Raw genomic sequence first — 263,225 nt, forward strand, 5'->3', positions numbered from 1 at the left:
TAGACGTCATGTTGGGGAGATCTAAAATCGAAAATACTATGTAAATAATCCATTACCTTTGATTCTCTTCATCAGATGTCACTTCCAGGTATCACAGGTCCATAACGAATGTAGTTTTGTTCAAAAAAGCTCATCATTTATGTCCAAAAATCTCCGTCTTGTTAGCACATGATCTAAGCCAGCCGGACTTCTCGTCATGAACGAGGGGAAAAAATATATTTCCGTTCGTTCAAACATGTCAAACGTTGTATAGCATAAATCATTAGGGCCTTTTTTAACCAGAACATGAATAATATTCAAGGTGGACGAATGCATACTCTTTTATAACGTATTGGAACGAGGGTACCCAACATGAACTCGCGCGCCAGGTGTCTAATGGGACATCATCGTTCCATGGCTCTTGTTCGGTCAGATCTCCCTCCAGAAGACTCAAAACACTTTGTAAAGGCTGGTGACATCTAGTGGAAGCAATAGGAAGTGCCAAAATATTCCTAAGCCCCTGTGTTTTTCAATGGGATAGGTTTAAAGTCAATACAACACATCAGGTATCCACTTCCTGTCAGAAAATGTCTCAGGGTTTTGCCTGCCAAATGAGTTCTGTTATACTCACAGACACCATTCAAACAGTTTTAGAAACTTTAGAGTGTTTTCTATCCATATATAATAAGTATATGCATATTCTAGTTACTGGGTAGGATTAGTAACCAGATTAAATCGGGTACATTTTTTTTATCCAGACGTGCAAATGCTGCCCCCTAGCCCTAACAGGTTATACAATACATGCATTTTTTGTTCCATCAAGTTCATATTTATATCCAAAAACAGCATTTTACAGTAGCGTGAAATTCAGATTTTTTTCTTCTCTGAAATGCTTCCGGTGAACATAACAAAATTACTATTCGAAAACATTGGTAAATTATAATATTGTCATTCAAAGAATAATATATTATCATCTCGTAATTGCTACCGAATGGCCAGATCTCAAAATAACTTTACTGGGAAATCACATTTTGCAATAAACGGGGTGCTATGCTAAGAACAACAGGCTATGCTATACAGTTAGCATAATCTAATATCGATAATAACATTGTAAATATCCCCTTACCTTTGATTATCTCCATCAGAAGGCAGGCATCCCAGGTCCGGAAGGCATCCCAGGTCCGGAACAAATGTGGTTTCTTTTGACAAAGTTCATAATTTATGTCCAAATAACACCAAGTACTTAGCGTTCATTATGCTCCCACAAAACGTGGTGGGGGGAGTGTAAAATCACGCCGAAAAGCTAAAAAAACCTAGTAAATAATCAATTTACGTCCGTTCAAACATGTCAAATGTTGTTTAGCATTAATCTTTTGGTCCATTTTTAACGTTAAACATCAGTAATATTTTCACACAACCTATCCTATGTCTAGATAAACAATGATGACAAACTCACGTTTCTCAGATTTATGCGCAGGTGCAAAAAAATGAAGTGATGACATGTCAACTTCCTTGGATTCTAATTTGCTCTCTGTTTATCATAGACGCTTCAAACAACTTTATAAAGATCGTTGACATCTAGTGGAAGCCGTAGGTGTTGCGAAATGAATCCTTTCTCACTATGGTATCTATAAAACAATGACACTAAATAGTACAGTCACAAAATTCACATTTTTTTTGGATCTATTTTTCACAGGTTTTTGCCTGCAATATGAGTTTTGTTATACTTACAGACACCATTCAAACTGTTTAAGAAAATTCAGAGTGTTTTCTATCCGAATGTGTTAATAATATGCATATCCTAGCTTCTGAGTTGGTGTAGGAGGCAGTTAAAAATGGGCACATATTTTTTTCAAAATGTCTCAATACTGCCCCCGAGCCGAAAAACGGTTTATTTCTGTATTTCATGATTGCAACTTGCTGAAAAGTGTCAACAGTGTTCCTATCATCTGGATTAAGCAGTACAGCAAAAATCGTACTTACAGAGTGCATCAAACATGATTTAGACCTTGTTTATGAAAAACGGTTTATTTCTGTATTTCATGATTGCAACTTGCAGAAAAGTGTCAAAAATGTTCATTTCATCGAGTTTAAATAGTACAGCAAAATGGTACTTACAGAGTGACTCAAACATGATTTAGACCTTGTTTATGAAAAACTTTTTATTCTGTATTTCATGATTGCAACTTGCTGAAAGTGTCAACAATGTTCTTTTCATCGAGTTTAAACAGTACGACAAAATGGTACTTACAGAGTGATTCAAACATGATTTAGACTTTGTTTATGAAAAACTGTTTATTTCTGTATTTCATGATTGCAACTTGCTGAAAAGTGTCAAAAGTGTTCCTATCATCTAGATTAAGCAGTACAGCAAAATCGTATTTACATAGTGAGTCAAACACGATTTAGACCTTGTTTATGAAAAACAGTTTATTTCTGTATTTCATGATTGTAACTTGCTGAAAAGTGTCAACAGTGTTCCTATCATATGTATTAAACAGCGGTTGACATGCTTCGAAGTACGGTAATGGAATATTTAGAATTCTTTTGTCACGAATTGCGCCATGCTCGCCACCCTTATTTACCCTTTAGGATAGTGTCTAGAACGCACGAACAAAACGCCGCTGTTCGGATATAACGATGGATTATTTTGGACCAAACCAACATTTGTTATTGAAGTAGAAGTCCTGGGAGTGCATTCCGACGAAGACAACAAAGGTAATAACATTTTTCTTATAGTAAATCTGACTTTGATGAGTGCTAAACTTGCTGGGTGTCTAAATAGCTAGCCCTGTGATGCCGGGCTATCTACTGAGAATATTGCAAAATGTGCTTTCACCGAAAAGGACATATCGAGTGCATAGAGGAGTTCTGTATCTATAATTCTTAAAATAATTGTTGTGCTTTTTGTGAACGTTTATCGTGAGTAATTTAGTAAATTCACCGGCAGTGTTCGGTGGGAATGCTAGTCACATGCTAGTCACATGCTAATGTAAAAAGCTGGTTTTTGATATAAATACGAACTTGATTGAACAAAACATGCATGTATTGTATAACATAATGTCCTAGGGTTGTCATCTGATGAAGATCATCAAAGGTTAGTGCTACATTTAGCTGTGGTTTGTGTTTATGTGACATTATATGCTAGCTTGAAAAATGGGTGTCTGATTATTTCTGGCTGGGTACTCTGCTGAAATAATCTAATGTTTTGCTTTCGTTGTAAAGCATTTTTGAAATCGGACAGTGTGGTTAGATTAACGAGAGTCTTATCTTTAAAATGGTGTAAAATAGTCATATTTTTGAAAAATTGAAGTAATGTCATATCTAAGGTATTTGAATAACGCGCCACAGGATTCAACTGGCTGTTGAGTAGGTGGGACGCAAGCATCCCACCTAGCCCATAGAGGTTAACCAGTGTTCCTATCATCTAGATTAAGCAGTACAGCAAAAACGGTACTTACAGAGTGCATCAAACATGATTTAGACCTTGTTTATGAAAAACTGTTTATTTCTGTATTTCATGATTGCAACTTGCTGAAAAGTGTAAACAGCGTTCCTATCATCTGGATTAAGCAGTACAGCAAAAATGGTACCTACAGAGTGCATCGAACATGATTTAGACCTTGTTCATTAAAAACTGTTTATTTCTGTATTTCATGATTGCAACTTGCTGAAAAGTGTCAACAATATTCCTTTCATCGAGTTTAAAGAGTACAGCAAAATCATACTTACAGAGTGACTCAAACATTATTTAGACCTTAATCTTGGGGCTAGGTGGGACGCTAGCGTGCCACCCGTGGTGCACTCCATCAACAGCAGGTGCATTTCAAGAGCGGCAAATTTGAATCCAAATAAATGTCAAAATTCAAATTTTTCAAAAATACAACTATGTTACACCATTTGAAAGATAAACATCTCCTTAATCTAACCACGTTTTACGATTTCAAAAAGGTTTTACGGCGAAAGCATAAATTTAGAGTATGTTAGGACAGTACATTTACAAGAGTTGTGTGTAATGTTTTGTCAAGTCAAAGACAGGGTCACCAAAACCATAAAACCAGCTAAAATGATGCACTAACCTTTTACAATCTCCATCAGATGACACTCCTAGGACATTATGTTAGACAATGCATGCATTTTTAGTTCTATCAAGTTCATATTTATATACAAAAACAGCGTTTTACTATGGCATTGATGTTGAGGAAATCGTTTCCCTCCAATAACCGGCAGTCAAGTCAGCGTCAGAAATTAAATAATTAAAATTAGAAAACATTGGTAAAATATTATATTGTCATTTAAAGAATTATAGATTTACATCTCTTGAACGCAATCAACTTGCCAGATTTAAAAATAACCTTACTGGGAAATCACACTTTGCAATAATCTGAGCACTGCGCCCAGAAAAATACGCGTTGCGATACAGACTAGACGTCATGTTGGGGAGATCTAAAATCGAAAATACTATGTAAATAATCCATTACCTTTGATTCTCTTCATCAGATGTCACTTCCAGGTATCACAGGTCCATAACGAATGTAGTTTTGTTCAAAAAAGCTCATCATTTATGTCCAAAAATCTCCGTCTCGTTAGCACATGATGTAAGCCAGCCGGACTTCTCGTCATGAACGAGGGGAAAAAATATATTTCCGTTCGTTCAAACATGTCAAACGTTGTATAGCATAAATCATTAGGGCCTTTTTTAACCAGAACATGAATAATATTCAAGGTGGACGAATGCATACTCTTTTATAACGTATTGGAACGAGGGTACCCAACATGAACTAGCGCGCCAGGTGTCTAATGGGACATCATCGTTCCATGGCTCTTGTTCGGTCAGATCTCCCTCCAGAAGACTCAAAACACTTTGTAAAGGCTGGTGACATCTAGTGGAAGCAATAGGAAGTGCCAAAATATTCCTAAACCCCTGTGTTTTTCAATGGGATAGGTTTAAAGTCAATACAACACATCAGGTATCCACTTCCTGTCAGAAAATGTCTCAGGGTTTTGCCTGCCAAATGAGTTCTGTTATACTCACAGACACCATTCAAACAGTTTTGGAAACTTTAGAGTGTTTTCTATCCATATATAATAAGTATATGCATATTCTAGTTACTGGGTAGGATTAGTAACCAGATTAAATCGGGTACATTTTTTTTATCCAGACGTGCAAATGCTGCCCCCTAGACCCAACAGGTTAATGTATGGAAGCGCGCGGAAAATGTCACGACGAAAAGTAAAAAAAGTTATATTTACGTTCGTTTACAAACATGTCAAACGTTGTATAGCATGTATCTTTAGGGCCTTTATAACATAAAACTTCAGTAATATTCCAACCGGACGATTCCATTGTCTTGAAAAATGTTTTGGAACACAGCTACCTCTCAAATGACTGCATGTCAATGAACTGATGTCCTTCCCTGGGTCACCAAATTCCCTACCTTCTTGTTCGATCTCTGTTCATCATAGAAGCCTCTAACAACATTCTAAAGACTGTTGACATGTAGTGGAAGCCTTAGGAAGTGCAAAATGAACCCTAAGTCACTGTGTGTTCGATTGGCAATGACTTGAAAGTACTACAAGCACCAGAACTCTCACTTCCTGGTTAGAATTTTCTCAGGTTTTTGCCTGCCATATGAGTTCTGTTACACTCACAGACATCATTCAAACAGTTTTAGAAACTTCAGAGTGGTTTCTATCCACATCTACTAATAATATGCATATTCTAGTTCCTGGGCCCGAGTAGTAGGCCGTTTATTTTGGGTACGTAAATCAGTCAATTCTTAACCTCTCTACGGTAGGGGGCAGTATTTGCACAGCCGGAAAAAAAATGTACCCGATTTAAACTGGTTACTACTCTTGCCCAGAAACTAGAATATGCATATAGATAGAGATGCAACAGAAGGACAACAAATTGTCAGACAGGGCACTTCCTGTATGGAATCTTCTCAGGTTTTGGCCTTCCATATGAGTTATGTTATACTCACAGACACCATTCAAACAGTTTTAGAAACTTTAGAGTGTTTTCTATCCAAATCTACTAATTATATGCATATCCTCGTTTCTGGGCAAGAGTAGTAACCAGTTTAAATCGTATACGTTTTTTATCCGGCTGTGCAAATACTGCTCCCTATCCCAACAGGTTAAATGTATTTGGCTAAGTTATATGTAAACTTCCGACTTCAACTGTATATACACTACCAGTCAAACATTTGCACACACCTACACATTCCAGGGTTTTCCTTTATTTTTACTATTTTCTACATTGTAGAAAAATAGTGAAGACATCAAAACTATGAAATAACACATGCAATCATTTATTTGTATTTATTATGATCCCCATTAGCTGCTGCCTTGGCATCAGGCCCCTACTCCACCACTACCACATATCTACAGTATTAAATCCATGTGTATGTGTGTGTATAGTGCGTATGTTATTGTGTGTGTGTATGCCTGTGTCTGTGCCTGTGTTTGTGTTGCTTCACAGTCCCCGCTGTTCCATAAGCAATTTTTTAAGTCTAATTTTACTGCTTGCATCAGTTACTTGATGTGGAATAGAGTTCCATGTAGCCATGGCTCTTTGTAGTACTCTTTGCCTCCCATAGTCTGTTCTGGATTTGGGGACTGTGAAGAGACCTCTTGTGGCATGTCTTGTGGGGTATGCATGGGTGTCCAATACCTCTCATAAATACAAGTAGTGATGAAGTCAATCGCTCCTCCACTTTGAGCCAGGAGAGAATTACGTTAGCTCTCTATATACATCCAAGGGCCAGCCGTGCTGCCCTGTTCTGAGCCAATTGCAATTTTCCTAATTCCTTTTTTGTGGCACCTAACCACACGACTGAACAGTAGTCAAGGTGTGACAAAACTAGCGCTTGTAGGACCTGCCTTGTTGATAGTGTTGTTAACCTGTTAGGGCTAGGGGGCAGCATTTGCACGTCTGGATAAAAAAAATGTACCCGATTTAATCTGGTTACTAATCCTACCCAGTAACTAGAATATGCATATACTTATTATATATGGATAGAAAACACTCTAAAGTTTCTAAAACTGTTTGAATGGTGTCTGTGAGTATAACAGAACTCATTTGGCAGGCAAAACCCTGAGACATTTTCTGACAGGAAGTGGATACCTGATGTGTTGTATTACCTTTAACCTGTTGGGTCTAGGGGGCAGCATTTGCACGTCTGGATAAAAAAAATGTACCCGATTTAATCTGGTTACTAATCCTACCCAGTAACTAGAATATGCATATACTTATTATATATGGATAGAAAACACTCTAAAGTTTCTAAAACTGTTTGAATGGTGTCTGTGAGTATAACAGAACTCATTTGGCAGGCAAAACCCTGAGACATTTTCTGACAGGAAGTGGATACCTGATGTGTTGTATTGACTTTAAACCTATCCCATTGAAAAACACAGGGGCTTAGGAATATTTTGGCACTTCCTATTGCTTCCACTAGATGTCACCAGCCTTTACAAAGTGTTTTGAGTCTTCTGGAGGGAGATCTGACCGAACAAGAGCCATGGAACGATGATGTCCCATTAGACACCTGGCGCGCGAGTTCATGTTGGGTACCCTCGTTCCAATACGTTATAAAAGAGTATGCATTCGTCCACCTTGAATATTATTCATGTTCTGGTTAAAAAAGGCCCTAATGATTTATGCTATACAACGTTTGACATGTTTGAACGAACGGAAATATATTTTTTCCCCTCGTTCATGACGAGAAGTCCGGCTGGCTTAGATCATGTGCTAACAAGACGGAGATTTTTGGACATAAATGATGAGCTTTTTTGAACAAAACTACATTCGTTATGGACCTGTGATACCTGGAAGTGACATCTGATGAAGAGAATCAAAGGTAATGGATTATTTACATAGTATTTTCGATTTTAGATCTCCCCAACATGACGTCTAGTCTGTATCGCAACGCGTATTTTTCTGGGCGCAGTGCTCAGATTATTGCAAAGTGTGATTTCCCAGTAAGGTTATTTTTAAATCTGGCAAGTTGATTGCGTTCAAGAGATGTAAATCTATAATTCTTTAAATGACAATATAATATTTTACCAATGTTTTCTAATTTTAATTATTTAATTTGTGACGCTGACTTGACTGCCGGTTATTGGAGGGAAACGATTTCCTCAACATCAATGCCATAGTAAAACGCTGTTTTTGGATATAAATATGAACTTGATAGAACTAAAAATGCATGCATTGTCTAACATAATGTCCTAGGAGTGTCATCTGATGGAGATTGTAAAAGGTTAGTGCATCATTTTAGCTGGTTTTATTGTTTTGGTGACCCTGTCTTTGACTTGACAAAACATTACACACAACTCTTGTAAATGTACTGTCCTAACATACTCTAAATTTATGCTTTCGCCGTAAAACCTTTTTGAAATCGTAAAACGTGGTTAGATTAAGGAGATGTTTATCTTTCAAAGGGTGTAAAATAATTGTATGTTTGAAAAATTTGAATTTTGACATTTATTTGGATTCAAATTTGCCGCTCTTGAAATGCACCTGCTGTTGATGGAGTGCACCACGGGTGGCACGCTAGCGTCCCACCTAGCCCATAGAGGTTAAGAAGGCAGAGCAGCACTTTATTATGGACATACTTCTCCCCATCTTAGCTGCTGTTGTATCAATATGTTTTGACCATGACAGTTTACAATCCAGGGTTACTCCAAGCAGATGAATCATCTCAATTTGGTCAATTTCCACATAATTTATTACAATATTTAGTTGAGGTTTAGGGTTTAGTGAATGATTTGTCCCAAATACAATGCTTTTAGTTTCAGAAATATTTAGGGCTAACTTATTCCTTGCCACCCATTCTGAAACTACCTGCAACTCTTTGTTAAGTGTTGCAGTTATTTCAGTCGCTGTAGTAGCTGATGTGTTGAGTCATCCGCATACATAGACACTCTGGCTTTACTCAAAGATTGAAAAAAGCAAGGGGCTTAAATAGCTACCCTGAGTAATTCCTGATTCTACCTGGATTATGTTTCAGAGGCTTCCATTAAAGAACACCCTCTGTGTCCTGTTAGACCAGTAACTCTTTATTCACATTATAGCAGGGGGTGTAAAGCCATAACACGTATGTTTTTGCAGCAGATAATCAATAATGTCAAAAGCTGCAATGAAGTTCAACAAGACAGCCCACACAATCATTTTATCATAAATTTCTCTCAGCCAATAATCAGTCATTTGTGTATTTTATATTTGAGATTCTTCAAAGTAGCCACCCTTTGCCTTGATGACAGCTTAGCACATGCTTGGCATTCTCTCAACCAGCTTCATGAGGTAGTCACCTGGAATGCATTTCAATTAACAGGTGTTCCTTTTTAAAGTTAATTTGTGGAATTTATTTCCTTCTTAATGCGTTTGAGCCAATCAGTTGTGTTGTGACAAAGTAGGTGTGGTATAAGAAGATAGCCCTATTGGGTAAAAGACCAAGTCCATACTATGACAAGAACAGCTCAAATAAGCAAAGAGAAACAACAGTCCATCATTAATTTAAGACATGAAGGTCAGTCATCCTGAAAATGTCAAGAACTTTGAAAGTATCTTCAAGTGCAGTAGCAAAAACCATCAAGCGCTATAATGAAACTGTCTCTCATGAGGACCGCCACAGGAAAGGAAGACCCAGAGTTCATTAGAGTTAACTGCACCTCAGATTGTTCAAGTAACAGACACATCTCAACATCAACTGTTCAGAGGAGACTGCACGAATCAGGCCTTCATGGTCAAATTGCTGCAAAGAAACCACTACTAAAGGACACCAATAAGAATAAGAGATGTGCTTGGGTGAAGAAACATTAGTGGACAATAGACCGGTGGACAATGGACATTAGACCGGTGGAAATCTGTCCTTTTGTCTGATGAGTCCAAATTTTAATTTTTTTGTTCCAACTGCCGTGCCTTTGTGTGACGCAGAGTAGGTGAACGGATGATCTTTGCAACTTATTACATAAGTAGTCCGACTCTTTGCTATGAGACTCGAAACTGAGCTCAGGTTCATCTTGTGTCCATTGATCATCCTTGAGATGTTTCGTCAACTTGATTGGAATCCACCTGTGGTAAATTCAATTGATTGGACATGATTTGGAAAGGAATACACCTGTCTATATAAGGTCCCACAGTTGACAGTGCATGTCATAGCAAAAACCAAGCCATGAGGTCGAAGGAATTCTCCATAGAGCTCCGAGACAGGATTGTGACAAGGCATAGATCTGGCGAAGAGTACCAAAACATTTCTGCAGCATTGAAGGTCCCCAGGAACACAGTGGCCTCCATCATTCTTAAATGGAAGAAGTTTGGAACCACCAAGACTGAGCCAAACTGAGCAATCAGGGGAGAAGGGCCTTGGGTAGGGAGGTGACCAAGAACCCATTGGTCACTCTGACAGAGCTCCAGAGTTCCTCTTTGGAGATGGGAGAACCTTCCAGAAAGACAAACATCTTTGCAGCACTCCACCAATCAGGCGTTTATGGTGGAGTGGCCAGACGGAAGCCACTCCTCAGTAAAAGGCACATGACAGCCCACTTGGAGTTTGTCAAAAGGCACCTAAAGGAGTTTCAGACCATGAGAAACAAGATGCTCTGGTCTGATGAAACCAAGACTGAACTCTTTGGCCTGAAAGCCAAGCGTCTCGTCTGGAGGAATCCTGGCACCATCCCTATGGTGAAGCATGGTGGTGGCAGCAACATGCTGTGGAGATGTTTTTCAGCATCAGGGACTGGGAGACTAGTCAGAATCAAGAGAAAGATGAATAGAGCAAAGTATAGTGAGATCCTTGATGAAAACCTGCTCCAGGGCACTCAGGACCTCAGACTGGGGCGAAGGTTCACCTTCCAACAGGACAACAACCCTAAGCACACACAGCCAAGACAACGCAGGAGTGGCTTCGGGACAAGTCTCTGAATGTCCTTGAGTTGCCCAGCCAGAGCCCGGACTTGAACCTGATCAAACATTTCTGGAGAGACCTGAATACTTTCCGAATGCACTGTACAGTATAGTGTATTTAAAATAATGACTTAAAGTGTAATCCCAGAACCAAAAACCAAATATAACAAACTGTGTTCAGATTCCAGGTGCAGAAATGGATGTTGCACAGTTCATTATCAGTTCATTGTCAGTACATTGTCCACCCATCACAAAGCCTCAAGCAAACACTCTTCACAGGACAATCTATTGAAATACATTTCTCCATGTCAAGCACCACAAGAAAAATACATAAAAAAAAGAACTGTTGTTTAACCTCTCTAGGGTAGGGGGCAGTATTTGCACGGCCGGATAAAAAACGTACCCGATTTAATCTGGTTATTACTACTGCCCAGAAACTAGAATATGCATATAATTATTGGCTTTGGATAGAAAACACCCTAACGTTTCTAAAACTGTTTGAATGGTGTCTGTGAGTATAACAGAACTCATATGGCAGGCAAAAACCTGAGAAGATTCCTTACATGAAGTGGCCTGTCTGACCATTTCTTGGGCTTCTACACTCTCTTTATTGAAAACTGAGGATCTCTGCTGTAACGTGACACTTCCTACGGCTCCCATAGGCTCTCAGAAGGCGGCAAACCGGTGAATGATGTCTTTGCAGGCCCTGGCTGAAAAACACTAGCGCATTTGGATAATGGTCTATCAGAGAACAATGAGACTGAGGCTCGTGCACGAGGCGACACCATGTTTTTATTTTTTCATCTTTGAACTAAAACAGGGTGTCCCGGTCGGAATATTATCGTTTTTTTACGAGAAAAATCGCATAAAAATTAATTTTAAACAGCGGTTGACATGCTTCGAAGTACGGTAATGAAATATTTCAAATTGTTTTGTCACGAAACGCATCGGGCGCGTCACCCTTCGTCACCCTTCGGATACTGTCTTGAACGCACGAACAAAACAGAGGATATTTGAACATAACTATGGATTATTTTGAACCAAACCAACATTTGTTATTGAAGTGGAAGTCCTGGGAGTGCATTCTGACGAAGAACAGCAAAGGTAATCAAATTTTTCTAATAGTAAATCGGAGTTTGGTGAGGGCCAAACTTGGTGGGTGTCTAAATAGCTAGCCCGTGATGGCTGGGCTATCTACTCAGAATATTGCAAAATGTGCTTTTGCCGAAAAGCTATTTTAAAATTGGACAAAGCGATTGCATAAAGGAGTTCTGTATCTATAATTCTTAAAATAATTGTTATGTTTTTTGTGAACGTTTATCGTGAGTAATTTAGTAAATTCACCGGAAGTTTGCGGTGGGTATGCTAGTTCTGAACGTCACATGCTAATGTAAAAAGCTGTTTTTTTATATAAATATGAACTTGATTGAACAAAACATGCATGTATTGTATAACATAATGTCCTAGGATTGTCATCTGATGAAGATCATCAAAGGTTAGTGCTGCATTTAGCTGTGGTTTTGGTTTATGTGACATTATATGCTAGCTTGAAAAATGGGTGTCTGATTATTTCTGGCTGGGTACTCTGCTGACATAATCTAATGTTTTGCTTTCGTTGTAAAGCCTTTTTGAAATCAGACAGTGTGGTTAGATTAACGAGAGTCTTGTCTTTAAAATGGTGTAAAATAGTCATATGTTTGAGAAATTGAAGTAATAGCATTTCTAAGGTATTTGAATAACGCGCCACGGGATTCCACTGGCTGTTGAGTAAGTGGGACGATTTTGTCCCACATACCCTTGAGAGGTTAAGTGTCATTGTTAAAATGTTTACATTATTCATAAGCAGCCACACAAGCATGAAGACGCCATACTCGAGGGGGGTGTTCATGCAGGAACCAATGGGATGCTAGAGTGAGGGAATGCCCACATGCAGGAATGCCCAGAATTGCAGGTTTCAATCACACACTATTGGAATCGGGGTCCATTCTGAATCACCATACCACAACAAGGTAAAGACATTTGAGCATTCCAAATATTTTCTCATACTAATCAATGAAGAACATTTGTAAATATACACTCAAGGCCAGTTTATTACGTACACCGAAGACGGTCGAGTCTATGTTGTTCCCGCTTAGCACATTCACATAGATTTTGCTTACGTTCTGTTTTTTACATGTTTAACATGTCTATATTGGTCCAGCTTTAAACATTCACATGGATCTAGCCTACGTTATGCTTACACATGTCTAATGATTAACCCCATATTGATTATGCTCTCTACTTCTGCGAAAACAATATAGATACTGGAAAATCCCCATGATGTCATAGATTTTCTCCTGCAACAGTAACTGAATGCCTCAATGCCTGTATTCCTGTTCTATATAGCAAGCCACGGCCACATGACTCACTGTTTGTAGGAGAGATCTATTTTCGCAAATGGGGTGGTATACCCAATAAACTTGCCACTGAGTGTATATCGCTACGCATACGCTCAAACACAAATCATGTGACCTTTAGGCGATCTGTATTTGGTATTCTATGGTTAACAGTTCCACTGGTGCTTATAAGTAAGTAGGTAAAAACTCAAGACATGTAGCTAAGGCATCTTGATTTTTATTTTCCCTGCAGCTACTAGGGAAAAATATATACAAACAAATGACAATGCAAAGAGAGAATTGCAAACGTATCAAACACCCGTCACCTCACACTTTGGTTACAAAATTCTGGGAACTTTCATTCAATTCCATGGTTTTCCAAAAATCCTGGTTGGAGGCTTAGGCATTTCCTGTTTACTCCCTCCTGATTCCGGGAATCCTCCAACCGGGATTTCCAAAAACCAGGGAATTTATTGAAAGTTGAAAGGACTACAGAGGCTGTTAATACAATAATGGTAATGAAATAAAAAAATACAGCACCCTACAGTCACATACAGAAGCAGATGGAGTTCTAGTACAGACATGCACATCATGCAGCTACTTTGTGTATGCAGGGAAACAATGCTCATCATATCAGTGATACATCACTGTAAACACTCCACATATAGAAAATAACCAATCATTCAAATTCAACATCTTTTTTTCTCGTAAAATATATATAATTTTTTTTTCTTTAACCTGTTGGGTCTAGGGGGCAGCATTTGCACGTCTGGATAAAAAAAATGTACCCGATTTAATCTGGTTACTAATCCTACCCAGTAACTAGAATATGCATATACTTATTATATATGGATAGAAAACACTCTAAAGTTTCCAAAACTGTTTGAATGGTGTCTGTGAGTATAACAGAACTCATTTGGCAGGCAAAACCCTGAGACATTTTCTGACAGGAAGTGGATACCTGATGTGTTGTATTGACTTTAAACCTATCCCATTGAAAAACACAGGGGTTTAGGAATATTTTGGCACTTCCTATTGCTTCCACTAGATGTCACCAGCCTTTACAAAGTGTTTTGAGTCTTCTGGAGGGAGATCTGACCGAACAAGAGCCATGGAACGATGATGTCCCATTAGACACCTGGCGCGCTAGTTCATGTTGGGTACCCTCGTTCCAATACGTTCTAAAAGAGTATGCATTCGTCCACCTTGAATATTATTCATGTTCTGGTTAAAAAAGGCCCTAATGATTTATGCTATACAACGTTTGACATGTTTGAACGAACGGAAATATATTTTTTCCCCTCGTTCATGACGAGAAGTCCGGCTGGCTTACATCATGTGCTAACGAGACGGAGATTTTTGGACATAAATGATGAGCTTTTTTGAACAAAACTACATTCGTTATGGACCTGTGATACCTGGAAGTGACATCTGATGAAGAGAATCAAAGGTAATGGATTATTTACATAGTATTTTCGATTTTAGATCTCCCCAACATGACGTCTAGTCTGTATCGCAACGCGTATTTTTCTGGGCGCAGTGCTCAGATTATTGCAAAGTGTGATTTCCCAGTAAGGTTATTTTTAAATCTGGCAAGTTGATTGCGTTCAAGAGATGTAAATCTATAATTCTTTAAATGACAATATAATATTTTACCAATGTTTTCTAATTTTAATTATTTAATTTGTTACGCTGACTTGACTGCCGGTTATTGGAGGGAAACGATTTCCTCAACATCAATGCCATAGTAAAACGCTGTTTTTGGATATAAATATGAACTTGATAGAACTAAAAATGCATGCATTGTCTAACATAATGTCCTAGGAGTGTCATCTGATGGAGATTGTAAAAGGTTAGTGCATCATTTTAGCTGGTTTTATGGTTTTGGTGACCCTGTCTTTGACTTGACAAAACATTACACACAACTCTTGTAAATGTACTGTCCTAACATACTCTAAATTTATGCTTTCGCCGTAAAACCTTTTTGAAATCGTAAAACGTGGTTAGATTAAGGAGATGTTTATCTTTCAAATGGTGTAAAATAGTTGTATTTTTGAAAAATTTGAATTTTGACATTTATTTGGATTCAAATTTGCCGCTCTTGAAATGCACCTGCTGTTGATGGAGTGCACCACGGGTGGCACGCTAGCGTCCCACCTAGCCCCAAGAGGTTAAAGAATAAAGTTCAAAATAGCTTACTGTACAGGAGCTTGGGATACAAAATCAACATAAGAAACATGGGCTTAGAAGTCCCCAAAAAACATAAGAACAAAAATGTAAATCACAGCAGAACAATTCCAAGGATATTTAATCAAGCAAAAATTGTAAATTGCAACTTTCTCATCACATAAGCAAAGCTACACAGTGCACCCCCGCCCCCTCCCGCTTCCCCCCTATTGCAGAACATCTGCCCTTTGACCCCCTTACCTTGAGTAAAATGTGCACCGCTGTGCATTTGGACAGAGGCTACCCGTGAATGTGTCTAGACGTGACAGTCAAAGTTCTTGACATTTTCAGGATTGATTGACCTTCATGTCTTAAAGTAATGACGAACTGTCGTTTCTCTTTGCTTATTTGAGCTGTTCTTGTAATAATATGGTTTTGGTCTTTAAATTACTACAAAAATTAGGACAAAAATGTTACATTATCGGTCAGGTAGTGATTCGATTTTTTTTCAAGCTGAAGAGAGGCACGACTATAGTCATAATTTTTTTTTATGAAGTTGAACATGTGCTCTTTATAACATAATGGACAATTTTGGTGAAATCAAATGTTTTTTTTTTTAACCATAATTTAAATTATATCACTAACCACATACGCATCCACAGTTTTTATACGAGTATAGTCATACCGTATAAAAAAAAATCAAGACAGCGGTGATGGAAACAGGAAGCTTCGGTTCAATTGGTGGGATATTTTTGTGTCTGTAAAATTAATTATGCGTGACATGGCAGTGGAACCGCCTTTATGCGCAAATATTGATATATAATAACAATCATATTGAAGTAAACTTGGAGTCAAGTAAACTTGGTGTGTGGTCCTCCCACTATGACTCGGAAAAGCATGCAGTTTATTAGGCTACAGATTAAATCATTTATGATGATCTTCACAGGGTGGTGACAGTAATCTTGATGTTCCTTTCCAATAAATATTGAGGGTCTGATTCTGGTGACATGATGATCGATGCTTGACTGCCGTTTGATAAATACAGATATTCTCGCTCTTATCCATAAATAAAAATATTCTCGCTCTTATCCATAATAATCTCATCATGTAGACTAGCCTACCCACACAGCATACTGTATCTACGAAATGTTGGCTAGAGTGCATGTGCCAAGACCAGAGTAGGCACACAGTTTTTGTGAGGAAACTATTGGTAGAGTTGAAAATGCAATGGAAACACGTTGAACTGTAGATTTTTATTTGGTACACGAAAACTTAAGCGAAAAAGTACATTTTGTGTGCACTACGTCATCATTCACTGATTTTTATACGCCACAAGTCTGTTTGGAGGAAACACACCGCTGGTGGGAAAATGCACATATTTTCTTCATGTAGATTTTATAATATTCACATGGAAATCTGTTTCCAATTGGATTGAAACCTAGCTAGTGCCAAAGTTTTGGCTTGGTGGCAAATTCTCCATTGATCAATACGTAAAGAGTAATTTAAAAATCCTCTGAAGGGACAAATTATGTCATATGCCGAATTAGGAACCACTTTGGCCACCCTGTAGGCTAGATGTCATAGTCATGCATTTCTGGAATTGTCAGGCATTACATGCATTTTAACAAAGATGCAAATGTTTGTACATGCATCTCTGTTATAAATGTTTAGGCATTACATGCATTTTAACAAAGATGTAAATGTATGTACATCTAAGTTAAATAAATTGAGAGAAAAAAATGTATGGGATGAATGCACTAATGTAAGTCGCTCTGGAGCGTCTGCTAAATGACTAAAATGTAAAATATATATGTTTTAATCCAAGTAAAGATGTACTGATGAGTTCGGAATTCCATGATCGGAACTCAAGAGCTGCATTAACTGTATGTAACCTCTAAAGCAACCTCTATCGCTTCATGCTGACAGCTACTGTCAGACTCATACAGATGACTGGACTAGAACACTCATGCGACCATGTAAAGCCAATGAAGCTGAAGACAAAATTCTATTTGAGAGGACAATAAAGGATTCCCAGCTAGCTCATAATGTACCCATAGCATTCCCTTGAGGTTCTCTTTTGGTTATTTGAAAAATTACTTTCCCACATTGTTCTGGGAACCAACATTTGTTAGCTGGGTTTTAATTTTTCAATTAGGAGCAAACTGCAACAGGACCACATGCTCATCAAACTGCATAAGGAGTGGTTATTGTAAAGTTGTGAACAGGCCCTGCTGAACATGCTACAAGTGTTGTTGTCAGATAAAGCATGGGAATGTCTGGGCTACTAGAGGGACATAACAAGTCACTTCTCTTTAACCACCCTCACTCCATGGCAGTACAATAGTTTTATATGCCTGAATCTCAAATGTATATCCTTGATCCCAAAGAGATCCTTATTCAATTATATGTAGGTATACGTAATTCTATCCTTGTCATTTCTCCTTGCCTCCTTCTGAGAGGAGGATATTTTGCTCCAAAGTGCTTTGAGAAGGAGATGAGGATTTGAGGAATGACGGAATAACAATTGATATTTACCCAATGATTCCATATCATCTGAATGAGCAGATACATTATTACTAGGGATCTACAACTTCACCAAAGAATGCCACAGATGGAAATTTGCTAACTTGACAGCAAAATATTTGAAGAGGGGGAAATATTACTTGCTCATCTGAATTGATTGGTATTGTTGTTAGAACATATAGAGGACTGAGAATCTACCTATAGAAAAAAACAATAATAAAGGCACATTTGAAGCATCTAATTCTCATCATTCAAATGGACAAACTACAGAATTGGTAGAGCTTACAAGATATTAGACATTAAAACCGGATTGTACTGTACCGGATTGTACTGTATTCTTTCAGATACCGGTCACCAGTTTGTAGATTAATATTTCATTATTTATGAAGAGCAATTTCAACAACACGATACACATAAATGGTAAACTATTACAAATGAAGCTTTATTATTTCTTTATTTTATTGTCACATACACCTGTTCGGTGCAGTGAAATGTGTTGTTTTACAAGGTCAGCCATAGTAGAATGGCGGCCCTGGAGCAAATTAGGGTTAAGTGCCTTGCTCAAGGGAACATCAACAGATTGTTGGCTAAGGTATTCTAACAAGCGACAATTCAGTTACTGGCCCAAAGCACTAACCGCTAGGCTACCTCCCACCCAGTTGGCTAAATCTAACCTGCCGCCCAGTTTCTAAATCTAAATTCATTTTGAAGCACTTAGTTTCTCATTACCACAGTCAGACTGAATCTTAAAAGGATTTTCTATTTACCACTTACATTTAATATATTTAGTAGTAGTAATGTATGAGTTAATTCCGGCAGGTGTGTTCGAAAATCTACACCCATAGATTCCATCCGACCCTCCTAATAAAGTGATTTATGATTGGTAGATGGGGATGCATAGTGGTTGTGTAGTCTTCAGAGACCAAAGAGAGTGAAGCATGTTAACATGCAGGGGTCAGGACCAAGGCCAAATAAACACTAAAACCCCAGTTAGGATCATGCAAAGTCAAGTGATCACCATTTGGTGTGAAAGCATGGGTGCTTCAGCTCAAGGACATGGCACAGTAAAGCAGCACAGCGTAACATACACAAGTCCAGACTCTTAGAGCTATACATGCTACATTTCATCTCCTTATGATACACCTTTTAAAAATGTTCAAAGACAAAAAAGTGTCTCAATGGCAACCTATTCCCTAAATAGTGCAGTCCTACATGGGGAACAGGGTGCCATTTGAGATTTTCCCAAAGATTGTTCAATCTCCACCAACTCTGATTTGATCTGCTGGCAGAAGAACCATGTTTCACATCAATGATGTCACACTTTGGGAGAGGGATGATGAGGTCACACAATGACACCTCACTTCCTGTTTACCCTTCCTCTCAGAAAACAAATTCAAAAGATCCCCCCATCATCATCTAAAAACAACAAGGATTTTCTCCCTACGTTCCTTCTCAATACTCTCTCTCTCGTTTTCTCTGTCTCTTCAATAATCTACTCTCTCTTTGTCGTTCATTATCCCAGGTATGCAGGCGTGTTGCCCACATAGAGGGACAGGGTTGCCAGGGTCCCGTTGCTCGCAGTGACTGTCCCTCAGGCCGGTAGTCGGGGCTCTATCTTAAGAGAGAGGTCATAGAGAGTATCCTCATCCATGATCAGAGTCTTGTCCAACAGGTACTGAGTCACCTGGAGAGAGGGAAGGGGTACACACTGAAGACAAGCAAAACAGACTAGGAAAATAGCCATTGGCAATATGAAAAGTGTCCAGTAAGTAAGTAGGCGTACCTTAGGCTGGTGTTCTATCCTGTAGGGTGTCTGCTGGAACTGGCGGATCTCTCGGATGATGTGGGAGATCTAGGACACACAACATTTTCAACACAGCTCTTCATCACATATCTCAGAACTGAATTAAATGGCAGATCAATGGAAACAGCAGTGCTGCAGCTTCACTGAACATGTTCATGCTGTATTCTATGGGATGAAAGTGGTTTCACATTGGTATGCAATGTGTGTAAAATAAAATAAAATGTTATTTGTCACATACATGGACCTTCCCAACAATGCAGAGAGAAAATACAGAGTGCCTGCATGTGTGTGTGTTTACCATCCTCATCTTGGAGAAGTTGACCAAGCCCTCCTCAGTGAAGTTAGGTGTTCCTTCCTCGATAAAGGCTAGGTCAGTCAGGTACATACCCAGGTAGGGCACACTGGGAGGGTTACAACTGGGGAAGAGAAAAGTAGGACGGAGACAAGAAGAGAGTTAGGAACAAAATATTCTGGGCCACACCTTCCTCACTGAAAAGAAAGGACTTGATGTAAGTTTTCACCAATAAGATTTGTGTCTCACTTTTTCAGGGTTTCCCTCAGGTTTTTGAATCTCCCTTCAGACGACACAGTCTTCTGCAGCTTGTCCATCAGGGCTTTAGTCTGTCAAAACCAAACACAACAATGTTTTAATTAACCTCTTACATCTAGACGTTCTGCTAGCGGAACACCGCTCCAATATCCAATGATAGGGCGTGGCGCGAAATACAAACTCCTCGAAAATCCGAAAACTTCCATTTTTCAAACATATGACTATTTTACACCATTTTAAAGACAAGACTCTCCTTTATCTAACCACACTGTCTGATTTCAAAAAGGCTTTACAACGAAAGCAAAACATTAGATTATGTCAGGAGAGTACCCAGCCATAAATAATCAGACACCCATTTTTCAAGCTAGCATATAATGTCACAAAAACCAAAACCACAGCTAAATGCAGCACTAACCTTTGATGATCTTCATCAGATGACACTCCTAGGACATTATGTTATACAATACATGCATGTTTTGTTCAATCAAGTTCATATTTATATCAAAAACCAGCTTTTTACATTAGCATGTGACGTTCAGAACTAGCATTCCCACCGAACACTTCCGGTGAATTCACTAAGAATTTACTAAATTACTCACGATAAACGTTCACAAAAAACATAACAATTATTTAAAGAATTATAGATACAGAACTCCTTTATGCAATCGCGGTGTGCGATTTTAAAATAGCTTTTCGGTGAAAGCACATTTTGCAATATTCTGAGTAGATAGCCCAGCCATCACAGGCTAGCTATTTTGACACCCACCAAGTTTGGTACTCACCAAACTCAGATTTACTATAAGAAAAATTTGATTACCTTTGCTGTTCTTCGTCAGAATGCACTCCCAGGACTTCTACTTCAATAACAAATGTTGGTTTGGTTCCAAATAATCCATAGTTATATCCAAATAGCGGCGTTTTGTTTGTGCGTTCAAGACACTATCCGAAGGGTAACGAAGGGTGATGTGCGGACGCGTATCGTGACAAAACATTTTTTTTTTACCTTGACTTTGTTGTCCTTAAGCCATTTTGCCACAACTTTGGAAGTATGCTTGGGTTAATTGTCCATTTGGAAGACTCATTTGCCACCAAGCTTCCTGACTAATGTCTTGAGATGTTGCTTCCATATATGCACATCATTTCCCCCCCTCATGATGCCATCTATTTTGTGAAGTGCACCAGTCCCTCCTGCAGCAAAGCACCCCCACAACATGATGCTGCCACCCCTGTGCTTCACGGTTGGGATGGTGTTCTTCGGCTCGCAAGCCTCCCCCTTTTTCCTCCAAACATAATGATGGTCATTATGGCCAAACAGTTATTTTTTTGTTTCATCAGACCAGAGGACATTTCTCCAAAAAGTACGATCTTTGTCCCCATGTGTAGTTTCAAACTCTAGTCTGGCTTTTATATGGCAGTTTTGGAGTAGTGGCTTCTTCCTTGCTGAGTGGCCTTTCAGGTTGTGTTGATATAGGACTTGTTTTACTGTGGATATAGACACATTTGTATCTGTTTCCTCCATCATCTTCACAAGGTCCTTTGCTTTTGTTCTGGGTTGATTTGCACTTTTCGCACCAAAGTACGTTATTCTCCAGGAGACAGAACACATCTTTGTCCTGAGCGGTATGACGGCTGTGTGGTCCCATGGTGTTTATACTTGCATACTATTGTTTGTACAGATTAATGTTACCTTCAGGCGTTTGGAAATTGCCCCCAAATGATGAACCAGACTTGTGGAGGTCTACAATTTTGTTTCTGAGGTCTTCACTGATTTCTTTAGATTTTCCCATGATGTCAAGCAAAGAGGCACTGAGTTTGAAGGTAGACCTTGAAATACATCCACAGGTACACCTCCAATTGACTCAAATAATGTGATCAAATGATCAGAAGCTTATAAAGCGATTATATAATTTTCAGGGATTTTCCAAGCTGTTTAAAGGCACAGTCAACTTAGTGTATGTAAACTTCTGACCCACTGGAATTGTGATACAATGAGTAATAAATAGTAAGTGAAATAATCTGTCTCTGAAAAATGTTTGGAAAAATTACTTTTGTCATGCACAAAGTGGATGTCCTAACCGACTTGCCAAAACTGTCATTTGTTAACTTCTCTAGGGCCAGTGGGACGAAATCGTCCCACCTACGTAACAGCCAGTGGAATCCTGTGGCGCGTTATTCAAATACCTTAGAAATGCTATAACTTCAATTTCTCAAACATATGACTATTTTACACCATTTTAAAGACAAGACTCTCGTTAATCTAACCACACTGTCCGATTTCAAAAAGGCTTTACAACGAAGATTATGTCAGCAGAGTACCCAGCCAGAAATAATCAGACACCCATTTTTCAAGCTAGCATATAATGTCACATAAACCAAAACCACAGCTAAATGCAGCACTAACCTTTGATGATCTTCATCAGATGACACACCTCGGACATTATGTTATACAATACATGCATGTTTTGTTCAATCAAGTTCATATTTATATCAAAAAACAGCTTTTTACATTAGCATGTGACGTTCAGAACTAGCATACTAGCAAACTAGCAAACTTCCGGTGAATTTACTAAATTACTCACGATAAACGTTCACAAAAAACATAACAATTATTTTAAGAATTATAGATACAGAACTCCTCTATGCACTCGCTATGTCCGATTTTAAAATAGCTTTTCGGTGAAAACACATTTTGCAATATTCTAAGTAGATAGCCCGGCATCACAGGGCTAGCTATTTAGACACCCACCAAGTTTAGCCCTCACCAAAGTCAGATTTACTATAAGAAAAATGTTATTACCTTTGCTGTTCTTCGTCAGAATGCACTCCCAGGACTTCTACTTCAATAACAAATGTTGGTTTGGTTCAAAATAATCCATAGTTATATCCAAATATCCTCTGTTTTGTTTGTGCGTTCAAGACACTATCCGAAGTGTAAAGAAGTGTAAAGAAGGGCACGACGCGTTTCGTGACAAAAAAATTCCAGATATTCCATTACCGTACTTCGAAGCATGTCAACCGCTGTTTAAAATACATTTTTATTGCATTTTTCTCGTAAAAAAGCGATAATATTCCGACCGGGAAAGCGTGTTTACGTTCAAAGAGAGAGAAAATAAAAACATGGGATCCCCTCGTGCACGAGCGTCAGTCTGATGGTCCTCTGAAATACCACTTAACCAAAGGCGCTAAAGTTTTTCAGCCAGCGGCTGGAATTACATCATTCAGCTTTTTCCCGGGTTCTGAGAGCCTATGGGAGCCGTAGGAAGTGTCACGTTACAGCAAAGATCCTACATTTTCAATAAACAGAGCCAAGAAGCCCAAGGAATGGTCAGAGAGGGTACTTCCTGTACAGAATCTTCTCAGGTTTTTGCCTGCCATATGAGTTCTGTTATACTCACAGACACCATTCAAACAGTTTTAGAAACTTTAGGGTGTTTTCTATCCAAAGCCAATAATTATTTGCATATTCTAGTTTCTGGGCAGTAGTAATAACCAGATTAAATCGGGTACGTTTTTTATCCGGCCGTGTAAATACTGCCCCCTAGCCCTAACAGGTTAAATTTGTGGAGTGGTTGAAAAATGAGTTTTAATGACTCTAACCTAAATGTATGTAAACTTCCAACTTCAACTGTATAGAGGGATTGATGGGGGGGTTATAACAACACTTAAATTATATAAGGCAGCAGCCCAACTCCTTCCTTGTCTCTAATGTGACAGACTGGAATGTGTGTGCCTTATGGAGAATCTACCTCAGAACTGTAACATGCAAAAAATGGACTTCGGGACATTATATTTCATCAGCCAAAATGGTGGTAACAATGACAGATGGAATATGAAAATGAATGTCATTTTTGTTATGTTATTAAATAGCTGTAAAATAGTCATATGTTTGAGAAATTGAAGTAATAGGATTGTTAAGGTTTTGAAAATCGCGCCACAGGCTTCAACTGGCTGTTACGTAGGTGGGACGAATTCGTCCCGCCTAGCCCAGAGAGGTTAACGATAATACGTCATGACAGTTAGCTTAGTAGATATTGCGATCTAAGGGCAAGGGAGAGTGATTTGAGTGCACACCTCTGGAGAAGGGTAAAGAATTAGAACATTTCCCACCTGTTTGCAGACTTTGCCCCATGTCTTCTTCAACCTGTAGATGGCGCTGCGGTTCAGAGCTGAGGTGATCTCTAAGACTCCATTGTAGTTGTTGAGGCAGCGGCAGATGTCGGCCACAGCCACCCATTTTTCGATAGAGTTGGCCCTGGAGCCCACGTCAGTATGGCTCATGATCTGAGACGCCACCAGGTTACTCATCTAGAGGAGGGGGAGAGGGGAAAAGACAGAGAGAGAGAGGGAGAGAAAGAGACAGGAGACACACTCACTTTAAGTATAGCCCACTGGGCACAGACGTCATTTCAACGTCTAGTTTTGATTTACATTTGGTTCAGTTGTCAACTATGTATTGACCTGTCTTTCCCCCTGTTCCAGGTGGAGATAGACGAACAGAAGTTCCAAGGCACTGGCTCCAATAAGAAGGTGGCCAAGGCCTATGCTGCCTTGGCAGCCCTGGACAAACTCTTCCCAGAGGGCTCTGTGACTGAGGCAGCCAAGAAGAAGAAACTCCCAATGGTAAGATTCCCTCTGCCTTACTGTATATCTTTGCTTGCTATTGTTTGTGAAATATATTAGCTGAGTAATGATGGTTGCTGCTGACCCGTCTGTCCATATAATTTGTAAGTCGCTCTGGATAAGAGCGTCTGCTAAATGACTTAAATGTAAATGTTAAATGTAACTAACCTGAATTCAACGTGAAATCACCAAAAAATGTCACCATGTCATTGGATTTCAGTTAAAAGTTGGGGGGGTGGGGGAAATACTGCCCTTACTTTGATGACTTTTTGCAAGTCCAATCAGTTTTCCAAGTTGATTTAACGTCATCACATAGATTTTTTTTGGTTGAAATGATGTGGAAACCAAGTTGATTCAACCAGTTTTTGCCCAGTGGGAGGCCTCCAAATAAAGTAAAGACACACACACACACACACACACACACACACACACACACACACACACACACACACACACACACACACACACACACACACACACACACACACACACACACAAACTCACATCATTGAAGTGCTGGCTGGTCTTCATGATGTAGGGAGTCCTCTCAGACTTATCCACCTTCATCCAGCCCTGCCCCAGGAACTCCCTGACAGAGAGACAGCTCATACTGATATGAGATCATCACAAGAAATGACATCATCACTTTAGAATATGAGGTGACAGACTCACTCATAGGGGATACTCCTGAAGACGATGTGGTCCAGTAGTGTGATCTGTTCAGCCAGCTCCATGGCAGACAGAGACTCAAAACACTCTGACCTAGGACACTCCACCTGGAAGAGAACATACACACACCAGCATGAGACATACATACATACACACACACACATGCATCCAAAAAAACAGCAGATGGTGCCTAAGTCTCACAGACTGGCGGGCCTATTTATATCAAAGCTCAACTATTATGTACCCTTAGTATAGATCACAGGAGGCTGGTGAGGGGAGGACAGCTCATAAAAATTAAAAATGATGGAATGGAGTGAATGGAATGGTATCAAACACATGGAGATCATGTGTTTGATTTCATTTAATCCGTTCCAGCCATTATTATGAGCCCGCCTTCCCTAATTAAGGTGCCACCAGCCGCCATGGTGATTCTGGCAAGAACCACAGAGGTCTCTGTAAGACTGAACCTGGTGCCCGGCTACCAGATGGAGGGCACCACTGCGTTCTTCCAACCCTCTCCGCGACTATTCAACTTGGGGCTAACTGTCAATGGTAACCCGCTGTTGGAACTAAACGCTGGTTCCACTTATCTCCTGGTACAGAATCTAACTCAAGCAGATATTTCCATTCCTCAGCACACTCAGCTAGGAACATTGATTGATTACTCCTGCCATGATTTTGAACTTGTTGTTCCGGTGATTGGGCCTCTTCCGTCCTCCCTAGACCTATGTTGCGAGGGTGGAACGCTTTTTATTTGTCCGTCAAAAGCATTCGCAATAACTCCCATATTGCCACTTGACGACACATCGACGTTCAGGCTGGATGTCGATTCTGACAACCAGCTGTTGATATACCACATTGTCACGGATGACGATAACGGATCTCCTCCTGCATGTGAGGTACACTCTTGTGAGGTAACTGCAGATGATTCCCCCACCGTTGACATGCCGTCACCACCTGATGAAAACCTGTACGATATCGCCAAACCATATGCTGGTTTCCATGCACAGGTACTTACAGCTACTGTCGGAAGCTGACGCACTTGTCAATCACACTGAACAACATCAGTTGCGGGAATTGTTTAACCTCTCTGGGCTAGGCGGGACGAATTCGTCCCACCTACGCAACAGCCAGTTGAATCCCGTGGCGCGATTTTCAAATACCTTAGAAATGCTATAACTTCAATTTCTCAAACATATGACTATTTTACAGCATTTTAAAGACAAGACTCTCGTTAATCTAACCACACTGTCCGATTTCAAAAAGGCTTTACAACGAAAGCAAAACATTAGATTATGTCAGCAGAGTACCCAGCCAGAAATAATCAGACACCCATTTTTCAAGCTAGCATATAATGTCACAAAAACCCAGAAGACAGCTAAATGCAGCACTAACCTTTGATGATCTTCATCAGATGACACACCTAGGACATTATGTTATACAATACATGCATGTTTTGTTCAATCAAGTTCATATTTATATCAAAAAACAGCTTTTTACATTAGCATGTGACGTTCAGAACTAGCATACCCCCCGCAAACTTCCGGGGAATTTACTAACAATTTACTAAATTACTCACGATAAACGTTCACAAAAAACATAACATTATTTTAAGAATTATAGATACAGAACTCCTTTGTGCAATCGAGGTGTCCGATTTTAAAATAGCTTTTCGGTGAAAGCACATTTTGCAATATTCTCAGAAGATAGCCCAGCCATCACGGCTAGCCATTTAGACACCCACCAAGTTTAGCCCTTACCAAAGTCAGATTTACTATTACAAAAGTTTGATTACCTTTGTTGTCTTCGTCAGAATGCACACCCAGGACTGCTACTTCAATAACAAATGTTGGTTTGGTCCAAAATAATCCATCGTTATATCCAAATAGCGGCGTTTTGTTCGTGCGTTCCAGACACTATCCGAAATGGTAAATCAGGGTCACGAGCATGGCGCAATTCGTGACAAAAAAATTCTAAATATTCCATTACCGTACTTCGAAGCATGTCAACCGCTGTTTAAAATCCATTTTTATGCCATTTTTCTCGTAAAAAAGCGATAATATTCCGACCGGGAATCTCCGTTTAGGTAAAAAGAAGAAAGAAAACAAAGCATTCGGTCGACGCGGGCACGCGCCTGAGTCTCACAGTACTGTAACCAGCCACTACCCAAACGCGCTACTTTTTTTCAGCCAGAGCCTGCAAAGCCACGATTCAGCTTTTTGCCGCCTTCTGAGAGCCCATGTGAGCCGTAGGAAGTGTCACGTAACAGCAGAGATCCTTTGTAATGGATAGAGATGGCAAAGAAGGCCAAGAAATGGTCAGACAGGGTACTTCCTGTACAGAATCTTCTCAGGTTTTGACCTGCCATTTGAGTTCTGTTATACTCACAGACACCATTCAAACAGTTTTAGAAACTTTGGAGTGTTTTCTATCCAAAGCCAATAATTATATGCATATTCTAGTTACTGGGCAGGAGTAGTAACCAGATTAAATCGGGTACGTTTTTTATCCAGCCGTGTCAATACTGCCCCCTAGCCCTAACAGGTTAACAAACACAGGTCGACAGACTCGCTGGATTGCGGTGTTACGGGTATTCATGTGGTGCGTATTCCTACGCCACCTGGAGCAGCTCCTACGTTTGTGAGACTATACAAAATTCCGTTTGTAGGGTACGCAGCGGTACAAGAGATTATCAACTCCCTATTAGCTAAACAGATAATCAGGGAATGTAACAGTAAGTACAGCGCTCTCATGTGGCCCGTTTTGAAACCAACGGGTAAATGGTGTCTTACCATTGACTATAGACAACTCAACAAGCTGGTTTCATTGTCTAGTCGGCCAATGACACAGCTCGACCAAGAGTTGCCAAAGGTGGCAAACACCAAGTACTTCTCCACCGTTGACGTGGCAAATGAGTTCTGGACCATGACAGTCGACCCTCATGACCAACACAAGTTGTCTTTCTCTTTCTCAAACAAACTCTTCACGTTCAATCGTTGCCCGTTCGGGTATGCACACTTCCCCTCAGAGTTCAACATCTTCGTGCACAAGGCAATGCCAGATGCAGCCTCCATGGAGATGATAATCTATGTGGATGACGTTCTCAGGAGAAGTGAGACGTTGTCACATCCCCTCAACGAGATGGACCACGTTCTCACCCAACTCGGGGCACCTGGGGCGAAGTTGGCAATCATGAAAGGACAATGGTGCAGGACCAAGGTAAACTACATTGGACTTCTGGTGGGTGCTGAGGGCATCCTGCCACAGTCTAACAGAATCCAAGCAGTCCACCACATCAAAATACCTACAAACCTTCATGAGGTGCGCAGTTTCTTGTTAGTATGTAATTACGCCCGTCAATTAATCGGAAACTACGCTGACTTGTCAACGCCTTTGACCCATCTTCTTCAGAAAGAGACTGCGTTCATTTGGGATGGCACTCATGACGAGTCTGTGACTTCCTTGAAAACCTGCTTTGCGAGGCACCCTGCCTGGTATACCCCAACAAAGACAAGACGTTATTTTTGGAAGTTGGTTTCTCAGAGCAATACCTTAGTGCTGGGTTGTACCAGAAATACGACCAAGACAAACGTGTGGTTGCTTACCCTAGCAAAACACTCAAACCTGCTGAACACAAGTACTCAGACTGCGAAAAAGCACTGGTGTCGACAGTCTGGGCGGTCAAACACTTCACCAGTTCTGTCGGCGGACAAACGTTGAGCATAGAATCATGTCACCAGCCTGTGACTTCTCTGAAAAGCCAACAAATCCGTACACAACAGCAGAATAGCGGCTTGGCTGATGACACTGCAGAGCCATAATGTAGTAGTCAACTACGCAAAAGCTTTGGCGGTGTGTCAACACTGTGGTGACGATGAAACTGACTTCGCACCACCCCCACGTGACGTAGCTCCGCCATTGCCTTCGAAACATCACTACTTCGAAGAGAACGTGTGTCTTGGCATGCCGATGGCATTTGTGGATGGCTGTTCTTACTGTCATCTAGACCACTTGCAAGTTGGGATTGGTATGGCACAATGACATTCAGCTAGGCAACAAGACCAGCCAGTTCGCAGCGTGCCTATCACACTGCAAACGGCGGTGAAACACGACTTGTCAAAACTGGCAATCTGCACCGACTCAAACTATGCCAGACTCACCTTTTTACGCCACTTGCTGTTTTGGAAACACCACTTCAAGTAGCAAAGAAGTGAAAAACAAATAGCTCATTCTAGCTTGCGATGACCTCATAACCAAACACAAAATACAGGTGTATTGGAACAAAGTCACTCCAAATCACCTGGTCGTGACAAACTTGGCAACGACCATGCCGGCAGCATGGCGAAATCTGGTGCAATTCATGGCACCCCTTGGGTGTCAATGCCCAAGACGCAATGATCACCGAGGCGGCCATGGTGTCTGCGGTAACGCGTAGCCATGTAGCACTGCAGGAAACATCTTCGCATGAACATGTGTTGCTTACTCATTCATTCCTGAATGTTGACCTGGTAGCAATGCAACACCAAGATGAGTCCCTCGCCACTTTGATGGCTTTCCTGTCTAATCCTGTCAATCACCCAGTGTCCGAACTGGCTTTGGCAGGCTCACACAACTTGTGTTCACTGTACGCAACTAAACATCACCTCACACTTGTCAATGACCTATTGGTTTCTGTTTCAGAAACCGACGCCACACGAAGGTGGTTGGTTCCTAAAACACTGAGGCCGAAAATGATAGCTCATGCCCACGACGAGCCATGTGGAGGCCATAGGGGGGGGTCAAGGCTACATGTGAAACATTGCGACAGGTGGCCCACTGGCCTATTGCGACAGGTGGCCCACTGGCCTCACATGAAACAAGACGTGGGACAATACATAATGGGGTGTCCAGTTTGCTGCCAGTTTCAACCCTCCATGCCACTTCACAGAGCAGCCTTGCAACTGGACAGACCCAGATCATCTGGGTCAGCCCAGTTGCCAGCTCAGCCAGAGGCAATAAGTATCTTGCGCATTCACAAAGTGTGTGGAGTGCCTGCCCTCAACCAATGACACAGCGGTAACCACGGCCGTTCTTTTGATCAACCACGTTTTCAGTCGTTTCGGTCTGCAAGGAGAAACCATGGACAGCGACAGAGGAACCCACTTTTCGGCAGCTGTAATGACCGAACTGGGAGTCAAAGCTAAACTCCCCATTGCGTAAAACCCTAGGAGCTCCAGCAGAGTAGAAAGGAGCAACCAGACAATTGTCAGAATCTTGAGGAAATATGTGGCAGTCAACCACAAAGATTGAGACCTCAAACTCCCACTGGTACTGACGGCGATCAGAGCCACACGCAACAGGTCTATGGGATTAACACCATTCGAGATGATGACAGGATGGAAAATGACACTTCCACCGCCTACACGGCTCATCAATACGAGACGGACTTGTGAACCCACCTCCAGACTACATTTGCGTACGCTTAAGGAAGGTTGGAAAGAAGTGCAGAAGGTGACAAGACCCATTAGGCCTGACACCAGGTGTTCGAGGTCGGGGATAAGGTGTGGAATTACATATACACCAAACCCACTGGCGTCACGACAAAGTTCCTGCCCCACCGGATGGGGCCACACGAGATTGTGGTGGAACTGTCACGTGTAGCTTATCAAATCAGAATCAGCAAAGTTTGACAAAACACCACGTTAAAGTGGGTCTACAGGAACCAAATCTAGTTGTACACACCCCCATGGGAAAAGAAGGGGTGCCAACTAGCACCGATTAGATAGAAACCTAAAAAGTCAGATGTACTAAGGACATTCTTAAGTATCCTCAGCTGATATCTTCCAGGAGATCAGTACGTTGCATCTAACATCTTTTCTTCTCTTCCCAATACAAAATATACACTACTGTTCTAAAGTTTAGGGTAACTTAGAAATGTCCTTGTTTTTAAAAGAAAATCATTTTTTTTGTCCATTAAAATAACATAAAATTTATCAGAAATCAGTGTAGACATTGTTAATTTTGTAAATGACTATTGTAGCTGGAAATGGCTGATTTTTAATGGAATATCTACATAGGCGTACATTATCAGCAACCATCACTCCTGTGTTCCAATGGCACGTTGTGTTAGCTAATCCAAATTGATCATTTTAAAAGGCTAATTGATCATTTTGAAAACCCTTTTGCAATTATGTTAGCAAAGCTGAAAAATGTGTTCTGATTAAAGAAGCAATACAACTTTAGACTAGTTTTTAGACTAGTTGAGTATCTGGAGCACCAGCATTTCTGGGTTCGATTACAGGCTCAAATAGGCCAGAAACAAAAACCTTTCCTCTGAAACTCATCAGTCTATTCTTGTTCTGAGAAATGAAGGCTATTCCATGTGAGAAACTCCCAAGAAACTGAAGATCTCGTACAACACTGTGTACTACTCACTTCACAGAACAGCACAAACTGGCCCTACCCAGAATAGAAAGAGGAGTGGGAGGCTCCGGTGCACAACTGAGCAAGAGTGTCTAGTTTGAGAAACAGACTCCTCACAAGTCCTCAACTGGCAGCTTCATTAAATAGTACCCGCAAAATACCAGTCTCAACGTCAACAGTGAAGAGGCAACTCCGGGATGCTGGCCTTCTAGGCAGAGTTCCTGTGTCCTGTGTCTGTGTTCTTTTGCCCATCTTAATCTTTTCTTTTTATTGTCCAGTCTGAGATATGGCTTTTTCTTTGCAACTCTGCCTAGAAGGCCAGCATCCTGGAGTCGCCTCTTCACTGTTGACATTGAGACTGGTGTTAGCTCTTCTATGGACAACTTGGCCATGAATAGAATCCCCTCATATCTAGTGCCCCTCTCAATGGTGCACGACATATTGACCTCAGCTACAACAACCATGATAAGGCCACTTCCGTCACAATTGGCCTATAGTCTGGGGTTGGCAATCCCAATACACGTTGATGTTGATCGTAATGAAGTGGGATTTTTACTGACGCTGCCGGTTGTTGAACTGGAGAATATCTATAGATTGAAAATGGTTCTAAATGTAGGATTTTGGCGCGACAGCACCCATGTGAAAATTGCCACACCCCCAGTCGTAGTTTATCAGGAAAATAATCCAGATTTCTATCTCACCCCTAACCTGTTAAAGTGTACTCTAACCAAAGACGTCCACTACCTCTGTTCTAGCAAACCATTCGTCAGGGATAACACTGAGCGTCTTTGTTGTCTTAAGCCTATTACCAGTGAAGAAAGCTCTAGAGACAAACTAACAGCAAAGGATAGCGTCACTACCAAACAAGTGGTGGAGGTTGTAGGGAATCGGTGGTTGGTTAACACCCCGTTCGCGTCCGCCACTATGACTTACGATCGCCATGACTCAACCACCCAACTGAACCTCCCCAACCAGACTGTTTTTGTTAAGATACTAGAGGGGGCGATTATCCACATAGACAACCTCGCTCTATACCAACTTCCTGACGACAGGATAGGCACAGATATTGAAATGCCCAACGCTTTTGCTAAGCGTTCCCTTGAGATACCACAAGCCATACATAACCAAATCCAGTATGAGGGACTGATGACTGTTGATCTTAATGTACTGGATGAGGCACTTTTAGTTGACCCGATTGACCACAAGCAAAATATTGGTCTGTCACCTGTTCTTGGACATACCGGACAGTATCCTGACTGTTACCATGATCCTTGGTCTTATTTCCCTTGGAGTGTGCACCTACTATGTACACAGGCACACGTGCAATGGAAGACCTAATGAGGTCTGATACTAGGAACACCAGTGGGTCAGAAGTGACCCTGATTTTTGGAAAGTTGGCAATCGATCCTGAAACCGCATTAGGGGGCCCATCCACAGCATCCCCAGCCTCCTCTCCAGAGTGCGCTAGGTCAGCCCTGTAGTGTCCCCAATTAAAGCTTTGTCTTCAGGGTGCCATTTTTCCAAGTGCCTTAACTACCCATTTTCAAGTAGGATAGCCCTAGACATGAAATTAGAGACAATGCCATGATAGAGTCATTTAGCCAAGACATTGGATGTATATAGAACATAGTACAAATTAGATGATTAAGGTGTGGTAGCTATATTTTCTATAGCTTTTGTTTGTCTTTTTATTCATTTTTGTTTAATTCGCTTTGATACTTAGGAAGTGATAAAGCCACAAACCAGTTCCCGATACAGCCACCAGTTAGTGCCATGACACTGCTCATTTGGGGAAGAAATGTAATGATGTTTTGCCTGAGTGTATTAGGTCTGCCTAAGTTACTGCCTAGATCCACTAGCCTGGACAACTGGACGATGGGTCTGGAATGGCGAGCCACAGCCCGGACCTCCCCTGTCCATTCTGGTGGTGGTCGGCAGCTTGCAGAAATCCTACCAGGTTAAACCACCAGGGGGGACTACTACGATGATCCACAAACCAGAACATCCCATGATCATTCTTATGGTGGGTTGCAACTTGCAGGATCCTTCCAAGTTGAAACCACCAGAGGGGGGCTGTCATGACTGGCCTGTGAGGATCAGGTTACTGTGGATCACAGTTTTACAGAGACATCTCTCCCTTCCGCAGAGGGGGAGAGGAATAGAGGGATTGATGGAGGGAGGGTTTTATGACCTCACGCCCATCGTAAATTATAAGGCAGCAGACCAACTCCTTTCTGGTCTCTAATGTGAGAGATTGGAATGTCTGTGTGCCTTAGGAAGAGTTTACAGCCCAGAACTACAGAACATCAAATAAATGGACTTTGGGACAATATATTTCATCATCCGAATGGGTGGGAATCAGGATGGATGGAATATGGAAATTAATGTCTATTTTAAGATGTTATTAAAAGTTAAATGAGGATGTTATAACGAAAACATTGTAACTTGAAGAGTTTTTGTAATGTATATGTGATGTTTACATACTTTATGTAAGTGTAGAAAATATCCAGATGAAAGAGAATGTTTTGGTGACGAGAAGACTGTGATTTTAGTTGCCTAAACAAGATCATAGTAAATCCTAATACCTTGCCTCGTAACTAGCTACGCCCCAGGGAACCCAGAGAGCATGCCATGAAGACGGAAACGCCCCTTTCTACCCTGGGGTATAAAACATGTGAGTTAAGAATTTACACATCAGACTAGTCGTGACCCCAAATCGCAACACGAGGTTGTTGATGACAAAGAAAACCTCTTAACAATCAATGCTACAGTTGAGTACTGTATCTAAGAAGATGAATTCAAGCAGGACCACCCGGTTATTCTTTTCAAGTCACCGGTTGTCTATATCGCCCTCCTACCCACGCTGGGAGCGTCGACATGGCTGATTAGCCTCCTCAGAAGCACATTACGAGTGCAAGGAAACAGACAGCTAAGAGAAAGGACATAGTGACATCTTGTGGACAATTAGAGACTTACCCCCGATAACAAAGGAAACGGCCATCGAAAGAACAAGGTGTCAGCCAAACCTATCCCACTAAGCGGAACTTGGCCCACGAAGAGATACCCAATGGAGAACTTCAACACGTAAATACAGGCATTACAATTCTTACCCATAAGAACAGCAGTTCGGGGCAAGGTGTCAGGGCTAAAACTAAGCATAGTTTACAAATGTATCCAAGTGTTGCTTTTCTCTCTTGCTCTTTCTCTCTTTAAATCTCCGCTAGGGAACTGTTGTTATTGTATTAAGTTCTAACCAATAACCTAGACTGTGTATGTGTATCTAATGTTATCATTTAGCATGTTAGTAAATAAATAATCAACTCAATTTGTGTGGTACGGAATGATCAGTAACACCCGGGTTTGTGCAGATTATGATTTATGCGACGTTCAGAATGAGCAAGATGAGGAAATTAATTAGTGACTGCTATGAAATCGATATATTCTGAGCTTATAGGTTGCAGGCATTGGTTACAGTTTGAAGCTTTTTCTTGAGTAGGAAGCTTGATGAGAGCCAGTCAATATTTAACCTGTTAGGGCTAGGGGGCAGCATTTGCACGTCTGGATAAAAAAAATGTACCCGATTTAATCTGGTTACTAATCCTACCCAGTAACTAGAATATGCATATACTTATTATATATGGATAGAAAACACTCTAAAGTTTCTAAAACTGTTTGAATGGTGTCTGTGAGTATAACAGAACTCATTTGGCAGGCAAAACCCTGAGACATTTTCTGACAGGAAGTGGATACCTGATGTGTTGTATTACCTTTAAACCTATCCCATTGAAAAACACAGGGGCTGAGGAATATTTTGGCACTTCCTATTGCTTCCACTAGATGTCACCAGCCTTTACAAAGTGTTTTGAGTCTTCTGGAGGGAGATCTGACCGAACAAGAGCCATGGAACGATGATGTCCCATTAGACACCTGGCGCGCGAGTTCATGTTGGGTACCCTCGTTCCAATACGTTATAAAAGAGTATGCATTCGTCCACCTTGAATATTATTCATGTTCTGGTTAAAAAAGGCCCTAATGATTTATGCTATACAACGTTTGACATGTTTGAACGAACGTAAATATATTTTTTCCCCTCGTTCATGACGAGAAGTCCGGCTGGCTTAGATCATGTGCTAACAAGACGGAGATTTTTGGACATAAATGATGAGCTTTTTTGAACAAAACTACATTCGTTATGGACCTGTGATACCTGGAAGTGACATCTGATGAAGACAATCAAAGGTAATGGATTATTTACATAGTATTTTCGATTTTAGATCTCCCCAACATGACGTCTAGTCTGTATCGCAACGCGTATTTTTCTGGGCGCAGTGCTCAGATTATTGCAAAGTGTGATTTCCCAGTAAGGTTATTTTTAAATCTGGCAAGTTGATTGCGTTCAAGAGATGTAAATCTATAATTCTTTAAATGACAATATAATATTTTACCAATGTTTTCTAATTTTAATTATTTAATTTGTGACGCTGACTTGACTGCCGGTTATTGGAGGGAAACGATTTCCTCAACATCAATGCCATAGTAAAACGCTGTTTTTGGATATAAATATGAACTTGATAGAACTAAAAATGCATGCATTGTCTAACATAATGTCCTAGGAGTGTCATCTGATGGAGATTGTAAAAGGTTAGTGCTTCATTTTAGCTGGTTTTATGGTTTTGGTTACCCTGTCTTTGAATTGACAAAACATTACACACAACTCTTGTAAATGTATTGTCCTAACATACTCTAAATTTATGCTTTCGCCGTAAAACCTTTTTGAAATCGTAAAATGTGGTTAGATTAAGGAGATGTTTGTCTTTCAAAGGGTGTAAAATAGTTGTATGTTTGAAAAATTTGAATTTTGACATTTATTTGGATTCAAATTTGCCGCTCTTGAAATGCACCTGCTGTTGATGGAGTGCACCACGGGTGGCACGCTAGCGTCCCACCTAGCCCATAGAGGTTAAATCACCCAGAAAATATACTTCTCTGTTAATATCACATACATTATCAAGCATTTCACACATATTATCCAGATACAGACTGTTAGCACTTGGTGGTATATAGCAGCTTCCCACAAGAATGGGCTTTATGTCACGGTTGTCGTAGGATGAAGCGGACCAAAGTGCAGCGTGATTATCCTTCCACATATTTATTGAACTGTGAAACTATGCAATACATACAAAATAAAGTGAATGAACAAAAACAACAAACCGTGACGAAGAGTTAACATACATTACCTCAAAATCAATCTCCCACAAACCCAGGTGGGAAAAACACCTACTTAAGTATGATCTCCAATTAGAGACAACAATGACCAGCTGCCTCTAATTGGAGATCATCCCAAACAAAACCCAATATAGAAATACAAAAGTAGAACATAACAACATAGAAAATCTAAACTAGAACAACCCCCCTGTCACGCCCTGACCTATTCTACCATAGAAAATAACAGCTTTCTATCGTCAGGATGTGACACTTTAGGTGAGGCAGATGAACCTGTAGCCATATTACTTCAACAGTATTTAACATTAGATCATCTCTAAGCTTTAAAGGAATGTGGTTATTTATATAGACCGCAACACCACCCCTGTTGCTATTTCTGTCTTTTCGGTAAATGTTTTAACCTGTTGGGGATAGGGGGCAGTATTTGCACGGCCGGATAAAAAATGTACCCGATTTAATCTGGTTACTACTCCTGCCCAGTAACTAGAATATGCATATAATTAGTAGATTTGGATAGAAAACATTTTGAAGTTTCTAAAACTGTTTGAATTGTGTCTCTAAGTATAACAGAACTCATATGGCAGGCAAAAACCTGAGAAAAAATACAAGCAGGAAATGAAAATCTTGTGGCCGTACTATTTTCAAGTCATTGCCAATAAAACACACAGTGACAAAGGATTCATTTTGCACTTCCTATGGCTTCCACTAGATGTCAACAATCTTTATAAGTTGTTGGAAGCGTCTATGATGAACAGAGACCGGATGAGAAGGAAGGGAAGTTGATGTCCCTGGGATGTCGTCACTTCATTTTTGCGCGCTCATGCGCGCTCATGCGCGTTCATGTGCGATGAGACCTTTTTCAAAACGTTTTTCAAGACACAGGAAAGGTCCGGTTGAAATATTACTGATGTTTCACGTTAAAAATGGCCCTAAAGATTGATGCTAAACAACATTTGACATGTTTGAACGAACGTAAATAGATAATTTTTTTGACTTTTCGTCGTGACTTTTCCCTCCCGCGCCCTACATTTTGAGTAGCCTACCGAACGCGCTAACAACACGGAACAACATGGAGTTATTTGGACATAAATTATGAACTTCATCGAAAAAAACAACATTTGTTGTGGACCTGAGATTCCTGGAAGTGCCTTCTGATGAAGATTATTAAAGGTAAGGGAATAGTTCTAATGTTATTTATGATTTTAGATGATTCCAACATGGCAGCTATCTGTATTGCGTAGTGTATTTTTCTGACCAGAGTACTCAGATTATTGCAAAGTATGCTTTCCCAGTAAAGTTATTTTGAAATCTGTCAATGCGGTTGCATTCAGGAGATGTTAATTTATCATTCTTTGAATAACAGTTTAATACTTTAACCACATTTTATAATGAGTATTTTTTGTAAATTCACTGGCAGTTTTGGGGGAGACACATTTTCTCAACGACACGCGCCGATGTAAAATGCTGTTTTTGGATATACATATGAACTTGATAGAACAAAAATGCATGTATTGTCTAACATAATGTCCTAGGAGTGTCATCTGATGAAGATTGTCAAAGGTTAGTGCATAATTTTAGCTGGTTTTCTGCTTTTGGTGACACCTGTCCTTGAATTGAAAATGGATGTGTGTACTTTTTTGGCTATGTACTCTCCTAACACAATCTAACTTTATGCTTTCGTCATAAAGCCTCTTTGTAATTGGACAATGTGGTTCGATTAAGATGTTTATCTTTTAAATGGTGTAAAATAGTTGATTGTTTGAGAAATTGAAATTATTCGATTTTTTATGTTTTGAATTTCCCGCCGTGCTAGCAATCCCGTCAGTGGGATTAGGTTAACCTCTATCCCCAATTAACCATGCTACCACTGTATCATCAAAGGTATTATCTAAGTGTGTTTCAGAGATCAGAATATGAATGTCATCTGTTACAAGCAAGTTATTGACTTCATGGACCTTGTTTCTCAGGCTACCTGGGCTATTTTTAGCACTTTTCTGGCTTGCTTGATTGTTTTTATTGCTTTACTGGAAAGTTTATCAGAAGTAGACATGCTCCTGTTATTTACATTGGAGCTGATACTGCAGGGTAAGCTGCACAAAGTAGTCTTCCTACTAGGGCACACCGCCTCAGTGCTAACAGTGTAAGTCAGGTTCATAGGCTCATGATTACTGCATCAATAGCTGTAGGATCAACAGAGATATTCAGGGCAATTAGGGGGACATAAATGAAGCTACTAACATTGTGTCTGCCAACTCCACTAGGATAATGTACATTTGATGCAGCATTATGACGACTCATTGTCACAAAGGTAGGGATTTACTCAAGTTATTGTTTCAACGCAGCCTCAAAATGCGTGGGCAGATTCCAGGACCCAAGATGATTTGGATGTACTTCGTCATTCCTGTAGAGTATCTTCTGCTTCCAGAAGGTGTCAAAGTTATCTATAAAAGTGACTCCAGCAGAGCTACAGTAATATTTTAGCCAGATGTGTAATGCCAGTAGCCTGCTGAATCTTTCACACCCGCGGCCCAACAGCGGCCCAACAATGGTACTGGACCTGCAATTATAGGCGGTTTTATGGAGTCTTTTAATGCTAAAATCAATTATTTAAAATCCATTTTCAGATGTTCTGAGCTAGCCCTCCTGATGTCATTTGATCCCACATGGACTATGACAGTGTCAGCTCCCGGCATCTGTTGTAGAACAGCCTTGTGATGTCCTGTACTCGTACTCCTGGGTAGCACATAGTTTTTGCCTTGGGAACCAAGATGTTTCTCACCATAGAACTGCTTATGATGACAGCTGGCGATGTTAAATGGGCCAGTCGCTCAGGCAGCCTCATGGTCTGATGAGGGTGAGAGCTGTGAGGATCTGAACTCGAAGTAGAAGCCACCGGAGAAGGAGACAGAACAGAGCACGAAGATGCAGGTACCTCCGGATCTGATCTTGAATGGGAAGCCCTCAAAGAAGAAAGTGTTGGAACCTCTGGAACCTTTGAAATTACATACCAGAAACACAAAGCCGTTTCTGGTCTGTGTCAAGTCCGAGCGCAACATCTCCAAGGAGACCACCGTTGCCAGAGGACGCTTTCTTCGACTTCCACCGCGAGGGACGTATCTCCATGGCTGGTTGATTGGGTCAATAACAGCTCCGTTCTCCAGGGAAGGAGGAGACCCCTTCAGTTATGGGACCTGCTGAGCACCGGCCAGTTGGCTGTGGAGAGCCAACACAGCGCCGACACTTCCACCAGACCAGAGCGGCGTCCGGCTACTAGGGTGGATGAAAAATAAAAAGTAGTTGGGCGTGGATTCCCCAGTAGCTTGTGTAGTTTTGCTACTTGCTTGCTAAGAGTAGCCACTTCGCCCCTGTAGTCCTCCGCAAGCAAGCAGTTGCTACATTGAAAGTCAGCACGGTCCTCATTGTCCCGGAACAAAGCAAAGTAAGCACAGCTCCTGCAGCACTGGAAATGTTCAATAGCGATCTCCATTTGAGACCGCCGAGTCAGCTAGGCTAGCCTCTTGAGCATCTGATCCCGTTAGCGGGATCAAAATCCAGCGAAAAATCATATCGCCAATTAGCATTAAAAAATTATCATAATTTTTTACAAAAATAAAAAATATATATTTTTTTTTTTTATAGATACACCTCTCCTGAATCGACCCACGTCGTCCGATTTCAAAAAGGTTTTACAGGAAAAGCAAATCATTAGATTATATTAGATGAGTCCATCGTAAAAAGCAGCTTCATAGCCATTTTCCGACCAACCACTTCCATCACATATTATCAATAAACAGCTAAATGTAGCACTAACCTTTTACAAACTTCATCAGATGGCACCCCTAGGACATCATGTTATACAATGCATGCATTCTTTTGTTCAATAAAGGTCATATTTATATATAAAAACAGCATTTTACATCTCTGTCTGACGTTGACTACCTAATTTCCCCTCAAAAGCGTCCCGGTAAACAATGCTACGTTTCAATAAATTGCTATACTATAACGATTTTTTAAATGTATATTGTCAATCTAACATTTATAGATGAATATCTCTTGAGAACACCCGTCATACCAGATTTTAAATTAACTTTACTGGGTAATCACACTCTGCGATAAAAGGAGATGCGATACTCAGAAAATCAGCTAATATACAGTGCTCGGCGCCATCTTGGACGCAACAGTATGAACCATCTCATCTTCAATAATATTGTCAATAATCGCCTACCTTTAGTTGTCTTCATCAGAAAGCATCCCAGGTCCACAACAGATGTATTTTCGGTCAAAAAGTCCATACTTCACGTTCCATTAGCCTGATGTTGGTAGCGCGTCCTATGGCTCTCTCCAAACGCAGCTCTGCACTTCATACTGAAAGCAATCCTCGCGCATGTAGGTTCGTTCAAACATGTCAAACGTTGTATAAAATAAATGTTCAGGGCCTCTAACACCAAGAGAGCCAATAAGATTCGAGGGGGATGATTTCATTGCCTTTAAAACCGTTTCCAAAGGTGGGGGCAGACATGGCCGCCGGCGTCATAATGGTGATGGCCCATCCCCTGTGACCAATTTCAAACTCCTGTCATTCACTGAGTTTTGACTCTATAAGGCTCAAACCACTGTGAAAGGACTGGCGACATCTAGTGGAAGCAATAGGAAGTGCCAAAATATTCCTAAACCCCTGTGTTTTTCAATGGGATAGGTTTAAAGTCAATACAACACATCAGGTATCCACTTCCTGTCAGAAAATGTCTCAGGGTTTTGCCTGCCAAATGAGTTCTGTTATACTCACAGACACCATTCAAACAGTTTTAGAAACTTTAGAGTGTTTTCTTTCCATATATAATAAGTATATGCATGCCCTATCTTCTGAGTTTGATTAGTAGGCCGTTGAAAATGGGAACGATTTTTTTTCAAAATGCGCTGTGGCGCCCCCTATCCTAGGGTATCCTCAAGAGGCTAGCTGGGCTTCCGTGTCTCTCCCCCTCTGCGGAATCTGGAGGGATCTGCGGAATCTGGACAGACAGCAGCGCTCACAGCAACTAAGCCCAACAGTGCCGCAGGATCCAACATAAAATGAAAGTATATAAAAACACTGTCAGCTTTACAAAAACAATAAACCGAGGTCTCTCGTTCTGAGGTCAGCTTTCGGCTGTCACGCCCTGACCATAGAGAGCCCTTGGTTCTCTATGGTGTTTGGGTCAGAGCGTGACTAGGGGGGTGTTCTAGTCATTCTATTTCTATGTTGGTGGTTTTGTATGGTTCCCAATTAGAGGCAGCTGGTAATCGTTGTCTCTAATTGGGGATCATATTTAGGAAGCCCTTTCTCCCACCTGCTTTGTGGGATATTGTTTTTGTGTGTGTGCATGTTGCACCCCGGCTATCATGGTTGTTTATTGTTTTTCATGGTTCACTTTAAATATCGGCATTCAACAGCATTCAACAACAAACAGTACCAATCAAAAGTTTGGACACATCTAGTCATTCAAGGGTTTTTTGTTTATTTTTACTATTTTCTACAATGTAGAATAATAATGAATACATTAAAACTATGAAATAACACATATGGAATCATGTAGTAACCAAAAATCCTGCGGCCTTGATAACTTTGCACACTCTTGGCATTCTCTCAACCAGCTTCAAGAGGTAGTCACCTGAATGCATTTCAATTAACAGGTGTGCCTTTTTAAAGTTAATTTGTGGAATGTCTTTCCTTCTTAATGCGTTTGAGCCAAGTTAGAGGTGGTACACAGAAGATAGCCATATTATTAAGTCCATATTATGGCAAGAACAGCACAAATAAGTAAAGAGAAATGACAGTCCATCATTACTTTGATATGAAGGTCATTCAATCCGGAACATTTCAATAACTTTTAAAGTTTCTTCAACGCAGTCGCAAAAACTATCAAGCGCTATGATGAAACTGGCTCTCATGAGGCCCGCCACAGAAAAGGAAGACCCAGAGTCACCTCTGCTGCAGACGATAAATTCATTAGAGTTAACTGCACCTCAGATTGCAGCCCAAATAAATGCTTCACAGAGTTCAAGAGACACATCTCAACATCAAATGTTCAGAGGAGACTGCGTGAATCAGACCTTCATGGTCAAATTGCTGCAGCGAAATTGCTGTTGGAATAGCATTCCTCATGAAGCTGGTTGAGAGAATACCAAGAGGGTGCAAAGTTGTCATCAAGGCAAAGGGTGGCTACTTTGAAGAATCTAAAATCTAAAATATATTTTGATTTGTTTAACACTTTTTTGGTATCTACATGATTCCATATGTGTTATTTCATGGTGTTGATGTCTTCACTATTATTCTACAATGCAGAAAACAGTAAAAATAAAAACCCTTGAATGAGTAGGTGTGTCCAAACTTTTGACTGGTACTGTAACTGAACAATATGTAAACAATAAACGAGTTAAGCTATTCTCTGCTTCAGATGCACAATGTCAAGGGCTGCATTGCAAATACCCATAAGGCTAATGCCATCATACTGTAGGCCAGTTGTTCCCAACTCCGGTCCTCGAGTAACCCCAATATACCCAGTTTATTGTAGCACTGGACAAACACACCTGATTCAACTTGTCAACTTGATGATTTAAATCAGGTATGTTTGTCCGGGGCTACAATACAAATGTGTGCTGTTGGGGGTACTCAAGGACTGGAGTTGTGAACCACTGCTGTAGGTCTATGGATGCATTGGCGTTGCATGCCATTATCAGCTGCAAAATGGGTTTACAAGGCTGATATACAAGAAATTGTGACAATCAAATAAAACAATTTGGAGGGCTTATGACTGAACAAAAAGGTAATGTTTATTTGAGAAAACACAGAAACAGACAAACTAGACAGATTCTCTTTACCTCTTTATTGCAGGATTGTGATCTGTGATTTATCAACAGCAACACTAGTTCATCTTGAATAATAGTTAAGTTAACAATTAAAACAAGTTTAAACACTTAACTTCAACGAATCAACACTATTTCACATCATTTCAAACTGTATAAGTAAGCTAGCTCATATGTGAAGACATTTTAGGAACAAGTAGGCTATTATTACTAAAACATAATTTCAGGTGAACAAAAAAAAGTAAACGCCATAGGTTTTGATTTGATTTATTAAGATCCCCATTAGCAGACGTCAATGGTGACAGCTAGTCTTACTGGGGTCCGATATATAACAAAAAAGACATTAGAGACAAAAGACATACATTTACATACATTAAAAAACATTGACATGTAGTGTGTGTATGCTACTCAGAGGAGGAAGGGGAGGACCATCCTCCACAGTGAATTTCATAAAAATAAAAATGGTAAAACATTAAAGTTATTATTTTTAGAGAAAACTATACAAAATATAATCACATCACCAAATAATTGATTAAAATACACTATTTTGCAAAGGTCTACAGTAGCCTCAACAGTACTCTGTAGGGGGGCACCATGGTGTAGCCAGAGAACAGCTAGCTTCCGTTCTCCTCTGGGTACATTGACTTCAATACAAAACCTGGGAGGCTCATGCTTCTCACCCCCTTCCACAGACTTCCACAGTAATTATGAAAACTTCCAGAGGACCTCATTCAACCTATCAGAGCTCTTGCAACATGAACTGACATGTTTTCCACCCAGTCAAAGGATCAGATAATTAATCTAGAGTCACGCCCTGATCTGTTTCACCTGTTCTTCTGATTGTCTCCTTCTCCAGGTGTCATTTATTTTCCCCAGTGTATTGATCCCTGTGTTTTCTGTCTCTCTGTGTCAGTTTGTCTTGTATGTTTTCAAGTCAACCAGCGTGTTTTCCCGTGCTCCTGTTTTCTATTCTCTTTTATCTGGACTCTGTACCCGCCTGCCTGACCCTTCTGCCTGCCCTGACATCGAGCCTGTCTGCCACTCTTTACCTACCGTCCCCGTCCAGCCAGCTGAGTTCTCAGTACATTGCACAGACAGGAATAAAGAACTCTCCAGGAAGAAGAAAGGCGGGGGTGTATGCTTCATGATTTACTACTCATGGTGTGATTGTAATAACGTTGTGATTGTGATAACGTTCACCAGATCTAGAAAACCTCACAATCAAATGCCGACCGTATTACCTCTGAAGAGAATTCTCTTTGGTTACAGTCACAGCTGTGTATATTCCCCCTCAAGCCGATACCACAACGGCCCTCAAGGAACTACACTGGACTTTGTGCAAACTGGAAACCACATATCCTGAGGCCGCATTTATTGTAGCTGGGGATTTTAACAAAGCAAATATGTGGAAAATGCTACCAAAGTTCTGTCAACACATTGACTGTAGTACTCACGCTAATAAAACACTCGACCACTGCTACTCTAACTTACGGGATGAATGACTCCATTTTGCTCATCCCTTCCTATACGCATGAACTCAAACAGGAAGTACCCCTGCTAAGGTCTATTCAACGCTGGTCTGACCAATCGGAATCCATGCTTCAAGATTGTTTTGATCACGCGGACTGGGAAATGTTCCAGGTAGCCTCAGAACAACATAGACGTATACACTGACACAGTGATTGTGTTCATCAGGAAAGTTATAGTGGATGTTGTTCCCACTGGGACTATTAAAACTTACCCAAATCAGAAACTGTGGATAGATGGCAGCATTCGCGCAAAACTGAAAGAGCGAACCACCGCATGTAATCATGGCAAGGTGACTGGAAATATGGTTGAATACAAACAGTATACGTAGTTATTCCATACATAAGGCAATCAAACAGGCAAAACGTCAGTACAGAGAAAAAGTGGAGTCGCAATTCAACAGCTCAGACACGAGACAATTGTCTACAGACAATCATGGATTACAATGGGAAAATCTGCCACACCGCGAAAACCTGCCACAGCTGGCTGGAGTGTTTACGGACATATTCAATCTCTCCCTATCTTAGTCTGCTGTCCCCACTTGCTTTAAGATGTTCACCATTGTTCCTGTACCCAATCAAGCAAAGATAACTGAACTAAATGACGGTCACCCCGTAGCACTCACTTCTGTCATCATGAAGTGCTTTGAGAGGCTAGTTAAGGATCATATCACCTCTACCCTACCTGACATCCTAGACCCATTTAAATTTGCATACCGCCCCAACAGATCCACAGACAATGCAATTGCCATCGCACAGCACACTGCCCTATCCCATCTGGACAAGAAGAATACCTATGTAAGAATGCTGTTCATTAACTATAGCTCAACCTTCAACACCATAGTACCCCCGCCCTGTGCAACTGGTTAGTGGACTTCCTGATGGGCGGCCCACAGGTGGTGAATGTAGGAAACACATCTACTTCACTGATTCTCAACACAGGGGCCCCACGTGGGTGCGTGCTCAGCCCCCTCCTGTACTCCCTGTTCACCCACGCCACACATGCCTCCAACTCAATCATCAAGTTTGCAGACGACACAACAGATGTAGGCCTGATTACCAACAATGACGAGACAGCCTACAGGGAGGAGGTGAGGACCCTATTGGAGTGGTGCCAGGGAAAATAACCTCTCCCTCAATGTCAACAAAACAAAGCAGCTGATCGTGGATTTTAGGAAACAGCAGAGAGAGCACGCCCCTATCCACATCGATGGGACCACAGTGGAGAAGGTGAAAAGCTTCAAGTTCCACGGCGTACATATCACCGACAATGTGAAATGGTCCATCCACACAGACAGTGTGGTGAAGAAGGCGCAACAGCATCTCTTCAACCTCAGGAGGCTGAAGAAATTCAGCTTGGCCCCTAAGGCCCTTAAAAAATTTTACAGATGCAGAATTGAGAGCCTCCTGTCGGGCTGTATCAACGCCTGGTACGGCAACTGTACTGCCCGCAACCGCAGGACTCTCCAGAGGGTGATGCAGTCTGCCCAACGCATCACCGGCGGCACACTGAACGTCACGCGCCGATGTAAAATGCTGTTTTTATATATAAATATGAACTTTATCGAACAAAAAATGCATGTATTGTGTAACATGATGTCCTAGGAGTGTCATCTGATGAAGATTGTCAAAGGTTAGTGCTGCATTTAGCTGTGTTTTGGGTATTTGTGATGCATGCTAGTTGCTAGGAAAATGGCTGTGTGGTTGTTTTTGTCGATGGACTCTCCTAACATAATCTAATGTTTTGCTTTTGCTGAAAAGCCTTTTTGAAATCAGACAACGTGGTTCGATTCAGGAGAGGTATATCTATAAAATGGTGTAAAATAGTCATATGTTTGAGAAATTTAAGTTAAAGCATTTATGAGGTATTTGTATTTGCAAGCGTCCCACCTCGCTCAGGGAGGTTAATAATGGAACACTAGTTTACATAGTGCTTTACTCACTTCATATGTATATACTGTATTCTATTCTACGTATTTTAGTCAATGCAACTCTGACATTCCTCGTCCTAATATTAATATATTTCTAATTCCATTCTTTAACTTTAGATTTGTGTGTATTGTTAGATATTACTGAGCTGTTGGAGCTAGGAACACAAGCATTTCGCTACACCCGCAATAAAATCTGCTAAATATGTGTGTATGTGACCAATAAAATTTGATTTGATTTGACTATCCAACACAACACTGGAACTCTTCCAAGTCAAGGTAAGCTTTCGGTTTTACAAATGTATTGCCACCAGGGCCCGCCGGTGTAACTGCTTACTGACTTGACTGTACACTGTAATGTTACTGCATGATTGTAGCGGGTTTACTAACGTGTTAGTTCTATTAGCTATGCTGACTTTGACAGTACTTTAGCAAATATGGTGACAACGATGTAGGCTGTGTGTAGTGGTTTAGCTTAGAACGTTTTTTTTTGCCTGGTTACATACAGCTGATGCGTTGTGCATTGAAGTCCACAAGCGAAGGGAAGAGGTGAGAGTGTTTACGCGTGATCAGGGGTGCAATCATTCCGCTGATTCAGGATAGCTTCAGGATAGTCCTCGTTGAGGAAGATGTACATTCCTCTCAAGTTCTTGGCTCTTTCCTGAACCTCAGGAATTTGACCACTATCTTGACCATCTGACCACTATCGGCCTGGGCCTGTCACCTGGGTTGGTGGTGGGTTTTCCAGTCCTGTGGGCGTGCTCCACCTCAATCTTCCTGTGGTCCATCTTGAGTTTTTCCGAGATAATTTCCCACCATCCAGGTCTCATGTGGAGATTCTACAATTCCGTCCACAACCATGTTGTTCCACCTTGATTGTCCTTCGAGATAATCCGATTTCTCACTGTTTCTCACTGTTATCATGGATTCATCATAGAAACTAAAAATAATGCTCAAAAAAATAAAGGGAACACATAAACAACACATCCTAGATCTGAATGAAATAAATAATCTTATTAAATACTTTTTTCTTTACATAGTTGATTGTGCTGACAACAAAATCACACAAAAATAATCAATGGAAATCCAATTTATCAACCCATGGAGGTCTGGATTTGGAGTCACACTCAAAATTAAAGTGGAAAACCACACTACAGGCTGATCCAACTTTGAAGTAATGTCCTTAACCTCTCTGGGCTAGACGGGACGAATTCGTCCCACCTACGCAACAGCCAGTGTAATCCAGTGGCGCGATTTTCAAATACCTTAAAAATCCTATTTCAAATTCTCAAACATATGACTATTTTACAGCTATTTAAAGACAAGACTCTCGTTAATCTAACCACACTGTCCGATTTCAAAAAGGCTTTACAACGAAAGCAAAACATTAGATTATGTCAGCAGAGTACCCAGCCAGAAATAATCAGACACCCATTTTTCAAGCTAGCATATAATGTCACAAAAACCCAGAAGACAGCTAAATGCAGCACTAACCTTTGATGATCTTCATCAGATGACAACCCTAGGACATTATGTTATACAATACATGCATGTTTTGTTCAATCAAGTTCATATTTATCTCAAAAAACAGCTTTTTACATTAGCATGTGACGTTCAGAACTAGCAAACTTCCGGGGAATTTACTAACAATTTACTAAATTACTCACGATAAACGTTCACAAAAAGCATAACAATTATTTTAAGAATTATAGATACAGAACTCCTCTATGCACTCGATATGTCCGATTTTAAAATAGCTTTTTGGTGAAAGCACATTTTGCAATATTCTAAGTACATAGCCCAGCCATCACGGGCTAGCTATTTAGACACCCGGCAAGTTTAGCCTTCACCAAAATCAGATTTACTATAACAAATATGTTATTACCTTTGTTGTCTTCGTCAGAATGCACTCCCAGGACTTCTACTTCAATAACAAATGTTGGTTTGATCCCAAATAATCCATCGTTATATCCAAATAGCGGCGTTTTGTTCGTGCGTTCCAGAAACTATCCGAAATGGTAAATCAGGGTCGGGCGCATGGCGCAATTCGTGACAAAAAAATTCTAAATATTCCATTACCGTACTTCGAAGCATGTCAACCGCTGTTTAAAATCAATTTTTATGCAATTTATCTCGTAAAAAAGCGATAATATTACGACCGGGAATCTCCTTTTCGGTAAACAGAGGAAAAAACACAAAGACGGGGCGGCCAGTGCACGCGCCTAAGCCCACAGTCCCTTGATCGGCCACTTGAGAAAGGCGATAATGTGTTTCAGCCTGGGGCTGGAATGACGACATTCAGTTTTTTCCCGGGCTCTGAGAGCCTATTGGAGCCGTGGGAAGTGTCACGTTATGGCAGAGATCCTTTGTAATGGAATGAGATGTCAAAGAAAGACAATAAATGGTCAGACAGGCCACTTCCTGTAAAGGAATCTCTCAGGTTTTGACCTGCCATTTGAGTTCTGTTATACTCACAGACACCATTCAAACAGTTTTAGAAACGTTGGAGTGTTTTCTATCCAAAGCCAATAATTAGATGCATATTCTAGTTACTGGGCAGGAGTAGTAACCAGATTAAATCAGGTACGTTTTTTATCCAGCCGTGTCAATACTGCCCCCTAGCCCTAACAGGTTAAAACAAGTCAAAATGAGGCTCAGTAGTGTGTGTGGCCTCCACGTGCATGTATGACCTCCCTACAACGCCTGGGCATGCTCCTGATGAGGTGGCGGATGGTCTCCTGAGGGATCTCCTCCCAGACCTGGACTAAAGCATCCGCCAACTCCTGGACAGTCTGTGGTGCAACGTGGCGTTGGTGGATGGAGCGAGACATGATGTCCCAGATGTGCTCAATTGGATTCAGGTCTGGGGAACGGGCGAGCCAGTCCATAGCATCAATGCCTTCCTCTTGCAGGAACTGCTGACACACTCCAGCCACATGAGCTCTAGCATTGTCTTGCATTAGGAGGAACCCAGGGCTTACCCCACCAGCATATGGTCTCACAAGGGGTCTGAGGATCTCATCTCGGTACCTAATGGCAGTCAGGTCACCCCACACCATGACTGACCCACCGCCAAACCGGTCATGCTGGAGGATGTCGCAGGCAGCAGAACGTTCTCCATGGCGTCTCCAGACTCTGTCACGTCTGTCACATGCTCAGTGTGAACCTGCTTTCATCTGTGAAGAGCACAGGGCGCCAGTGGCGAATTTGCCAATCTTGGTGTTCTCTGGCAAATGCCAAACGTCCTGCACGGTGTTGGGCTGTAAGCACAACCCCCACCTGTGGACGTCGGGCCCTCATACCACCCTCGTGGAGTCTGTTTCTGACCGTTTGAGCAGACACATGCACATTTGTGGCCTGCTGGAGGTCATTTTGCAGGGCTCTGGTAGTGCTTCTCCTGCTCCTCCTTGCACAAAGGCGGAGGTAGCGGTCCTGCTGCTGGGTTGTTGCCCTCCTACGGCCTCCTCCATGTCTCCTGATGTACTGGCCTGTCTCCTGGTAGCGCCTCCATGCTCTGGACACTACGCTGACAGACACAGCAAACCTTCTTGCCACAGCTCGCATTGATGTGCCATCCTGGATGAGCTGCACTACCTGAGCCACTTGTGTGGGTTGTAGACTCCGCCTCATGCTACCACTAGAGTGAAAGCACCGCCAGCATTCAAAAGTGACCAAAACATCAGCCAGGAAGCATAGGAACTGAGAAGTGGTCTGTGGTCCCCACCTGCAGAACCACTCCTTTATTGGGGGTGTCTTGCTAATTGCCTATAATTTCCACCTGTTTTCTATTCCATTTGCACAACAGCATGTGAAATGTATTTTCAATCAGTGTTGCTTCCTAAGTGGACAGTTTGATTTCACAGAAGTGTGATTGACTTGGAGTTACATTATGTTGTTTAAGTGTTCCCTTTATTTTTTTGAGCAGTGTACATTACAACGGAACGTTTTGATTAGTGTAATGTTAGCTAGCTACATAGTTGTCTTTGTATCAAAGATAAAGGTGTAGTACAGAGAAACTATCGAGGTTAGCTAGCCAGCTACATTTTCAAACAAAGTCAACAACGCAACCACTGCTAGCTAGCCAACTTTACCAGCTAGCAGTACTGTATCATTTTAGTCAATAAGATTTTTGCAACGTAAGCTTAACTTTCTGAACATTCGAGATGTGTAGTCCACTTGTGTAGCTAGCAGGACTGACTTTGTGTTAGCTAGACAAAGTTTAATTACTTCTGCGTTATGAAACGAACTAGACATGGACACGAATGATCCATTGGTAGTTTGTTGTAACCAAGTATTGGTGCTAACTGTGTGTTATTGGATGCAAGCATGCTAGTTAGCTACGGCGTCATAGGATACGGTGCACTGGGTGGGTTTCACGGAAGAATACTGTACCACGTTATCTAGCTGAATAAACTAAGTTTGAGCCTATTCCTGGAAACATTGAACCACTGTAGTTTACATCAATTATAATTTCTAAAGTGGAAGTTGTAGGAGTTATATTTCAGTGTTTCAGTGAAAGGTTAGTGAGGGAGGCCCTGCTCTCTCACTTCCCCAGTTGTTTAGTTAATTTTCATTCCAATCCCCTTTGCATTAGCGTAGCCTCTTCTGTAGCCTGTCAATTATGTGTCTGTCTATCCCTGTTCCCTCCTCTCTGCACAGGCCATACAAACGCTTCACACCGCGTGGCTGCTGCCACTCTAACCTGGTGGTCCCAGCGCGCATGACCCACGTGGAGTTCCAGGTCTCTGGCAGCCTCTGGAACTGCCGGTCTGCGGCCAACAAGGCAGAGTTCATCTCAGCCTATGCTACCCTCCAGTCCCTCGACTTCTTGGCGCTGACGGAAACATGGATTACCACCGAAAACAATGTTACTCCTACTGCTCTCTCCTCGTCTGACCACGTGTTCTCGCATACCCCGAGAGCATCTGGTCAGCGGGGTGGTGGCACTGGAATCCTCATCTCTCCCAAGTGGACATTCTCTCTTTCTCCTCTGACCCATCTGTGTATCTCCTCCTTTGAATTCCATGCTGTCACAATCACTAGCCCATTCAAGCTTAACATTCTTACCATTTATCGCCCTCCAGGCTCCCTTGGAGAGTTCATCAATGAGCTTGACGCCTTGATAAGTTCCTTTCCTGAGGATGGCTCACCCCTCACAGTTCTGGGTGACTTTAACCTCCCTACGTCTACCTTTGACTAATTTCTCTCTGCCTCCTTCTTTCCACTCCTCTCCTCTTTTGACCTCACCCTCTCACCGTCCCCCCTACTCACAAGGCAGGCAATACGCTTGACCTCACTAGATGCTTTACTTCTACTAATCTCACTGCAACTCCCCTCCAAGTCTCCGACCACTACCTTGTATCCTTTTCCCTCTTGCTCTCCTCCAACACTACTCACTCAGCCCCTACTCAGATGGTATTGCGCCATTGCAACCTTTGCTCTCTCTCTCCCGCTACTCTCTCCTCTTCCATCCTATCATCTCTTCCCTCTGCTCAACCTTCTCCAACCAATCTCCTGATTCTGCCTCCTCAACCCTGCTCTCCTCCCTTTCTGCATCCTTTGACTCTCTATGTCCCCTATCCACCCGGCCGGCTCGGACCTCCCCTCCTGCTCCGTGGCTTGACGACTCATTGCGAGCTCACAGAACAGGGCTCCGGGCAGCCGAGCGGAAATGGAGGAAAACTAGCCTCCCTGCTGACCTGGCATCTTTTCACTCCCTCCTCTCTACATTTTCTTCCTCTGTTTCTGCTGCTAAAGCCACTTTCTACCACTCTAAATTCCAAGCATCTGCCTCTAACATTAGGAAGCTCTTTGCCACTGTCTCCTCCCTCCTGAATCCTCCTCCCCCCTCCTCCCTCTCTGCGGATGACTTCGTCAACCATTTTGAAAAGAAGGTTGACGACATCCGATCCTCGTTTGTTAAGTCAAACGACACTGCTGGTCCTGCTCACATTGCCCTACCCTATGCTTTGACCTCTTTCTCCCCTCTCTCTCCAGATGAAATCTTGCGACTTGTGACGGCTGGCCCCCCAACAACCTGCCCGCTTGAACCTATCCCCTCCTCCCTTCTCCAGACCATTTCTGGAGACCTTCTCCCTTACCTCACCTCGCTCATCAACTCATCCTTGACCGCTGGCTACGTCCCTTCCGTCTTCAAGAGAGCGAGAGTTGCACCCCTTCTCAAAAAACCTACACTCGATTCCTCCGATGTCCAAAACTCTTGAGCGTGCCGTCCTTGGCCAGCTCTCTTGCTATCTCTCTTCTTGATCCAAATCAGTCAGGTTTCAAGACTGATCATTCAACTGAGACTTCTCTTCTCTGTGTCACGGAGGCTCTCCGCACTGCTAAAGCTAACTCTCTCTCATCCTTCTAGACCTATCTGCTGCCTTTGATACTGTGAACCATCAGATCCTCCTCTCCACCCTCTCCGAGTTGGGCATCTCCGGCACGGCTCATTCTTGGATTGCGTCCTACCTGACAGGTCACTCCTACCAGGTGGTGTGGCGAGAATCTGTCTCCGCACCACGTGCTCTCACCACTGGTGTCTCCCAGGGCTCAGTTCTAGGTTCTCTCCTATTCTCGCTATACACCAAGTCACTTGGCTCTGTCATATCCTCACATGGTCTCTCCTATCATTGCTACGCAGACGACACACAATTAATCTTCTCCTTTCCCCCTTCTGATAACCAGGTGGCGAATCGCATCTCTTTGTCATGGTAACAACAGGTTACGCTGTTACTCCTCGCAGATCCAGACAGGGAAGGTCGCAGGGAAGATTGATAACAACAAACAGTAGGGTTCAAGACAGCCACAAGCTTAGAACAATCCACTCCACTGATCCCTGACCTACGGGGGGTGCAGACATCTGTTCCAGCCCAGCAATACTTGATTATTAACTAATTAGGTTTGATACATTGAATCAGGTGTGTTAGTGCTGGGCTGGAACAGAAGCATGCACACCCAGCAGGGTTGGCCTGTTCCATTTCTAATAGGTTTATAAACTCAGCAAAAAAAGAAACATCTCTTTTTGAGGACCCTGTTGTTCAAAGATAATGAGTAAAAATCCAAATAACTTCACAGATCTTCATTGTAAAGGGTTTAAGTTTGCTGAAAATAAATGCAGTTGACAACGAGTCAGTGAGACAGTGACTTAAACTGTATTTTTGTTCACAAAATGTGCTAACATAAAATCTATGGTATACAATTATTCTCTTGGGACATTCATTGGGATCTCTTCATCTGCAGACAGGGTTTTACATCTCTCTGTATCAGAGGACAGAAATCATCACAAAAGAAACAGACTGCATTACACAAATTAGACAGCACTGAATATTATGTTGTTATAACTCTCTGTCCTCAGTTTTTCTCACTAGGGACTGGAACTGGAGAATATTTTCATAATGTCCTTCCACAAAGGTACCTGCCCTATCCAGAGTAGCCTACTCTCCCTTCTGAAAGCTTGAACTGCTAGCTAATCCATTCACCCTCTTCCATGGCTGTTAGCTAGCTACCTAGCTACAACTGCATTTAGACTTAGAATGATAAATACATCAAGATAGCTAGCTGACTAGCTAATATCAAGTTAGCAAAACTGGTGAAATTGTATCCACTTAGCCAGCTATACGGTATGTAATGTTAGCTAACATTACATTAGCAGCTCATTTGAGTTAGCCTGCACACTAAGGTTCTGTATCAAGCTAGCTAGTTAATAACGTAAACTCACCCCATTCCGTTCAAATGTGCGCAACCGCGACATTCAAACGAGGCTATAAAGAAAACTAATGGGACTGTAGCGACTGTGTTGACTTCAAAATCTGGGGTGTGAACTACGTTTCTATTCAAGCATTGACCGACATGGTAATGGCTCTATAGTATTGGAGGAAAGTTGAAAAAACGGACCCTCCGTTACATCGTGACGTGTCATGCCGTAACGTACAGCACACATAAAGCAACTATTTCTGTCTTACAATCTCTCTCCACCAGGTGTAGCACTTCTCTCATCGTTTAAAAACAAGAAATGGACAGTGACGGGGGTAAGGGGGGATACCTAGTCATTTTTTTGCGTCATCACTGTAAGCAACCATGAATCTTAAAGCCGCTGTTTACTTCTGAAGATCACTTTTGCACCGCCCTAAAAACCCGATTAAAATTCGACACAAACCTTCAAATAGGTATGTAATGACACATTATATAAACTCTTTATAGTGTTTTATTTATATTTCACAGGCGATAAGGTGATAAGTTGGACAGGTCGAGTGAAAAAAAGCCGTTTTCCCACACATCTCCTCTCATTCTCACTATCACGCATTAGTTTCGCTTCCCCACCCGCCATTTTTAAAAAGACCCGACGTAGCTCATTGCCTTCTTGAATTATGCAGAAACGGGCAGCGTGGAGGGCATGTCATTAATTTTGTTGGAAAGGGGAGAAATTGTGCTTTACAATGGTATTGACATTACAGTTGATCTGGAAGTATTACGTTTTTGGGGCGCTAAAATAAACGTACAAAAAATTGTACCGACCAAGGCGATGTACAAAAGTGAGTGAGTTTACGTTAATACATTGTTTTTGATCATTTCAAAATATATTTACTTACTTGAAAAGGGGTTCCCACTGCCTCCATTTTCTGGCTCCTTAGAAAAATGAAATCATTTGCAATCTTCCCGAAGTTTCGGTGGTAGCAAAATGCAGCCAGCCATGTGGACGATTGGAGAACTTCCAACAGACTGACTTTGGTCTTCCAACATGGTGACTGGTGCGGTTGCTAGGTGATTTGTGACGCAACTGTAAGCCCCTATGACTAGTGACACGTGTCATAATGGCTTCACCATATAAATGTGATCTTATTCTATTTCTATGGATACAAATCAGCACTAATCATTGCTCGCTTGCTAGATATCAAAGTCAGTGTTCACTTAGGGCCAATGGTGAAATTAATTGCACTTTTTTGTCAAATTAGTAAGCTGGCTAGTTGAGTTTTACAAACTTGATAAGCCACAGGAGTTAAAATTTGTTAATCACAATGAAAATAAAGCACATACACTGACATTTGATTAAATTAAAACCTGTTAAACTGAGCTGTTCTTTTGGACCCAGTACCGGTTCTGCAGCGCTTAGCCTAAGTGGTTCCTACTGGGTCATTTTCAGTCAAAAAATAGAAAGTGACATATCATTTGAAAGCTACAGCACTTGTCTTTTTGGAAATCTAGCTCAAATCTTAGTGCTGGTAATGTCATAAAGTGTCATATCATACCTGTAAGATGAAAAATCACGTTGCACAAGCCCTGTGCTTTTAAAACGTCCGCTTTTTTTGTATCCTTTCGAAATGGTATTTAGTGACATATTTTATTTCAAACCTAGACTTTCAAATCTCTTATTCCCCTACTTGAGTTTACGTTACAATTCGGGAACCCAACCCCCACCCCACAAATAATTTTTACAAATATTTATTTATAAATTTTTCCTGCTGATGCACTGGTTCTGTAATTGTCATGTTGTTCCTGAATCCCACGGTTTTTACCTTTCTAACAGTACTAAACATATGTTTGTAGGACTTATAGTTAATAAAGGTCATTTTCAATATATGTGTTGCTTAGAAAATGCCAACAGAGGGCGTCAGACCTCATCCAGTGGCAGTTTAGATTTAGGCAGTTTAGATCTAATCCCTAAACTACATTTCAATTTGATTTTAAAACAATGGAGCAAATAAACCAAATATTGGTTTAAAGTCTAAATTTGGTTTAGAAGAAGGATTCAATTTAACTACACTGAACACTGAATATAAAGACATGTAAAGTGCTGGTCCCTTGTTTTATGAGTTGAAATAAAAGATCCCAAAAATGTTGTGCACAAATTTCTTTACATCCCTGTTAGTGAGCATTTTATCCTTTGTCAAGATAATTATGCGAGAGAGAGGTGTGGCATATCAAGAAGCTGATTAAACAGCATGATCATTACACAGGGGCACCTTGTGCTGGGAACAATACAAGTTTTTGTCACACAACACAATGCCACAGATGTCTCACGTTTTGAGTGAGCATGCAATTGGCATGCTGACTGCAGGAATGTCCACCAGAGCTGTTGCCAGAGAATGTAATGTTTATTTCTCTACCATAAGCCGCCAACATCGTTTTAGAGAATTTGGCAGTACGTCCAACTGGCTTCATAAACGGAGACCACGTGTAACCATGCCAGCCCAGGACCTCCACATCCGGCTTCTCACCTGTGGGATCGTCAGAGGAGGGAGGGGAAACTCATTCTGATTGGCTGGGTCTGGCTCCCCAGTGGGTCGGCCTGGCTCCCCAGTGGGTGGACCTATGCCCTCTCAGTCCCACCCATGGCTGTGCCCCTGCCCAGTCATGTGAAATCCACAGATTAGGGCCTAATTAATTTATTTCAGTTGACTGATTTACTTATATGAACTGTAACTCAGCAAAATCTTTGAAATTGTTGAATGTTGCGTGTATATTTTTGTTCAGTATAGTAATCATTTAAAACTAGGTTTAAAGTTTTGTGCAACAACAACCTGGCAGGGTTACGGGGCAGTATTTGCACGGCCGGATAAAAAAACGTACCCGATTTAATCTGGTTACTACTCCTGCCCAGTAACTATAATATGCATATAATTGTTTCATTTGGATAGAAAACACCCTAAAGTTTCTAAAACTGTTTGAATGGTGTCTGTGAGTATAACAGAACTCATATGGCAGTCAAAACCCTGAGACAAATCCTGACAGGAAACTGAAATCTGATGTGTGGATATCACTTCAAACATTTGGACACAGGGTGATGTTTTCATTAAGAAAATATCTACAGGGTGACATTTATAGCGGCCCGTTAAAATGAAGATGTATTGCAGTTTTCACAAGGTGGCAAAAAATAGAGCCATCTATCGTTCTGCTGAAACATCTTACAGATAGGGCCTTATTAATGTAACGCATCCACAATCAACCAATCCCCAGAGAATATGCTAATCCATAATTTTTGGAAGCCCGAAGAAGTGTTTTACGACGGACAGTAAAAGCTTTTCGGGAAAACTTGTTTCTGTCAGGTCCAGTTGCTCAACGTGACGAAATAAGACAAGCGATTTCACTTCAGCGCAGGACACCAATTTTGCTTCATCCGGTCTGTGATTGAGAGTCTAAACTGAAACATCCTCAGAAAGTGGCTGCTTGAAAACAGCCCTGATGTAAAGTCAAGACTGAGGAGGGATGGTGGTTAACAAAAAATATTATAAGGGCCAGGAGGACTAAGTTGTCGCCAGAAAGACTGGTTCTGCTTTAGTCATATTACAGCAGCTTAACCAAGACACTGAACATCATACAGTGCTTTAAAGTCAAGTCTCACTGAATCACACTCAACGTTCATCGGAGTAAGTGTGTTTTCATAACCATCCAGAGGTTGAAGACCTTTTTTATCAGAGATGTACCTTTAACAAATCGCCAGGCACAGAGAGACAGAGCGCTTCATCAGGTACAGTGGCACGCCAAGCGCTTCTCTTCATCATGTACGTGGCCTGGAACCCATGACGGCAGCCGTGCTTTTGATCAACGCAGATGAGAGGACGACAGACGAGTGGAGAAAGTGAAGGACGAGATTGAGTGAAGAAAGGGATGCAAAAGTGAGGAGTGATTGAGACCGCTGATACAGCGAATACGATGCCCCAAGAGACCCTGAGATCTACCCCTGAGGACACTAACTATTCTCTCTCTCTCTCTCTCTCTCTCTCTCTCTCTCTCTCTCTCTCTCTCTCTCTCTCTCTCTCTCTCTCTCCCCCTCTCTCTCTCTCTCTCTCCTTCTCTCTCTCCCACTGGTAGTTATTTATATATGAAACACTATGATCAGGGATAACGTCCATGATTCCATATCCCATACCGTGCATTAGTGCCTAATACAGCTGCTATAACTGGCTAATGACAAATCCGGGTTAAGTATCCATTTCAACAGCAGTCCAATTGAAAAGTCCTCTAATCTGCTAATGTTCTCTCTCTCTCTGTTGATCTATACACGACAGAGACCAGTGTGCTTCAGACTGAGAGCCAATGACAAGGTTTGTACTGGTGAGGAGATGAGTCCAGTAGCTGATATGTTCTAAGAGCATTAGGGTTGAACTAGACCAGGGAGATATATATATATATAATCACACAGTATCTCACAAGTGAGTACACCCCTCACATTCTGTAAATATTTGAGTATATCTTTTCATGTGACAACACTGAAGAAATGACACTTTGCTACAATGTAAAGTAGTGAGTGTACAGCTAGTTTAACAGTGTAAATTTGCTGTCCCCTCAAAATAACACAACACACAGCCATTAATGTCTAAACCGCTGGCAACAACAGTGAGTACACCCCGAAGTAAAAATGTCCAAATTGGGCCTAATTAGCCATTTTCCCTCCCCGGTGTCATGTGACTCGTTAGTGTTACAAGGTCTCAGGTGTGAATGGGGAGCAGGTGTGTTAAATTTGGTGTCATCGCTCTCACACTCCCTCATACTGACTGGTCACTGAAAGTTCAACATGGCACCTCATGGCAAAGAACTCTCTGAGGATCCGAAAAAAAGAATTGTTGCTCTACATAAAGATGGCCTGGGCTATAAGAAGATTGCCAAGACCCTGAAACTGGCTTCCACTAGATGTCCCCAGTCTTTACAAAGTGGTTTGAGCCTCCTACTATCAAAATTGACTGAAAGAGAGGATGTTTACCTTGATCACAGGGGATGGGCCATTACCATTGTGACGTCAGCGCCCATGGGTACTCTCCCTTTTCGAAACGTTTTGAAAGACAATGCAACCGTCCCAATGGAATATTATTGAAGCCCTGGTTGAAAAAGCCCCTAAAGATTTATGTTATACAACGTTTGACATGTTTGAACAAACTTAAATATATATTTTTTTGCTCATTCCTGACGACAAGTCAGACGCACACGGTACATTTTCACTAGCCTTCGGAGCACGCTAACACTATTGGGACATAAATTATAAAAAAATTTGAACAAAACTACATTTGTTATGGACCTGGGATCCCTAGAAGTTCCTTCTGATAAAGATAATCAAAGGTAAGGGATTATTTACAATAGTATTTTTGATGGTTGATCGTTCCAAGATGGCGCCAACATTTATAGCCTAGACTTTTTTTCTGGGCATACCACGTCGTTTATTGCAAAGTGTGATTTCCCAGTAAAGTTCTTTTTAAATCTGGCAAAGAGATGGCATTCAAGACATGTTAATCTATAAGTCTTTGAATGACAATATTACATTTTAACAATGTTTTCGAATAGTAATTTTGTAAATTGTAGCGCTGATCATCGGAAGCATTTGAGGGAAAAGATTTTCTGAACGTCATGCGCCGATGTAAAATGCTGTTTTTATATATAAATATGAACTTTATCGAACAAAAAATGCATGTGTTGTGTAACATGATGTCCTAGGAGTGTCATCTGATGAAGGTTGTCAAAGGTTAGTGCTGCATTTAGCTGTGTTTTGGGTATTTGTGATGCATGCTAGTTGCTTTGAAAATGGCTGTGTGATTATTTCTGGCTGGGTACTCTGCTGACAGAATCTAATGTTTTGCTTTTGCTGTAAAGCCTTTTTGAAATCGGACAACGTGGTTCGATTCAGGAGAGGTGTATCTATAAAACGGTGGGTAAATAGTCATATGTTTGAGAAATTGAAGTTATAGCATTTGAGGTTTTGCATTTAGCGCGACGCGATTCCACTGGCTGTTGATTAGGGTGGGACGCAGGCGTCCCACTGGCCCAGACAGGTTAATAGTTAAACCTTGATTTAACCCAGTTTAAGAGTTAATCCATTTTGATGCAACCCACCCTTAATGTGTAAGTGAACAGATCAGTTTGCAGACAGACATGAGGGCAGTTTCCCATCCAGTGGAGGGAGAGGGGAGCAAAAATATCAGTCATTTTTGCGACAGGTTATTATTGACACGTCAGCGCTATTGTACCTAGCAAAATAGTGTAGAAGCAATTGCTAACTAACTGTAAACAATTGTAGGAATCTTGGATAACTGTGAGGCGAACAATTCACTTATTTATTTAGTTAACCTGTCTGATCAAAGACTAAAACTTCTAAAATATAGCTAACTAAGCCAATCACAGGTCTCCTTTTACTGTACATTATAAGGTCGTCCGGGTTCGGGTTTGGCCGGGGTAGGCCGTCATTGTAAATAATACTTTTTTCTTAACTGACTTGCTTAATTAAATAAAGGTTAAATAAATATGAGGAAGGTGAGTGACGTGATTGATGGAGAGAGGGATAGGATGAGGTAGGACAGAACTATGACTGGCGTCTCTCTACTGGATGGTGCTAAGGGTTTGGAGGGGACTTATCAGGGGTTGATTATCTGGGGAGTGTGGACACTCTTACCAAGATGAAGTGTAGCAGGGGGCTGCTTTTCTGGCAAATTCAGAAGAGGTATCAGTTCCGTACAAATGTGGCAGAGTTCACCAGGGCTAAGGTGAATGAGAAAGGAGGAATGTCCTAACTACAATGATCAGCTCATATTTGGTGATGCACAGGGCACTAGGAACCATTCACTAGGAAACAATCAGAATCAAATGGGACAATATGGTTAGGGACTAACATGAACTTGTCCAGTAAGAAAGGCTTGTTTTCGTTGCAAAATGTGTTCTGTTTTACTACGGTGTGCACTAATGAATACACCCCATGTCTTAGCTAGAGAGGTTTGTGAGTAAATGAGAGGGGTTGCTGGATAGTGTAGTTTTCTCACCATCTGAAGGATGTCTTCTATCCTCAGCTGGGCATCTGCTTCCTGCTCATCCAGAGAAAGGGTACTGCAGAAACATTTCACCTGATTGGTCAATACTAATCATAAAACTAGATGATTGATCTATACCTCTACCAAGTACATAACATGTGTAATTGTCCAGGCTGCTGTCATACATTTAAAATGTTAATGTTTAACCTGAATAATAGGCTGATAATGACTAAGTGGACTGGGATCGGATGCCTGTCGTTGGTTTCATGACTATCTAAAGGATAGAAGTCAGGCTGTTAGAGTCGACGGCATCCAGTCGGAGCCATTGGAGTTGGTTAAAGGGGTCCCACAAGGTTCTATACTTGGTCCATTACTGTTCACTCTCTACATAAACAATATCGGTGATGAGATAAGGAAGTGTAACATTAATCTATATGCTGATAACACTGTCATGTACTCTATCGCTTCAACGGCTGACCAAGCATTATCACTATTGGAGACAGATTTTAAGATTTTAAGAGTCTTTTATACAGCTGAAACTTGTTTTAAATGCAAAGAAAACACATTTTATGATTTTTAATATATTCAAAAAGTATGTAGATAATATCCCCATAATCTATAACAGATATAAAAGTAGCTTGCACAATTTGTCTTCTATTGGTAGAGGACAAACATGTCCTGTTTCTATAGAGGAAGCCTAGCTTGATTTTTAGCCGTTTACAATGTTCGTCAACATGCATTTTAAAAGAGTTTATCATCATATCCCTTAGTATTTATATGCAGAGACCGGATTAATTCGAGAGCCATCTAAGCTCGTAAGTGCAAGTGTATTTTCAACCAACTTTTTGAATCTATTAAAAATCATAATGTGTTTTCTTTGCATTTACAACAAGTTTCAGCTGTATAAAAGACCCTTGTAATATCTTAAAATCTCACTCCAATAGTGATAATGCTAGGTCAGCCGTTGAAGCGATAGAGTACATGACAGTGTCATTAGCATATTGATGAATTTTACACTTCCTTATCTCATCGCCGATATTGTTTATGTAGAGAGTGAACAGTAATGGACCAAGTATAGAACCTTGTGGGACCCCTTTAACCAACTCCAATGGCTCTGACTGGATGCCGTCAACTCTAACAGCCTGACTTCTATCCTTTAGACAGTCATGAAACCAATGACAGGCATCCGATCCCAGTCCTATTAACAGCAAGTTTGTCCCCTTATGCTGATACACCAGCCTCCACTCTTCTGGGAAGGTACTCCACTAGATGTTGGAACATTGTTGCGGGAACTTGCTTCCATTCAGCCACAAGAGCATTAGTGAGGTTGAGCACTGATGTTGGACGATTAGTCCTGACTCACAGTCGGCGTTCCAATTCATCCCAAAGGTGTTCAATGGGGTTGAGGTCAGGGTTCTGTGCAGGCCAGTCAAGTTCTTCCACACTGATATCGACAAAGCATTTCTGTATTGACCTTGTTTTATGCATTGTGGCATTGTCATGCTGAAACAGGAAAGGGCCTTCCCCAAACTGTTGCCACAAAGTTAAAAGCACAGAATCATCTAGAATGTCATTGTATGCTGTAGCATTCGGGCTAAGGGGCCTAGCCCAAACTGTGAAACTCAGCCCCAGACCATTATTCCTTCTCCACCAAACTTACAGTTATGCATTGGGGCAGGTAGCGTTCTCCTGCCATCCCCCAAACCCAGATTTGTCCGTCTGACTGCCAGATGGTGAAGAGTGATTCATCACTCCAGAGAATGCGTTTCCACTGCTCCAGAGTCCAATGGCGGCAAGCTTTACACCACTCCAGCTGAAGCTTGGCATTGCGCATGGTAATCTTAGGCTTGTGTGCGGCTGCTCGGCCATGGAAACCCATTTCATAAAGCTCCCAATATCAGTTATTGTGCTAATGTTGCTTCCAGAGGCAGTTTGGAACTCGGTAGTGAGTGTTGCAACTGAGGACAGAATATTGTTACGTGCTATGCTCTTTAGGACTTGACGGTCCTGTTTTGATAGTTTGTGTGGCCTACCATTTCGTGGCTGAGCCATTGTGGCTCCTAGACATTTCCACTTCACATGAACAGCACTTACAGTTGACCGGGCAGCTCTAGCAGGGCAGAAATTTGATGAACTGACTTGTTGGAAAGGTGGCATCCTATGACGGTGCCACGTTGAAAGTCAGTGAGCTCTTCAGTAAGGCCATTCTACTGCCAGTGTTTGTCTATGGAGATTGCATGGCTGTGTGCTTGATTTTATACACCTGTCAGCAACGGGTGTGGCTGAAATAGCCAAATCCACTAATTTGAAGGGGTGTGTCCACATACTTTTGTATATATAGTGTATGTGGCCAGTAGCTGCTTGTGTGTACGTGTGTGTACGCGTTCATATTTGAGTGTGTGTGTTTGTGCATGCCTGCATGTTTGTGTGTACCTTAGTATATTAACAGTAGCTTTTCTCTCCTGTGGCAATAGATCTGGATCTCTGAGTATCTCCTCTAGTAGACAGATCACTCCCATCTTCAACTCACTGTTCATCTCAAAGTCCTAAACAACACACACACACACACACACACACACACACACACACACACACACACACTTAAGAGATATTGCCCGAGAAGCCGTTGTTTGGAGGATACAGCGCATTCGGGAAAGTATTCAGACCCCTTTACTTTTTCAGCTTTATTCAAATATTGATTTTTTTGAAGAATCCTCAATCTACACACAATACCCCATAATGATGAAGCAAAAACAGATTTTTAGAAACGTTTACAAATTTATTACAAATAAAAAACACAAATACCTAATTTACATAAGTATTCAGACCCTTTGCTATGAGACTCCAAATTTAGCTCAGGTGCATCCTGTTTCCATTTATCATCCTTGAGATGTTATGACAACTTGATTGGAGTCCACCTGTGGTAAATTAAATTAATTGGACTTGACTTGGAAAGGCACACATCTGTCTATATAAGTTCCCACAGTTGACAGTACATATCAGAGCAAAAACCGAGTAATGAGGTCGAAGGAATTGTCTGAGAATTCGGGGGAGAAGGGCATTGGTCAGGGAGGTGACCAAGAACCAGATGGTCACTCTGACAGAGCTCTAAAGTTCCTCTGTGGAGAGGGGAGAACCTTCCAGAAGGACAACCATCTCTGCAACACTTCAAAAATCAGGACTTCATGGTAGAGTGGCCAGACGGAAGCCACTCCTCAGTAAAAGGCACACGACAGCACGCTTGGAGTTTGCCAAAAGGCACCTAAAGGACTCTGAGACCATGAGAAACAAGATTCTCTGGTCTGATGAAGTCAAGATGGAACTCTTTGGCCTGAAAGCCAAGCGCCACGTCTGGAGGAAACCTGGCACTCTCCCTACGGTGAAGCATGGTGGTAGCAGCATCGTGCTGTGGGGATGTTTTCCAGCGGCAGGGACTGAGAGACTAGTCAGGATTGAGGGAAAAATAAACGGAGCAAAGTACAGAGAGATCCTTGATGAAAACCTGTTCCAGAGCGCTCAGGACCTCAGACTGGGGCAAAGGTTCACCTTCCAACAGGACAACGACCCTAAGCACGCAGCCAAGACAACACAGGAGTGGCTTCGGGACAAGTCTCTGAATGTCCTTTAGTGGCCCAGACAGGACCCAGACTTGAACCTGATCAAACATCTCTGGAGAGACCTGAAAATAGCTGTGCAGCAATGCTCCCCATCCAACCTGATAGAGCTTGAGAGGATCTGCAGAGAGGAATGGGAGAAACTCCCCAAATACAGGTGTGCCAAGGTTGTACAGTGGCTTGCAAAAGTATTCACCCCCCTTCCTTGGCATTTTTCCTATGTTGTTGCCTTACAACCTGGAATTAAAATTGATTTTGGATGGGTTCCGCTGGTGTACAGCAATCTTCAAGTCATACTCAATTGGATTGAGGTCTGGGCTTTGACTAGGCCATTCCAAGACATTTAAATGTTTCCCCATAAACCACTTGAGTGTTGCTTAGGGTCATTGTCCTGCTGGAAGGTGAACCACCATCCCAGTCTCAAATCTCTGGAAGACTGAAACAGGTTTCCCTGAAGAATTTCCCTGTATTTAGCGGCATCCATCATTCCTTCAATTCTGACCAGTTTCCCAGTCCCTGCCGAGGAAAAACATCCCCACAGCATGATGCTGCCACCACCATGCTTCACTGTGGGGATGGTGCTCTCAGGGTGACGAGAGGTGTTGGGTTTGCGCCAGACATAGCATTTTCCTTGATGGCCAAAAAGCTCAATTTTGAAAGAAGAGTACCTTCATCCATATGTTTGGGGAGTCTCCCACATGCCTTTTGGCGAACACCAAACGTGTTTGCTTATTTTTTTCTTTAAGTAATGGCTTTTTTCTGGCCACTCTTCCGTAAAGCCCAGCTCTGTGGAGTGTACGGCTTAAAGTGGTCCTTTGGACGGATACTCCAATCTCCGCTGTGGATCTTTGCAGTTCCTTCAGGGTTATCTTTGGTCTCTTTGTTTCCTCTCTGATTAATGACCTCCTTGCATGGTCTGTGAGTTTTGGTGGGTGGCCCTCACTTGGCAGGTTTGTTGTGGTGCCATATTCTTTCCATTTTTTTATAATGGATTTAATGGTGCTCTGTGGGATGTTCAAAGTTTCAGATACTTTTTATAACACAACTCTGACCTGCACTTCTCCACAACTTTGACCCTGACCTGTTTGGAGAGCTCCTTGGTCTTCATAGTGCTGCTTGCTTGGTGTTGCCCCTTGCTTAGTGGTGTTGCAGACTCTGGGGCCTTTCAGAACAGGTGTTCCTATACTGAGATCATGTGACAGATCATGTGACACTTAGATTGCACACGGGTGGACTTTATTTAACGAATTATGTGACTTCTGAAGGTAATTGGTTGCACCATATCTTTTTTAGGGGCTTCATATAGCAAAGGGGGTGAATACATATGCACACAACACTTTGCTGTTTTTTATTTATTTTTGAAATACGTTATTTTCTTTCATTTCACTTCACCAATTTGGACTATTTTGTGTATGTCCACTACATGAAATTCAAATAAAAATCAATTTAAATTACAGGTTGCAATGAAACAAAATAGAAAAAAATGCCAAGGGGGTGAATACTTTTGCAAGGCACTGTAGTGTGATACCCAAAAAGTATCGAGGCTGTAATCGCTGCCAAAGATGCTTCAACAAAGTACTAAGTAAGGGGTCTGAATACTTATGTAAATGTGACATATATTTTTCGGGTGCAAACATTTATGAAACCAGTTTTTACTTTGTCATTATGGGGTATTATGTGTAGATTGATTATTTATTTTTTATTTTTTTTAATAAGGCTGAAACCTAACAAAATGTGTCAAGGGGTCTGAATACTTTCCAAAGGTACTGTACATACACAGTGTGTACAGACCTGGGAGTGTTTTGAGACCCAGTGTCGAAGTACGTTGAGGACTCTGTTAGTAGCAGCTCTTCTGATGATAAACTCCTTATCACATGTCCTCTCTGAGTTATTAAACACTGGTGGAGAGAGGAGAACAATTAGTGTGCTTGCTTGTGTGTGTGTGTGTGTGTGTGTGTGTGTGTGTGGTGTGTGTGTGTGTGTGTGAATGTGTACCTGGGGGAGAGCCATGTCCTGCTGCAGCTGTAGCAATAGCAAAGGCTGAGGCAGGAGAAACAGAACAACGAGAGTTCTCCCCTGACTGAACTAGAGAGAGAAAGTGAAAGAGAGAGACAGAGAGAAAGAGAGAAATTATCCATTCACAAGCACACACAGCATTTCTACCTTGTGCTAACAGAATGTTAACGGTCCCAACATTTCTTTCACTGTCTGAGCCAATCTACACCATTCAGTCCAATACTGTCACCTTGTCTCAGCTGCCGTACATATGGGCTGCTTTAATGTCATCCAAACAGACTGTTGCATTAAGCTAAATCCAAGAAAAACTGTTACCAGTCTGACCAACACACACACACACACACACACACACACACACACACACACACACACACACACACACACACACACAGGTCTTTGTGGGCTGGACTTGGTGTCTCTGAGCTATGTGTTGACCTCGGCACCAGGGCCAAGGGTCTCTCTCCCTCTCTATGCCCCAGCTGAGTGGATTGCAGATGAGCAGGGCTCTGCCTTGTATGCTCCTCTGGCTCTGAAGCTCCAACCAGTGACTTGGACTTGTTTAAATTAGGTGTGAGTCACAGGGAAATAATCCTGTGTGAATCTGGCCTCACTAAACATTCACTCCACTGAGGATATGTACCACTGGAATGAAAGCTAACCCAAACACACTTCAGCCCACCTTGAACAAAAAAGGGAATCAGGTAATTAACTCTAAGACTTGTTAATGCAAAAACATATGCCTTACCTAAAAACACTTCAACATTTGACTATCCAGGGAAATAAAGATAAATGTGCCTTTATCCTGAAAATAAATTCAGATCAATGCAGACACAGACTTCTCCTTTTCTTTATTTTCCTGGGATAGTCACCTGTTGAAGTGTCCTTGGGTAAGGAATACTTTTTTAAATATATACCGCTGCTTTTCTCCTTACTTACTGGACTACAGTGGAGCTGATGAAAGAGGAAAGGAGAGAAGGAGGAAGGAAAGAGGAGAGTGGAGGAGAGGAGAGAGGGATTTTGAGAATACATGACAGAGGGAATGGGAATGAGGAGATTTGTATTTGTATTTATTCTGGATCCCCATTAGCTGCTGCCAAGCAGGGTCCAGCCAAGTTAAGGCAGTTATACATTTGAAAAACATTACAATACATTCATAACAGATTTCACAACATATTAAGTGTGTGCCCTCAGGCCTCTACTCTACTACCACTTATCTATAACACAAAATCCATGTGTACATGTGTCTATAGTGTGTATGTCATTGTGTGTTTGTATGAATTTGTCCATGTTTGTGTTATTTCACAGTCCCTGCTGTTCCATAAGGTGTATTTTTATATGTTTTTAAAATCAAATTTTACTGCTGGCATGAGTTACTTTGATGTGGAAAAGAGTTCGATGTAGTCATGGCTCTATGTAGGACTGTGTGTCTCCCATTGTCTGTTCTGGACTTGGGGACTGTGAAGAGACCTCTGGTGGCATGTCTTGTGGGGTATGCATGTGTGTCTGAGCTGTGTGCCATTAGTTCAAACAGACAGCTCAGTGCATTCAACATGTCAATACCTCTCACAAATACAAGTAGTGATGAAGTCAATCTCTCCTCAACTTTCAGCCAGGAGAGATTGACATGTATATCATTAATGTTAGCTCTCTGTGTACATCCAAGGGCCAACCTTACTGCCCTGTTCACAAGGCAGGCAATAAACTTGACCTCATCTTTACTAGATGCTGTTCTTCCACTAATCTCATTGCAACTCCCCTCCAAGTCTCCGACCACTACCTTGTATCCTTTTCCCTCTCGCTCTCATCCAACACTTCTCACTCTGCCCCTACTAGGATGGTATTGCGCCGTCCCAACCTTCGCTCTCTCTCTCCCGCTACTCTCTCCTATTCCATCCTATCATCTCTTCCCTCTGCTCAAACCTTCTCCAACCTATCTCCTGATTCTGCCTCCTCAACCCTCCTCTCCTCCCTTTCTGCATCCTTTGACTCTCTATGTCCCCTATCCTCCAGGCCGGCTCGGTCCTCCCCTCCTGCTCCGTGGCTCGACGACTCATTGCGAGCTCACAGAACAGGGCTCCGGGCAGCCGAGCGGAAATGGAGGAAGACTCGCCTCCCTGCGGACCTGGCATCCTTTCACTCCCTCCTCTCTACATTTTCCTCTTCTGTCTCTGCTGCTAAAGCCACTTTCTACCACTCTAAATTCCAAGCAACTGCCTCTAACCCTAGGAAGCTCTTTGCCACCTTCTCCTCCCTCCTGAATCCTCCTCCCCCTCCCCCCTCCTCCCTCTCTGCGGATGACTTCGTCAACCACTTTGAAAAGAAGGTCGACGACATCCGATCCTCGTTTGCTAAGTCAAACGACACCGCTGGTCCTGCTCACACTGCCCTACCCCGTGCTTTGACCTCTTTCTCCCCTCTCTCTCCAGATGAAATCTCGCGTCATGTGACGGCCGGCCGCCCAACAACCTGCCCGCTTGACCCTATCCCCTCCTCTCTTCTCCAGACCATTTCCGGAGACTTCTCCCTTACCTCACCTCGCTCATCAACTCATCCTTGACCGCTTGCTACGTCCCTTCCGTCTTCAAGAGAGCGAGAGTTGCACCCCTTCTGAAAAAACCTACACTCGATCCCTCCGATGTCAACAACTACAGACCAGTATCCCTTCTTTCTTTTCTCTCCAAAACTCTCCTTGGCCAGCTCTCCTGCTATCTCTCTCAGAATGACCTTCTTGATCCAAATCAGTCAGGTTTCAAGACTGGTCATTCAACTGAGAGTGCTCTTCTCTGTGTCACGGAGGCTCGCCGCACTGCTAAAGCTAACTCTCTCTCCTCTGCTCTCATCCTTCTAGACCTATCTGCTGCCTTTGATACTGTGAAGCATCAGATCCTCCTCTCCACCCTCTCCGAGTTGGGCATCTCCGGCGCGGCCCACGCTTGGATTGCGTCCTACCTGACAGGTTGCTCCTACCAGGTGGCGTGGCGAGAATCTGTCTTCGCACCACGTGCTCTCACCACTGGTGTCCCCCAGGGCTCTGTTCTAGGCCCTCTCCTATTCTCGCTATACACCAAGTCACTTGGCTCTGTCATATCCTCACATGGTCTCTCCTGTTATTGCTATGCAGACGACACACAATTAATCTTCTCCTTTCCCCCTTCTGATAACCAGGTGGCGAATCGCATCTCTGCAGGTCTGGCAGACATATCAGTGTGGATGACGGATCACCACCTCAAGCTGAACCTCGGCAAGACGGAGCTGCTCTTCCTCCCGGGGAAGGACTGCCCGTTCCATGATCTCGCCATCACGGTTGACAACTCCATTGTGTCCTCCTCCCAGAGCGCTAAGAACCTTGGCGTGACCCTGGACAACACCCTGTCGTTCTCCACTAACATCAAGGTGGTGACCCGATCCTGTAGGTTCATGCTCTACAACATTCGAAGAGTACGACCCTGCCTCACACAGGAAGCGGCGCAGGTCCTAATCCAGGCACTTGTCATCTCCCGTCTGGATTACTGCAACTCGCTGTTGGCTGGGCTCCCTGCCTGTGCCATTAAACCCCTAAAACTCATCCAGAACGCCGCAGCCCGTCTGGTGTTCAACCTTCCCAAGTTCTCTCACGTCACCCCGCTCCTCCGCTCTCTCCACTGGCTTCCAGTTGAAGCTCGCATCCGCTACAAGACCATGGTGCTTGCCTACGGAGCTGTGAGGGGAACGGCATCTCCGTACCTTCAGGCTCTGATCAGGCCCTACACCCAAACAAGGGCACTGCGTTCATCCACCTCTGGCCTGCTCGCCTCCCTACCTCTGAGGAAGCACAGTTCCCGCTCAGCCCAGTCAAAACTGTTTGCTGCTCTGGCACCCCAATGGTGGAACAAGCTCCCTCACGACGCCAGGACAGCGGAGTCAATCACCACCTTCCGGAGACACCTGAAACCCCACCTCTTTAAGGAATACCTAGGATAGGATAAAGTAATCCTTCTAACCCCCCCCCCCCCTTAAAAGATTTAGATGCACTATTGTAAAGTGGTTGTTCCACTGGATATCATAAGGTGAATGCACCAATTTGTAAGTCGCTCTGGATAAGAGCGTCTGCTAAATGACTTAAATGTAAATGTAATGTAAATGTTCTGAGCCATTGCAATTTTCCTAAGTCCCTCTTTGTCGAGCCTGACCACACGACTGAACAGCAGTCCAGGTGCGACAAAACTACTGCCTGTAGGACCTGCCTTGTTGATAGTGCTGTTAAGAATGCAGAGCAGCGCTTTATTATAGACAGACTTCTCCCCATCCTAGCTACTGTTGTACACCAGAAATTGGCAGAAAGTGTTTGTATTTTCTAGTTTATTTGAAAATACCACCTTTTCAAATACTCAGTATTCAAATACAGTTTATATAGGAGTTTCAACTAAAAGGCAACTATTTTCTTTGAGACTACAGGTCTCAAACAACCAATTAATATTTGAAAGTTTTTGAATATACAATATTAGTCAAAAGACACTCCTACTCATTCAGGGGGTTTTCTTTACTTTTACTATTTTCTACATTGTAGAATAATAGTGAAGACATTAACTATGAAATAACACATATGGAATCAAGTAGTAACCAAAAAAGTGTGAAACAATTTTATATATTTTATATTTTAGATTCTTCAAAGTAGCTACCCTTCGCCTTGACAGCTTTGCACACTCTTGGTATTCTCTTAACCAGCTTCAACTGGAATGCTTTTCCAACAGTCTTGAAGGAGTTCCCACATGCTGAGCACTTGTTGGCTGATTTTCCTCCACTCTGCGGTCTAAATCATCCCAAACCAACTCAATTGGGTTGAGGTCGGGCGATTGTGGAGGCCAGGCCATCTGATGCAGCACTCCATCACTGTCCTTCTTGGTCAAATAGCCCTTACACAGCCTGGAGATGTGTTGGGTCATTGTCCTGTTGAAATACAAATGATAGTCCCACTTAGCGCAAACCAGATGGGATGGCGTTTTGCTGCAGAATGTTGTGGTAGCCATGCTTGTTAAGTGTGCCTTGAATTCGAAATAAATCACAGATAGTGTCACCAGCAAAGCACCCCCACACATCACACCTCCATGCTTCACGGTGGGAACCACACATGCGGAGATCATCCGTTCACCTACTCTGCATCTCACAAAGCCAGGGCGGTTTGAACCAAAAATCGGAAATGTGGACTCATCAGAAGAAAGAACAAATTTCCATCGGTCTAATGTTCATTGCTCGTGTTTCTTGGACCAAGCAAGTCTCTTATTCTCATTGATGTCCTTTAGTAGTGGTTTCTTTGCAGCAATTGGACAATGATGGTCTGATTCACGCAGTCTCCTCTGAACATTTGATGTTGAGATGTGTCTGTTACTTGGTCTCTGTGAAGCATTTATTTGGGCTGCAATTTCTGAGGCTGGTAACGCTAATGAACTTATCCTCTGCAGAAGAGGTAACTCTGGGTCTGTGAGAACTAGTTTCATCATAGAGCTTGATGGTTGTTGCAACTGCACTTGAAGAAACTTTGAAAGTTCTTGAGATTTTCCAGATTGACTGACCTTCATGTCTTAAAGTAATGATGGACTGTCATTTCCCTTTGCTAATTTGAGCTGTTCTTGCCATAATATGGACTTGGTCTTTTACCAGATAGGTCTATTTTCTATATACCACCCCTTCCTTGTCACAACACAGCTGATTGGCTCAAACGCATTAAAAGAAGGAAAGAAATTCCACAAATGAACTATTAACAAGGCACAGCTGTTAATTGAAATGCATTCTAGGTGAGCACCTCATCAAATTGTATTTGTCACATGCACTGAATAAAACAGGTGTAGACCTTACAGTGAAATGCTTACTTACAAGCCCTTAACCAACAATGCAGTTTTAAGAAAATATCTAAAAAAAGTAAAAGATAAAAGTAACAAATAATTAAAGAGCATCAGTAAAATAACAGGCTATATAAAAGGGGTACCGGTACAGAGTCAATGAGTCACCGGTGTTGAGGTAATTGAGGTAATATGTACATGTAGGTAGAGTTATTAAAGTGACTATGCGTAAATAATAACAGAGAGTAGCAGCAGCGTAGAAGGGGGGGGGGAATGCAAATAGTCTGCATAGCCATTTGATTAGATGTTCAGGAGTCTTATGGCTTAGGGGTAGGAGCTGTTAAGAAGCCTCTTGGACCTAGACTTAGCACTCCGGTAGTGCTTGCCATGCGGTAGCAGAGAGAACAGTCTATGACTAGGGTGGCTGGAGTCTTTCACAATTTTTAGGGCCTTCCTACACGCCTGGTATAGAGGTCCTGGATGGCAGGAAGCTTGGCCCCGGTGATGTACTGGGCCGTATGCACTACCCTCTGTAGTGCCTTGCGGTCGGAGGCCGAGCAGTTGTCTTACCAGGCAATGATTTAACCCATCAGGATGGTCTCGATGATGCAGCTGTAAAACCTTTTGAGGATCTGAGGACCCATGCCAAATATTTTCAGTCTCCTGAGGGGAATAGGTTTTGTCGTGCCCTCTTCACGACTGTCTTGCTGTGCTTGGACTGTCTTGCTGTGCTTGGACTATGTTAGATTGTTGGTGATGTGGATGCCAAGGAACTTGAAGCTCTCAACCTGCTCCACTACAGCCCTGTCGCCGAAAATCGTGGCATGCTCAGTCCTCCTTTTCCTGTAGTCCACAATCAACTCCTTTGTCTTGATCAAGTTGAGGGAGAGGTTGTTGTCCTTGCACCACATGGTCAGGTCTCTGACCTCCTCCTGTCAGAGCAGCTCACAGATCACTGCACCTGAGCATAGCTCATCTGTAAATAGCCCATCCAATCTACCTCATCCCCATACTGTATTAATTTATCTTGTTCCTTTGCACCCCAGTATCTCAACTTGCACATTCATCCTCTGCACGCACATCCTACCAATCCAGTGTTTATTTGCTATATTGTAATTACTTTGCCACCATGGCCTATTTATTGCCTTACCTCTCTTATCCTACCTCATTTGCACATGCTGTATATAGATTTTCTTACTGTATTATTGATTGTATATTTGTTTATTCCATGTGTAACTCTGTGTTGTTGTATATGTCGAAGTGCTTTGCTTTATCTTGGCCAGGTCGCAGTTGCAAATGAGAACTTGTTCTCAACTAGCCTACCTGGTTAACCTGTTGGGGATAGGGGGCAGTATTTGCACGGCCGGATAAAAAACGTACCCGATTTAATCTGGTTATTACTACTGCCCAGAAACTAGAATATGCATATAATTATTGGCTTTGGATAGAAAACACCCTAAAGTTTCTAAAACTGTTTGAATGGTGTCTGTGAGTATAACAGAACTCATATGGCAGGCAAAAACCTGAGAGATTCCTTAACAGGAAGTGCCTTCTCTGACCATTTCTTGGGCTTCTACACTCTCTTTATTGAAAACTGAGGATCTCTGCTGTAACGTGACACTTGCTACGGCTCCCATAGGCTCTCAGAAGGCGGCAAACCGGTGAATAATGTCTTTGCAGGCCCTGGCTGAAAAACATTTGCGCATTTGGATAGTGGTTGATCAGAGGACAATGAGACTGAGACGCGTGCACGAGGTGACACCATGTTTTTATTTTTTTAGTTTTTGAACTGAAACAGGGTTTCCCGGTCGGAATATTATCGCTTTTTTACGAGAAAAATTGCATAAAAATTGATTTTAAACAGCGGTTGACATGCTTCGAAGTACGGTAATGGAATATTTAGAATTTTTTTGTAACGAAACGCGTCGGGCGCGTCACCCTTCGTCACCCTTCGGATAGTGTCTTGAACGCACAAACAAAACAGAGGAAATTTGAACATAACTATGGATTATTTTGAACCAAACCAACATTTGTTATTGAAGTAGAAGTCCTGGGAGTGCATTCTGACGAAGAACAGCAAAGGTAATCACATTTTTCTTATAGTAAATCTGACTTTGGTGAGGGCTAAACTTGGTGGGGTTCAAAATAGCTAGCCATGATGGCTGGGCTATCTACTCAGAATATTGCAAAATGTGCTTTTACCGAAAAGCTATTTTAAAATCGGACATAGCGATTGCATAAAGGAGTTCTGTATCTATAATTCTTAAAATAATTATGTTTTTTGTGAACGTTTATCGTGAGTAATTTAGTAAATTCACCGGAAGTGTTCGGTGGGAATGCTAGTTCTGAAAATCACATGCTAATGTAAAAAGCTGGTTTTTGATATAAATATGAACTTGATTGAACAAAACATGCATGTATTGTACTCTGTTGACATAATCTAATGTTTTGCTTTCGTTGTAAAGCCTTTTTGAAATCGGACAGTGTGGTTAGATTAACCTCTTACATCTAGACGTTCCGCTAGCGGAACACCTGCTCCAATATCCAATGATAGGCGTGGCGCGAATTACAAATTCCTCAACTTCAATTTTTCAAACATATGACTATTTCACACCATTTTAAAGACAAGACTCTCCTTTATCTAACAACACTGTCCGATTTCAAAAAGGCTTTACAGCGAAAGCAAAACATTAGATTATGTCAGCAGAGTACCCAGCCAGAAATAATCAGACACCCATTTTTCAAGCGAGCATATAATGTCACAAAAAACAAAACCACAGCTAAATGCAGCACTAACCTTTGATGATCTTCATCAGATGACAGGCCTAGGACATTATGTTATCCTCTCTAGGCTAGGCGGGACGAATTCGTCCCACCTACGTAACAGCCACTGCTATCCTGTGGCGCGATTTTCAAAACCTTAAAAATCCTATTACTTCAATTTCTCAAACATATGACTATTTTACAGCCATTTAAAGACAAGACTCTCGTTAATCTAACCACACTGTCCGATTTCAAAAAGGCTTTACAACGAAAGAAAAACATTAGATTATGTCAGCAGAGTACCAAGCCAGAAATAATCAGACACCCATTTTTCAAGCCAGCATATAATGTCACCAAAACCCAGAAGACAGCTAAATGCAGCACTCACCTTTGATGATCTTCATCAGATGACAACCCTAGGACATTATGTTATACAATACATGCATGTTTTGTTCAATCAAGTTCATATTTATATCAAAAACCAGCTTTTTACATTAGCATGTGACGTTCAGAACTAGCATACCCCCCGCAAACTTCCGGGGAATTCGCTAACATTTTACTAAATTACTCACGATAAACGTTCACAAAAAGCATAACAATTATTTTAAGAATTATAGATACAGACCTCCTCTATGCACTCGATATGTCCGATTTTAAAATAGCTTTTTGGTGAAAGCACATTTTGCAATATTCTAAGTACATAGCCCAGGCATCACGGGCTCGCTATTTAGACACCCGGCAAGTTTAGCACTCACCATAATCATATTTACTATTATAAAAGTTTCATTACCTTTTGTTGTCTTCGTCAGAATACACACCCAGGACTGCTACTTCAATAACAAATGTTGGTTTGGTCCAAAATAATCCATCGTTATATCCGAATAGCGGCGTTTTGTTCGTGCGTTCCAGACACTATCCGAAATAGTAAAGAAGTGTCACGCGCATGGCGCAATTCGTGACAATAAAATTCTAAGTATTCCATTACCGTACTTCGAAGCATGTCAACCGCTGTTTAAAATCAATTTTTACGACATTTTTCTCGTAGAAAAGCGATAATATTCCGACAGGGAATCTCCTTTTCGGCAAACAGAGGAAAAAATCCCAAAGGCGGGGGCGGTCGGGGTCATGCGCATAAGCTAGTGTCTCTTGATCGGCCACTTGAGAAAGGCGATAATGTGTTTCAGCCTGGGGCTGGAATGACGACATTCTGTTTTTTCCCGGGCTCTGAGCGCCTATGGACGACGTGGGAAGTGTCACGTTAGAGCAGAGATCCTTAGTAAATGATAGAGATGGAAAAGAAGTTCAACAAATGGTCAGACAGGCCACTTCCTGTAAAGGAATCTCTCAGGTTTTGACCTGCCATTTGAGTTCTGTTATACTCACAGACACCATTCAAACAGTTTTAGAAAATTTAGGGTGTTTTCTATCCATATGTAATAAGTATATGCATATTCTAGTTACTGGGTAGGAGTGGTAACCAGATTAAATCGGGTATGTTTTTTATCCAGCCGTGTCAATGCTGCCCCCTAGCCCTAACAGGTTATACAATACATGCATGTTTTGTTCAATCAAGTTCATATTTATATCAAAAACCAGCTTTTTACATTAGCATGTGACGTTCAGAACTAGCATTCCCACCGAACACTTCCGGTGAATTTCCTAAATTACTCACGATAAACGTTCACAAAAAACATAACAATTATTTTAAGAATTATAGATACAGAACTCCTTTATGCACTCGCTATGTCCGATTTTAAAATAGGTTTTCGGTGAAAGCACATTTTGCAATATTCTGAGTAGATGGCACGCCATCACAGGCTAGCTATTTTGACACCCACCAAGTTTGACCCTCACCAAACTCCGATTTACTATTAGAAAAGTTTGATTACCTTTCCTGTTCTTCGTCAGAATGCACTCCCAGGACTTCTACTTCAATAACAAATGTTGGTTTGGTTCAAAATAATCCATAGTTATATCCAAATAGCGGCGTTTTGTTTGTGCGTTCAAGACACTATCCAAGGGTGACGAAGGGTTACGCGCCCGACGCGTTTCGTGACAAAAAAATTCTAAATATTCCATTACCGTACTTCGAAGCATGTCAACCGCTGTTTAAAATCAATTTTTATGCTATTTTTCTCGTAAAAAAGCGATAATATTCCGACCGGGAGTCGTTGTTTACGTTCAAAGATGTAAGAATAAAAACATGGGGTCGCCTCGTGCACGCGCCTCAGTCTCATAGTACTCTGACCGACCACTATCCAAACGCGCTAATGTTTTTCAGCCAGGGCCTGCAAAGCCACCATTCACCTTTTTGCCGCCTTCTGAGAGCCTATGGGAGCCGTAGGAAGTGTCACGTAACAGCAGAGATCCCTTGTTTTGGATAGAGATGATCAAGAAGGCCAAGAAATGGTCAGACAGGGTACTTCCTGTACAGAATCTTCTCAGGTTTTGGCCTGCCAAATGAGTTCTGTTATACTCACAGACACCATTCAAACAGTTTTAGAAACTTTGGAGTGTTTTCTATCCAAAGCTAATAATTATATGCATATTCTAGTTTCTGGGCAGGAGTAATAATCAGATTAAATCGGGTACGTTTTTTATCCGGCCGTGAAAATACTGCCCCCTATCCAAAACAGTTTAACGAGAGTCTTGTCTTTAATATGGTGTAAAATAGTCTGAGAAATGTTTGAGAAATTGAAGTAATAGCATTTCTAAGGTATTTGAATAACTCGCCACGGGATTCCACTGTCCCACATACCCTAGAGAGGTTAAATAAAGGTGAAATATATATTTTTAAATAGACTATCTCATCATTGTCGGTGATCAGGCCTACCGCTGTTGTGTCATCGGCGAACTTAATGTGGGTGTTGGAGATGTGCCTGGCCGTGCAGTCATGAGTGAACAGGGAGTACAGGAAGGGACTGAACACACAGCCCTGCGGGGTCCCTGTGTTGAGGATCAGTGTGGTAGATGTGTTGTTACCTACCCTTCCCACCTGGGGGCAGCCCATCAGGAAGTCCAGGATCAAGTTGCTGAGGGAGGTGTTTAGTCCCAGGGTCCTTAGCTTAGTGATGAGCTTTGAGGGCACTATCGTGTTGAATGCTATACTATAGTCAATGACTAGCATTCTCACGTAGGTGTCCTTTTGTCCAGGTGGGATAGAGCAGTGTGCAGTGTTATGGCGATTGAATCATCTGTGGACCTATTGGGGTTGTAAGCAAATTGAAGTGGGTCTACAGTCGTGGCCAAAGGTTTTGAGAATGCCACAAATATTAATTTCCACAAAGTTTTCTGCTTCAGTGTCTTTAGATATTTTTGTCAGATGTTACTATGGAATACTGAAGTATAATTACAAGCATTTCATAAGTGTCAAAGGCTTTTATTGACAATTACATGAAGTTGATGCAAAGTAGGTAACAACACATCTGCAAAGCTGATCCTCAACACGGGGGCCCCTCAGGGTTGCGTGCTCAGTCCCCTCCTGTACTCCCTCTTCACCCATGACTGCATGGCCAGGCACGACTCCAACACCATCATTAAGTTTGCCAATGACAAAGCAGTGGTAGGCCTGATCACCGACAACAATGAGACAGCCTATAGGGAGGAGGTCAGAGACCTGGTCGTGTGGTGCCAGGACACTAACCTCTCCCTCAACGTGATCAAGAGAAAGGAGATGATTGTGGACTACAGGAGAAGGAGGACCGAGCACGCCCCCATTCTCATCAACAGGGCTGTAGTGGAGCAGGTTGAGAGCTTCAAGTTCCTTGGTGTCCACATCACCAACAAACTATCATGGTCCAAACACATCGGTACCGGAGCGCCAAGTCTAGGTCCTAAAGGTTTCTTATCAGCTTCTACCCCTAAGCCATAAGACTTCTGAACAGCTAATCAAATGGCTACCCCCCCCCCCCCCTTTACGTTGTTGTTACTCTCTGGTTATTATCTATACATAGTCACTTTAACTCTATCTACATCTACATATTACCTCAATTGCCTCGACTAACCTGTGCCCCCACACATTGACTCTGTACCGGTACCCCCTGTATACAGCCTTGCTAATGTTATTTTACAGCTGCTCTGGTAAAGCCCTTAAACAACAATGCACTTCTAAGAAAAATAAGAAATAGATAAGTAAAACATTTAAATAAAAAAACAAATGGTTAAAGATCAGCAGTAAAATACCAGTAAGCATTTCACTGTAGGGTTGTACATGTGCACATGTGACAAAATTTGATTTGATACTCATCTGTACAAAATATAATCGGTTTGAATTTATTATGTACACATCTGGGGAAATAGACATTCAGGAGAATTGGGCGGCAGGTAGCCTAGTGGTTAGTGTTGGGCCTGTAACCAAAGTTTGGTGGATAAAATCCCCAAGCTGACAAGGAAAAAATCTGTCGTTCTTCCCCCGAACAAGGCAGTTAACCCACTGTTCCTAGGCCATTATTGTGAATAGGAATTTGTTCCTAACTGATTTGCCTAGTTAAATAAAGGTTAAATATAGAATGTTCAAAAAAGTATTGTGTAGATCAAATATGACTGTCATATAGAATGGAATAGTATAGGAGATTGTGTTTGCTATTTATTCTATTTCTATCTTCAACATACAGTTCCAGATACAGCCCTGCCATTAGTTGAAGGCAGCAAATCCAATAGTTTCCGAACAATAATCCCTTTCTGAGAACTGTATTCAAATAGTTAAAAACGTTGTCATCTTTGGGGATCTGTATTCAAATAGTTAACTATTTGTCCCCCCCAAATAAATAGTTACTTTCCACGAAGCACAGTTTAACCTGTAGTTGTCGCAGGTCTGACACACAAACACGCACACACACGCACACACATTTACCTCCAGGCTGTCTGTAGCGGAAGTGTCGTGGGGTGGAGGGGGAGCGGCAGGGAGAGACTTCTCCTGATTCGCTGTTCTGAGGCGACTCTGGGATGAACTTGTCCATTGAGACAGACTCCAAGACAGCTAAGCAGAAAATGACACACTATTATCAATCACACAATGGCAACAACAACGGCTTCATATAGAACAGTGAGTCCTCATGCTTGGCTGGTCTAGCGGTAATGCTGCAGCCTCCAGCACACACGTCTACAGTGACGGCATAGGTTTGAATCTGGCATAATGCCCTTTGTCACAATGTGTGTCGTTCCTCACTGTCATCCTCTATCTCAGTTAAATAAAATCAGAAAATACCTTTTAAAAACAGAAAAGTGAATCCTTCACTCACACACACTCTCTCACACAGATAAATACTTGGGGTACACGAGGAAAATGTAGGGGGGGCCCTCAACAGCATTTTGACACCGAATCACAAAGTCTTCCCTATAACTGTCTTCATAGACTCAGAGGACTACAGAGCCACTTTAGATTAATAGCCTGCACTGTGTGTGCGTGTGTGTGTGTGTGCAGTGTCCGCCCAGCCAATAAGTGATATGCTTAGGAGTGTCAAAATGATTGACACGTCTAAAGATTTGTATAAATAAAGTAGTCAAAAGTTTTGTATTTGATCCCATATTCCTGGCACGCATTGACTACATCAAGTTTCTAACTCTAAAAACTTATTGGATGCATTTGCAGTAAATTTTGGTTGTGTTTCAGATTATTTCTTTATTTTATAATGTTCTGCCCAATAGAAATGTATGGTTAATAATGTATTGTGTCATTTTGGAGTAAATTTTATTATAAATTAGAACATGAGAAAAAAGGGAAACCTGCATGCTGCTCATGCTAGATTCACTGTTCTTTATTAAGCTTTACGTATCGAGGGGACTAGGAGCTACAGCAGGACGCGGTAATTAACCTATCCAAAAAAAGAACTCGCTGACGCTCAAGTCTCATTCTTATCTAAGGGCCTCTGTACAGACAAACCATTTGATATGAAAGATTAATTTGTAAGATTGAACTTAGATGTGTTTTCCCAAAATTCTGCTTATAGCCTAGAGACCCAACAAATAACTATTACTCATTTTATTCCCAAAAGCAAATTCTGTCCTATGGTTAACAACTCCTCAGTTAATACCTATTGTAGGTTAGTCAAACAAGAAGTTGTGCCTGTATATACAAGAAAAACTAACCATATTCAGAAAACCTCACCTGGACAGAAGAACAGGCACTCAATGAACAAATGAAAGACTAATCTTTGTTTATCAAACCTGCAGACAAGGGGGGTGCTGTGGTCATTTTAGATTATGAAAAATACAACAAATGTATTGAACTTGATGCAGCTTATTAAGAAAGGATTATTACTCTTTATGATTTTTTTTTCAATTTGACCAAGCGGCTTGAACTGAATAAGGATTCCATTAGACTATCGACATCTTTAAATGCTTCCTGTCAAAACATCCAAGAGGATCATAATGGGACCTTCCTGGACTATGATACGTTTCCACCACTGCACCCCTCTACTAGCTTGAACCAGAAAATGGCTGCTCATTGTTCGACTCCAGGTGAGCGTAAATGGATGCGTGTCGGAACCAGAAAGAAGTAGAAGAATCGTTCTCGGCACACCTGCATTCTTCCCCCGCGTCCGGACTTAAGACTTTCAAATCGCTTTGAGCCCCTGTACCAGCTGTCTTCTGCCGGGGACTTGGGTGTTCCCTCCATGGCTGTGGATGTCCCTCCAGCTACCTCTCCCTGTCCTAGTCAATCAATCGCCTGGGCACAGCCTGGACCACCCAGCCCCCCTACGCTGGGCCGTGGTCTCTGGATCAGAGCTCTGTCCATTTGGCTGCTTCTAAGCAGCCCTCTACTCAGGTGAGTTATGTGGCTCTGGTCTCGCAATCAGCTTCGAGACACAGCAGAGGCAGGATCATTCTGGCTATTGTGATAGGGAGTTCTATGGTGAGGTATATATTTGTACCTGGGGCAAAGACTTTGTGTCTTCCCAGGGCAAAAGTTCAGGATATCACCAGGTTCCTTCCTGAGGCTGTGTGTCAGTCAACGGGGGCTGATACTGTCATGGTTCACTTGGGGTCGAATGACATTATGAAGGGCAGCTCAGAACAGCTGAAGATGGATTTTAAAGAACTGATTGGGTATCTACTTGACACCAACAAACACCACATAATATCTGGCCCTCTGCCTTCCATAAATCATGACATTGAACAGTTCAGCAGACTTTTAGCCCTCCATAACTGTCTACAAGACGATTGCAGCTCTGTGGTTTTAACATTTATTGACAATTTTGATACCTTCTGGAAACAAAGCTTGTATTATAAGGAGGATGGGATCCACCCAAACCCAAAAATGTGGGTTCTTGGATCCTTTCACAGCATTAATAAGGCTGCGTTGAGACAATGATTTATCAATGACCCAAGCCCAGCTCATGTAATGCCTACCATTGTGTCGCTGAGCTGTCATAATGCTTCAGCAAATGTACATTATCCTAGAGGCGTTGGAAGACGCAATGTAAGTAACCTAATTTATGTCCATCCTGCCTCTACTGATCCTACAGCTATTGTATGCAGTAATCAGAAGCCTAGATATATACTGTTAGGACTGAGGTGGTGTGCACAAGCAGGAAGTTCACTGTGTGCAGCTCACCCTGCACTAACATAAATAACCCAAGCATGTCTACCTCTGCTAAGCTTCCCAGTAAAGCAAGAACAACATTCAAGGATCCCAGAAAAGTGTTAAAAATAGCCCACGTTAACATATGTAGCTTAAAAAACAAGGTTCATGAAATCAATAATTTGCTAGTAACAGATGACATTCATATTCTGACAATCTCTGTAACTCACTTAGATAATACCTTCGACAATACAGTGGTAGAAATACATGGTCATAAGATCTACAGAAAATACAAATGCCAAAGGTGGAGGTGTGGCTGTTTATATCGAGAACCACATTCCTGTAAAGCTTACAAAGGATCTCCTGTTAAATACTGTTGAAGTAATATGGCTACAGGTGCATCTGCCTCACTTAAAGCCCATTCTTGTCACAGTTTTTGTTTTATTTTGAGTGTGTTTCCTTAGGTTACCACTGGAGGGTACCCTTACCTTGTTTCTAGGTTACCCTGATTGTTTCTTATTGGTTTCACCTGTGTTTGATTGCCCTCTGTTCACCTGGTTGCCTGGTTATTTAGGTTCCTCTGTTCGCCTGGACCCTTGCTTAGGTCTTGTGTTTCGTTTAACGGTTGCCTTGTTTCTGTCAAGAATTTAAGTAAAGTTCTGCATTTACCTTTACTTCTCTGTGACTGGGTTTGAGTTCGAACAAGCATTATCGTAACAATTGTGGTGGGAAGCTGAGATAGACCACAAAGTACTAACAGTCAGTATCTGGATAACGTGTGAAATGCTTGATAATGTACAGTATGTGATATCAATAGTTATATTTTCTGGTTTAAATAATTATTTAAATATTGACTGGCTTTCATCAGGCTGCCCACTCAAGAGAAAGATTCAAACTGTAACTAGTGCCTGCAACCTGGTTCAGGTTATCAATCAACCTACCAGGGTAGTGACAAACAGCACAGGAATGAAATCATTAACATGTATTGATCACATCTTAACTAATGCTGCAGAAATTTGTTTGAAAGCAGTATCCAAATCCATTGGATGTAGTGATCACAATATAGTAGCCATATCTAGGAAAACCAAAGTTCCAAAGGCTGGGCCTATTATAGTGTATAAGAGGTCATACAATACTGTAGCACGCTCGAGGGTGTGGGGTTTACACGTCACCAAGTTCAGGGAGCTTAACTAGAATGCAAATTGTTTATTTATTAGGGGTATTTGCACACTGTGGGAAAGGGGGGGGGGGGGGGGGGGGGGGTATCCAGCAACCAGTTCACAACAGGTAATCGTACAGATAATTCTCACTCTCCATAACACGCATTTCCCTCTCGGTCCTTCCCCTCTTTGTGCAGCCTCCTCTTCCATCCCCAAGCACTCAATGGCTTAATGATCCACCGGCTTGCCTCGTTGGGGCAGGAACTCCATATAAGGCTTGGGGGTGGAGCCAAGATATCTTCCTTCAATTACCACTCCCCTCACCTCTCCCTGCCATCTGCCACAATACATTTTGTAGTGATTCCTATGTTATCAATGTTAAGAATATTTGTTGGTCTATGGTGTGTAATGAGGAGCAGCCAGACGCTGCACTTGACACATTTATGAAATTGCTTATCCCAGTTACTAGTAAGCATACACCCATTAAGAAAATGACTGTAAAAACAGTTAAATCCTTGTGGATTGATGAGGAATCGCAAAATAAATGGATAATTGGTATGGCTATACAACCGATTGGCAAACGTACTGCAAATTGAGAAATCATGTGACTAAACTATTGAAAAGAAGAAACTAAAGAATGATAGTAAAAAGCTTTGGAGCACCTTAAATGAAATTTTGGAGGAAGAACTCCGCTCCATCATTCATTGAATCAGATAGCTCGTTCATCACAGAAACTACTGATATTGCCAACTACTTTAATGATTTCATGAAACCAGAATGCTGTGGTATGCTGTGGTAGCCATGCTGGATAAGTGTGCCTTGAATTCTAAATAAATCACAGACAGTGTCACCAGCAAGCACCATCACACCACCTCCTCCAAGCTTCACGGTGGGAACCACACATGCGGAGCTCATCTGTTCACCTACTTTGCGTCTCACAAAGACACGGCGGTTGGAACCAAAAATCTCACATTTGGACTCATCTGACCAAGGACAGATTTCCATCATTCTAATATCCATAGCTCATGTTTCTTGGCCTAAGCAAGTGTCTTCTTATTGGCATTCGTTGGTAGTGGTTTCTTTGCAACAATTGGACCATGAAGGCCTGATTCACGCAGTCTCCTCTGAAGAGTTGATGTTGAGATGTGTCTGTTAATTGAACTCTGTGAAGCATTTATTTTGGCTGAAATTTCTGAGGCTGGTAACTCTAATGAACTTATCCTCTACAGCAGAGGTAACCCTGGGTCTTCCTTTCCTGTGGCGGTCCTCATGAGAGCCAGTTTCATTATAGAGCTTGATGGTTTTAGTACAACTGCACTTGAAGAAATTTTCAAAGTTCTTGCTATTTTCCGGATTGACTGACCTTCAAGTCTTAATTTTAGGGACAGATGTTCCGCTAGCAAAACGCCTCACCAATATCCAATGGTAGAGTGTGGCGCGAAATACAAATACCTCAAAAATGCTATAACTTCAATTTCTCAAACATATGACTATTTTACACCATTTTAAAGACAAGACTCTCCTTAATCTAACCATATTATCCGATTTCAAAAAGGTTTTATGGCGAAAGCAAAACATTAGATTATGTCAGGAGAGTACCCTGCCAAAAATAATCACAGCCTTTTTCAAAGCAAGCATATATGTCACAAAAACCAAAACCACAGCTAAATGCAGCACTAACCTTTGATGATCTTCATCAGATGACACTCCTAGGACATTATGTTATACAATACATGAATGTTTTGTTCAATGAAGTTCATATTTATATTAAAAACCAGCTTTTTACATTAGCATGTGATGTTCAGAACTAGCATTCCCACCGAAAACTTCCAGTTTATTTACTAAATTACTCATGATAAACATTCACAAAAAACATAACAATTATTTAAAGAATTATAGATACAGAACTCCTTTTTGCAATCGCGGTGTCAGATTTTAAAATAGCTTTTCAGCGAAAGCACATTTTGCAATATTCTGAGTAGATAGCTCGGCCATCACAGGCTAGCTAATTTGACACCCACCAAGTTTGGTGCTCACTAAACTCAGAATTACTATAAGAAAAATTGGATTACCTTTGCTGTTCTTCGTCAGAATGCACTCCCAGGACTTCTACTTCAACAACAAATGTTGTTTTGGTTCCAAATAACCCATAGTTATATTCAAATAGCGCCGTTTTGTTTGTGCATTCAGGTCACTATCCGAAGGGTGACGCGCGAGCGCATTTCGTGACAAATAATTTCAAAATATTCCATTACCGTACTTCGAAGCATGTCAAACGCTGTTTAAAATCAATTTTTACGCTATTTTTCTCGTAAAATAGCGATAATATTCCAACCAGGTGACGTTGTATTCATTCAAAGGCTGAAAGAAAAAAATTGGGAATTCTCGTGTTCCCAGGCTCACTGTTCCCAGGCTGACCACTAACAAATTATCGTGCTGTTCTTCGCCCAGAGACAGCAGACACCCCATTACACTTTCTGGCACCTTATGAGAGGCAATGGAAGTCTTAGAAAATGTCACATTACAGCACAGATGCTGTATTTTCGATAGAGATGCTACAGAAGGACAACAAATTGTCAGACATGGCACTTCCTGTATGGAATCTTCACAGGTTTTGGCCTGCCATATGAGTTCTGTTATACTCACAGACATCATTTAAACAGTTTTAGAAACTTGAGTGTTTTTTACTAATTATATGCATATTCTAGTTTCTGGGCAGGAGTAGTAACCAGATTAAATCGGGTACGTTTTTTATCTGGCCGTGAAAATACTGCCCCCTATCCCAAACAGGTTAAAGTAATGATGGACTGTCGCTTCTCTTTGCTTATTTGAGCTGTTCTTGCCATAATATGGACTTGGTCTTTTACCAAATAGGGCTATCTTCTGTATACCACCCCTACCTTGTCACAATACAACTGATTGGCTCAAAAGCATTAAGAAGGAAATCAATTCCACAATGCATTACAGGTGACTACCTCATGAAGCTGGTTGAGAGAATTCCAAGAGTGTGCAAAGCTGTCATCAAGGCAAAGGGTGGCTACTTTGAAGAAATTAAAATATAAAATATATTTGGATTTGTTTAACACTTTACTTACTACATGATACTACATGATTCCATATGTGTTATTTCATAATTTTGATGTCTTCACTATTATTCTACTATTCTTCTATTATTCTAAATTCTACAATGTAGAAAACAGTAACAATAAAGAAACACCCTTGAATGAGTAGGTGTGTCCAAACTTTTGACTGGTACCGTATATCTGACCAAGTTATGAAAGACAAGCATTATAATTTTGAATTCCGTAAAATAATTGTTGAAGAGGTGAAATTTGTTTTCATTTCTATCAATAATGACAAGCCACTGGGGTCTGACAACTTGGATGGAAAATTAGTGAGGATAATAGCGGACAAGATTTGACACAAGACTGTTGAGTTGACCGGTTTCATTATTGAAATAATTAATCGATATTAAATAAAGATGATTGTTTGAAGAAATGACAAAGTCTTTCTCAGTACTGAAATGTCCACCACACAGACCACCCAGACCTGACCCCATTAAGATTTGGCAGTCTGGGTATTGCGCACACGGCGCACTGGCTAGTTCCCCTGTCCCAGCCATAACTACCATGGGGGCTACACTGGGTGCAGTGAACTTCCAAGCGATATAACCTCACAAAAATGTGTGGTGATGCCCAGCTTGCTGCACGACAAATATCTCCTGTAGTCAAGCCTTTAAACAACGCCTAAGACGCTGTCAGAATCCTGCTGAAGTGGGCGAGGAAAACCGCTAGGTAACCGTTGCCCCCTGCTGCTATATGCCAGGGAGACACTGCTTAGGGAGCGCCCTGCCGCAAGCTGGATTAGCAAAACAGACAAAAAGCTGGTCACATAACCGGATATCCCAAGTCGTTCAATGCACGTGCGTAAAGCTCCCACTGGACTCTGTTGCGCTTCAGAAGCAAAAGGAGGAAGAAAAAGGGGAAATAGCTCAATAGCTAAGGACCTATATATACTTGTCAAATGTAGTAAATGTAAAGATACTTTTGGTCATGTAGCGTACAGTGGGGGGGAAAAGTATTTGATCCCCTGATGATTTTGTACGTTTGCCCACTTACAAAGAAATGATCAGTCTATAATTTTAACAGGAGGTTTATTTGAACAGTGAGAGACAGAATAACAACAAAAAAATCCAGAAAAACGCATGTCAAAAATGTTATAAAATGATTAGCATTTTAATGAGGGAGATAAGTATTTGACCCCTCTGCAAAACATGACTTAGTACTTGGTGGCAAAACCCTTGTTGGCAATCACAGAGGTCAGACGTTTCTTGTAGTTGGCCACCAGGTTTGCACACATCTCAGGAGGGAATTTGTCCCACTCCTCTTTGCAGATCTTCTCCAAGTCATTAAGGTTTCGAGGCTGACATTTGGCAACTCGAAACTTCAGCTCCCTCCACAGATTTTCTATGGGATTAACCTGTTAGGGCTACCCCCCCACTTCTCTTAATTTCCACCTAAAGACATACCCAAATCTAACTGTCTGTAGCTCAGGCCCAGTAGCAAGGATATGCATTTTCTTGGTTTCATTTGAAAGGAAACACTCTGAAGTTTGTGGAAATGTGAATTGAATGTAGGAGAATATAACACAATAGATCTGGTAGAAGAAAATACAAGGAAACAAACATACGTTTTCTGGTTTCTATTGTTGTTGCACCATCTTTCAACTGAAAAGGAACAGCCAAACATTCAGATAGGATGCTGGGGATAATTTCTATGCAGAATGTAAGAGGGCAACAGTATCTGAGAAAAGTTTCATAAACATATCTTCAGGAATGAGCGAGCTACATGACATTGAGCATGAAGTCATCCAGGTGTCCCACACAAATGTACCCAAATGTACCCAAGTGGCCAAATTGGTACAGTGATACATTTTGATGTAAAAACTATATACAAAATACAAAAATTATATTCTAACACACCACTCAAATAAAGTACCAAAAAAATACAAATATAAAATGTTGAAAATTTTTAATTACAAGGGTAACCATTTACATACATTAAATGTACAGTATTGTGAGGACCCTCAGTCCACTACACAAAATTGTGCTGCTTGTGCCATGGCCCATAGCAGTCTCTTTCTGCTGTAAAGCAGAGGGTTACTGAACAGTTAGTGCAGGTGATGGGGCATTTCCTGTGACAAAGGGCACAGCGTCGCCTCCCCACTGTGCCCTTTTTGCCCTGAGGCACATTCATGCCTGCAGAGATGAATTTAGGCAGGTGAACACCACTGGTTGAAGGAGCAGAAGAACTAGAGGGGACAGAAGGTGCTGCAGTGGTCTTGCTGTAGGCAGCAAGCTCCTGGATTAGCAGCTCTCGGAAGGCTAGCTGTGAAATGGGGGGCTTTCCACAGCTGTTGGCCATTTCCTTCTGCATGATAAATGAATTGACAACAGCAATGTCGATAAAATGATAAAAAAAAGTCTTGTACCATTTCATTGTCTTGTGTAGCACATTATAGTAGCCTATAAGTGCATCCGACAGGTCTACACCCCCCATGCTCTTGTTATAGTCTTTGATGGCTGCAGGAATGGGGACAGTTTTGGCTGTCCATGCCCCAGTAGCGTCCTTCACACGCCTGATGACCTGATCTCCACTGAAGGACTTGTGGATACTGGAGCACATGACCACCTCCCTGGTATCCATCCACTTGACAAAGAGAAGGCCATCTTCACGGATCCACCGCATGGTACCCCGCTCAGCCCGCTTAGGCATGTCGTTCACCTTGGTTTTAGGAAAGCCCACTCTGTTGGGCCGAATGGTGCCACAAGCCCACATATCCAACCTCCTCAGGTCTGTGAACAGGGTAGGGCTTGTGTAGAAATTGTCCACAAACAGTTTGTAGCCCTTCCCCAGCAGTTGAAAATCTAATAATGCCATGACAGAGTCATAGCTGAGTCCCTTACCGGTCGCACAACTGCTCTTCCCCTCATAAACAAAAAAATTGCACGTGTATGCACACGCAGAATCAGCCAAAACAAACAGTTTGTAACCCCATTTAGTTGGTTTGTTACGCATGTACTGTTTTAGGCTGATTCTGGCCTTTGAGGCTACCATTCTCTCATCTATGGACAGGTTCTGGGCGGGCTGGAAATAGGTCTTGCAGGCCTCAACCATACTGTGGTAGAGAGGTTTAATTTTGCATAGCCTGTCATACCCTGCTGTGCCTCGCTTCTTGTCATTGTCCCCGTCAACTTCTGGGTCACTAATATGAAGCGCCCGTGAGATTGTCAGAAACCTTTTACACGACATGACAGTGGAGGGGAAAGGCAGTTGATAGAGGGGTGCAGTTTTCCAATACTGTTTCAGGGTTTTCAGCTTGACTAGACCCATGTACATGACCATAGATAAATAACAGAAAATATCTGTCATGGAAATAGGCTTCCATGCATCTTTTTTGCCTGCCTGCTTCTTTGCACCATATTTATTAGTGTTCAAGACAAGGGAATCAATCACTGCAGACGTAAAAAACAGTTGAAAAAGTTGCATGGGGCTGTAGTTGGAGGTCATGTCCAGCTGAGGTCCTGGTTGCCTTTTAGGTCTGAATACTGGAGGTGGTGGGCCCACATCCTCCACCGTCACAGAGTGCCAACGACCCTCCTCCTCTCTGATTGCTGGCTTAGCTTTGCCCCATCTCCTCTTCTTTGTCACAGACTTCACACCTGGCCGGGTGGGGGTAGGTGTGGAGCCGGAGACAGCAGGGGTCCGGCTAGATGAACCAGCTCCTGTGGGGGATGGGCACCTTGGCAGTGGGGGCTCCCAATCAGAATCAGAAGGACTGTGAAGACACAGACACACAGATTATATATAGAGTTGTGAAACCAATGTCTAGATAAAATACATGTAAAAAATATTTTATATATACAGACAGATTATATATAGAGTTGTGAAACCAATGTCTAGATAAAATACATGGAAAACATATTTTATATATACAGACAGATTATATATAGAGTTGTGAAACCAATGTCTAGATAAAATACATGGAAAACATATTTTATATATACAGACAGATTATATATAGAGTTGTGAAACCAATGTCTAGATAAAATACATGGAAAACATATTTTATATATACAGACAGATTATATATAGAGTTGTGAAACCAATGTCTAGATAAAATACATGGAAAAAATATTTTAGATATACAGAGATTATATACAGAGTTGGAAAGGCCATGTCTAGATAAAATACATATTTTTGTACATGTATCTAATATATACAGACACAGACACGCACTCATAATGTTTAGCCATGTGTTTCACACGGTTCATTACATATATATGTCAAATAAATACATACAAAATAATATATATATATCTCCAAACAACTCAAAAGAATAACATTTGATATTATCAACATTTGATATTACTCACCCGTCCAAAATCGCGTCCTTTCCATGCAGAAACATGTCCTCAAATTCCGAGTCCACACTGGACTCAAAATCAGATTCTTCTTCAAGAAGCTCCGTTTCACTATCTCTATCTATTTCATCTATTATGTCTTGTACATCTGTATACCCGGACTTAGCCTTAGATTTTACAGATTTACTAGCCATAATTATAACGATAAAATAGCTGGAAAATATCTCTACTCAAAACTGCTGTGCGCAAACAGATGTGGCTCCGGCGGCTGGAAGTTTCAATGGCGAATGGCTGCGTTACGCACGGCTTTCGTTCAAGAGCTGGTCATTCAGGGTATTACCATTTCATACTGGCGTTTACCTTAGCTCATTGGCTATCTGCCAAGGTAGATTTCAAGACGATCAGTGGTGATTGGTCCGAAATACAGTCAATCAACGAAGCACTGGTCATATCATTGGCGCGCAAGGATGTCATTGTTAGGTGTGTTCGAATCAGGTATTTTCGGTCAATACGTCCCGCAAAAAGAACAATCAAGTATGGTTGTGTTACTGGCAAACAGGAGATTGCAACAAAGCCAACCATGACTGGATAAACGTCAGTTTAGCGGGAGTAATTACATCGAATGCTTCGGACAAAGTTGAAGGAATCAGAATTCATGACACTAGCCGGTTCGGAAATGTTTCGTGTTATGCTATAAAAATGGATTTGATAGAACAAACGACCATTTATTGTGAAGATTGGGCCTTTTATATCACCAAAAGAAGAAGATCTTCAAAGGTAATTGATTATTTTATTGCTATTTCTGACTTTAGTGACGCTAATGTTTGGTTGGGAAATGCTACTCTAATGCTTGTTTGCGGGACGTTGTCCTCAGATTATTATAATCTATGTTTTCACCGCAAAGCCTTTTTGAAATCGGACAGTGTGGTTAGATTAATGAGAGTCTTGTCTTTAAATAGCTGCAAAATAGTCATATGTTTGAAAAATGGAAGAAATAGTATTTCGAAGGATTTTGAATAGCCCGCCACAGGATTCCACTGGCTGCTGAGTGGGTGGCACGCTAGCGTCCCACCTAGCCCATAGAGGTTAAGGTAGAGTCTTCATATTCAGGATTCCGTTTATGTCTACCCCAAAGACAACGTGTGTGGAGCAAGAGCTTCCTGTGACAACCGGAAGTGGTTAAAAACAGCCTAGAGCTATTGTCATATAAAACGCACATAGTGAAAATCACGCAACTCAACCATCTGTCATTCAGTCAATTCCTAAGGTAGAGACTTCTTATTCAGGATTCTGTTTATGTCTACCCCAAAGACAACGTGTGTTGAGTAAGAACTTCCTGTGACAACCGGAAGTTGTTAAAAACACCCAAGAGCTATTGTCATATGGCCAACCAGCAGATAGTGAAAATCACGCAACTCAACCATCTGTCATTCAGTCAATTCCTAAGGTAGAGACTTCTTATTCAGGATTCTGTTTATGTCTACCCCAAAGACAACGTGTGTTGAGTAAGAACTTCCTGTGACAACCAGAAGTTGTTAAAAACACCAAAGACCTATTGTCATATGGCCAACCAGCAGATAGTGAAAATCACGCAACTCAACCATCTGTCATTCAGTCAATTCTTAAGGTAGAGACTTGTTATTCAGGATTCTGTTTATGTCTACCCCAAAGACACCGTGTGTTGAGTAAGAACTTCCTGTGACAACCGGAAGTGGTTAAAAACAGCCTAGAGCTATTGTCATATAAAACGCACATAGTGAAAATCACGCAACTCAACCATCTGTCATTCAGTCAATTCTTAAGGTAGAGACTTCATATTCAGGATTCTGTTGATGTCTACCCCAAAGACAACGTGTGTGGAGTAAGAGCTTCCTGTGACAACCGGAAGTGGTTAAAAACAGCCTAGAGCTATTGTCATAAAACGCACATAGTGAAAATCACGCAACTCAACCATCTGTCATTCAGTCAATTCTTAAGGTAGAGACTTCATATTCAGGATTCTGTTTATCCTTACCCCAAAGACAACGTGTGTCTATTCTTTTTGCAAAAAAAACTAAAACACACACACACACAATTTGTCCATAGGGACATAGTGTGGGGCTTAGAGGCTTATACCGCCTTCAATAGTTATTTTCGTTCAAACGATTCAAGAACCGTCAGACCTAGAGCTCCGAAATTTTAGAAACCTGTTCTAGAGCTCAAGTCGATAGTGCACGGTGATTTATGTGGCTCTAGAAGGTTCTCAGACCGAGAAACCGCCTCGTGCATTTGCAATATTTTCAATTCATTTTGAATATCACGGACATGGCGACATGTAGGAATGTCCCAGAGTCGCAAGACTAGGTGCATTGAAACCACCTCGGCCCATAGAGACGGACCCAAATGTCTCTGTCCGATAGCTCATTCAGGGACCCCGTAGTAACGCCCTGAAAAAGTGGATTTTCAGCACCAATTAAGGCCATTGCTCGGGCACCGAATGACCTATCGAGCCGAACCTTGGGATTCGGGGTCGCCTCACATAGGCCTACACATATTGTCAGAGCTGGACCCGCAGCTATAACGTAACTATGTGTTTTATGTTTTTTTATGGTTAAAATTGAAAGCACTGTGAATTATGGGCCTTCTCTGACATATGTGATAGTTGGCTTCTATATGAGTTGGAAAAAGTTGATTTGGTGTCAGATGGTATCAGTTTGGTGTCAGAATGACATCTAATTGACTGATGGACGCTGACTGCTGGGTGACGAGCAATGGAGAGGAACCACAGTCACTGCCCGGCCATCCCGAGTTCATCGGGCCAGTCAATTATGCATTTCTGCAGTATTTTTGAGCATGCCTAAATTTGTGATGCTAAATGCCCATTGAATCATATTGCAAACGTAACGCGCAATATTGCAAATGTAACGTGCATTTGCAATATGATTCAACAGCAAAAAATATCACCAAAGTTGACATGATGAATCATATTGCAAACGTAACGCGCAATATTGCAAACGTAACGCGCAATATTGCACATTTTTGGGTTACCAGGACCATTTTTTAAAAACGGTTTTAAATACTTTTAAAGGACATGACCACCTCCTTCACCACCGTGGGAGCACCCCACGTTGATCCCAAGTCAGTGGGATGAAGAATGAGTGTTTTATGGATGTTTTAAGGTACGGTGGGGACGTGTCCGTATGCACCTGTTTTCATTTGGGTTACCAAGTCAAAATTTTCAAAACGGTTTTAAATACTTTTAAAGGCCATAACCACCTCCTTCACCACTGTGGGCGCACCCCACGTTGATCCCAAGTCAGTGGGATGAAGAATGAGTGTTTTATGGATGTTTTAAGGTACGGTGGGGACGTGTCTGTAGGATATTCACATGGTTTTATTTTGGGTTACCAGGCCAAAAAAAAGGGGGACAGAGCAGCCAACCTCCAGAGAGGCTGACTGCTCTGCCCCCCTTAAGGACAGTGGAACTACGGACCTCCAGGCCTCTAGGCCTTCACCCACTCTCCGGGGAACACCCATCTCTCCGGACATGAGAGTAGAGCTTACTCCCTGGAGCCTTGGACCTCCAGGCACCTTAGCCTACACTCACTAACCGGGTCAACACCCCTCTCTATGGGCATGACCTCCAATGGGGGATACCCCCCACCTCCACAACCTCGTACACCATCCGAACCAGGGCACCCACACTTAAGCACCCTTCCCCGGACACTAAAGCATATAGCCCCGCTGCTACGAACCGCGTGCACCTGGTCACCTGAACCGACCTATGTGCACCTGGTCACCCGAAACAACCTATGTGCACCTGGTTACCCTGCCGCTTTCCGCTCAGAGACTAAGTCCACACCCGTGGATTAACGGATGATGGTGGTACTTTACACCCGAGTCCCCACCTTCTTATGTCTACCCCAAAGACAACGTGTGTGGAGCAAGAGCTTCCTGTGACAACCAGAAGTTGTTAAAAACAGCCTAGAGCTATTGTCATATAAAGCGCACAGAGTGAAAATCACGCAACTCAACCATCTGTCATTCAGTCAATTCTTAAGGTAGAGACTTCTTATTCAGGATTCTGTTTATGTCTACCCCAAAGACAACGTGTGTTGAGTAAGAACTTCCTGTGACAACCGGAAGTTGTTAAAAACACCCAAGAGCTATTGACATATGGCCAACCAGCAGATAGTGAAAATCACGCAACTCAACCATCTGTTATTCAGTCAATTCTTAAGGTAGAGACTTCATATTCAGGATTCTGTTTATGTCTACCCCAAAGACAACGTGTGTGGAGTAAGAGCTTCCTGTGACAACCGGAAGTGGTTAAAAACAGCCTAGAGCTATTGTCATAAAACGCACATAGTGAAAATCACGCAACTCAACCATCTGTCATTCAGTTAATTCTTAAGGTAGAGACTTCTTATTCAGGATTATGTTTATGTCTACCCCAAAGACAACGTGTGTTGAGTAAGAACTTCCTGTGACAACCGGAAGTGGTTAAAAACAGCCAAGAGCTATTGTCATTTAACCTGCACATAGTGAAAATCACGCAACTCAACCATCTGTCATTCAGTCAATTCTTAAGGTAGAGACTTCTTATTCAGGATTATGTTTATGTCTACCCCAAAGACAACGTGTGTTGAGTAAGAACTTCCTGTGACAACCGGAAGTGGTTAAAAACAGCCAAGAGCTATTGTCATTTAACCTGCACATAGTGAAAATCACACAACTCAACCATCTGTCATTCAGTCAATTCTTAAGGTAGAGACTTCATATTCAGGATTCTGTTTATGTCTACCCCAAAGACAACGTGTGTTGAGTAAGAACTTCCTGTGACAACCGGAAGTTGTTAAAAACACCCAAGAGCTATTGTCATATGGCCAACCAGCAGAGAGTGAAAATCACGCAACTCAACCATCTGTCATTCAGTCAATTCTTAAGGTAGAGACTTCTTATTCAGGATTCTGTTTATGTCTACCCCAAAGACAACGTGTGTTGAGTAAGAACTTCCTGTGACAACCGGAAGTGGTTAAAAACAGCCAAGTATTTTCACGGCCGGATAAAAAACGTACCCGATTTAATCTGATTATTACTCCTGCCCAGAAACTAGAATATGCATATAATTAGCTTTGGATAGAAATTAGCTTTGGATAGAAAACACCCTAAAGTTTTCTAAAACTGTTTGAATGGTGTCTGTGAGTATAACAGAACTCATTTGGCAGGCCAAAACCTGAGAAGATTCTGTACAGGAAGTGCCCTCTCTGACCATTCCTTGGGCTTCTTGACTCTCTTTATTGAAAACTGAGGATCTCTGCTGTAACGTGACACTTCCTACGGCTCCCATAGGCTCTCAGAAGGCGGGAAAAAGCTGAATGATGTCTTTGCAGCCCCTGGCTGAAAAACATTAGCGCATTTTGATAGTGGTCGATCTGAGTACAATGAGACTGAGGCGCGTGGACGAGCCGACCCCATGTTTTTATTATTTCGTCTTTGAACGAAAACAACGACTCCCGGTCGGAATATTATCGCTTTTTTACGAGAAAAATAGCATAAAAATTGATTTTAAACAGTGGTTGACATGCTTTGAAGTACGGTAATGGAATATTTAGAATTTTTTTGTCACGAAACGCGTCGGGCGCATAACCCTTCGTCACCCTTGGATAGTGTCTTGAACGCACGAACAAAACGCCACTATTTGGATATAACTATGGATTATTTTGAACCAAACCAACATTTGTTATTGAAGTAGAAGTCCTGGGAGTGCATTCTGACGAAGAACAACAAAGGTAATCCAATGTTTCTTATAGTAAATCTGAGTTTGGTGAGGGTCAAACTTGGTGGGTGTCAAAATAGCTAGCCTGTGATGGCGTGCTATCTACTCAGAATATTGCAAAATGTGCTTTCACCGAAAAGCTATTTTAAAATCGGACATAGCGATTGCATAAAGGAGTTCTGTATCTATAATTCTTAAAATAATTGTTATGTTTTTTGTGAACGTTTATCGTGAGTAATTTAGGAAATTCACCGGAAGTGTTCGGTGGGAATGCTAGTTCTGAACGTCACATGCTAATGTAAAAAGCTGGTTTTTGATATAAATATGAACTTGATTGAACAAAACATGCATGTATTGTATAACATAATGTCCTAGGGTTGTCATCTGATGAAGATCATCAAAGGTTAGTGCTGCATTTAGCTGTGGTTTTGTTTTTTGTGACATTATATCCTAGCTTGAAAAATGGGTGTCTGATTATTTCTGGCTGGGTACTCTGCTGACATAATCTAATGTTTTGTTTTCGCTGTAAAGCCTTTTTGAAATCGGACAGTATGGTTAGATAAAGGAGAGTCTTGTCTTTTAAAATGGTGTAAAATAGTCATATGTTTGAAAAATTGAAGTTTTGGTATTTTTGAGGAATTTGTAATTCGCGCCACGCCTATCATTGGATATTGGAGCAGGTGTTCCGCGAGCGGAATGTCTAAAGGTAAGAAGTTAAGCCATTTTGCCACAACTTTGGAAGCATGCTTGAGGTCATTGTCCATTTGGAAGATCCATTTGCGACCAAGCTTTAACTTCCTGACTGATGTCTTGAGATGTTGCTTCAATATATCCACATACTTTTCCTCTCTCATGATGCCATCTATTTTGTGAAGTGCACCAGTCCCTCCTGCAGCAATGCACCCCCACAACATGATGCTGCCACCCCTGTGCTTCACGGTTGGGATGTTGTTCTTCGGCATGCAAGCCTCCCCTTTTTTCCTCCAAACATAACGATGGTCATTATGGCCAAACAGTTCTATTTTTGTTTCAAATCAAATCAAAGTTTCTTTGTCACGTGCGCCGAATACAACAGGTGTAGATCTTACAGTGAAATGCTTACTTACAGGCTGTAATCCAATAGTGCAAAAAAGGTATTAGGTGAACAATAGGTAGGTAAAGAAATAAAACAACAGTAAAAAGACAGGCTATATACAGTAGCGAGGCAATAAAAGTAGCGAGGCTACATACAGACACCGGTTAGTCAGACTGATTGAGGTAGTATGTACATGTAGATATGGTTAAAGTGACTATGCATATATGATGAACAGAGAGTAGCAGTACTGTAAAAGACGGGGTTGGCGGGTGTTGGGTGGGACACAATGCAGATAGCCCGGTTAGCCAATGTGCGGGAGCACTGGTTGGTCGGCCCAATTGAGGTAGTATGTACACGAATGTATAGTTAAAGTGACTGTGCAAATATGATAAACAGAGAGTAGCAGCAGCGTAAAAAGAGGGGTTGGGAGGGGGCACACAATGCAAATAGTCCAGGTAGCCATTTGATTAGCTGTTCAGGAGTCTTATGGCTTGGGGGTAAAAACTGTTGAGAAGCCTTTTTGTCCTAGACTTGGCACTCCGGTACTGTTTGCCATGCGGTAGTAGAGAGAACAGTCTATGACTGGGGTGGCTGGGGTCTATCACAATTTTTAGGGCCTTCCTCTGACACCGCCTGGTAGATGGCAGGCAGCTTAGCCCCAGTGATGTACTGGGCCGTACGCACTACACTCTGTAGTGCCTTGCGGTCAGAGGCCGAGCTATTGCCGTATCAGGCAGTGATGCAACCAGTCAGGACGCATTCGATGTTGCAGCTGTAGAACCTTTTGAGGATCTCAGGACCCATGCCACATTTTTTTAGTTTCCTGAGGGGGAATAGGCTTTTTCGTGTCCTCTTCAAGACTGTCTTGGTGTGTTTGGACCATTCTAGTTTGTTGTTGATGTGTCTGTCAACGTTGTGTCCAGAGCATGGAGGCGCTACCAGGAGACAGGCCAGGACATCAGGAGACGTGGAGGAGGCCGTAGGAGGGCAACAACCCATCAGCAGGACCGCTACCTCCGCCTTTGTGCCAGGAGGAGCAGGAGGAGCACTGCCAGAGCCCTGCAAAATGACCTCCAGCAGGCCACAAATGTTCATGTGTCTGCTCAAACGGTCAGAAACAGACTCCATGAGGGTGATATGAGGGCCCAACGTCCACAGGTGGGGGTTGTGCTTACAGCCCAACACCGTGCAGGACGTTTAGCATTTGCCAGAGAACACCAAGATTGGCAAATTCGCCACTGGCGCCCTGTGCTCTTCACAGATGAAAGCAGGTTCACACTGAGCACGTGACAGACGTGACAGAGTCTGGAGACGCCGTGGAGAACGTTCTGCTGCCTGCAACATCCTCCAGCATGACCGGTTTGGCGGTGGGTCAGTCATGGTGTGGGGTGGCATTTCTTTGGGGGGCCGCACAGCCCTCCATGTGCTCGCCAGAGGTAGCCTAACTGCCATTAGGTACCGGGATGAGATCCTCAGACCCCTTGTGAGACCATATGCTGGTGCGGTTGGCCCTGGGTTCCTCCTAATGCAAGACAATGCTAGACCTCATGTGGCTGGAGTGTGTCAGCAGTTCCTGCAAGAGGAAGGCATTGATGCTATGGACTGGCCCGCCCGTTTCCCAGACCTGAATCCAATTGAGCACATCTGGGACATCATGTCTCGCTCCATCCACCAACGCCACATTGCACCACAGACTGTCCACGAGTTGGTGGATGCTTTAGTCCAGGTCTGGGAGGAGATCCCTCAGGAGACCATTCGCCACCTCATCAGGAGCATGCCCAGGCGTTGTAGGGAAGTCATACAGGCATGTGGAGGCCACACACACTACTGAGCCTCATTTTGACTTGTTTTAAGGACATTACATCAAAGTTGGATCAGCCTGTAGTGTGGTTTTCCACTTTAATTTTGAGTGTGACTCCAAATCCAGACCTCCATGGGTTGATAAATTGGATTTCCATTGATTATTTTTGTGTGATTTTGTTGTCAGCACATTCAACTATGTAAAGAAAAAATATTTAATAAGATTATTTCTTTCATTCAGATCTAGGATATGTTGTTTAAGTGTTCCCTTTATTTTTTTGAGCAATATATCTATCTATCTATCTATCTATCTATCTATCTATCTATCTATCTATATATATATATAGGTCATATTGGTCATGGCGCAGCGGTCTAAGGCACTGCATCTCAGTGCAAGAGGCATCACTACAGTTCCTGGATTGATTCTCTAATGTGTTTTGTTTGGTAAATTGTTTTGTAAATATTAATTCACATTTGTGGTACCACTAAATAAGCAATTAATTATATAAATCAATATTTGTATTATTAAAATATTTTTTTTATAATGGAGGGAGTTAAAAAAATTTACACCAAAATGTGCTTCGAATAACCTTTTTCGAGGGTTCTTCAAAGAACTCATAGGGGTTCCCCCACAGTTTCAATTTTAAGAACCCCTAAAGGATACTCCAGGAACCTTTTCTTTTTAGTGTGTAGGAGTAAATGTCAGTTGACTTTTCATAGCCGAGGATTCAGAGGTCAAGACAACATGTGTGAGAGGAGAGAGAGGAGAGGGGGAGAGAGCGAGAGAGTGAGAGAGCGAGAAAGAAAATATCGAAACACACGGCGGGAGTATCTATGATTCTCTGAGGACTGGGTAGGGGATCCACGCCTTCCGCTTCTCCCTTCCCTCAGCTCGGGGTTCTGGGCTGGGAGGGTTGGGAGGGTGGCTTCAGCTCTCGCCCTAGCTTGGATCCCCGCATCTCCATGTTGCCTGGGTTGCGCCCACCCGGCTCAATCCCCCCCTTCCCCGTTAGGCACAGCCGCATGGCGCACCCCCAATATCAAGGTGCACATATTTATATAATGATTATGAATTCGGAGGGTAGAAAATATTAAAAGCATTAGAGTTTTAAGAATTGTGTGTGTTCAATTATTTGTGACATTGTGGCATTTATAGCATATTGAAGTTCAAAGCAATAGGATTTGAAGCAATAGACTACCCACGTGTGGTCAACTATTTCAGCACTGTTTCGCGCTGCTCTGAGACAAGCATGCGGACTTGTCTTGATAGATCATTGAGATTTTTTGTTTCATTGAATCTCCATTTGGGTATTGGTTAGACTACAATTCGGGTGTGGAAATGTTATGCTCTTAGTAACTGTAGCCTACTCCCAACAGGTCACGTTGTACATCGCCATATTTCCTTAACGAGAGTCTTGTCTTTAAAATGGTGTAAAATAATCATATGTTTGAGAAATTGAAGTTATAGCATTTTTGAGGTATTTGTATTACGCGCCACGCGATTCCACTGGCTGTTGACTAGCCCAGGGAAGTTAAGAAATTTAAGAACTCTCAAGAGCAGCATGATTTTGTCCTATATAAACGTCACAGAAATGAAGCACAGGGCAGGATGGATGAAGCTAAGAGGGGTTACTTTGCTGAGAAAATAATTGAAAACAAAAATGACCCTAAAAAGCTTTGGAAATCATTTACGGAACTAGGCTGTAGTAGTACTTCCAAAAACAAACTAAACAGTATTGGACTGAACATCAAAAGGGAGATGGTATATGAAAAAGCAGAGGTTGCCAATGAATTCAACTCTTTTTTTAAATTCTGTTGCCAGCAAGCTGGTTAGCAAGCTGCCCACCAGTTCTGGTATGGAAACAACCAAGTCAAGAAGTATTATGTAGAGTCAGGGGTTCAGCCAAACTCTTTTTCTTTTGCAAAGGTATAGCAACAGCCAACATAGTCAGTATGCTGGCAGAGCTTAAATGCTCCAAAGCCACAGGCCTGGATAATATTCCTGCAAGGTTTCTAATAGATTCTGCTGAGCAAATTGGCCCTTGTATTACACATATTGTTAATCTCTCTCTTGAACAAGGCACCTTTCCCAGGGACATGAAACAAGCTAAAGTTATACCTCTGTATAAGAAGGGGATAAAGTCTGACCCTGGGAATTATAGGCCTGTATCTATCCTCTATGTAACATCAAAGATCCTGGAGAGAATTATACATGAGCAAATGTATGAATATGTTAACAAACAGGATCTAATGTATGATTTTCAGTCGGGTTATAGAAAAACGTTCTCTACTGATTCATGTCTACTTTACTTGACTGACTTCATCAGGAAAGAGATTGATGAGGGAAATCTGTGTGGAATGGTACTGCTTGACCTACAGAAGGCCTATGATACAGTTAACCACTGTCTCCTAATCTCCAAACTGGAGGCTCAGGGGTTAAGCAATATCCCTCTAGGCTGGGTAGATTCCTATTTATCAGGAAGGGAGCAAGTAGTAGAGGTTAATGGTTCACTATCTCAGGCAAAACCAATGAGTTGTGGCATTCCGCAGGGGAGCGTGCTTGGGTCTCTGCTGTTTTTATTGTATATTAATGATATGAAAGATGCTTGTTCTTGCCGTCTTTTTCTTTATGCGGACGACTCTACACTTCTGGTGTCTCACAAAAGTAAAACTATGTTGGAGAGCATACTTAGCACAGAGCTTACTAACATTAGCAAATGGCTTGGAGATAATAAGCTATCTCTGCACTTAGGGAAAACTGAAGCAATTATTTTTGGATCCAGACCTAAATTGTGTAGGTCGTCTGAAATCAGAGTGGAGTTAGGGGGTGAGGTGCTGACTACTAAAACCTCTGTTAGCTACTTGGGATGTATCCTTGATGGAAGCTTGGGAGGTGTGAGCATGGCCAATAAGGTGCTAGGGAAGGTTAATGCCAGGACTACGTTTTTGGCTAGAAAGTCCAGGCTGCTTGATAAGGACTCCATGAAAGTGCTAGCTACTGCCCTCATTCAATGCCATTTTGACTATGCTAGTACTTCCTGGTTTGGGGGCTTATCTAAACTCTGGGGATGCTCCAGATAGCCCAGAATAAGTTGATCAGGGTAGTGCTGAGGGTGAGTCCACATACTCACATAGGCAGGAGCTGTTTTCAGGAGCTAAACTGGCTGCCTGTTGAGGCTAGGTTGTCCCAGATTAGACTAGGTTTGGTTTACAGGAGTATTTATAGTCCTGCGCCCAGATATCTAAGCAATTACTTTCCTCGTGTTAGGGATGCACACAATCACAGCACCAGATCAGGTGTTGCTGATGTGTGCTTATCTTCTTGCCGCGTGGATCCCGTAACCGGGATCAACATCCAGCGAAAAAATCTGAGCGCCATATTCAAAACCAAATCTAATCATTTCTGTTTCTCAAACATAGGACTATTTTACACCATTTTATAGATACACTTCTCCTGAATCGAACCACGTTGTCCGATTTCAAAAAGGCTTTACAGCAAAAGCAAAACATTAGATTATGTTAGGAGAGTACATGACAAAAACATGACAAAAACAACCACACAGCCATTTTCCTAGCAACTAGCATGCATCACAAATACCCAAAACACAGCTAAATGCAGCACTAACCTTAGACAATCTTCATCAGATGACACTCCTAGGACATCATGTTACACAATACATGCATTTTCTGTTCGATAAAGTTCATATTTATATATAAAAACAGCATTTTACATCGGCGCGTGACGTTCAGAAAATATTTTCCCTGAAATACTGCCGGTGAATTAGCACCACAATTTACAAAAATACTTGTCATAAACATTGATACAAAATTAAACTGTCATTCAAAGAATTATAGATGAACATCTCCTTTATGCAAACGCTATGAAAGATTTCAAAAAAGCTTCACGAGGAAAGCACTCTTTGCAATAATCTGAGTACTGAGCTCAGAAAAATACACTAGGCTATACAGATAGCCGCCATCTTGGGGACATCTAAAATCATACATTGCATTAGAAATATTCCCTTACCTTTGATCATCTTCATCAGAAGGCACTTCCAAGAATCCCAGGTCCACAACAAATGTTGTTTTGTTCGATAAAGACCATAATTTATGTCAAAATAACTCCTTGTTGTTCGTGCGTCCAGTAAGCTACTCCAAGTGTAGAAAGCGCGCGGACGATGTCGCGACGACAAGTAAAAAAAAGTTATATTTAAACATGTCAAACGTTGTAAAACATCAATCTTTAGGGCCTTCAGAACGTGAAGATTCAATAATATTTCAACCGGACGGTTCCTGTGTCTTGAAAAAGGTTTTGGAACGGGAGGATCCTCCCTCATGAACGCGCCCCAAGAAGTGATGTCACCCCCTGCCTCAACAACTTCCCCTCCTTGTCATTCGGGCTCTGTTCATCGTAGAAGCTTCAAACAACTTTGTAAAGACTGTCGACATTATTACTACGTCACTGTCTATTTAATAGGAAACGACTTGAAGAGAGCCCATGCATCCAGATTTCCACTTCCTGGTAGGATTTCTCTCAGGTTATTGCTTGCCATATGAGTTCTGTTATACTCACAGACACCATTCAAACGGTTTTAGAAACTTCAGAGTGTTTCCTATCGAAATCTACTAATAATATGCATATCCTAGCTTCTGAGTTTGAGTAGGAGGCAGTTTAATATGGGCACATATTTTTTCCGAAATTGTCAATACTGCCCCCTATCCGATCCGTGCGGCAACAGGTTATACAGGTTCAGGAGTAATGCTGGGAAAGGTACTTTCTTGTATACTGGAGCCTCAGTTGCCTCTGCCTTTAAAAACAACGTCCTCTCTGGACAGTTTTAAAAATATGTTTGATGTCCTCTGTGCCCATATGAATAACCCCTATGATGTAACTGGAATGATGAGATTTATGTTGTTTTGTTTTGTTTTATTATTTCACTGCCATACTTTGTTCGATCTTGTCTCAAGAGGACCACAATGGAAATAAGTCTCAGACTTTATTGTGTGTTATCCTCGATGATTTTATTCATGTGCATGTATGGCTTTTAAGTTTTATGTGTGCTTGTTTTTTAAAATGGTCGAATTAATAAACTAAACTAAATGTCCTCCCTCGTATGAATTTTATGAGTTCCATGTTACCACTGCCTCCTTGTCACATCCTGACCAATAATAGGGGTTATTGGTCAGGATGTTATTTGTATTGTAGTTTGGTCAGGACGTGGCAGAGGGTATTTGTTTTACGTGGTTTGGGGTGGTGGTTTGCTTAGTAGGGTGTTTGATTTATTATTTCTGGGTTATGTTCTATGTTTTTTGTATTTCTATGTTCTCTCTAGTTTAGTATTTCTATGTCTAGGTATTGAGTGTTGGACTCTCAATTGGAGGCAGGTGTTTTTAGTTGCCTCTGATTGAGAGTCCTATATATAGGTATGTGTTTTGTTTGTGTTTTGTGGGAGATTATTTCTGTGTACAGCTTCAAGCCTTACAGGACTGTTATTCGTCGTTGTTTCTTTTTGTGTACGTGTTTATTTTTGGTTCACCTTCTTTGCCAACTAAATAAAAAAGAAGATGACTGCACATTTCCCCGCTGCATCTTTGTCCGCTTTATCCGACGTCAACCGTTACAGAATCTCCCACCCACCAAGGACCAAGCAGTGGGGTAAGGAGCAAGGGAACAATTATATGGACTATCAGGGGAATTGGACATGGGAGGAATTTTGGACGGGGTTGGACCTTGGCATCAGGCTGGGGAATACCGTCGCCCACGGGAGGAAATAGAGGGAGCCAAGGCGGAGAGGCGTCGGTACGAGGCTTTGTACGCGCTGAGGGAGAAGCACGAGAGGCACCCCCAAGAAATGTTTTGGGGGGGCACACGGGTAGTTTGGCTGGGCCAAGGGTGAGCCCTAAGCCAGCTCCCCGTGCTTTTTGGGAAGGACGTATGGAGTGGAGAGCTCCTAGGTATGCGGAAGTATGCACGATCTCACCCATACGCACGCACAGTCCGGTGCGAGTGATCCCAGCCCCTCGCAAATGCCATGCTAGAGTGGGCATCCAGCCTGGTAGGAGGATGCCTGCGCAGCGCATCTGGCCACCGGTGCGCCTCCTAGGTCCAGGCTACCCTACGCCCGCTCTACACACGGCAACCATCAGGCCCCTGCACAGCCCAGTTCGCCCTGTACTAGCACTCCGCTCGTACAGGGCTACTAGTTCCATCCAGCCAGGACGGGTTATGCAGGAGGTGCGATCGAGACCACCAGTGCTTCTCCACGGCCCGGTATATCCAGTACCAGCACCACGCACCAGGCCTCCAATACGTCAGCCCAGTCCAACTCAGCCTGTTCCCGCTCCTCGCACTAGCCTTAACCTGTTAGGGCTAGGGGGCAGTATTGACACGGCTGGATAAAAAACATACCCGATTTAATTTGGTTACCACTCCTACCCAGTAACTAGAATATGCATATACTTATTACATATGGATAGAGAACACCCTAAAGTTTCTAAAACTGTTTGAATGGTGTCTGTGAGTATAACAGAACTCAAATGGCAGGTCAAAACCTGAGAGATTCCTTTACAGGAAGTGGCCTGTCTGACCATTTCTTGAACTTCTTTTCCATCTCTATCTTTTACTAAGGATCTCTGCTCTAACGTGACACTTCCTACGTCGTCCATAGGCGCTCAGAGCCCAGGGAAAAAACAGAATGTCGTCATCCCAGCCCCAGGCTGAAACACATTATCGCCTTTCTCAAGTGGCCGATCAAGGGACACTGGGCTTAGGCGCGTGACCCGACCGCCCCCGCCTTTGTGATTTTTTTCCTCTGTTTGCCGAAAAGGAGATTCCCTGTCGGAATATTATCGCTTTTCTACGAGAAAAATGGCGTAAAAATGGATTTTAAACAGCGGTTGACATGCTTCGAAGTACGGTAATGGAATATTTAGAATTTTTTTGTCACGAATTGCGCCATGCGCGCGACCCTTCTTTACCATTTCGGATAGTGTTTCGAAAACGCCGCTATTCGGATATAACGATGGATTATTTTGGACCAAACCAACATTTGTTATTGAAGTAGCAGTCCTGGGAGTGCATTCTGACGAAGACAACAAAAGGTAATCAAACTTTTATAATAGTAAATATGATTATGGTGAGTGCTAAACTTGCTGGGTGTCTAAATAGCTAGCCCGTGATGCCTGGGCTATGTACTTAGAATATTGCAAAATGTGCTTTCACCAAAAAGCTATTTTAAAATCGGACATATCGAGTGCATAGAGGAGGTCTGTATCTATAATTCTTAAAATAATTGTTATGCTTTTTGTGAACGTTTATCGTGAGTAATTTAGTAAAATGTTAGCGAATTCCCCGGAAGTTTGCGGGGGGTATGCTAGTTCTGAACGTCACATGCTAATGTAAAAAGCTGGTTTTTGATATAAATATGAACTTGATTGAACAAAACATGCATGTATTGTATAACATAATGTCCTAGGGTTGTCATCTGATGAAGATCATCAAAGGTGAGTGCTGCATTTAGCTGTCTTCTGGGTTTTGGTGACATTATATGCTGGCTTGAAAAATGGGTGTCTGATTATTTCTGGCTTGGTACTCTGCTGACATAATCTAATGTTTTGCTTTCGTTGTAAAGCCTTTTTGAAATCGGACAGTGTGGTTAGATTAACGAGAGTCTTGTCTTTAAATAGCTGTAAAATAGTCATATGTTTGAGAAATTGAAGTAATAGGATTTTTAAGGTTTTGAAAATCGCGCCACAGGCTTCAAGTGGCTGTTACGTAGGTGGGACGAATTCGTCCCGCCTAGCCCATAGAGGTTAAAGTCTGTGTCTCCTGTCTCGTAGCTCCACTACCAGCCCCACACATTAGGCTTCCAGTGCGTCAGCTCAGTCTCGAGCTTCCGACAACAGTGTCCAGTCTAGAGTATCCGGCAACAGTGTCCAGTCTAGAGTATCCGGCAACAGTGTCCAGTCTAGAGTATCCGGCAACAGTGTCCAGTCCAGAGTATCCGGCAACAGTGTCCAGTCCAGAGTATCCGGCAACAGTGTCCAGTCCGGAACCGAGTGAGTCTGCCTACAGCCCGGAACCTAGTGAGTCTGCCTGCAGTCCGGAACTGAGTGAGTCTGCCTGCAGTCTGGAGCTAGAGTCGGCCTACAGTCCGGAGCCCCCAGAGAGGCTCTGCAGCCCTGAGTATTCTGCAGGGGTGGACAGGTTGGGTGGGGGTAGTAGACCGGAACCTGAGCCACCTCCAGTATAGGTGGGTTGGGGAGGGGGAGGTGTAGCACAGGAGCCGTCGTTGATGGCAGCCACCCTCCCTTCCCTCCCTTTAGTTTAGGGGGATTTTTTTGTGTTGGGGGGTATTGGTTTATTTAGGTGAGGTGCATCCGGGGTCTGCACCTATGTGTTTTGTTTGTGTTTTGTGGGAGATTGTTTCTGTGTATAGCTTCAAGCCTTACAAGACTGTTATTCATCGTTGTTTCTTTTTGTGTACGTGTTTATTTTTGGTTCACCTTCTTTGCCAACTAAATAAAAAAGATGAGTGCACATTTCCCCGCTGCGTCTTGGTCCGCTTTATCCGACAACAACCGTTACACTCCTCCTATAGACTATCAGTCTAAATTTGACTCTGTCATAAAGAAGTTAATTTAGGGGAGACAGAGACCACAGATTAAATATGCAAAACTACAGAGAAAAAAAGCATCAGGTGGACTTGCACTTCCATATCTAAAATGTTATCACCTATCATTCCCAATGAATATTCTGAAGACCTGGTTAAACCCAGAGGCTTCTGTTACTTGGCGTACTATAGAAGAGCCAATAGTTTCACCAATAAAATTACAAGATTTATGATTTTCTGGATTGACGCCAAAAAAATGTGTATTATTGTTTGGATCCATCCTAGCATACTCAGTAAATGTGTGGAAAGCTACAGAGAAGCATATGAGATATAATCTTAAATGGCAATCATACTCTCCAATGTGGCGTAATAAAGAATTCTTAGCATATTTATACTTTCAAAGACATATTCAATTTATTATGTCCCAGGTTCATCATTTTGTCTTTACCTTTAACTCTGCCTATCCATGCGAGCCTATGGGGTCCCTTTGGGAGCAGAACTAGTAGTACACCCATTGGTCAAACTTCTAACGGACAGACACCCCTCAAAAGGAGTTGTTTCTAATATCTAGTCAATTAATTATAGGAGCACAAAACCCATTAACTCTATCCATTTGCTGAAATACAAATACATTGGGAGACAGTATGGAAAAATATATTTGGATCATTTAGAAACCACAATCACCAATTCATTAATTAAACAAATTGCATAGAACCTAACACCTCAAAAACGACAACATGGGTATTAGTCCATCACCATTATGAGAGTTCTGCACCACAGGGGACCTTGGTACTTTTCAGCATGTGCTGTGGAAATGCCCGGGGGTGGTTGAATTCTGGGGGAAAGTCAACAATGTCATCTCTGTACTTACATATACAATTCTGCTATTAGATCCAATAGTGATGGTGCCTTGTGATGACACTGATTTGCATTTGCACTTCTCATGGCTCCAACAGAGTGTGTAGCGAAATGCACACTCTCATTAACTTCTGTGTGTGACCAATACAATTTGATTTGGTTGGCAGGAACCACAGCTGCAAAGAAAATTATTGTACAAAGGTGCATCAGTTACCATTGCAACAATGGCTGCTCACATTTAAGGAAATTGTACTTATGGAGCTCTCCACGGCCAGACTCCACAGGCCCAAGGTGTTCACGCTGGACATACAGACATTTCTGAACTCTTAACCAACGGCCCTTTACACCCATGAATGTGTATCAATAATGTGTCACTATTTCTGAGGATATATGACGTATTGTTCAGAAGATGTAATATACATTTGTTTTTATCTCATGATTTATTTTACATGCTATCAGATTGCCGGTGGGGGGCTGAAAATATATCTAGAAAATGTATTGAATGAATCCTATGAATTGAAAAAAAAATACGCCTTTTGGGTGTCACTGGACAGGAACAGGCCAGAAGACTTGACCACTTCATCTTGGGCCATCCTTCCCGGAGTGCTGTCTGTTCTAACATGCAGAGGTAAGTCTCGATGTCATCATCCTCCGTTAGCTTGATAGAAAATATATTGGGATGCGATTCAGTCTGTGTTTCTCCTCACAGCTTCTTGACTTCCTCAAGCAGGCAGACATTCTGTAGACACTGTTCTTCCAGCGTTTGTTTATGAATGTTCTGTTGCACCCGAACGAATTGAGCTATCAACTCTTCCATACTGATACTGCATAAACGTAAACCCTGGTCTGACCACATTGTCAGAATGCCTGCATTCTCCACCACTTGTGGCAGACCAAGGGGTTTGATCTAGACGTTTACACAGATCAGACACAGACACAAGTGTGATACCTCTGTTTCAAGGGTGTTTATTTTAAAAAATAAAGGAAAATAAAAGAAACCGGTCTCATCCAGGAGACCTCTTCCGGGATACCGCCTTCTTGGCTCCGGGGAACACAGAGCCCCTCGGTTCTAGCAGGCCGTGAGGACGTCTCTCCAGTTGCAACCTCTCACCACCTTCAAACCTCCCGTGGCTGCCCTCCTGGCAGCTTTATGGGCCCCGTATGGCTGATGAGCGATCAGCCCCTTGATTACTCACCAGTCTCAGTCAGCCCCAATTAGTCTTGGCCGGAGGACCCGTCGAGACCTGGCACATCCAGCAGAGGGAGCCAACACCGCGTGATGTAGACTTTCTGTCACCAGGCCTCAAAGAGTCTCCCCGGTGGCTTGTCCGCAGCACACCACAAAATATTGCTTTTCTTCCATCCAGATGCCCAGATATTTATAAGCGGGGACATGATTAATGGGGGCACCATCCAATGGACATATGCATAAATCATCAGATACATTTTTACCTGAATTGGAAAATAACATCCCTGCATAAAGTATGAATTTCACTTCATCAAAGGCTTTCTGCAAGGAAATGAAGGCAGACTGGAGCTCCAAAAGAGCTTGGCCAACCCTGGGGGCAATAGCATACACAACTGTTTGCAGAAAGCCTTTGTTGAACTGAAATTGGTACTTATAATGCAGGTCAAAACAAGTATGTTATTTTTCAAAACATTTTTTGAAAAAATTGATGGTGCCCACATTGATCGTGTCCCCTCTGGGCATCTGGATTGAAGAATAGCTATCTCTTAAAAAGCATATTGATAAGTTAGTTAAGTTGTTGAGAATAAAAATGGGCTTCTTTAGAAATAGGTCATGCCTCTTCGCTAAATAGCAAAAAGCAGATCATTCAGTCAACATTCCTGCCGGTTCTAGACTAACACTGAGTGTACAGAACATTAGGAGCACCTTCATAATATTTACTTGCACCCCCTTTTTCCCTCAGAACAGCCTCAATTCATCGGGGCATGTACTACAAGTTGTCGAAAGCGTTCCACAGGGATGCTGGCCCATGTTGACTCCAATGCTTCCCACAATTGTGCCAAGTTGGCTGGATGTCCTTTGGGTGGTGGACCACTCTTGATACACACCGGAAACCGTTGAGCATGAAAACCCCATCAGCGTTGCAGTTCATGACACACTCAAATCTATGTGCCTGGCACCTACTACCATAACCCATTCAAAGGCAATTCAATGTTTTGTCTTGCCCATTCACCCTCTGAATGGCACACATACACAATCCATGTCTCAATTGTCTCAAGGCTTAAAAATCCTTCTTTAACCTGTCTCATCCCCTTCATCTACACTGATTGAAGTGGATATAAGGATTTAATAGGTGATATCAATAACAGATTTGTATTTATTAGCTGCTCTTCCTGGGGCCTAAACACATTAAAGCACTTACATTGCATATAAAACAAAAGATAAAACAGTACATCATATAACATTATTAAACCACTACATATCTACAATACAAAATGTACAATAAAATATGTATAATACCATACAACAATTTTACAATATATGCGTATGTCTGTAACGGTGTCTTCACAGTCTTCGCTGTTCCATAAGGTGTATTTTAACCTGTTTTTTTTATCTGATTCAACTGCTTGCATCAGTTACCTAATGTGAAATAGAGTTCCATGTAGTCATGGCACTATGCAGTACTGTGCGCCTCCCGTAGTCTGTTCTGGACTTGGGGACTGTGAAGAGACCTCTGGTGGAATGTCTTGTGGGTTATTCATGGGTGTCCGAGCTGTGTGCCAATGGTTTAAACAGACTGCTAGGTACATTCAGCTTGTCAACACTTTTTACAAAAACAAATGATGAAGTCAATCTCTCTTCCACTTTGAGCCAGGAGAGACTGACATGCATATCATTATCAATAGCAATTTTCCTATGTTTACTCAAAGCCAGCGGCATGGAGTTAGTAAATATTGAAAAAATTAAGGGGCCTAAACTGCTGCCCTGGGGAACTCCTGAATATACCTGGATTATGTTTGAGAGGCTTCCATTAAAGAACACCCTCCAGAATATTGCAGGAGGTGTAAAGCCATTACACAAGTTTTTCCAGCAGCAGACTATGGTCGATAATGTGAAAAGCTGCACTGAAGTCTAACAAAAAGCCCCTACAGTCTTATCAAATTCTCATTTGAGTAAGTACTGTGCTTTGTTTACTGTGAAATAGCATTGTATCTGCTCAAACATTCCAAAAGTTTACAAAGGGTTGGCTATTTGAGCCAGTAAAGGAGGCTTTACTATCCTTAAGTAGGGGAATAACTTTTGTTTCCCTCCAGGCCTGAGGGCACACACTTTCTAGTATGCTTACATTTAAGATATGGCAAATAGGAGTGACAAATAGGAGGGACAATATCGTCCGCTATTATCCTCAGTAATTTTCCATCCAGATTGTCAGACCCCGGTGTCTTGTCATTGTTGATAGACAATACTATTTTCACCTTTTGCACACTCATTTTATGGAATTCAAAAGTACAATGCTCATCTTCCAAAATGTTGTCAAATATACTTGGATGTGTAGTGTCAGAGTTTGTTGCTGGCATGTCATGCCTAAGTTTGCTTATCTTTCCAATGAAAAAGGCACTAGTTGGCAATTCCAGTGGGTTTTGTGATGAATGAGTCATCTGATTCAATGAATGAAAGAGAAGAGTTCCCAAAATGTAATTTAACCTCTATGGGCTAGGTGGGACGCTAGCGTGCCACCCGTGGTGCACTCCATCAACAGCAGGTGCATTTCAAGAGCGGCAAATTTGAATCCAAATAAATGTCAAAATTCAAATTTTTCAAACATACAACTATTTTACACCCTTTGAAAGATAAACATCTCCTTAATCTAACCACATTTTACGATTTCAAAAAGGTTTTACGGCGAAAGCATAAATTTAGAGTATGTTAGGACAATACATTTACAAGAGTTGTGTGTAATGTTTTGTCAATTCAAAGACAGGGTAACCAAAACCATAAAACCAGCTAAAATGAAGCACTAACCTTTTACAATCTCCATCAGATGACACTCCTAGGACATTATGTTAGACAATGCATGCATTTTTAGTTCTATCAAGTTCATATTTATATCCAAAAACAGCGTTTTACTATGGCATTGATGTTGAGGAAATCGTTTCCCTCCAATAACCGGCAGTCAAGTCAGCGTCACAAATTAAATAATTAAAATTAGAAAACATTGGTAAAATATTATATTGTCATTTAAAGAATTATAGATTTACATCTCTTGAACGCAATCAACTTGCCAGATTTAAAAATAACCTTACTGGGAAATCACACTTTGCAATAATCTGAGCACTGCGCCCAGAAAAATACGCGTTGCGATACAGACTAGACGTCATGTTGGGGAGATCTAAAATCGAAAATACTATGTAAATAATCCATTACCTTTGATTGTCTTCATCAGATGTCACTTCCAGGTATCACAGGTCCATAACGAATGTAGTTTTGTTCAAAAAAGCTCATCATTTATGTCCAAAAATCTCCGTCTTGTTAGCACATGATCTAAGCCAGCCGGACTTCTCGTCATGAACGAGGGGAAAAAACATATTTACGTTCGTTCAAACATGTCAAACGTTGTATAGCATAAATCATTAGGGCCTTTTTTAACCAGAACATGAATAATATTCAAGGTGGACGAATGCATACTCTTTTATAACGTATTGGAACGAGGGTACCCAACATGAACTCGCGCGCCAGGTGTCTAATGGGACATCATCGTTCCATGGCTCTTGTTCGGTCAGATCTCCCTCCAGAAGACTCAAAACACTTTGTAAAGGCTGGTGACATCTAGTGGAAGCAATAGGAAGTGCCAAAATATTCCTCAGCCCCTGTGTTTTTCAATGGGATAGGTTTAAAGGTAATACAACACATCAGGTATCCACTTCCTGTCAGAAAATGTCTCAGGGTTTTGCCTGCCAAATGAGTTCTGTTATACTCACAGACACCATTCAAACAGTTTTAGAAACTTTAGAGTGTTTTCTATCCATATATAATAAGTATATGCATATTCTAGTTACTGGGTAGGATTAGTAACCAGATTAATTCGGGTACATTTTTTTTATCCAGACGTGCAAATGCTGCCCCCTAGCCCTAACAGGTTAAGGTGCTCCAAAGCTTTTTAATACCATTCTGTATATTATTAATTTTTGTTTCATAGTGTAGTTTATTTTTATTTAGTCACATGATTTCTTAATTTGCATGACTTATTTGCCACACATTTTGCCTCATCACCCTCAACCATACCATTTTTCAATTCCTCGTCAATCCAAGGGGATTTAACAGTGTTTACAGTCATTTTCTTAACTGGAATAAGCAATTTCATAAATGTGTCAAGTGCAGCGTCTGGTTGCTCCTCATTACACACAGCAGACCAACAAATATTATTTACATCATCAACATCTGACCTCTTATACAATATATTAGGCCCAGCCTTTGGAATTTTGGTTTTCCTAGATATGGCTACTATGGATTCACTTGCAGAAATTGTATGTAATGTGTCGTGTCATTTTGGAGTCACTCGTATTATTCGTCAATAAGAATATAATATGTTACGGGTATACGGGTAAGAGTCTAGTTACATTTTCAGATATACGTTTCTAATTTAGTCAGAAAGTTGTTTTTATTGCAAGTTAAAGCATACTGTTAGCTAGCATTAGCTTGCTGGCTTGCTAGCTAACGTTATGTGTATGATCTGTGTAGTAATATTATTAGAATCAGAAAACCATTTGCATTGCTAGTTATAGCCTAATGTTATCTAGCTAACATTGAACCTAGTTTGTTAGCTTTAGCTACCTGCAGATTCATACTACAGCTGTTTGTGTTGGTAGACGTATGAGTTGGGATTATTATTTAACTAGGCAAGTCAGTTAAGAACAAATTCTTATTTACAATGACAGCCTACCGGGGAACAGTGGGTTAACTGCCTTGTTCGGGGGCAGAACGACAGATGTTTACCTTGTCAGCTCGGGGATTCGATCCAGCAACCTTTCGGATACTGGCCCAATGCTCTAACCACTAGGCTACCTGCCGCCCCATTACAGTGTATTATTCCGGTTCATTGTTTAGCTAGCTAGCTACATGTCGAAACAAAAGACTCCACTTTGGCCGGATTATTACATGACCCATCAAATTAGCCAGGTGTGTCTGGGGGTGATTATGGCCATCTATTATTGTATTTCACGAACATGTGTACATGTCTAGAAAATAGTGACCTATCCACTTAGCTAGATGTAGCTGGGGGTGGGTTATAGCATTTCCTTCACATGACGCATCAATTTAGACAAGTGTGTCGGGTAATCATCATCTAATAATTGTAAAATATTTCAAAATGTTTTTAGCTGGCCACTTTCTGTTTTTGATATTGCTACTATGCAAGTAACCACTTCACTTCACCGTTTACACCTTCTGTATCCTTTGCATGTGACAAATAAACATAGATTTTATTTGATATAGCGTGTGTTTACCACATGGCCTTACGTGAATCCTTAGAGATGGGTGGGGCTAAGGCTTAAGAGGGTGTGAACAATGATGAATGGGTGTAGACAAAGAACAACTTTCCAGTAAGTGTACCAAAACATTCAAGGGCCATTCTCAAAAGTGGGGTTACAAGTTTATCTACTTTCAAAGCAGAATTACTTTTCCATTGTTCCTCAACTGCAGTGTATGATATTCCATTGTCTAGCTAGTCTCTACATTTATCCAATGTAAAAAGCACAATTTCAAATTTTGCTAAATAAAACCGAATCAAGGCGGTCGGTCACAAATACTAAACTTTTGACTACTTAATTTATAAGAATCTTTAGGGCTGTCAATTTTTACCCTACTTTTTACCCTACCGTGTTAAACAAAATCTCTTCCTCTGCAATTGTGTCAGTATAAAATAATTTCTTTATTTTTTTAGCTTAGTATATTAATTATTGATTTTATACAGTCATTATTGCTCATCATTATCAAGCATTTCAATAATGTCGTACCCCACTGCTTCTGCTTTACTGTTTAGAAATTGTATTTATTTAACCAGGTTAGTCTCATTGAGATAAAAACTCATCTTTTTCAAGAGAGACCTGGAAAGCCCTTTATGTATCTAGTTCACCGATGTGAAGAAGTCATCATTATTTAGACAAATTCACATATAGTGTATCAAAGTAGTCAAAAGTGTAGTATTTCTACAAACTCGTTGGATGCATTTGCCGTTTGTTTTTGGGTTATGTTTTGCCCAATAGTAACTGAATCTTAAATCTAAAATGCTGGAGTATAGAGCCAAATTAAGTCATTTTAGCTTCACTGTCCAAACACATGGAGTAAATACATGTATTTATTTTAAGAACTCAGTCAGGGTGTCAATTCACTGTTGAGAGTTAGAATAGTATAATACACAAGGCGATTTTCCTCTTCTCACAGTCCCTTCAGAAATAATTCACACCCCTTGACTTTTTCCACAGTTTGTTGTAATACAGCCTACATTTTAAATTGACTAAATAAAGATTTTTGGGGTCACTGGGCGAAACATAATACCCCATAATGTCAAAGTGGAATTATTTTTCTCAAAAGCAGAAATGTCTTGAGACATTCAACCCCTTCGTTACATAATATGTTGCATGGAGTCACTCTTTGTACAATAGTAGTGTTTAACATGATTTTTGAATGACTGCCTCATCTCTGCACCACACACATACAGATAATTGTAAGGTCCCTCAGTCGAGCAGTGAATTTCAAACACAGATTCCACCACAAAGACCAGGGAGGTTTTCCAATGCCTCGCAAAAAAAGGGCACCTATTGGTAGATGGGTAAAAAAAAAAAAGCCCAGTTCTGGGCATGAAACAGCCAGGGGGAAAGGTCATAAAACACTCACTCTCTCTCGCTTTCTCCCATACACACACAGTAAAGAATCTAAAGTGAGAACACTCCCTCTGAATGCTTTCTACTCACACCCCAATTCTAATGACTGTGTATCCTGTGCAGCCATAAACACCCTAGCAGCCTGCCTCTCTTCATTCTAAATGCCCTGTCAGAGAACATTATAATCAGAGCTGCTGTTAAAACTCATAAATAAGCTGACTAAATGCCTGTGGTGCTCAGAAGGAAGCTCAGACAGGGAATCCAGGTAGTGTGTGTGTGCGCATCTGTGCTGCATGTGTGTGTTTAGATAGGCCTTACCTCTGCGGATGCTGCGTCTCAGTTTTCCACAGAAGGCGTCAACACGAGGCAGCTCCTGCCCTTCTGTAGTGGGGGAGGGACTCTGTTCGGGGTAGGACAGGGGTAGACAGGGGGGGAGGGGGGCCTGTTCATGGGGGGTCCTGTTGCCACCTGGAGGGGGCGAGGAGGAGGTGGGAGGGGGGGAAGTGGTAGTGGGGGTCTGGGGGGTAGAGTTCTGGGGGGTGGGGGGGTGGAATGTAGGGGTTTGGGCTGAGGTTGGACTACTGACAGCGGACTGAGAGAAGGAGGAGGGGATAGAGTTAATGTTAGTAAGGTCCAGCCCCCCCACCCTAGCACTGATGGGGGAATGCAGAGAGAGTTTGCGTGTGCGGACAGGAGAGGAGGTGTGGGAGGAGATGGAGAGAGGACCGGAGAACTTGCGGCAGAGACGGGGGGACTTGTCATTGGTGTGATCACCACTTCGGTTGTTTTGGTTGGTGGCAAAGAACAATTCCAAAGACCTGAGAGAGAGCGAGAGAGAGCAAGAGAGGGAAAAAAAATCTGTCAAATTTGCATTGAGTCGTTGTGAGGAAAGCATGAATTGACTGTTATGAGACAGGAGATGCTATTATCATCATCATGCCAGAAAACTGTGAACAGAACCATCAGCACTACAGATAGGTCTATAACTCAGCCTGAGTGGAAAATGGCAAAACAGGTTACATGAAAGACCATGCAAAGAGGTTGAAGAAAGGAGTGAGAGTGGTGCTGAGCGATTAGAGCTTTTTGAGGTTGGTTTGGATTCGGTTCGATTATAAAAAATAATCAAGATTTTCAAAACATTAAATGCACTATGCGGGTTGGATGCTGTAACCAAACAGAATAAAACAATAATTAAAAGTCCCATGATGATACTGACTGCTCATGACTGCTTATCACTTATTAACCATCAGTTATTCACATTACTTCACATAAAATATTTCAGTTGTTGTGTATATTACATTTGTTTTATTTGATGACTAATTTAATTCCAAGTCATCATCTCATCTCTATTGAGCTGCTGCCTATGCAGTCTGACAAAACCATTATTTTAATAGTTCTTTAAAGTAAATAAGGCATACCAATATGACTGCTGAATACCAATACCTCAAGAAGCAACTGCTCTCTCTGTATCCCTTCTTGATCGCACATTCTTCTGTCTCTTATGTAGCAGGCGTAAGAATAAACATTACTATGGACTATGGTTATTTGTAGTTAATTATCACGTTTTCGTCACTAAACTATGTAGAACATTGGCCTGTTGGAAACTACAACTCCCTACTACATTACATCGCACAGTTTGGGCATGATCTGATTTATCTGTAGAGAAACTACAGTGTGCGCATTGAGCTAGCAGAAAGAAAAAAAATGAAATGGAATTAAAATAATTCAACCAATGTCAGTCAATAAGTTGTTTAAAAACCAAAAATTAACTGACATTTCTGTTAATCGCTCAGCACTAAGTGACACACAGACAGAGAGAGAGACAGAGGGAAAGAGCTCAGTGGTCTTCCACAGTAGTCAGAAGGGAGGATATGCAGACGGAAGATGCTAGAGGGAGGGAGAAAGAAAACTAAGGACAGAGACATTGAGCGAAGGACAGGGAAAGGGAGAGGAGGAAAGAGCAAAATAGCCTTGAAGTCTTCTCTAAAAGAAAAGGTACAGTGAAAAGATGCAAAAGTGAAGAAAGAGCGAGAGAGAGGGGAGAGGAGGAGAGAACACAAGTGAGAGGCAAAGAGAGAGGTACTTGGACAAGTCCAGGGACAGAAAGAGCAAGGGATAAAGCAGAGGGGGAGAGAGAGAGGCAGATTGTGTTACTTGGACTGATCCAGGGCTATCTTCCTGATCTTCAGGCTGTAGTCAGGACAGATGGACGTGATGGACAGGCGGTCAAATGAGTGGTACTGTACCCTGTGGAGGGGGGATGGAGAGGAAAGGGATATAACGGATGGAGGAGTGAGAAGAGGGGATGGGTGAGGGGGGGATGAAGGTGATGGGGAAGGTGGAGGATGGAGGAGTGAAGGTCAGGACAACATACACGTTTATTTATATATAACTGACAATGACCACAGGACATCAAAGCCTTTTCATGTTGAAACTGTATGTGTGAATGCTGTCATTATCCTCCAGGGTGAAGACTCCCCTAGGTCAGTTGAGGCTGCAGAGGGGAGGAAGGCTCATAATAATGGCTGGAACGAAGAAAATGGAATCAAACATATGGAAACGATGTGTTTGATACCATTCCACTGATTCCGCTCCAGCCATTAACACGAGCCTGTCCTCACCAATTAAGGTGCCACCAATCTCCTGTGCCTTAGGTACAGATCTAGGATCAGCTTCCCCTCCCCCAATTCTAACCTTAACCATTAGTGGGGAAAATGCCAAACTGACAAGATCAGTGTCTAGGAGCAAATACACCCTGTCATATACTGTAGGTGTGTGGGTTTCTGGTCTATGTTCTCTGGTAATGAGGGCATCCAGGAGTTAGCCTACACACACCTGCGCTGGACACAGGAAAAAAGAGGCACAGACTTTCCAGTTGAAAGGATCGTTAGGTCTGGGCAGGAAAATGCATACACACAAAAACACTGTCTGACATGTGTCTTTGAAAAACATTTTTCAAGCATCTGTTTTGCTAGCAGATAAGTGTTTCGATTCAATCTCTCTCTCTCTCTCTCTCTCTCTCTCTCTCTCTCTCTCTCTCTCTCTCTCTCTCTCTCTCTCTCTCTCTCTCTCTCTCTCTCTCTCTCTCTCTCTCTCTCTCTCTCTCTCTCTCTCTCTCTCTCTCTCTCTCTCTCTCCTCTCTCTCTCTCTCTCTCTCTCTCTCTCTCTCTCTCTCTCTCTCTCTCTCTCTCTCTCTCTCTCTCTCTCTCTCTTCCTCTCTCTCCCTCTCTCTCTCTCTCTCTCTCTCTCTCTCTCTCGCTCTCTCTCTCTCTCTCTCTCTCTCTCTCTCTCTCTCTCTCTCTCTCTCTCTCTCTCTCTCTCTCTCTCTCTCTCTCTCTCTCTCTCTCTCTCTCTCTCTCTCTCTCTCTCTCTCTCTCTCTCTCTCTCTCTCTCTCTCTCTCTCTCTCTCTCCTTCTCTCTCTCTCTCTCTCTCTCTCTCTCTCTCTCTCTCTCTCTCTCCTCTCTCTCTCTCTCTCTCTCTCTCTCTCTCAAAACTGGATCGAGAGAATAAACAGGAGAAATAATGAGATGAGAGGTTTAGAGAAAACTCAACCATCTGTAACATGAAAGTGTGTGTTTTTTTCCGTGAATGTGTGCATGTCATGCATGTTCTCTCTCGTGTATTACCTGACAGGTATAGAGGTGAAAGGTTTCTTGTAGATGTCAGCCAGTTTATCCATGACCACGGCAGCAGTAGTGAAGATGCGGTAGGTGTGGAGGAAGGTGTTGAGGAAGTCGATGGAGAGGAAGCGCAAGTCCGTCAGCCTTTCCAGCAGCCGCTCCACGCTGGCGTAGCGAATCTGTGGGACCTTGCAGGAGTTGAGTGTCTTGCTGAAGCAAATGTCAACATCATCTTTATGGAGGCGCATATCAGATCTGATGGACGGACATACACACACAATCACTGGTGATCTAATCATTGAATTGCTAGGATTACTCACACAGACGTTTTAAGTATGGATAAACACTTAAAGTTGGAGTAAGTCATGTCAGAAGCTAGCAGATTAATTACTTAACGACAACCGCTGCAAATTCCAATAAAACTACATCACGTTTTAAAATTCACTTTCCTTGCTTTGTCTAACAACACTATAAATCAATCGATCAAAGGAGTTTTGTGGGTCAGAGTGCAGTATTTATTTAGTTTCATAGGACAAATATTTGTTTGCACATTTCTCACGTTACCAACACTAAGTAAACTTCTGGAAAAAATGTGTGTTTGACCAGATACAATGCTATTTCACAGTAAACAAATTTACAACAGACTTTCAGCACGCATATTGGGAAGGACACTCAACAAGCACGGCACTTACACAACTGACTGATTGGCTGAGAGAAATTGATGATACAATTCTGGGGGCTGTCTTGTTAGACTTCAGTGCAGCTTTTGATATTATAGATCATAGTCTTTCTGGAAAAACGTATGTGTTATGGCTTTACACCCCCTGCTATAATGTGGATAAAGAGCTACTTGTCTAACAGAACACAGAGGGTGTTTTTTAATGGAAGCCTCTCAAACATAATCCAGGTAGAAGCAGGAATTCCCCAGGGTAGCTGTTTAGGCCCCTTGCTTTTTTCAATCTTTACTAACGACATGCCACTGGCTTTGAGTAAGGCCAGTGTGTCTATGTATGCGGATGACTCACCACTATACAGGTAAGCTACTACAGTGACTGAAATGACTCCAACACTTAACAAAGAGCTACAGTTAGTTTCGAAATGGGTAGCAAGGAATGAGTTAGACCTAAATATTTCCAAAACTAAAAGTATTGTATTTGGGACAAATCATTCACTAAACCCTAAACCTCAACTACATCTTGTAATGAATAATGTGGAAATTCAGCAAGTTGAGGTGACTAAGCTGCTTAGAGTAACCCTGGATTGTAAACTGTCATGGTCAAAACATATTGATTCAACAGTAAGTAAGAAGGGGAGAAGTCGGTCCATAATAAAGTGCTGCTCTGCCTTCTTAACAACACTATCAACAAGGCAGGTCCTACAGGCCCTGGTTTTTGTCGCACTTGGACTACTGTTCAGTCGTGTGATCAGGTGCCACAAAGAGGGATATTGGAAAATTGCAGTTGGCTCAGAACAGGGCAGCACAACTGGCCCTTAACCTGTTTGGGCTAGGGGGCAGTATTGAGAATTTTGGAAAAAATATGTGCCCATTTTTAACTGCCTCCTACACCAACTCAGAAGCTAGAATATGCATATTATTGTTCAGGTTTGGATAGAAAACATCCTAAAGTTTCTAAAACTGTTTGAATGGTGTCTGTGAGTATAACAGAACTCCTATGGCAGGCAAAAACCTGACAAGGTTTCATGCAGGAAGTGGCCTGTCTGACAAGGAGTCGTGCGTCTTGCATCTGTTTATTGAAGAGTAAGGATCTTAGCTGTAACGTGACAATTCCCAGGGCTCCAATAGGCTCTCAGAAGCCGGGAAAATCATGAAGGTTGACGAGGCAGCCTCAGGCTGAAACAGATTATCACCTTTTTCAAGTGTCCCATTAGGTGACAATGGAATGAGGCGCGTGCGCGATTAGCCCCCGTGGAGTATTTTAATTCGGCTGTTTAGTTTATTGCAGATTCCCGGTCGGAATATTATCGCTTTTCTACGAGATAAATGTCATAAAAATTGGTTTTAAACAGCGGTTGACATGCTTCGAAGTACGGTAATGGAATATTTAGACATTTTTTGTCACGCCATGCGCAATGCGCACGACCGTGGATTACCATTCTGATAGTGTCTAGAACGCACGAACAAAACGACGCTATTTGGATATAACTATGGATTATTTGGGACCAAACCTACATTTGTTATTGAAGTAGAAGTCCTGGGAGTGCATTCTGACGAAGAACAGGAAAGGTAAGAACATTTTTCTTATAGGAAATGTGATTATGGTGAAGGCTAATCTTGCCGGGTGTCTAAATAGCTAGCCGTGATGGCTGGGCTATGTACTTAGAATATTGCAAAATGTGCTTCATCCGAATAGCTATTTTAAAATCGGACATATCGAGTGCATAGAGGAGTAATGTATCTGTAATTCTTAAAATAATTGTTATGCTTTTTGTGAACGTTTATCGTGAGTAATTTAGCAAACTGTTAGTAAATTCCCCGGAAGTTTGCGGGGGGTATGCTTTTTCTGAACGTCACATGCTAATGTAAAAAGCTGTTTTTTGATATAAATATGAACTTGATTGAACAGACATGCATGTATTGTATAACATAATGTCCTAGGTGTGTCATCTGATGAAGATCATAAAAGGTTAGTGCTGCATTTAGCTGTGGTTTGGGTTTTTGGTGACATTATATGCTAGCTTGAAAAATGGGTGTCTGATTATTTCTGGCTGGGCACTCTCCTGACATAATCTAATGTTTTGCTTTCGTTGTAAAGCCTTTTTGAAATCGGACAGTGTGGTTAGATAAACGAGAGTCTTGTCTTTAAATAGCTGTAAAGTAGTCATATGTTTGAGAAATTGAAGTAATAGTATTTCAAACGATTCAAAAATCGCGCCACTGGATTAGACTGGCTGTTACGTAGGTGGGACGAATTCGTCCCGCCTAGCCCATAGAGGTTAAAAGTACACCAAGACCTAACATTAATGACATGCATGTCAATCTCTCGTGGCTCAAAGTGGAAGGGAGATTGACTTCCTCATTACTTGTTTTTGAAAGAGGTTGATAAGCTGAAGGTACCGAGCTGTCTGTTTAAAATACTAGCACACAGCTCGGACAACCATGCATACCCCACAAGACATGCTACCAGAGGTCTCTTCACAGTCCCCAAGTCCAGAACAGACCATGGGAGGCGCAAAGTACTACATAGAGCCATGACTACATGGAACTCTATTTCACATCAGGTAACTGATGCAAGCAGTAGAATCAGATTAAAATAGCAGGTAAAAATACACGTTATGGAACAGCGGGGACTGTGAAGTAACACAAACAGGTACAGACACATGCATACACACATACATGTAGATTTTTCATTGTAGATATGTCGTAGTGGAGTATGGGCCTGAGGTCACACACTTAGTGTGTTGTGAATTCTGTAATGAATGTATTGTAATGTTTTTAAAATTGTATAACTGCCTTAATTTTGCCGGACCCCAGGAAGAGTAGCTGCTGCCTTGGGGATTCATAATAAATACAAATGGCTTTAGCCACAGAGGGAGCAGGCCTGCCCCGGCAAGTGCCTCGGAGGGAGTCAACATCTGCATTGCGCAACAATTTCCCATGATTTGTGAATCTGTTCAGACCCAATAGATAGCGCGACAGCTAAAATGGCTTAGAAAAAATAACATTTCAGCTAATAGGGAGAAGCATCTAAAAAAATAACCACATTATGGAATCCACTTATCATAAATGTTGGTACATTTGTGGACAAAATTCTTACTTACTCAGCCCAAGTCCAAAGAAAATAGCCAAGAAATCTGCATAAAAAAAATGAACACCACCACCAACTAAGGAGGTTCAGTCAAAAAAGCAGTGGCTTATACAATAGCTGTGTTAAATACGGCAGTGTTCCTCACACCTGGGCCTGGAGGAGGTGCAGGCTCTTGTTTCAGCCAAGCAGTAACAAACCTAATCAACTATTCAATAAATCCTGTTGGGGCTACAGGTTAGCAATGAACCCTGAGACGGGATTGCTAGCAAGGCTGGAAATTCAAAACATCAAAAATCTAATAATTTCAATTTCTCAAACAATCAACTATTTTACACAATTTAAAAGATAAACATCTCCTTAATCTAACCACATTGTTCGATTTTCAAAGAGGCTTTACGGCAAAAGCATAAAGTTAGATTATGTTAGGACAGTACACAGCCACAAAAGTACAAACATCCATTTTCAATTCAAGGTCAGGCGTCACCAAAAGCAGAAACCAGCTAAAATTATGCACTAACCTTTGACAATCTCCATCAGATGACACTCCTAGGACATTATGTTATACAATACATGCATTTTTTTTCCCATCAAGTTCATATTTATATCCAAAAACAGCATTTTACAGTAGCGGTGAAATTCAGATTTTTTTCTTCTCTGAAATGCTTCCGGTGAACAACGTTACAAATTACAAAATTACTATTCGAAAACATTGGTAAATTATAATATTGTCATTCAAATATTCATAGTTTAACATTTCGTAAATGCTACTGCATTGCCAGATTTCAAAATAACTTTACTGGGAAATCACAATTTGCAATAAACCGGGTGCTGTGCTAAGAACAATAGGCTAGGCTATACAGGTTAGCACCATCTTGTAACCATGTAATATCAAAATTACTATTGTCAATAATCCCTTACCTTTGATTATCTTCATCCATTGGCACTTCCAGGAATCCCATGTCCACAACAAATGTGGTTTCTTTCAACAAAGTTCATAATTGATGTCCAAATAACTCCAAGTTGTTAGCGCTTTGGTTGGCTACTAATAAGTAGCGCGGGGGGGGGGGGGGGAGTCACGGCGAAAAGTAAAAAAAATTATCTATTTACGTCGTTCAAACATGTCAAACGTTGTTTAGCATCAATCTTTAGAGCCATTTTTAACGTGAAACATCAGTAATGTTTCAACCCGACCTCTACTGTCTTGAAAAACGTATTTGAAAAATGTATCGCATCACATGATTGCGCAGGTGCAGCCAATAATGAAGTGACGACATCCCAGGGAGGTCAACTTCCCTTCCTTGTCATCCGGTCTCTGTTGATCATAGACGCTTCAAACAACTTTATAAAGATCGCTGACATCTAGTGGAAGCCGTAGGAGTTGCGAAATTAATCCTTTCTCACTGTGGTATCTATTAACCAATGATTAAAAAAAATAGTACAGCCACAAAATTATTTTTTTCTCTCAGGTTTTCTCAGGTTTTTGCCTGCCATATGAGTTTTGTTATACTTACAGACACCATTCAAACAGTTTTAGAAAATTCAGAGTGTTTTCTATCCAAATATGGTAATGATATGCATATCCTAGCTTCTGAGTTGGTGTAGGTGGCAGTTAAAAATGGGCACATATTTTTTTCAAAATTATCAATACTGCCCCCTAGCCCCAACAGGTTGTGGTATATTCAGGTATGTTAGTTCTGGGTTCGAACTAAGCCGTACACACAGGAGCAAAAGCAGGTATGACAGACACAGGCATGTGTTAAAGTCGGAAGTTTACATACACTTAGGTTGGAGTCATTAAAACTCATTTTTCAACCACTCCACAATCTATTTTGTGCATGACACAAGTAATTTTTCCAACAATTGATTACAAACAGATTATTTCACTTATAATTCACTGTATCATAATTCCAGTGGGTCAGAAGTTTACATACACTAAGTTGACTGACTTTAAACAGCTTGGAAAATTCCAGAAAATGATGTCATGGCTATAGAAGCTTCTGATAGGCTAATTGACATCATTTGAGTCAATTGGAGGTGTACCTGTGGATGTATTTCAAGGCCAAGCTTCAAACTCATTGCCTCTTTGCTTGACATCATGAGAAAATCAAAAGAAATCAGCCAAGACCTCAGAAAAATGTTTGTAGATCTCCACAAGTCTGGTTCATCCTTGGGAGCAATATCCAAATGCCGGAAGGTACCACGTTCATCTGTACAAACAATAATACGCAAGTATAAACACCATGGGACCACGCAGCCATCATACCGCTCAGGAAGGAGACGCGTTCTGTCTCTTAGAGATGAACGTAATTTGGAGCAAAAAGTGCAAATCAATCCTAGAACAACAGCAAAGGACCTTGTGAAGATGCTGGAGGAAACACGTACAAAAGTATCTATATCCACAGTAAAACGAGTCCTATATCGACATAACCTGAAAGGCCGCTCAGCAAGGAAGAAGCCACTGCTCCAAAACCACCATAAAAAAGCCAGACTATGGTTTGCAACTGCACATGGGGACAAAGATCGCACTTTTTGGAGAAATGACCTCTGGTCTGATGAAACAAAAATAGAACTGTTTGGCCATAATGACCGTCGATATGTTTGGAGGAAAAAGGGGGACGCTTGCAAGCCGAAGAACACCATCCCAACCGTGACGCACGGGGGTGGCAGCATCATGTTGTGGGGGTGATTTGCTGCAGGAGGGACTGGTGCACTTCACAAAATAGATGGCATCATAAGGGAGGAAAATTATGTGGATATATTGAAAGTCCTGACCTCAATCCTATAGAACATTTTTGGGCAGAACTGAAAAAGCGTGTGCGAGCAAGGAGGCCTACAAACCTGACTCAGTTACACCAGCTCTGTCAGGAGGAATGGGCCAAAATTCACCCAACTTATTTTGGGAAGCTTGTGGAAGGCTACCCGAAACGTTTGACCCACGTTAACCTGTTAGGGCTAGGGGGCAGCATTTGCACGTCTGGATAAAAAAAATGTACCCGATTTAATCTGGTTACTAATCCTACCCAGTAACTAGAATATGCATATACTTATTATATATGGATAGAAAACACTCTAAAGTTTCTAAAACTGTTTGAATGGTGTCTGTGAGTATAACAGAACTCATTTGGCAGGCAAAACCCTGAGACATTTTCTGACAGGAAGTGGATACCTGATGTGTTGTATTACCTTTAAACCTATCCCATTGAAAAACACAGGGGCTGAGGAATATTTTGGCACTTCCTATTGCTTCCACTGGATGTCACCAGCCTTTACAAAGTGTTTTGAGTCTTCTGGAGGGAGATCTGACCGAACAAGAGCCATGGAACGATGATGTCCCATTAGACACCTGGCGCGCGAGTTCATGTTGGGTACCCTCGTTCCAATACGTTATAAAAGAGTATGCATTCGTCCACCTTGAATATTATTCATGTTCTGGTTAAAAAAGGCCCTAATGATTTATGCTATACAACGTTTGACATGTTTGAACGAACGTAAATATATTTTTTCCCCTCGTTCATGACGAGAAGTCCGGCTGGCTTAGATCATGTGCTAACAAGACGGAGATTTTTGGACATAAATGATGAGCTTTTTTGAACAAAACTACATTCGTTATGGACCTGTGATACCTGGAAGTGACATCTGATGAAGAGAATCAAAGGTAATGGATTATTTACATAGTATTTTCGATTTTAGATCTCCCCAACATGACGTCTAGTCTGTATCGCAACGCGTATTTTTCTGGGCGCAGTGCTCAGATTATTGCAAAGTGTGATTTCCCAGTAAGGTTATTTTTAAATCTGGCAAGTTGATTGCGTTCAAGAGATGTAAATCTATAATTCTTTAAATGACAATATAATATTTTACCAATGTTTTCTAATTTTAATTATTTAATTTGTGACGCTGACTTGACTGCCGGTTATTGGAGGGAAACGATTTCCTCAACATCAATGCCATAGTAAAACGCTGTTTTTGGATATAAATATGAACTTGATAGAACTAAAAATGCATGCATTGTCTAACATAATGTCCTAGGAGTGTCATCTGATGGAGATTGTAAAAGGTTAGTGCATCATTTTAGCTGGTTTTATGGTTTTGGTGACCCTGTCTTTGAATTGACAAAACATTACACAGAACTCTTGTAAATGTACTGTCCTAACATACTCTAAATTTATGCTTTCGCCGTAAAACCTTTTTGAAATCGTAAAACGTGGTTAGATTAAGGAGATGTTTATCTTTCAAAGGGTGTAAAATAGTTGTATGTTTGAAAAATTTGAATTTTGACATTTATTTGGATTCAAATTTGCCGCTCTTGAAATGCACCTGCTGTTGATGGAGTGCACCACGGGTGGCACGCTAGCGTCCCACCTAGCCCATAGAGGTTAAACTATTTAAAAGGCAATGCTACCAAATACAAATTGAGTGTATGTAAACTTCTGACCCACTGGGAATGTGATGAAAGAAATAAAAGCTGAAATAAATCATTCTCTCTATTATTTTTCTGACATTTCACATTCTTAAAATAAAGTGGTGATCCTAACTGACCTAAGACAGGGAATTTTTACTAGGATTAAATGTCAGGAATTGTGAAAAACTGAGTTGAAATGTATTTGGCTAAGGTGTATGTAGGCGCTCTTACTTGATCATGTGAGGCACGGTGACTTTGGAGTTCTCCTCGAATACACTAGTCATCAAACCATTACAGCGGATATTATCAATACACTAGAGAGAGAGGGCGAGAGAGCGAGGGAAAGGGAGGAGAGGGAGAGTGTTAGTGGAGCGAAAGATCAATCTAAAATATTAGCAACATCCTAACATGTCGTATGTAATTATGGTTTACAAGAAATATATTACAAACCCTAAAGAAAGATATTGTTATTAAAGCTTTTCCTTTGACCTAATCTTTGTTTAGAATCAAGCCAAGCCTCAGAGGAGGTGCAGTGTGTGTGTGCATGCATGTGTGTGTGTGTGCGTGTATGTAGGGGGAACACTGGGTTAAAGGGGATGAGCCAAGCACAAACCAGGATTTGACCCCTGGGGAACCAACCACTCTGTTTACTCACCGCAAAGCCTCATGGGATACCCAGAGGGAAACACACGGTGCTGTTTGAACTTTTTGTTGTTTGGTTATTATTCCAAGAAGAGAAATTATGAGAGAGAGAGTTAGTTAGTTAGTTACCTGGCTGATGTCGCTGGTCCAGGCAGCTTTCTCCTGTCGTGAGGGAGCCAACAAGACTACAGTGAAGGAGGGAGAGTCAGACGGCTCGATGATCAGCTTAAAGTCCAACTGACCGAATACCTGACCACCACTGGACTTCGCTAAAAAGGGAAGGGAGAGGGAGAAAGAAAATTAGAAGATTGGGTCACCTAGGGTGACAATGTATTTTGGTATGACATGAGATAAAGATTAATACATGAATAAGATATAAGCTGGTCCACTTCATTTACCCCTGTAGTGTGTGTGTGTGTGTGTGTGTGTGTGTGTGTGTGTGTGTGTGTGTGTGTGAGACTCAAAGTTATTTCCCTGGAAGTCTATGAGCAAAAAGACCCCTCTGTAAGGTTAATGGGTGAGTGATGTCATAGGATCAGCATGAGTGTCATTTAAAGGGTGTTAGCTGGTATTTGAAGGGATGTGAGGGTCAGCCAGAGATTTATCTGTGGACACTTATCTTTTGACACTAATTAACCTGTATGGAGACAGAGACTTAATGAGCCTGTCTGAGTCACTGCATAGATCTAAAGGACTGGGGTTGGTCAACACACACACTTTACTCACAGTCGTCGTCGCTGGTCTCTGTTTCTTCTATGAGGGTACATTCTATCAGAGACAGGACTCCACCTTGCTGCAGAGAGGTCTGAGGTCATTGACTGTTTCTGTGTTTTTTTGTGTGCTTAAAATATGACTAGGTCCCAATTCTCCACCTTTCTCCCAAAGTGTACAATTACACAAATTCTCTCATGGATTTAACAATGCTGGAAACTCATTCCACCAATATGATTTTAAATCCAACCCCGGGAGTGTGTAAGTGCACACTTCTGGAAAAGGGTGAAGAATTAAAGCCAGTAAATATGAGCATGCGTGTGTGTGGCTCACCTTGAGCAGGTGCAGCTTGCCTCCTGAGCTGCGTGTGCAGATAAGAAAGTGTTTTGTAAACAGGAAGCACTGTCTCTCTCCTTCCTTCTTCAGAGACAGAGAGCCCAGACGCACCTTACTGAGCTTCCCCCTCTCCACCGACGGCAGCTGAATCAGAGAACCTGTCGGGGGAGGGCAACGGGGGAGAGAGGGAGGAGGGAGTAAGAGGAGGTGTTGAGAAACAGGAAGAGTGAGGAGAGGTGTGGAGAGAGAGATGGGAGGTGAGTGTGAGAAAAATATAAAAGCCTTGTCCAAGCCAGAACTGCCCATCTCCTGTTTCTGTAGTGTGAGGCAGCTTGATGTACATAAACAGACCCTGGACAGGACGCTAGTTTATCACAGGGCCTTACCCCCAATCAAACTCCTTAACCTGTTAGGGCTAGGGGGCAGCATTTGCACGTCTGGATAAAAAAAATGTACCGATTTAATCTGGTTACTAATCCTACCCAGTAACTAGAATATGCATATACTTATTATATATGGATAGAAAACACTCTAAAGTTTCTAAAACTGTTTGAATGGTGTCTGTGAGTATAACAGAACTCATTTGGCAGGCAAAACCCTGAGACATTTTCTGACAGGAAGTGGATACCTGATGTGTTGTATTACCTTTAAACCTATCCCATTGAAAAACACAGGGGCTGAGGAATATTTTGGCACTTCCTATTGCTTCCACTAGATGTCACCAGCCTTTACAAAGTGTTTTGAGTCTTCTGGAGGGAGATCTGACCGAACAAGAGCCATGGAACGATGATGTCCCATTAGACACCTGGCGCACGAGTTCATGTTGGGTACCCTCGTTCCAATACGTTATAAAAGAGTATGCATTCGTCCACCTTGAATATTATTCATGTTCTGGTTAAAAAAGGCCCTAATGATTTATGCTATACAACGTTTGACATGTTTGAACGAACGTAAATATATTTTTTCCCCTCGTTCATGACGAGAAGTCCGGCTGGCTTAGATCATGTGCTAACAAGACGGAGATTTTTGGACATAAATGATGAGCTTTTTTGAACAAAACTACATTCGTTATGGACCTGTGATACCTGGAAGTGACATCTGATGAAGAGAATCAAAGGTAATGGATTATTTACATAGTATTTTCGATTTTAGATCTCCCCAACATGACGTCTAGTCTGTATCGCAACGCGTATTTTTCTGGGCGCAGTGCTCAGATTATTGCAAAGTGTGATTTCCCAGTAAGGTTATTTTTAAATCTGGCAAGTTGATTGCGTTCAAGAGATGTAAATCTATAATTCTTTAAATGACAATATAATATTTTACCAATGTTTTCTAATTTTAATTATTTAATTTGTGACGCTGACTTGACTGCCGGTTATTGGAGGGAAACGATTTCCTCAACATCAATGCCATAGTAAAACGCTGTTTTTGGATATAAATATGAACTTGATAGAACTAAAAATGCATGCATTGTCTAACATAATGTCCTAGGAGTGTCATCTGATGGAGATTGTAAAAGGTTAGTGCATCATTTTAGCTGGTTTTATGGTTTTGGTGACCCTGTCTTTGAATTGACAAAACATTACACAGAACTCTTGTAAATGTACTGTCCTAACATACTCTAAATTTATGCTTTCGCCGTAAAACCTTTTTGAAATCGTAAAACGTGGTTAGATTAAGGAGATGTTTATCTTTCAAAGGGTGTAAAATAGTTGTATGTTTGAAAAATTTGAATTTTGACATTTATTTGGATTCAAATTTGCCGCTCTTGAAATGCACCTGCTGTTGATGGAGTGCACCACGGGTGGCACGCTAGCGTCCCACCTAGCCCATAGAGGTTAATGCCAAGCAGAGAGGTATCAAGTCCCATTTTTAGACTCTTTGGTATGACTCGACCAGGGATTGAACCCCCAACCTTCCAATCACGGGGAGGACAGTCTAACCACAAGGCCACTGAGATGGACATGAGAAATACTGTTACATAAACAATGGTTTGTGTCATGAATGTGTAAGTGAATTATTTTGTGTGTGTGCATATACCTGTGTATGTGTGCACACTCACCCTGTCTGACGAAGGTCTGACTGGTGTCCAGTAGTATATCACATCCCTCTACAATCATCCTCTCGATGGCCAGGTTCTTACGGATGTTCTCTGTATCACTCACCTCATCATGCATCACCCTGAGGACACACACAAACATGATATACTACATGAAATATCTAAGAGGTGATAATTTATACCTGTATGTTTTGAGGTATTCTTACTCATTGATACACCCACAAATAAACACCCACCTTGACAGCTCCTCTAGTTTGGACTTGGCGAACTCCAAGCTTTTGCGCTCTACGTGTTCGTGCGGAGTGTGCGCCAGCAACTCATGCAGGGTGATGATGTAACGTGGAATCTGACAGTAACAAATAGAGGAAGAAAGGAAGAGAGAGATATAGAGGGTAATTGGGAGAAGGGTGAGGTATTTCATTGAGACTTTATGGTTTGAATGTTTATGAGCAAGGCCACAGATAGGGTTCTTCAAGTAGATATTTGCTAGTTGAGTGTGTATGGTACCTAGAACATGTGGTATGTGAGGATGTATTTGTGTTTTGGAGTGAGTGTGTGCATGCGTTGCGTGTGGGCAGGCATGTGTGAGTGTGTGTGCGTTATCGCTACTCCCCTCAGGCGTTCGATGTCGCCGGTATACTAACCACCGGTCCTGGGATCCGTCATTACGCACACCTGGTATCAATCATTACGCGCAACTGCAAGTCATCATTAGGCACACCTGGACTCCATTACCTCACTTATTACCTCTCCTATATCTGGCACTCCATTAGGTTCTTTCCCCAGTCAGTATTGCTTATGTGTTTCATGTCTATATGCTACTTGTGTTTGTTACATTGTTCGATGTCCCGTTTATTATTAAACTCACCACCTGCACTTGCTTTCCGACTCCCAGCATATACATTACAGAATACTAACTCCAACAATGGAAGCAGAAAAAAACAGAATATCTCCCAGACGGTCGACGAGCAGGGATACCTTCTACGTCAACACCATGACCAGCTGGCACAACTGGGGATGGCTATGGAAGAGGCTCTTCGCAGTGTGCAACATCTCGTACATGCCCGGGAGGCGTCGTCGTCAACTAGCAGAGGATACTCTACAACCAGTCGAGCCAGCACAACAGCCCATTCAGCAACCCGCTCAGGTCAGCGATGCCTGTTTGTCCCTCTCGGATAAATATGACAGTACGCCATCTAAGTGCCGTGGCTTTCTACATCAGTGCTCCCTCTACTTTACACACCAGATGGGAACCCCCCACCACGAGAGGTCCAAGGTTGCCACGGTTATTCCTCCGCTGACTGGGCGGGTGTTGGAATGGGAGAGGGGAGAGGAGGAGCTAGATTCACGAGGGGTTCATGGCTCTGTTCAAGTGCATCTTCGATCATCCCCCGGAAGGCAGAGAGGGGGGTGAGCGCTTACTTCAATTATGGCAGGGGGACCAGACGTCTGCCGAGTACGTGCTCACCTTCCGGACAGTAGCCGCATCCAGTGGATGGAATGAGCCGGCGCTTCGTATGCTATTCAGAAGAGGTCTGCGCGAGGAGGTCCAGATGGAACTGGCCTGTCGCGAAGACAACCTCTCCTTGGACACACTCATTGCGATGGCCATCCGTCTGGATAACCTAATTCGGGAGCGTCGGTACTCTCATCACTTCTCTCCCTCCCTCAGTGAACACTCTGGATTAGAGCCTGAACCCATGGAGATGGGGGGCCACATGCCTCCCCATGGTGGAGCAACGCAGAAGGAGACAGCTGGGGCTCTTTCTTTTGTTGAAGGAGAGCACCAGCTCCAGCGGTGTCCAGCACTTCCCAATCTGGGATCCACAAGCGCAGAGTAGTGAGTATTCCATCTTCATCACTTTCTGCTAAGCTCTTTTTGGTGTCCATCACACTAGTTGACAGTCCCTCATGTACTGTGTCTACAACGTTAGTGAATTCCGGTGCCGCGGGGAACTTTATTGACCAGACCCTAGCCTCCTCTCAACATCATCTCATACCCGCTCTCCTCTCCTTTCCTGGTTCAAGCCCTCGATAGTTGGCCATTAGGATCCGGAACCATTACCTAACCACTCACCCGCACTGTGAGTCCATTCATCAGGACAACATCCCCTTCATCACCATTGCACCAGTTCACAAAAATCATCCTCTGCCTCACTTGCCTACAATGCCATAACCCCACCATCTCATGGTCGAGGATGAGAATCAGACTGGTCACCTGAATGAGGACCTGCTTCCCCATCCCCTGTTGTTCCACATCGGTTGAGTCTTATGGTTGCCCTTCAGCCCAACATCCCGGAGGTTTACCAGGACCTGCGGGTGGTATTCTCCAAGACCCGTGACACCTGCCTTCCTCCTCATCGCCCCTGGGACAGTACCATCGACCAGCTGACAGGGTCTGCGCCTCCACGCAGACGCATCTACCCTCTGTCGGTGACTGAGACCCAGGACATGGAGGACTACATCCAAGAGGCTCTCCAACAAGGTTTCATCCGCACGTCCACTTCTCCTGCGTCAGCTGGTTTCTTCTTCGTGGCCAAGAAGGATGGAGGATTACGTCCATGTATAGATTAGAGGACTCCAGGAAATCCCCACGAAGTACTGTTACCCTCTACCGTTGATGCCGGCAGCCATAGAACAGCTCCGCGGGGCCCAGTTCTTTACCAAACTGGACTAGCGGAGTGCATACAATCTCATCCGCATCCGGGAGGGGGATGAATGGAAGACTGCATTTGGTACGATGTCTTGTCACTACGAGTACTTGGTGTTGCCATTTGGTTTAGCCAATGCTCCGTCAGTGTTCCAGGCATTCATTAACCTGTTGGGGGTAGGGGGCAGTATTTACACGGCCGGATAAAAAACGTACCCGATTTAATCTGGTTATTACTACTGCCCAGAAACTAGAATATGCATATAATTATTGGCTTTGGATAGAAAACACCCTAAAGTTTCTAAAACTGTTTGAATGGTGTCTGTGAGTATAACAGAACTCATATGGCAGGCAAAAACCTGAGAAGATTCCTTACAGGAAGTGGCCTGTCTGACCATTCCTTGAGCTTCTTGCCTCTGTTTATTGAAGACTGAGGATCTTTGCTGTAACGTGACACTTCCTACGGCTCCCATAGGCTCTCAGAAGGCGGGAAAAAGCTGAATGATGTAATTCCAGTCCCAGGCTGAAACACATTTGCGCTTTTGGCAAGTGGCCGATCAGAGGACAATGGGCTTAGGCGCGTGCACGAGTCGACCCCATGCTTTATTTTCTTTCGTCTTTTTACCTAAACGCAGATTCCCGGTCGGAATATTAACGCTTTTTTACGAGAAAAATGGCATAAAAATTGATTTTAAACGGCGGTTGACATGCTTCGAAGTACGGTAATGGAATATTTAGACATTTTTTGTCACGAAATGCGTCGTGCTCGTCACCCTTCTTTACCATTCGGATAGTGTCTTGAACGCACGAACAAAACCCCGCTATTTGGATAAAACTATGGATTATTTTGAACCAAACCAACATTTGTTATTGAAGTAGAAGTCCTGGGAGTGCATTCTGACGAAGAACACCAAAGGTAATAACATTTTTCTTATAGTAAATCTGACTTTTGTGAGTGCTAAACTTGCTGGGTGTCTAAATAGCTAGCCCTGTGATGCCGGGCTATCTACTGAGAATATTGCAAAATGTGCTTTCACCGAAAAGCTATTTTAACCTTTTTAGGATAGGGGGCAGTATTGACACGGCTGGATAAAAAACATACCCGATTTAATCTGGTTACCACTCCTACCCAGTAACTAGAATATGCATATACTTATTACATATGGATAGAAAACACCCTAAATTTTCTAAAACTGTTTGAATGGTGTCTGTGAGTATAACAGAACTCAAATGGCAGGTCAAAACCTGAGAGATTCCTTTACAGGAAGTGGCCTGTCTGACCATTTCTTGAACTTCTTTTCCATCTCTATCATTTACTAAGGATCTCTGCTCTAACGTGACACTTCCCACGTCGTCCATAGGCGCTCAGAGCCCGGGAAAAAACAGAATGTCGTCATTCCAGCCCCAGGCTGAAACACATTATCGCCTTTCTCAAGTGGCCGATCAAGGGACACTGGGCTTATGCTCGTGACCCGACCGCCCCCGCCTTTGGGATTTTTTCCTCTGTTTGCCGAAAATGAGATTCCCTGTCGGAATATTATCGCTTTTCTACGAGAAAAATGTCGTAAAAATTGATTTTAAACAGCGGTTGACATGCTTCGAAGTACGGTAATGGAATATTTAGAATTTTATTGTCACGAATTGCGCCATGCGCGCGACACTTCTTTACTATTTCGGATAGTGTCTGAAACGCACGAACAAAACGCCGCTATTCGGATATAACAATGGATTATTTTGGACCAAACCAACATTTGTTATTGAAGTAGCAGTCCTGGGTGTGCATTCTGACGAAGACAACAAAAGGTAATCAAACTTTTATAATAGTAAATATGATTATGGTGAGTGCTAAACTTGCCGGGTGTCTAAATAGCGAGCCCGTGATGCCTGGGCTATGTACTTAGAATATTGCAAAATGTGCTTTCACCAAAAAGCTATTTTAAAATCGGACATATCGAGTGCATAGAGGAGGTCTGTATCTATAATTCTTAAAATAATTGTTATGCTTTTTGTGAACGTTTATCGTGAGTAATTTAGTAAAATGTTAGCGAATTCCCCGGAAGTTTGCGGGGGGTATGCTAGTTCTGAACGTCACATGCTAATGTAAAAAGCTGGTTTTTGATATAAATATGAACTTGATTGAACAAAACATGCATGTATTGTATAACATAATGTCCTAGGGTTGTCATCTGATGAAGATCATCAAAGGTGAGTGCTGCATTTAGCTGTCTTCTGGGTTTTGGTGACATTATATGCTGGCTTGAAAAATGGGTGTCTGATTATTTCTGGCTTGGTACTCTGCTGACATAATCTAATGTTTTGCTTTCGTTGTAAAGCCTTTTTGAAATCGGACAGTGTGGTTAGATTAACGAGAGTCTTGTCTTTAAATAGCTGTAAAATAGTCATATGTTTGAGAAATTGAAGTAATAGGATTTTTAAGGTTTTGAAAATCGCGCCACAGGCTGCCAGTGGCTGTTACGTAGGTGGGACGAATTCGTCCCGCCTAGCCCAGAGAGGTTAAAATCGGACATATCGAGTGCATAGGAGTTCTGTATCTATAATTCTTAAAATAATTGTTATGCTTTTTGTGAACGTTTATCGTGAGTAATTTAGTAAATATTTAGTAAATTCACCGGAAGTTTGCGGGGGGTATGCTAGTTCTGAACGTCACATGCTAATGTAAAAAGCTGGTTTTTGATATAAATATGAACTTGATTGAACAAAACATGCATGTATTGTATAACATAATGTCCTAGGTGTGTCATCTGATGAAGATCAAAGGTTAGTGCTGCATTTAGCTGTGGTTTGGATTTATGTGACATTATATGCTAGCTTGAAAAATGGGTGTCTGATTATTTCTGGCTGGGTACTCTGCTGACTAATGTTTTGCTTTCGTTGTAAAGCCTTTTTGAAATCGGACAGTGTGGTTAGATTAACGAGAGTCTTGTCTTTAAAATGGTGTAAAATAGTCAGATGTTTGAGAAATTGAAGTAATAGCATTTCTAAGGTATTTGAATAATGCGCCACAGTATTCCACTGGCTGTTACGTAGGTGGGACGATTTCATCCGCCGACCCTAGAGAGGTTAACGAGGTGTTCAATGACATGCCAGGTGGTCGTGTATATCGATGACATCCTGGTCTACTCGGCTACCCTGGAGGATCATATCACTCACGTTCGAGCAGTCCTGGAACGCCTCCTGGCTAACCACCTGTTCGTCAAGGCTGAGAAGTGCCAATTTCCTTATAAGGCGGTCTCCTTCTTAGGCTACCAAATCAGCCCACTGGGAGTGAGGATGGACGACAAGAAAGTAGATGCTGTCATGGCCAGTCCCAACCACCATAGAGTTGACAATGGTTTTTGGGGTTTGCCAACTTCTACCGCCATCAGAAACTTCAGCTCTGTTGCCGCCCCTCTCACCTCAAGGGTGGTCCCCGTAGGTTGTGTGGGGTCCAGCAGCCAACTTCCATCTACTCAAGGGACGTTTCACCGCCGCCCCATTGCTCAAATAGCCAGATCCCACAATCTCCTTTCTGGTGTAGGTGGATGCCTCGGAGGTGGGCGTGGGGGCAGTTCTGTCTCGACGACAGGGCAATCCACAGAAATTGTATCCGTGTCCATATTACTGTAAGAAACTGTCCCCTGCAGAGAGGCATTACGACGTCGGTGATCGAGAGCTCCTGGCGGTGAAGTTGGCATTAGAGGAGTGGAGACACTAGCTGGAGGGCGCCAAGGAACCATTCGTCATCCTCACCGAGCATCGGATCCTGGAGTATATATGGACAGCCAGGAGGCTGAATCCGCACCAAGCAAGATGGGCCCTTTTCTTCAGAAGTTTCGACTTCACGCTGCCCTATCGCCCAGGTTAAAAAAAACAAAGGCCGACACCCTATCCCACCTCTATGATTCGGGACAGGGTCCTGTCCAGAATGCACCTATAATACCATCCATCCAAGTCGTAGCTTCTGTGGTCTGGAACATTGATGTGGACATTCGCCAGGCTCTGGAGAGGTAGCCCGCACCCACTTTACTGTCCTCCCGAGCGCATCAACATTCCCACAGGGATAAGGCATTGGCTGCTGACCTGGGCACACACAGCTGTTGTCGCTGGACATCCAGGTATTTCTCAAACTACCTAATCCATCTCTGAGGAGTACTAGTGGTCCACCTTGGTGCAGGACATCACTTGTTACGTCAACTCCTGTTCCGTATGTGCCCAAACCAAATTCCCCCCCCCCCCCCCGGAACGCTCCAGCAGGGAAACTCTTTCCTGTGCCTCAGCATCCCGGGGTCACGGTCAGCCTCACTTCTGGGTATAGGCCTCAGTCCAACGGGCAGGTGGAGAGGATGAACCAGGAGCTGGGAAGGTTCCCAAGGAGTCATTGTCAGGACGAGCAGGGAGAGTGGGCTCTATTCCTTCCATGGGCGGAGTACGCCCATAACTCGCTGTCGCTCCTCCACTTGGTTGACCCCCTTCCAGTGTGTTCTGGGTTTTAAGCCGGCCCTGGATCCGTGGAATCAGGCCAGACTGAAGCTTCTGTGGTTGATGAGTGGTTCAGGCGCACAGAAGTGTGGACCGATGCTCACGTGAGACTCCAGCGCGCCGTCCACGGCCAAAAAGAGCAGGCAGACCGCCACCACAATGTACCACCCTGGGGATCATGTCTGGCTTTCAACCACCTGCCCTGCAAGAAGCTGAGCCCCTGATTTGTGGGGCTGCTCAAGGTTTTCCGGAGGGTCAATGCGGTGACGTATAGGTTGCAGCTTCCCAGTTACTACCATATCTCACCTTCTTTTCATGTCTCCCTTCTCAAGCCGGTGGTTCCTGGTCCCCTAGCTGATGCTGTCCCCCACGACACCCCACTGGACATTGGGGGGGGTCCGGCCTATGCCGTCAGATCTCTACTTGACTCCCAACGTTGTGGGGGTCAGCTCCAGTATCTGGTGGACTGGGAGGGGTATGGCCCAGAGGAGTGGTGTTGGGTTCCGGTGGAGGACATTCTGGATCCCAACAACATCTGTGATTTCCACCTTCACCGCCTGGACCGGCACGCTCCTCGTCCTCGGGGCTGTCCCTCTGGCCAGCTTCGTCCTGCGGCTGGAGCCGCACGGCGAAGGTGGAAATCATGTCTACTCCCGCTCCTCCCTTCCGGCGTTCGATATTGCCGGTATACTAACCACCAGTCCTGGGATCCATCATTACGCACACCTGCACGTCAGACACACCTGGACTCCATTACCTCACTTATTACCTCCCCTATATCTGGCAACCCCTTAGGTTCTTTCCCCAGTCAGTATTGTTTATGTTTCATGTCTATACGCTACTTGTGTTTGTTATATTGTTCGATGTTCCATTTATTATTAAACTCACCACCTGCACTTGCTTTCCGACTCCCAGTGTATACGTTACAGAACATATGGTGTGTGGTGGTATGAGTGCCTTCGTGCGTGTGTGTGGGTTGCACAAATCAGAATGGTCACATTTGCACGATCAATTTTTCTATCGCTCATTTGCACATCACGTCAATGATGTCACTGTGTGAGACTGTAGGTCAATTAACCTTGTCGGAGTGGGCGCCCTGATTCTAGTTTGTGAGCTAGGCAGGCTACTGCCTGGGAAGGTCTCCCACTCAGAAGTACGAGATGGGGAGGCGGGCGGGGGTAGGTCTCCCCACTGGAAGCCAGAGGTAGGAGGAGCGGGGGAATCTATCAAATAGCGCACCTCTAACTTTGTACAGTACTAATATAATTAGTAAAATCAGTCACACTAGAACATGCTACCAAAGAAACCACAATTCATTCATAATGTGTATATATATATATATATATATATATATATATATATATATAGTTTCACAGACATATTGTTGGATTTTTTTTCTGGTTTGTGCGAAATTGTTAATATAAAACCAGTCTGCACACCAAGGTGAATTGGTTTAGTCTTGACTCTTGGTTGACAGTGTTGGGGGATGGGTAATGTATTGATGCTCGAGTGCCAAATCCACACATTTCTTTCTATTTGTCTTTGTTACTACTTTTTGATATGAGTCTTTGTATTAATATTGTTTTAAATGTTATGATTATTTATTTGTGTTCCAAATGTCTGAATAAAAATGAGTTAGTGCAGAATGGTGTTTTTTGGGGGGGCTTGTGGGGAGCCATACAAGGCCATACAGGGAGCCATACAAGCTAGAACCGCTATTGATCCGCGTGCATGCGTGTGTGGTGTGTGTTACCTGGAACATGGGGTATGTGAGGAAGGTCTCCAGCATCCTGCCCTCACAGGCAGCATTAGCCTCATACTGCTTCAGCAGCTTATCGAAGTCTCGGTTCTGCTTGCAGTTGGCCAGCACTTGCAGGCTGTACTGGTGGTTCCTCACAAACTCCTGGTAGATGTTCAGCATAGGCAGCAGGATGTCAAACAGGTCCGCTAGACACACACACACACACAAATGTATAAATATATTCTACAGTAAACGACAGGCTGGTTTCCCAGACACAGATTAAGCCTAGTCCTGAACTAAAAAGCTCTTTCAATGGAGAATCTCCATTAAATAGAAATACAAGGCATAGAACTCAAATATATAACAAATAGGGGCCAGGTAGAGAGAACAATAAATTAACTAAGCTTAGATGAGATTAGATTAGCATTAGAACCTGTTCAGTTTGGTCTGTCCCTGGCCATGTCTCAACGCCTTTTCTTCTTACACAACCCATTTCTTACAGGCTGGTCTCCTAGGTAATGCTTATCGGTAGGCTGTTGAGGTTTTTAGGAGGAGAAATTATGGGGTGTCAAGCCATTGTATGTGTGTGTGTGCGAGAGAAAGTAATGAGACATTGTTTCAATAAGATGAATGTGTGTGTGTGGCTGTGTGCCTGAGACATCAAGGCCAATTTTTTTATAAAACAATGTGCGTCAGCGCTGAGGAACTGACCTTGATGTCAGTGCAAGACTGGAGTGTTTGTCTTGCATTGTCTGTGTGTGTGTGTGTTTTGACCAATATCCTCTTCATAACAAAGCTCTTAGTTTCTAGTACTGCAAGACCAAAAATTGTTTGTGAAGTCCTATGACCCCAATTAAGTCACTTCCTGCAATTAGACAGACAGACACATGCAGGAAGTTGGGCAGACAGACACATTTTATATCAATTCGTAACAGGGGGGTGCTAGAGAGTGTGCTATGGAATTGACGTGTTTTGTTGAGCTCTGCTCAATTTTGAAACAAATTCATATTTATCTTTTATTTAACGAGGCAAGTCAGTTAAGAACAAATTCTTATTTATAATGATGGCCTACCCTAACCCGGATGACGTTGGGGCAATTGTGTGCCGCCCTATGGGACTCCCAATCACAGCCGGTTGTGATACAGCCTGGAATCGAACCAGGGTCTGTAGTGTGTCTGTCTGTGTCTGTCTGCCTGTCTGTCTGTCTAATTACAGGAAGTGATTTAATTGGGGGTCATAGGGGCGGTTTCGCAGGACTAAAACGGTTGAATATTCCCAAATAGTACATATTTCTGACCGGGGGACCCGGCATATGAAATTTGAAGTCAATCTACACAAACTATTTTTGGTCTTGCAGTTCTAGAAACTAAGAGCTTTGTTATGAAGAGGACTCACTGAGATGCAGTGCCTTTAGACCGCTGCGCCACTCGGGAGCCCGAGTGGAAACTGATTAGGTATTTTCTTAACATACCCACATGCCTGAATCATGCTTTCCACCCTGCATTGGATGATTTCGTGTTTTCACAGTGGAGGGAGATGGGGCTCACAACAATCAATAACATACATTGATGGTCATTTAGCGCTTCATTTCAAGTTACAGGGTAAGTTTAACATGCCAGCAACATAGTTTCTTAAAACCTGTTATGGCTAAGGGTTCCGCTAGCGGAACGTTTCGACAACATCCGGTGAAATTGCAGAGCGCAAATTTTTTTAAAAATTATTAGAAATATTTAACTTTCATACATTCACCAGTGCAATACACCAAATTAAAGCTAAACTTCTTGTTAACCTAGCCACCGTGTCTGATTTCAAAAAGGCTTTACGGCGAAAGCAAACCATGCGATTATCTGAGGACAGCACCCCATCAAACAAACACATGACAATCATAATTCAACCCGCCAGGTGTGACAAAAAACTCAGAAATAACGATAGAATTCATGCCTTACCTTTGAAGAGCTTCTTCTGTTGGCACTCCAATATTTCCCATAAACATCACAAATGGTCCTTTTGTTCGATTAATTCCGTCGTTATATCTCCAAAATGTCCATTTATTTGGTGCGTTTGATTCAGAAAAATACCGGTGCCAACTCGCCCAACATGACTACAAAATATCTAATAAGTTACCTGTAAACTTTGTCCAAACATTTCAAACAACTTTCCTAATCCACCTTTAGATATTTTAAAACATAAATAATCGATAAAATTTAAGATGGGAAACACTGCTCAATACCGGTCGAAAACAAAGTGAAGCACGTTCCAGGTCGTGTGCACCTGGAGTGACACATGAAAATAACAAGGCTACTTCTTCATTTCTCAAAGGAAAAACATCAACCAATTTCTAAAGACTATTGACATCTAGTGGAAGCCATATGAACTGCAACCAGATGCCTCAGAAATCTAGATTCACATAGAAAACACATTGAAAACACAGCCACCTAAAAAAAAAGAATTCCAGGATGGTTTGTCCTCGGGGTTTCGCCTGCCAAATAAGTTCTGTTATACTCACAGACATAATTTTAACAGTTTTAGAAACTTTAGAGTGTTTTCTATCCAAATCTACCAATTATATGCATATCCGAGCTGGGCCTAAGTAGCAGGCAGTTTACTTTGGGCACGCTTTTCATGCGGACGTGAAAATACCGCCCCCTAGCCCGAAGAGGTTTTAAGGACACATCCCACAGTATGGCATTAAGCCAAATAATCCTACATTAGATAGCCTTATCCTTGTCAAACCACATTCAAAAGGGTCGGTCTCTAGACGATGATAGACTATGACCACATAGAGGTATCCGCATATACTACTAAAACGCCTTGGGAGCAGGAACTTGAATCATAAATCTCAGATGAGGACTGGGTAGAAGCTCTCAGGAATATAAGCCACAGTTCAGTGAATGCCAGACACAACGTTGTTCAGTTTAAGGTAATACACAGGTTACATTACTCAAAAGTGAAACCGCATAAAATATTCCCAGACACCTCACCACTGTGTGAGACGTGCAAGCAGGAGGAGGCGACTTTGACCCACTTATTTTGAACATATCCAAAGTTACATGTTTACTGGGTTCTCTTTTTTTATTACTCTAAAGCCTTTGTTAGAGTTATAGCTCCAGACCCATTGATCACTCTGTTTGGTACTGTTGATGGGAATAACCAGGAAGGGAAGGCTGGCTCTCTTTGTACTCTATTAGCCAAAATGCTCATACTGCAATTTTGGAAATTGGAGACTGTTACTACTTTTGAAATGTGGTTATGGGATTTAGGGAATGTAATGAACATGGAAAGGTTTCTATACAATACCACCAATAGAAGTCCAATGTTTTACAAAATATGGCAGCCGATACTGGATAAATGTTCTATTCCCCCTTCACTGTACTTCACTCAATATTTATTTTTGGTTTAACTACACTGCTTGTAATGACTATATGCTGTCTTCTTATAATATGTACCACCTAATAGGATTTTATTTTTTTACAATGGTATGTGTGAGTTAAGTTTTGTTTTGTCCTCTAAATTTGCCATCCCATTCAACAGTACAATGAATGTCAATGTTTGTGTCTCTGTCTTTTTTTCTATTGGAAAATAATAAACATATTACAAAAAATAAAAATAAATATTCATAACAAGGTTCTTTTTAGTTTCTAGAACTGTAAGAGGTCAAAAAAGCTTTTGGGTCGATTGACTTAAAATGTAATATGCCGGGTTCCCCAGTCACAAATATATAACATTTGGAAAGATTCAGATTTTTTAACCCTTTGAACCGCCCTATGACCCCAAATGAATCGCAGGAAGTTGAAATTCAGTGGACGGCATCATGGGGACACTTTAACGATGCCCTGAGTTTCAAAACCTTATGTTAAGAATTGACTGTTCTGCAGAGGATGGAAGATAGTGTTTTTGTGTAACTGCAGGGAGAGAATGAAGGACCATGTTGAGGATGAATTAACACACTTCCTTTTTCCAAAGGAAACTGAACCTCAACACAAGGCATCCCTATAAGGTCATGATACATTGTTTGCAAGGACGGTTAGCCAGCTCAATAGCAGTCAACGGGGGCGTCATACGTAGTTATGTGAGGGCTGTAGGTATTGCTTTTCTATGGAAAAAAGCCCAGTTCTCTGTAGGAATAGTTCATTTCACATGGTCAGATGTAGGCTTGCATTCATCGGGAGGGTCTGTTGAACGATCCCATGCGTGAATTTGGCTAATGTCACTCAAAAGCACACAAATTTTAGTTCAGCCTACCTTTCTGCCATGTAGTCGGGGGAGGGGCAAATTCATGAATTGTCTAGAGTTGAGGCCTTAATCCTAAATTCATGTCCACTCCCAGCTCAATGCTAAACCTAGCATCACCACATCATAGCTCAACCCTTCTGCCATGTCACTCAAAAGCCCATTAACTCTAGGTTAGGCTTCAAGTGAGTTCTGCCTTAACCTGTTGGGGCTGGGGGGCAGTATTTGCACGGCCGGATAAAAAACGTACCCGATTTAATCTGGTTACTACTCTTGCCCAGAATATAATTAGTAGATTTGGATAGAAAACACTCTAAAGTTTATAAAACTGTTTGAATGGTGTCTGTGAGTATAAAAGAACTCATATGGCAGGCCAAAACCTGAGAAGATTCCATATAGGAAGCGCCCTGTCTGACAATTTGTTGTCCTTCATTGGCATCTCTATCAAAAATACAGCATCTCTGCTGTAACGTGACATTTTCTAAGGCTTCCATTGGCTCTCAAAAAAGGCGCCAGAAAGTGGAATGACGTCTCTCCTGTCTCAGGGCGAAAAACAGCAGGAGTTTTTGTGAGTGGTCCGGCTGAGAACAGTGACACTGGAGATGAGCGTTCATGTGAATTCTCCATGTTTTTCTTTCGCTCTTTGAACAAATACAACGTCACCCGGTTGGAATATTATCGTTATTTTACGAGAAAAATCGCATAAAAATTGATTTTAAACAGCGTTTGACATGCTTCGAAGTACGGTAATGAAATATTTTGAAATTTTTTGTCACGAAATGCGCTCGCGCGTCACCCTTCGGATAGTTACCTGAACGCATGAACAAAACGGAGCTATTTCAATATAACTATGGATTATTTCGAACCAAAACAACATTTGTTGTTGAAGTAGAAGTCCTGGGAGTGCATTCTGACGAAGAACAGCAAAGGTAATCCAATTTTTCTTATAGTAAATCTGAGTTTGGTGAGGGCCAAACTTGGTGGGTGTCAAATTAGCTAGCCGTGATGGCCGGGCTATCTACTCAGAATATTGCAAAATGTGCTTTCGCTGAAAAGCTATTTTAAAATCTGACACCGTGATTGCATAAAGGAGTTCTGTATCTATAATTCTTAAAATAATTGTTATGTATTTTGTGAACGTTAATCGTGAGTAATTAAGTAAATTCACCGGAGGTTTGCGGTGGGTATGCTAGTTCTGAACATCACATGCTAATGTAAAAAGCTGGTTTTTGATATAAATATGAACTTGATTGAACAATACATGCATGTATTGTATAACATAATGTCCTAGGAGTGTCATCTGATGAAGATCATCAAAGGTTAGTGCTGCATTTAGCTGTGGTTTTGGTTTTTGTGACATGCTTTGAAAATGGCTGTGTGATTATTTTTGGCAGGGTACTCTCCTGACATAATCTAATGTTTTGCCTTTTTGAAAGCGGACAGTGTGGTTAGATTAAGGAGAGTCTTGTCTTTAAAATGGTGTAAAATAGTCATATGTTTAAGAAATTGAAGTTTATGAGGTATTTATGAGGTATTTGTATTTCGCGGCACGCGATTCCGCTGGCTGTTGACTAGGTGGGACGCAAGGTTAATCAATTGGATTAAGGTTAGGGTTATGTCCTAGGGTTGAGGCCTTAGCCTGGCGGCAGGTGGCCTAGCAGTTAACTTCTATGGGCTACGTGGGACGCTAGCGTCCCACCTGCGGGACACAGCCAGTGAAATATCAGGGTGGCAAATTCAAAACAACAAAATGTCATAATTCAACTTTCTCAAACATACAACTATTTTACACCATTTTAAAGATACACTTCTCCTTAATGTAACCACATTGTCCAATTTCAAAAAGGCTTTACAGCGAAAGCAAAACATTAAATTATGTTAGGAGAGTACATAGACAAAAATTATAACACAGCCATTTTCCAAGCAAGGACATGTGTCAATAAAACCCAAAACACAGCTAAATGAAGCACTAACCTTTGACAATCGTCATCAGATGACACTCCTAGGACATTATGTTACACAATACATGTATGTTCGATAAAGTTCATATTTATATCCAAAAACAGCATTTTACAATGGCACGTGATGTTCAGAAAATGTAATCCCACCAAAACATCCGGTGAATGTGCACATCAATTTACAAAAATACTCATCATAAACGTTGACAAAATATATAACAATTATTTAAAGAATTATAGATAGACTACTCCTGGATGCAACAGCTGTGTCAGATTTTAAAATAGCTTTACGGAGAAAGCACATTTTTCAATATTCTGAGTACATAGCTCACCATCACAGCAAGCTACACAGACAACCGTTCGGGGCAACCTAAACTCAGAATTAGTATTAGAAATATTGTCTTACCTTTGCTGATCTTCGTCAGAATGCACTCCCAGGACTGCTACTTCCACAAGAAATGTTGTTTTTGTTCGAAATAATCCATATTTATGTACAAATACCTTCGTTTTGTACGTGCGTACAGATCACTTATTTAAAGGCATAAAGCGCGAGTGCGGAACCAGAGACGAAAAGTCAAAATGTTCCATTACCGTACTAAGAAAGATGTCAAACGCTGTTTAAAATCAATCTTTATGGTATTTTTAACGTAAAATTGCGATAATATTCCAACCGGACAATAGCATATTCATTCAACAAGGAAAAGAAGGAACGGCGCTCTCGCGGGATCGAGCATATCCAATCCCTTTGTTGCCAGGCAGTCCACTCAGTAACTGAGCTCCTATACTCTGCCCAGTGACAGGAGAATGCTCAAACCACTTTCTGAAGGCTGTTGACAGCCAATGGAAGCCTTAGGATGTGCAACGTGACCCTACAGAAACTGTAGTTTCGATAGAGAATCAAAAGAAGAACTACAATTCTCAGACTTTCCACTTCCTGGTTGGATTTTTCTCAGGTTTTTGCCTGCCATATGAGTTATGTTATACTCACAGACACCATTCAAACAGTTTTAGAAACTTCAGAGTGTTTTCTATCCAAATCTGCTAATAATATGCATATTCTCATTTCTGGGCAAGAGTAGTAACCAGTTTAAATCGGGTATGTTTTTTATCCGGCCGTGCAAATACTGCCCCTAGCCCCAACAGGTTAACAACACTATCAACAAGGCAGGTCCTACAGGCCCTGGTTTTCTTGCACCTAGACTACTGTTCAGTAGTGTGGTCAAGTGCCACAAAGAGGGACTTAGGAAAATTGCAGCTGGCTCAGAACAGGGCAGCACGGCTGGCCCTTAAAAGTACATGGAGAGCTAACATTAATGAAATGCATGTCAATCTCTCATGGCTCAAAGTGAAAGAGAGATTGACTTCATCATTATTTGTTTTTGTAAGAGGTGTATCGAGCTGTCTGTTTAAAATACTAACACACAGATCGGACACCCATGTATATCCCACAAGACATGCCACCAGAGGTCTCTTCACAGTCCCCAAGTCCAGAGCAGACTATGGGAGGTGCATAGTACTACATAGAGCCATGACTACATGGAACTCTATTCCACATCAGGTAACTGATGTTCCGAATCAGATTTAAAAATCAGGTAAAAATACACCTTATCGAACAGCGGGGACTGTGAAGCAACACAAACATAGGCACAGACACATGCATACACATGATAACATATGCACTATACACACACGTACAAATGGATATTGTGTTGTAGATATGTGGTTGTGGAGTATGGGCCTGAGGGTACACACTTAGTGTCTTGTGAATTCTGTAATCATGTATTGTAATGTTTGTAAAATTGTATAACTGCCTTAATTTTGCCGGACCCCAGGAAGAGTATAATGGGGATCTATAATAAATAGAAATACAAACATATGAATCACTACAAAACTTATACTTTGACCGCTTATACACTATCTTAGGCCCAGCCTTTGGAACTTTGGTTTTCCTAGATATGGCTGCTATATTGTGATCACTACATCCTATGGATTTCGATACTGCTTTAAAGCAAATGTATGCAGCATTAGTAAAGGTGTGATCAATACATGTTGATGATTTCATTCCTGTGCTGTTTGTAAATACCCTGGTAGGTTGACTGAAAGAAATTCCACAAATTAACTTTTAACTAGGCACACCTTTAAATTGAAATGCATTCCAGGTGACTACCTCATGAAGTTAGTTGAGAGAATGGCGCTCCGCACCCTATTCAGAAGAGGCCTGCGCGAAGAGGTCCAGATGCAGTTGACGTGCCGAGATGACAACATATCCTTGGATGCCCTCATCGCGATGGCCACCTGTCTGGATAACCTTCTTCAGGAGCGCCATACCCCCGTCGCCTCTCTCCCTCCTCCGTTGATCATTCTGAGTCAGAGCCTGAACCCATGGAGCTGGGGTCCACGTCTCTCCGCGGCTGAGCGACACCATCCTAGACAGCTGGGGCTCTGTCCTTATTGTGGACAGGATGGGCACCAGATTCAACAGTGTCTGATTTGTTCTAAACGGGGGTCCACAGGAGCAGAGGGACAACCACATGATCAACCCTAGGACGATTTCACTGGTTGGCTGTCCTTCATGTTTTGTTTCTAGAGCTCTAGTGGACTCCGGTGCCGTGGGGAATTTTATCAACCAGGCCCTCGCTTCCTCCCTTAACATTACCTCATACCCGCTCTCCTCTCCTCTCCTTGTCCGGTTCAAGCACTGGATAGTCAACCACTGGGATCCAGGACAACCACACACATCACAGCACCACTCACCCTCACCGTGGAATCCAGATATCAAGAAAGCCTTCCCTTCTTCATCATCAGTGCAACCGTACACAAGATCATCCTCCTATGGCTTCAATGTCATAACCCCACCATTTCATGGCCGAGGATGAAAATCACTGACTGGGCACCCGAATGCCGGAAGACCTACTTACCTTTTCCCTGTGGTTCCACATTGGTTGAGAGTCCTGTGGTTGCCCTTCAGCCCAACATCCCTGAGGTATACCAAGATCTTCGGGAGGTTTTTTCCAAGACCCGCACCACCTGTCTCCCTCCTCATCGCTCCTGGGACTGTGCCATCGACCTGCTTACAGGCTCTGCATCTATCTCCTGTCAGTGGCCGAAACCAAGGCTATGGAGGAGTACATCCAGGAGGCTCTCCAGCAGGGTTTCATTCGCACGCAGGCTTCTTCTTCATGGCCAAGAAGGACGGAGGATTGCGCCCATGCATCGATTACAGAAATCTGAATTCCATCACCACGAAGTACCGCTACCCTCTGCCCTTGGTGCCGGCCGTGATTGAACAGCTCTGCGGGGCCCGTTTTGTCACCAAGGTGGACCTGCGGAGTGCATACAATTTGATCCACATCCGGGAGGGGGATGAATGGAAGATTGCCTTCAGGACGATGTCCGGTCACTATGAGTACTTGGTGATGCCTTTTGGATTAGCCAGTGCTCCGTCAGTGTTCCAGGCATTCGTCAACGAGGTGTTCCGGGACATGCTTGGACGCCAGGTGGTCGTGTATATCGACGACATCCTGGTCTACTCGCCTACCTTGGAGGAGCACATTGCTTGCGTCCGAGTAGTCCTGAAATGCCTCCTGGCCAACCATCTCTACATTAAGGCGGAGAAGTGCAAATTCCATCAGGAGGAGGTCTCCTTTTTGCGTTACCATATTGGCCCGCAGGAGTCATGATGAATGAGAGGAAGGTGGATGCTGTCAGGTCATGGCCAGTCCCAACCACCATAAAAGGGTTCAAATGGTTTTTGGGATTTGCCAACTTTTACCGCCGATTCATTAAGAACTTTAGCTCGATCACCTCTCTTCTCACTTCAAGGGTGGTCCCCAGAAGTTGGGATGGAATTCTGCAGCTGATGAAGCCTTCCGCCTACTGAAGGCTCATTTCACCTCCGCCCCGTTGCTTAAACATCCAGATCCTTCGCTGCCCTTTGTGGTGGAGGTGGACACTTCAGAAGTAGGTGTGGGGGCTGTCCTGTCCCAACGTCAAGATAATCCATGTGTATATTATTCAAAAAAGCTGTCTCCAGCAGAAAGGGAACTATGATGTTGGCGATCGGAAGCACCTGGAGATGAAGTTGGCATTAGAGGAGTGGAGACACTGTCTGGAAGGCGCCCAAGCCCCATTTCTCATCCTCGCCGACCATCGGAACCTGGAGTACATACTGAACCCACGCCAAGCCAGGTGGGCCCTTTTCTTCACCAGATTCGATTTCACGCTGGCATATCGCCCAGGTTAAAAAACATCAAAGCTGATGCCCTGTCTACGATTCGGGAGAGGTTCCTGTCTTGAGTGCATCCATAATCCTACCCTCTTGAGTTGTAGCCCCCATGCTCTGGGACCTAGATGTGAACATTCACCAGGCCCTGGAGAGGGAACCCACACCTGCCACCTGTCGTCCTGAGCGCACCTACGTTCCCACGGGGATAAGGGATCGGCTATTGACCTGGGCACACACAGCTGTCGTTGCTAGACATCCAGGTATCACCCACACCATTCAGTCCAGCTCTGGAAAGTACTGGTGGCCCACCTTGGCGCAGGACGTCACTTGTTATGTCAACTCCTGCTCCATATGTGCCCAATCCAAATCCCCCCGGAACGCTCGAGCAGGGAAACTCCTTCCCGTGCCTCAGATTTCCGGGTATCATCTGTCCATTGACTTTGTCACTGATCTCCCCTCTTCTAATGGTTTTACCTCCATATTGGTGATAGTGGACAGATTCTCTAAATCATGTCATTTCATCATGCCTCTCTCTGGTCTCCTACCGCTCTCCAGGTCGCTGAGGCACTGTTCCAGCAGGTCTTCCGGCACTGTGGCCCGACCGTGGCCCCAAATTCACATCAAGTGTATGGAAGGCTTTCATGGAGAAGCTAAGGGTCACAGTCAGCCTCACTTCCAGGTACCAGCCTCAGTCTAATAGGCAGGTGGAGAGGATGAATCAGGAGCTGGGGAGGTTCCTGAGGTGCCACTGCCAGGACCAGCAGGGGGCTGGTGCCTGATTCCTCCCTTAGGCTGAATACGCCCAGAATTCATTGCCACACTCCAACGGGCTGACTCCCTTCCAGTGTGTTCTTAGAAACGTTTTTATAAAACTTAAACTAAATAAAAACTAGTAAAGTGGATCTGAAAACTAATTGCAACTAAACTGATTTTAAATAAAAATCTTCAAAAGAATAGAAATAAAAACGAACATAAAAACACAAAACGATAATGTGTGTGTGTGGTTTGCATGGTGTATGCAACTGTTGTGTGTGTGTGTGCGTGCGTGTGAGTGCATGTGTGCGTGCATGCATTTGGCATGTGTGTAATGACAACTTACCCAATACCAGTGTAGGCCAGTTCGCTATCCGGGCTTTGAGACCTTGGTGGAATATCTCATGTAGAAACATGATGGTCTCACTGGATATAAAATGAATAAAAAACAGAATATCAAACATGTTTATGTGTGTGTGTGGGTGTGTGTGTGCATGCATGTGCTGTACCTGTTGAGGAACACACTGCTGACATCATCGTGACTGATTGGAGGTTTCTTGGAGCTGGCGGCCATGCGGAGAGGTCTCAGGAAACAGTTAACCAGGATAGACAGCTGGTGGACATACCTAGGGTTAGATCAACAAGGATCAGACTAACACTACACCCTTAGAATAAAAAGGTGCTATCTAGAACCAAAAAGGGTTATTCGGCTGTACCCATAAGAGAAGCCATTTGAACAACCCCCATTGGTTCCAGGTAGAACCCTTTACACAGAGGAGTTCTACCTGGAACCAAAAAGGGTTATCCTATGGGGACAGCCGCAGAACACTTTTGGAACACTTTTTTGTAAGAGTGTAGGATGCAGACCTTGCTCCAGCCCAGCAATAAAACACCTGAATACACGACTTGTGGTCTAATCACACTATTAGTGTAATCAGGTGTGCTGGTGCTGGATTCGAATAAATAAAAAAAGTCAATCATTCAATTCATCAATCATTCATTCAATCAATTAACAAATCAGCCACTCAATCAATCAATCAGTCTCTGTGTGAGTGGTTTTAGGTACGTACTCTGTCTCAGCCTCCACCATGTTAAAGACGATTTGGTTCCTCTTCCTCATGCTCTCAGCATGGGGAGAACAGATGTAGTCCTGAACTATCAGTTTCCACTTCCTACGGCACAGCCAACCACGCATAAAGCTTTGCACCTGTACAGGGAGACAGACACACACAGGTTAGAATATTTATTTTTTGGGGTAACATTTTATAAAATGTTTCTAACAATATAAACATATACAGAGAAAATATGGTTTTGAAGCACACAAACATCAACGACATCACACCTGCCCAGACTCACATGTTCCCTGTCACAGATTATGTCGTGGTGTTATAGAGAGGACCAAAATGCAGCAGAGTTGTGGATACTCATTTTCTTTTTTAATAAAAAAAAAGGAGTAAGGCATCCACTGGAAAAACAATACACTAAATGATACTCACGACAGGAACAGTCTCACAGGCATACAAAAACGCAGTGCAAGAACAACTACCCACAAAACCAAGTGACAAACATACTCCTACATATATGACTCCCAATTAGGAACAACGATCTCCAGCTGTTCCTGATCAGGAGTCACAAGACCAACACAGAACATTCACACACACAAGACTGCCACGTCCTGACCCCAAAACTACTACAACAGCTCCATCTGCTGGTCAGGACGTGACAGTACCCCCCCCCCCCCCCCCCCTCAAGGTGCAGACCCCGGAATGCACCTAACAACAGAAAACACCAACAAACAAAATCCCCAACAAAACCCATTAAACAATAACCCCTAAACAATAAGGGAGGGAAGGGAGGGTGGCTGCCGTCAACGACGGCACTGTGCTACACCCTCCCTCCCCAACCCACCTATCCTGGAGGTGGCTCAGGTGCAGGACGTGGACCTTGCTCCACTCTCGGCGTCGCCCACTTCGGTGGCGCCGATAGCTGCGCCGGGCCACTCGGGCTGGACCGGAGGACAGGAGGGCCCCTCGGGCTGGGCCGGAGGGCAGTCGGGCCACTCGGGCTGGGCCGGAGGGCAGTCGGGCCACTCGGGCTGGGCCGGAGGGCAGTCGGGCCACTCGGGCTGGGCCGGAGGGCAGTCGGGCCAGCCACTCTGGCAGTTCCGGAGGGCAGTCGGGCCAGCCACTCTGGCAGTTCCGGAGGGCAGTCGGGCGGGCCACTCTGGCAGTTCCGGAGGGCAGTCGGGCGGGCCACTCTGGCAGTTCCGGAGGGCAGTCGGGCGGGCCACTCTGGCAGTTCCGGGCAGTCGGGAGGGCCACTCTGGCAGTTCCGGGCAGTCGGGCCACTCTGGCAGTTCCGGGCAGTCGGGCCACTCTGGCAGTTCCGGGCAGTCGGGCCACTCTGGCAGTTCCGGGCAGTCGGGCCACTCTGGCAGTTCCGGGCAGTCGGGCCACTCTGGCAGTTCCGGGCAGTCGGGCCACTCTGGCGGCTCCTGACTAGCGGGCGGCTCTGGCGGCTCCTGACTAGCGGGCGGCTCTGGCGACTTACGACTGGCGGGCGGCTCTGGCGACTTACGACTGGCGGGCGGCTCACGACTGGCGGGCGGCTCTGGCGACTTACGACTGGCGGGCGGCTCTGGCGACTTACGACTGGCGGGCAGCTCTGGCGACTTACGACTGGCGGGCAGCTCTGGCGACTCTTGACTGGCGGGCAGCTCTGGCGACTCTTGACTGGCGGGCAGCTCTGGCGACTCCTGACTGGCGGGCAGCTCTGGCGACTTACAACTGGCGGGCAGCTCTGGTGACTCTTGACTGGCGGGCAGCTCTGGTGACTCTTGACTGGCGGGCAGCTCTGGTGACTGTTGACTGGCGAGGCTGGGCTGACGCACTAGACTCCTGATGCGTGGGGCTGGTACTGGACGTGCCAGCCTGGAGACACGCACCTTCGGGCTAGTGCGGGGAGCTGGCCTGGGGCTCCATTCTTGCCCCGCAAAACTGCCCTTGTGCCCCCCCCCAAAAAATTATTGGGGCTGCCTCTCGAGTTTCCTAAACTCCTCCATAGCCCTGGAAACGCTCAACCTTATTTCTGTCCATGTCCATCCTTCCTCCTCGTTCCTCTGCTGCTTGGTCCCAGTTTGGTGGTGGGTAGTTCTGTCACAGATTATGTCGTGGTGTTGTAGAGAGGACCAAAATGCAGCAGAGTTGTGGATACTCATTTTCTTTTTTAATTAAAAAAAAGGAGTAAGGCATCCACTGAAAAAACAATACACTAAATGATACTCACGACAGGAACAGTCTCACAGGCATACAAAAACGCAGTGCAAGAACAACTACCCACAAAACCAAGTGACATACATACTCCTACATATATGACTCCCAATCAGGAACAACGATCCCCAGCTGTTCCTGATCAGGAGTCACAAGACCAACACAGAACATTCACACACACAAGACTGCCACGTCCTGACCCCAAAACTACTACAACAGCTCCATCTGCTGGTCAGGACGTGACATTCCCACCACATCAATCTTCAGTGCTTGTAAGACTATGCCATATAACCTCAAACTGTGGTATTCTGTTTTTCTCTATTGCCCACACCTTTTCAATATTTAAAAAATAATGCATTTGATTCTTCCACTGTGTCAACGATGGAGGATCATTTGATTTCCAGTTTTTAAGTAAACATTTTTTTTAAATGATTGACGAGAAAAGTACAGTTTCTCACCACACCCTCATATTTCATGTCTTCAAATATGCAGATAGAGGGATTAAAAGTAAATTTACATTGTAATAATTCTGACAGCCAAGTTTCTAACTCCGCCAATAACTTTTGGACTTTATAGCACACCCAGAAGGCATGAATTATTGATTCATTGTTAATTTTACACTTAAGACATGTAGAATTTGTGAATGTTGTCTCTTGTACAATAAATTCTATATTTTTGTTTATACTGGATTAAGCATACATTTTTGTTAACTGTAATTTCGTTAGTTATGTTGCAACACCCTTCATCTTGTGCCAATATCAGTTATTTTTAAGTCTTGGTTCCAATAGTTTTTTTCTAATAAATTGTCAGTTGGATAGGCTCTCTGCAAGATTTTGTATATATTACCTATCATATGAATATCCTGATATGAAACTTTTAAAGTTGCATGTATTTGAAAATGTCCACATTGGTCAGTCCAAAATGGCTTTTTAATTCTGTCATGGAAATAATTGTATTTCCTATTACCATGTCTTTAGTTTTCCATATGGGCTTATTTATTGGTGAATCCTGAAAAGCTATCCAAGAATTCTTCCATAGGGGTGTGTTTTTAGGGAGTGATATTGGTTCTTGCAGTCCGTTTCATTTTCTTACATATTGTTATACTGTTCTAAACTATGAAGGTGTTAATGTTCTTCGCTTTAGTCTTTGGAAATAGACACGTGAAAAGATTTTGGGGATCTGTATGTGCATCTTTCATATGTACCCATTGTTCCTCTTTAGTGCATTTAACAATATGTCGCAAGTAAAAGCCTTTGGTGGTGAGTTTTTACAATTCCAGGTCTGGAAGGTTAAAACCACCGATTTAGGGAGATGTAAAACTTTCCTTTTTATTATATGAGTTGTATTTACCCATATAAAGCCTGTTATGACCGAGTATTATTTTTAAAAGAAAGAATGTCTTCGGTGGGGTATTACGGAAAATAAATATAGAAACTTTAAGAGATTTGAAAATTATTTTGAATAGCGTTTTTATTTGTTTTGTAAGGGCTGCAAGGTGTTTACTAGGTTTATTTGGTAAAATAGAATGCTTTATTTGAGTTGAACATGTAGTTGTTGGCTCTCTTCAAAAGATCATATTCCTGCTTAAATTCAGAAATTTTATTTTCTTCTTTACGGGCCTTTCTAACGTAGTAATCCATTTATATTTTAATTTCTAACGCAGATTGAACTTTTTCCGAGTATGAGATTATCATTCCCCTAATGTACTCCTTAAAAGCACCCAAATTATGTTGGAGAGCTGCTTTTCTCTGTCCTATATCATGCTTAATTACACCAACATAAAATACACTTAGTGACAGAACATGGACAAAGAACAGAGCACATCTTCAAGACCCGAAATACATAATCTAAAAAATAAAGACCTTTACCATAACAAATGTCTACATTTATTTATTTTATTTTTATTTCACCTTTATTTAACCAGGTAGGCTAGTTGAGAACAAGTTCTCATTTGCAACTGCAACCTGGCCAAGATAAAGCAAAGCAGTTCGACACATACAACAACACATGGAATAAACAAACATACAATCAATAATACAGTAGGAAAATCTATATACAGCATGTGCAAATGAGGTAGGATAAGAGAGGTAAGGCAATAAATAGGCCATGGTGGCGAAGGAATTACAATATAGCAATTAAACACTGGAATGGTAGGATGTGCAGAAGATGAATGTGCAAGTAGAGATACTGGGGTGCAAAGGAGCAAGATAAATAAATAAATAAATACAGTATGGGGATGAGGTAGATTGGATGGGCTATTTACAGATGAGCTATGAACAGGTGCAGTGATCTCCAGGTGCAGCTCTGACAGCTGGTGCTTAAAGCTAGTGAGGGAGGTAAAAGTCTCCAGCTTCAGAGATTTTTGCAGTTCGTTCCAGTCATTGGCAGCAGAGAACTGGAAGGAGAGGCGGCCAAAGGAAGAATTGGCTTTGGGGGTGACCAGTGAGATATACCTGCTGGAGCGCGTGCTACGGGTGGGTGCTGCAATGGTGACCAGTGAGCTGAGATAAGGTGGGGCTTTACCTAGCAGAGACTTGTAGATGACCTGGAGCCAGTGGGTTTTGCGGCGAGTATGAAGCGAGGGCCAGCCAACGAGAGCATACAGGTCACAGTGGTGGGTAGTATATGGGGCTTTGGTGACAAAACGGATGGCACTGTGATAGACTGCATCCAATTTGCTGAGTAGAGTGTTGGAGGCTATTTTGTAAATGACATCGCCAAAGTCGAGGATCGGTAGGATGGTCAGTTTTACGAGGGTATGTTTGGCAGCATGAGTGAAGGATGCTTTGTTGCGAAATAGGAAGCCGATTCTAGATCTAATTTTTGATTGGACATGTTTAATGTGAGTCTGGAAGGATAGTTTATAGTCTAACCAGACACCTAGGTATTTGTAGTTGTCCACATATTCTAAGTCAGAGTAGTGATGCTGGACGGGCGGGCAGGTGCGGGCAGCGATTGGTTGAAGAGCATGCATTTAGTTTTACTAGCATTTAAGAGCAGTTGGAGGCCACGGAAGGAGAGTTGTATGGCACTGAAGCTCATCTGGAGGCTAGTTAACACAGTGTCCAAAGGGCCAGAGTTATACAGAATGGTGTCGTCTGCATAGATGTGGATCAAAGAATCACCAGCAGCGAGAGTGACATAGTTGATGTATGCAGAGAAGAGAGTCGGCCCGAGAATTGAACCCTGTGGCATCCCCATAGAGATTGCCAGAAGTCCGGACAAAAGGCCCTCCGATTTGACATACTGAACTCTATCAGAGAAGTAGTTGGTGAACCAGGCGAGGCAATCATTTGAGAAAGGCTGTTGAGTCTGCCAATAAGAATGTTGTGATTGACAGAGTCGAAAGCCTTAGTCAGGTCGATGAATACGGCTGCACAGTGATGTCTCTTATCGATGGCGGTTATGATATCATTTAGGACCTTGAGCATGGCTGAGGTGCACCCATGACCAGCTCTGAAACCAGATTGCATAGCAGAGAAGGTGCGGTGAGATTTGAAATGGTTGGTAATCTGTTTGTTAACTTGGCTTTGAAAGACCTTAGAAAGGCAGGGTAGAATAGATATAGGGCTGTAGCAGTTTAGGTCTAGAGTGTCTCCCCCTTTGAAGAGGGGGATGACCGCGACAGCTTTTCAATCTATGGGAGTCTCAGACAATATGAAAGAGGTTGAACAGGCTAGTAATAGGGGTTGCAACAATTTCGGCAGAGAATTTTAGGAAGAGAGGGTCCAGATTGTCTAGCCCAGATGATTTGTAGGGGTCCAGATTTTGCAGCTCTTTCAGAACATCAGCTATCTGGATTTGGGTGAAGGAGAAGTGGGGGAGGTTTGGGAAAGTTGCTGTGGGGAGCGCAGGGCTGTTGACCGGGGTAGGGGTAGCCAGGTGGAAAGCATGGCCAGCCGTAGAAAAATGCTGATTGAAATTCTCAATTATTGTGGATTTATTGGTGGTAACAGTGTTTCCTAGCCTCAGTGCAGTGGGCAGTTAGGAGGAGGTGCTGTTATTCTCCATGGACTTTACAGTGTCCCAGAACTTTTTTGAGTTTGTGTTACAGGATGCAAATGTTTGCTTGAAAAAGCTAGCCTTAGCTTTCCTAACTGCCTGTGTATATTTATTCCTAACTTCCCTGAAAAGTTGCTAATCTCAGGGGCTGTTCGATGCTAATTCAGAACGCCACAGGATGTTTTTGTGCTGGTCAAGGGCAGTCAGGTCTGGAGAGAACCAAGGACTATATCTGTTCCTGGTTCTACATTTTTTGAATGGGGCATGCTTATTTAAGATGGTGAGGAAGGCAATGTTAAAGAATAACCAGGCATCCTCTACTGATGGAATGAGGTCAATATCATTCCAAGATACCCGGGCCAGGTTGATTAGAAAGGCCTGCAGTGATGAGGGGTGGTTGTTTGCCGCAGACCCATTATGGATGCAGGCAATGAGGCAGTGATCGCTGAGATCTTGGTTGAAAACAGCAGAGGTGTATTTGGAGGGCAAGTTGGTTAGGATGATATCTATGAGGGTGCCCGTGTTTATGGATTTGGGGTTGTACCTGGTGGGTTCATTGATAATTTGTGTGAGATTGAGGGCATCAAGCTTAGATTGTAGGATGGCCGGGGTGTTAAGCATGTCACAGTTTAGGTCACCTAGCAGCACGAGCTCTGAAGATAGATGGGGGGCAATCAATTCCCATATGGTGTCCAGGGCAGAGGGTGGTCTATAGCAAGCGGCAACAGTAAGAGACTTGTTTCTGGAAAGATGGAATACGATGGAATTCAAATTGTTTGGGTACAGACCTGGATAGTAAGACAGAAATCTGTAGGCTATCTCTGCAGTAGATTGCAACACCACCCCCTTTGGAAGTTCTATCTTGTCTGAAAATGTTATAGTTAGGGATGAAAATGTCAGGGTTTTTGGTGGACTTCCTAAGCCAGGAATCAGACACGGCTTGGACATCCGGGTTGGCAGAGTGTGCTAAAGCAGTGAATAAAACAAACTTAGGGAGGAGGCTTCTAATGTTAACATGCATGAAACCAAGGCTTTTACGGTTACAGAAGTCAACAAATGAGAGCACCTGGGGAGTAGGAGTGGAGCTAGGCACTGCAGGGCCTGGATTAACCTCTACATCACCAGAGGAACAGAGAAGGAGTAGGATGAGGGTACGGCTAAAGGCTAACAGGACTGGTCGTATGGTGCGTTCAGAGCAGAGAGTAAAAGGAGCAGGTTTCTGGGCATGAGAGAATAGATTCAAGGCATAATGTACAGACAGAGGTACGGTAGGATGTGAGTACATTGGAGGTAAACCTAGGCATTGAGTAATGATGAGAGAGATATTGTCTCTAGAGACGTTTAAACCAGGTGATGTCACCACATATGTGGTCTGGATCCTGTTTTCTTTGAGACTTGCAGTAACTCTCCGTGGTTCTAAATCAATAGTTGTTTAGTAGTTCAAAAATGTCGGAAACATGCTGTAGGTCATGTTTGTTACATGCAATATGCTTTGTGAACTTCACCGGACAGAGGTTGCTCTCCAGTTTTGTGATGAAACAAAGGTGTGGTTGAATTTATTCAGCCACTGTCTTCTTATTGTCTAGGCCTTTGGCATATATCACAGTCGCAAGGCACATGAACTAAAATATTATAGAGCAAACAACGCAATTCTTATTATAATTGTTTATTTATTTTTACCTTTATTTAACTAGACAAGTCAGTTAAGAAAAAATCTTATTTTCAATGATGGCCTAGGAACAGTGGGTTAACTGCCTTATTCAGGGGCAGAACGACAGATTTTTACCTAGTCAGCTCGGGGATTCGATCTTGCAACCTTCCTGTTAGTAGTCCAACGCTCTGACCACCAAGCTACCTGCCACCCCAAATTTTCACAACACATATGTTGTAATACGGCTTTTTTTTCTGGCTTGGCATCCCCAATGATTTTACCCACGCACCTCTATTGACCCTTAAACCCATCCACACATCGACATACTCTTCCATTGTCATTCATTCACATATACCCTATGCATCCACACACCCATTCTCTACCGCCCTCCTTCTACACATATTCACCCTCCGTCACACACCCATTAATATAAACACACACACACACACACACACACACACACACACACACACACACACACACACACACACACACACACACACACACACACACACACACACACACACACACACACACACACACAACAACTATTGATATACATGCTATATTTCCCCCTTTGAATTAGAGAGTGCTAGCACACACACTCTACACACACGTACACTACTGGTCAAAAGTTTTAGAACACCTACTCATTCAAGATTTTTCTTTATTTATACTATTTTCTACATTGTAGAATAATAGTGAAGACATCAAAACTATGAAATAACACATATGGAATCATGTAGTAACCAAAAAAGTGTTATAAACAAATCAAAATATATTTGAGATTATTCCAATAGCCACCCTTTGCCTTGATGACAGCTTTGTACACTCTTGGCATTCTCTCAACCAGCTTCACCTGGAATGCTTTTCCAAAAGTCTTGAAGGAGTTCCCACATATGCTGAGCAGTTGTTGGCTGCTTTTCCTTCACTCTGCGGTCTGACTCATCCCAAACCACCTCAATTTGGTTGAGGTCGGGGGATTGTGGAGGCCAGGTCATCTGATGTAGTACTCCATCACTCTTCTTCTTGGTAAGGAACTATGAATTTATTTCAAACTTGAGTGGCACTCTAACAAAACACGTCTATTCCATACCCCCCTCTCTAGCCCCCTGTTATGAATAAAAAAATATGTAGTTGTGTAATAATGTTATATGATGTACTGTTTTATATTTTGTTTTATGTATGATGTAAGTGCCTTAATAATGTGTTTGGACCCCAGAAAAAGTAGCTGCTGATGGGGATCCCTAAAAAATACAAATTGTGTTATAAGTATCAATGTAGCCCGCTGGCATCAGCTACTTCTATCGTTACTTCATAGAGAAGAACAGTTACTTAGGGATAGCAGAATATACAGTACATTCAGAAAGTATTCAGACCCCTTGACTATTTCGTTACGTTACAGCCTTATTCTAAAATGTATTAAATGAAAATAAATCTGCATCAATCTACACACAATACCTCATAATGACAAAGTGAAAACAGGTTTACATGTATATATATATACTGCTCAAAAAAATAAAGGGAACACTTAAACAACACATCCTAGATCTGAATGAAAGAAATAATCTTATTAACTACTTTTTTCTTTACATAGTTGAATGTGCTGACAACAAAATCACACAAAAATAATCAACGGAAATCCAATTTATCAACCCATGGAGGTCTGGATTTGGAGTCACACTCAAAATTAAAGTGGAAAACCACACTACAGGCTGATTCAACTTTGATGTAATGTCCTTGAAACAAGTCAAAATGAGGCTCAGTAGTGTGCCTGTATGACCTCCCTACAACGCCTGGGCATGCTCCTGATGAGGTGGCGGATGGTCTCCTGAGGGATCTCCTCCCAGACCTGGACTAAAGCATCCACCAACTCCTGGACAGTCTGTGGTGCAACGTGGCGTTGGTGGATGGAGTGAGACATGATGTCCCAGATGTGCTCAATTGGATTCAGGTCTGGGGAACAGGCGGGCCAGTCCATAGCATCAATGCCTTCCTCTTGCAGGAACTGCTGACACACTCCAGCTACATGAGGTCTATCATTGTCTTGCATTAGGAGGAACCCAGGGCCAACCGCACCAGCATATGGTCTCACAAGGGGTCTGAGGATCTCATCTCAGTACCTAATGGCAGTCAGGCTACCTCTGGCGAGCACAAGGAAATGCCACCCCGATGTGCGGCCCTACAAAGAAATGCCACCCCACACCATGACTGACCCACCGCCAAACCGGTCATGCTGGAGGATGTTGCAGGCAGCAGAACGTTCTCCACGGCATCTCCAGACTCTGTCACGTCTGTCATGTGCTCAGTGTGAACCTGCTTTCATCTGTGAAGAGCACAGGGCGCCAGTGGCGAATTTGCCAATCTTGGTGTTCTCTGGCAAATGCCAAACGTCCAGCACGGTGTTGGGCTGTAAGCACAACCCCCACCTGTGAACGTCGGGCCCTCATACCACCCTCATGGAGTCTGTTTCTGACCGTTTGAGCAGACACATGCACATTTGTGGCCTGCTGGAGGTCATTTTGCAGGGCTCTGGCAGTGCTTCTCCTGCTCCTCCTTGCACAAAGGCGGAGGTAGCGGTCCTGCTGCTGGGTTGTTGCCCTCCTACGGCCTCCTCCACGTCTCCTGATGTACTGGCCTGTCTCCTGGTAGCGCCTCCATGCTCTGGACACTACGCTGACAGACACAGCAAACCTTCTTGCCACAGCTCGCATTGATGTGCCATCCTGGATGATTTGCACTACCTGAGCCACTTGTGTGGGTTGTAGACTCCGTCTCATGCTACCACTAGAGTGAAAGCACCGCCAGCATTCAAAAGTGACCAAAACATCAGCCAGGAAGCATAGGAACTGAGAAGTGGTCTTTGGTCCCCACCTGCAGAACCACTCCTTTATTGGGGGTGTCTTGCTAATTGCCTATAATTTCCACCTGTTGTCTATTCCATTTGCACAACAGCATGTGAAATGTATTGTCAATCAGTGTTGCTTCCTAAGTGGACAGTTTGATTTCACAGAAGTGTGATTGACTTGGAGTTACATTGTGTTGTTTAAGTGTTCCCTTTATTTTTTTGAGCAGTGTATATAAAAAACATATTTACATAAGTATTCAGACCCTTTGCTATGAGACTCGAAATTGAGCTCAGGTGAATCCTGTTTCCATTGATCATCCTTGAGATGTTTCTACAACTTGATTGGAGTCCACCTGTGGTAAATTCAATTGATTGGTAATGATTTGGAAAGGCACACATCTGTCTACAGTCGTGGCCAAAAGTTTTGAGAATGACACAAATATAAATTTTCACAAAGTCTGCTGCCCCAGTTTGTATGATGGCAATTTGCATATACTCCAGAATGTTATGAAGAGTGATCAGAGGAATTGCAATTAATTGCAAAGTCCCTCTTTGCCATGCAAATGAACTGAATCCCCAAAAACATTTCCACTGCATTTCAGCCCTGCCACAAAAGGACCAGCTGACATGTCAGTGATTCTCTCGTTAACACAGGTGTGAGTGTTGACGAGGACAAGGCTGGAGATCACTCGGTCATGCTGATTGAGTTTGAATAACAGACTGGAAGCTTCAAAAGGAGGGTGGTGCTTGGGCTCATTGTTCTTCCTCTGTCAAACATGGTTACCTGCAAGGAAACACGTGCCGTCATCATTGCTTTGCACAAAAAGGGCTTCACAGGCAAGGATATTGCTGCCAGCAAGATTGCACCTAAATCAACCATTTATTGGATCATCAAGATCTTCAAGGAGAGCGGTTCAATTGTTGTGAAGAAGGCTTCAGGGCGCCCAAGAAAGTCCAGCAAGCACCAGGACCGTCTCCTAAAGTTGATTCAGCTGCGGGATCGGGGCACCACCAGTATAGAGCATGCTCAGGAATGTCAGCAGGCAGGTGTGAGTGCATCTGCACGCACAGTGAGGCGAAGACTTTTGGAGGATGGCCTGGTGTCAAGAAGGGCAGCAAAGAAGCCACTTCTCTCCAGGAAAAACATCAGTGACAGACTGATATTCTGCAAAAGGTACAGGTATTGGACTGCTGAGGACTGGGGTAAAGTCATTTTCTCTGATGAATCCCCTTTCCGATTGTTTGGGGCATCCGGAAAAAAGCTTGTCCAGAGAAGACAAGGTGGGCGCTACTATCGGTCCTGTGTCATGCCAACAGTAAAGCATCCTGAGACCATTCATGTGTGGGGTTGCTTCTCAGCCAAGGGAGTGGGCTCACTCACAATTTTGCCTAAGAACACAGCCATGAATAAAGAATGGTACCAACACATCCTCCAAGAGCAACTTCTCCCAACCATCCAGGAACAGTTTGGTGACGAACAATGCCTTTTCCAGCATGATGGAGCACCTTGCCATAAGGCAAAAGTGATAACTAAGTGGCTCGGGGAACAAAACATTGATATTTTGGGTCCATGGCCACACTAGCGTTTCTGGGGGAGGGGTGGGGGTGCAGTGCCACTGTGACAACAATTTTGGACCCCCTTGTGGCCCCCCTAAATGTGGAGTATGAAATAATTTTGACATAACAAATTTTTGCTATCGTTCTTTTTTTACATCCGTTATTAGACAGTGGCAACGCGGAACATGGTATTTTGCCTGCTAATGCCTGCAATGCAGTGAAGAAAACGATATGACAACAATAACGTCTAATGTAACTGGCCCCTCTAACAGTACAACTGGCCCCAGCTTGCCCCCCCCCCCCCCCAGTTGAAATGGTCTAGAACCGCTACTGCATGGCCAGGAAACTCCCCAGACCTTAATCCCATTGAGAACTTGTGGTCAATCCTCAAGAGGCGGGTGGACAAACAAAAACCCACAAATTCTGACAAACTCCAAGCATTGATTATGCAAGAATGGGCTGCCATCAGTCAGGATGTGGCCCAGAAGTGAATTGACAGCATGCCAGGGCGGATTGCAGAGGTCTTGAAAAAGAAGGGTAAACACTGCAAATATTGACTCTTTGCATCAACTTCATGTAATTGTCAATAAAAGCCTTTGACACTTATGAAACGCTTGTAATTATACTTCAGTATTCCATAGTAACATCTGACAAAAATATCTAAAGACACTGAAGCAGCAAACTTTGTGAAAATTCATATTTGTGTCATTCTCAAAACTTTTGGCCACGGCTGTATATAAGGTCCCACAGTTGACAGTGCATGTCAGAGCAAAAACCAAGCCATGAGGTCGAAGGAATTGGCCGTAGAGCTCCAAGACAGGAAGGGAAACAAAAAATGTCTGCACCATTGAAGGTCCCCAAGAACACAGTGGCCTCCATCATTCTTAAATGGAAGAAGTTTGGAACCACCAAGAATCTTCCTAGAGCTGGCCGTCAGGGAGGTGACCAAGAGACCAATGGTCACTCTGACAGAGCGCCAGAGTTCCTCTGTGGAGATGGGAGAACCTTCCAGAAGAACAACCATCTCTGTAGCACTTTACCAATCAGGCTTTTATGGTAGAGTGGCCAGATGGAAACCACTCCTCAGTGAAAGGCACATGACAACCGGCTTGGAGTTTGCCAAAAGGCACCTAAAGGACTCTCAGACATGAGAAACAAGCTTCTCTGGTCTGATGAAACCAAGATGGAACTCTTTGGCCTGAATGCCAAGCATCACATCTGGCGGAAACCTGGCACCATCCCTACATTGAAGTATGGTGGTGGCAGCATCATGCTGTGTGGATGTTTTTCATCAGCAGGGACTGGGAGACTAGTCAGGATCGCGGGAAAGATGAACGAAGCAAAGTACAGAGAGGTCCCTGATGAAAACAGAGTGCTCAGGACCTCAGACTGGGGCAAAGATTCACCTTCCAACAGGACAACGACCCTAAGCACACAGCCAAGACAACGAAGGAGAGGCTTCAGGGACAAGTCTCTGAATGTCTGCGAGTGGCCCAGCCAGAGCCCGAACATCTCTGGAGAGACCTGAAAACAGCTGTGCAACGACGCTCACCATCCAACCTTACAGCTTGAGAGGATCTGCAGAGAATAATGGGAGAAGATCCCCAAATACAGGTGTGCCAAGCTTGTAGCGTCACACCCAAGAAGACTCAAGGCTGTAATAGCTGCCAAAGGTGCTTCAACAAAGTACTGAGTAAAGGGTCTGGATACTTATGTAAATGTAATATTTAACTAATATTTCAGTTTTTTATTTGTAATACATTTGCAAGCATTTCTAAAAACCTGTTTTTTCTTTGTCATATTGGGTATTGTGTGTAGATTGATGAGAGACATTTTTAAATCCATTTTAGAATAAGCCTGTAACATAACAAAATGTAGAAAAAGGTCAAGGGGTCTGAATACTTTGCGAATGCACTGTATATTGTATTGGGAGAGGGGGAAATAATATTGTCACAATTTACGATAAACTGGTCTTAGGCATCACTGTATGCAGCCTACAGTGCGGGCTGAGCACACTGTGTGCAGGGGACTCCCCTCTGCCGCCGAGGCCCGCACTATGCGCAATGTTTTAGGTCTTCGACCTTAAATGTTTCCTGCAGTTTGATCAGGGCTTCATCGCAGCTTGTGAATTCCATCCTTTGCTGTCCCTTTCCATACCCACAGCACTGCCATGAATCGGAGATAAGTTTTGATCCCCTTTTCCTCCAGGGACTGTATGATTGGCAGGTATTCCTGGTGTCTTTTTCACAGCTTAGCAGACAGGTCCTGGACTAATTTAACTCCATCAGAAGGCAGGATCCCAGGTCCGGAAGGCATTCCAGGTCCGGAACAAATGTGGTTTCTTTTGACAAAGTTCATAATTTATGTCCAAATAACACCAAGTACTTAGCGTTCATTATGCTCCCACAAAACGTGGTTGGGGCGCTGGTAAAATCACGCCGAAAAGCTAAAAAAACCTAGTAAATAATCTATTTATGTTCGTTCAAACATGTCAAATGTTGTTTAGCATTAATCTTTTGGTCCATTTTTAACGTTAAACATCAGTAATATTTTCACACAACCTATCCTATGTCTAGATAAAAAATGATGACAAACTCACGTTTCTCAGATTTATGCGCAGGCGCAAAAAAATGAAGTGATGACATGTCAACTTCCTTGGATTCTAATTTGCTCTCTGTTTATCATAGACGCTTCAAACAACTTTATAAAGATCGTTGACATCTAGTGGAAGCCGTAGGTGTTGCGAAATGAATCCTTTCTCACTATGGTATCTATAAAACAATGACACTAAATAGTACAGTCACAAAATTCACATTTTTTTTAAATCTATTTTTCACAGGTTTTTGCCTGCAATATGAGTTTTGTTATACTTACAGACACCATTCAAACTGTTTTAGAAAATTCAGAGTGTTTTCTATCCGAATGTGTTAATAATATGCATATCCTAGCTTCTGAGTTGGTGTAGGAGGCAGTTAAAAATGGGCACATATTTTTTTCAAAATGTCTCAATACTGCCCCCGAGCCCCAACAGGTTAATGGACTGGCCTTGGATTTTGATCTCCTTTCCCCCTTTTGACTTCAGAATGTTGACTTTAGTCTGATAGTTTCATAGTTTGAAGATTACCATGAATGGGTATTTAGCATTCTTCTGTTTCACGCCGATCCTATGGCATTGTTCCGGATCCTCTGGTGATATACCCAATTCAAGTTCCTCTGATATCAGTTTGACCACGTAGCTGGAAAGGTCTCATTTTTCCTCATCCCCTGGTGAGGATAATATTCTCATGTTGTTATGTCTCATTCAGTTTTCTTGCTGGTCCAATTCCTCTTCTAAAGTTTGCAACCTTGTTTCCAAATGGCAAATTACATGTTTTTGTTCATTCATGGGCACTCTATGTTTGCACGTATCTAACATGATAGCCTCCACTATTTTTTCAAGCAAATAAAATTTTTTAACAACAGACTTTGTTTGTTTCGGTGTACATTGAGTGTTTTAGCTATGTTTTCCTGGATAGCATTTAACTGTTCATTACTCGCGTTTGAGTCTCCAAATTGCTCTTTGTCTTTTCCTTTCAAAGAGCCCATGGTCTGTTGGATTCGTGTCGTTGTGATGTTTACCAACTGATTGGTTCGCTGTTGTACAAAACTGACCGCTCCCACTCTCCCAGTTGTTTGGGGATATGTTCATTTATCAAGTTTAAAATTTGTTGTCTGGTTTCTACATATAACCACAGTTACGCTGGTACAAAACGGAGTATGCGCCTTTGAGGTTAGAATATATTTCAGTTAAAGTTTAATTACACTCATATATTAGGCAATACAAACTGAAATCCATGAGCATACAATATATGAATGGATAAGAGGACAAAAAAAGCCCTGTGGTCTTAAAGCGACTCATTAATTAATGAGCAGAAGTATGTAATGAGTGACCTCTTGTACTGTTCAGTTCTAGACTTTGGTATAGTCAGTTGGTTTTGGCTGCGGGTGTTCCTGCCTGTCAATCTGTTTCGCTCAAGGGGTAGCCAGTCTCTGAACGGAGAGTTGAGGAAGCTGATAGATAGCCAAGTCAGTGCGGAGCTGTGTCCTTTTTTCATGAATCTGGGGTAAGGAGGGTGTGTAGTGCCTCAGTGTAACTTGTGTATCCTCATAGGATGAATGCGGCATGCTCTCTTTTGGCATGCTCTCTTCTGAATATGCCGCTCCAAGGAGGAGCGATCTGGAGAGGGCATGGGACAGGTGGTTCAGTGACATTCTGCTTGCCCAAAACCCATGTGTCAAAGTTGTTCAGGGCCTGCTGTGGTGTGCTGATGTTTCATGTTGTACATGTTTGGATGAGATTGAGATCATCAACATATTTCCAGCTACTGCCAACATCCCAGCCTGTGATGTCTGCTAAGAAGATGAGAAGAGTTCCTTGAGCCACGCCTTCTGTCAGCTCCTGCTAGTCTGAAAGGCAGTCTAGGTAGCGTACCTGTTGTTTGTGGCCGGTCACAAAACCGCAAAGCCATGCTGGGAGAGCAGGTCTAATCTCTCGTGGACAGACGCACACAACATAACTGATATCGTAAGGTCTATCAACAGACTGTGGGATTTGACAACTGAAGAGGAACTTTGTTACAGTGCGCAGATTTTCATCACTGATCATTTGGACAAATCACGATTTCGCATCTTTACATTTTGGAAGGGGAGGGGATATTGGCCCAGAGACTTGCCGTAACTTGCAAAAACAGGGGGTGGAGCTACCGCCCTGCTTCCACTCCTCATTCTAGTATATTTTCTAACACATCTCCCCCAGAACTGATTGGAGCATCTGATGCAATTATGCAAGATTTTAGTTCTGGGTTTCCGAGATTAGAGCAAGTCTAATTAAGTCTAAAAAACACAATGGTACAAATGGGGCCAGAGCAGAAGGCAGACGTTTTACGTGCCGACAACCGATTGTGTTTTTTTGTTTTTAACTTATTTTTTTACTAATTTTGTACATAATGTTGCCGCTACCGACTCTTATGACCAAAAATAACTTCTAGACATCAGGACTGCGATTACTCACCACGGACGATCAGAATCTTTGTCTTCTTTCACAACTCTGATGAGCCCGAGGCGGAGGATATGTGGCTCCCTCGGGAACAGGCCCCGACCCCCGTGATCTGCGCAAAGAGGAGGCGGAGAAAGAGAGGCCGGAGAGCGGGCTGCCTTCTGAGGAGTAGGAGGCGATCGAACAAACCCCCACTCCCTCAATTCTGCTCGCAAACATACAATCTTCGGACAATAAAATAGACTAATTCTTGGGAAGATTAAACTACCAACGGGACATTAAAAACTGTAACATTATGCTTCATAGAGTCGTGGCTGAACGACAACAATATAAACATACAGCTGGCTGGTTATACGATCTACCGGCAGGATAGAACAGCGGCGTCTAGTAAGACAAGGGGCGGCGGTCTATGTATTTTTGTAAACAACAGCTGGTGCAAGATCTCTAAGGAAGTCTCGAGCTACTGCTCGCCTGAGGTTGAGTTCCTCATGATAAGCTGCAGACCACATTACCTACCGAGAGAGTTTTCAAATATATTCTTTGTAGCTGTTTACATACCACCACAGTCAGAGGCAGGCACTAAGATAGCATTGAATGAGCTGTATTCCGCCATAAGCAAACAAGAAAACGCTCACCCAGAAGCGCAGCTCCTAGTAGGCGGGGACTTTAACCTGTTAGGGCTAGGGGGCAGCATTTGCACGTCTGGATAAAAAAAATGTACCCGATTTAATCTGGTTACTAATCCTACCCAGTAACTAGAATATGCATATACTTATTATATATGGATAGAAAACACTCTAAAGTTTCTAAAACTGTTTGAATGGTGTCTGTGAGTATAACAGAACTCATTTGGCAGGCAAAACCCTGAGACATTTTCTGACAGGAAGTGGATACCTGATGTGTTGTATTGACTTTAAACCTATCCCACTGAAAAACACAGGGGCTGAGGAATATTTTGGCACTTCCTATTGCTTCCACTAGATGTCACCAGCCTTTACAAAGTGTTTTGAGTCTTCTGGAGGGAGATCTGACCGAACAAGAGCCATGGAACGATGATGTCCCATTAGACACCTGGCGCGCGAGTTCATGTTGGGTACCCTCGTTCCAATACGTTATAAAAGAGTATGCATTCGTCCACCTTGAATATTATTCATGTTCTGGTTAAAAAAGGCCCTAATGATTTATGCTATACAACGTTTGACATGTTTGAACGAACGTAAATATATTTTTTCCCCTCGTTCATGACGAGAAGTCCGGCTGGCTTAGATCATGTGCTAACAAGACAGAGATTTTTGGACATAAATGATGAGCTTTTTTGAACAAAACTACATTCGTTATGGACCTGTGATACCTGGAAGTGACATCTGATGAAGAGAATCAAAGGTAATGGATTATTTACATAGTATTTTCGATTTTAGATCTCCCCAACATGACGTCTAGTCTGTATCGCAACGCGTATTTTTCTGGGCGCAGTGCTCAGATTATTGCAAAGTGTGATTTCCCAGTAAGGTTATTTTTAAATCTGGCAAGTTGATTGCGTTCAAGAGATGTAAATCTATAATTCTTTAAATGACAATATAATATTTTACCAATGTTTTCTAATTTTAATTATTTAATTTGTGACGCTGACTTGACTGCCGGTTATTGGAGGGAAACGATTTCCTCAACATCAATGCCATAGTAAAACGCTGTTTTTGGATATAAATATGAACTTGATAGAACTAAAAATGCATGCATTGTCTAACATAATGTCCTAGGAGTGTCATCTGATGGAGATTGTAAAAGGTTAGTGCATCATTTTAGCTGGTTTTATGGTTTTGGTGACCCTGTCTTTGACTTGACAAAACATTACACACAACTCTTGTAAATGTACTGTCCTAACATACTCTAAATTTATGCTTTCGGCGTAAAACCTTTTAAAAAATGATAAAACGTGGTTAGATTAAGGAGATGTTTATCTTTCAAAGGGTGTAAAATAGTTGTATGTTTGAAAAATTTGAATTTTGACATTTATTTGGATTCAAATTTGCCGCTCTTGAAATGCACCTGCTGTTGATGGAGTGCACCACAGGTGGCACGCTAGCGTCCCACCTAGCCCATAGAGGTTAATTCAGGGAAACTTAAATCAGTTTTACCTAACTTCTATCAACATGTTAAATATGCAACCAGAGGGAAAAGAACTCTGGACCACCTATACTCCACACACAGAGATGCATACAAAACTCTCCCTCGCACCACATTTTGCAAATCTGACCATAATTATATCCTCCTGATTCCTGCTTACAAGCAAAAATTAAAGCAGGAAGCACCATTGACTAGATCAATAAAAAAGTGGTCAGATGAAGCAGATGCTAAGCTACAGGACTGTTTTGCTAGCACAGACTGGAATATGTTCTGGGATTCCTCCAATGGCATTGAGGAGTACACCACATCTGTCATTGGCTTCATCAATAAGTGCATCAATGACGTCGTCCCCACAGTGATACATACCCCAACCAGAAACCATGGATTACAGGCAGCATCCGCACTGAGCTAAAGGCTAGAACTGCCGCTTTCAAGCAAGATGGACTTTAACCTGGAAGCTTATAAGAAATCCCACTATGCCCTCAGACGAACCATCAAACAAGCAAAGTGTCAATACAGGATTAAGATTGAATACTACTACACCGGCTCTGACATTCGATGGATGTGGCAGGGCCTGCAAACCATTACAGACTACAAAGGGAAGCAAAGCCGAGAGCTGCCCAGTGGCACGAGCCTACCGGACGAGCTAAACTACTGTGCTCACTTCGAGGCAAATAACACTGAAACATGCATGAGAGCACCAGCTGTACCAGAAGACTGTGTGATCACGCTCTCCACAGCCAATGTGAGTAAGACCTTTAGAAAGGTCAACATTCACAAGGCTGCAGGGCCAGACGGATTACCAGGACGTGTACTGCGAGCATGTGCTGACCAACTAGCAAGTGTCTTCACTGACATTTTCAACCTCTCCCTGTCCGAGTCTGAAATACCAACATGTTTTAAGCAGACCACCATAGTGCCTGTGCCCAAGAACACTAAGGTAACCTGCCTAAATGACTACCGACCCATAGCACTCACGTCTGTAGCCATGAAGTGCTTTGAAAGGCTGGTCATGGCTCACAACACCATCCTCCCAGAAACCCTAGACCAACTCCAATTTGCATACTGCCCCAACAGATCCACAGATGATGCAGTCTCTATTGCACTCCACACTGCCCTTTCCCACATGGACAAAAGGAACACCTATGTGAGAATGCTATTCATAGACTACAGCTCAGCGTTCAACACCACCATGCCCTCAAAGCTCATCATTAAGCTAAGGACCCGGGGACTAAACACCTCCCTCTGCAATTGGATCATGGACTTCCTGACGGGCCACCCCCAGATGGTAAGGGTAGGTAACAACACATCTGCCACACTGATCCTCAACACGGGATCCCCTCAGGGGTGCGAGCTCAGCCCCCTCCTGTACTCCCTGTTCACTCATGACTGTATGGACAGGCACGACTCCAACACCATCATTAAATTTGCCGATGACACAACAGTGGTAGGCCTGATCACCGACAACAACAAGACAGCCTACAGGGAGGCGGTCAGAGACCTGGCCGTGTGGTGCAAGGACAACAACCTCTCCCTCAACGTGATCAAGACAAAGGAGATGATTGTGGACTACAGGAGAAAGAGGTCTGAGCACGCCCCGATTCTCATCGATGGGGCTACAGTGGAGCAGGTTGAGAGCTTCAAGTTCCTTGGTGTCCACATCACCAACAAACTAACATGGTCCAAGCACACAAAAGAGGCCTGTTGTGAAGCATGCGCGACAAAACCTATTCCCCCTCAGGAGACTGAAAAGATTTGGCATGGGTCCTCAGATCCTCAAAAGGTTCTATGGCTGCACCATCGAGAGCATCCTTACAGGTTGCATCACTGCCTGGTATGGCAACTGCTCAGCCTCTGACCGCAAGGCACTACAGAGGGTAGTGCGAACGGGCCAGTACATCACTGGGGTGAAACTTCCTGCCATCCAGGACCTCTATACCAGGCAGTGTCAGAGGAAGGCCCTAAAAATTGTCAAAGACTCCAGCCACCCTAGTCATAGACTGTTCTCTCTGCTACCACACGGCAAGTGGTACTGGAGCGCCAAGTCTAGGTCCAAGAGGCTTCTAAACAGCTTCTACCCCCAAGCCACAAGACTCCTGAACATCTAGTCATATGGCTACCCAGACTATTCGCATTGACCCCTCCACACCACTGCCACTCTCTGTTGTCATCTATGCATAGTCACTTTAATGAATTAACTCTACCTACATGAACATACCACCCTCAACATTGACTCTGTACTGGCACCCCCCTGTATATATTGTTATTTTTTACTGCTCCTCTTTAATTACTTGTTACTTTATCTCTTATTCTTATCTGCATTTTTGGAAACTGCACTGTCGGTTAGGGGCTCGTAAGTAAGCATTTCACTGTAAGGTTGTATTCGGCGCATGTGACTAATAACATTTGATTTGAAGTTTGACACCCAGTTGGATAAGACGTTCAATGGCCGGTTGGTCGACTTTGCCAAAGGTCTTGAAGAAGTCAGTGGTAATGAGGAGGGTTATGGTGGATGGGATGTCTGATTGCTTGTATAAACAGTCCTGGAATCTAACAATGCGTGGAATACATACACACAAACACCCCCACATACGCAAATTACACACACACACACACACACACGGGCATGCACGCACATACCTTCTTAATCTTTTTTATGTCTGGGTCTTCATCCTCTTGGTTTACATGGTAAGGCCACATTCTCTCATTGGTTTTGTTCAGGGCAACGATCTGAGAGAGAATGAAAACACGGTAAACACACAACTGAAGACTGCACTTCCCTTTTTTCATCAATGCTCATTAAGAAATGCTAGCGACCATGACTGAAGGCAAATAAGAGTTGTCTTGGGTGTGGTTTGATGTGGGTGTTCATTGGTTATGTCTTTGCCATTCAAGTAGCGAGTACAGTGATGTAAGCTAAGATAGCTTTGCTGTGGAGAGAACAAAGTTTTGAAGTTGAGGACTTCTCCTGGTCTGACTGCCTCGCCATTTCAAGATGGTCAGCTAATTCAGTTCTACGTGTAGGCTAAAGCCTACGTTGACCTTGTGTTTAGCCAAGCAGACAGCAGCTAGCTAGCATAGTTTGGTGATAGCTGCAGCTGGCTATCCTATCTAGCTGATTTCTCTGTCAAATCAGTTATTACAAGATAGCAAGAGCCAGTGTTTGGAATTTGTTTCATAAGACACTCGTTCTACATCACCTTGCTACGAAAGTAGCTTGCAACTTAGTTTCAACGTTACATCACATCCCGGTCTTGAGTCAGCTCAGCTGTCCTACAACACAATATTCTGTAATTGGCTAGTTTTGTGTCATCTCTCCTTAAATCCGCCGTTCGATCTTTCCCGGGAGACAAATACCAGAACTAATATCCCTACAGGTGTAGGCTACATATGAACATTGCACAAACATCGGCCAGCTTGAGTGTACATACATAATTATTATTATTATTATTTTTTTTAAATATCGATGGATGTGTCTGTGTTAGAAAGACAACATTTTCTGCTGTAAATATATTGATGTGCATATAAAGACAGTATGCCTATACGTTACCTAACAAATCAAAATCAATTATGTGTAGAGTACAACTTCAGCTGTCTAACCAGAACTAGAATGGCATTTCTATTTTTATGGTCTATTTGCCGAAATCGAAGGATTTGGCTGTCTTACACACGGATATGCACAGTTCTATGGATGAGGATCTGTCTTCAAGTCTCCAGTGAGGTCCCTTTCGTATTTGTAATGCATTACAGGTTATGGACATGTGCAGTCAGGTGGCAGAAGGGGTGGAGTGTCAGATATGACAGAGTTTGCCTCATGGGTCCAGCAGGCAGAGTTCAATAACTAAATTTTTTAAAATTTTAGTCATTTAGCAGACGCTCTTATCCAGAGCAACTTACAGTAGTGAATGTATACATTTCATACATACACATATACATATATATATATACTGCTCAAAAAAATAAAGGGAACACTTAAACAACACATCCTAGATCTGAATGAAAGAAATCATCTTATTAAATACTTTTTTCTTTGCATAGTTGAATGTGCTGACAACAAAATCACACAAAAATAATCAATGGAAATCCAATTTATCAACCCATGGAGGTCTGGATTTGGAGTCACACTCAAAATTAAAGTGGAAAACCACACTACAGGCTGATCCAACTTTGATGTAATGTCCTTAAAACAAGTCAAAATGAGGCTCAGTAGTGTGTGTGGCCTCCACGTGCCTGTATGACCTCCCTACAATGCCTGGGCATGCTCCTGATGAGGTGGCGGATGGTCTCCTGAGGGATCTCCTCCCAGACCTGGACTAAAGCATCCGCCAACTCCTGGACAGTCTGTGGTGCAACGTGGCGTTGGTGGATGGAGCGAGACATGATGTCCCAGATGTGCTCGATTGGATTCAGATCTGGGGAACGGGCGGCCAGTCCATAGCATCAATGCCTTCCTCTTGCAGGAACTGCTGACAGACTCCAGCCACATGAGGTCTAGCATTGTCTTGCATTAGGAGGAACCCAGGGCCAACCGCACCAGCATATGGTCTCACAAGGGGTCTGAGGATCTCATCTCGGAACCTAATGGCAGTCAGGCTCCCTCTGGCGAGCACATGGAAATGCCACCCCACGCCATGACTGACCCACCGCCAAACCGGTCATGCTGGAGGATGTTGCAGGCAGCAGAACGTTCTCCATGGCGTCTCCAGACTCTGTCACGTCTGTCACATGTGCTCAGTGTGAACCTGCTTTCATCTGTGAAGAGCACAGAGCGCCAGTGGCGAATTTGCCAATCTTGGTGTTCTCTGGCAAATGCCAAACGTCCTGCACGGTGTTGGGCTGTAAGCACAACCCCCACCTGTAGGCGTCGGGCCCTCATACCACCCTCATGGAGTCTGTTTCTGACCGTTTGAGCAGACACATGCACATTTGTGGCCTGCTGGAGGTCATTTTGCAGGGCTCTGGCAGTGCTCCTCCTGCTCCTCCTTGCACAAAGGCGGAGGTAGCGGTCCTGCTGCTGGGTTGTTGCCCTCCTACGGCCTCCTCCACGTCTCCTGATGTACTGGCCTGTCTCCTGGTAGCGCCTCCATGCTCTGGACACTACGCTGACAGACACAGCAAACCTTCTTGCCACAGCTCGCATTGATGTGCCATCCTGGATGAGCTGCACTACCTGAGCCACTTGTGTGGGTTGTAGACTCCGTCTCATGCTACCACTAGAGTGAAAGCACCGCCAGCATTCAAAAGTGACCAAAACATCAGCCAGGAAGCATAGGAACTGAGAAGTGGTCTGTGGTCACCACCTGCAGAACCACTCCTTTATTGGGGGTGTCTTGCTAATTGCCTATAATTTCCACCTGTTGTCTATTCCATTTGCACAACAGCATGTGAAATGTATTGTCAATCAGTGTTGCTTCCTAAGTGGACAGTTTGATTTCACAGAAGTGTGATTGACTTGGAGTTACATTGCGTTGTTTAAGTGTTCCCTTTATTTTTGTTGAGCAGTGTATTTTTTTTCTTCCCGTACTGGTCCCCCGTGGGAATCGAACCCACAACGCTGGCGTTGCAAACACCATGCTCTACCAACTTAGCCACACGGGACCAACTACAGGCAAATATGAGATGCAGGAGGATAGCACTCTTCTAATACTGAGTAGCCTACAGAGTAATATGAGAGAAATGCTGAACTAATGTAGATATTCTAAACAAAGTGTTATGATAACATTAAAGTGTAACAGTTCCATGTATATACTGTATAACAAACCTCCTACACAATCCTGTTGAAGCAGTGTTCTGCTAATATAACAATGTGCAAATATTATACTTGCCTTTCATCTTTTGTCATTCACAACCGATACAGATACTGTACCTATCAACATTTTGTCTGGTGGCCCTGGACCTACCTTGCCAAACATGTCAGTCATCATACCTTCCTGTATGGTGTCCCATATCTCCCCCCCATCGATAGTACCATTCAAATCAATAATAACAAAAGACAAAAAGTAATAGATGTGTCTTGTATAATTTTAATGTGGAGTACAAGGTATTTCCCAATTCAGACATCAGTATAAACATGTCTTTCAGTCAGAGGACTCCATGACCAAAGCTTATCACTTGTCCTCCATCTGTAGAAAAACGAAGTAGAGTTGATGAGTGACAAATGGTGGTGTTTTCTTGTCCGTATATTCAGTTTATTGTCTATTTCAGAGTCATATTCCTGTACATGCAAATGTATTTGGCGAATAAAGGTGATTCTGATATTACTAAACACTTGTGATGTACTATCTTATTAGTAATCACCTTTTGTCCCTTCTGAGGTGTTTGCCAGTGTCAGTAGATCAGCTCCAGGCCCCTCTCGTCACAGATACCGGTCATGAAGGAGCCTGACATACGGATCCGACCCAGCTCCTATCACAGAGACAGAGAGGGAGGGAGAGAGACAGAGAGGGAGGGAGAGAGAGAGAGAAAGACTCACCATACAGTCATGGAAAACAACAGTAAATACACGGTTGAGCATAGCCAATCAGAGATTAGGATTCCCAGCTAATTCAATGCCAGCATGTCACTGACTGGTTGGCATTACTCACCCTGGCCCAGGAGTTGTCCATTGTGCCACCATGGATGGGGGGAACCTCCTTACAACATACAAGACACAGCACTGATTACATTATCAATGGTGGTTATGTCCTCCATTACTCTGAAACGTGACTGGTGTCTGGCCACTGCTTCCTTATCTGTCATCATTATTTTTGCCCTAGAAAATATGAAATATTGTTGTTGCTTATTGGCATCTTTTTGGGGATTAGCTGAAGCCCTCAAATGCTTGCTAGCTAATATGGTTGATTATTTAGCAGGGATCTTACAGTAGCTAGCCAGTTTAAGTTGAAACATTATTGAAAGCAATCTGGCAACATGCATCAAACATGCAGTCAGGTTTGCAAGTAACGTTAGCTAGCAGGGATGAAACCTTCAGGTGCAACGTTAGCTATGCAAATCTTCCTTTCACATTACAGGTTAGGGAGAGGCTATGTATTTAGCTAGTTACATCACAGTATCAAAGCCTAGCATTATAGTGGCACAGCCTGTCAAATAATGACATGTAGCTAGCTTGCTAGCTATAAACAAAATTTAGCAACTTACCAACAACACAACAGTCTCAGGTTTGACAGCCTAAGTAGAAGCTAGTCGGAGGTAATCCAAATCTTGGCAATCTGCCCAAGATTGTTGAACAACTTTATGAAAGCCCATTTTCACTAGGGTACCTATTTCCCGAGCAAGGGCAAGCACTAACCACACGTCTTGTCTGGGGAAGACGTTCCAGTGGGCGAGTTCATTTTTGAGTTTTAATTTTCTTTCTTGCTTGCCTTTTCCCAACAATCCAGTATTCAATATCAGTAGTACTATAAAAAAATCTACAAAAAAGTCAAGCAGAACAAAACACACGAGAAATAGAAAATAAGAAGTACACAAGAAAGTATGTAAGCTATATAAAGGGTCAGTTCCAGGGTCAGTACCAATACCATATTTACAATGTTCAGGGATACTGGAGTGGTAGGGTTGGCTATGTATAGGCGTAAGGTGACTAGGCATCAGGATATATAATAAACAGAGTAGCAGCAGTGTATATGATGATTGTATGTTAGTGTGTGCGTAGAGTCAGTATGAATGTGCGTGTGTGTAATGTGTGTGTGAGCAAATTACGTGTGTGTGTGTGTGTGTGTGTTGGAGTGTCAATGTGAGTGTGTGTGAGTGAGTATCTAGAGTGTGTTTGTGTGCATAAAGTCAGTGCAATAATTCAAATGAAATAGAAGGGTCAATGCAGATAGTCCATGAAGCCATTTTGTTAGCTATTTAGCAGTTTTATGGCTTGGGGATAGAAGCTGTTCATGAGCCTGTTGGTGTCAAACTTGTTGCTCCGGTACCGCTTGCTGTGCAGAAGCAGAGAGAATAGTCTTGGGTGGCTGGAGTCTAACAATTTTCCGGGCCTTTGTTTCACACCGCCTGATATAGAGGTCCTGAATGACAAGGAGCTTGGCCCCAGTAATGTAGTGGGTCATCCGCACCACCCTCTGTAGAGTCATGCGATCGAGGACTGTGCAGTTGCCATACCAAGCAGTGATGTAGCCAGTCAAGATGCTCTCAATGGTGCAACTGTAGAACCTTTTGAGGATTTGAGGGCCCGTGACAAATATTTTCACCCTCCTGAGGGGGAAGAGGTGCTGTCGTACCTTCTTCATGCCTGCGTGTGTGTGGACCATTTAAAATCCTTAGTGATTTGGACACCAAGGAACTTGAAGCTCTTGATCCGCTCCACTGCAGCCCCGCCGATGTGGATGGGGGCGTGCTCGCCCCCCATTTCCTGTAGTCCATGATCAGCTCCTTGGTCTTACTGATGTTGAGGGAGAGGCTGTTGTTCTGGCACCACACTGCCAGGTCACTGACCTCCTCCCTGTAGGCTGTCTCATCGTTGCCGGTGATCAGGCCTACCACCGTTGTGTTGTCAACAAACTTGATGATGGTGAGGGCCACACAGTTGTGGGGTAACAGGGAGTACAGGAGGAGACTAAGGAGGGGACACACCGCTGTGGGGTGACCCTCACCAACTGAGGTTGGCCTGTCTCAAAGTCCAGCATCCAGTTGCAGAATGAAGTGTTCAGTTCCAGGGTCCCAAGCTTGGAGGGGGCTATGTTGTTGAATGCTGAGCTGTAGTCAATGAACAGCATTCTCACAGGTATGCCTCTTATCTAGGTGGGTGAGGGCAGTGTGGAGTGCAATTAAGATTGCGTCATCTATGGATCTGTTGGGGCGGTATGCAAATCGAAGTGGATCTAGGGATGATGGTGTTGATATGTGCCATAACCAGCCTTTCAAAGCACTTCATGATTACAGATGTGAGTGCTACATGGCTGTAGTCAATGGGGCAGATAGCCTTAGAGTTCTTGGGAAAAAGAATGATGGTGGTCAGCTTGTGGGGATAAACAAACTGGGACAAGGAGAGGTTGGAAATGACGGTGAATATGCCTGCCAGCTGTTTTGCGCATGCTCCGTGAACGAGCCCTGGAATATCATCCGACTCCGGGGCCTTACGAGTGCTGACCTGATTAAAAACCTTGCGTCGGCCTTGGAAAGTGTGGTTTTTGTTGAAGCGTGCAAAAAGTGCATTGAGTTCGTCTGGTAGAGACATCATTGGATAGATAACATCTGGGTCTTCCTTTGCAATCCGTAATGGACTGTAGCCCTTGCCACATGTGGTGTGGGGCGGAGCCTGTGTAATAGGATTCCACCTTATTCCTATAATTGTCCTTTTGCGTGTTTGATGGATCTGCAGAGTTCGTAATGGGACTACTCGTACTAGTTTGTGTCCTCAACCGTAGCCTCAGGGTTAGCTGCGATAGCCCTGTGTGTGGTAGCCCTGTCCTTTAGCTTAGCACCAACGTCCGTGTTAATCCAGGGCCCTGTCCTTTATCTTAGCACCAACATCCGTGTTAATCCAGGGCTTTTGATTGGAGAAGCAACGAACCTTCACTGTGGGGGCAACATCGTCAAAGTATTTTGTAATGAAGCAGGTGACTGAGGTGGTTAGCTTGTCGATGCTATCGGCGGAGTCCCAGAACATATTCCAGTCAGCGCCTGCAAAGCAGTCTTGTAGCATAGCCTCTGATTCGGAGGACCATTTCTCAATGGAGCGCCTCACGGGTACTTCCTGTTTGAGCTTCTGCTTGTATACAGGAAGCAGGTGTATAGAGTCATGATCTGATTTGCCGAAGGGGGTATGTGGGGGAGTATGGAATGTTTGCTTGTGGGTAGAGTAATTGTGGGCTAGGACTTTATCGCCCCTAGTGGCGAAAGAGACGTGTTGCTGGAAGTTGGCCATTACGTATCTTAATGATGTAGAATTCAAATCACCAACAACACGGAAAGCAGCCTCCAGGTGCATGGTTTCCAGCTTGTTTATAGCCTTGTATAGTTTGTGAAGTGCCAGCATGTTGTTTTTTTTGTCCTGACGTGGAATATACACTACATGACCAAAAGCATGTGGACAACTGCTCGTCGAATATCTCATTCCAAAATCATGGGCACTAATATGGAGTTTGTCCCCGTTTGCCGCTATAACAGCCTCCACTCTTCTGGGAAGGGTTCCACTAGATGTTGGAAAATTGCTGCGGGGACTTGCTTCCTTTTAGCCATAAAAGCATTAGTGAGGTCGATTTGTGCACAGGGGCATTGTCATGCTGAAACAGGAAAGGGCCTTCCCCAAACCTTTGCCACAAAGTTGGAAGCACAGAATAGTCTACAATGTCGTTGTATGCTTTAGCGTTAAGATTTCCCTTCACTGGAACTAAGGGGCCTAGCCCGGACCATGAAAAACAGCCCTAGACCATTATTCTTCCTCTACCAAACTTTACAGTTGGCACTATGCATTTTTAGCAGGTAGCGTTTTCCTGGCATCAGCCAAACCCAGATTTGTCCATCTTCGCCAGATAGCGAAGCTTGATTCACTGTGAATGGTGATCTTAGGCTTGTGTACAGCTGCTTGGCCATGTAAATCCATTTCATGAAGCTCCCGATGAACAGTTCTTGTGCTGACGTTGCTTCCAGAAGCAGTTTGGAACTTCATAGTGAGTGTTGCAACCGAGGACCTACAATTGCTACATGCTATGCCCTTCAGCACTCAGCAGTCCCGTTCTGTGAGCTTGTGTGGCCTACCACTTTGCGGCTGAGCCGTTGTTGCTCCTAGATGTTTCCACTTCACAATAAGAGCACTTACAGTTGACCGGGGCAGCTCTAGCAGGGCAGAAATGTAACTAACTGACTTGTTGGAAAGGTGGCATCCTATGACAGTTCCACGTTGAAAGTCACTGAGCTCTTAGGTAAGGCCATTCTCGAGGTCATCCAAGAGGTGGCCGGTTTTTCCTTCGCCCTAATCTCACCAGGGCTCCCCCTCTCCTCCCTGTTTTTGATAGGGTTAAAACATTAAGTTTAGGCATTCATTACAAATGGTTAAGGTAAGGGTTAAGTTTTGGAATATAAAAAAATAATAAAAAATTGTGTCTACCACGGACTGAACACACACCCTTCGGATCTGGCGTCATGGGATTACACCAATCCACCACCATTTAGCAAAACCCAAGCCTACTTGAAGGTAATATCACTCACTGTTACCCCTAGGTGCGGGTTTTGAAGACATTTCCCGACGTCCTCAGGACATGGACAGACGTCCAATTTCGAAGTCAGTCTTGAGCAATCTGGCTGGCCTATAGTGCACTATATAGAGCCTAGGGTGCCATTTGGGATTCAGATAAAATAGTAATAGTAGGATAGAACCGCTACAGGAGAAGGGCTCATACACCAGTGATCATTAGCAGAGTCTTATACTGAGACTATTAATTGTCATATTGAAACATATCTGAACGTTATCCCAATGTTTAAACAGCAAAGGAAACAAATGGGATCTGATCTTTTGAGTTTTGATTTATACCATATATGTACATGGTTCTCAATTCTGATACAATTCTCCATTATGCAACCTTTTTTGTTGTTGCATGTAACCTGCCGTTACCACAACAACCACCACAACATTTAAAGGAACAGTGATAGGATGTCTGCATGCTATTTCAGAGGCTACATCAGTGTGAATGCACAAATATGATATGGGTTACATGTAAAACTGAACGTGGACAGTAAGACAAAAAGATTGGATATGAGAAAAAAATCTAAATTGGGCTCATAGGATGACTGTGTAAACATAGCATATAGTGTTTTGATTTGAAATGCTGGGGCTTGTGGTTGAGGAGAAGTCCAAATTTAAAGACAGGAGATGGCAGAGGTGCGCTAATAATAGGAGGACTGTACTATTTTACTCTGATCTACTGATGAGTGGTGAGCTTTCAGGCGCTAGCGGCTGAAGGGGGATTCACCCAAGTGGGTGCTACTTGTTGGCAGTGAAAGAGTAGCTAGCTGGTCATTCTACCTACAAAGTCAAGTGGCTATGCTCCGGGATGGATGTGGATGGCTGTGAGGACGTCGACGACGGCAAGGTGCGCTCCTGAATCGCTCAGGACCTGTCTTCTGACCAACTATTCCCCCCTGGCTGTGACCGTCATGATGCTCCATCCCTGTGACCATGATTCTACCTCCCACCACTCGATGTTACCAAAAGAAGCTGCTTCAGCTCCCATGCCGACTTCCTGACATTGCTTCAGTAACCTTAACCATTCTGGCTTCCTGATTTAGTTTAATTGTATGTTCTTTAGTTTTGTCTGTATTGTATTAATATTTTGTATGCTCATGGATTTCAGTTTGTATTGTCTGCTTTAGTATATAAAAACTTGAGTGTAATAAAACTTGAACTTGAAATAGTGTAAATAGCTCTGATTATGGCTATAATAGTCACATTAAATGGCAATCCATCGATATACAATTCTCTGGAATGTGGCGCATTGTCAGGTGTGTGGTGTGTGCAAAGTGTGTGTGTGTGTGTGTGTGTGTCAGGCTGTGGGCGTTTCCACGTTAGATTTCCTCTTCACAGACAATCTCCTGCCACCACACACACACACATACATAACTGTGGGTTATCTGCCTGTGACTGCCTAAGCAAATCATGGTTTAGCTCAGCGATACAGCAGCAGTATCCCACAGGACTCTCACAAAGCCTCTACACACTCTACCTCACTGTGACTGTACATTACTGTGGTGGGGGAATTCATTTCATTAAATGTTTCATTTATTACATTTATTTGACAGGGACCATGCACATCAATTAGCATTTCTGTAAATGTGGCAGATTTTCCAGCTAGATATTTTTCAACTCTGTAGTCCCTGGGCAGGTATATAAAAGCACTTAAAATGGCATCATAAAAATGGTTCATATATTTAACCTGTTGGGTCTAGGGGGCAGCATTTGCACGTCTGGATAAATTTTTTTTACCCGATTTAATCTGGTTACTAATCCTACCCAGTAACTAGAATATGCATATACTTATTATATATGGATAGAAAACACTCTAAAGTTTCCAAAACTGTTTGAATGGTGTCTGTGAGTATAACAGAACTCATTTGGCAGGCAAAACCCTGAGACATTTTCTGACAGGAAGTGGATACCTGATGTGTTGTATTGACTTTAAACCTATCCCATTGAAAAACACAGGGGTTTAGGAATATTTTGGCACTTCCTATTGCTTCCACTAGATGTCACCAGCCTTTACAAAGTGTTTTGAGTCTTCTGGAGGGAGATCTGACCGAACAAGAGCCATGGAACGGTGATGTCCCATTAGACACCTGGCGCGCTACTTCATGTTGGGTACCCTCGTTCCAATACGTTATAAAAGAGTATGCATTCGTCCACCTTGAATATTATTCATGTTCTGGTTAAAAAAGGCCCTAATGATTTATGCTATACAACGTTTGACATGTTTGAACGAACGGAAATATATTTTTTCCCCTCGTTCATGACGAGAAGTCCGGCTGGCTTACATCATGTGCTAACGAGACGGAGATTTTTGGACATAAATGATGAGCTTTTTTGAACAAAACTACATTCGTTATGGACCTGTGATACCTGGAAGTGACATCTGATGAAGAGAATCAAAGGTAATGGATTATTTACATAGTATTTTCGATTTTAGATCTCCCCAACATGACGTCTAGTCTGTATCGCAACGCGTATTTTTCTGGGCGCAGTGCTCAGATTATTGCAAAGTGTGATTTCCCAGTAAGGTTATTTTTAAATCTGGCAAGTTGATTGCGTTCAAGAGATGTAAATCTATAATTCTTTAAATGACAATATAATATTTTACCAATGTTTTCTAATTTTAATTATTTAATTTCTGACGCTGACTTGACTGCCGGTTATTGGAGGGAAACGATTTCCTCAACATCAATGCCATAGTAAAACGCTGTTTTTGTATATAAATATGAACTTGATAGAACTAAAAATGCATGCATTGTCTAACATAATGTCCTAGGAGTGTCATCTGATGGAGATTGTAAAAGGTTAGTGCATCATTTTAGCTGGTTTTATGGTTTTGGTGACCCTGTCTTTGACTTGACAAAACATTACACACAACTCTTGTAAATGTACTGTCCTAACATACTCTAAATTTATGCTTTCGCCGTAAAACCTTTTTGAAATCGTAAAACGTGGTTAGATTAAGGAGATGTTTATCTTTCAAATGGTGTAACATAGTTGTATTTTTGAAAAATTTGAATTTTGACATTTATTTGGATTCAAATTTGCCGCTCTTGAAATGCACCTGCTGTTGATGGAGTGCACCACGGGTGGCACGCTAGCGTCCCACCTAGCCCCAAGAGGTTAAACATTGTGCATACATGGCTGATTGTCCTTCAGCCACACTCTCAACCATTGGCAAAGGATTGATAGGTTGCACAGCTCCATAATATCAATGGTCGATGTGTTCCAGACGTGAGGCTCTGCTTTTTCTTTACATGCTAACCTAACATGGCTGATAGAAATCAGTCAATCAGCATTAATATGCAACATAAAAACCATGCAGTCAGCCAAATAAAGTTTGACCAGTCTCAAAAAGCATGGATTCGGCTTTGTAACGTTCTTTTAGCTGTTCACAAACATGACATGAAGCATGTAAACATAGACATGCAATACCACGCTTAGCAGAGGTCATGATTGGCTGTTCCACTCGTGGACCTGTCCTGTGAGCTTTGTAACCAGCCAATGCTGTTTGAATGTTGCCTTCTATCAAAGTCAGTACATGTATTGTACATACAGGCAGTGTTATAAGGAAAGCTATAAGCATTTGTAACAGCTGTTAATATTAAAACTAGAGGTCGACCAATTAATCAGTATGGCCGATTAATTAGGGCCGATTTCAAGGTTTCAGAACAATCGGTAATCAGCATTTTTAGACACCGATTATGGCCGATTACATTGCACTCCATGAGGAGACTGCGTGACCGGCTGACTACCTGTTATGCGAGTGCAGCAAGGAGCCAAATTAAGTTGCTAGCTAGCATTAAACTTATAAAAAACAATCAATCTTAACATAATCACTAGTTAACCTGTCTGGGAACGACCCTAGTCAACAGCCAGTGGAATCGCGTCGCGCGAAATACAAATACCTCATAAATGCTATAACTTCAATTTCTCAAACACATGACTGTTTTACACCATTTTATAGATACACCTCTCCTGAATCGAACCACGTTGTCCGATTTCAAAAAGGCTTTACAGTAAAAGCAAAACATTAGATTATGTTAGGAGAGTACACTGCCAAAAATAATCACACTGCCATTTTCAAAGCAACTAGCATGCATCACAAATACCCAAAACACAGCTAAATGCAGCACTAACCTTTGACAATCTTCATCAGATGACACTCCTAGGACATCATGTTACACAATACATGCATTTTTTGTTCAATAAAGTTCATATTTATATATAAAAACAGCATTTTACATCGGCGCGTGACGTTCAGAAAATATTTTCCCTCAAATGCTTCCGATGATCAGCGCTACAATTTACAAAATTACTATACGAAAACATTGTTAAAATTTTATATTGCCATTCAAAGAATTATAGATTAACATCTCGTGAATGCAACCGCATTGCCAGATTTAAAAATAACTTTACTGGGAAATCACACTTTGCAATAAATGACGTGGTATGCTAGGCTAGGCGATACATGTTAGCGCCATCTTGGAACCATCTAAAATCAAATATACTATTGTAAATATTCCCTTACCTTTGATTATCTTCATCAGAAGGCACTACCAGGAATCCCAGGTCCACAACAAATGTAGTTTTGTTCGAAAAAGTTAATAATTTATGTCCCAATAGTTCCTTCTTGTTAGTGCGTTCCGAAGGCTACTCATAATGTACGAGGCGCACTGGACTTGTCATCACGAATGTGCAAAAAATATATATTTACGTTTGTTCAAACGTTGTATAACATAAATGTTTAGGGCCTTTTTCAACCAGAGCTTCAATAACATTCAAGGCGGACGATTGCATTGTCTTACTACATTACTAAACGTTTCGGAACAAAAGGGTTCCCATGGGCGCCCGCGTCATAGTAGTAATGGCCCTCCCCCTGTGACCAACATTCCAAGCCTCTCTTTGGGTCAGTTTCTACCATAGAAGACTCAAACCACTTTGTAAAGACTGCTGACATCTAGTGGAAGCCTTAGGAAATGCTAAATGATTAATAAGTCCCTGTGTGTTTCAATGGCAAAGGCTTGAAAGTGATTCCACACATCAGATTTCCACTTCCTGTTAGGATTTTTCTCAGGGTTTTGACTGCCATATGAGTTCTGTTATACTCACAGACACCATTCAAACAATTTTAGAAACTTTAGAGTGATTTCTATCCAAATCTACTAATTATATGCATATTCTAGTTACTGGGCAGGAGTAGTAACCAGATTAAATCGGGTATGTTTTTTATCCGGCCGTGCAAATACTGCCCCCTATCCCCAACAGATTACTACACATGGTTGATGATATTACTAGTTTATCTAGCTTGTCCTGCGATGCATATAATCGATGCGGTGCCTGTTAATTTATCATCGAGTCACAGCCTACTTCACCAAACGGGTGATGATTTAACAAGCGCATTCGCGAAAAAAAGAACTGTCGTTGCACCAATGTGTACCTAACCATAAACATCAATGCCTTTCTTAACATCAATACACAAGTATATATTTTTAATCCTGCATATTTAGTTAATATTGCCTGCTAACATGAATTTCTTTTAACTCAGGAAATTGTGTCACTTCTCTTGCGTTCTGTGCAAGCAAAGTCAGGGTATGGCCTTCCCTGTGGCTCAGTTTGTAGAGCATGGTGTTTGCAACGCCAGCATGATATGTGCAACGCCAGGGTTGTGGGTTCGATTCCCACGGGGGGCCAGTACAGAAAAATGCATGAAATGAAATGTATGAAATGTATGCATTCACTACTGTAAGTTGCTCTGGATAAGAGCGTCTGCTAAATGACTAAAATGTAAATGTAAAAATGGTATATGCAGCAGTTTGGGCTGCCTGGCTCGTTGCGAACTGTGTAAAGATTTCTTCCTAACAAAGACCGTAATTAATGTGCCAGAATTGTACATAATTATGACATAACATTGAAGGTTGTGCAATGTAACAGCAATATTTAGACTTAGGGATGCCACCCGTTAGATAAAATACGGAACGGTTCCGTATTTCACTGAAAGAATAAACGTTTTGTTTTTGAAATGGTGGTTTCCGGATTTGACCATGTTAATGACCTAAGGCTCATATTTCTGTGTGTTATTATATTATAATTAAGTCTATGATTTGATATTTGACAGAGCAGTCTGAGCTGTGGTAAGCAGCAGCAGGCTGGTAAGCATTCATTCAAACAGCACTTTCCTGCATTTGCCAGCAGATCTTCGCTGTGCTTCAAGCATTACGCTGTTTATGACTTGAAGCCTATCAACTCCCGAGATTAGGCTGGCAATACTATAGTGCCTATAAGAACATCCAATAGTCAAAGGTATATGAAATACAAATGGTATGGAGAGAAATAGTCCTATAATTCCTATAATAACTACAACCTAAAACTTCTGACCTGGGAATATTGAAGACTCATGTTATAAAAGGAACCACCAGCTTTCATATGTTCTCATGTTCTGAGCAAGGAACTTAAACGTTAGCTTTTTTACATGGCAAATATTGCATTTTTACTTTCTTCTCCAACACTTTATTTTTGCATTATTTTAACCAAATTATTTATTTGAGACTAAATAGATTTTATTGATGTATTATATTAAGTTAAAATAAAAGTGTTCATTCAGTATTGTTGTAATTGTCATTATTACAAATATATATATAAAAATCGTCCGATTAATCGGTATCGGCTTTTTTTTTGGGGTCCTCCAATAATCGGTATCGGCGTTGAAAAATCATATTCGGTCGACCTAATTTAAAACTAGCGTTAGGTTGGACCCTGTAGATTCATGATTACCAAACACTAAACTCAGTGAAATGCTCAGTGGGAAGTCAACATCCAGTTTCTCAAATCAAATCACTGCACAATGTTGGACGCACACACACACTGTAGTTTTAATTTCCTTCTACCAACTGTCTGACATCGATCTCATCCATCCAGGTCTCACTGACTGTTTACTCCAGGAACAATTAGGACTGTTCATCTAATTATCACTAGCCAACACATTGTCACAGTGTGTGTGTGTGTGTGTGTGTGTGTGTGTGTGTGTGTGTGTGTGTATGTGTGCTGCATTATTAACGCTGCATTTATCACCCCCAAATGAACCGCTAAAGACCTTTCCCTCAGCTTAGCGAGAAGTTAACTCTACACAAACGTGTATGTTCCTCTTTGCATCACTCATTGACTGGTGCTGACTGGAGACTGATCAGTGTGTATGTGTTTGCAACTTGTCAGAGCAGAAATGTCAATAAAGCGAATGCATATGCCGTCACCAAGGAGACGAGAGGTGGTGGTCTAAAATCAAGGCTGAGAGAGAAGGCTCGACAATGACAGAGGGGGAGGAGAGAGAAGGCTCGACAATGACAGAGGGGGAGGAGAGAAAGATTAATAATGAAAGAGGGAGAGAAAGAGAGATGGAGCTGGAGAAGAGAGAGGACAGAGCTAAAGATGAAGAGAGGGCAGAGAAGGAAAGAGACATATACAAAGCAATACAGAAAGAGAGAAGAGATAGAGACAGAGAAAGAGGAACAGACAGAGGTAGTGTGTTTTGAGTGCCAGTGTGCTTGCAAGCACCTCTCCTTTGAGCCTCTCTATCTCTGTATCCTGATCCTCCAATTGAGTGCGTAGTTGGTTGGCTGCCACCTTCTCTGTCTCCACAATCTGGACCAGGTGGATGTACTTTTGCATCAAGACCTCACGCTCGATGATAATGTCAGAGTAGCTGAGGAGACAGACACACAGGGATGATGTCACCGAGGGACCCTGGAGGACAAAAATACTCATTTCCGAATAGACCCTGCCCCCAAACCACTAGGTCCTTGTGTATATCTGACAGGACTGGAAAGGTATAATAAACAATATTTTTGTGGCTCTATACACAGAGGCAATGAGGGAGAGAGAAGAGAGGGAGAGCAATGAGACAAAAAGTGGAAGGAGGCCTGATAGAGAGAGAAAGAGCGGGAGGAGTAAGAAAAAAGTTGAGTGGGAGTGAAGGCACCTGGGTTCTGAGAGATAAGCAGGAGAGATGAGAGATAAGCAGGTTAAGAATGAGAGATGTAGAACAGGCAGGTCCCATGGCTATGTACAGGTATACCCACTGGGCTCTGGCTTGGTTGTTATGCAGACACAGCAACACACAACCATCCCTTCCCCTTCTCTCAGGAGGGTCTCTGTCTCTCTCTCTCGAACACACACAGTACCTGGCCTGTTGGATGGCCTCCACCCATTCATCACATTCATTCTCCTCCTCAGTCCGTAGCTCCAGAGGCTTCTGTCCATCATGGCCAAACACGATCAGGAAGTAGTGCTGCAAGAAGAGAGAGAGTGAGAGAGAAAGAGCGGGAAAGAGAGAGGGGTACTGTAGGTGACAACACACCTCAACATTCCTGAACAGGCTAAACATATAGAAGGAGAGGAAACAAGTCAATGACATACATATGTGTGGACGCGCTGGCACAAGCACCCACACACACACACGCGCACACACACAAAAGACAGGCTTGGGCTCAGCAACAGTAGAGCCAGGGGTCAAAAGAGTAACCATCAGCTTTGGCCTCACACGTGAAATACACACACACTTGCGCACGCTCGCGCATATGGTTTGTCTGTACACAAACAAACACCCAGAAAGGTTGTGTGTGTATGTTTAGACTGCAAGTGTGTCCTCCTGACACAAACAGGCTGTAACAGGGACGGACACACACTGCAGGCATGAATTGAGCCAAAGAATGGAGTCTGCATCCCAAACAGCAACCTATTCCCTTTATAGTGCACTATTTTTGACCAGTGCCCTATCCATGGAGAGAGTCTGCTGGCTGAGAAAACAATATATTACACTTACATAGCCTATGATCATCAACATCAGCCAGCCTGCTCTTTTCTTTCACACTTTCTCTCACTCTCACTCCCACTTCCCTCTCCCTCCCATTATCCTTGCTGAATTTTCCTATGTATCTGCCTTCTTAGCCTGGACGCGAACCAGGCTTCCCTAAAACGGGAAGCCTGGGGAAGTTCCATGGCAGAAATCAGCTAAAGAGGGGTCGGAACCTAGTGTAAATCAGTGACGCCTTGCAACATGTCAAACCAATCAAATGCCTTGCTTGGGCAGAGCTCCAAAGGTGCTCACCAGATTAATGCTCCCACATTCTCCTTCTCTACTCCCACTTCATCTCACACACCTCCACCTCTCCCTCACTCTCCTCCTCCTCCTCTCTTTGCACTCCACCTTTCCACCCACTCCAGCTGTCCTCTTCCTTCTCTTTGCCGCTCTCCTCTCATCTTCTCCAATTTGCTCCTCTTCAAAATTCTTAACGCTCACCCTTCTCTCTCTCCCTATTCCCCTTCGTTAGTGGTACAGGGGGGAATGAAACCGAACAGAATTAAGAGAACATCTATCCATGCTCTGTTTTCATGTCACCTTCATATAAGCCTTTAAATAAAGCCTGTATAGTGTTCTCCATCAACCATGATCTGTGCTGTCATACTGCCTTGCTTATAGGGTATAGACTGAGAAAGAGGAAGAAAAAGAGGAAGAGAAATAATGAGAACAAGAAAGGAAGAGACACAAGAGACATAAAGAAAGAGAAAAATAAAGAAATATAGAGAAAGAGATGGAAAGAGTTATAGAGAAAGTGCAAGTGAGAGAGATACAGAGAGACAGATGGGTATTGAGTGAGACAGAGCTGTCCTACATACAGTATATAATATCTTAACGGAGTGCTGTGCACATTTCCTAACTGTGTCACATCGCCTAACAAAACAATTTCCATGGCAACAAGATATTCAGCGCCTGCATGTGCTGCGTTTCACAGTGTTTTATATTTCCGTTCGTTTACCTCTTGACTATCCATCCCTCTATTTATCTTTTACTTTGAGTACCTTTATATCAGAAAAGTGATGAGGAGAGGAGAGGACACCCACACAAAGCACGGCCCATAAAAAAATATATATTAAAGTTGATGACTCACGTGATATTAGTTGCACCATGGATACACTTCAAAAACATACAGAAGTCACAGAAACAACTAATACAGATTACAATGTAAATTGTGCATACAATGCGTTTCAATAAGTCATCTTCCAGCAAAGCAACGGTATGTAACAGAAAGTAAGAATGTGACATTCCATTTTGTTATGCTATGTTGCATAACATAAAAGGAGTTTGGGCATAAACACACATTAGCCATCTCTTCTCTGTCCTCAGTACAGAAACACCACGGGCAGTTCAGGCTGGTCCATCTTTAGGCTAGTGGGCTGGTCTAAATCAGTGTTTTTGCACAGGATGATAATTATTTGGCTTATAAAAGCCTTTAAGATCCCGAACAATCATTCTGATTCCCATGGAAAATAGCTTTTGGAGTGACTAAAACATCACCCATAATATTTTTTCCCAAAATAAATGCTCACAATTTGATGTCAAACTACCATCTCATGTCAAACTACCAGGAGGCCTGGAAAGACAGACTGAGTGGGTGCCCCCACTGGTGCCCCCACACATTGACTCTGTACCGGTACCCCCTCTATAAAGTCTCGCTATTGTTATTTTACTGCTGCTCTTTAACTACTTGTTACTTTTATTTCTTATTCTTATTCGTATTTTTTAAACTGCATTGTTGGTTAGGGGCTTGTAAGTAAGCATTTCACTGTAAGGTCTACACCTGTTGTATTCAGCGCATGTGACTAATTCAATTTGATTTGACATCAAAACTATGAAATAACACATATGGAATCATGTAGTAACCAAAAAAGTGTTAAACAAATCAAAATATATTTCAAATAGCCACCCTTTGCCTTGATTACAGCTTTGCACACTCTTGGCATTCTCTCAACCAACTTCATGAGGTAGTCACCAGGAATGCATTTCAATTAACTAATTAAGGTGTGCCTTCATAAAAGTTAATTTGTGGAATTTCATTCCTTCTTAATGCATTTGAGTCAATCAGTTGTGACAAGGTAGGGGGTATACATAAAATAGCCCTATTTGTTAAAAGACCAAGTCCATATTATGGAAAGAACAGCTCAAATAAGCAAAGAGAAACGTCAGTCCATTATTACTACGTTGTAGCTCAAGCGTCTGGTGTACAGTAAGGAAAACAGAGTAAAGGGGGGTTTAATCGTTAATTGAGAGGTCTGTGTTGAGCCTCTCTACTCTCTTTCTTTCTTTCTTTCTTTCTTTCTTTCTTTCTTTCTTTCTTTCTTTCTTTCTTTCTTTCTTTCTTTCTTTCTTTATAATAGTCTAGAAGGGTCTGTTCATATTGTGTTCTGTGTCTCTCTAAAGACCATGTTCCTCAGCACTTGAAACAATTACACAGATCTGGGGAACAGAGATGCCACACAATGAGAGGTGGAGACAGACAAACAATGACAGGAGACAGATAAACACCCTCACAGAATGAGACACACACACAAATAAATAAAAAAATAGACAGGCGCACACACATTTAGACAGACACACAATGAAGTATGGAATGCCTCTTTGTTCAAAAAATAATTTCATGCTAATCATTATAGTCCCCCAGTGTGAGAAAGAGAGAGATACAGCATGATACATGAAACAATGAAACTCATCCTGGTTCCGCGCGCACACAGGTTAGTCATTATCAGAGGTGACATGACAATGACGTCAGGGTGATAAAAGGTTATTTTCTTAGAGGGAACAAGTTGGAGCTCTAATCAGAGGTGTTCATAGATATATGGAATAGAAAGATGACCAGAAATATGATTTAATTCCAGAAATACCCAAATAAGAGGGAAATTCAATCAGCTCAGCTACCCACTGAAGATGTAAGAGTATTATCATCCCAAGGGCAGTTCGGGCAAATGCCAGATGGGCCAGTCCATCTTTAGTCCTGTGGGCCCATCTAAACATGGGGTTTTAGCACATAATTATCATAATTTGGTTAATAATAGGAGCCTCAAGGACAAAAATGGGACAGTATGTTAGAAATTCCTGGGCCATTTTCTGGTCCCAGTCCATCCCTGGGCCTGGCCTGGTGGTTCAGTAGAGTCTGGTTTAAACATTGGAGAAGATGAGACCTGGGGGGACACAGTCCGTCTCATCTACACCTGCATCATTGCATGTGTTTTCGCTCTCAGTCTGGTAGGTCACATAGGCCTACACACACACAAGGGTAGCCTCAGAGAATAATATCGACGTATACGCTGATTCGGTGAGGGAATTTATAAGGAAGTGCATAGGATATTTTGTTCCCACTGTGAGTATTAAAACCTACCCTAACCAGAAACCGTGGATAGATGGTAGCATTCGTGCAAAACTGAAAACGTGAACCACCGCATTTAACCATGGCAAGGTGACTGGGAATATGGCCGAATACAAACAGTGTAGTTATTCCCTCTGCAAGGCAATAAAACAAGCGAAATGTCAGTATAGAGACAAAGTGGAGTCGCAATTCAACGGCTCAGACACGAGACGTATGCGGCAGGGTCTACAGACAATCACGGACTACAGCCACGTCACGAACACCGAAGTCTTGCTTCCAGACAAACTAAACACCTTCTTTGCCCGCTTTGAGGATAATACAGTGCCACCGATGCGGCCCGCTACCAAGGACTGTGGGCTCTCTTTCTCCGTGGCCGACGTGAGTAAGACATTTAAACATGTTAACCTTCACAAGGCTGCCGGCCCAGACAGCATTCCTAGCGGCATCCTCAGAGCATACACAGACCAGCTGGCTTGTGTGTTCATAAACATATTTAATCTCTCCCTATCCCAGTCTGCTGTCCCCACATGCTTCAAAATGGCCACCATTGTTCATGTCCTGAAGAAGGAAAAGGTAACTGAACTAAATGACAATCGCCCCGTAGCACTCACTTCTGTCATCATGAAGTGCTTTGAGAGGCTAGTAAGGATCATATCACCTCCACCTTACCTGTCACCCTAAACCCACTTCAATTTGCTTACCTCCCCAATAGGTCCACAGACGATACAATCGCCATAACACTGCACACTGCCCTATCCCATCTGGACAAGAGGAATACCTATGTAAGAATGTTGTTCATTGACTATAGCTCAGCATTCAACACCATAGTACCCTCCAAGCTCATCATATAGCTAGAGGCCCTGTGTATCAACCCCGCCCTGTGCAATTGGGTCCTGGACTTCCTGACGGGTCGCCCCCAGGTGGTGAAGGTAGGAAACAACAACTTCACTTCCCTGATGCTCAAGACTGGGGCCCCACACGGGTGCGTGCTCAGCCCCCTCCTGCACTCCCTGTTCACCCACGACTGCGTGGCCATGCACGCCTCCAACTCATCATCAAGTTTGCAGACGACACAACAGTAGTAGGTTTGATTACAAACAATGACGAGACAGCCTACAGGGAGGAGGTGAGAGCACTCGGAGTGTGGTGTCAGCAAAACAGCCCCTCACTCAACGTCAACAAAACAAAGATGATCGTGGACTTCAGGAAACTGCTGTCCCGTCCACATAGACGTGAAAGCAGTGGGGAAGGTGGAAAGTTTTAAGATCCTCGGTGTACACATCAAACTGAAACGGTCCACCCACACAGACAGTGTGGTGAAGAAGGCGCAACAGTGCCTCTTCAACCTCAGGAGGCTGAAGAAATTTGACTTGTCACCTAAAACCCTCACAAACCTTTACAGATGCACAATTGAGAGCATCCTGTCAGGCTGCATCACCGCCTGGTACGGCAACTGCACCACCCACAACCGCAAGGCTCTCCAGAGGGTGGTGCGGTCTGCACAATGCATCACCGGGGGCAAACTACTTGCCCTCCAGGACACCTACAGCACCCAATGTCACAGGAAGGCCAAAAAGATCATCAAGGACAACAAACACCCAAGCCACTGCCTGTTCACCCCGCTACCATCCATTCAGAAGGCGAGGTCACAAAGCTGGGACCGAGAGACTGAAAAACAGCTTCTATCTCAAGGCCATCAGACTGTTAAACAGCCATCACTAACACAGAGAGGCTGCTGCCTACATACAGACTTGAAATCATTGGCCACTTTAATAAATGGATCACTAGTCACTTTAATAATGCCACTTTAATAATGTTTAGATATCTTGCATTACTCATCTCATATGTATATATTGTATTTTATGCCATCTATTGCATCTTACCTATGCCGCTGTCATTGCTCATCCATATATTTATATGTATATATTCTTATTCCATTCCTTTACTTATATGTGTATTAGGTAGTTGTTGTGGAATTGTTAGATTACATGTTAGATATTGCTTGACTGTCGAAACTAGAAGCACAAGCATTTCGCTACACTAGCAATAGCATCTGCTAACCATGTGTATGTGACCAATAAAATTTGATTCGACACACACACTTGATTTCCCAGGTCTAAACCAGTTGCTAATTTGAAAGAAAGAACAAAGCGCAAGCAGACACTGCAGTTCCCAAGGAATGAGTAGCCTTATGTGGGCTCGACCAAGAAGTAAAATGAACACACACACACAACACGAGCCCTCCCTCCCTCCCTCACACTGATGGCTGAGTTATTGTTTTATGCCAGAGTACCTGCAGGGAGAATTACAATTACAGAAAACCATAATAGAGAAGAGCACCATGTGTGTGTGTGTGTGTGTGTGTGTGTGTGTGTGTGTGTGTGTGTGTGTGTGTGTGTGTGTGTGTGTGTGTGTGTGTGTGTGTGTGTGTGTGTGTGTGTGTGTGTGCTGCCAGAAATGAACAAGAAATCTACACACTCGGGTGAGATGTACTTAGCCAGCTAGATAAAACATAGTGCTAATAACAACCAGCTGTGTCTGTGTGTACGCACATGCTTGCACGTGCATGCGAGCGTGTGTTTTGTGACTGTACATTTTCCACAGGCAAAAGCATCATCTATAACATGGATCAAAAACAGTATGCAGTACATTTTCTATTTTTTATGAAATCAACATGAGCTGTTAAAAATATTATTGGCCACTATCAGAGCCAGAGCAGAGTTAATAAAACAATAAAAGTCATTGGTGGGGAGAAATGTTCTGGAGATAACTAGGGTAAAGGGGTGTGTTCATTTTTTCCATTCAACACTCCTCTTTACGGGGCAAACAGGGCATTCTAGGAGCATTATATTTATACACTTATCATGCATGCCAGGGTGAAATTTCCCCTATACAAAGATATAGGATCGGCATCCCCATTCCCCAATCCTAACCTTAAACATTAGTGGGCGAAATGCAAAACTGACCCAAGATCAGCATTTAGGGGCAAGTTCATTCCACTCCCTATCTCATACAGCATGCTAAATTACTCTAATCCAGGGCTCTCCAACCCTATTCCTGGAGAGCTACACTTCAGTAGGTTTTTGCTCCAACCCCAGTTATAAATAACCTTATTCAGCTTATCAACCAGCTAATTATTAGAATCAGGTGTGCTAAATTTGGGTTGAAGCAAAAACCTACATGATGCTAGCTCTCCAGGAACAGGGTTAGAGAGCCCAGCTAATCTGTCAATTGTTTTTCTTCTCCAATCTACTGTACCACCACTACTCAGTCAGTACATCAGTACTTGTGGCTGGTAAAAGGATAGTATACACTACGGCTGGAGTGGTGTAAAGCTCACGTCAATGGAGCAGTGGAAACGTGTTCTCTGGAGTGATGAATCACGCTTCACCAGCTGGTAGTCTGACGGACAAATCTGGGTTTGGCGGATGCCAGGAGAACGCTACCTGCCCCAATGCATAGTGCCAACTGTAAAGTTTGGTGGAAGAGTGGTGGAAGAGTGGAATAATGGTATGGGGCTGTCTTTCATGGTTAGGTCTAGGCCCCTTAGTTTCAATAAAGTGAAATCTTAAAGCTACAGCATTCAATGACATACTCTAGACGATTCTGTGCTTCCAATTTTGTGGCAACGGTTTGGGGAAGGCCCTTTCCTGTTTCAGCATGACAATATGCCAGTGCAAAAAGGGAGGTCCATACAGAAATGGTTTGTCGAGATCAGTGTGGAAGAACTTGACTGGCCTGCACAGAGCCCTGACCTCAACCCAATCAAACACATTTGGGATGGCTCTACGAGCCAGGCCTAATCACCCAACATCAGTGCTCGACCTCACTAATGTTCTTGTGGCTGAATGGAAGCAAGTCCCCCAGTAGAGTGACAGCTGTTATAGCAGCAAGGGGGGACCAACTCCATATTAATGCCCATGATTTTGGAATGAGATGTTCGACAAGCAGGTGTCTACATACTTTTGATAATGTAAGTGTATTATGGATGGAACTCTAGAGAATAACTGGATGTTCAGGGTTACTGTCACTCAGAACTCCACAACAACGCAAACGGTAGAGTACATAGTAGAACACCTTCCCAAAATGTTTTGTATTGTATTTATTAAGGATCACCATTAGCTGCTGCCAACATTCAGGTTATTACATGATATCATCTCTAGTTTGTGAAATATACGCCTCACAAGTCCTCAACTGGCAGCTTCATTAAATAATACCCTCAATGTCAACAGTGAAGAGGCGACTCCGGGATGCTGGCCTTCTAGGCAGAGTTCCTCTGTCCAGTGTGTGTGTTCTTTTGCAAATCTTAATATTTTCTTTCTATTGGCCAGTCTGAGATATGGCTTTTTCTTTGCAACTCTGCCTAGAAGGCCAGCATCCCGGAGTCGCCTCTTCACTGTTGACGTTGAGACTGGTGTTTTGCGGGTACTATTTAATGAAGCTGCCAGTTGAGGACTTGTGAGGCATCTGTTTCTCAAACTAGACACTAATGTACTTGTCCTCTTGCTCAGTTGTGCACCGGGGCCTCCCACTCCTCTTTCTATTCTGGTTAGAGCCAGTTTGCACTGTTCTGTGAAGTTAGTAGTACACAGCATTGTACAAGATCTTCAATTTCTTGGTCATTTCTAACATGGAATAGCCTTAATTTCTCAGAACAAGACTAGACTGACGAGTTTCAGAAGAAAGTCTTTGTTTATGGCCATTTTGAGCCTGTAATTGAAACCACAACTGCAGATGCTCCAGATACTCGTCAAACTAGTCTAAAGAAGGCCAGTTTTATTGCTTCTTTAATTAGCACAACTGTTTTCAGCTGTGCTAACATAATTGCTAAATGGTTTTCTAATGATCAATTAGCCTTTTAAAATTATAAACTTAGCTAGGATTAGCTAACACAATGTGCCATTGGAACACAGGAGTGATGGTTGCTGATATTGGGCTTCTGTACGCCTATGTAGATATTCCATAAAATAAATCTTACGTTTCCAGCTACAATAGTCATTTACAACGTTAACAATGTCTACACTGTATTTCTGATCAATTTGATGTTATTTTAATTGCCAAAAATTAGCTTTTCTTTCAAAAACATGGACATTTCTAAGTGACCCCAAACTTTTGAACGGTAGTGTACATTCTCAATGAAGTAAGCATTATTATATCACTACAATACATTTTCAAGCCTCTTAATATAGTAAAGAGGAGCCAATTGAAGATTGCAACATAATATTTATTACTGCTTCCATCAGCCACATACACTTATGTTAGCTTTATCAAAAGCTTTAAACCTTTACTCCACCTTTACTCCACACATAGAAAGATCTCCCTCACCCCTCCATTTCGCAAATCTGACTCGGTCCTCCTGATTCCTGCTTACAAGCTAAAACTAAAATAGGAAATACAAGTGACTCACTCAATATGTAAGTTGTCCGAAGAAGCGGATGCTAAGCTACAGGACTGTTTTGCTAGCACAGAATGGAATTTGTTCCAGGTGACTGATGTTTACCACATCAGTCACTGGCTTCATTACTAAGTGCATTGATGATGTCGTCCCCAGAGTAACCATCCGCACTGAGCTGCCGCTTTCAAGGAGTGGGACACTAAGTTTACAAGAAATTACTCTATGACCTCCAACGAACTATCAAACCATCAAAACATCAATAAAGGACAAAGATCGAATCCTACTACACTGGCTCTGACTCCCGACGGATGTGGCAGGGCTTGCAAACTATCACGCATTACAAAAGGGGAACCCAGCTGCAAACTGCCTAGTAATGCAAACCTACCAGACTAGATAAATGCCTTCTATGCTTGCTTTTAGGCAAGTAACACTTTCAAGAGAGCAACAGATGTTCCGGACAACTATGTGATCTCGCTCTCCATAGCCGATGTGAGTAAGAGTTATAAACAGGTTAACATTCACAAGGCCGGATTACTAGGATGCGTATTCAGAGCATGCGCTGACCAGCTGGCAAGTGTCTTCACTGACATTTTCAACCTCTCCCTGACCCAGTTTGTAATACCTACATGTTTCAAGCAGACCACCATAGTCCCTGTGCCCAAGAACGCCAACATCAACATTAAGTTTGTTGATGACACAACGGTGGTTGGCCTGATCACTGATGACGATGAGACAGCCTATAGGGAGGAAGTCAGTGACCTGGCAGTATGGTGCCAGGACAACAACCTCTCCCTCAACGTCAGCAAGACAAAGGAGCTGATCATGGACTACAGGAAAAGGAGGCCCAAGCACAGAGCGGGTCGAGAGCTTCAAGTTCCTCAGTGTCCATATCACTAAGGAATTATCATGGTCCACACACATCAACACAGTCGTGAATGCATCATAAGGCCTCTTTCCCCTCAGGATGCTGAAAAAGATTCGGCATGGGCCATCAGATCCTCAAAAAGTTCTACAGCTGCACCACTGAGAAAATCTTGACTGGCTGCATCACGTTTGGTATGGCAACTAATTGGCATCTGACTGCAAGGCGCTGGGGCTGAGCTCCCTGCCATCCAGGACCTGTATACCAGACGGTATCAGAGGAAGGCCCAAAAAATTGTCAAAGCCTCCAGCCACCATGGAGAATAAGCGCACCTCCTCCCAGCTGCCCACTTCACTGAGGCTAGCAAACACTGTCACCACCGATAAATCCACGATAATTGAGCATTTTTCTACGGCTGGCCATGATTTCCACCTGGCTACCCCTACCTCGGTCAACAGCCCTGCACCCCCCACAGCAACTTGCCCAAACCTCCCCCATTTCTCCTTCACCCAAATCCAGATAGCTGATGTTCTGAAAGAGTTGCAAAATCTGGACCCCTACAAATCATCTGGGCTAGACAATCTGGACCCTCTCTTTCTAAAATTATCCGCCGCAATTGTTGCAACCCCTATTACTAGCCTGTTCAACCTCTTTCGTATTGTCTGAGATCCCCAAAGATTGGAAAGCTGCCGCGGTCATCCCCCTCTTCAAAGGGGGAGTCACTCTAGACCCAAACTGTTACAGACCTATATCTATCCTACCCTGCCTTCTATGGTCTTCGAAAGCCAAGTGAACAAACAGATCACCGACCATTTCAAAATCCCACAGTACCTTCTCCACTCTGCAATCTGGTTTCTGAGCTGGTCATGGGTGCACCTCAGCCACGCTCAAGGTCCTAAACGATATCATAACCGCCATCGATAAAAGACAGTACTGTGCAGTCGTATTCCTCGACCTGGCCAAGGCTTTCGACTCTGTCAAGCACAACATTCTTATCGACAGACTCAACAGCCTTGGTTTCTCAAATGACTGCCTCGCCTGGTTCACCAACTACTTCTCAGACGGAGTTCAGTGTGTCAAATCAGAGAGCCTGTTGTCCGGACCTCTGGCAGTCTCTATGGGGATGCCACAGGGTCAAATTCTCGGGCCAACTCTTTTCTCTGTATACATCAATGATATCGCTCTTGCTGCTGGTGATTCTCAGATCCACCTCTATGCAGACGACACCATTCTGTATACAGCTGGCCCTTCTTTGGACATTGTGCTAACTAACCTCCAGACGAGCTTCAATGCCATACAACTCTCTTCCGTGGCCTACAACTGCTCTTAAAAGCTAGTAAAACGAAATGCATGCTCTTCAACCGATCGCTGCCCGCACCTGCCCGCCCGTCCAGCATCACTACTCTGGACGGTTCTGACTTAGAATATGTGGACAATTACAAATACCTAGGTGTCTGGCTAGACTGTAAATCTCCTTCCAGACTCACATTAAGCATCTCCAATCCAAAATTAAATCTATAATCGGCTTCCTATTTCGCAACACAGCAACCTTCACTCGTAAAACTGACTATCCAACCAATCCTTGACTTCAGCGATGTCATTTATAAAATAGCCTTCAACACTCTATTCAGCAAATTGGATGCAGTCTATCACAGTGCCATCCGTTTTGTCACTAAAGCTCCATATACTACCCACCACTGCGACCTGTATGCTCTAGTTGGCTGGCTCTCGCTTCATATTCGTCATCAAACCCACTGGCTCCAGGTCACCTATTCGTCTTTGCTAAGTAAAGCCCCACCTTATCTCAGCTCACCGGTCACCATAGCAGCACCTACCCGTAGCACCCGCTCCAGCAGGTATATTTCACTGGTCACCCCCAAAGCCTATTCCTCCTCATTATGGCGCACACCTGTCACCATCGTTACACGCATCTGCACGTCATCAGACTCACCTAGACTCCATCACCTCCCTGATTACCTTCTCTCTCTCTCTCTCTCTCTCTCTCTCTCTCTCTCTCTCTATATATATATATATATATATATGTCACTCCCTTCGGTTCCTTCCTATTGTTTCTGACTGTTTCATGTTGGTGAGTTGTTTGTGTTTCGTGTTTATTGTTTTGTTTATTTATTAAAACACTCACTCCCAGTACTTGCTTCCTGACTCTCAGCGTACTCGTTAGAGATTTAGTATTTAATATTTATTAGGATCCTTCTCTTCCTGGGGTCCAGCCTAAATCATAAATAAAACAATACATCATACTAGACATTATTACAGTATTGCACTAATATAAAAAAGTTAGAATATAAAATGTGTTTGTGTGTGTGAGTATGCTTGTGTGTGTTTGTGGTCATGTGTCTGTCTCTTCACAGTCTGTGTTGTGCCGTGAGTTGTGGTTTTATCTATTTTAAAATCTTATTTTACTGCTCGCTTGAGAAACTTGATGTAGTCATGGCTCTATTAGTACTGTGAGTCTGTTCAGGACTTGGGGACTGTGAAGAGACCCCTGGTAGCATGTCTTGTGGGGTATGTATGGGTGTCTGAGCTGTGTGTTAGCTGTTTGAACAGACAGCTTTCAACACCTTTCACAACAGAGCAGTACTTTGACCCAGGAGAGATTGACATTCACGTTATTGATATTAGCCCTCTGTGTACATTTAAGGGACAGATGTACTGCTCTGTTTTGCGTCAACTGTAATTATGTTATTTTTGCGGCACCATGTCAATTTACAATCTAGGGTTACAACAAGCAGTTTAGTCTCCTAAACTTGTTCAATTGCCACATTATTCATGAAGGCCCAGATTCTGACCCGAGTTAAGCATGCGTAAAAGGAACGTAATTCCCTTTTTATGCACTTTTCTCTCTGTGTATTCTGACCGTGAATGTAAGCTTAAAAATATTCACCCACTATTCATTTGAAGTTGTAGCTCGAATAAAGGAAGTGGCAGCGGTGTGATTACATATACGCCATATTCTGACCTTCACTTAATTCCGTAATAATTGCACCACATTTACCGCAAGGAAACATAGCAATTGTTTTAGATTATTTTTTGTTATGATCCCTGGAGACAAATGTGAAACCAGCCATATGGAAGCAAACTGAAAATCATATCAACATGACATGTATTGCGGCCCCATTTCCACAGTGAAATAGGACATAAATAGCTATGCTGTTTAATAATAATTGTGTGCCGTCATAATTTGCATGGGTGAAATTTGGAGACCCAAACTATAAACTTCTGTAGGGCTGAACCTGCCGAGTAGATTTATGCTCTTTATAATCCAGGCTGTATCACAACCGGCCGTGATTGGGAGTCCCATAGGGCGGCACACAATTGGCCCAGTGTCGTCCGGGTTTGGCCGGTGTAGGCCGCCATTGTAAATAAGAATTTGTTCTTAATATTAGCTACTATTGGGAGCCACCATCAGTACATCCATTTATTTTTGCATCATTCCATTCCATGTATCTTTCTTTCCTCTGTTACTTCCTTGTAAATTGTTCCTGAGGGTTTCTAGCATTAGTGGATCATAATAGACTAATATTGTGCATTAATTTAGAACATGTAGCGTATTTGAATAATTTATAAACTCAGACCACACGTAGCAGGTTAAATCTGGAGCCTGGCACATGGTTCACGAGGACTACAGTTCCATGATTGGCTCAGGGAGAAAAAGGTGGCTCAGGGAGAAAAAGGTGTAGATACACGTGCAGAGCGCAGCAGGTGTTTATTTCTCCTTCGAGGAAGGCAGGAATCGTGGTCACAGGCAGGCAATGGTCATACACAGGTAGGCAAACAGGAAGGTGAATCAAAACTAGGACTGAAGGCTAACTGGTTCTCACAAACGAGCTAAGAAAAAGCTTAATAGAGTCAATGAACAATACCTCACCAAGGCACAAACAGAACGAACTGAACTAAATAAGGAGCTGATGAGACCAGGTGAGAAATGAACACAGGTGAAATCAATGAACAAAAATGAAATACAGGGCTACGTTCAAGAACACAAAAAAACAGGGCTACATTCAAGAACACAACGAAACAGAACACAAGGTTGACTAAGAAAATAAATACAGAACCTTACAGCGCAGTGTGCATTAACAGCATGCATTGACAAAGAAGCAAGGATCTTAACAAATAGCTCTTCTTCCATATCATCCAAGAGAGGTCCATGCAGTCCAGACATTTTGATTGCTATACACTATCAGAAAGAGCCGATTCCAAGATTTTTAATAAGCTATTTTTGCCAAACAACAATACAAATCGTGCAGAAGGTCTCTGTTTCAAAATATACAGTAATGTTTTCCTAGAATAACCATGGCACCATGCATTCCTCATGTTAGTAGGCTACTGGTGACAATCAGCAAAATTCACTTGGGATATTCCATTATATTCTTACTGTAAAATATGTGTGTTGACTGTGGTAAGGCAGGGCCTGTGATGTCTGCGAAACAAACAAGTTGATTTAATTAGCATGGCGCAGCCATAGCCTTTTTTTATTTCACCTTTATTTAACCAGGTAGGCCAGTTGAGAACAAGTTCTCATTTACAACTGCGACCTGGCCAAGATACAGCAAAGCAGTGCGACAAAAACAACAACACAGAGTTACACATGGGATAAACAAACATAGAGTCAAAAACACGAAAGAAAAATCTTTATACAGTGTGTGCAAATAAAGTAAGGAGGTAAGGCAATACGTGGTTGCGAAGTAATTACAATTTAGCAATTTACACTGGAGTGATATGTGCAGATGAGGATGTGCAAGTACAAATACTGGTGTAGAAAAGAGCAGAAAAACAAAAACAAATACGTGGATGAGGTAGGTAGTTGGTTGGATGGGTTATTTACAGATATGCCGTGTAGAGCTCCAGCGATCGGTAAGCTGCTCTGACAGCTTACATTTACATTTAAGTCATTTAGCAGACGCTCTTATCCAGAGTGACTTACAAATTGATGCATTCACCTTATGATATCCAGTGGAACAACCACTTTACAATAGTGCATCTAAATCTTTTAAGGGGGGGGGGGGGGGTTAGAAGGATTACTTTATCCTATCCTAGGTATTCCTTAAAGAGGTGGGGTTTCAGGTGTCTCCGGAAGGTGGTGATTGACTCCGCTATCCTGGCGTCGTGAGGGAGCTTGTTCCACCATTGGGGTGCCAGAGCAGCGAACAGTTTTGACTGGGCTGAGCGGGAACTGTGCTTCCTCAGAGGTAGGGGGGCCAGCAGGCCAGAGGTGGATGAACGCAGTGCCCTTGTTTGGGTGTAGGGCCTGATCAGAGCCTGAAGGTATGGAGGTGCCGTTCCCTTCACAGCTCCGTAGGCAATCTCCATGGTCTTGTAGCGGATGCGAGCTTCAACTGGAAGCCAGTGGAGAGAGCGGAGGAGCGGGGTGACGTGAGAGAACTTGGGAAGGTTGAACACCAGACGGGCTGCGGCGTTCTGGATGAGTTGTAGGGGTTTAATGGCAGAGGCAGGGAGCCCAGCCAACAGCGAGTTGCAGTAATCCAGACGGGAGATGACAAGTGCCTGGATTAGGACCTGCGCCGCTTCCTGTGTGAGACAGGGTCGTACTCTGCGAATGTTGTAGAACATGAACCTACAGGATCGGGTCACCGCCTTGATGTTAGTGGAGAACGACAGGGTGTTGTCCAGGATCACGCCAAGGTTCTTAGCACTCTGGGAGGAGGACACAAGGGAGTTGTCAACCGTGATGGCGAGATCATGGAACGGGCAGTCCTTCCCCGGGAGGAAGAGCAGCTCCGTCTTGCCGAGGTTCAGCTTAAGGTGGTGATCCGTCATCCACACTGATATGTCTGCCAGACATGCAGAGATGCGATTCGCCGCCTGGTTATCAGAAGGGGGAAAGGAGAAGATTAATTGTGTGTCGTCTGCATAGCAATGATAGGAGAGACCATGTGAGGATATGACAGAGCCAAGTGACTTGGTGTATAGCGAGAATAGGAGAGGGCCTAGAACAGATCCCTGGGGGACACCAGTGGTGAGAGCGCATGGTGCGGAGACAGATTCTCGCCACGCCACATGGTAGGAGCGACCTGTCAGGTAGGACGCAATCCAAGCGTGGGCCGCGCCGGAGATGTCCAACTCGGAGAGGGTGGAGAGGAGGATCTGATGGTTCACAGTATCAAAGGCAGCAGATAGGTCTAGAAGGATGAGAGCAGAGGAGAGAGAGTTAGCTTTAGCAGTGCGGAGAGAATACGTGACACAGAGAAGAGCAGTCTCAGTTGAATGCCCAGTCTTGAAATCTGACTGATTAGGATCAAGAAGGTCATTCTGAGAGAGATAGCAGGAGAGCTGGCCAAGGACGACACGTTCAAGAGTTTTGGAGAGAAAAGAAAGAAGGGATACTGGTCTGTAGTTGTTGACATCGGAGGGATCGACTGTAGGTTTTTTCAGAAGGGGTGCAACTCTCGCTCTCTTGAAGACGGAAGGGACGTAGCCAGCGGTCAAGGATGAGTTGATGAGCGAGGTGAGGAAGGGGAGAAGGTCTCCGGAAATGGTCTGGAGAAGAGAGGAGGGGATAGGGTCAAGTGGGCAGGTTGTTGGGCGGCCGGCCGTCACAAGACGCGAGATTTCATCTGGAGAGAGAGGGGAGAAAGAGGTCAAAGCACAGGGTAGGGCAGTGTGAGCAGGACCAGCGGTGTCGTTTGACTTAGCAAACGAGGATCGGATATCGTCAACCTTCTTTTCAAAATGGTTGACGAAGTCATCCGCAGAGAGGGAGGAGGGGGGGGGGGGGAGGAGGATTCAGGAGGGAGGAGAAGTTAGCAAAGAGCTTCCTAGGGTTAGAGGCAGATGCTTGGAATTTAGAGTGGTAGAAAGTGGCTTTAGCAGCAGAGACAGAAGAGGAGAATGTAGAGAGGAGGGAGTGAAAGGATGCCAGGTCCGCAGGGAGGCGAGTTTTCCTCCATTTCCGCTCGGCTGCCCGGAGCCCAGTTCTGTGAGCTCGTAGTGAGTCGTCGAGCCACGGAGCAGGAGGGGAGGACCGAGCCGGCCTGGAGGATAGGGGACAGAGAAAATCAAAGGATGCAGAAAGGGAGGAGAGGAGGGTTGAGGAGGCAGAATCAGGAGATAGGTTGGAGAAGGTTTGAGCAGAGGGAAGAGATGATAGGATGGAAGAGGAGAGAGTAGCGGGAGAGAGAGAGCGAAGGTTGGGACGGCGCAATACCATCCGAGTAGGGGCAGAGTGAGAAGTGTTGGATGAGAGCAAGAGGGAAAAGGATACAAGGTAGTGGTCGGAGATTTGGAGGGGAGTTGAAATGAGATTAGTGGAAGAACAGCATCGAGTAAAGATGAGGTCAAGCGTATTGCCTGCCTTGTGAGTAGGGGAGGAAGGTGAGAGGGTGAGGTCAAAAGAGGAGAGGAGTGGAAAGAAGGAGGCAGAGAGGAATGTGTCAAAGGTAGACGTGGGGAGGTTAAAGTCACCCAGAACTGTGAGAGGTGAGCCATCCTCAGGAAAGGAACTTATCAAGGCGTCAAGCTCATTGATGAACTCTCCAAGGGAACCTGGAGGGCGATAAATGATAAGGATGTTAAAGCTTGAAAGGGCTGGTAACTGTGACAGCATGGAATTCAAATGAGGAGATAGACAGATGGGTCAGGGGAGAAAGAGAGAATGTCCACTTGGGAGAGATGAGGATTCCAGTGCCACCACCCCGCTGGCTCGATGCTCTAGGGGTATGCGAGAACACGTGGGCAGACGAAGAGAGAGCAGTAGGAGTAGCAGTGTTATCTGTGGTAATCCATGTTTCCGTCAGCGCCAGGAAGTCTAGGGACTGGAGGGTAGCATAGGCTGAGATGAACTCAGCCTTGTTGGCCGCAGACCGGCAGTTCCAGAGGCTGCCGGAGACCTGGAACTCCACGTGGGTCGTGCGCGCTGGGACCACCAGGTTAGAGTGGCAGCGGCCACGCTGTGTGAAGCGTTTGTATGGCCTGCGCAGAGAGGAGAGAACAGGGATAGACAGACCCATAGTTGACAAGCTACAGAAGTGTTGTTTCTTGTATTATTGTCTCTTGTGTCTTTAGAGAACTGTTTCACTTTGATATCCTTTTTCTTCTGTCCTGATTTTCTCTTTCTTTTCTTCTGTTAACTAGATATTCTTTGTTGTTCTTCGTTAGCTAGCTAGCTTCTTCCAAAAGAGTCCCTAGCAACTGCTTAGCAACTGGTAAACAATTCAGCTAGCTAAGATAACTACAATTTAATGAAAAATAGTTATTTTTCAAAAGCCTATCTTCTTTGTTTGTTGCTTGTTTTTTCTCCTATTCAGTCTTGCAGTTTTCTTTTGCTTTTTTCCGATGTACTTCACTCTAAAAACCATGTAAATTTCAATATTTGTAGGAGCTCATTTTTCAGCTGCTGCTGCTCAAATTGGAGTTCCGGAACACAGCTGACGCTTAAAGTTAGTGAGGGAGGTAAGTCTCCAACTTCAGTGATTTTTGCAATTTGTTCCAGTCATTGGCAGCAGAGAACTGGAAGGAAAGGCGGCCAAAGAGGTGTTGGCTTTGGGGATGACCAGTGAAATACCTGCTGGAGCACGTGCTACGCTGGGTGTTGCTATGGTGACCAGTGAGCTGAGATAAGGTGGAGCTATACCTAGCAAAGACTTACAGATGACCTGGAGCCAGTCGGTTTGGCGACAAATATGTAGCAAGGACCAGCTAACGAGAGCATACAGGTCGCAGTGGTGGGTAGTATATGGGGCTCTGGTGACAAAATGGATGGCACTGTGATAGATTGCATCCAATTTGCTGAGTAGAGTGTTGAAGGCTATTTTGTAAATGACATTGCCGAAGTCAAGGATTGGTAGGATGGTCAGTTTTGCGAAGGTAAGTTTGGCAGCATGAGTGAAGGAGGCTTTGTTGCGAAATAGGAAGCCGATTCTCGGTTTAACTTTGGATTGGAGATGCTTAATGTGAGTCTGGAAGGAGAGTTTACAGTCCAGCCAGACACCTAGGTATTTATAGTTGCCCACATATTCTAAGTCAGAACCGTCCAGAGAAGTGATGCTAGTCGGGCGGGTGGGTGCGGGCAGCGATCGGTTGAAGAGCATGCATTTCGTTTTACTAACATTTAAGAGCAGTTGGAGGCCACGGAAGGAGTGTTGTATGGCGTTGAAACTCATTTGGAGGTTTGCTATCATAGTGTCCAAAGAAGGGCCAGATGTATACAGAATGGTGTCATCTGCGTAGAGGTAGATCAAAGAATCACCCGCAGCAAGAGCGGGTGATTGATACAGTTGAAGTCGGAAGTGTACATACACATAGGTTGGAGTCATTAGAACTAGTTTTTCAACCACTCCACAAATTTATTGTCAACAAACAATAGTTTTGGAAAGTCGGCTAGGACATCTACTGTGTGCATGGCACAAGTAATTTTTCCAACAATTGTTTACAGACAGATTATTTCACTTATAATTCACTGTATCACAATTCCAGTGGGTCAGAAGTTTACATACACTAAGTTGACTGTGCCTTTAAAACAGCATGGAAAATTCCAGAAAATGATGTCATGGCTTTAGAAGCTTCTGATAGGCTAATTGACATCATTTGAGTTAATTGGAGGTGTACCAGTGGATGTATTTCAAGGCCTACCTTCAAACTCAGTGCCACTTTGCTTGACATCATGGGAAAATCAAAAGAAATCAGCCAAGAACTTATCAAAGAATTGTAGACCTCTATAAGTCTGGTTCATCCTTGGGAGCAATTTCAAAACACCTGAAGGTACCACGTTCATCTGTACAAACAATAGTACGCAAGTATAAACACCATGGGACCACGCAGATGTCATACCGCTCAGGAAGGAGACGCATTCTGTCTCCTAGAGATGAACGTACTTTGGTGTGAAAAGTACAAATCAATCCCAGAACAACAGCAAAGGACCTTGTGAAGATGCTGGAGGAAACAGGTAAAAAACATTTTACATTTTAGTCATTTAGCAGACGCTCTTATCCAGAGCAACTTACAGTAGTGAATGCATACATTTCATTTCATTTCATGCATTTTTTTGTACTGCCCCCCCGTGGGAATCGAACCCACAACCCTGGCGTTGCAAACACCATGCTCTACCAACTGAGCCACTCGTTTTACACAGTAAAACAAGTCCTGTATCGACATAACCGGAAAGGCTGCTCAGCAAGGAAGAAGCCACTGCTCCAAAACCGCCATATAAAAGCCAGCCTACGGTTTGCAACAGCACATGGGGACAAGGATCGTACTTTTTGGAGAAATGTCCTCTGGTCTGATGAAACAATAGAAATGTTTGGCCATAATGACCATCGTTATGTTTGGAGGAAAAAGGGGGAGGCTTGCAAACCGAAGAACACCATCCCAACCGTGAAGCACGGGGGTGGCAGCATCATGTTGTGGGGGTGCTTTGCTGCAGGAGTGACTGGTGCACTTCACAAAATAGGGAGGGAGGAAATTATGTGGATATATTGAAGCAACATCTCAAGACATCAGTCAGGAAGTTAAAGCTTGGTCGCAAATGGGTCTTCCAAATGGACAATGACCCCAAGCATACTTCCAAAGTTGTGGCAAAATGGCTTAAGGACAACAAAGTCAAGGTATTGGAGTGGCCATCACAAAGTCCTGACCTCAATCCTATAGAAAAAGTGTGGGCAGAACTGAAAATGCGTGTGCGAGCAAGGAGGCCTACAAACCTGACTCAGTTACACCAGCTCTGTCAGGAGGAATGGGCCAAAAGTCCCCCAACTTATTGTGGGAAGCTTGTGGAAGGCTACCCAAAACGTTTGACTCAAGTTAAACAATTTAAAGGCAATGCTAACAAATACTAAATGAGTGTATGTAAACTTCTGACCCACTGGGAATGTGATGAAAGAAATAAAAGCTGAAATAAATAATTCCCTCTACTATTATTCTGACATTTCACATTTCTTAAAATGAAGTGGTGATCCTAACTGACCTAAGACAGGGGATTTTTACAAGGATTAAAATGTCAGGAATTGTGAGAAACTGAGTTTAAATGTATTTGGCTAAGGTGTATGTAAACTTCCGACTTCAACTGTATATACAGAGAAAAGAGTTGGCTCGAGAATTGAACCCTGTGGCAGCCCCATAGAGACTGCCATTGGTCCGGACAACAACCCCATCCAATTTGACACTCTGAACTCTATCTGAGAAGTAGTTGGTGAACCAGGCGAGTCAGTCATTTGAGAAACCAAGGCTGTTGAGTCTGCCAATAAGAATGTGATTGACAGAGTCTAAATCCTTGGCCAGGTTGATGAATACGGCTGCACAGTACTTTCTTTTATTGATGGCGGTTATGATATCGTTTAGGACCTTGAGCGTGGCTGAGGTGCACCTGTGACCAGCTCGGAAACCAGATTGCATAGCGGAAAAGGTACGGTGGGATTCGAAATGGTCGGTGATCTGTTTGTTCACTTGGCTTTCGAAGACTTTAGAAAGGCAGGGCAGGATGGATATAGGTATGTAACAGTTTGGGTCTAGAGTGTCTCCCCCTTTGAAGAGGGGGATGACTGCGGCTGCTTAACAATCTTTAGGAATCTCGGGGATACGAAAGAGGTTGAACAGACTAGTAATAGGGGTTGCAACAATGGCGGCGGATAATTTTAGGAAGACAGGGTCCAGATTGTCTAGCCCAGCTGATTTGTAGGGATCCAGATTGAATGGCCAGCCTTGGCTATTAAGCACAGATAAATTCAACTTAAAACATGCTATTCTGTTCATTTGAAATAAATTGCCTTCTATCATGTTTTTATGACCTTCGGAAACTAAATATTTAGCAATTTATTTGTGATTGTCTATATTAACACCAGAAAGACAGAGAGCATCATAATGTAACAGTTACAAGCATTTCGCTACACCTGCAATAACATCTTCTAAATATATGTATGCAACCAATAAAATGTGATTTGACTTGATTTACTCTGCCATTTTTAAAGTCATGTCCATTTTGTCCTTGACTTTCCTAAATAAGTCTATATAACACACTGTCATTGTTAGAATCTTAATATCACATACAGAACTGGAGTTATAACCAATTTTAGGAGTGCATGTCATTTTTGTGTGGTTTTCTCCCTGCCTGCTCCGCTCATTCTCTGATAGTTGAATGTGACATGCCCAGTTGATAATCACCCCGATAATCACCTCGAAACTGAACCTAAACCGAAACTAACTTTACACATATAACAGATTAAATAAATCAAGTATAGTATGATGGGGAAGAAAATGGGAGAATGGGTGAGTTGATGAGTGAGGGGAAGCGAACGATACATAATTATGGAATCACTAATTGTGAATGAAGAACAGGGCAGGACATTATATTCTATTAATCTATTCTAATTATAATCTCAAAACGGTGTACCCTATATCAGGGGTTCCCAAACTTTTTAAGTCAGGCCCCCCTTCCACCATGTCTATTTAGCGCAACACGTATATTACAAGCACATTTCATGACACAAACTGTTCACAACCCTCTTGTTGGCGGAGAGAACATTTACAGGTTTAAAGCTTATTTTCATGCAATTCTATACATTTTGCCATGTTTAATGTGTATTCAAGTGAAATGTGAGTGACTTGAACAATACTACAAAATCTACGGGCTAAAAAAACCTAAAAACATTAGCTGACATGGGCTAGTTAAGCTGGACATTTGAAAAGTTATAAATAGCTCTGAGATATGCAATGACTGACATGACAAGAGGAAAACTTATGATGCACTACCCAATTTTGAAATTGCACCTCGTGCATTCTACTATTACAAGTTTCAAGAGTAATTTCAAAGCCGGACTGAGTTCCTTAAAAAAAGACCCGTGCCCCCCCTGCCAACCCCCCACATTTTTGGAACCACTGCCCTATATCAGTCCACCAAATCCAAGCAGTCTTATTAGTCTACTCTAGGCCTACTTGGAGTAGGCAATACAGGGAGAGTGTGCATAATTTACAATGGCAAGACCAAGACGAATGGATGCATGTGCTGCATTAGCGTTACTACAAGATCTGAATGAAAACGACTCAGATGGCGGGACAGAAATGGCTCACGATTATTCTGATTTATGCTGAATGCTTTCCATATCTGGGAAAGGATCCATATCGGGCAGCAGGTGAGCAATTGTCGGATAATGTTTCGGATCAGATGGCACGGCTCTACTAGGTGAAAGGAGGAAGCAGTGCATGAACAACACCAGCAGGAGTCTTGCACACGGGCTTTGTGAGAGACATATGAGGGCCAAGGCAGCAGCAAAGATTCCATGGGAGCCATTACGCAAGCAAAATTGCACCAGTTCCCAGGGAATAGAAACTGCAAGGTGGGCAGATGCACTCGAAACAGAACCCACGACACTGGTTTCAGGTGCAAGGTACTTGTTTGTGGGAAGTGTTGCAATCAAGTGAAAGTGATGAAGATTTGTGATGACTGTTAGGACAAGGGATAACAGCTAAATGAGATCCAACTGTTGTGTGAAGACACACAAATCAAATCAAATTGTATTGGTCATATACACATGGTTAGTAGATGTTATTGCGAGTGTAGCGAAATGCTTCTGCTTCTAGTTGACAGTGCAGCAATATCTAACAAGTAATCTAACAATTCCACAACAACTACCTAATAAACACAAATATAAATAAAGGAATGGAATAAGAATATATACATATATGGCTGAGCAATGACCGAGCGGCATAGGCAAGATGCAATAGATGGTATAAAATACAGCACACCATACCGTAAGCACGAGCGAGGCCACAAATAATTTGTCCAATAACTGACAAAATTATACTATTTTTGACTGCTATCATCAACACTTATATTCATTATAATGCCATTATTGCATTTGTGTTGATGTTCACTATTTACAAGCTTGCTTGGCACCTATACTGATGTTTAGGCTGCTGATATTTTCTTAATTGACTGCATGTTTTACTGTGTTTCAACGCACTTGCTTTTCGTTTCATAGTTGTAACAAAGGCACGCCATGAATAACATTTATTTTACTTGAAATTATATATTTTTAGTGTTTTTTTCCTTCATTTTTACATATAGCCTATGTAACAAACTAATGACAATGTTATTTTCTTTCAAATACTTACATTTCGTACGTTACCTAACACCTTCATAAACACAACCAAATGATATTGGCATGGGGGGGGGGGGGGGGGGTCCAATGAGGCCAGGCTTTTCTAGTTAAATTGATTTATTAGACTGGTGGCTATTGGTACTCCCCGAGGCCTGGCTATACTACTATTAATTTATGCACACGGTCACTGTCATGGCACTTGGATGAAATGGATGAAAGTTTTTGTCTTTTATGATATTTCTCAAAAAGTACTTATAGAGTGTAAAATACACGTATTTAGGAAGAGTGGGGGACAGGTGGTTTCAAGGATCTTATTGAAATGGAGTTATTGAAATTAAAACATTTAAAACGGCTGTCTTGGTAGTTTTAGTGTTAAGTGTAGCAGTGATTTCACTAGCTGTGGTATATAATGTTGAGACATCAGAGCATACATAGACACACAGGCTTACTCAATGCTAGTGGTAGGTCATTAGTAAAAAAATATAAAAAAGGGGCTAAGACAGCTAGCTACCTTGATGTATGTCAAACTCTACCTGGTTTACGTTAGTGTTCTGTTAGATAGGTAACTCTCGATCCACGATATGGCAGAGGATATAAAGCCAGAACACATTTTCAACAGCAGACTATGATTGATAATGTCAAACACTGCACTGAAGTCTAAGAAAACAGCTCCCAAAATGTTCATACAGTAATTTCAATTTCTTTCAGCCAATCATCAGTCATTTGTGTTAGTGCTGTACATGATTTTCAAAGTAGTCAACCTACAGAATAAACCAACAGACCACTTCAACTACATTGGAACCAATGTAATGGTTACATACATTTTCTTTCTTGCTATGACTGTAATATGCTGTTGTTGATCTAACTTAGTTGAATGCACTGACTAAGTTGCTCTGGATAAGAGCATCTGCTGAACGACCAAAATGTAAATGTAAAAACAAACACTTGCAAAACATGCTCGGTATTAATCTAATGAGCTTTCGCCCCCAAACAAGTACAAATATGGTCGATACGGACCAGATCCAAATCTGAACAAATCACAGACGTCTAGCCTATGTATCACAAGTTTTAACATCACATTACAGTACGGCACAGTTTAGTATAGTAGAGCACAGTATGGTACAGTACGTTACAGGACAGTCAAGTTGTATTCAGTAGAGTAGCGTATAATACAGTACAGAGCAGTAGAGTTTAATTCAGTAGAGTACATTATAGTTTAGTTTAGTAGATTAGTGTAAAGTAGGGTACAATACAGTACACTAACTTACTTTACTGTATGCTACTGTGCTCTACTGTATTGTACCATACTCTACTTTTATTTTCTGTACTCTATTGTACTGTACTGTGGTGTCCAAACTTGTGAAACACATATCTATGATTGGTTTAGATTTGGTCCGGACTGCACCAAAGAAAGAGAAATCATAGAGAACGCACACATGCATGCACACACACAAATACACAGTCCAGGAAATGAGTTAACACCCCTACTGTACAAATACTGTAGAATCCTGTCTCATTTTACACAGTCAGTAAAGACAGGGTGGGTAAATCACCCCTTTGCTCTGAGCCACAGAATACAGTACATACACACACATATACACCATGTCTTAATTCAAAGTCATTTTCAAATGTTCTGCTGTGCCACGCAAATTAGAACACACACTCTGTTGAGAGATAATGCAGAAATATGCTGTGTGCATCCCAGATGGTACCATATTCCCTATATATAAGGCTCTGGTCAAAAGTAGTGCACTAAATAGGGAATAAGGGAACCATATGGAATGCAAACAATAATCATAATCTCTGATTCTGAATTATGTGGATTACCCACGGAGACCAATGCGCCAAAACAATGAATAGAAGAGCCTGCAGGGAGAAGACCCTGTACTATGTACGCATGTTATATTGTGGGAACATATTGTGGAAACATTCAATAATAATGTTTAGATATCTGGACTCTTTCTATCTCCTCAAAGGAATCATGTTAGAGACTGATAATAGTGTGTGTGTGCGTGTCTGATCATCAATATTAAATTAATCTGCAGGCCTTGTGTATAAAGACACACAGAGACACACAAACAGCGTGAGACCAGCTGATCCATCTCTGTAGATACAGTACCATTGAGACCAGAGTGAGGGCTCTTCACACATGTGTCTACATCTTTTGGAGTGTATGTGGTATGGCTCTGTGAGGGGGTGTGATTTAGAATACTGCAATTTGCTGCACAGACTTAATAGAGAGGAGGTGTCAAATCTCTCCCTCCATCCAGACCTTTGCACAGATAATGAATCCATGTGTACTGTGTGTGTATGGTAACACATGGCAACATGGGTACATAGAGAAACAAAGGAGTATAAATAACCCCAATTAATATATGAGAGAGAGAGAGAGAGAGAGAGAGAGAGAGAGAGAGAGAGAGAGAGAATTTTATTAGCAAAACACCTTTATTGGCCAAATAGTTAAACCAATAAAAGCAATGGGGGGCTCACCAGCCCCCCATATACAGTGCATTCGGAAAGTATTCAGACCACTTGACTTTTTCCACATTTTGTTACATTACAGCCTTATTCTAAAATGGATTAAATCGTTTTCCCCCTCAATCTACAGATAATAATACCCCATAATGACAAAGAAAAATAGGTTTATAGAAATGTTTGCTAATTTATTAAAAATAAAAAACAGAAATATCATATTTGCATAAGTATTCACACCCTTTACTCAGTGCTTTGTTGAAGCACCTTTGGCAGCAATTACAGCCTCGAGTCTCCTTGGGTATGAGGCTACAAGCTTGGCACACCTGTATTTGGGGAGTTTCTCCCATTCTTCTCTGCAGATCCTCTCAAGCTCTGTCAGGTTGGATGGGGAGTGTCGCTGCACTGCTATTTTCAGGTCTCTCCAGAGATGTTTGATCGGGTTCAAGTCCAGGCTCTGGCTTGGACACTCAAGGACATTCCGAGACTTGTCCCGAAGCCACTCCTGCATTGTCTTGGCTGTGTACTTAGGGTTGTTTTCCTGTTGGAAGGTGAAGCTTTGCCCCAGTCCTGATCTCTGTATTTTGCTCAATTCATCTTTCCCTCATTCCTACAGCATGATGCTGCCACCACCATGCTTCCCTGTAGGGATGGTGCCAAGTTTCCTCCAAAAGTGACACTTGGCATTCAGGACAAAGAGTTCAATCTTGGTTTCATCAGACCAGAGAATCTTGTTTCTCATGGTCTGAGAGTCCTTTAGGTGTCTTTTGGCAAACGCCAAGTGGGCTGTCATGTGCCTTTTACTGAGGAGTGGATTCCATCTGGCTACTCTACCATAAAGGTCTTATTGGTGGAGTGCTGCAGAGATCGTTGTACTTCGGGAAGTTTCTCCCATCTCCACAGAGGAACTCTGGAGCTCTGTCAGAGTGACCATCGGTCACCCTGACCAAGGCCCTTCTCCCCCGATTGCTCATTTTAGCTGGGCAGCCAACTCTAGGAAGAGTCTTGGTGGTTTCAAACTTCTTCCATTTAAGAATGATGGAGGACACTGTGTTCTTGGGGACCTTCAATGCTGCAGAAATGTTTGGTACCCTTCCCCAGATCTGTGCCTCGACACAATCCTGTCTTGGAGCTCTATGGACAATTTCTTTGACCTCATGGCTTGGTTTTTTCTCTGACATGCACTGTCAACTGTGGGCCGTTATATAGACAGGTGTGTGCCTTTTCAAATCATGTCCAATCAATTGAATTTACCACAGGTGGACTCCATTCATTATGCGTAGATTGATGAGGAAAATGTCAATTTTAGAATAAGGCTGTAACGAACCAAAATGTAGAAATAGTCAAGGGGTCTGAATACTTTCCGAATGCACTGTACATGCTCCAGTGTCAGGTGAGCCCACACCCCGCCCCCTGTATCTTATGTTTCCTAGTCTTCCACATTGCCATTTTTGTCTGCTCCAATAGGTAGTTTACTAGGCAGTACGTTAGCCTGTTGGCTACGCTATACCTAGGCCCTCCAATGTATAGGTCCAGAGTCAGTCCCAACCCTAAGCCTGCACACCACACACCCAGGACAGAGAAAAACCCTAGCAGCCTGTAACAAGAAAAAACAGATGCTGCACTGTCTCCTCCTCCCCACAGAACAGACACGCCCTCCCCATTGATGGATCAAGGTGCGACTTGTAATTTGTCTTAATATATTTCATGGTGTGTAGCCTAATGGTAGGATCCAAAGAAAGGGTTATTTAAATCATATCAGTGTTTTAATTAATTTAGATGGTAATATTTCTATAGGAGCTGATCCATCTGATCTGTTGTCAGTATAATGAAATAATAATAATTTTAAGGTAAGATTTGAATAGAGAAAGCTTATCCGAGAGCAGCGCTCCCTTTCTTTGGATCCTATCGGTATCAACACATGTTCCAATGATGCCGTTCTCTCTGCAAGGTGTTTTAGGAAATTAATGTTACATATTCGGCTGTTGTAGGAAAGATGCATTGTTAAAAAACTTGTAAGACTAAATTCCATCGCTATCGGGGAAACGGGGCCCTGGTCAGGTAACAGTGCATATGAAGGATAGAAGCATTTGACTACTGAGATGCAAAGGCCTGAAGGTACCACGTTCATCTGTACAAGCAAAAGTACGAACGTATAAACACCATAGGCCCACACAGACGTCATAACAAATTCTGTCTCCTAGAGACTACTTTGGTACTTTGGTGTGAAAAGTGCAAATCAATCCCAGAACAACAGCAAAGGACCTTGTGAAGATGCTGGAGGAAACCGGTACAAAAGTATCTATATCCACAGTAAAACGAGTCCTATATCAACATAATCTGAAAGGCCGCTCAGCAGGGAAGAAGCCACTGCTCCAAAACCGCCATATAAAAGCCAGACTATCATTTGCAACAGCACATGGGGACAAAGATCGTACTTTTTGGAGAAATGTCCTCTGGTCTGATGAAACAAAAATAGAACTGTTGGGACATAATGACCATCGTTATGTCTGGAGGAATAAGGGGGACGCTTGCAAACCGAAGAACACCATCCCAACCGTGAAGCACGGAGGTGGCAGCATCATGTTGTGGGGGTGCTATACTGCAGGAGGGACTGGTGCACATCACAAAATAGATGGCATCATAAGGGAGGAAAATTCTGTGGATATACTGAAGCAACATCTCAAGATATCAGTCAGGAAGTTAAAGCTTGGTCGCAAATGGGTCTTCCAAATGGACAATGACCCCAAGCATACTTCCAAAGTTGTGGCAAAATGGCTTAAGGACAACAAAATCAAGGTATTGAGGTGGCCATCACAAAGCCCTGACCTCAATCCTATAGAAAATGTGTGGGCAGAACTGAAAAAGCGTGTGTGTGCAAGGAGGCCTACAAACCTGACTCTGTAACAGCAGCTCTGTCAGGAGGAATGGGCCAAAATGCACCCAACTTATTGTGGAAGGCTATCCGAAAGGTTTGACCCAAGTTAAGCAATTTAAAGGCAATGCTACCATATACTAATTGAGTGTATGTAGACTTCTGACACACTGGGAATGTGATGAAAGAAAAAAAAGCTGAAATAAATGATTCTCTCTACTATTATTCTGACATTTCACATTCTTAAAATAAAGTTCTGATCCTAACTGACCTAATAGAGGGAAGTTGTACTAGGATTAAATGTTAGGAATTGTGAAAAACTGATTTTAAATGTATTTGGCTAAGGTATATGTAAACTTCCGACTTCAACTGTATGTATACATAAACATTCATACATCATTTTTTTTAGAATATACCTTTATTATTCCCGCAAACCCTACCATCCCTCCCCCAATTGGAGTAAACTAATAAACAATAACACTTAGGCTTCTACCTTCAGTTTATACATATTATACACATTTTACAGACACAATCTATTTTACAATAGTTATATTTTGTTTGTTTTTAGTCCTTCCTCTATTTCTGATGTTCTATTTGTAACTGTGCTATTTCACAACATTTCTGAACCTATATACATTTTACAGACCCTGTATGTTTTACATTGGTTATCTTGTTGTTATTAGTCCCACCCTTCAGCTCCATTCAACCCCTCCCATCTATCTCTTAACACCATCCATTTTGGATTTCTATTTGCCATATATTTTTCAACTGTGCTGTGATGATTCACAAAAGTACTGAACCTTTTTATTCTCATAGCTTCTACAGATTGTAAATTAAACATAAGCATTTTTCTAAAATAATTATTATATTATTGATTGATTGACTCTGACTTTTCAAATCACCCAGTACTGCCATCTGCAGAGTTAGTTCTAGGTAAATGTTGCAATTCTTCAGCCATTCCTGGACCTGTGACCAAAAACGAGCTACATATGGACAGTACCAAAATAAATGATCTAATGCAGGGCTGCCCAACCCTCGTCCTGGGCAGCTACCGTCCTGTGGGTTTTCAGTCCAACCCTAATTTAACACACCTGATTCTACTAATTAGCTGCTCAACAAGACCTTAACTAGCTGAATCAGATACGCTAAATTAGGCTTGGACTGAAAACCTACACGACAGTAGATCTCCAGGAAGAGGGTTGGGCAGCCCTGATCTAATGACTCTGCCTCCTCACAGCAAAATTGTCAGGGCTCGGAAGATTGTATTCCCCATATATATAACATTCTATTGGTTGCAAGAATTTTGTATAATAATTTAAATTGAAAAATTCAAAGTTTTGAATCCGGCATTGTTGGTCCTTAAATGAAATTGGTATATGTTTTTATTTATCACAATTTTCTTTAACCATTTATGGTCTTTAATGCACGGCCGACAGACAAGTTACTTTTTTCCCTCTTCTACTTGCCTCTTCCATTTTTGTGGTAATGCTGCAATTAGTTGGTTGTAATTTTGGGTAGCGCAGACATTTCCATATGTCTGTGTTAACTGCATGTGTGACAACTCCACCAGTCCTATTTATGATATCATTCACTAAAATTATACTTTTTTAAACATTTCTTCGAAAAATGTTTTTTTTTTTTATCAATTAGTATATTTGAGTTTAACCACAATATTTGTTGTATTATTTGTTCTGTTTTTTCAGGTGGATTAAACTGAAATTGCAACCAACTTTCTAAGGCTTGTTTAAAAAAGAACGATATTTTGGAGATTATTTCCTTTTCAAACAACCTAAAGTGAGCAGGTGTAATCTGAATAAAGGGAAAAAGGTTATTCTAGAACATAGGATGAGACATTCCTACCAATTTACTAGAGAACCGGTTTGGATTTCAGTATAACTTTTGTATGACTGATGCCTTCCATGAGAGGTCTAATGCTTTAATATCATTTCTGCACTCCGAATTCATATTAGTTATACAAATAGGCCCTTTTAATTTTGTCTGGCTTGCCATTCCAAATAAAATTGAATATTTTTTGTTCATATAATTTAAAAAGCAGGTTACTAGGTGTAGGCAAAACCATAAACATATAGGTAAACTGTGATATGACTAAAGAGTTAATCAGGGTGATTTTTTTAAAAATAGCTATTTTCCTTTCCATGGTAGCAAGATCTTATCTATTTTTGCTAACTTTATATAAAAATGTATGGAGTGAGAATTTATTTTTTGGGGGATTTGTATACCGAGTATGTCCGCATCTCCGTCAGACCATTTAATTGGTAAACTACACGGTAATGTAAAATTAGCATTTTTTTTGTGATCCAATAGGTAATATATATGTATTTATCAATACACTTATCATAATTTGGTTTTAATCCAGAGAGGATAGCAAAAGTATCTAGATCCTCTGAGGCCGTGGAGAGATTCTAATTGTGGTTTTAAAAGAAAACATGAATCATCAGCGTATAATGACACCTTCGTTTTTAAGCCACGGATTTGTAATCCCTAAATATTATTGTTGGATCTAATTTTAACAGCTAACATTTCAATGGCAATAATAAATAGATATGCCGATAGTGGACAACCTTGTTTTTCTCCTCTAGATAGTTTAAAACTTTCTGAGATGTAGCCATTATCTACTATTTTACACCTATACTATACATAACTTTAACCCATTTTATAAGAGATTCCCCAAAATTGAAATATTCTAGGCATTTATATATAAACTCCAGTTGTACTTTATCAAAAGCCTTTTCAAAATCAGCTATGAAAACCAGGCCTGGTGTCCCCAATATTTCATAGTATTCTATTGTTTCCAGTACTTGTCTTATATTATCTCTAATGTATCGTCCATGTAAAAAAACCTGTCTGATTAGGATGAATAATATCTGACGATACTTTTTTAATTCTATGCACCAAGCATTTTGCTAGGATTTTTGCATAACAACACTGAAGTGTAAGAGGCCTCCAATTTTTTTAAATGGACTGGATATTTATATATACCACTTGGGTCCTGTTTCAGTAATAATGAAATCATACATTCTTGTTGCGTGTCCGATAATCTACCATTTATATAGGAGTGGTTAAAACATGCTAATAATGGTTGTCTGAGTATATCAAAAAAAGTTTTGTATACTTACACTGGTATGCCATCCTGCCCTGGAGTTTTCCCAGCCTTAAAGGCTTTAATTGCATCAAGAAGTTCCTCCTCTGTAATTTGGCCTTCACATGAGTCTTTCTGTACAGATGTTAATTTTACATTATTATTAGGAAAAAAATCCATACAATTAGCATATTCTTAAAGTACTTCCTCTTTCACAATATCATTCGGTGAATCATGTGTGACTACATAATTTGTAACAAGTTTCAATATGTTTTTTTGGTAGCATTTCTATATTGAAGATTGAAAAAGAATTTGGTGCATTCTTCCCCATATTCCATCCAGTTCGCTTTATTTTTATAATATATTACACTATCTTTCTTGAATAATTTCCTCAATTTCTTTCTGTTTTTCCTCTAACTTATTCTTTGCCTCTATGGTACAGTTTTTATTGCTATCTAACTGTACAGTATTCCTTCAATTTCCTTTGTTAATATGGACTCTTTTGATCTAAATTGCTTTTGTTTTATAGATGAGTACTGAATTGCATGGCCTCTAAATGGCTTACCATAAGGGGATCTGCTGTACCTATGGTATGTCTGAAAAAGTCAGTTATAAATTCTTCTGTCCTAGTTCTAAACAATTTATCATCTAGTAGGCTTTGATTAAATTTCCAATATCCTCGCCCATGTGGAAATTCTGTAAGAGTAATATATATGCCAATTATGTGATGATCTGACCACATTCTGTCCCCTATCAACACTTTTGGTGTCAGAGAGAATGGCATAAGAAAGTAGTCAAGACGACTAGCCATGTATATCTCACTATGTCAGGGTATTTAAGCCTCCATATATCCACTAATTCCAATATATCCATGACATTCACGATTTCCTTAAGTGCCTGAGGGTGATAGTTTGTAGTGTGATTTCCTTTCCGGTCCATAGAGGTATTTAAGACCATATTAAAATCTCCCACATAATAATCGAGTCTAGAGTTGCTTGTAGAGTTGATCAATTCTCATATATAATTTCAAAGAAGCTTGGGTCATCATTATTTGGACCGCATAGGTTTATAAGCCATATCTGTTTATTGTCCAATAACATATTTAAAATAATCCATCTACCTTGATTATCTGTTTGGACAACTTGCACATTTGGATCAAAATTACTGTTAATTAATATCATTACCCCTTTTGAGTTTCTTTGCCCATGGGAGAAATATATTTAGCCCCCCAGAGTCCTTCTTCCACAAAACATCATCTAATATTGTTGAATGAGTTTCCTGTAAACAATAGATATTATATTCCTTCTCTTTTAGCCAGGAAAATACTGATCGTCTTTTCTTATTATCTGCTAAACCATTATAATTATAACTGGCTATACTTATTTCACCACTTACCATAATGAGAGACAACTTTCAATTCTAATTATCAGAATATATGTTTGTAAATGTACCATTAAAAAGTAACATGATGATTGAGTGTCTATATAGCTGTACCATGATATTTGCATTGCTACTAAGTGAACTTCCAATTGGTCCCCACTACTCCACCCGCTAAAAGCCCTCCTCATCCCGAGTTGGGTTGCCATCCCAATGCCCGCAGACCACCCCCGACCCCCCGGATCCCATATCCCTGGAAAGACCGGGACCCATCCTTCAAAAAGAGCACACAGTGCCACCCATAGAACAGAAGCAGATCAACCGCCAAATGCATTTCCATCACCCTCACCTCGATTTGTATTACATATAGCTATTCAAAAAAATATATAAATATATACACTGCTCAAAAAAATAAAGGGAACACTTAAACAACACATCCTAGATCTGAATGAAAGAAATAATCTTATTAAATACTTTTTTCTTTCCATAGTTGAATGTGCTGCCAAAATCACACAAGAATAATCAATGGAAATCCAATTTATCAACCCATGGAGGTCTGGATTTGGAGTCACACTCAAAATTAAAGTGGAAAACCACACTACAGGCTGATCCAACTTTGATGTGATGTCCTTAAAACAAGTCAAAATGAGGCTCAGTAGTGTGTGTGGCCTCCACGTGCCTGTATGACCTCCCTACAACGCCTGGGCATGCTCCTGATGAGGTGGCGGATGGTCTCCTGAGGGATCTCCTCCCAGACCTGGACTAAAGCATCCGCCAACTCCTGGACAGTCTGTGGTGCAAGGTGGCATTCGTGGATGGAGCGAGACATGATGTCCCAGATGTGCTCAATTGGATTCAGGTCTGGGGAACGGGCGGGCCAGTCCATAGCATCAATGCCTTCCTCTTGCAGGAACTGCTGACACACTCCAGCCACATGAGGTCTAGCATTGTCTTGCATTAGGAGGAACCCAGGGCCAACCGCACCAGCATATGGTCTCATAAGGGGTCTGAGGATCTCATCTCGGTACCTAATGGCAGTCAGGCTACCTCTGGCGAGCACAGGGAGGGCTGTGCGGCCCCCCAAAGAAATGCCACCCCACACCATGACTGACCCACCGCCAAACCGGTCATGCTGGAGGATGTTGCAGGCAGCAGAACGTTCTCCACAGCATCTCCAGACTCTGTCACGTCTGTCACATGTGCTCAGTGTGAACCTGCTTTCATCTGTGAAGAGCACAGGGCGCCAGTGGCGAATTTGCCAATCTTGGTGTTCTCTGGCAAATGCCAAAAGTCCTGCACGGTGTTGGGCTGTAAGCACAACCCCCACCTGTGGACGTCGGGCCCTCATACCACCCTCATGGAGTCTGTTTCTGACCGTTTGAGCAGACACATGCACATTTGTGGCCTGCTGGAGGTCATTTTGCAGGGCTCTGGCAGTGCTCCTCCTGCTCCTCCTTGTACAAAGGCGGAGGTAGCGGTCCTGCTGCTGGGTTGTTGCCCTCCTATGGCCTCCTCCACGTCTCCTGATGTACTGGCCTGTCTCCTGGTAGCGCCTCCATGCTCTGGACACTACGCTGACAGACACAGCAAACCTTCTTGCCACAGCTCGCATTGATGTGCCATCCTGGATGAGCTGCACTACCTGAGCCACTTGTGTGGGTTGTAGACTCCGTCTCATGCTACCACTAGAGTGAAAGCACCGCCAGCATTCAAAAGTGACCAAAACATCAGCCAGGAAGCATAGGAACTGAGAAGTGGTCTGTGGTCTCCACCTGCAGAACCACTCCTTTATTGGGGGTGTCTTGCTAATTGCCTATAATTTCCACCTGTTGTCTATTCCATTTGCACAACAGCATGTGACATTTATTGTCAATCAGTGTTGCTTCCTAAGTGGACCGTTTGATTTCACAGAAGTGTGATTGACTTGGAGTTACATTGTGTTGTTTAAGTGTTCCCTTTATTTTTTTGAGCAGTATATATATATTTTTTAAATCCTGTTTATCTTATTTTCCATAAATAGCTATTAATATTTGTAGTAATGTAGGCAATTTAGGCAAAGGATTTTTACCTCTCACCAGTCTTGCCCTTAACAAAATTACATTATGGCAAGCAATTATTATATAGGCAAACAATTATTGTGAATCATCCTATATTGTCCCTAACATCTTTTACTCCCTCGCAACAGTTGTGGGATACACACACACACACACACACACACACACACACACACACACACACACACACACACACACACACACACACACATTTCACAGTCTCCAAGTCCAGAACAGACACACAGTACTACATAGAGCCATGACTACATGGAACTCCAATACACATCAAATGACTGACACAAGCAGTAAAATTAGATTTAAAAAAACAGATGAAAAAACACCTTATGGAACAGTGGGGACTGTGAAGCAACACAAACATTGGCACAGATACATGCATACACACACACACGATACATACACATGCATTTAGTACTCTATATATGTGGTAGTGGTGGAGTAGGGGTCTGAGGGCACACAGTGTGTTGTGAAATCTGTGATTGTATTGTAATATTTTTAAAACTGCATAAACTGCCTTAATTTTGCTGGACCCCAGGAAGAGTAGCTGCTGCTTTGGCAGCTAATGGGGATCCATAATAAATACAAATACAACCCCTTTCCCCCACAACAACCATAGACTCAGATTCTCAACAGATGCACCATCCCAGAGCCCAACTCAAGAAAGGTCTTGATTTACAAATGCATATACAGTTGCAGCTGTATGAGAAGGCCTAATAAAACTGTGCAAAAAACATGGGCAGAAATGGGAAGATTTGATAAACCATTGTCACGTCCTAGATGATGGAGGTCAGATATACCCCCTTCCCCTGAAACACCCACAACATGGTCCCCTGTACTGACCATATTCCCAAGCATCTCCGTGCAGTCAGACCTTTGATTTTGTGCCACCAGGGCCACAATAATGTGCATACTCTCTGAATGTCCGAGTGTGACCCCCTCCCCATGGGTTACCCAGGCTTTTAACCATTATTTTATCTTTAAGGAAAGCAACGCTTGTTTGTGTCTTTCTCCAATAGTCGCAGCTTTTTCGTCAGTAATCTCGAGGCTTGCCTTCAACACTTTTATATCCTTACTGACTAGTTAAAAAATATATAATATACCCAGTTTGTCATTTATTGATTTTAACAGATCGGTTTCGACCTTTACCATTCCCGGTGGTGAAAATATTAAATCGTCTGTCTGTAGAAGAGTCAAGTTTTCGTTTTGAAATAGGTTCCCCTGTCTTACTCTCCGTCATGTTTGGGTGTTGCTTGTTTTAGTAATATTTGTCGATACATTTCTCTAGTCTTATGATTTGTTTTGTGTTGTTATCCAGATTGAAGGTTATTACCCACCAGATTGTGTAGTGCTAAAATGTAATCTAACTTACCGATATTGAATATTACGTTTTTATCATGAGGTGGTCTACATTGCTGTGTTCAGTCCGCCATCTTGCCACTTCCCTATTCTTAACTGGTTTTCCACTATTGATAATGTATATTAATTGCTAGTACAATGCCTTGCAAAAGTATTCATCCCCCTTGGCGTTTTTCCTATTTTGTTGCATTACAACCTTGAATTTAAATAGATTTTGGGGGGGATTTCATGTAATGGCATTACACAAAATATTCCAAATTGGTGAAAAAAATTAAAATAAAGTGGTGCGTGCATATGTATTCACCCCCTTTGCTATGAAGCCCCTACTTAAGATCTGGTGTAACCAATTACCTTCATCAGTCACATAATTAGTTCAATAAAGCCCACCTGTGTGCAATCTGTCACATGATCTGTCACATGATCTTAGTATACAGTGGGGGGGAAAAAGTATTTGATCCCCTGCGATTTTGTATGTTTGCCCACTGACAAAGAAAGGATCAGTCTATAATTTTAATGGTAGGTTTATTTGAACAGTGAGAGACAGAATAACAACAAAAAAATCCAGAAAAACGCATGTCAAAAATGTTATAAATTGATTTGCATTTTAATGAGGAAAATAATTATTTGACCCCCTCTCAATCAGAAAGATTTCTGGCTCCCAGGTGTCTTTTATACAGGTAACGAGCTGAGATTAGGAGCACACTCTTAAAGGGAGTGCTCCTAACCGCAGCTTGTTACCTGTAAAAAAGACACCTGTCCACAGAAGCAATCAATCAATCAATCAGATTCCAAACTCTCCACCATGGCCAAGACCAAAGAGCTCTCCAAGGATGTCAGGGACAAGATTGTAGACCTACACAAGGCTGGAATGGGCTAGAAGACCATCGCCAAGCAGCTTGGTGAGAAGGTGACAACATTTGGTGTGATTATTCGCAAATGGAAGAAACACAAAATAACTGTCAATCTCCCTCGGCCTGGGGCTCCATGCAAGATCTCACCTCGTGGAGTTGCAATGATCATGAGAAGAGTGAGGAATCCGCCCAGAACTACACGGGAGGATCTTGTCAATGATCTCAAGGCAGCTGGGACCATAGTCACCAAGAAAACAATTGGTAACACACTACGCCGTGAAGGACTGAAATCCTGCAGCGCCCGCAAGGTCCCCCTGCTCAAGAATACATATACATGCCCGTCTGAACTTTGCCAATGAACATCTGAATGATTCAGAGGACAACTGGTGAAAGTGTTGTGGTCAGATGAGACCAAAATGGAGCTCTTTGACATCAACTCAACTCGCCGTGTTTGGAGGAGGAGGAATGCTGCTTATGACCCCAAGAACACCATCTCCACCGTCAAACATGGAGGTGGAAACATTATGCTTTGGGGGTGTTTTTCTGCTAAGGGGACAGGACAACTTCACCGCATCAAAGGGACGATGGACGGGGCCATGTACCGTCAAATCTTGGGTGAGAACCTCCTTCCCTCAGCCAGGGCATTGAAAATGTCTATTCCAGCATGACAATGACCCAAAACACACGACCAAGGCAACAAAGGAGTGGCTCAAGAAGAAGGACATTAAGGTCCTGGAGTGGCCTAGCCAGTCTCCAGACCTTAATCCCATAGAAAATCTGTGGAGGGAGCTGAAGGTTTGAGTTGCCAAACGTCAGCCTCAAAACCTTAATGACTTGGAGAAGATCTGCAAAGAGGAGTGGGACAAAATCCCTCCTGAGATGTGTGCAAACCTGGTGGCCAACTACAAGAAATGTCTGACCTCTGTGATTGCCAACAAGGGTTTTGCCACCAAATGCTAAGTCATGTTTTGCAGAGGGGTCAAATGCTTATTTCCCTCATTAAAATGCAAATCATTTTATAACATTTTTGACATGCCTTTTACTGGATTTTTTTGTTGTTATTCTGTCTCTCACTGTTCAAATAAACCTACTATTAAAATTATAGACTGATAATTTCTTTGTAAGTGGGCAAACGTACAAAATCAGCAGGGGATCAAATACTTTTTCCCCCCACTGTATATACACCTGTTCTGAAAGGCCCCAGAGGCTGCAACACCACTAAGCAAGCGGCACCATGAAGACCAAGGAGCTCTCCAAACATGTCAGGGACAAAGTTGTGCAGAAGTACAGATCAGGGTTGGGTTATAAAAAATATCAGATACTTTGAACATCCCACAGAGCACCATTAAATCCATTATTAAAAAATGGAAAGAATATGGCACCACAACAAACCTGCTAAGAGAGGGCCGCCCACCAAAACTCACAGACCAGGCAAGGAGGGCATTAATCAGAGGCGCAACAAAGAGACCAAAGACAACCCTGAAGGAGCTGCAAAGCTCCACAGCAGAGATTGGGGTATCTGTCCATAGGACTACTTTAAGCCGTAAACTCCACAGAGCTGGGCTTTACGGAAGAGTGGCCAGAAAAAAGCAATTTCTTAAAGAAAAAAATAAGCAAACACGTTTGGTGTTCACCAAAAGGCATGTGGGAGAATCCCCAAACATATGGAAGAAGGTACTCTGGTCAGATTAGTATAAAACTGAGCTTTTGGCCATCAAGGAAAACTATGTCTGGCACAAACCCAACACCTCTCGTCACCCCGAGAACCACATCCCAACAGTGAAGCATGGTGGTTACAGCATCATGCTGTGGGGATGTTTTTCCATCGGCAGGAACTGGGAAACAGGTCAGAATTGAAGGAATGATGGAGGGCGCTAAATACAGGGAAATTATTGAGGGAAACCTGTTTCAGTCTTCCAGAGATTTGAGACTGGGACTGAGGTTCACCTTCCAGCAGGACAATGACCCTAAGCATACTGCTAAAGCAACACTCGAGTGGTTTAAGGGGAAACATTTAAATGTCTTGGAATGGCCTAGTCAAAGCCATGACCTCAATCCAATTGAGAATCTGTGGTATGACTTAAATATTGCTGTACACCAGCGGAACCCATCCAACTTGAAGGAGCTGGAGTAGTTTTGCCTTGAAGAATGGGCAAAAATCACAGTGGCTAGATGTGCCAAGCTTATAGACTTATCCAAGAGACATGCAGCTGTAATTGCTGCAAAAGGTGGCTCTACAAAGTATTGAATTTGGGGGGGTGAACAGTTATGCATGCTCAAGTTCTGTTTGTCTTATTTCTTGTTTGTTTCACAATAAAACATATTTTGCATCTTCAAAGTGGTAGGCATGTTGTGTAAATGAAATGATACAAAAATAAATTTTAATTCCAGGTTATAAGGCAAGAAAATAGGAAAAATGCCAAGGGGGTGAATACTTTTGCAAGCCACTGTATATTACTTGCTTTAGCAAGTCTCTCGGATTTCCTACCAGAGAGATTGTAAACTGTAATCTGTTTTACTGAGACTTGGCTAACGGGGGAGGTACTTGATACGGCTATACAGCCTGCAGGGTTTTCTGTACATCGGCAAGACAGGACAAAATGACTTTGCGGGAAGAATAAAGACGGAGGAGTATGTTTCATGATCAAGAACTCATGGTGTGACTGTCGGAAGGTAAAAACTCTAAAGACTTTCTGTCCCCCTGACCTGGAATACCTCACGATGAAATGCCGACCACATTATCTCCCCAGAAAATTCACAGGTGTTTGAATCACGGCTGTGTACATTTTGAAAGAATTACACAGGACTTTCAACAAATTCGAAACAGGATATCCTGAGGCCGCTTTCGTTGTAGCCAAGGACTTTAACAAAATACATCTAAGGAAAGTTCTCCCGAAATTCCATCAACACATCTCTTGGCTCACTCGGGGGAAAAATACGTTGGACCATTGTTATTCTCCATTCCGACTGCATGGCCAAACATGACTCCAACACCATCATGAAGTTTGCAGATGACACAACGATGGTGGGCCTGATCGGCGACAGCGACGAAACAGCCAACAAAGTCCTGTCGTAGTGGTGCCAGGGAAACAGTCTCTCCCTCAACGTCAGAAAAACCAAGGAGCTGATCGTGGACTACATGAAACAGGGGGAGGAGCATGCCCCTATTGTCATTGACTGGGCTACAGTGGAGAGGGTAAAAAGCGTAAAGTTCCTAGGCTTGCACATCACAGAGTACCTGACATAGTCCAATCATGTCTGATGAAATGTGTCATGGGCCCTCGGGTCCTAAAGAAGTTCTACAGCTGCACAATCGAGAGCATCTTGACAGGCTGCATCACCACCTGGTACAGCAACTGCACCACCCTCAACCGGAAGGCCCTCCAGAAGGTGTTGCGGACGGCACAATAAATCACTGGGGGTGAGCTCCCTGCCCTCCAGGACATCTACACCAGGCGGTGTTTGAGGAAGGCCCAAAAGATCGACCAGTACTCCCGTCACCCGAGCAACGGACTGCTCACTCTCTTACCATCTGGCAAGCAGTATCGGAGTATCAGGTCTCAGACCAACAGGCTCAGAGACAGCTTCTACCACCAGGCCATCAGACTGCTGAAAAGCTAAACCTAGATGTCTCCCTGCACAGACCTGCACCTTAGAGACTATTTGCACCGGAGAGAATATATGCACCTTAGAAAGTATTTCCACCGACTACCCACACATCCAACCCTTCACACACACACACACACACACACACACACAGAGAGTCAACGCTGCTGTTCTAATATATACAGTTGAAGTCAGAAGTTTAGATACACCTTAGCCAAATACATTTAAACTCAGTTTTTTAATTTAATCCTAGTAACAATTCCCTGTCTTAAATCAGTTAGGATCAAAACTTTATTTTAAGAATGTCAAATGTCAGAATAATAGTAGAGAGAATGATTTATTTCAGCTTTTATTTCTTTCATCACATTCCCTGTGGGTCAGAACATTACATACACTCAATTAGTATTTGGTAGCATTGCCTTTAACTTGGGTCAAACGTTTCCGGTAGCCTTCCACAAGCTTCCCACAATAAGTTCCATTCCTCCTTCTCACAACTTTGGAAGTATGCTTGGGGTAATTGTCCATTTGGAAGACCCATTTGCGACCAAGCTTTAACTTCCTGACTGATATCTTGAGATGTTGCTTCAGTATATCCACAGAATTCTTGCTACAATATATTCACATTTTCCCTCCTCAGTAGTTATCTATTTTGTGAAGTGCACCAGTTCCTCCTGCAGGAAAGCACCCCCACAACATGATGCTGCCACCCCCGTGCTTCACGGTTGGGATGGTGTTCTTCGGCTTGCAAGCCTCCCCCGTTTTCCTCCAAACATAACGATGGTCATTATGGCCCAACAGTTCTATTTTTGTTTCATCAGACCAGAGGACATTTCTCAAAAAATAGTACGATCTTTGTCCCCATGTGCATTTGTAAACCGTAGTCAGTTTTTTTTATGGCAGTTTTTCTGCAGTGGCTTCTTCCTTGTTGAGCGGCCTTTCAGGTTATGTCAATATAGGACTTGTTTTACTGTGGATATCCTGTTAGGGCTAGGGGGCAGTATTGACACGGCTGGATAAAAAAACATACCCGATTTCATCTGGTTACCACTCCTACCCAGTAACTAGAATATGCATATACTTATTACATATGGATAGAAAACATCCTACATTTTCTAAAACTGTTTGAATGGTGTCTGTGAGTATAACAGAACTCATTTGGCAGGCAAAACCCTGAGACATTTTCTGACAGGAAGTGGATACCTGATGTGTTGTATTGCCTTTAAACCTATCCCATTGAAAAACACAGGGGCTGAGGAATATTTTGGCACTTCCTATTGCTTCCACTAGATGTCACCAGCCTTTACAAAGTGTTTTGAGTCTTCTGGAGGGAGATCTGACCGAACAAGAGCCATGGAACGATGATGTCCCATTAGACACCTGGCGCGCGAGTTCATGTTGGGTACCCTCGTTCCAATACGTTATAAAAGACTATGCATTCGTCCACCTTGAATATTATTCATGTTCTGGTTAAAAAAGGCCCTAATGATTTATGCTATACAACGTTTGACATGTTTGAACGAACGTAAATATATTTTTTCCCCTCGTTCATGACGAGAAGTCCGGCTGGCTTAGATCATGTGCTAACAAGACGGAGATTTTTGGACATAAATGATGAGCTTTTTTGAACAAAACTACATTCGTTATGGACCTGTGATACCTGGAAGTGACATCTGATGAAGAGAATCAAAGGTAATGGATTATTTACATAGTATTTTCGATTTTAGATCTCCCCAACATGACGTCTAGTCTGTATCGCAACGCGTATTTTTCTGGGCGCAGTGCTCAGATTATTGCAAAGTGTGATTTCCCAGTAAGGTTATTTTTAAATCTGGCAAGTTGATTGCGTTCAAGAGATGTAAATCTATAATTCTTTAAATGACAATATAATATTTTACCAATGTTTTCTAATTTTAATTATTTAATTTGTGACGCTGACTTGACTGCCGGTTATTGGAGGGAAACGATTTCCTCAACATCAATGCCATAGTAAAACGCTGTTTTTGGATATAAATATGAACTTGATAGAACTAAAAATGCATGCATTGTCTAACATAATGTCCTAGGAGTGTCATCTGATGGAGATTGTAAAAGGTTAGTGCATCATTTTAGCTGGTTTTATGGTTTTGGTGACCCTGTCTTTGAATTGACAAAACATTACACACAACTCTTGTAAATGTACTGTCCTAACATACTCTAAATTTATGCTTTCGCCGTAAAACCTTTTTGAAATCGTAAAACGTGGTTAGATTAAGGAGATGTTTATCTTTCAAAGGGTGTAAAATAGTTGTATGTTTGAAAAATTTGAATTTTGACATTTATTTGGATTCAAATTTGCCGCTCTTGAAATGCACCTGCTGTTGATGGAGTGCACCACGGGTGGCACGCTAGCGTCCCACCTAGCCCATAGAGGATATAGATACTTTTGTACCTGTTTCCTCCAGCATCTTCACAAGGTCCTTTGCTGTTGTTCTGGGATTGATTTGCACTTTTCGCACCAAAGTGCGTTCATCTCAAGTGCTGATTTCTTTTGATTTTCCCATGATGTCAAGCAAAGTGGCACTGAGTTTGAAGGTAGGCCTTGAAATACATCCACAGGTACACCTCCAATTGACTCAAATGATGTCAATTAGCCTATCTGAAGTTTCTAAAGCCATGACATAATTTTCTGGAATTTTCCAAGCTGATTAAAGGCACAGTCAACTTAGTGTATGTAAACTTCTGGCCCACTGGAATTCTGATACAGTGAATTATAAGTGAAATAATCTGTCTGTAAACAATTGTTGGAAAAATGACTTGTCATGCACAAAGATGTCCTAACCGACTTTCCAAAACTATAGTTTGTTAACAATAAATTTGTGGAGTGTTTGAAAAACGAGTTTTAATGTCTCCAACCTAAGTGTATGTAAACTTCCGACTTCAACTGTACTATTGATTCCACTACCCACTTCATACTTGTAAATACAGTCCATTACTATTATGCATACTACGTCTTCTATTACTTGTTATTTTTTACTTGACTCTTTTCATTGTTATTATTGATTCAGGTATTGCATTGTTGAGGGAGCTAGCGCAAAAGAGTTTCGATGCAACTTTTGTACTTGCTGTGAACTGTGTATGTGACTAACACATTTTATATCTCTCCTCGTCCCATTTCTTCTCTCCTCCTCCCCCCCGTCCTATCCTCTCCTCTTTCCATCTCTTCTCTCCTCCTCCCTTTCTCCTATCCTACTCTCTCCTCGTCAGCTTAGCCATAGCTGTCCAGCTCTTGCCTGGGGAGGACCAATTAGGACCAGTGCAGAGCCGAAAGGGAGTAGTTATCATGGCTGGTTATAGCCAGGGGCAATGCACACATACAAACAAACAGAGAGAGACTTTAACTGAGCCCTACACAAGGCTTTAAAAGCTTTCTGCAGGAGACACAGGCCTACTCCTCAAGGCTTTAAACACCAGCCTTTGTCATCTATCCCTCTCTCTCCTTTTTTCAATTGTCTCTTTAATGTGTGTGTGTGTCACCACAAAGGCTCATAGAACAGGAACAGAATCGATATGAAGGCAATAATTAGTTGATGCCAAAATCTAATAACATACTGCACCCATGGCTTGTGACTGAAATATAGTTCCAACAGCAACTGTCTCTATTCCATAAGATTATTTGTTTATGTTTGATAGAGCCTGAAATGAATCAATGATATGATCGCATTCAACAGGTTTCCCTACATGCAGAAAATGTCATTCAAATGACTCACACACAGGAACATTTGAATGTGGACAGCAACTGTCATTTTCATATTAGTGAAAATAACATTTTTCTGCCAAACCACAGGGTGTTGGCCTACATGAGGGGTGGGAATAGAGGGGTGGGAACACACTATAGGAATAGGTTCACACAGTCCATGCACACATTGTACCTAATTGGCAATGACAAGACAATACAGTTCTTTTTCATTTTAAAAAGAGGATTGACAATTTGAATACTGCATAAAGCCAATTAAGTGCCATCATCACTCTGATCATCTCAACGTCCACTTCACCACCCTCTCTTGTTCTGGTCGTCTGCTTTACTAGACTGCATTACCTCTCCCTTTCTCGTTGACTGAATGCTCTGGGCAGCTGTTCTGAAAACAGATTACCGGTATCAGAGTTTAGGCTGCAGCGGGAAAGTTTGTCATCCACACAGATACACAGTTTGCGTAAGTCTCTCTCTCACCTGTTTGTCGAGGGTCTCTTTTCCCGCAGTGGAGACCTTCGGAACAGGCACGCTCTCGCAGGTGCAGCCCTCCAAGAGGTAAATCCCGGCGGGCCGTACACTCTGCTCGTTTTCGAAGTAAAAAAACACGTTTTGGTACAGCGCAAAGAACTTCTCGTGCCATCTGCTGTTCTCCGTGGTCTTCTTGCTCAAATAACCGCGCTTGGTACCCTCCTTACGCGCAACGACTGAGAGGAACATAGCGTGTCCCTCATTAAACCTGACACTCTTCTGCATTTTAATTTATTCCTTTTTGTTTTTTATAAAACCGTGTATAGGCTATTGAATGCGAGACCAAATCCGCCGGTGTGTGTTTAAACTTCCCCTTTCAGTGAATGAAGAGGGAAAGTGGTCACCAGGCTGAGCATCACCAGGCTGAGCGCCGAGGTGCACGGGAAAGTTGCCCCGCCAAAGTCAGAGCTCTTACGGGGAAACTCATATTCGAGAGAGACCCCGTCAACGACTTCTTAAACCCAGGTATGATCCATGTCCACATCTGCCAAACGTTGAAAAGAAAGGTAGACAAAATCCCAGATGGAGGAAAGAGTAGGCTATGAGATGCAGAAAATGGAAAGGGGGGAAAGCCTTGGAGAGGACAAACAGTGTGGTCGAATCACCGCCTAGATCAGCAACAATTGGCTTTGACACCGCCTCTCTGTACACAGAAAAATGCTGGGTTAAAAAAAACATCTAATTTGTGTTATTTGGTAACCCAGCGCTGGCAAAAAATTGGACACAACACATGCTGTGTTATTTTGACGTAGCCAGTTGGGTTGCGTGAATGTTGGGTTTACCTAAAAATGGGTTCATTTCGTTTTTATTCATGTTCATGCGGTGTTGACCCAGCACTTGGGTGTTTTTTTTTTAATGGAATCTATTTTTAATACACATGTTCCAAACACTGTCAAGACTCAGCATATCTAAGCATTTAGATCAATGACATCGTGGCGCTATAAAGGGCACATGTTTATATCTCTTGATATTTTTACTCAGAGGGATGGAATTGGGCACAAATGCTAAGGGATATGAGTCTAGCTAAACTGTAGAATATGATTCTGTTTGGCCACATGGTGGCTCTGTTGGACAGGAAAGGTTATTAATGCAAGCTCATTGGCTTATTGCGGCCATATTGTTTTTAAAATTATTATTATGGATCCCCATTTGAGCAAGAGTCATGGAAAGTATTGTGTTTGAAGATATGCATCCATAGATGCTATATAACAAATTTGGTGCCGATCGGTTTAGCCGTCCTGGAGAAGACAACGTTTGAAGTAGTCACAATCATTAAAAATAGTCAAAAATATGCATATTGCATAATTTTGAATTGTGGTATTTGGCAGGCATGGTAAGGAGAGCAGAAGTAGCTCCTCCTAGGGCGATGTGTCCAATTTGTCCTAATGGTAGCAAAGTGGTCTACAGCTTGAACCCTGGCATTGCTGCTTGCAGCTATTTATTATTATTAGGGGTTCAGCAGCGAAGATGGTGAAACCCTATTGTTTCTTCTGGTTAGGGGTTCAGCAGCAAAGCTGGTCAAACCCTATTGTGTTTCTACTGGTTCATTATTATTAGGGGTTAAAGCAGCAAAGCTGGTCAAACCCTATTCTATTGTTGGCATTCATTATTATTATTATTCATTTTCTTCCGTAAAGCTAAATTTAAATTCCTGTGAGATGGTAATGCCTAGGAAGATGCAACTTGGCATGATGGTAAAGGCCCATGGGCCACACCCTCTCATGCAATGCAATGCCATTTTGAATTGTGTGAAAAACACTTAAAACGCTACTCCTCTGGCACCGAATGACCGGTCTGCACAAAACTTGATATGTGGCATCTATGGACAAAGTTCTCCCAACTCAACATTTTCCAGATTAGAAGCTAAAACAACATGGCTGCTATTGACCAATAAGTATACATGTGTGCATGGTCTGGCACATAAATGCATATTTGTATTTATATTTATTACGGATCCCCAACTCTTCCTGGGGTTCAGCAAAATTAAGGCAGTTCTATATATTTTCATAGATTACAATACATTTACAACAGATTAAGTGTGTGCTCTCCGGCCCCAACTCTACTACCACATATCTACAACACAAATCCATGTGTACATGTGTGTGTGTGTATAGTGCGTATGTTATCGTGTGTGTATGCATGTGTCTGTTCCTATGTTTGTGTTGCTTCACAGTCCCCACTGTTCCATAAGGTATATTTGATCTGATTTTTAAGTCTAATTTTACTGCTTGTGTGAGTTACTTGATGTGGAATCGAGTTCCATGTAGTCATGGCTCTATGTACTACTGTGCACCTCCCATAGTCTGTTCTGGACTTGGGGACCGTGAAGAGACCTCTGGTGGCATGTCTTGTGGGGTATGCATGGGTGTCCGAGCTGTGTGCCAGTAGTTCAAACAGACAGCTCGGTGCATTCAACATGTCAATACCTCTCACAAATAAAAGTAGTGATGAAGTCAATCTCTCCTCCACTTTGAGCCAGGAGAATTTGACATGCATATTATTAATATTAGCTCTCTGTGTACATCCAAGGGCCAGCCATGCTGCCCTGTTCTGAGCCAATTTCAATTTTCTGAAGTCCCTCTTTGTGGCACCTGACCACATGACTGAACAGTCGTCCAGGTGCGACAAAACTATGGCCTGTAGGACTTGCCTTGTTGATAGTGCTGTTAAGATTGCAGAGCAGCTCTTTATAATGGACAGACTTCTCCCCATCCTAGCTACTGTTGTATCAATATGTTTGAAACATGACAGTTTACAAGCCAGGGTTACTCCAAGCAGTTTAGTCTCCTCAACATGCTCAATTTCCACATTATTAATTACAATATTTAGTTGATGTTTAGGGTTTAGTGAATGATTTGTCCCAAATACAATGCTTTTAGGTTTTTAAATATTTAGGAATGACTTATTCCTTGCCACCCATTCTGAAACCGCAGCTCTTTGTGTTGCAGTCATTTCAGTCGCTGTAGTAGCTGACGTGTATAGTGTTGAGTCATCCGCATACAGACACATTGGCTTTACTCAAAGCCAGTGGCATGTCATTAGTAAAGATTGAAAAAAGTAACGGGCCTAGACAACTGCCCTGGGGAATTCCTGATTCTACCTGGGTTTTGTTGGAGAGGCTTCCATTAAAGAACACCCTCTGTGTTCTGTTAGACAGGTAACTCTTTGTCTACAATATAGCAGGGGGTTTAAAGCCAAACACCATTTTTTCCAAAAGTTTACTAAGGGTTGGTAACAGGCTGATTGGTCGGCTATTTGAGCCAATAAAGGGGGCTTTACTATTTTTAGGTAGCGGAATAACTTTTGCTTCCCTCCAGACCTGAGTGCACACACTTTCTAGTAGGCTTAAATTGAAGTTTGCTAATCTTGCCAATTAAAAAATCATTAAAGTAGCACCTGATTCAATGAATGATTGATAATTTTTACCACAAGGACAAGTTATAAGATAAATACGCCCATACTGGATGGAAATTACAAGTGTAATGGCTGTGCTCAATGCAATGGCACTTATAAATGTAGATCCTTCAAACACCCCCAAACAGGGAAATCTATCCCAGGTGTTATTACGTGTTCCACTAAGACAGTTATTTATCTTATAACTTGTCCTTGTGGTAAAAATTATGTGGGTAAAACAAAGCGTGAATTAAAAGTACGTATCTCAGAGCATCGTAGCACCATTAGGTGCAAAAACTTGACTTACCCAGTTGCGGCCCACTTTTTGGAAGCAAACCCTTCGATTTCGTCTCTGCGTTATATTGGCATTGAACATGTCACCCTCCCGAGGAGAGGGGGTGACCTTGATAATTTATTGTTAAAACGAGAGGCTGCCTGGATCTTTAATTTAAAGACCCTTGCTCCCTTCGGTCTCAACATAGACTTTGATCTGAAGCCATTCTTGTGATTATTGTGATTTTGCCATTGTAATTGTTTGTTAGATACATTTTAGACTACAAATGCTATGATCGTATGCTATCCATTTGTTTGTCTTTTTGTATGTTCTTTGTATGCCATTTTATTTAAATATTTGAGTTAACCAATGATATTAGGCCACACTTGGCCATGATTACAAACACCTGTGTGTCTTCTGACACTATATAAATGACTCATCTCGCAGTGTTTTGTGATGATACCCTGATGAAGATAGCTTTGCTGTCGAAACGTTGGTTATTAGGTTATTACATTTTTGCATCTGAGCTCTTAGAGAGTGTGCGGCTTTCCCTTATTTTCTAGTTTTCTACTCCGCTAGCCAGCACCTCGCCTTTATAGGTGTTCGTTTCTTTTTTCTAGATTGATTGATAACCTGAACCAGGTTGCAGGCACTAGTTACAGTTTGAAGCTTTCTCTTGAGTGCGCAGGCTGATGAAAGCCAGGCAATATTTAAATCACCCATAAAATATACCTCTCTATTGATATCACATACATTATCAAGCATTCCACTTGTTATCCAGATACTGACTGTAAACACTTGGTGGTTTATACTGTAGCAGCTTCCTACCAAAATGGGCATTAGGTGAGGCAGATTAACCTGTAGCCATATTACTTCAACAGTATTTAACATAAGATCCTCTCTAAGCTTTACAGGAATGTGGTTGTGAATATAAACAGCCACAACTCCACCTTTGGCATTTCTGTATTTTCAGTAAATCTTATAACCATGTATTGCTACCACTGTATCATCAAAGGTATTATTAAAGTGAGTTTCAGAGATTGTCAGAAAATGAATGTCATCTGTTACTAGCAAATTATTGATTTCATTAACCTTTGTTCTTAAGCTACATATGTTAACATGAGCTATTTTAACACTTTTGTTAAATGCTTGATTGTTTTTCTTGCTTTACTAAGAAGCTTAGCAAAGGTAGACATACTCGGGTTATTTATGTCAGTGCAGGGTGAGCTGCACACATTGGATTTCCTGCTACGGCACACCACCTCAGTGCTAACAGTATTACTCTGGTTCATAAGCATATGATCACTGCATACAATAGCTGTAGGATCAGCAGTGGCATTCAATGCCCATTTGCTGAAACATTATGACAACTCAGTGACACAATGGTAGGTATTAAATGAGCTTGAGCTTGGGCCAGGAGAAAGCTTAGGGCCAGTAGGTTACAGGTCAGTGATGATGGTGGACGGTAACACCCAGCAACAGTCAACAAATAACTATTTGAAATCTTAATGCTGAAAACCAGAAAGGCAAATTGTTTGGGGACAGACTTCGTGGAGACAACCGAGCACTGAAGGTGGTCCTTGGTAAAGATTGCCACTCCACCACCTTTGGAAGATCTGTCTCGTCTAAAAGGTTATAACAAGTAAGGTTAACATCAGTGTTCAGAACACTCTTTCTTATCCATGTCTCAGTAATGACCATCACATCGAGATTTGAGCTGTGAACCCCCACTTTCAATTGATGAATTTGAGGTAATAAGCTTTTAGTGTTAACGTACAGAAAACCCAGGCTTTTATGAGAGCAGAAATCAGTGAAGCAGAAATCATCAGAACACAAGTCGGAATTGGGACTATTAACAGTAAACGGGCCAAGGGGTACATGCACATTTGCAGCTATCATCAGCAGAAATAAAATCAGGGTACTGCAGAGGACGGAGAGCTTTGCAGTGTTTATTTTTTTATGACATTTGAATGTGCATCAGATGGCAACAAGTTCATATTGTACAGCAATTTCATCAGGTAACATGAATAGAAAGCCAGCGAGAGAGGGTTAGAATAGGATGAGAGGCTTAGAATAGAGTCCGTGTAACCAATAGAGAGAGAGAGCCGTGAGTATGGGAACAAACAGTCTGGGTAAACGAAACGAGCAAGTTCATAGTCAACAAAGCGCGCAGCAGTCATGGAGCAAACAGCACGGCTTGGGGCTAGCCATTGTAAGTTCAAAGAGTCACTCGCCCCAACAAAATAATGTGAGTGAGTAGCTCCCTATGAATCCAGTAGGCTATAAAAGTCAGAGAAAATAAATAAATAGTTGGCCTATGCTAGTTAATTAAGTGTTTATGAGTAATAATAAGATTCAAATAATAAGATTTACAAGTTAAGTAGTCTACATAAAAATTCAGATCAGTCCAAAGTCCACAGTGCATGTGTGTGCTTGAGGCGAGCGAAAGTTTGCGAGATGGGGGAAGTGTGGCGGGAGTATCTGTACCAGACAGAGGGAGACAGGTCAGGGCAGGCAGAGAGCAAATCGCTGGGTGGGATCCAAGCAACAGCTCAGCAGGCAACGGGAGTAGGTGTCACACCCGCTTGGGAGAGCTTTTGTTGGGAGGCTGAATAGGAGAGGAGGCGTTCAACCTTACCAGACAGGTGTGTGGTGGAGCAGATAAATCGGCCAAGGCGAAAAAGCTGAATGAAAAACGTTGGACGTAAAACTGTTTGAATGGCGTCTGTGAGTGTCATCATTATAACATAATGTCCTAGGAGTGTCATCTGATGAAGATCATCAAAGGTTAGTGCTGCATTTAGCTGTGGTTTGGGTTTTTGTGACATATATGCTTGCTTTGAAAATGGCTGCGTGATTATTTTTGGCTATGTACTCCCCTAACATAATCTAATGTTTTGCTTTCGCTGTAAAGCCTTTTTGAAATCGGACAACGTGGTTGGATTAACCTGTTAGGGCTAGGGGGCAGCATTTGCACGTCTGGATAAAAAAAATGTACCCGATTTAATCTGGTTACTAATCCTACCCAGTAACTAGAATATGCATATACTTATTATATATGGATAGAAAACACTCTAAAGTTTCCAAAACTGTTTGAATGGTGTCTGTGAGTATAACAGAACTCATTTGGCAGGCAAAACCCTGAGACATTTTCTGACAGGAAGTGGATACCTGATGTGTTGTATTGACTTTAAACCTATCCCATTGAAAAACACAGGGGCTTAGGAATATTTTGGCACTTCCTATTGCTTCCACTAGATGTCACCAGCCTTTACAAAGTGTTTTGAGTCTTCTGGAGGGAGATCTGACCGAACAAGAGCCATGGAACGATGATGTCCCATTAGACACCTGGCGCGCGAGTTCATGTTGGGTACCCTCGTTCCAATACGTTATAAAAGAGTATGCATTCGTCCACCTTGAATATTATTCATGTTCTGGTTAAAAAAGGCCCTAATGATTTATGCTATACAACGTTTGACATGTTTGAACGAACGGAAATATATTTTTTCCCCTCGTTCATGACGAGAAGTCCGGCTGGCTTACATCATGTGCTAACAAGACGGAGATTTTTGGACATAAATGATGAGCTTTTTTGAACAAAACTACATTCGTTATGGACCTGTGATACCTGGAAGTGACATCTGATGAAGAGAATCAAAGGTAATGGATTATTTACATAGTATTTTCGATTTTAGATCTCCCCAACATGACGTCTAGTCTGTATCGCAACGCGTATTTTTCTGGGCGCAGTGCTCAGATTATTGCAAAGTGTGATTTCCCAGTAAGGTTATTTTTAAATCTGGCAAGTTGATTGCGTTCAAGAGATGTAAATCTATAATTCTTTAAATGACAATATAATATTTTACCAATGTTTTCTAATTTTAATTATTTAATTTGTGACGCTGACTTGACTGCCGGTTATTGGAGGGAAACGATTTCCTCAACATCAATGCCATAGTAAAACGCTGTTTTTGGATATAAATATGAACTTGATAGAACTAAAAATGCATGCATTGTCTAACATAATGTCCTAGGAGTGTCATCTGATGGAGATTGTAAAAGGTTAGTGCATCATTTTAGCTGGTTTTATGGTTTTGGTGACCCTGTCTTTGACTTTACATTTACATTTTACATTTTAGTCATTTAGCAGACGCTCTTATCCAGAGCGACTTACAGTAGTGAATGCATACATTTCATACAATTTCATACATTTTTTTTTTGCTGGCCCCCCGTGGGAATCGAACCCACAACCCTGGCGTTGCAAACACCATGCTCTACCAACTGAGCTACAGGGAAGGCTAAACATTGACAAAACATTACACACAACTCTTGTAAATGTACTGTCCTAACATACTCTAAATTTATGCTTTCGCCGTAAAACCTTTTTGAAATCGTAAAACGTGGTTAGATTAAGGAGATGTTTATCTTTCAAATGGTGTAAAATAGTTGTATATTTGAAAAATTTGAATTTTGACATTTATTTGGATTCAAATTTGCCGCTCTTGAAATGCACCTGCTGTTGATGGAGTGCACCACGGGTGGCACGCTAGCGTCCCACCTAGCCCCAAGAGGTTAACCTGTTAGGGCTAGGGGGCAGTATTGACACGGCTGGATAAAAAACATACCCGATTTAATCTGGTTACCACTCCTACCCAGTAACTAGAATATGCATATACTTATTACATATGGATAGAAAACACCCTAACGTTTCTAAAACTGTTTGAATGGTGTCTGTGAGTATAACAGAACTCAAATGGCAGGTCAAAACCTGAGAGATTCCTTTACAGGAAGTGGCCTGTCTGACCATTTCTTGAACTTCTTTTCCATCTCTATCTTTTACTAAGGATCTCTGCTCTAACGTGACACTTCCTACGTCGTCCATAGGCGCTCAGAGCCCGGGAAAAACCTGAATGTCGTCATCCCAGCCCCAGGCTGAAACACATTATCGCCTTTCTCAAGTGGCCGATCAAGGGACTCTGGGCTTAGGCGCGTGACCTGACCGCCCCCGTCTTTGTGATTTTTTTCCTCTGTTTGCCGAAAAGGAGATTCCCGGTCGGAATATTATCGCTTTTCTACGAGAAAAATGGCATAAAAATTGATTTTAAACAGCGGTTGACATGCTTCGAAGTACGGTAATGGAATATTTAGAATTTTTTTGTCACGAATTGCGCCATGCGCGCGACCCTTCTTTACCATTTCGGATAGTGTCTGGAACGCACGAACAAAACGCCGCTATTCGGATATAACGATGGATTATTTTGGACCAAACCCCTCATTTGTTATTGAAGTAGCAGTCCTGGGAGTGCATTCTGACGAAGACAACAAAAGGTAATCAAACTTTTATAATAGTAAATATGATTATGGTGAGTGCTAAACTTGCCGGGTGTCTAAATAGCTAGCCCGTGATGCCTGGGCTATGTACTTAGAATATTGCAAAATGTGCTTTCACCAAAAAGCTATTTTAAAATCGGACATATCGAGTGCATAGAGGAGGTCTGTATCTATAATTCTTAAAATAATTGTTATGCTTTTTGTGAACGTTTATCGTGAGTAATTTAGTAAAATGTTAGCGAATTCCCCGGAAGTTTGCGGGGGGTATGCTAGTTCTGAACGTCACATGCTAATGTAAAAGCTGGTTTTTGATATAAATATGAACTTGATTGAACAAAACAAGCATGTATTGTATAACATAATGTCCTAGGGTTGTCATCTGATGAAGATCATCAAAGGTTAGTGCTGCATTTAGCTGTCTTCTGGGTTTTTGTGACATTATATGCTAGCTTGAAAAATGGGTGTCTGATTATTTCTGGCTTGGTACTCTGCTGACATAATCTAATGTTTTGCTTTCGTTGTAAAGCCTTTTTGAAATCGGACAGTGTGGTTAGATTAACGAGAGTCTTGTCTTTAAATAGCTGTAAAATAGTCATTTGTTTGAGAAATTGAAGTAATAGGATTTTTAAGGTTTTGAAAATCGCGCCACAGGCTTCAAGTGGCTGTTACGTAGGTGGGACGAATTCGTCCCGCCTAGCCCAGAGAGGCTAACAAGAGTCTTATCTTTCAAATGGTGTAAAATAGTCATATGTTTGAGAAATTTAAGTTATAGCATTTGAGGTATTTATATTCCGCGCCACGCGATTCCACTGGCTGTTGAATAGAGTGGGACGCTAACGTCCCACCTAGCCCAGAGAGGATAACAACAATTATTCGCTTTTACAACTTCAATTTCTACATTCAACTAACTATATGAATGCAGCAGCATCTACACTGTTTGTGTGTGTGAAACACACACACACGTTAACATACGCACCATACATACACATGGATTTAGTAATGTAGGTGGTAGTGGTGCAGTAGGGGCCTGAGGGCAGTGTGTTGTGAAATCTGTGAATGTATTGTAATGTTTTAAAATTGTATAAACTGCCTTAATTTTGCTGGACCCCATGAAGAATAGCTGCTGCTTTGGCAGTGGGGATCCATAATAAATACAAATACACTTAGGTTTATTACTGGTGATGGTTATAGAACTCACCATTGTGTTTTGTATCAAAAAGTGGGTTGGGCCTCTTTGTATGTAAGGAAAGAGCAGCATTATTATTATTTATTTTTTTTACAAAGCACTCATGCAGAAACTTCCTATGTATCTATCATCATTAATTCAATTTAGACTTTCAGGCTTCCACAGATTTGTTTAAAGCTGCTTTTAGTTTTTTTGCATCCTTTATGTTGAACAACTCACAGAGATCTCTGAAATGATATGTTCTGGTCGCCCTATGTTGATAAATGTCTGTTTTTCTTAGTACAGTGCATTCGGAAATTATTCAGACCCCTTCAGTTTTTCCATATTATATGTTACAGCCTTATTCTAAAATTGATTAAACACATTTTTTCCCTTATCAATCTACACACACTACCCCATAATTACAAAGCAAAAACAGGTTTTTAGAAATGAAAAACTGAAATATCACATGTACAGTTGAAGTCGGAAGTTTACATACACCTTAGCCAATTACATTTAAACTCAGTTTCTCACAATTCCTGACATTTAATCCCAGTAAAAATTCCCTGTCTTAGGTCAGTTAAGATCACCACTTTCTTTTAAGAATGTGAAATGTCAGAATAATAGTAGAGAGAATGATTTATTTCAGCTTTTATTTCTTTCATCACATTCCCAGTGTGTCAGAAGTTTATATACATTCAATTAGTATTTGGTAGCATTGCCATTAAATTGTTTAACTTGGGTCAAACGTTTGGGTAGCCTTCCACAAGCTTCCCACAATAAGTTGGGTGAATTTTGGCCCATTCCTCCTGACAGAGCTGGTGTATCTGAGTCAGGTTTGTAGGCCTCCTTGCTCGCACACACTTTTTCAGTTCTCCCCACAAATTTTCTATATGATTGAGGTCAAGACTTTCAATATATCCACATAATTTTCCTCCCTCATGATGCCATCTATTTTGTGAACTGCACCAGCGCCTCATGCAGCAAAGCATGGGATGGTGTTCTTCAGTTTGCAAGCCTCCCCCTTTTTCCTCCAAACATAATGATGGTCATTATGGCCAAACAGTTCTATTTTTGTTTCATCAGACCAGAGGACATTTCTCCAAAAAGTATGATCTTTGTCCCCATATGCAGTTGCAAACCATAGTCTGGCTTTTTTATGGTGTTTTTGGAGCAGTGGCTTCTTCCTTGCTGAGCGGCCTTTCAGGTTATGTTGGTATAGGACTCGTTTTACTGTGAATATAGATACTTTTGTACCTGTTTCCTCCAGCATCTTCACAAGGTCCTTTGCTGTTGTTCTGGGATTGATTCGCACTTTTTGAACCAAAGTACGTTCATCTCTAGGAGACAGAATGCGTCTCCTTCCTGAGCGGTATGACAGCTGTATGGTGCCATGGTGTTTATACTTGTGTACTATTGTTTGTACAGATGAACGTAGTACCTTCAGGCATTTGGAAATTGCTCCCAAGGATGAACCAGACTTGTGGAGGTCTACAATTTTCTTCTGACGTCTTGGCTGATTTCTTTTGATTTTCCCATGATGTCAAGCAAAGAGGCACTGAGGTTGAAGGAAGGCCTTGAAATACATCCACAAGTACACCTCCAATTGACTCATATTATGTCAATTAGCCTATCAGAAGCTTCTAAAGCCATGACATAATTTTCTGGAATTTTCTAAACCGTTTAAAGGCACAGTTAACTTAGTGTATGTAAACTTCTGACCCACTGGAATTGTGATACAGTGAATTATAAGTGAAATAATCTGTCTGTAAACAATTGTTGGAAAAATTACTTGTGCCATGCACACAGTAGATGTCCTAACCAACTTGCCAAAACTATAGTTTGATAACAATACATTTGTGGAGTGGTTGAAAAATGAGTTTATGACTCCCAACCTAAGCCTCAATTTGTCTTGGGTATTACTACAAGCTTGGCACACCTGTATTTGGTGAGTATTTTATGTTTGATCGGGTTCAAGTCCGGGCTCTGGCTGGGCCACTCAAGACTTGTCCTGAAGCCACTTCTGCGTTGTCTTGGCTGTGTGCTTAGGGTCGTTGTTCTGTTAGGTGAACCTTCACCCCAGTCTGAAGTCTTGAGTGTTTTAAAGCAGGTTTTCATCAAGGTTCTCTCTGTTCTTTGCTACGTTCATCTTTTCCTCGATCCTGACTAGTCTCCCAGTCCCTGCCGCTGAAAAACATCCCCACAGCAGGATGCTGCCACCACCATGCTTCACCGTAGAGATGGTGCCAGGTTTCCTCCAGACATGAAGCTAAATTAAGTTAAATCTTGGTTTTATCAGACCAGAGAATCTTGTTTCTCATGGTCAGAGTCCTTTAGGCAAACTCCAAACGGGCTGTCATGTGCCTTTTACTGAAGAGTGGCTTCCGTCTGGCCATTCTGTCATAACGGCCTGATTGGTGGAGTTCTGCAGAGATGGTTGTCTTTCTGGAAGGTTTTCCCATCTCCACAGAGAAACTCTGGAGCTCTGTCAGAGTGACCACCGGGTTCATGGTCACCTCCCTGACCAAGGCTCTTCTGTACCGATTGCTCAGTTTGGCCGGGTGGCCAGCTCTAGGAAGAGTCTTGGTGGTTCCAAACATCTTCCATTTAAGAATGAAGGAGGTCAATGTGTTCTTGGGGACACAGATCTGTGCCTCGACACAATCCTCTCTCTGAGCTCTACGGACAATTCCTTCGACCTCATTTGCTCTGAAATGCACTGTCAAGTGTGGGACCTTATATAGACAGGTGTGTTCCTTTCCAAAACTTTGGATCAATCAATTGAATTTACCACAGGTGGACTCCAATCAAGTTGTAGAAACATCAAGGATGATCAATTTCAAGTCTCATAGCAAAGGGTTTGAATACTTATGTAAATAAGGTATTTATGTTATTTACTTTTTATAAATTTGCTAAGATTTCTAAAAACCTGTTTTTGCTTTGTAATTATAGGGTATTGTGTATAGATTGAGGAGAAAAAACAATTTAATACATTTTAGAATAAGGCTGTAACGTAACAGAATGTGGAAAAAGTCTGAATACTGAAATACATTTTATACTTGGCGTGTCTTTGTTACAACTATGAAACAGAAATCATGTGCGTTGGAACACAGTAAAAGCTTATTTTTATTATGACAAAAAAAATCTGAATATATCAGTAGCCTAAACATCAACATAAGCGCCAAGTGTGCTTGTGAGTAGTGAAAATCAGCACAATAGCTACAATGGCATTATAATTAATATACAGTAAGTGTCAATATGACAGCAGTCAAAAATGTTATATTATCATTAGTTATTGGACACATTATTTGTAGCCTCACTCGTCTTCACGCAACAGTTGGATCTCATTTAGCTTTTATCCCTTGTCCTAACATTCGCCACGAATATTAACTTTCTTACTTGATTGCAACACTTCCTACAAACATGTTGTTTGCAGGTGAAACAAGTGTTGTGGGTTCTGTTCTTAGTGCATCTGCCCACCATGCAGTTTCTCCTCCGCGGGAACTGTGTGCAATTTGGCTTGTGCAATGGCTCCCATGGAATATTTGCTGCTGCCTTGGTCCTCATATGTCTCTCTCTTGCTCATGGTGTTGTACATGCACTGCTTGAACAACACGTGTGTTTGTAGCAGCTAATCAAGCATGTTGTAAAACATATAAACAGGCAAGCGGCGAGTTCCTCCTTTCACTGACTACAGTCGTGCCATCTGACCTGAAACATTATCCGACACCTGCTGCCCAATATGGATCCTTTCCCAGGTATGGAAAGCTGTTCAGAATAATCATCATCAGAGATGTCATGATAATTTCTTCCCCTCCATCTGAGTGGTTTTCATTCAGATCGTGTAGCAACACTAGCGTAGCATATGCATCCATTTGTCTTGGTCTTGCCATTGTAAATTATGCACACTCTCACTGTCTAGCCTACTCCAAGTAGGCCTAGAGTAGACTAATAAGACCTCTTGGATTTAGTGGACTGATAGGGTACACCATTTTATGTTTATAATTAGAATAGATCAATACAATACGCCCGCCCTGTTAATTATTCATTGTTTGCGTCCCCTCACTCATCAACTCCCCCATTCTCCCCCACCATAAACTTAATTTATTTAATCTGTTATATGTGGGAAATTAGTTTCGGTATAGTTTATGTTCAGTTTCGAGGCAATTATCAAGGTGATTATCAACTGGGCACGGTACTATCGGGAGAAGGAGCGAAGCAGGCCCTACTGTCGGGAGGAGGGGTAACAGGAAAACCATTCAAAAAATGTAATGTCCTAAAATTGGTTAATTCTGTTTGTGATATTAAGATTCTAAAAATGACAGTGTGTTATATAGACTTATTTAGGAGACGAGGAGGACCAATAAGGTCCGCCATGATGAATTTTCCGGCTGTTAGAATTTTGTAAAAAAACTATCAATTTCAAAAAATATATATATATTTCACCTTTATTTAACCAGGTAGGCTAGTTGAGAACAAGTCCTCATTTATAACTGCGACCTGGCCAAGATAAAGCAAAGCAGTTCAACACACACAACAACACAGTTACACATGGAATAAACAAACATACAGTCAATAATACAGTATAAAAAGTATATATACAGTGTGTGCAAATGAGGTAAGATAAGGGAGGTAAGGCAAAAATAGGTCATGGTGGCGAAGTAAGTACAATATACCAATTAAACACTGGAGTGAAGCGATGTGCAGAAGATTAATGTGAAGTAGAGATACTGGGGTGCAAAGGAGCAAGATAAATAAATACAGTATTGGGATGAGGTAGTAGGATGGGCTATTTACAGATGGGCTATGTACAGGTGCAGTGATCTGTCAGCTGCTCTGACAGCTGGTGCTTAAAGCTAGTGAGGGAGATATGAGTCTCCAGCTTCAGTGATTTTTGCAGTTCGTTCCAGTCATTGGCAGCATAGAACTGGAAGGAAAGGCGGCCAAAAGAGGAATTGGCTTTGGGGGCGACCAGTGAGATATACCTGCTGGAGCACGTGCTACGAGTGGGTGCTGCTATGGTGACCAGTGAGCTGAGATAAGGCGGGGCTTTACCTAGCAAAGACTTGTAGATGATCTGGAGCCAGCGGGTTTGGCGATGAGTATGAAGTGAGGGCCAGCCAACGAGAGCGTACAGGTCGCAGTGGTGGGTAGTATATGGGGCTTTGGTGACAAAACAGATGGCACTGTGATAGACTGCTTCCAATTTTCTGAGTAGAGTGTTGGAGGCTATTTTGTAGATGACATCACCGAAGTCGAGGATCGTTAGGATGGTCAGTTTTACAAGGGTATGTTTGACAGCATGAGTGAAGGATGCTTTGTTGTGAAATAGGAAGCCGATTCTAGATTTAATTTTGGATTGGAGATGCTTAATGTGAGACTGGAAGTTGAGTTTACAGTCTAGCCAGACACCTAGGTATTTGTAGTTGTCCACATATTCTAAGTCAGAACCGTCCAGAGTAGTGATGCTGAACGGGCAGGCAGGTGCGGGCAGCGATCGGTTGAAGAGCATGCATTTAGTTTTACTTGCATTTAAGAGCAGTTGGAGGCCACGGAAGGAGAGTTGTATGGCATTGAAGCTCGTCTGGAGGTTAGTTAAACTTCTTAGGGATAGGGCAGTATTTGGAAGTTTGGATGACTGAGGTGACCAAAGTAAACTGCCTGTTACTCAGGCCCAGAAGCTAGGATATGCATATACATTGTATTATTGGATAGAAAACACTCTAAAGTTTCTAAAACTGTTAAAATAATGTTTGTGAGTATAATATAACTGATTTGGCAGGCAAAACCCCGAGGACAATCCATCCAGAAAAAAAAATATTTTGATGTCATTGGATTTTCCAATGATTTCTATTGCAGTTCCTATGGCTTCCACTAGATGTCAACAGTCTTTAGAAATTGTTCGATGTTTTTTTTTTTTTTTTTTACAAATGAAGAAGTAGTCATATTCTTTCTAAGTGTCACTCAGGTGGACTCTTGTCTTTTGGTGCCCGTGAATGAGTGCACGCTCCCTGTTGTTTTTCTCCGGTATTGGAAACACTTTATTCCTTCTTAAATTTGTTCGATTATTTACATTTTAGGGTACCTGAGGTTGGATTAGAAACGTTTGGACCAAGTTTACATGTAACTTATTAGATCCTTTGTCGGTATGTTGGGCGAGTTGGAACCGGTGTATTTCTGATTCAAGCGCGCCAAATAAACAAACATTTTGGGGATATAAAGAAGGACTTTATCGAACAAAACGACCATTCATTGTGTAACTGAGATCTTTGGGATTGCAAAAAGATGATCTTCAGAGGTAAGCGATATATTTTAGCGCTATTTCTGACTTTCGTGATGCATCTGTTTGGTTGGAAAATGTTTTTCATGCTTTTGTATGCGGGGCGCTGTCCTCAGATAATCGCATGGTATGCTTTCGTGGTAAAGCCTTTTTGAAATCTGACAAAGCGGCTGGATTAACAAGAAGTTCATCTTTAAGCCAATGTATAACACTTGTATTTTTTTTTAATGTTTATTATGACTATTGCTGTATTTTGAATTTGCCGCTCTGCAATTTCACCGGATGTTGTCGAGGTGGGTCGCTAGCGGAAGCCCTGTGCCAGAAAGGTTAACACAGTATCCAAAGAAGGGCCAGAAGTATACAGAATGGTGTCGTCTGCGTAGAGGTGGATCAGAGAATCACCAGCAGCAAGAGCAACATCATTGATGTATACAGAGAAGAGAGTCGACCCGAGAATTTAACCCTGTGGCACACCCATAGAGACTGCCAGAGGTCCGGACAACAGGCCCTCTGATTTGACACACTGAACTCTATCAGAGAAGTAGTTGGTGAACCAGTCGAGGCAGTCATTTGAGAAACCAAGGCTGTTGAGTCTGCCGATAAGAATGTGGTGATTGACAGAGTCAAAAGCCTTGGCCAGGTCTATGAATACGGCTGCACAGTAATGTATCTTATCGATGGCGGTTATCAATGTTACTCCTCTGGCACCGAATGACCTATCTGCAGTAAACTTGATACATGGCATCTATGAACCAATGTCTCCAAATCCAACATTTTCTAGGCTAGTATGTCAAACAACATGGCTACTGACCAACTAACATCCTCTATTGTGGGCGTGGTCTGGCACATAAATTCATATAGATCAGACACGGACATTCGTATTGTAACAAAACTTGGCGCACATGTTCCAAACACTGTCAAAACTCAACATATGCAAGCACATTCAGATCGATCACATGGTGGCGCTATGACGGGCACATGTTTATATCTCTTGATCTGTTTGACTCAGGGAGGTGAGTCTAGCTAACCTTTAGATTATGGATGAGTTTGACGCATTGTGGTGCAGTTGGACAGGAAAAAACATGTTGTTTTAGCCAGAGTCTTGGAAAATGTTGCGTTTAAAAACCTGCATTCATAGATGATATATTCCAAATTAGCGGCCGATTGGTCCAGCATTTCAGGAGAAAAGACATTTAAATGGGTCAATATCAGAAATTATTTTCCTAAATACATCAAAAACATATTGCATGATCTGGTTGATTTGGAGTTCTGATATTTGCCAAGCGTGGTAAGGAGTACAGAAGTAGCACATCCTGGGGCGATGAGTCCAATTTGTCCTGGGCCTCGGCAACACTACTTTCAGCTTTAACACTTGGAGCGCCAGAATTCCATAACTACTAGAATGGCCATGATGTTCATTCTGACTGTTGTTATTTCAATTGTGTTTACATTCCATAATAAGTAATACATTGATAAATTAATGCTTATGTTAAAATAGGTCATAAGAAACCTCAGGACACCAAATGTAAATTGTAATCAGTCAGAAAATGTATTGATTGATCCAGAAGTGCATAGACTGTAAACACTATAATAAGATGATAGTGTATTTTCTGACTAAGACAACAGTTGCCTGCCCAGCTGGCCCGTCCAAACTACACGTAAACTATATTGGACAGCACCAGATTTGCCAGTTCTTGCTGTGAGATGTTACCCCACTCTCCCACCAAGGCACCTGCAAGTTCCCGGACATTTCTGGGGGGAATTGCCCTAGCCCTCACCCTCCGATCCAACAGGTCCCAGACGTGCTCAATGGGATTGAGATCCGGGCTCTTCGCTGGCCATGGCAGAACACTGACATTCCTGTCTTGCAGGAAATCACGCACAGAATGAGAAGTATGGCTGGTGGCATTGTCATGCTGGAGGGTCATGTCAGGATGAGCCTCCAGGAAGGGTACCACATGAGGGAGGAAGATGTCTTCCCTGTAACGCACAGCGTTGAGATTGCCTGCAATGACAACAAGCTCAGTCCGATGCCGGTGTTCAGCTATGATATAACTGTACCACTGTCAGAAAAAAATTGGCCTTAGGACGAGTTACGGTTTACAAGGTTTGCCAAATATCAGAACTCAAAATCAAACTGATCATGCTGTATAATGTGCGTTGGATGTATTTTGGAACATGTTCAATGATGTTGACTACTTTAACATGCAAAGGTCACGCCTCTCACCCCATGTTAGCTAGCGTCCAAAAAATTGGTACATAGGTCCCTCTCTTCACACAAAACATATTTGTGGAGAAGGTGGAAAGTTTTAAGTTCCTCGGCGTACACATCACATACAAACTGAAATGGTGCACTCACACAGACAATGTGGTGAAGAAGGCACAACAGTGCCTCTTCAACCTCAGGGGGCTGAAGACATTTGGCTTGTCACCCAAAACCCTGACAAACTTTTACAGATGCACAATCAAGAGCATCCTGTCAGGCTGTATCACAGCCTGGTACAGAAACTGCACCGCCCTCAACTGCAAGGCTCTCCAGAGGGTGGTGTGGTCTGCACAACGCATCACCGAGGGCAAACTACCTGTCCTCCATGACACCTTACCAGCACCCGATGTCATAGGAAGGCCAAAAAAATCATCAAGGACATCAACCACCTGAGCCACTGCCTGTTCACAACGCTACCATCCAGAAGGTGAGGTCAGTACAGCTGCATCAAAGCTGGGACCGAGACTGAAAAACAGCTTCTATCTCAAGGCCATCAGACTGCTAAACAGCAATCACTAACTCAGAGAGGCTGCTGCCTACATTGAGACCCCAATCACTGGCCACTTTAATAAATGGATCACTAGTCACTTTATACTATGCACTCTAAATAATGCCACTTTAATAATGTTTACATGTCTTACATTACTCATATCATATGTATATACTGTATTTTATACCATATATTGCACCTTGCCTATGCTGCTCGGCCATCGCTCATCCATATACTTACATATTCTCATTCATCCCTTTAGATTTGTGTGTATTAGGTTGTTGTTGGGTAATTGTTTGATTATTTGTTAGATATTACTGCACTGTTGGAACTAGACGCACAAGCATTTCGCTACACTTGCATTAAAATCTGCAAACCATGTGTATGTGACAAATAAAATTTGATTTGCCTCAATAACCCATAATGTCATTCCAATATAGATTTTCCACCATTATGAATTAGTAAGAAATAAAACTCAAAAAGCTACTCCTCTGGCATCGAATGACCGATCTGCACGAAACTTGATATGTAGCATCTATGGACCAATGTTTCCCAATGCAACATTTTCCAGACTAGTATCTAAACCAACAATAAACATTCAGATGGGCCTGGCACATAAATGCATATAAATCAGACTCAGATATTAGTATTGGAAAAAACTTGTGTTCCAAACACTGTCAAGACTCAACATATGCAAGCACATTCAGATCGACCACATGGTGGCGCTATAAAGGCAGATTTTATATCACTTGATCGGTTTGACTCGGAGTAATGGCGCACACACTCAGGGAGGTGTGACAACTCTAACCTGTAGAGTTTGGCCACATGATGGTGCTGTTGGAGAGGAAAAAACTTGAAGGATGGCTTATAGCGGTCATGTTGTTTTAGCTAGACTATTGGAAAATGTTGCGTTTTAAGACATGCGTCCATAGATGCTACATGCTGTACCAAATTTGGTGCCTATCGGTCCAGCGATTCTGGAGAAGAATACATTTTAAATTAGTCAACATTATAAAAGTTGTCCAAAATACAGTAAAAGCATATTGATCGATCTGTTTGATTTTGAATGTTGATATTTGGCAAGCATGGTAAGGAGTACAGAACATAAATAGGGAAATGTTTCCAATTTGTCCTGATGGTGGCAAAGTGAACCCACAGCTTGAACCCTGGCATTGCTGCTTGCAGCTACATTTTTAATCTTGTTCTTGATACCATGTTTTTTTTGTGTGTGTTTTGACTGATATCACGTCTATGCTAATATACATTTGCTAGCTAGCTAGCTAACCAACAACTGTAACTATGTATTTGAGAGACAAGTGCTCATTGTGAAAATGTATTTATGTTTTTAATAAACATTTGAGGCTAAATATAGTTTACATGGTATCAACAATCTAAGCCAACCCCTTCTGTTTTGCCCCATAGTTGTGCACTCGTCGGTTTTGTGGCTAAAAAACAACCAACCCATCTATCGGTTATTTTCAGGAGGCATGGCATATTAGGGGCGTGGCTTTCAGATAGTTATTTTGGCCAACAGTGAGAGTAAATGTAATTTCATGTTCATCATTAAGTTTGTAGACATACATTTTCCTTGAATATTTTTTGCACATTACATATTGTAATATAAAATTATTATTTTTTACATATTGCAAAAAAAGTGGAAACTATCCCAACATTGGGATATGCATATGCTCTTAAGGGACACATACACTTGTGTAAGCTACAAAAGTGTCAGTGTTCAACCTTAACGTGATAATACAACAGAACAGATGAACCGGCATGACATTTACTCTTACAGGTGTCCAAAAATTACTTTCTGAAAGCCACGCCCCTACTAAACCACACCTCCAGTCTTCTGATCTGACCCACTGGGTCATATCTCAATAACCCAGCATCAACAACCTAACCTTCCTCCGTTTAAAGAAAACAACGTAAGTAACCCAATAACTGCAACCCAACAGTTGGGTCATCCAAACAACCCAGCATTTTTTGGAATCTAGACAGCTATGTTGATGCTCTTAGCTTGTTGGGCACTGGTGCACCGCAGTTTAGGCAGTCGAGTTGGTGGAATGAAAGGCGGAGTGTGTGTGACAACCGCTTTTTGACTGATTACTGATATAAGGGCATGTATGTAGGCACACTGCCTCTCCAAGGTTTCCGCTCATCACCATTTTCTTGAGTAGCCTAGGCCTACTGTTGCATGGTTTACATGAATTCTCTAGATCAGTAAAAAATGGTCAACCGCACGATATCATAGTCCTACCACACATACAGTACATGCTGTATTTCAAATTTGCTGCAAACTTTGGTAACTCTTTACTTGATGCCCAGCGCCATAACACGTTATGACACGGTCATAACACTGTCATGATATATTTAGACCTGTTGTCACATATATTGCGTTATTTAATTACTTTTTATGGCTGGTTATGACTCATAACCAGCCATAAAATAACTACCGTGGTAGGTTTTGTGGGTTTTTACACTCATGTAGTAGGTCATAACTTATGTTTATGTTACATAAAAAACAATGAAATTACCCATATTAAATTATCATTGTAATTGCGCACACATTGATGTCAGACATGCACCTAACCCAATGCTCGGTTTCTGATGACTGGGATGAATGCAGGAACAGATTTCACGAACAGGACAAGACAACCGCTTTTTGAGGAGAGATGGCTGATGTTTTATTGTCTCTTAATCAACCGTACTATTTTGTTTATAACTTATTTTGTACATAATGTTGCTGCTACCGTCTCAGCGATTACTCATCTTGAACTGGACGAAGCATTTCTCTTTCATGAGTCAGACGGGAAGGATATACTCCAAACACCCGAACAGGCCCTCATCCCCGTCATTCACAGGAGAAAGAAACAGATTTCACGGAAGGATATCAGGGAGCCTTGTGAGGATCAGGCGACGAGTGGCTAATCTGCCTTTGACATCCGTACTGTTAGCCAACGTTCAATAGCTGGAAAATAATTGGGACGAACTAAGAGCACGTATATTCTACCAACGGGACATTAAAAACGTATGTTTCACCGAGTCGTGGCTGAACGACGACATTAACAACATACAGCTGGAGGGTTATACACTCTATCGGCAGGATAGAAGAACAGACTCTGGTAAGACGGGGTGGCGGCCTATGTATATTTGTAAACAACAGCTGGTAAACGATATCTAAGGAAGCCTCGAGATTTTGCTCGCCTTAGGTAGAGTATCTCATGATAAGCTGTAGACCACACTGTCTACCTAGACAGTTTATCTGTATTTTTCGTAGCCGTCTACATACCCCCACAGACCGATGCTGGCACTGAGACCGCACTCAATGAGCTGTATACCGCCATAAGCAAACAGGAAAATGCTCATCCAGAGGCGCCGCTCCTAGTTGCCGGGGACGTTAAATGCAGGGAAACTTAAATCTGTTTCAACGAATTTCTATCTTTGGGGGGCTGTGCAGCCCCCCAAAAAAATGCCACCCCACACCATGACTGACCCACCGCCAAACCGGTCATGCTGGAGGATGTTGCAGGCAGCAGAACGTTCTCCACGGCGTCTCCAGACTCTGTCACGTCTGTCACATGTGCTCAGTGTGAACCTGCTTTCATCTGTGAAGAGCACAGGGCGCCAGTGGCGAATTTGCCAATCTTGGTGTTCTCTGGCAAATGCCAAACATCCTGCACGGTGTTGGGCTGTAAGCACAACCCCCACCTGTGGACGGGCCCTCATACCACCCTCATGGAGTCTGTTTCTGACCGTTTGAGCAGACACATG

The 263,225-nt window shown here is 42.3% G+C and overlaps 2 protein-coding genes across 2 annotated transcripts; both read right to left on the bottom strand.

Moving 5' to 3' along the window:
* Window positions 1-15,352: 15,352 nt before the first annotated feature.
* Window positions 15,353-155,294, bottom strand: LOC106584882 (ras-specific guanine nucleotide-releasing factor 2). The gene is made up of 29 exons (XM_082968785.1): window positions 155,162-155,294; window positions 154,601-154,717; window positions 154,438-154,517; window positions 142,938-143,131; window positions 134,292-134,401; window positions 134,059-134,177; window positions 131,994-132,154; window positions 131,676-131,742; window positions 131,079-131,218; window positions 130,539-130,621; window positions 122,145-122,393; window positions 120,672-120,764; window positions 118,836-119,335; window positions 92,579-92,714; window positions 91,735-91,980; window positions 91,217-91,440; window positions 90,896-91,069; window positions 81,314-81,439; window positions 67,862-68,035; window positions 67,658-67,797; window positions 64,686-64,798; window positions 62,265-62,328; window positions 25,602-25,705; window positions 25,434-25,518; window positions 24,417-24,614; window positions 20,301-20,380; window positions 20,058-20,175; window positions 19,739-19,807; window positions 15,353-19,639 (listed from the first exon to the last, which is right to left on the bottom strand). Exons 1-29 carry the CDS (start codon window positions 155,284-155,286, stop codon window positions 19,547-19,549), a joined length of 4,182 nt encoding a protein of 1,393 aa, XP_082824911.1. The 5' UTR covers window positions 155,287-155,294; the 3' UTR covers window positions 15,353-19,546.
* Window positions 155,295-176,997: 21,703 nt separating this feature from the next.
* Window positions 176,998-240,849, bottom strand: LOC145850490 (ras-specific guanine nucleotide-releasing factor 2). The gene is made up of 4 exons (XM_082968386.1): window positions 240,202-240,849; window positions 193,940-194,046; window positions 193,314-193,461; window positions 176,998-177,307 (listed from the first exon to the last, which is right to left on the bottom strand). Exons 1-4 carry the CDS (start codon window positions 240,475-240,477, stop codon window positions 177,176-177,178), a joined length of 663 nt encoding a protein of 220 aa, XP_082824512.1. The 5' UTR covers window positions 240,478-240,849; the 3' UTR covers window positions 176,998-177,175.
* Between the last annotated feature and the right edge of the window lie 22,376 nt (window positions 240,850-263,225).

Source organism: Salmo salar, chromosome 24 (genome assembly GCF_965601325.2).
Source record: "Salmo salar chromosome 24, fSalSal1, whole genome shotgun sequence".
NCBI lineage: Eukaryota > Metazoa > Chordata > Actinopteri > Salmoniformes > Salmonidae > Salmo > Salmo salar.

What these genes read in the sequence shown, in the direction of transcription:
- LOC106584882 (XM_082968785.1), bottom strand. Translation starts at nt 155,286, where the DNA reads ATGCGTGGTTGGCTGTGCCGTAGGAAGTGGAAACTGATAGTTCAGGAC. An exon ending in ATAGCCCTGGATCAGTCCAA is followed by an intron (nt 119,336 to 120,671) that starts GTAACACAATCT and finishes GCTCTCTCTCAG; the next exon opens with GTCTTTGGAATTGTTCTTTG. An exon ending in CTGAGGGAAACCCTGAAAAA is followed by an intron (nt 20,176 to 20,300) that starts GTGAGACACAAA and finishes TCTCTTCCCCAG; the next exon opens with TTGTAACCCTCCCAGTGTGC.
- LOC145850490 (XM_082968386.1), bottom strand. Translation starts at nt 240,477, where the DNA reads ATGCAGAAGAGTGTCAGGTTTAATGAGGGACACGCTATGTTCCTCTCA. An exon ending in AAGAGACCCTCGACAAACAG is followed by an intron (nt 194,047 to 240,201) that starts GTGAGAGAGAGA and finishes CTCTTCTTGCAG; the next exon opens with CACTACTTCCTGATCGTGTT. An exon ending in TAGAGAGGCTCAAAGGAGAG is followed by an intron (nt 177,308 to 193,313) that starts GTGCTTGCAAGC and finishes ATTCTCTCTCAG; the next exon opens with ATCGTTGCCCTGAACAAAAC.